This window comes from Ranitomeya imitator, chromosome 2 (genome assembly GCF_032444005.1).
Source record: "Ranitomeya imitator isolate aRanImi1 chromosome 2, aRanImi1.pri, whole genome shotgun sequence".
Lineage (NCBI taxonomy): Eukaryota > Metazoa > Chordata > Amphibia > Anura > Dendrobatidae > Ranitomeya > Ranitomeya imitator.
Window position 1 is genome coordinate 673,055,378 of NC_091283.1, and position 288,358 is coordinate 673,343,735.

General features: G+C 45.2%; 1 protein-coding gene across 2 annotated transcripts; it reads right to left on the minus strand.

Moving 5' to 3' along the window:
- Positions 1–5,171: 5,171 nt before the first annotated feature.
- On the minus strand, positions 5,172–194,298 carry ECHS1 (enoyl-CoA hydratase, short chain 1). 2 transcript variants are annotated; one of them, XM_069753050.1, is made up of 8 exons: positions 194,152–194,298; positions 151,725–151,922; positions 149,699–149,826; positions 121,460–121,559; positions 46,620–46,724; positions 21,110–21,229; positions 5,397–5,464; positions 5,172–5,316 (listed from the first exon to the last, which is right to left on the minus strand). In XM_069753050.1, exons 1-8 carry the CDS (start codon positions 194,234–194,236, stop codon positions 5,251–5,253), a joined length of 870 nt encoding a protein of 289 aa, XP_069609151.1. In that variant the 5' UTR covers positions 194,237–194,298; the 3' UTR covers positions 5,172–5,250. The 2 variants fall into 2 exon arrangements, with proteins under 2 accessions (XP_069609151.1, XP_069609152.1); XM_069753051.1 differs by lacking the exon at positions 46,620–46,724.
- Between the last annotated feature and the right edge of the window lie 94,060 nt (positions 194,299–288,358).

A 288,358-nucleotide genomic window follows, 5' to 3' on the forward strand; every position in this document is an offset into this window, starting at 1 on the left:
CCATGCCTGGCCCATGTGCTTAATCTTGTGTTTCAGCGGTTTCTCAAAACCTACCTGGAGCCACTTGTCAAAGTACGCCACCTGTGTGCCCATTTTAGAAAGTCAGCTACATCTTTGCCACCCTTCCCATGCTTCAGCAGCGCTTGCAACTTCCGGCTCACCGACTGTTGTGTGATGTCCCCATGTGATGTAACTCTACAATGCAGATGTTGGAAAGGATTTGTGCACATAAGAGGGCAGTTGTTGACTATCAGCATCAACAGGGTAGTCGGTATTCAGTTTAGACTCCACACATAAGACCTCAGGAGTGGACATGGATGTCAGACATGTGTACCATCCTACAAAACTTTAAGGACTCCACCAAGATATAATGAGCAGAGATGACGCCATAATTAGCATCACATCCCACTTCTCTGTGTTTTGAAAGGCTCTCTCCTCACAATCAAAAAGGATGCATTGCAGGCGGAGCATGATGAGATGGAGCAAGGAACAATACAGTGTGATTACACACATCCCAGCCTCATCTTATCCCAACGTGGATTGGGTGATAATGAGGAAGAACAGGAGCTAGTTTTATGCGCTGTAGATAGCACTACAAGCATAACGGTCATACCATCTGTTCAGCGTGGATGGCCTGAGGACAGGGAGGAGGAGCACGGTCAGTCGTCCTCTTGGTGAGGACACAGAAGTCTTGCCTGTTAGTCTGGTATGCATGGCTGAGTTTGTGTTACGCTGCCTTTCCCATGACCCTCACGTTCTTAAAATTTGGGGTGACCGTCATTTCTGGTTGGTGACACTTCTAGACCCACGCTACAAGGAGAACTTTCTCTTATTCCTGAGGCAGACAGGTCTACTAAAATGGGGCAGTATCTGAGGGCCCTTGTTGCAGAATTATTAAAAAAATTCCTATCTGAAAATGCAGGCGGCAGAGGTCAAAGTTCATTGGACAACCAAGGAGTACAGGCGAATGAGAACTCCAATCCAGCAGAGGCAAGGGAACACTGGCAAAGTTCTGGGAGAGTTTTCTCAGACCCTCCCATGGCACTGGCCCTGAGGCGAGGGGTACTCTCCCAAGGAGTGCAAAGTTTTGGAAGATGCTGAGGGAGTACCTTCATGTCCTCCATGATTCATCTGTGCCTTTTAATTATTGGATGTCCAAGCTGGACACGTGGCATGAACTGGCTCTCTACGCCTTGGAGGTCCTGGCCTGCCCTGCCGCTAGCGTTTTGTCAGAGATGGTTTTCAGTGCCGCTGGTGGAATTTTAACTGATAAGTGCATCCGCCAGACAACTGAAAATGCTGACAGACTGACTCTTATAAAATGAACAAGGGCTGGACTGGGCCAGACTTCTCTACACCACCGAATGATAGCAGCATAACAAACTGAAATCCAGTCTTTTTTTGGGAGGTATATTCCCATGCACCTCTTCACATCCACACATAGGTATACACTTCCTGATTTTGACTATTAGCTCTTGTCGTCCTCGTCCTCCTCCTACTGAGGTGCACTCAAATTTTTGGCAGCCCTTGCATTCACTGCATAGTCAAAAAGTATAGGAGACCCACTTACTAATAATTGGAAAATTGTTTTATGAGGCCTTCCTCAATGTCTCTTCCAAGGGGTGCATCCAAATTTGGTGCAGCTCAAGCATTCACTGCATAGGCAAACAGTATGGGAGACTCACCCCCTTTTGGGCCTCCACCCGTCAGGACCCTCAGCATGGAGTGGGCTGCTTTCCCACTGAAACTTCCATCCACTGGTATATCTCAACCAGTCCGACCAGTTCATCGGCATTCCGCTGATCACCCTGGGCAACCCAAGTCTGTACGGGCCTTGGCAGGGAGTGCAGAAACTGGTCCATCACTACCCATTCTACCATGTGGGCAGGCGTAGAGGACTTTGGCTGCAGCCACTTCTGGACCAGGTGCAACAGATCAAACATTTGGGAGCGCGGTGGTTTGTCCTGGTGATATGCCCAATGGTGAACCCGTTAGGCCTCGAGTCATTTTTACCTCCAAGCATGCAAGAATCTCCATTTTTAATTTGCCATACTCATTAGCGTCCTGCAAAGCAAAATCATAGGTTTTCTGGTGTTCCCCTATCAAGCATGGTGCCACTTCCTGTGCCCACTGCTCTAGCAGGAGTTTCTCCCTCTTGGTGAACCTTTTAAAAACACTATCAGGTAGATTCTTCAGCCTCAACAATGAAGTTCTCCACTGCACGCTGTTCTGTTTCAACAATGCAATTCTCTGCCGCAGTTTCTTCAGCTTCAACACACCAATTCTCCACAGCCAGTTCTTCAGCCTCAACACTGCAGTTGACTGCAAGTTTTTCAGCTTCAATATTGCAATTCTCCACTGCAGGTTATTCAGCCTCAACACTGCAATTCTTCACCACCGATTCTTCAGCCTCAACACTGCAATTCATACATTGCTTCCAGGTGGCCCTCCTGTATGTCTCTTCAAAGGGTGGTGCTGGGGTGCTTCCAAATTTGGGGCAGGTGCTGCTTTCACTGCATAGGCAAACAGTATTGGAGTACCAACTTCCTAATATTGGGAACATTGCTTTCAGGTGGCCGTCCTGTACGTCTCTTCAAAGGGTTATTGGGGTGCGTCAAATTCTTGGCAGCCCTGCCACTCGCTGCATAGGCAATAAAAGTATAGGAGACCCACTGTTTAATAATGGGAACAACAAAGTATAGCCGGCTGATGGATGAATAGTAAAGGCCGCCTGATGGCCCTATAAAAATAGGCTTTGTGACTTTCAGAGGAAGTTCCTTAACATATTTCCCAGGAAAATCCATTTTGTATGTTTTATTGTGAGTCTGTAAAAGTGTTGTGACTCTGACAATATTGTTCACAGCAGTGACCTGGGAGTCAGAAATGTTTCCAGGGGTCTTCCCTATGATGTTCCCATGTCATTTGAGCACTATTCCCATCAATTCCTGCAATTTATAGTCCCTCTAAAGTCCGCCGGGGGAAGGAACACTGTAAAAATGCTCGAGTTTCCCACAGACTTACATTGGGCTTGTTGCCCGGGTCGAGCACCCAAGCATTGCAATATGCTCGACCCGAGCCCGTCACTCGTAGACAGCTATTAAGTCTCCTCTTAGCCTTCTTTTTTACAAGCTAAATATTCCCAGATCCTTTAACCGTTTCTCGTAGGACATACTTTGCAGTCCACTTACCATCTTGGTAGCTCTTCTCTGAACTTGCTCCAGTTTTTCTAATGTCTTTTTTTAAAATGTGGTGCCCAGAACTGGACGCAGTATTCCAGATGAAGCCTGACCAAAGAGTAGAAGGGGATAATTACTTCACTTGATCTAGACTCAATGCTTGTTAATACATCCTAAACCAGTGTTGGCCTATTTTGCTGCCGCATCACACTGTTGACTCATGTGCAGTCTGTGATCTATTAGCATACCCAAGTTTTTTTTCCACACGTGCTGTTGCTTAGTTCTTTTTCTCATTCTGTAGATGTTATTTTTATCTTTATCTTGCCCAGTAAAGCTCACTGGAAAGTAGTTTCCTGGCTATGTCTTCTTTCCTTTTTTGAAGATAGTGGCATTTGCCCTTCTTTAATCTTCTGGGACTTCTTGTGTTTTCCTGGATTTTCAAAGATTCAGGCTAGTGGTTCTGCAATTTCCTCTGCTAACTCTCAGTACCGTAGGATGTAATTCATCTGGACCAGGGGGTGTAAATTCATTTAAATTAGCTAAGTATTCCCTCACCATCTCTCTGATTATGGATAGTGTGGATTCTTCTATTCCTTTAATGGTACCGTGAAGAACAGTTGATGTTACATTTATTTTCTTCGAGAACACAGATGCAAAATAGGAATTTAAAAATTCGGCCTTTTCAACATCATTTTTGACCATTTCCCCCTTTTCATCCTGAAAAAATTCTATAGCATCTTTGACTTTTCTTTTGTTTTTGGCATACCCCCCAAATCATTTTTACTGCATTTGGAATCCCTTGCAAGCCTTACTTCATTACTGGCTTTAGCTCTTCTAACTATTGCCCAGCATTCCCTGAAAACAGCATTATATTCTTCTTTAGATATGCCCTCCTCTTTCCTTTTATTTTTTCATTTTTATCGAGTGATTAAATTCTGTGTTCATCCACTCTGGTCTCTTTAAAACCTTTTAAATGCTTCCAATTCTTCCTTCTTTTTGGGATTGATACCATTTGTCCGGTGAGAATTTCATTTAGCAAAATCTCACATCCTTCTTGGACATTTCTGTCCTTTAGAACATTCAGCCATTGGGCCTTTCTTATTCTCTTTCTGAGTCCCCTAAAATCTGCCTTTCTGAAGTCTGAGTCCTCACTGGTCTTCCTCCTCTTGTAATCCAAAATTCTAAGACAGCATGATTGCTGCCTCCTAAATTCCCAGCCACCTTTTACTTTTTCAACGATTTCCTCCTTATCTTAAGTCTGTCCAGGTGGCCTATAGTACACACCTACATTAGTTTCCTCTGTTCTTCTCGCCTTGACTTCTTACCCAAACAGTTTCTACAGAGCTACCAGTCTCTGAAGCTTGGATCTCTGTGGAAATATAGGTTTTCCGAACATACAATACCTCCTCCCTTATTTGTAACCCTATTTCTAATAAGTTGTAGCCTTCAAGGTTTGTATTCCAAGCATGGGTATCATTAGATCAAGTTTCAGTGATGTCTATTAGAGATGAGCGAATATTGTTAGCGCCCTCCTTTTTCGGCAAACTATAACGCTTACCGAAGAAGCTGCTGCAGGAACCCGGATTGCTCCCGATAATCAGGTGTCCGGCGCCGCAGCTTTACATGTCAATATAGCTTGCCAAATAAGGAGGGAGCCGACGATATTCACTCATGTCTAATGCCTATGACAACATATCTCACTTCCTGTGTTAGCAGCTCCAATTCTTGTTTGTTTCCCATGATCAGTTCATTTGTTTAGACATTTTGTTTTGTAGTCAGCTTCTCTATTTTCATTCAGTTTGTTTTTATAAAAAGAAAATAAAAAGAAAACCAAATGATCACAGTTGTAGGCATGTTCTTTACATGAACTCATGCAAACCCTAAAAAACAAACAAAAACAGTGAAATTCCAGGTGGTGAGGTAGCAAAACATCTAAAAAGCCAAAGGGAATGATGCACTGGAAGACATTCTCTAGAGAAATTAAGAAATAGCATCACTGATCAACTGAAAAATTTTATTGTTTTGGAATGATTTTAATTTTTAAAACGCATGCAGTTCATCCAATGGTTACTTTTCATTGGTCATTAAATTTAGCCTTCCTCTTCTCTAAGAAAGCAGTCATTCCTTCTTTACGGTCATCCTACAAAATAAAATGACAAGTATTAAATGATGCATTTTCTACACCATTATACAATTGTTACACTTAGTCTTCACACTTACAGTAGCAAATGTTGAGTGGAAAAGTCGCTTTTCAAGTCTGTTACCCTCTGACAAAGGCAATTCAAATGCTGTGGAAAAACAGAGACAATAAGTGTTTATTTTCTTTGATGGCTGCAAAAATGCAATGGTAGATATAAAACACACTCCTGGAATCCACAGTCCTGTATTTGGCAATTCAAATAATTTTAGTCTTGCTATATATACACATACACACATATATACAGTGGGGGAAATAAGTATTTGATCCCTTGGTGATTTTGTAAGTTTGCCCACTGAAAAAGATATGAACAGTCTATAATTTTAAACGTCTGTTAATTTTAACATTCAGAGATAGAATATCAAAAATAAAATCCAGAAAATCACATTATATAAATTATATAAATTTATTTGCATTTTGTAGTGAGAAATACGTATTTGAACCCTCTGGCAAAGAAGACATAATACTTGGTGGCAAAACCCTTGTTGGCAAGCACAACAGTGACACTTTTTTTGTAGTTGATGATGAGGTTTGCGCACATGTCAGGAGGAATTTTGGCTCACTCCTCTGTGCAGATCATCTCTAAACCATTAAGACTTTCACTTGGCAACTCGGAGCTACAACTCCCTCCATAAGTTTTCTGTGGCATTAAGGTCTGGAGACTGGCTAGGCCACTCCATGATCTTAATGTGCTTCTTTTTTAGCCACTCCTTTGTTGCCTTGGCTGTATGTTTTTGGTCATTGTCTTGCTGAAAGACCCAGCCACAGCCCATTTTTAATGTCCTGGCGCAGGGAAGTAGGTGGTCACTCAGAATTTTACGGTACATGGCTCCATCCATTCTGCCATTGATGCGGTGAAGTAGTCCCGTGCACTTAGCAGAGAAACACCCACAAAACAAAACAATGTTTCCACACCTCCACGCTTGACAACGACGACAATGTTTTTTGGGTCACAGTCAGCATTTCTCTTCCTCCAAACACAGCAAGTTGAGTTACTGTCAAAGAGCTCAATTTTTGTCTCATCTCACAACAGCACCTTCTCTCAATCACTTACAGAATAATCCAGGTGTTCATTGGCAAACTTCAGACGGGCCTGCAGGATTTTAAACCTTTATGGCGTAATGTATTACCAATGGTTTTCTTCGTGACTGTGGTCCCAGTTGCTTTGAGATCATTAACAAATCCCCCCCCTCCCCCCCGTGTAGTTTTAGGCTCATGATCAAGGATACCCGAGGTGAGATTTTGCATGGTGTGCCAGATCGATTTCGATTGACAGTCATTTTGTATTTCTTCCATTTTCTTACTATTGCACCAACAGTTGTCTCCTTCTCACCCAGCGTCTTACTTTTGGTTTTGCAGCCCATTCCAGCTTTGTGCAGGTCTATGATCTTGTCCCTGGTAACTATGTACGACAACTGTCTAATGCAGGTAAACAAGTTGATTAAGAGCATCTAACTGGTGTGTAGGAGCCAGAGCTCTTAATGGTTGATAGGAGATCAAATACTTATTCCTCATTGCAAAATGCAAATAAATTTATATAATACTAGCTGAAGAGCCCGGCGTTGCCTGGGCATAGTAAATATCTGTGGTTAGTTATAGCACCTCACTTCTCTTATTTTCCCATCACGCCTCTCATTTTCTCCCTCACATCTCTCATTTTCTCCCTTACATCTCTCATTTTCCCCCTCACTCCTCCCTAACACTTGACATTTCGACCTCACATCTGTCAATTTCACTCCTCTCATTTTGCACTCACTTTTCATTTTCACCTCACACCTCATTTTCCCCTCAGTATATACATATTTGTCATCTCCCTTATATATAGTATACACCTGTATGTCATCTCCTGTATATAGTATATACCTGTATGTCATCTCCCCTGCAAATAGTATACACCTGCTGTATGTGATCTCTTCCTGTATATAGTATATACCTGTATGTCATCTCTTCTGTATATACTATATACCTGTATGTCATCTCCTCCTATATATAGTATATACCTGTATGTCATCTCCTGTATATAGTATATACCTGCTGTATGTCATCTCCTCTATATACCTATGTGTCATCGACCTATGTGTCATCGACCAATCAGAGACACGGGATATCTACGTCCTTTATGACATCATCGTCGCTGTGCTCGTCGCTGATTGGTCGAGGCCTAGCGGCCTCGACCAATCAGAGAGGTGAGATTTCCAGGACAGACAGACAGACAGACAGAAAGACAGACAGACGGAAAAACCCTTAGGCAATTACCGTATATACTCGAGTATAAGCTGAGATGTTCATCCCAAATTTTTGGGCTGAAAGTGCCCCTCTCGGCTTATACTAGAGTCACGGTAGCGGTGGGGTCGGCGGGTGAGGGCGCTGAGGTATACTTACCTAGTCCCAGCGATCCTCGCGCTGTCCCTGCCTTCCTCCCAGTCTTCTGTGCTGCAGCTTCTTCCCCTCTTCAGCGGTCACGTGGGACCGCTCATTACAGAAATGAATAGGCGGCTCCACCTCCCATAGGGGTGGAGCCGCCTATTCATTTCTCTAATCAGCGGTGCTGGTGACCGCTGACAGGAAGAGGCTGCAGCACAGAAGACGGGGAGGAAGGCAGGGACAGCGCGAGGATCGCTGGGACTAGGTGAGTATGTAATATTCACCTGTCCACGTTCCAGCCGCCGCTCCATCTTCCCGGCGTCTGCGCTCTGACTGTTCAGGTCAGAGGGCGCGATGACGCATATAGTGTGCGCGGCGCCCTCTGCCTGATCAGTCAGTGCAGAGAGACGCTGGGAGCTGCAATCAAGAGAGGTGAGTATGTGTTTTGTTTTTTTTTTATTGCAGCAGCAGCGGCCATGGCACAGATTTATGTGCAGCATCTATGGGGCACAATGAACGCTGCAGAGCACTATATGGGGCATCTGTGCAGCATCTATGGGGCACAATGAACGCTGCAGAGCACTATATGGGGCATCTGTGCAGCATCTATGGGGCACAATGAACGCTGCAGAGCACTATATGGGGCATCTGTGCAGCATCTATGGGGCACAATGAACGCTGCAGAGCACTATATGGGGCATCTGTGCAGCATCTATAGGGCAATATGAACGGTGCAGAGCACTATGGGGCATCTGTGCAGCATCTATGGGGCAATATGAACGGTGCAAAGCACTGTATGGGGCACAGATATTGGGCAAAAATGAACGGTGCAGAGCATATATGGGGCACAGATATGGGGCAATATGAACGGTGCAGAGCACTATATGGCACAGCTATGGGGAAATAATGATCTATTTTTATTTTTGAAATTCACCGGTAAATGCTGCATTTCCACCCTAGGCTTATACTCGAGTCAATAAGTTTTCCCAGTTTTTTGTGGCAAAATTAGGGGGGTCGGCTTATACTCGGGTCGGCTTATACTCGAGTATATATGGTATATATATATAGATACCTGTATGTTTGGGGCTGTGTCTCTGCAAAGGGACCAGGATGACTGATCCGTGTACATGAAAGAATGAATGGGGCCATGTATCGTGAGATTTTGAGTGCAAACCTCCTTCCATCAGCAAGGGAATCGAAAACGAAACGTGGATGGGTCTTTCAGCATGATAATGATCCCAAGCGGTGACCAGAAAAACGTCCACACGGAAAATTGCCAATTGCAGCATCAAAGTTTTAGATCTATGCTATTTCAGATGTAAGGTGACGATGTTCACCTTTCACGATATGTGTAAAATGCCCACAAAAAATTGCCCCCAGACATGAATACCCACAGGAAAACAGTAGAGAGTTATAGATGAGATGCTCTGCAGGACAGAGAATAACATAGATTTATAGGTTAAATGCTATGTAGGACAGGGGGATAATATGCAGGTATACGCGAGATGCTCTGCAGGGCAGAAGAATAATATAGAATTACAGGTGAGATGCTCTGCAGAGAATAGTATAGAATTATAGGTTAAATGCTTTGCAAGACGGGGATAGTATGCAGGTATAGGTGAGATGCTCTGCAGGGCAGGAGGATAATATAGAATTATAGGCGAGATGCTCTGCGAGACAAGAATGGTATAGAATTATAGGTGAGATGCTCCGCAGGGCAGGAGAATAATATGCCAGTCAATGCAGTGAAAAAAGAAAAATTTTATCGGGTATTCTAGAATATGCATGTCCCCGTAGTATATGGACAATAATGATTCCAGAATTCGCGGCAGATTGTGCCCGTCGCTGATTGGTCGAGGCAGCCTTTATGAAATCATCGTCGCCATGGCAACCATTATGACATCTACGTCGATACTGTGCCCATCCTGAATCAGAAACGTGGGATTTCTACGTCCTTTATGACATAATCGTCGCTGTGCCCGTTGCTGATTGGTCGAGGCCTGGCGGGATTTCCAGGACAGACAGACGGAAAAACCCTTAGGCAAATATATATATATACTAGCTGAAGAGCCCGGCGTTGCCTGGGCATAATAAATATCTGTGGTTAGTTATAGTACGTCACTTCTCTTATTTTCCCATCACGCCTCTCATTTTCCCAATCACATCTTTAATTTTCCCCCTCACATCTCTCATTTTCTCCCTCACACCTCTCATTTTCTCCCTCACTCCTCTCATTCCCCTCTAACACTTGTCATTTCGACCTCACATCTGTCATTTTCTGATCACTCCACTATTTTCCCTCACTCCTCTCATTTTGCACTCACACCTTTTCATTTTCACCTCACACCTCTCATTTTCACCTCAGTATATACATGTTTGTCATCTCCCTTATATATAGTATACACCTGTATGTCATCTCCTGCATATAGTATATACCTGTATGTCATCTCCCCTGTATATAGTATATACCTGCTGTGTGTCATCTCCCCTGTATATAGTATATACCTGTATGTCATCTCCTCCTATATATAGTATATACCTGTATGTCATCTCCTCCTATATATAGTATATACCTGTATGTCATCTCCTCCTATATATAGTATATACCTGTATGTCATCTCCTCCTATATATAGTATATACCTGTACGTCATCTCCTTCTATATATAGTATATACCTGTATGTCATCTCCTCCTGTATATAGTATGTACCTGTGTGTCATCTCCCCTGTATATAGTATATATCTGTGTGTCATCTCCTCCTGTATATAGTATATACCTGTAGGTAATCTGCTCCTGTATATAGTATATACCTGTGTGTCATCTCCTCCTGTATATAGTATGTACATGTATGTCATCTCCTCCTGCATATAGTATGTACCTGTATGTCATCTCCTCCTCTATATAGTATATACCTGTGTGTCATCTCTCCTGTATATAGTATATATCTGTGTGTCATCTCCCCTGTATATAGTATATACCTGTTTGATCTCCTGTATTAGACCTCGTTAACACGTTATTTGCTCAGTATTTTTAACTCAGTATTTGTAAGATAAATTGGCAGCCTGATAAATCCCCAGCCAACAGGAAGCCCTCCCCTGGCAGTATATATTAGCTCACACATACACATAATAGACAGGTCATGTGACTGACAGCTGCTGTATTTCCTATATGGTACATTTGTTGCTCTTGTAGTTTGTCTGCTTATTAATCAGATTTTTATTTTTGAAGGATAATACCAGACTTGTGTGTGTTTTAGGGCGAGTTTCGTTTGTCAAGTTGTGTGTGTTGAGTTGCGTGTGGCGACATGCATGTAGCGACTTTTGCGAGATGAGTTTTGTGTGGCAACATGCGTGTAGCAACTTTTTCTGTGTCGAGTTGCATGTGACAGGTTAGTGTAGCAAGTTGTGTGCAGCAAGTTTTGCGCATGGCGAGTTTTGCGCGTGGTGAGTTTTATGTCTGGTGTCTTTTGAGTATGTGCAAGTTTTGTGTGAGGCAACTTTTGCATGTGTTGCAAATTTTGTGAATGTGGCAATTTTTCCGCGTGTGCAAGTTTTGCGTGTGGCGAGTTTTCCATGAGGTGAGTTTTTCCACTTGTGGCGAGTTTTGCGTGAGCCTAGTTTATGCATGTGGCGAGTTTTGCGCGTGGCGAGTTTTGAGCGGTGACTTTTGTGTTTTGACTTTTATGTGGCGAGGTAGGTGTATGTGTGGTGAAATGTGTGCTGAGGGTGATATGTGTTCAAGCACGTGGTAGTGTGTGGCGCATTTTGTGTGTGTGTTCATATCCCCATGTGTGGCGAGTCTCTCATGTCGGGGCCCCACCTTAGCAACTGTACGGTAAATACTCTTTGGCGCCATCGCTCTCACTCTTTAAGTCCCCCTTGTTCACATCTGGCAGCTGTCAATTTGCCTCCAACACTTTTCCTTTCACTTTTCCCCATTATGTAGATAGGGGAAAAATAGTTTGGTGAATTGGAAAGCACGGAGTTAAAATTTCACCTCACAACATAGCCTATGACGCTCTCAGAGTCCAGACGTGTGACTGTGCAAAATTTTGTTTCTGTAGCTGCGACGTCTCCAACACTTTTCCTTTCACTTTTTTCCCCATTATGTAGATAGGGGCAAAATTGTTTGGTGAATTGGAAAGCGCGGGGTTAAAATTTCACCGCACAACATAGCCTATGACGCTCTCGGGGTCCAGACGTGTGACTGTGCAAAATTTTGTGGCTGTAGCTGCGACGGTGCAGATGCCAATCCCGGACATACATACACACACACATACACACATTCAGCTTTATATATTAGATATATATACATACACACATACAGTGCCTACAAGTAGTATTCAACCCCCTGCAGATTTAGCAGGTTTAACAAGATGCAAATAAGTTAGAGCCTTCAAACAAGAGCAGGATTTATTAACAGATGCATAAATCTTACAAACCAAAAAGTTTTGTTGCTCAGTTAAATTTTTATAAATTTTAAACATAAAAGTGTGGGTCAATTATTATTCAACCCCTAGGTTTAATATTTTGTGGAATAACCTTTGTTTGCAATTACAGCTAATAATCGTCTTTTATAAGACCTGATCAGGCCGGCACAGGTCTCTGGAGTTATCTTGGCCCACTCCTCCATGCAGATCTTCTCCAAGTTATCTAGGTTCTTTGGGTGTCTCATGTGGACTTTAATCTTGAGCTCCTTCCACAAGTTTTCAATTGGGTTAAGGTCAGGAGACTGACTAGGCCACTGCAACACCTTGATTTTTTGCCTCTTGAACCAGGCCTTGGTTTTCTTGGCTGTGTGCTTTGGGTCGTTGTCTTGTTGGAAGATGAAATGACGACCCACCTTAAGATCCTTGATGGAGGAGCGGAGGTTCTTGGCCAAATCTTCCCATGGATGCGGACCAGATGGCCAGGCCCCTTAGCTGAGAAACAGCCCCACAGCATGATGCTGCCACCACCATGCTTGACTGTAGGGATGGTATTCTTGGGGTCGTATGCAGTGCCATCCAGTCTCCAAACGTCACGTGTGTGGTTGGCACCAAAGATCTCGATCTTGGTCTCATCAGACCAGAGAACCTTGAACCAGTCAGTCTCAGAGTCCTCCAAGTGATCATGAGCAAACTGTAGACGAGCCTTGACATGACGCTTTGAAAATAAAGGTACCTTACGGGCTCGTCTGGAACGGAGACCATTGCGGTGGAGTACGTTACTTATGGTATTGACTGAAACCAATGTCCCCACTGCCATGAGATATTCCCGGAGCTCCTTCCTTGTTGTCCTTGGGTTAGCCTTGACTCTTCGGACAAGCCTGGCCTCGGCACGGGAGGAAACTTTCAAAGGCTGTCCAGGCCGTGGAAGGCTAACAGTAGTTCCATAAGCCTTCCACTTCCGGATGATGCTCCCAACAGTGGAGACAGGTAGGCCCACTCCTTGGAAAGGGTTTTGTACCCCTTGCCAGCCTTGTGACCCTCCACGATCTTGTCTCTGTTGGCCTTGGAATGCTCCTTTGTCTTTCCCATGTTGACCATGTATGAGTGCTGTTCACAAGTTTGGGGAGGGTCTTAAATAGTCAGAAAAGGCTGGAAAAAGAGATAATTAATCCAAACATGTGAAGCTCATTGTTCTTTGTGCCTGAACTACTTCTTAATACTTTAGGGCAGGGGTCCCCAACTCCAGTCCTCAAGGCCCACCAACATGTCATGTTTTCAGGATTTCCTTAGTCTTGCCCAGGTAATAATTGCATCACCTGTGCAATGCAAAGGAAATCCTGAAAATATGACCTGTTGGTGGGCCTTGAGGACTGGAGTTGGGGACCCCTGCTTTAGGGGAACCAAACAGAATTCTGGTGGGTTGAGGGGTTGAATAATAAATGACCCTCTGAAAAGACTTTTCACAATTTTTAAAAAAAATAAAAAAAGAAATAACATTCTTTTTTGCTGCAGTGAATTTCACACTTCCAGGCTGATCTACATTCCAAATGTCACAATGCCAAGTTAATTCCAAATGTGTAAACCTGCTAAATCTGCAGGGGGTTGAATACTACTTGTAGGCACTGTACATATATGTGGTGTGTGTATATATATATATATCTATATATATATATATATATCTATATATATCTATATATATCTATATATATATATATATATATATATATATATATATATATATATATATATATATATATATATATATATATATATATATATATATATCTCTATATATATATATATATATATATATATAATTGCTTAAGGGTTTTTCCATCTGTCTGTCTTTCTGTCTGTCTGTCCTGGAAATCCCGCCTCTCTGATTGGTCGAGGCCGCCAGGCTTCGACCAATCAGCAATGGGCACAGCGACGATGATGTCATAAAGGACGTAGAAATCCGTTTCTGATTCAGCGACGGGCACAGTATCGACGTAGATGTCATAATGGTTGCCATGGCGACGATGATGTCATAAAGGTTGCCTCGACCAATCAGCGACGGGCACAGTCTGCCGCGAATTCTGGAATCATCATTGTCCATATACTACGGGGACATGCATATTCTAGAATACCCGATGCGTTAGAATCGGGACCACAATCTAGTATAAAAGTTGTGCCAGCTTCTAGCTTTCTATGGCGGCTATTGAAGCAAAAGTATGGCAAAAGTAAAAAAAAAGTGGAAAAAAAAAATAAATTTAAGTTTAAGTAAAAATAAGTTTAAATCACTCCCCTTTCGCCCCATTCAAAATAGAATTAAAAAAAAAAAAAATCAAACCTACACATATTTAGTATCGCCGCGTTCAGAATCGCCTGATCAATAAAAGAAAAAAGAAAAAAAGGAGAACCTAGACATGTTTGGTGTCTATGAACTCATGACCAGGAGAATCATAATGGCCGGTTAGTTTTAGCATTTAGTGAACCTAGTAAAAAAGCCAAACAAAAAACAAGTGTGGGATTGCACTTTTTTTGCAATTTCACCGCACTTGGAATTTTTTTCCCGTTTTCTAGTACACGACATGCTAAAACCAATGGTGTAGTTCAAAAGTACAACTCGTTTCGCAAAAATAAGCCCTCACATGGCCATATTGATGGAAAAATAAAAAAGTTATGACTGGGAAGGAGGGGAGCGAAAAACTAACACAGAAAAACTGAATATCCCAAGGTCATGAAGGGGTTAAGGAGGTCTAATAACAATAACTTCAGTTTATTAGACAATCATTGCATACCTGCAAGTTAGCCATTTTACTGCAAATCATCTATTCTCCTTAAGTATGATATGCATCGTGTTGCAGAGACCTGTCGTGTCCCTGCACTTCGATACATGCTGGCGGCACAGTGGCTATGAGCTGACGTTGGAGGTGCAGCCACAGGGAGCGGCACATGACAATGGCACACACTCCAATGTCAGCTGCTTGGGCTGTGTGGTGGCTGCAAAAGACACTGGGTGACATGGGAGCAGAAGTAAAGGGGATTAGAATGTTTCGGTTTTTAATTATGCCTTAGGGGCAGAACAGGGACACATACACTAGGATTGAGGACCATGTAAACCAGGATGGGGACATAGAATCGGGCCACCATCTAGTCCTGGTATATAACGCATCGGGTATTCTAGGATATGTATGTATATAGCAGCCACATACTATATAGCACAGGCCACGTAGTATATAGGAGCCATGTAGTATATAGCATACAAATAGTATGTGGCCTGTGCTATATAGTATGTGGCTGCTAAATACATACATACATATTGTAGAATACCCGATGCGTTGTATATAACGCAGCCCACGCAGTATCTAACAGGCCACGTAGTATACAGCAGCCATGTAGTATATAACACTGCCCACGTAGTATATAGCAGCCATGTAGTATATAGTACTGCCCACGTAGTATATAGCAGCCATGTAGTATATAGTACTGTCCACGTAGTATATAGCAGCCATGTAGTATATAGTACTGCTCACGTAGTATATAGCAGCCATGTAGTATATAGTACTGTCCACGTAGTATATAGCAGCCATGTAGTATATAGTACTGCCCACGTAGTATATAGCAGCCATGTAGTATATAGTACTGTCCATGTAGTATATAGCAGCCATGTAGTATATAGTACTGCCCACGTAGTATATAGCAGCCATGTAGCGTATATAAATTATATATATATATATATATATATATATATATATATATATATATATACACACATACATACAGTGGGGCAAAAAAGTATTTAGTCAGTCAGCAATAGTGCAAGTTCCACCACTTAAAAAGATGAGAGGCGTCTGTAATTTACATCATAGGTAGACCTCAACTATGGGAGACAAACTGAGAAAAAAAAATCCAGAAAATCACATTGTCTGTTTTTTTTAACATTTTATTTGCATATTATGGTGGAAAATAAGTATTTGGTCAGAAACAAACAATCAAGATTTCTGGCTCTCACAGACCTGTAACTTCTTCTTTAAGAGTCTCCTCTTTCCTCCACTCATTACCTGTAGTAATGGCACCTGTTTAAACTTGTTATCAGTATAAAAAGACACCTGTGCACACCCTCAAACAGTCTGACTCCAAACTCCACTATGGTGAAGACCAAAGAGCTGTCAAAGGATACCAGAAACAAAATTGTAGCCCTGCACCAGGCTGGGAAGACTGAATCTGCAATAGCCAACCAGCTTGGAGTGAAGAAATCAACAGTGGGAGCAATAATTAGAAAATGGAAGACATACAAGACCACTGATAATCTCCCTCGATCTGGGGCTCCACGCAAAATCCCACCCCGTGGGGTCAGAATGATCACAAGAACGGTGAGCAAAAATCCCAGAACCACGCGGGGGACCTAGTGAATGAACTGCAGAGAGCTGGGACCAATGTAACAAGGCCTACCATAAGTAACACACTACGCCACCATGGACTCAGATCCTGCAGTGCCAGACGTGCCCCACTGCTTAAGCCAGTACATGTCCGGGCCCGTCTGAAGTTTGCTAGAGAGCATTTGGATGATCCAGAGGAGTTTTGGGAGAATGTCCTATGGTCTGATGAAACCAAACTGGAACTGTTTGGTAGAAACACAACTTGTCGTGTTTGGAGGAAAAAGAATACTGAGTTGCATGCATCAAACACCATACCTACTGTAAAGCATGGTGGTGGAAACATCATGCTTTGGGGCTGTTTCTCTGCAAAGGGGCCAGGACGACTGATCCGGGTACATGAAAGAATGAATGGGGCCATGTATCGTGAGATTTTGAGTGCAAACCTCCTTCCATCAGCAAGGGCATTGAAGATGAAACGTGGCTGGGTCTTTCAACATGACAATGATCGAAAGCACACCGCCAGGGCAACGAAGGAGTGGCTTCGTAACAAGCATTTCAAGGTCCTGGAGTGGCCTAGCCAGTCTCCAGATCTCAACCCTATAGAAAACCTTTGGAGGGAGTTGAAAGTACGTGTTGCCAAGCGAAAAGCCAAAAACATCACTGCTCTAGAGGAGATCTGCATGGAGGAATGGGCCAACATACCAACAACAGTGTGTGGCCACCTTGTGAAGACTTACAGAAAACGTTTGACCTCTGTCATTGCCAACAAAGGCTATATTACAAAGTATTGAGATGAAATTTTGTTTCTGACCAAATACTTATTTTCCACCATAATATGCAAATAAAATGTAAAAAAAAACAGACAATGTGATTTTCTGGATTTTTTTTTCTCAGTTTGTCTCCCATAGTTGAGGTCTACCTATGATGTAAATTACAGACGCCTCTCATCTTTTTAAGTGGTGGAACTTGCGCTATTGCTGACTAAATACTTTTTTGCCCCACTGTATATATATATATATATATATATATATATATATATATATATATATATATATATATATATATATATAATCAGGATGCAGATATATTCACCAGGATGGTGGGCATATATACCAGGATGGGGGACATTGCTACATAATGAAGGGAGAGGGGGGCAATTCATAAGTCTTTCTAGAATTTAGAATGCTACAGGGGCCCATACATCTGACCAACTTGTGTGTGTGGGGACGGCAGGTCCAAATTTCACACTTCTGCAAAAACATATCATACATTCTCAGCAAGAACACAAGGTGGTACAGGTGACAGAATCTCACCTTTCTACGGTGCCTCCTGGGCTTCCACTACCAACTATCTCTGCCAGCAGCACCCTGCTTTGGGTGGGCTCCCACTGAGGTGATAATGTATTAGATGTGACCTGCAGTCCCATGTAACTCCACAGTTAATACAGTGATACTTATGTGAGTACTGATAGCAGTGATGGCTCCTCTGGATCACACTGCTGCTGGTTGTGCATGTACTGCTGTTTTGGGCTGGTGAGAGGAGTAAGGCAGGATCTATTGCTGATAATGACAGACTGCTACAAACCACAGATCATCATTTTTGCAGTTTTGTTTTGCACTAGGTCAACTGTAAATCACAAGTTGATCACATATTATGCGAACATCCTCACCTTGCACCTCAAATATCATAGATCTGAAACTTTGTGATGCTGCAATTGGCAATTTTCCATGTGTTCAATTTTCCTTGTGGGCAATTTTCCTGTGGGCATTTTTCAGGGAACCGGCGGGTGAGGGGGAGCGACAACTGTCACATACTCACCTGCTCCTGGTGCGGTCTCTGCATGTCCCATGGTCTCCAGCAGCTTCTTCCCCTATTCAGCGGTCACGTGGTACCGCTCATTAAAGTAGTGAATATGGACTCCACTCCCATAGGGGTGGAGCCGCATATTCATTACTGTAATGAGGGGTACCAGTGACCGCTGAACAGAGGAAGAAGCTTCCGCGCCCGGAGACGATCTGTCCGGGAGAAGCTGCCAGGGACCGCGCCGGGAGCAGGTGAGTATTTCATATTCACCTTTCCTCGTTCCACCGCCGCCCCGTCTTCAGTGTCCTCTGCAGTGACTGTTCAGGTCACAGGGCGCGATGACGTATTAGTGTGCGTGCCACCCTCTGCCTGAACAGTCACTGCGGAGAGACGGGACAATGAGGAGCAGCGACGAGAGGCGAGTATGTCATTTTTTTTTTTTTAGTGCAGCAGCATTACATGTGGCACATTGTTATATGGAGCATCTTATGGGGCTATAATGAATTGTATGGAGCATTATATGGGGCACATTGTTATATGGAGCATCTTCTGGGGCCATAATGAACTGTATGGAGCATTATATGTGGCACATTTTTATATGGAGCATCTTATGGGGCCATAATCCGCATTTGTGCAGCATTATATGAGCCAAATATCTGTATGGAGCATCTTATGGGGCCATAATTAACATTTGTGCAGCATTATATGGGGCATATTTTAATATGGGGCATATTTTAATATGGAGCATCTTATGGGGCCCATCATGAACTGTATGGAGCTTTATATTGGGCTCCTGATTCAATATTGATATTCAAAAACACTTAACCTACTGATGTCTCAATTAATTTTACTTTTATTGGTATCTATTTTTATTTTTGACATTTACCGCTAGCTGCTGCATTTTCCACCCTAGGCTTATACTCGAGTCAATAAGTGTCATGATCCAGTTCTGAGTTTATGTTCAGCTGTCGTATCTCTGGACTGGCCATTTGGGAGTTAATCCCCTCTGCCTCACTTTGAAGCTGGCTGAGCTATTTAAGTCCGCTGCAGCCTGTGGGCCAGTGTCAGCTATAGTTCATGCTGCACGGTTTGAGCACCTGACCTGGATACCTGTACTAGTGTTCCTTTTGCCTCTGACTGCCTGCACCCGTTTAGGACTTATTCTGACCTCTGGCTTGTACCCTGACTCCGTCTTACGTCTCATGTTTTGGTTACCACGTTCCCGGTAGGCTCTGACTACTTGTTTGCCCCCGACTATTCTCTGCTCGCCCCTTCTGTACCGCGCTGCTATCTCCGTGCATGACCTTGGCTTGTCTGATGTCCCTTTCATTACCTGTGACACCTGTGGTGTTGTTCAGTGTTGCTGCGCTGTGTGTACAACCTCTTTTCCTTAACCAGCACCAGGTGGAGGTTGCTCTATACTGCACTGCAGCAGCACATTACAATAAGTTTTCCCAGCTTTTTGTTGCAAAATTAGGGGTCTCTGCTTATACTGGGGTTGGCTTATATTCGAGTATATACGGTATATATACACACCCACACATTGGCAATATCGGGGGAAATGCAATATCAGGGGGGGGGGGAAGTGTAAAAATAAGTTCAAGTAAATACTGTCCTTTTTGTCTTTAAAGTTTCTGTTAGGGTATGTGCACACATTCAGGAATTTTATCGTTTTTTTCGCGATAAAAACGCATACATATGCATCCTATCATTTAGAATGCATTCCGCAATTTTTGTGCGCATGATGCATTTTTTTTCCGCGAAAAAAATGCATTGTGGTAAAAAAAGCAGCATGTTCATAAACTTTGCGGATTTTTTGCGCTTTTCCCGCTATTTAGTGCATTGGGAAAAAACGTGAAAAAAAAACGCGCAAAAAACGCATAAAAAACGCATGCGGATTTCTGGTACAAATGTCCGTTTTTTTTGTCAGGAAATTTCTGTAAGAAATCCTGAACGTGTGCACATAGCCTTAGTAGTAATGAGACCCGCTAAAGTAATTTTCAATTATGTTCCCCTTTTCATTGTGGTCGTTTTAAATTGTGGATATATAGTTGTGTGTCATTGAATTGAATAAACAAAAACGCAGTTTAAGCTAGCAGTGGCTTTTTCGTTACATATTTTTTAGGGTATGTGCACACGTTGCGGTTTTTACTGCGTTTTTGACGCTGCGGATCTGCAGCAGTTTTCCATGTAGTGTACGTATGGAAAACAAAAAACGCTGTGCACATGCTGCGGAAAAAAACGAGCGGAAACGCTGCAGTTTATTTTCCGCAGCATGTCAATTCTTTGTGCGGAATCCGCAGCGGTTTAACACCTGCTCCATATTAAAAAAAAAAAACACAGGTGTAGAATCCGCACAAAATCCTCAGAAAATCTGCGATAAATCCGCAGGAAAAACGCAGTGTTTTTGCCCTGCGGATTTATCAAAATCAGTGCAGAAAAATCCGCACACCAGTCCGCAAGCGTGTGCACATAGCCTTATTGTCTTCATTTATTTAAAAAAAAAAAAAAAAAGCTTTGGGTGACAGTTTAAAACTATATACTTATTAGTCTCAGTTACAGTAACTGCACTGTAGAGTTAATATGTGCCTGCTAGGTCTGAAGGATATTGGCACTTGGCCTGGGAGACAATGAGCATGTATCATGACTGTTTCAAGAACTTAAACAGTTATCAATTCAGACTTACTAAAGTGATAATTCCAATATTACAGTGTAATAACCATTTTTTCCATATTTATTCCACTTGAGATCAAAACTCCCCTATAAAACTTCTCACCTCCATTAACTGCTTCTTTTGCCATAGATACAACTAGTTTAGAATTGCTGGCTATTTTCTCTCCACAAGTGATGGCTTCATCCACAACCTTGTCCACTGGGTACACCCTGCTGATTAGTCCTGTAAAAAAAAGAACATTATAATCATTTTGTTGGTGCATCAGTATTTATCCCACGTGTCAAACTCTGGCCTGTGAGGAAAGCAGCCCTCCCACCCATGTCCTGCGGCCTGAAGAAGCTGAGTTAGAGTGTGTTTCCACAGTCAGGATTGCTGAGGTCACTGGCAGGTCACCTGCGTATTTGATGCGTTTTTTCATGGGGATTTGTGTGTGTTTTTGTAAGCTAAATAAAGATATACCAATTGTCCAACTTCTTCATTTACATACTCCATTGAAGAATAATGTTTACACACAGAGATAGATAAATGGCAGATAGATGATAGATATCGGATAGATAATAGATCTATCGTATCTATCTATTGTATTTACCATATCTATCTATTATCTATCTATAAATATTTATCTATCGATAGCCAGATAGATATATCGATAGATACGATAGATAATAGATATAGATAGATAATACCAAGCCCAATGTTTAGTAATAAATATAATAAAATGGTACATAAAGAGTTAGGCCAGGTTCACACATGCGAGAAACTCGGACGAGTCTCGTCTCAATACCCAGCACTGCCGACGGCACTCGGGAGCGGAGCGTGCTGTTGCATGTATTTCTGTGCAGCTGCACGCTCTGCTCCTGAGTTCCTCGCATGTGTGATACCGGCCTTAAATAAAGACACACACAAAATCTGCGTTAAGCCGGGGTCACACTTGCAAGAAACTCGCACGAGTCTCGCACCTCAATACCCGACACTGCTGCCGGCATGCGGGATCGGAGTGTGCGGCCGCATGTATTTCAATGTAGCTGAACGCTTTAGTCCCGAGTGCTGGCGGCAGTGACGGGTATTGAGGTGAGAGACTCATGTGAGTTTCTCGCAAGTGTGACCCCGGCCTTAAAAGCAATATGTTTAATTTTAAAAAAAATTGAAAAAAAAAAATGGCGTGGGCTCCTACGCAATTTCCTGCGCCAGAGAGGGAAAGCCAGCGACGGGCACAGATATTTTTAGCCTGGGAAGGGGTTATTACCCATGGATCTTCCCAGGCTATGAATATCAGCCTGCAGCTGTATATTTAGCCTTAACTGGCTATAAAAATTTATAGCCAGAAAGGCTACGCAGACAGCTGCGGGCTGATATTCATAGCCTAGAGAGGGGCCATGGATATTGCCCCCCAGCTACAAATACCAGCCCTCAGCCGCCCCAAAAATGGCGCATCTGTCAGATGCGCCAATTCCGGCACTTAGCCTCTCTCTTCCCACGCCTGAGTAGTGGTGGGATATGGGGTAATAAAGGGTTAATGTCACCTTTGTAAGTTGACATTAAGCCAGCTTAGTAATGGAGAGGCGTCAATAAGATACCTACCATTACTAATCCTATAGATGTTAAAGGGCTAATAAAACACACACGCATGCAGAATAAAGTATTTTAATGAAATAAAACACCACACAGTTTTGACCATATTTTTATCATACGCTCAATCCATGTGATGCCCTCGCCTCCTGGAAAAAAAGAAAAATAATAAACCAACAGTATACTCCCCGAGTCCGACGTAGTCCTAAAGTGTCCCATGACGAGTCCAGCTCTGCTACATCTGGATGCCTGACATCCAGATGTAGCAGAGATTGTAGATGATCGTTGGAGATAACTCTCCAGCAATCACCTACATTCTAGCACTCACGGTCAGCTGACCGTGAGAACCAGCCTAGTGTGACCAGAGATAACCCCCGGTCACTTGCACGGCAGTTCTCGCGGTAAGCTAAGTTATCGCGAGAACTTAGCTTACCGCGAGAAGTGCAGTGAACGCGGACTTCCGGCAGCAGGACAAGTAAGCCGGCATGTGAATTAGTAGACATGCGTAGTAAGCTGTGTTAACGCAGTTACTACGCATGTGACTAATCATTAGATGTAGTTATACCGCATCTAATGATTGTCTATGGTAAATTTACAACACGGCGAAGGAGAGTTGCTGCATTGTTAACAGACATGCTGCGTTCTGAAAAAACACGCCACATGACCGTTTACACAGGTCTGCCGCCTGCGTGTTTTAATGAATAGTGGAGACGGGATTTCATGAAATCCCCTCCACTATGCTGTAACATCTGGACGCTGTGTGTTTGACGCTGCGGCTCTACGCAGCGTCAAACACGCAGCGTTTCCCGACCGTGGAAACACCCTTAGAGACAAGCAAATGCTCTGTGCACAGTGAATGTAATGTTACTTGCCAGTACTTAAAGGGAACCTGTCACCCCCAAAATGGAAGTTGAGCTAAGCCCACCGGCATCAGGGGCTTATCTACAGCATTCTGGAAGCCCCCGATGTAACCTGAAAGATGAGAAAAAGAGGTTAGATTATACTCACCTAGGGGCGGTCCCATCTTCTTACGTGCGCAGGCGCCGGGAAAGGTCAGAGAGGCCCGGCGCCTGTGCACTGCAGTACTTTGCTCTGCCCTCAACAGGGCAGAGAAAGTACGCCTGCACCGGAGCGTGAAGACAAGAAGAGGATGCCATCCTATGAAGATGGGAGGCCCCGGATCGCGACGCCCATCGGACCGGGAACGCCCCTGGGTGAGTATAATCTAACCTCTTTTCTCATCTTTCAGGTTACGTTGGAGGCTTATCCTAAGGATTCCAGAATGCTGTAGATAAGCCCCTGATACCGGTGGGCTTAAGGTACCTTCACACATAACGATTTCGTTAACGATATCGTTGCTTTTTGTGACGTAGCAACGATATCGTTAACGAAATCGTTATGCGTGACAGCGATCAACGATCAGGCCCCTGCTGGGAGATCGTTGGTCGCTGGGAATGATCAGGACCTTTTTTTGGTCGCTGATCACCCGCTGTCATTGCTGGATCGGCGTGTGTGACGCCGATCCAGCAATGTGTTCACTGGTAACCAGTGTAAATATCGGGTTACTAAGCGCAGGGCCGCGCTTAGTAACCCGATGTTTAGCCTGGCTACCATTGTAAAAGTTAAACAAACCAAACAGTACATACTCACATTCCGGTGTCTGTCACGTCCCCAGCGTCAGCTTCCCTGCACTTACTGTCAGCACCGACCGGCCGTAAAGCAGATCACAGCGGTGACGTCACCGCTCTGGTCTGCTTTACGGCTGGCCGGCGCTGACACAGTGTGACAGCTCTCCAGCGACCACACAACGACCTAAACAGCGACGCTGCAGCGATCGGCATCGTTGTCTATATCGCTGCAGCGTCGCTAAATGTGACGGTACCTTTAGCTCAACTTCCATTTTAGAGGTGACAGGTTCCCTTTAATCAGACCACCCACTGCAATGTCCAGTCGTAGAAAAGAAATCCCTGCAGTTGACCAGACAAGAGATGCTTCTGTGTAACAATAGATAATACCTTTCTTCAGTACAAAGTTAATCCCTATGTGACCGCAGCTTGCCTCTGCTGGGAGGAAGGGCGGGAGAATTTTACTGCTCTATTGGGCTGAAGATTACAGCACTGTAGGTTTCATAACATTTTTATTCCATACCACTTGTGTTTTCCTTTGCTATCTAATCAGTTTTTATGAAGAGGTAAGCTATAGGCTGGACCACGGTGAGTCATTGGACGTGGTATATCTCGATTTTTCCAAAGCGTTTGATACAGTGACGCACAAGAGGTTGGTACACAAAATGAGAATGCTTGGTCTGGGGGAAAATGTGTGTAAATGGGTTAGTAACTGGCTTAGTGATAGAAAGCAGAGGGTGGTTATAAATGGTATAGTCTCTAACTGGGTCGCTGTGACCAGTGGGGTACCGCAGGGGTCGGTATTGGGACCTGTTCTCTTCAACATATTCATTAATGATCTGGTAGAAGGTTTACACAGTAAAATATTGATATTTGCAGATGATACAAAACTATGTAAAGCAGTTAATACAAGAGAAGATAGTATTCTGCTACAGATGGATCTGGATAAGTTGGAAACTTGGGCTGAAAGGTGGCAGATGAGGTTTAACAATGATAAATGTAAGGTTATACACATGGGAAGAAGGAATCAATATCACCATTACACACTGAATGGGAAACCACTGGGTAAATCTGACAGGGAGAAGGACTTGGGGATCCTAGTTAATGATAAACTTACCTGGAGCAGCCAGTGCCAGGCAGCAGCTGCCAAGGCAAACAGGATCATGGGGTGCATTAAAAGAGGTCTGGATACACATGATGAGAGCATTATACTGCCTCTGTACAAATCCCTAGTTAGACCACACATGGAGTACTGTGTCCAGTTTTGGGCACCGGTGCTCAGGAAGGATATAATGGAACTAGAGAGAGTACAAAGGAGGGCAACAAAATTCATAAAGGGGATGGGAGAACTACAATACCCAGATAGATTAGCGAAATTAGGATTATTTAGTCTAGAAAAAAGACGACTGAGGGGCGATCTAATAACCATGTATAAGTATATAAGGGGACAATACAAATATCTTGCTGAGGATCTGTTTATACCATGGAAGGTGACGGGCACAAGGGGGCATTCTTTGCGTCTGGAGGAGAGAAGGTTTTTCCACCAACATAGAAGAGGATTCTTTACTGTTAGGGCAGTGAGAATCTGGAATTGCTTGCCTGAGGAGGTGGTGATGGCGAACTCAGTCGAGGGGTTCAAGAGAGGCCTGGATGTCTTCCTGGAGCAGAACAATATTGTATCATACAATTATTAGGTTCTGTAGAAAGACATAGATCTGGGGATTTATTATGATGGAATATAGGCTGAACTGGATGGACAAATGTCTTTTTTCGGCCTTACTAACTATGTTACTATGTTACATTGAGGATTTTCATGTCAGCCTTGTTAAATTGCTAGTGTGCTCAAGTTTTACTTGTTTTCGTCAAGATTCACAATTTGCCATCTTTAAAATGCACCAGAGAGACACCCAGCATCACCCCTGCCTCCACCCTCCCTTCTCCTCTCTCCCATACACATGTTCTGAAGCAAAGCATACTACAGTAGGAATGAGGTCCTGCACAAAGTGCCTGAATCTAGTGCTATCCCCTGTGTGGTCACTCTCCCCTTCAGCAAAAAGTGAGTGTGGAGCTGTGTATCGGAAGGAGTAATGGCATTTCCCTGGTGTCATACCTGGGAGGCACCATTTCAGCCATACTGCAGTGCCACAGTCATCTTGAGAGTTATTAAAGTAGTTGTCCAGTTTAAAAAGACAAGTCTGCACTCACTCCATGCGACTGCAGACTTGTGAATCCTCCCAGAGCACACTAGCTGCTGTGAAGATTCTCCGCTGTCAGCGCCGGGAACAGCGGTACAGTGAATACAAGTATGCGATAACCAAACTCCTGGCCAGAACCCAACTAGACTGTTTCGGCCTAGTGCAATATACAAATATTGAGCATGCCAAAAACAGACTAGTCAGGTTCTGTCCAGGAGTTTACATAATGCATATTTTCAGTCACATGACCTCTGCTCCCAGCGCTGAGACTGCAGAATCCTGACAGTGCTAAGTGCATGTACTGGGAGGATTCACAAATCTGCAGTCACACATAGTTACTGCAGACTTGTCATTTTAGACCAGACAACACCTTAAACCCCTTCACAACATATGAACATATGATGTACTTACATTTGTTGATAAGGAAAAATGTCCTCAATTGTACACACTGTTTTAATAAATGTCAAGGATGGCTTGCGGTTTGTCCAAGTTTTTAATTTTGGCCCTCTGTGTATTTGAGTTTGACATCCCTTATATCGATTAAATTACTGTATAAATTTTATTTTCTCCAACTATAGAACACTGAACAAAGGTTTTTGCCATTTACTTTATTATTGCCATATACTTTTTTATTATTATTATCAGCCTATATTTTCTCCTATTAAACATTTTTTTCCCTTTCGCCACGACAGCACCCCACTGGAGAGAGGGATCCGCCCCGCAGGAACAGGAAACCTACCGAGAAATAAAAGGGGGCGGTCCGCCTCTCCTCCTTAGTTTGTTTCCTGTTCCTGTGGGAACATCCAGGAACGACAGGACTATACGTACCTGGGCTAGCATGCCGCCTGCGCGGTGTCCTTGAGAACGGCAGGGGCTGCAGCTCAGAAGCAGCGTCAGGGGAGTTCCGTTAGACGGCTCCCTCCTCGTCTGGTGGAGCGGGCAGACGGCCAGGTACGGGGAGGGCCGCCCGGCGTCTTCCCCTGCGTGCGGTGCGGCCAGGAGCCGGGTAAGGTGATCTCCATTGCGGTCCGGTGCTAAATCCCGGACCGCGCATGCGCCGACCGCCGTAATATTGGCTACCCCGGAACTGAAGGAGTCACTTCCGGGGCGCCTAGGCCGGATCTGGGGCGGGGGAGCCAGCGACGATCCGCGCATGCGCATTGCGCAGCGGGGAAAAAAAAAAGGCACACTATTTAAAACGCCAAGAAGCAATAATGCAGCGAAGCAGAGATGTCGTCCCCAGGTGCCATGGACCCCACAGCTGGAGATCCAGTGCCCCCCGCCAAAGATCACAAAGGATCCTCGGAGACCGCTCGTAAGAGTGACGGTTCCAGAACAGGATCTCGGCCTTCTGATCCGGTACTATTCGCTTCACTGGGTGAGTGTTAAAACTCTGCCTATTAAGCTGATGTTGTCTCCATATCTCTCTCTCTTTTCTCTCTCTCTCGCTACTTATTACGCCCAGTCTAAATAATGACAAAAGTCCAAGCATAAGGAATGTGCCTTGTGTAGCCAGCCCCTTCCGGACTCATACCCCCAAAAACTGTGCAAGGACTGTTTTAAGGAAACAACTCAGGGAGCGACAGTGTCCGTTACGGACTTACGGGCCATTATTAGGGAGGAGCTAAAAAATATGACCCAGGAAAAACCGCGTAAAGCTAAGTCCAAAACACCAACACTTATGTCAGACTCCGAAAGTGACCAGATGGTACTGTCAGAAGCCTCCCTATCATCATCATCAGAAATCGAGGGTCGTTCATGTTTCCCCTTAGACAGTGTGGACAACTTGGTAAAGTCAATCCGCAATACCATGGGGTGTGAGGAGGTAAAGGGTGCGCAAACCACGCAGGAAATTATGTTTGCGGGTTTGGCAGAAAGAAAGAGGAGATGTTTTCCGGTTATACCAGCGGTGAAAGCATTAATTAAAAGAGAGTGGGAGAAGCAGGATCAAAGAAGCTTTTTGCCCTCCGCGTCTAAACGTAAATATCCGTTTAGTGATGAGGAGCTTCTTACATGGACCAAAGTTCCTAAGGTCGATGCAGCCGTAGCTTCTACCTCCAAGCAATCCACTCTGCCTGTGGAGGATGCAGGACTTCTGGTCGATCCATTGGATCGTAAAGCTGAATCATCCCTTAAACGATCTTGGGAAGCGGCTACAGGAATCTTTAAACCTGCAGTAGCCAGCACCTGCGCTGCCCGGTCAATGATCATTTGGATTGATCAATTGTACCAGCAGATCGAAAATAAAATTTCTAGAGAGAAACTACGAGCGGCCATCCCCATAATACGAGGAGCAGCAGCTTTTATGGTGGACGCATCTGCCGACTCTCTTCGGTTAGCAGCAAGATCTGCAGGCCTTGTGAACAATGCAAGACGCGCACTTTGAATGAAAAGTTGGAAAGGGGACGCGCAGTCTAAATCTAAGATATGCGCAATCCCATGTGAGGGTGAGTACCTCTTTGGTAAAACCTTAGATGAGATACTCAAAAAGGCAAAGGACAGGAAGAAAGCTTTTCCTGATTCCTCTATTCCCTTTTACAGGAGAGCCTTTAAGAGGAGACCGTTTGGTAAAAGGAGGCAAACGGATAGGTCTACAACATGGACTGCTAAAGAGGACAGGCAAAGAGGCACCATGTTTAGAAGACCCAACCCCCCAAAAGACAATAAATTCTGAGGATATACCAGTAGGGGGCAGACTGAAGTTTTTTCGCCACCCAATGGGAAAAAGTAACATCTAGCTCGTGGGTTTTAAACATCATCCGAGATGGAATTAAACTACAATTCTCTCGTGTTCCCCACGAGTCATATATTATAACATCCCTCAGCTCGCCTGCACAACAACAGGCTCTAGAGCTGGAAATTCAAACCCTATTATCAAAGCGGGTTTTAGTCCAAGTCCCCGAGGGACAGGAAGGCAGTCCTCTACTCTCCCTTATTCCTGATTTCTAAACCCGACGGTTCTTTCAGGACCATCATAAACCTTAAAAAACTCAATTCATTTGTTGAAAACCATACATTTAAGATGGAATCCATTAGATCCACTATAAAACTCCTCTTTCCAAACTGTATGATGGGGGGCATTGATTTGAAAGATGCTTATTATCATCTCCCTATCCATGACAGATACCAAAGGTACCTCAGAGTAGCAGTGACAATCAACGGCGAGATTCATCATTTCCAGTATACAGCCATGCCCTTCGGTCTTTCAACAGCACCGAGGATCTTTACCAAGATAATGCTAGAGGTGATGGCCTACCTTTGCCAAAAATAAACCTTAATTGTTCCCTATCTGGATGACTTTGGTCATTGGAAATTCAGTTACTCAATGTGCTGATCGTTTGGCTCATGCAATTTCCTCTCTACAGGATCTAGGCTGGATAATCAATACCAACAAATCCAGACTCACTCCGCAATCCTGTCAGGCGTTCTTGGGGTTCCATCTAGACTCCGTATCTCAAAAGTGTCTCCTGCCTCAGGTAAAAATACTACTGATCAAACACAAAGTCCTAGCAGCAATAAACAATCCACGTATATCCCTAAGACAAGTTATGTCCTTACTAGGATCCCTTATCTCTTGTATACCTGCGGTAAAATGGGCTCAACATCATACCCGTACACTGCAACACCAGATTTTACAAGAAGATAGACGGTCACCTAAATGTAAAAATAACCTTATCTAGGGAAGTTTTAACTTCCTTAACGTGGTGGCTGAATTCAGACCATTTGATGAGTGGTGTTCCATGGATAATAACGCCATCTCATACCATAACCACTGACGCCAGTCCTCATGGATGGGGCGCTCATATGGGGAATGATTTTTGCCAAGGGTTATGGAACATGGAGGAAAGCTGCTACTCCTCTAATGTTAAAGAATTAAATGCAGTAAAATACGCCTTATGCCATTTTCTCCCACAGCTACGAGGGAAAGACGTCAGAATCCTTTCCGATAACACCACCACAGTGACGTATCTAAACAGGCAAGGAGGCACGCGATCAGAGACTCTGATGTCTTCTGCTACAGAAATCCTGAATCTAGCAGAAAGTCACCTAACATCCCTTACTGCACTGCACATAAGAGGGGAAAACAACCAGCAGGCAGACTTCTTAAGTCGACACACCTTGAAACAAGGAGAGTGGTGCCTAAACCAACAGATTTTTCAAGACATAGTATCCCTATGGGGTCGGCCTCAAGTAGATCTCGTCGCCACAAGAAAAAAACAAAAAAGTCCGGAAATTTGCCTCCCTATCTCTAGCGGATCATCCAGACATTCTGGACGCTCTCCAAGCCCCTTGGCAGTTCAGTCTAGCATATGCTTTTCCGCCGATCATACTACTACCCCAAGTCATTCGCAAAATCAGAACCGAAGGAGCGAGGGTGATACTAATAGCTCCATTCTGGCCGAAGAGGCCTTGGTTCTCGTGGCTGCAAACCATGTCGGTCTCAGATCCTTGGGTCCTCCCCTCAACACCCAATCTTCTCTTCCAGGGTCCCTTTTTCCACCCTCAAGTGGACAGTCTACATCTCACGGCCTGGAATTTGAGAGGCAGATGCTAAAATCAAGGGGGTTCTCGGAGGGATTGATAAACACACTCCTCCAGAGTAGAAAACCTTCCACTACAAAAATTTATACAAAAATATGGAAGAGATTCCTACAATTCCATACATCTTCAAACACGTCAGAAATTCCGATACAGTCTATCCTGGAATTTCTTCAAAAAGGGAGAGAACTAGGTTAAACTGCAAACACCTTAAAAGTCCATGTTTCAGCACTAGGAGCTCTCTATGGCCATAACGCGGGGTATAGATGGGTATCCCGATTTATTACAGCCTGCGAACGGATAAATCCAGTTAATATACCTAGAGTTCCTCCCTGGGATCTAAATTTAGTTTTACAAGCCCTAACAGATTCTCCATTCGAACCAATAGATTCAATACCAATCAAAACCCTATCGCTAAAAACGGCCCTCTTGGTAGCACTGACTTCAGCCAGGAGAATCAGTGACATCCAAGCACTCTCTATAGATCCACCTTTCCTGCTAACTTTTCAGGATAAGTTGGTCCTTAAACCAGACCCTTCCTACCTTCAAAAAGTAGCTAAGAGATTCCATAGGTCTCAGGAAATAATCTTGCCCACTTTCTTCAGTAATCCTTCCACTCCTGAAGAACAAAAGTACCACACTCTAGATGTTAAAAGAGTAGTGTTAAAGTACATTGAAAGAACCTGTAGCTGGCAACAGTGTAGGGCTCTGTTTATTTCCTTCCAGGGTCACAAGAAGGGTCATGGAATAACAAAAAGCACGTTATCCCGGTGGATCAGAGAGTCTATCAGACTGGCCTATTCCGCGAGTAAAGAAAACCCTCCGGAAGGCATAACAGCGCACTCTACCAGAGCTATGGCATCCTCCTGGGCAGAAAGGGGAGAGGTCCCAATTGAGACTATATGTAAGGCGGCAACTTGGTCAAATCCCTCTACATTCTATAATCACTATAGGCTTGACCTATCGTCAACTTCTGACCTAGACTTTGGCAGGACTGTCCTCAGCACGGTGGTCCCCCCCAGGTGATGGTCTCTGTAAGATCTCCAGTGGGGTGCTGTCGTGGCGAAAGGGAAAAAGCCGGATTACTCACCGGTAATACTCTTTTAGTGAGTCCACGACAGCACCCTCTTACATCCCTCCCTATATTAATATAGTACTTACTATTGAGTAAAATTCTTTTAATCATACATGAGCAAATAAGTTTGAAAATGAAATAAATTATATTTGCCTAATACTGGCGGTCCTCCGGGTACTCTGAAATCAAAACTGAGGAGGAGAGGCGGACCGCCCCCTTTTATTTCTCGGTAGGTTTCCTGTTCCTGCGGGGCGGATCCCTCTCTCCAGTGGGGTGCTGTCGTGGACTCACTAAAAGAGTATTACCGGTGAGTAATCCGGCTTTTCATCTTTTCAAGTCTGGACAATTGTTTATACAGTGGGTAAAAGAAGTACAACTAATAGAGGTCTGTAATTTTAATTGTAGGTACACTTCAACTGTGAGAGATAGAATCTTAACAAAAAAAATCCATAAAATCACATTGTATGATTTTTAAATAATTAATGTGTATATTATTGCCATGAAATAAGTATTTTACACAATAGAAAAACAGAACTTCATATTTGGTACAGAAACCTGTGCTTGCAATTACAGAGTTCAGACATTTCGTGTAGTTTTTGATCAAGTTTGCACACACTGCAACAGGGAATTTGGCCTACTCCTCTGTACAGATCTTCTCCAGATATTCCAGGTTTTGGGTCTGTCGCTGGGCAACAGAGTTTCATCTCCCGCCTAAGACTTTCTACTGGGTTTAGGTCTGGAGACTAGCCAGGACACTCCAGGACCTTGAAATGCTTCATACAGAGCCACTCCTTAGTTGCCTTTGTTGCCTGGCTGTGTGTTTTGGGCCACTGTATTGCTGGAAGACCCAGCCACGACCCATCTTCAATGCTTTTACTGAGGGAAGGAAGTTGTTGGCCAAAATCTCACGATACATAACCCCATCCATCCTCCCTTCAATACGATGCAGTCCCCTTTGCAGGAAATCACCCTTAAAAGTCTTATGTTTCCCCCACCATGCTTCACAGTTGGGATAGTATTTTTGGAGTTGTACTCCTCTTTTCTCCAAACATGGTGAGTGGAATGGATACCAAAAAGTTTTGGTCTCATCTGACTACATGACCTTCTCCCATGCCTCCTCTGGATCATCCTGATGGTCATTGGCGAACTTCAAACAGGCCTGGACATGTGATGGCGTGCCCTGACGGATTTTAATCCATGACGCCGTAATGTGTTACTAACTGTAATGTTTAAAACTGTGGACCCATCACTCTTGAGGTCACTGACCAGGTCCTCCCATGTAGTTCTAGGCAGATTCCTAACCTTTCTCAGAATCATCCGTACCCAACGAGGAAAGATCCTGAATGGAGCCCTGGACTAAGGAAGATTGACAGTCATCTTGAGTTTCTTCCATTTTCTAATAATTGTGCCCAGGCTCGGACTGGCCCACCGGAGAACCAGAGGATTCTCCGGTGGGCCCAGGCACTGACGCCTGCTGGCATACTGGCCAGCAGCTGCCTAGGGCCCCCACTGCTCCAGGGGCCCCTTGCCTGTGGCTATAGGGCCCCTGAGTCAAGGGAGCCCGCCCTGTGCAAGTAGCAGCAGCTGGAGACAGGATCCTGTCCCCGCTGCTAAAGCCAAATGAGTATTCACGCTTCCCCACGCCCCTAGGGGCGTGGAAGAGGCATGAATACCATTTCTCTTTAATAGCTGGCAGCGGTAGCCGCAGGGTGCAGCTAACACTGCCCGCATGTAAAGCTGCACCACACACACAAAGTACCGCACATCCACACACACAGCACACACACACACGCAGGCACACAGACTCACAGAGCAGCTCACCTCCCGGCGTCCTGCTTCCTCTCTAAGACAGCCCAGCTGGATGATGTCATCATCCAGCGTGCCGCTGTCTCAGTCAGAAAGCTTCCAGGAATCCAGTGAGGAAGAGGCTGCTGGAATGAGCTGCTGGAATGAGCTGCTGCTGTGGGGAGGTGAACTGTGCTGCGTGCCTACCTGCCTGTGTGTGAGTGACAGAGAGTGTGTGTGTGTGTGTGTGTGAATGAGAGTGTGTGTGTGAATGAGAGTGTGTGATGAGCTGCGTGTATGTGGTGAAGGACAATGATATTGGTGGGGGGAGACAATGATGGAGGTGATGGGCAATGATGGTGCTTGGGGGAGACAATGATGGAGGTGATGGGCAATGGTGGGGGGAAGACAATGATGGAGGTGATGGACAATGATGGTGGTGGTGGGGAGGCAATGATGGAGGTGAGGGGAGGCAATTATGGAAGTGATGGGCAATGATGGTGGGGGAGACAATGATGGAGGTGATGGGCAATCATGGTGAGGGAGGGAATGATGGAGGTGATGGTCAATGATGGTGGGGGAGGCAATGATGGTGGTGGGGAGGCAATGATGGAGGTGAGGGGAGGCAATGATGGAAGTGATGGGCAGTGATGGTGGGGGAAACAATGATGGAGGTGATGGGCAATCATGGTGAGGGAGGGAGTGATGGAGGTGATGGACAATGAGGGTGAGGGGAGGCAATGATGGAGGTGATGGGCAATGATGGTGGTGGGAGGCAATGATGGAGGTGATGAAATGGGCAATGGTGGTGGGGGAGGCAATGATGGAGGTGATGGGCAATGATGGTGGTGGGGGAGAGGCAATGATGGAGGTGATGGGCAATGGTGGTGATGGGAGGCAGTGATGGAGGTGATGAAATGGGCAATGATGGTGGTAGGGGGAGGCAATGATGGAGGTGATGGGCAAGGATGGTGGTGGGGGAGGCAATGATGGAGGTAATGAAATGGACAATGATGGTGGGGGAGGAGGCAATGATGCAGGTGGTGGGGGAGAATGATAGGGGTGGTGGCGGAGAAGGCAATGATGGAGGTGGTGATGAGGACAATGATGGGGGTGGAGAGGGGCTGCATTACACTTTATGAGGGGGCTACATTATATTCTGTGGGGGGCTGCATCATACTATGTGAGGGGGCTACAGTATACTCTATGGGGGGCTGCATTATATTCTGTGGTGGGGCTGCATTCTCTCAGTTGACTACATTATATTCCGTGGTGGCTGCATTATACCCTATGAGGGGGCTACAGTATATTCTATGGTGGGGACTGCGTTATACCTGAGGGGGTTGCATTATATTTTGTGGGGTGCTGCATTATATTCTATTAGAGGGGACTGTATTATATTTTATGAGGGGGCTAAATTATATTCTGTTAGGTGGCTACCCCAACCCTTGCTACATAATTAAGACGTGTACTACCTTATATTATACCCTGATATTAGCGCGTTTTACCGCACAATTGGTGGTCTTGTATCTATTTCTATATAGTGTGCCCCAAGAATGATTTTCTCTGGTGGGTCCAAGGTGCTCCAGTCCGACGCTGATTGTGCCAACAGTTGTTGCCTTTTCACCAAGCTGCTTGTCTATTGTCCTGTAGCCCATCCCAGCCTTGTGCAGGGCTACAATTTTGTCCTTGGTGTCCTTAGGCACTTTGGTCTTGGCTATGCTGGAGAGATTGGAGTGTGATTGATTGTGTGGACAGGTGTCTTTTATACAGGTAACGAGTGCACAGTAGGAGGGCTTATTAACCCATTTAACCCCAAGCCTGTTTGCACCTTCATGACCAGGGCAAATTTTACGATTCTGACCAGTGTCACTTTATGAGGTAACAACTCTGGAATGCCTCAACGAATCCCACTGAATCGGTGACTGTTTTTTCATTACATATTGTACTTCACGATAGTGGTAACATATCTTCAATATGACTTGCGTTTGAGAAAAAACTGAAATTTGGCAAAAATTTAGAAATGTTGGCAATTTTCATACTTTGAATTTTTGTGCCCATAAAACAGAGTTGTGCCACACTAAATTGTTAACATCTCCCACATGTCAAGTTTACATCCCCACAATTTTTGAAACTTTTTTGTGGAAGCTATAAGTATTAAAAGTTGACCAGCTTTTAAACAATTTTTTTTCTTTTAGGGACCACATTACATTTGAAGTGAGGGGTCTATATGACAGAAAGTACCCAAAAGTGACACTATTCTAAAAACTTCACCCTTCAAGGGACTCAAAACTTCATTCAAGAATTTGATTAACCCTTTAGGTGCTTCACAGAGTTTTTTGGAATGAGGAAGGAAAAATAATTAACGTTTAATTTGTTTTCATAAAAATGTCACTTTAGACTTTAAATTTCTTTTATTGTCACAGAGGTAACATGAAAAAATGGAACCCAAAATTTGTTGCGCAATTTCTCCTGAGCACAGATACCCATAGGTACAGTGGGGCAAAAAAGTATTTAGTCAGTCAGCAATAGTGCAAGTTCCACCACTTAAAAAGATGAGAGGCGTCTGTAATTTACATCATAGGCAGACCTCAACTATGGGAGACAAACTGAGAAAAAAAAATCCAGAAAATCACATTGTCTGTTTTTTTAACATTTTATTTGCATATTATGGTGGAAAATAAGTATTTGGTCAGAAACAAACAATCAAGATTTCTGGCTCTCACAGACCTGTAACTTCTTCTTTAAGAGTCTCCTCTTTCCTCCACTCATTACCTGTAGTAATGGCACCTGTTTAAACTTGTTATCAGTATAAAAAGATACCTGTGCACACCCTCAAACAGTCTGACTCCAAACTCCACTATGGTGAAGACCAAAGAGCTGTCAAAGGACACCAGAAACAAAATTGTAGCCCTGTACCAGGCTGGGAAGACTGAATCTGCAATAGCCAACCAGCTTGGAGTGAAGAAATCAACAGTGGGAGCAATAATTAGAAAATGGAAGACATACAAGACCACTGATAATCTCCCTCGATCTGGGGCTCCACGCAAAATCCCACCCCGTGGGGTCAGAATGATCACAAGAACGGTGAGCAAAAATCCCAGAACCACGCGGGGGGACCTAGTGAATGAACTGCAGAGAGCTGGGACCAATGTAACAAGGCCTACCATAAGTAACACACTACGCCACCATGGACTCAGATCCTGCAGTGCCAGACGTGTCCCACTGCTTAAGCCAGTACATGTCCGGGCCCGTCTGAAGTTTGCTAGAGAGCATTTGGATGATCCAGAGGAGTTTTGGGAGAATGTCCTATGGTCTGATGACCAAACTGGAACTGTTTGGTAGAAACACAACTTGTCGTGTTTGGAGGAAAAAGAATACTAAGTTGCATCCATCAAACACCATACCTACTGTAAAGCATGGTGGTGGAAACATCATGCTTTGGGGCTGTTTCTCTGCAAAGGGGCCAGGACGACTGATCCGGGTACATGAAAGAATGAATGGGGCCATGTATCGTGAGATTTTGAGTGCAAACCTCCTTCCATCAGCAAGGGCATTGAAGATGAAATGTGGCTGGGTCTTTCAACATGACAATGATCCAAAGCACACCGCTAGGGCAACGAAGGAGAGGCTTCGTAAGAAGCATTTCAAGGTCCTGGAGTGGCCTAGCCAGTCTCCAGATCTCAACCCTATAGAAAACCTTTGGAGGGAGTTGAAAGTCCGTGTTGCCAAGCGAAAAGCCAAAAACATCACTGCTCTAGAGGAGATCTGCATGGAGGAATGGGCCAACATACCAACAACAGTGTGTGGCAACCTTGTGAAGACTTACAGAAAACGTTTGACCTCTGTCATTGCCAACAAAGGATATATTACAAAGTATTGAGATGAAATTTTGTTTCTGACCAAATACTTATTTTCCACCATAATATGCAAATAAAATGTTAAAAAAACAGACAATGTGATTTTCTGGATTTTTTTTTCTCAGTTTGTCTCCCATAGTTGAGATCTACCTATGATGTAAATTACAGACGCCTCTCATCTTTTTAAGTGGTGGAACTTGCACTATTGCTGACTAAATACTTTTTTGCCCCACTGTATATAGGGGAAAACCACTGTTTGAGAACATGGCAGAGCTCGGAAAAGGAGCACCATTTAACTTTTTGAATGCAAAATTTGCAGGATTGGCGGATGCCATGGTGCGTTTGGAGAGCCCCTGATGTGCCTAAACAGTGGAACCCCCAACAAGTGACACCATTTTGGAAAATTAAACCCCTCAGGGCACTTATCTAGATATGTGGTGAGCACCTTGAACCACCAGGTGTTTCACAGAAGTTGAGCTGTGAAAAAAAAAATCATCACATTTTTCCCACAAAAATGTTTTTTAGCCTCAAATTTTGAATTTTCATAAGGGTAATAGGAGAAATTGCATCATACAATTGGTTGTGGAATTTCTCCTTAGTATGCAGATAGCCCATATGTGGGGCAAAACTACTGCTTAGGTGCACAGCAAGGCTCAGAAAGGAAGGAGTGATGTCTGCATACTTTGATGGAATTGTGTGCGGGTGTGATGTCGTATTTGGAGAGCCTGTGGTGTGCCTAAGCCATGGAAAATCCAAAAAAGTTACCCTATTTAGGAAACTAGACCCCTCAAGGGATTTATCTAGACATGTGGTGAGCACATTGAACCCTCAGCTGCTTCACAGAATTTTATGTTGATCTGTGAAAATGAAAAAAAAAAAACAATTACGGTATTTCCCACAAAACTGTTTAGCCGCAAATGTTTTCATTTTCACTAGGATAACAAGAGAAACTAGAACCCAAAATTTGTTGTGCAATTTCTCCTTAGTACGACGATGTCAGAAATGTGGTCCAAAACTGCTTTTGAGGCACAGTGCAAAGCTCGGAAGGGAAGGATAGCCATATTGGAGTTGAGATTTTACTGGAATGGTTTGAGGGTGCCATGCCATATTGGCAGAGAACCTGAAGTCCCAGAACAAAAGAAACCCTTCACATATGACCTAATTTTACAAACTACACTCCCTACAGAATTCATGTAGGGGTGCAGTGATCATATTGACACCACATGTGCTTCACAGACTTTTATACTATTACATAGTAACATAGTAACATAGTTAGTAAGGCCGAAAAAAGACATTTGTCCATCCAGTTCAGCCTATATTCCATCATAATAAATACCCAGATCTACGTCCTACAGAACCTAATAATTGTATGATACAATATTGTTCTGCTCCAGGAAGACATCCAGGCCTCTCTTGAACCCCTCGACTGAGTTCGCCATCACCACCTCCTCAGGCAAGCAATTCCAGATTCTCACTGCCCTAACAGTAAAGAATCCTCTTCTATGTTGGTGGAAAAACCTTCTCTCCTCCAGACGCAAAGAATGCCCCCTTGTGCCCGTCACCTTCCTTGGTATAAACAGATCCTCAGCGAGATATTTGTATTGTCCCCTTATATACTTATACATGGTTATTAGATCGCCCCTCAGTCGTCTTTTTTCTAGACTAAATAATCCTAATTTCGCTAATCTATCTGGGTATTGTAGTTCTCCCATCCCCTTTATTAATTTTGTTGCCCTCCTTTGTACTCTCTCTAGTTCCATTATATCCTTCCTGAGCACCGGTGCCCAAAACTGGACACAGTACTCCATGTGCGGTCTAACTAGGGATTTGTACAGAGGCAGTATAATGCTCTCATCATGTGTATCCAGACCTCTTTTAATGCACCCCATGATCCTGTTTGCCTTGGCAGCTGCTGCCTGGCACTGGCTGCTCCAGGTAAGTTTATCATTAACTAGGATCCCCAAGTCCTTCTCCCTGTCAGATTTACCCAGTGGTTTCCCGTTCAGTGTGTAATGGTGATATTGATTCCCTCTTCCCATGTGTATAACCTTACATTTATCATTGTTAAACCTCATCTGCCACCTTTCAGCCCAAGTTTCCAACTTATCCAGATCCATCTGTAGCAGAATACTATCTTCTCTTGTATTAACTGCTTTACATAGTTTTGTATCATCTGCAAATATCGATATTTTACTGTGTAAACCTTCTACCAGATCATTAATGAATATGTTGAAGAGAACAGGTCCCAATACTGACCCCTGCGGTACCCCACTGGTCACAGCGACCCAGTTAGAGACTATACCATTTATAACCACCCTCTGCTTTCTATCACTAAGCCAGTTACTAACCCATTTACACACATTTTCCCCCAGACCAAGCATTCTCATTTTGTGTACCAACCTCTTGTGCGGCACGGTATCAAACGCTTTGGAAAAATCGAGATATACCACGTCCAATGACTCACCGTGGTCCAGCCTATAGCTTACCTCTTCATAAAAACTGATTAGATTGATTTGACAGGAGCGATTTCTCATAAACCCATGCTGATATGGAGTTAAACAGTTATTCTCATTGAGATAATCCAGAATAACATCCCTCAGAAACCCTTCAAATATTTTACCAACAATAGAGGTTAGACTTACTGGCCTATAATTTCCAGGTTCACTTTTAGAGCCCTTTTTGAATATTGGCACCACATTTGCTATGCGCCAGTCCTGCGGAACAGACCCTGTCGCTATAGAGTCACTAAAAATAAGAAATAATGGTTTATCTATTACATTACTTAGTTCTCTTAGTACTCGTGGGTGTATGCCATCCGGACCCGGAGATTTATCTATTTTAATCTTATTTAGCCGGTTTCGCACCTCTTCTTGGGTTAGATTGGTGACCCTTAATATAGGGTTTTCATTGTTTCTTGGGATTTCACCTAGCATTTCATTTTCCACCGTGAATACCGTGGAGAAGAAGGTGTTTAATATGTTAGCTTTTTCCTCGTCATCTACAACCATTCTTTCCTCACTATTTTTTAAGGGGCCTACATTTTCAGTTTTTATTCTTTTACTATTGATATAGTTGAAGAACAGTTTGGGATTAGTTTTACTCTCCTTAGCAATGTGCTTCTCTGTTTCCTTTTTGGCAGCTTTAATTAGTTTTTTAGATAAAGTATTTTTCTCCCTATAGTTTTTTAGAGCTTCAATGGTGCCATCCTGCTTTAGTAGTGCAAATGCTTTCTTTTTACTGTTAATTGCCTGTCTTACTTCTTTGTTTAGCCACATTGGGTTTTTCCTATTTCTAGTCCTTTTATTCCCACAAGGTATAAACCGCTTACACTGCCTATTTAGGATGTTCTTAAACATTTCCCATTTATTATCTGTATTCTCATTTCTGAGGATATTGTCCCAGTCTACCAGATTAAGGGCATCTCTAAGCTGTTCAAACTTTGCCTTCCTAAAGTTCAATGTTTTTGTGACTCCCTGACAAGTCCCCCTAGTGAAAGACAGGTGAAACTGCACAATATTGTGGTCGCTATTTCCTAAATGCCCAACCACCTGCAGATTTGTTATTCTGTCAGGTCTATTAGATAGTATTAGGTCTAAAAGTGCTGCTCCTCTGGTTGGATTCTGCACCAATTGTGAAAGATAATTTTTCTTGGTTATTAGCAGAAACCTGTTGCCTTTATGGGTTTCACAGGTTTCTGTTTCCCAGTTAATATCCGGGTAGTTAAAGTCCCCCATAACCAGGACCTCATTATGGGTTGCAGCTTCATCTATCTGCTTTAGAAGTAGACTTTCCATGCTTTCTGTTATATTTGGGGGTTTGTAACAGACCCCAATGAGAATTTTGTTACCATTTTTCCCTCCATGAATTTCAACCCATATGGACTCGACATCCTCATTCCCTTCGCTAATATCCTCCCTTAAAGTGGACTTTAGACAAGACTTTACATAGAGACAAACCCCTCCTCCTCTCCGATTTTTACGATCCTTTCTAAACAGACTGTAACCCTGTAAGTTAACTGCCCAGTCATAGCTTTCATCTAACCATGTCTCGGTTATTCCCACTATGTCAAAGTTACCTGTAGATATTTCTGCTTCTAGTTCTTCCATCTTGTATTGTGCAGTAAAGAAAAAATAATTACATTTTTACCACTTAAATATTGTTTTAGCCATAAGTTTTCAGTTTTTCTAAGGTCTAACAGTAAAAAAAAATGGACCTTAGTTCTCATGAGTGTGCAAAAACCCTATATGTAAACGGGAATTACTTTTTAGGAATAGTGAAAAGCTAAGAAGGAAATGAGTGCCATATTCTAGTGTAGATTTTACTGTTCTGGTTTGCGGGTGCCATAACCCACTGGGAGAGCCCCAGATGCCAGAACAGCAAATCGTTCCATAAGTGATCCCATTTTACAAACTATACCTCTCAACGTATTGATCTATGGGTGCAGTGATCATATTGACACCACAGGTGTGTCACAGAATTTTTTACCTTTTTTACCACAAAAAAAAAAATAGTTTTAGCCCCAGATTTTATATTTTCACAAGGAGAAATGGGTAAAAATGGCATCAAAATTTCTGCTAAATGTAGAAATAGTTCATATGTGGCTGTACATTACTGCTAAGCCATACGGATATACTCAGAATTTACACTTTATTTTACATTCATTTACACCCTTTTACCCTTTTTTGAATTTATCTACATGAGTAGATTGCTTTCTATTCAGGTTTTTGGGAGACAAAATGAACAAAAAACAGCAATTCAGAATTTTTTTATTGAAGCCATTCTGCATAATTGATAAGGCAGCTTTATTTTTTGTGACAGTACGATTACAGAGATACAACATTTATATTTTTTTTACATTTTGGAGCTTTTACACAAAAACTTTTATAGAAAAATGAATTATTTATGTATTGCGGTATTCAGAGCTATAACTTTTTAAAATTTTCCACTGATGGAGCTGTATGGCTGCTTGTTTTTTGCGGGACAAGAAGACATTTTCAGAGATATCATTTGTATTTATATTCGTCTTTTTGATTGCATTTTATTTACGTTTTTGGCAATAAAATGAAAGCAATCTTTTCCCCCAGTTTTGTTATTTAATTTTTTTATGGCGTTCACTGAAGGGGTTAAATAATGGGACAGTTTTATGGGGCGGGTCATCACGGAAACGGAGATACTAAACACGTGTACTTTTTATTATTTATTTTTTACAGAAAAATAGAAATTGCGTATGGTCTAAGGGGCATGGTCTGAGCGTCTTGCCGTAGCCGAGTGACCCAGATGTTGTCATGGCAATGATCGGGCGCCAACCGGAGTGCAGAGGGGGCTCCCTATATCTGTACGCCTGCTAAATGCTGCGATTGCAGTATTTAGGGGGGTAAAATGGTGTCGGGTATCAGAATCAGCTGACAGCCAGTGGCGATTGCACACGCATAGCTTCTGAGAGGCCAAAATTACCTGGATGTATTGAGTATGTGTAAGGTCGGAAAGTACCAGCTGACCAAGATGTACTGAGTACATCCAAAGTCGGTAATGGGTTAAAGTTTGGTCTGCTAGTAGACACCCCCTTCTTATATTAACCCTTTTGAACAGCTGACATGTGCCCGCAATAGCAGCAGGTGGAATCGCAATCCACCCATGGCTATTAACTAGTTAAATGCCACTGTCAAACTCTGATAGCGGCATTTAAATCTTGCTTCCGGGCATTGGGCCAAAAATATGCGCACAGGTGACCCCAGTCACGTGATTGGGGTTCATCGGCATGACAACCAGAGGTCTCCATGAGACCTCTATGGTTGTCCATGCTGGATTGCTGTGAGCGCCACCTAGTGGTCGGCACTCGTAGCAACTCAGCAATTCTACTGCATAGAGGCGATCTGACCATCGCCTCTATGTAGCAGAGCCGATCGAGTTGTGCCAGCTTCTAGCCTCCTATGGAGACTATTGAAGCGTGGCAAACGTGAAAAAAAAAATTTGCTTAAAAATATTTTAAAAAAAGACAAAAAAAAAATATATAAAATCACACCCCTTTTGCCCCTTTCAAAATAAAACAATAAAACTAAAGTCAAACATACACCTATTTGGTATCGCAACGTTCAGAATTGCCCGATCTATCAATAAAAAAAGCACCAACCTGATCGCTAAACGGCGTAGTGAGAAAAAAGGCAAAACGTAAAAATTACGTTTTTTTGGTCACCGTGACATTGCATTAAAATGAAATAACGGGCGATCAAAATCGTATCTGCACCAAAATCATATCATAAAAAACGTTAAATAAGCCCTTACCCGACCCGAGATCACAAAAAGTGGAGACGCTATGGGTAACGGAAAATTGCACAATTTTTTTTTTCTTTATAAACAAAGTTTGGAATTTTTTTTCACCACTTAGATAAAAAAGAACCTAGACATGTTTGGTGTCTATGAACTCGTAATGACCTGGAGAATCACAATGGCAGGTCAGATTAGCATTTAGTGAACTTGGTAAAAAAGCCAAACAAAAAACAAGTGTGGGATTGCACTTTTTTTGCAATTTCACCGCAATTGGAATTATTTCCCATTTTATAGTACACTAGATTGTGGCCCGATTCTAACGCATCGGGTATTCTAGAATATGCATGTCCCCGTAGTATATGGACAATGATTCCAGAATTTGCGGCAGACTGTGCCCGTCGCTGATTGGTCGAGGCAACCTTTATGACATCATCGTCGCCATGGCAACCATTATGACATCATCGTCGCTGTGCCCGTTGCTGATTGGTCGAGGCAACCTTTATGAGATCATCATCGCCATGGCAACCATTATGACATCATCGCTGTGCCCGTGAAGCGTGCCTCCCGAAGAAGCAGTGCGAAACGCGCGTCGGGGCAGAGGGACGCCGAGTTGTCTTCACAGGCTGTTAGTAAGGTAATATTCTTGTGCCATATTGCCGAGCACCATGTGTTTATGATATATGTTATCCATTCAGGCAGTGTCAGTGAGCAGGTTAGATGCTTAGGTTCATTCATTTATTGAGAACAGCGGTACTAGTTAGCTTATGCTCACGCAGCTGTGATATCATTTCAATTCTGACTGTTCGGTGCGGCAGAGATATGAGCAGGCTATAGCCACCTTAGTATCACATGTATCAGCCTACATATATTTTTGCAAGATTACTTATGGTATTTATTGTCCCTTGTCAGTGGAATTTGCACTTTGTCTTAACATGCAGTTAATATTATATGTTTTTTAATAGCATTGTGTTTTTTCTAATAAAATATTGGTTTTTTATCAGTACCATAGTGGAGATCATTTATTTGCTGGTCACACTATATGTGTAATAATTATTAGGTTCTGTAGAAGGACGTAGATATGGGGATTTATTATGATGGAATATAGGCTGAACTGGATGGACAAATGTCTTTTTTCGGCCTTACTATGTTACTATGTTACCATGTTAAAATGAATTTTCATCGATACCATTATTGTTTCGATTTGACTTTTTGATCACATTTTATTCTACTTTTTGTTCGGCGGCATGATGAAAAAGCAAAAGACTTTTACTCTCTTTTATTACAGTGTGCACTGAAAGATTTAACTAGTGTGACAGTTTTATAGGTCGGCTCGCTCTGGATACGATATTACCAAACCTGTGTACTTTTTCGTTTTTTCACATAAATATACGTATTTATTGGTTTAATATGTTTTACTTTTTTTCATTTATTTTATTTTACTTTTATAGATGTAAAACATTTTTTTATTTTTACTTTTCTGCTTAGTCCATGTATGGAACTTCAACTTTTATTTCTCTGATCACTGGTCTCATACAATGCAATACATTATTGTATAAATGTATTGCATTGTATAAGACCTGACAGTGTTACACTGTCAGATCGCTTGTTAGACTCAGCTGCTGGCTGAGTCTAACAAGCCACTGCAGCAGGCAGACTCGGAAGACATCACGTGGCCTATGGCTGCTGGGACAACATGGGATCGCACATGATATGATGAGATGTAATCAAAGGGAGGACATAGAGGCGAGTATAGACGCTGCGATCGCGGCATCTAGAAAATAGCAAAGGGTTAACATCATTGGATCCCGATCCAATCAGGTCCAGATGAGGTCACCAGTCAGTGCTACCGTTCTGCACAGGAATCGCAGCACTTGCAGGACCCTCCCTGGGGATCTTGGCAACAGTGAGACAACCAACCGCTCATAAACATCAGCGCCACATGAAGCCCAGCAAGCGGCGAAGTTTATATACAGTGAGCGGTCGCGAAGCGGTTAATACATTTTATTCTATTTTAAAAAGATTTTTCTTTACCTTTGTGTGGTTATTCTACACCCTTTTTCCTGTATATGAGTTTTGGTATCGTAGTGTAAAACAATTACGGTAATTATGGTCCTTGATATTGAGTATTATTCAGTTAATTATCCGCAGAGCACTTTATATAATATTTTGATACTTCTACAAGTTGCTAAATTATGGTCTAGTCAATGAGTAGTTAGCTGTGTCTGTTGTAGTCCCATACACCACCTTGAAGAATGGAAGTGAATGGTTTAAGGGAGAATATATAGCTTCACTTTCTCCATGAAGATGCAGTTTCATTTACACAGCCAAACATAATCAAAAAGCTATTTACTGGTAAATTACCAGTATATCTACAGATAAATAGGGCTTCTCTAGATGACCCCCTCCCCTCTTAAAGAGGATTTCTACTACAATGATATCAATTTCAGCAATTAAATGAACAGGTGCTGATCAGCGGTCACTAAATAGTGTGATAAAACAATGATGTTCCCTCTGTACAGTGCTTACATTTGGCTAATACTGGAGTGCACAACAGATGATCGGCTAGGATTGGGTATTGGACTCCCACGAAACTGATACTGATGACAATTTAATTAATGAAATGAGTAGTTTTGATATGCAAACTTTATGTTCTTTTAGGGGACCTAGGCATATTTTGCAGATAAAATCTAACTGTACCTGCTTCTTTAGCTTCTTGGGCATTGATGCGATCTCCAGTAAGGATCATTTCCATAGCCAAGGATTTTCCAAGAGCTCTTGTAAGCCTTTGGGTACCACCAGCCCCTGGGAAAGACATGTAGGAAAGGAAATAGCATATTTAGACGATAGATAAAGGAATGATTTGCATGTTTGGATAATTTTGTGTTCTCTTTTTTAACCCCTTCCCGACCTGTGACACAGCGTATGCGTCATGAAAGTCGGTGCCAATCCGACCTGTGACGCATATGCTGTGTCACAGAATGATCGCGTCCCTGCAGATCGGGTGAAAGGGTTAACTCCCATTTCACCCGATCTGCAGGGACAGGGGGAGTGGTAGTACAGCTCAGGGGGGGGTGAAAACCCCCTCCCCCCCCCCCCCCCCCGTGGCTACGATCGCTCTGATTGGCAGTTTCACTTTCAACAGCCAATCAGAGCGATTTGTAATATTTCACCTATTAAAACTGGTGAAATATTACAATCCAGCCATGGCCGATGCTGCAATATCATCGGCCATGGCTGGAAACACTGGTCTGCACCCCCCACCGCCACCGATTTCCCCCCCCCCAGTCCTCCGATCAGTCCAGTACACAGCTCCGCTCCCCTCCGTCCTCCTGTCTGCTCCCCCCGTGCTCTTGTCCGCTCACCCCCGTGCTCCAATCCCACCCCCGTGCTCCAACCACCCCCCCTGCACTCCGATCCTCCCCCCAGTGCTCCAATCCGCCCCCCCGTGCTCCGATCCACACCCCCCCGTGCTCAGATCCACCCCCCCCCCCCGTGCTCCGATCCACCCCCCCGTGCTCCCCCCCACCCCATCATACTTACCGAACCTCCCGTGGTCCATCCGTCTTCTTTCCTGGGCGCCGCCATCTTCCAAAATGGTGGGCACATGCGCAGTGCGCCCGCCGAATCTGCCGACCGGCAGATTCGTTTCAAGTGCATTTTGATCACTGTGACCTATCACAGTGATCAAAATAAAAAAAATACTAAATGACCCCCCCCCCCTTCCCCAATTTGTCACCCCCATAGGTAGGGACAATAAAATAAAGAAATTTTTTTTTCTTCCACTAAGGTTGGGGTAAGAACTAGGGTTAGGGTTTCAGTATGTGCACACGTATTCTGGTCCTCTGCGGATTTTTCCGCAGCGGATTTGATAAATCCGCAGTGCTAAACCGCTGCGGATTTATCGCGGATTTTCTGCGCATTTCGCTGCGGTTTTACAACTGCAGTTTACTATTGGAGCAGTTGTAAAACCGCTGCGGAATCCGCAGAAAGAAGTGACATGCTGCGGAATGTAAACCCCTGCGTTTCCGTGCAGTTTTTCCGCAGCATGTGCACATACCTTTATAATTAGGCTATGTGCACACGGTGCGGATTTGGCTGCGGATCCGCAGCGGATTGGCCGCTGCGGATTCGCAGCAGTGTTCCATCAGGTTTACAGTACCAAGTAAACTTATGGAAAACCAAATCCACTGTGCCCATGGTGCGGAAAATACCATGCGGAAACGCTGCGTTGTATTTTCCGCAGCATGTCAATTCTTTGTGCGGATTCCGCAGCGTTTTACACCTGTTCCTCAATAGGGATTAACCTAACGATCCCTGTGTGGCCTATTTATAAAAAAAAAAAACAATCAGGTTCCTCGCATCATGTTCTCATTCACTTTATGCAGTTAATAGCCCTCTGTGTCTGTACTGCTACATACTTAGGCAGTTAACTGGTTCATGCAGCTTTACATGAACACCCGAGCCTTACACTATGGCCGGTCCGAATAACTAAAGCAATTGTTACCATCCACCTCTCGTGTCTCCCTTTTCCTCATAGTTTGTAAGCTTGCGAGCAGGGCCCTCATTCCTCCTGGTATCTGTTTTGAACTGTATTTCTGTTATGCTGTAATGTCTATTGTCTGTACAAGTCCCCTCTATAATTTGTAAAGCGCTGCGGAATATGTTGGCGCTATATAAATAAAAATTATTATTATATTATTATTATTATAATAATAGGAATCCGCAGGTGAAATCCGCACAAAAAACAATGGAAATCCACGGTAAATCCACAGGTAAAACGCAGTGCCTTTTACCTGCAGATTTTTCAAAAATGGTGCTGAAAAATCTCACACGAATCCGCAACGTGGGTACATAGCCTTAGGGTTAGGGTTGGAATTAGGGTTGTGATTAGGGTTATGGCTACAGTTGGGATTAGGGTTAGGGGTGTGTTGGGGTTAGTGTTGGAGGTAGAATTGAGGGGTTTCCACTGTTTAGGCACATCAGGGGTCTCCAAACGCAACATGGCGCCACCATTGATTCCAGCCAATCTTGTATTCAAAAAGTCAAATGGTGCTCCCTCACTTCCGAGCCCCAACGTGCGCTCAAACAGTGGTTTACCCCCACATATGGGGTACCAGCATACTCAGGACAAACTGCACAACAATTATTGGGGTCCAATTTCTCCTGTTACCCTTGTGAAAATAAAAAAATTGCTTGCTAAAACATCATTTTTGAGGAAAGAAAACGTATTTATTATTTTCACGGCTCTGCGTTATAAACTTCTGTGAAGCACTTGGGGGTCCAAAGTGCTCACCACACATCTAGATAAGTTCCTTTCGGGGTCTAGTTTCTAAAATGGGGTCACTTGTGGGGGGTTTCTACTATTTAGCCACATCAGGGTCTCTGCAAACGCAACGTGACGCCCACAGAACATTCCATCAAAGTCTGCATTTCAAAACGTCACTACTTCACTTCCGAGCCCCGGCATGTGCCCAAACAGTGCTTTACCCCCACATATGGGGTATCACCGTACTCAGGAGAAACTGGACAATAACTTTTTGGTTGTTTTTCTCCTGTAATTTCTCCTGTTACCCTTGAGAAAATAAAAAATAGCGGGCTAAAAAATCATTTTTGAGAAAAGAATTTTTTTTTTTTTTTTTTTTCATGGCTCTGCGTTATAAACTTCTGTGAAGCACTTGGGGGTTCAAAGTGCTCACCTCACATCTAGATTAGTTCCTTTGGGGGTCTAGTTTCCAAAATGGGGTCATTTGTGGGGGATCTGCAATGTTTAGGCACACAGGGGCTCTCCAAACGCGACATGGTGTACGCTAATGATTGGAGCTAATTTTCCATTTAAAAAGCCAAATGGCGTGCCTTCCTTTCCGAGCCCTGCCGTGCGCCCAAACAGTGGTTTACCCCCAAATATGGGGTATCAGCGTACTCAGGACAAACTGGACAACAAAATTTGGGGTCCAATTTCTCCTATTACCCTTGGCAAAATAGGAAATTGAAGGCTAAAAAATATTTTTTGATGAAAGAAAAATTATTTTTTATTTTCATGGCTCTAGGTTATAAACTTCTGTGAAGCACCTGGGGGTTTAAAGTGCTCAATATGCATCTAGACAAGTTCCGTGGGGTCTAGTTTCCAAAATGGGGTCATTTGTGGGGGAGCTCCAAAGTTTAGGCACACAGGGGCTCTCCAAACGCGACATGGTGTCCGCTAACAATTGGAGCTAATTTTCCATTCAAAAAGTCAAATGGCGCGCCTTCCCTTCCGAGCCCTGCCGTGTGCCTAAACAGTGGTTTACCCCCACGAGGTATCGGCGTACTCGGGAGAAATTGCCCAACACATTTTAGGATCCATTTTATCCTATTGCCCATGTGAAAATGAAAAAATTGAGGCGAAAAGAAATTTTTTAAGAAAAAAAAAGTACTTTTACATTACTTTTCAATTTGTGAAGCACCTGAGGGTTTAAAGTGCTCACTAGGCATCTAGATAAGTTCATTGGGGGGTCCAGTTTCCAAAATGGGGTCATTTGTGGGGGAGCTCCAATTTTTAGGCACACGGGGGCTCTCCAAACGCAACATGGTGTCCGCTAAAGAGTGGAGCCAATTTTTCATTCAAAAAGTCAAATGGCGCTCCTTCCCTTCCAAGCCCTGCCGTGCGCCCAAACAGTGGTTTACCCCCACATATGAGGTATCAGCGTACTCAGGACAAATTGGACAACAACTTTTGTGGTTCAGTTTCTCCTTTTACCATTGGGAAAATAAAAAAATTGTTGCTAAAAGATAATTTTTGTGACTAAAAAGTTAAATGTTCATTTTTTCCTTCCATGTTGCTTCTGCTGCTGTGAAGCACCTGAAGGGTTAATAAACTTCTTGAATGTGGTTTTGTGCACCTTGAGGGGTGCAGTTTTTAGAATGGTGTCACTTTTGGGTATTTTCAGCCATATAGACCCCTCAAACTGACTTCAAATGTGAAGTGGTCCCTAAAAAAAAATGGTTTTGTAAATTTCGTTGTAAAAATGAGAAATTGCTGGTCAAATTTTAACCCTTAACTTCCTAGCAAAAAAAAAAATGTGTTTCCAAAATTGTGCTGATGTAAAGTAGATATGTGGGTAATGTTATTTATTAACTATATTGTGTTACATAACTCTCTCGTTTAACAGAATAAAAATTCAAAATTTGAAAATTGCAAAGTTTTCGCCAAATTTCCCTTTTTTTTCATAAAAAAAACAAAAATTATCAACCTAATTTTACACTAACATGAAGCCCAATATGTCATGAAAAAACAATCTCAGAACCGCTAGGATCCGTTGAAGCGTTCCTGAGTTACCTCATAAAGAAACACTGGTCAGAATTGCAAAAAACGGCCAGGTCAAAATAGGCTGGGTCATGAAGGGGTTAACCAGTTCAGTACTGGGCCACTCTGCTTACTCTTATTTGCAAGAGTTTATTTTTTTGGTCAATACAGTTAAACCAATACTAAATTTATAAAACTTTTTATACTAACCACTTCACCGCAAAGATTGTTTTCACCTTCCTGACCAGGCCATTTGTTTCAATTCTAACCAGTGTCACTTTATGAGGCCATAACTCTGGAATGCGTCAATGGATCCCACTGACTCAATTGTTTTTTGTGATATATTGTACTTCATGTTAGTGGTAGAAGTTGCCTGATATGACTTACGTTTGTTACTGAAAAAAATTGAAAATTGTAACATTTTCGCCAAGTTTCCAAATTTTTTATTTTTATGCCCTTAAATCAGAGATTCATGTCACAAAATAGTTAATAAATAACATTTCCCACATGTCTACCTTAGATCACCACAATTTTTGAAACAATTTTTTTTTTTGTTTGGAAGTTATAAGGGTTAAAAGATGACCAGCGATTTCTCATTTCAAAATTTACAAGACCATTTTTGTTTTTAGGGACCACATCACATTTGAAATCAGGGGTCTATATGAAAATACTGTGCAAATATTTTAGCATATCTTGATTCTGAGTTATAACTTTTTTATTTTTCTGCTGATAGAGCTGTATGACTGCTTGTTTTTTTGCAGGACAAGATGATGTTTTCAGCATTACAATGTTAATTTATATTCTTTTTCATCGTGTTTTATTCCACTTTTTGCTTGGTGGTATGACAACAAAACTTTGTTTTTTGCTTTTTATTTTCTTATTGTGTTCACTAAAGAGGTTAACTAGTGGGGCAGTTTTATAGGTTGGGTCGCTCCAGACTCGGCGACACCAAATATGAGTACTTTTATAATACGTATTATACATATATATATCGTATATACTCGAGTATAAGCCGACCCGAGTATAAGCCGACCCCCCTAATTTTGCCACAAAAAACTGGGAAAACTTATTGACTCGAGTATAAGCCTAGGGTGGAAATGCAGCAACTACCGGTGAATTTCAAAAATAAAAATAGATCATTATTTCCCCATAGCTGTGCCATATAGTGCTCTACACCATTCATATTTCCCCATAGCTGTGCCCCATATAGTGCTCTGCACCGTTCACTGTGCCCCCTAGCTGTGCCATATACAGTGCTCTGCACCGTTCACTGTGCCCCATAGCTGTGCCATATACGGTGCTCTGCACCGTTCATTGTGCCCCCTAGCTGTGCCATATACGGTGCTCTGCACCGTTCACTGTGCCCCCTAGCTGTGCCTTATACGGTGCTCTGCACCGTTCATTGTGCCCCCTAGCTGTGCCATATACGGTGCTCTGCACCGTTCACTGTGCCTCCTAGCTGTGCCTTATATGGTGCTCTGCACCGTTCATTGTGCCCCCTAGCTGTGCCTTATACGGTGCTCTGCACCGTTCATTGTGCCCCCTAGCTGTGCCTTATACGGTGCTCTGCACCGTTCATTGTGCCCCCTAGCTGTGCCTTATACGGTGCTCTGCACCGTTCATTGTGCCCCCTAGCTGTGCCTTATACGGTGCTCTGCACCGTTCATTGTGCCCCCTAGCTGTGCCTTATACGGTGCTCTGCACCGTTCATTGTGCCCCCTAGCTGTGCCTTATACGGTGCTCTGCACCGTTCACTGTGCCCCATAGATGCTCCACATTAATCTGTGCTGCCGCTGCTACTGCTGCAATAAAAAAAAAAAAACACATACTCACCTCCCTTGATTGCAGCTCCCAGCGTCTCGTTCCGGCGCCTCCATCTTCCCGGCGTCTCTGCTCTGACTGATCAGGCAGAGGGCGCCGCGCACACTATATGCGTCATCGCGCCCTCTGCCTGATCAGTCAGAGAGCGCAGACGCCGGGAAGATGGAGGCGCCGGCCGGGAAGATGGATCGGCGCCCGGCGGCTGGAACGAGGACAGGTGAATATGCTATACTCACCTAGTCCTGGCGATCCTCGCGCTGTCCCCTCCTGTCTTCGGCGCTGCAGCTTCTTTCTCTATCAGCGGTCACCGGCACCGCTGATTAGAGAAATGAATAAGCGGCTCCGCCCCTATGGGAGGTGGAGCCGCTTATTCATTTCTGTAATGAGCGGTCCCACGTGACCGCTGAAGAGAGGAAGAAGCTGCAGCGCCGAAGCCCGTGGGACGGCAGGGACAGCGCGAGGATCGCTGGGACTAAGTAAGTATACCCCAGCGCCCTCAGCCCCTCACCTGCCGACCCCACCGCTACCGTGACTCGAGTATAAGCCGAGGGGGGCACTTTCAGCCCTAAAATTTGGGCTGAAAATCTCGGCTTATACTCGAGTATATACGGTACATATATATTTCCCAATCACATCTTTCATTTTCCCCCTCACATCTCTCATTTTCTCCCTCACACCTCTTATTTTCCCCCTCACTCCTCTCATTCCCCCCTAACACTTGTCATTTCGACCTCACATCTGTCATTTTCCGATCACTCCACTATTTTCCCTCACTCCTCATTTTGCACTCACACCTTTTCATTTTCACCTCACACCTCTCATTTTCACCTCAGTATATACATGTTTGTCATCTCCCTTATATATAGTATACACCTGTATGTCATCTCCTGTATATAGTATATACCTGTATGTCATCTCCCCTCTATATAGTATACACCTGCTGTGTGTCATCTCCCCTGTATGCTTGTGTATATATATATATATATATATATATATATATATATATATATATATATATATATATATATATATATATATATATATATACATACAGTGGGGCAAAAAAGTATTTAGTCAGTCAGCAATAGTGCAAGTTCCACCACTTAAAAAGATGAGAGGCATCTGTAATTTACATCACAGGTAGACCTCAACTATGGGAGACAAACTGAGAAAAAAAATCCAGAAAATCACATTGTCTGTTTTTTTAACATTTTTTTTGCATATTATGGTGGAAAATAAGTATTTGGTCAGAAACAAACAATCAAGATTTCTGGCTCTCACAGACCTGTAACTTCTTCTTTAAGAGTCTCCTCTTTCCTCCACTCATTACCTGTAGTAATGGCACCTGTTTAAACTTGTTATCAGTATAAAAAGACACCTGCTCACACCCTCAAACAGTCTGACTCCAAACTCCACTATGGTGAAGATCAAAGAGCTGTCAAAGGACACCAGAAACAAAATTGTAGCCCTGCACCAGGCTGGGAAGACTGAATCTGCAATAGCCAACCAGCTTGGAGTGAAGAAATCAACAGTGGGTGCAATAATTAGAAAATGGAAGACATACAAGACCACTGATAATCTCCCTCGATCTGGGGCTCCACGCAAAATCCCACCCCGTGGGGTCAGAATGATCACAAGAACGGTGAGCAAAAATCCCAGAACCACGCGGGGGGACCTAGAGAATGAACTGCAGAGAGCTGGGACCAATGTAACAAGGCCTACCATAAGTAACACACTACGCCACCATGGACTCAGATCCTGCAGTGCCAGACGTGTCCCACTGCTTAAGCCAGTACATGTCCGGGCCCGTCTGAAGTTTGCTAGAGAGCATTTGGATGATCCAGAGGAGTTTTGGGAGAATGTCCTATGGTCTGATGAAACCAAACTGGAACGGTTTGGTAGAAACACAACTTGTCGTGTTTGGAGGAAAAAGAATACTGAGTTGCATCCATCAAACACCATACCTACTGTAAAGCATGGTGGTGGAAACATCATGCTTTGGGGCTGTTTCTCTGCAAAGGGGCCAGGACGACTGATCCGGGTACATGAAAGAATGAATGGGGCCATGTATTGTGAGATTTTGAGTGCAAACCTCCTTCCATCAGCAAGGGCATTGAAGATGAAACGTGGCTGGGTCTTTCAACATGACAATGATCCAAAGCACACCGCTAGGGCAACGAAGGAGTGGCTTCGTAAGAAGCATTTCAAGGTCCTGGAGTGGCCTAGCCAGTCTCCAGATCTCAACCCTATAGAAAACCTTTGGAGGGAGTTGAAAGTCCGTGTTGCCAAGCGAAAAGCCAAAAACATCACTGCTCTAGAGGAGATCTGCATGGAGGAATGGGCCAACATACCAACAACAGTTTGTGGCAACCTTGTGAAAACTTACAGAAAACGTTTGACCTCTGTCATTGCCAACAAAGGATATATTACAAAGTATTGAGATGAAATTTTGTTTCTGACCAAATACTTATTTTCCACCATAATAAGCAAATAAAATGTTAAAAAAACAGACAATGTGATTTTCTGGATTTTTTTTTCTCAGTTTGTGTCCCATAGTTGAGGTCTACCTATGATGTAAATTACAGACGCCTCTCATCTTTTTAAGTGGTGGAACTTGCACTATTGCTGACTGACTAAATACTTTTTTGCCCCACTGTATATATATATATATATATTATATATATATCTCTGTATGTCATCTCCTCCTATATATAGTATATACCTGTATGTCATCTCCTCCTGTATATAGTATATACCTGTGTCATCTCCCCTGTATATGGTATATATCTGTAGGTCATCTGCTCTTGTATATAGTATATACCTGTGTGTCATCTCCTCCTGTATATAGTATATACTTGTATGTCACCTCCTCCTGTATAAAGTATGTAGCTGTATGTCATCTCCTTCTCTATATAGTATATACCTGTGTGTTATCTCCCCTGTACATAGTATTTATCTGTAGGTCATCTCCTCCTGTATTAGACCTAGTTCACACGTTATTTGGTCAGTATTTTTACCTCAGTATTTGTAAGCTAAATTGGCAGCCTGATAAATCCCCAGCCAACAGGAAGCCCTCCCCCCTGGCAGAATATATTAGCTCACACATACACATAACAGATCAAGAGTAATTAGCATAATAAGGTAAGTAGGCACTAAAATAGTAAATAATAATTATTAATATAAAAAAATATATATTTTTATATAAAAAGGCATAAAATATACAATGGCACTAATAAAAATGTTAAAATCTACACATATATACATGTATCTCTGTACATATACATGTGTATATATATATATATATATATATATATATATATATATACACTGGTGGTAACTATGAAAAAAATAATTCTTTAAAAAAAGTAGAAAATATCTTTTAAAATATTTTAAAATATTTTTTTAATTAAAAGGGGAATTACCGAAAATACTCGAGTATAAGCCGACCCGAGTATAAGCCGACCCCCCTAATTTTGCCACAAAAAACTGGGAAAACTTATTGACTCGAGTATATGCCTAGGGTGGAAAATGCAGCAGCTACCGGTGAATTTCAAAAATAAAAATAGATGCTCCATACCGTTCATTATGGCCCCATAGCTGTGCCATATAGTGCCCTGCACCGTTCATTATTGCCCCATAGATGTACCATATAGTGCTCTGCGCCGTTCATTATTGCCCCATAGCTGCCATATAGTGCTCTGCGCCGTTCATTATTGCCCCATAGCTGCCATATAGTACTCTGCGCCGTTCATTATTGCCCAATAGCTGCCATATAGTACTCTGCGCCGTTCATTCTTGCCCCATAGATGTACCATAGAAAGCTGTGCCATATAGTGCTCTGCACCGTTCATTATTGCCCCATAGCTGCCATATAGTACTCTGCGCCGTTCATTATTGCCCCATAGCTGTGCCATATAGTACTCTGCGCCGTTCATTATTGCCCCATAGCTGCCATATAGTGCTCTGCGCCGTTCATTATTGCCCCATAGCTGCCATATAGTGCCCTGTACCGTTCATTATTGCCCCATAGCTGTGCCATATAGTGCTCTGCACCGTTCATTATTGCCCCATAGCTGTGCCATAGAAAGCTGTGCCATTGCTGCTGCTGCAATTAAAAAAAAAGCCATTCTCACCTCTCGCTGCCGCAGCTCCTCTGCGTCCAGTCCCGGCGTCTCTCCGCACTGACTGATCAGGCAGAGGGCGCCGCGCACACTATATGCGTCATCGCGCCCTCTGACCTGAACAGTCAGAGCAAGAGGACGCGAAGACAGAGCGGCGCCCAGCGGGTGGAACGCGGACAGGTGAATATAAAATACTTACCTGGTCCCGGCGTCCGGCTCCTTCTCCCGGACAGCTGGTCTTCGGTGCCGCAGCCTCTTTCTCTATCAGCGGTCACCGGCACCGCTGATTAGAGAAATGAATATGCGGCTCCACCCCTATGGGAGGTGGAGCCACATATTCATTTCTCTAATCAGCGGTCCCACGTGACCGCTGACAGGAAGAGCTGCAGCACCGAAGACCGTGTGACGGGCAGGGGGAGCGTTAGGACCGCCAGGACTAGGCAAGTATACCTCAGCGCCCTCTCCCCCTCACCCGCCGACCCTGCCGCCCACCGTGACTCGAGTATAAGCCGAGAGGGGCAGTTTCAGCCCAAAATTTTGGGCTGAAAATCTCGGCTTATACTCGAGTATATACGGTATATTAAAAAGAGGGGAAATAATTGTTTATTATAAAAAGGGAACAAAGCTCAAGTTCTCATTCAGTCCCTTAGGTGACACCGTATCCAAGGTCCACATCCACTTGGTCTCCATTCTGGCAAGTGGTATTCCAATTTCACCACCACGTTCATCCAGAATGATAGTATCAATTCCTATAAATTTTAGACCAGATGGGTCAGAATTGTGATGAATTCTAAAATGTTTCGGAAGTGTTTTAAGTTCCGATACGTCCTCTACATCTTTTGCAGCCTGTATCCCACGCACATGTTCTCTGACCCTCACCTTATGGTCTACAAAAATTCAATTTTCAACAGCAGAAAAAAAAAGTCTCTAGTGGCTTTGCTATTTAGTTTAGTGTAGGACTCGTAAGCGTGGGGACCCTTGGCGTGGGTTACGAGCTTGCGTATTTTGGCCAAAATATCAACCAATACCTCACTATTTTTGTATATTTTTGCACTATTTTTCGGGGTGCAGCCAAGCCCAAACACGTTCGGTCTCGCATGAGGGGTGTTCGCACTGGGATGCATTGAGAGTGTACTGGCCAGCCCGCCTAATCGAAAAGTAGGGGCGTGAACTGTGAACCAGACACTATGCAGTACCATTGTGTGAACAACGCCCTATGTGTGCCTTTATTTTGCAATTGCATACTGGGCAGTCACCCCCTCCAGGAGTGGGTATGTGGAGAGTGGCTGTTGATCTGGTATTTTGCACCTGTGTTGCTAACATCTTGCTTTATGGGCTGGCACCCTGCAGTGCATTTGTTCCAAGGTCTAGGCAGGTAAGTGTTGCTGCTTTTTTTTTTTTCTGCTGTTGAAAATTGAATTTTTGTTGACTTTGAGTCTCTAGTGGCTTTGCTATTTAGTTTGGTATATGTGTTCAAGCACATGGCAGTGTGTGCATGTTTATATCCCCGTGTGTGGTGAGTATCCCATGTCGGGGCCCCACCTTAGCAACTGTACGGTATATACTCTTTGGCGCCATCGCTCTCATTCTTTAAGTCCCCCTTGTTCACATCAGGCAGCTGTCAATTTGCCTCCAACACTTTTCCTTTCACTTTTTCCCCCATTATGTAGATAGGGGAAAAATTGTTTTGTGAATTGGAAAGCGCGGGGTTAAAATTTCACCTCACAACATAGCCTATGACGCTCTCGGGGTCCAGACGTGTGACTGTGCAAAATAGTGTGGCCGTAGCTGCGACGGTGCAGATGCCAATCCCGGACATACACACATTCAGCTTTATATATATATATAAAGCGGCCTCGACCAATCAGAGACGCGGGATTTCCAGGACAGACAGACAGACGGAAAAACACTTAGGCAATTATATATATACTAAATTGTGGCCCGATTCTAACGCATCGGGTATTCTAGAATATGCATGTCCCCGTAGTATATGGACAATGATGATTCCAGAATTCGCGGCAGACTGTGTCCGTCGCTGATTGATCGAGGCAACCTTTATGACATCATCGTCGCCATGGCAACTATTATGACATCATCGTCGCTGTGCCCGTCGCTGATTGGTCGAGGCAACCTTTATGACATCATCATGGCCATGGCAACCATTATGACATCTACGTCGATACTGTGCCCGTCGCTGAATCAGAAACGTGGGATTTCTACGTCCTTTATGACATCATCGTCGCTGTGCCCGTTGCTGATTGGTCGAGGCCTAGCGGCCTCGACCAATCAGAGTCGCGGGATATCTACGTCCTTTATGACATCATCGTCGCTGTGCTCGCCGCTGATTGGTCGAGGCCTGGCGGCCTCGACCAATATAACTGTCTGTGTTTCCTTTAGCTCTTTATTTAAACACTAGATGGTGGCCCGATTCTAACGCATCGGGTATTCTAGAATATGTATAGTAGTATATAACACAGGCGATGTAGTATATAACACAGTTACGTAGTATAGTGCCCAGTGACGTAGTATATTACCCAGCCACATAGTTTCTAGCAGAGACGTAGAATATCGCCCAGCCACGTAGTATATAATTATATAACACAGCTACGTAGTATATAGCACAGAGATGGCGGTATCAAAAAAAGTTCACCTTTATCACTACTAATAATTATTTATATCACAGTAATGATTATTTTGAATAAATGACACTTTCATTATTTATGCACCTTTTATTTATGTCCATGCTATTTATTTATTTGATACATCTATCTTATTTAGAATATATGCCTAGATTACATTGGGCATTATATAGATCACTGTAAACTAATTATTTTTTAATGTCTATTTTATTTATAGTCACTATTAATTTCACATATAATCGTATTTAGGCACAGTTCTTCATTTGGGATATTAGATATAACAGATATGGTCCACATGGAGTCATTTCCCTTTATTATGTTGTGCCGTCCATGTATGAGATGTTCTGTCGGTGTCCGTCGGGCAGTGCGCATGCACGGTAAATCCCAAGTCCCGGCGCACTTAGATGCGCTCTGTTCTGGTTACGCTTGCGGTTCACGCAGCGTTCCAGTGAGCGCAGTCTCAGTAGCGCCTTTTGTCACAGGAATGGGATTGGAACGCTATGCGCCAAGACACCTGACGGACACTTACAACTAATCCGCCCCTTATGACGTACCGCTACTCCATTGGTGATGCCAGATATAAGAGGCTGTCTTCTCTCTCACTGGGTTACGCCCCCGGAAGAAGCTTACGGGCGAAACACGCGTCGGGGCGCACCTGGAGAGTTCGGTGGGCTCTTACCTGTTGGTCTCAGTCTCCCTGGGAATACTTTTGGTATGTAAGCAAGCACCTTATTATATTATGCTGTATTATAGCAAGTGATGTTAGTACAGGACGGTTAGTCTGGAAACATTCTAGATAAATAAGGGTTATTTACGTATCCATGGCTTCCTGGTATCGGTAGATTGATATGTATGGTGGACAGACAGGATTAATTCTAAATAGGTGACTTGTCGCCATTAAGATTACGAATAGTAGATCCACTACATATCGTCATGATATAGGCTGATATAGTGATATATGATTATTGAGAACTATTGATATATAGATATATTGGTCTGAGCTCCACTGATTCTATTCCTTTAGACACTTTTCTGTTGATATATGTCTCATTTGTCTGTGTATATATTTTTATTATATTTTGTGTTAATAAAGTAAACTTTGGTTTTATATATGAATATGGATCTCTTCTTGCGGCAGTTTTTGATATAAGTCCGCTTTTGTTAGGATTATTGTTGGAAGTGCCATAACTAATTTGGTTGGTGGACTATTGAGGTAGTTTATATAGCACAGAGATGTAGTATATTGCACAGCCACGTAGTATATAACACAGCCCATGCAGTATATAACACAGCCCACATAGTATTTAACACAGCCCACGTAGTATATAGCAATGTGGGCACCATATCCCTGTTAAAAAAAAGAATTAAAATAAAAAAATAGTTATATACTCACCTTCCGGCAGCCCCAGGATCCAGCCCAGTTCTTTAGCGATGCTCCTCGTGATGCTCCGTTCCCAGTAATGCCTTGCGGCAATAACACGTGATGATGTAGCAGTCCGCTACGTCATTTCAGGACATTGCTGCAATGCTTTCTTGGGACTGGAGCGTCGCGAGGAGCGGGAAGGCGGCGGAAGGTGAGAATATAATGATTTTTTTTTTTTCTTATTTGTAACATTAGATCTTTTTACTATTGATGCTGCATAGGCAGCATCAATAGTAAAAAGTTGGTCACACAGGGTTAATAGCAGCGTTTAACGGACTGCTAAACCTCTATGGGGGCACTGACTGGAGTGGAGTAGGGAGGGGGCACTGACTGTAGGGAAGAGCGAATTTGCGGCTGGGCTGTGCCCGTCGCTGATTGGTCCCGGCCGCCATCGATCAGCGATGCGGGATTTGTGTGACAGAAACAGACCGAAGTACCCCTTAGACGATTATATAGATAGATGTGTGTATTGTTGAGTGTATTGTTGAGTGAAGTATTAACAGGTGTTACTGTTAAGGTGTTTATTATTAAACTTACATTCAAGGTGACAATATAACAGTCAGAAAAAAAGTACAGGTACATAACATTACAGGTACATTAGACTTATTTACAGCTTAAACCATTTCATGTTGCCATGACATGTTCCAATATCAGAGACAAAGTAGGCAGCAAATTTATCCCTCATTTGGGCAACTTCCACTATAGTCCTCAGAGGGCAAGTATGATAATCCGGCAATGTGGTATTAACAGGTTCATCAAGTTTGAAGTGGGGTTGCTCTTTTGCCAGGATGTAATTATGCAGAACACCACACACTTTCACAACCTCATCAATTGTCTCTATTTTAAGATTGATTGGTGTTCCCAAAATGCGCCATTTAGCTGCCAGCAAACCAAAGGCAAACTCCACAGTTCTTTGTGCCCTTGTCAGTCTGTAGTTGAAAATCCTTTTGGTGTGATTCAAGTCCTGACTTGAGTATGGTTTCATGAGGTTGGCACACATTTGAAACACCTCATCCCCAACAAAAACAAATGGCATTGGCGGTCCTTAAGTGTTCGGAAGAGGTTGTGGCGGTGGAAAATTGAAATTATTAGCATACAAACATTGTCCAGTGTCAGAGTTTTTGAAAGTATGTGAGCCATTTCCCCGTCCAAATGAGCCAATGTCAACGGCGACAAATCTACACTCAGCATCCAGTACCTTAAGGTCACCAACAGACATTCCTCAGCAGGAATTGCTCTAAGTACTTGCGTGTCCTGCCTGGTGATGGATCCTCGCACACGATGCAGCAATTCATCGAAGAGGTGTTCAGACATCCTCATGTATTCAAAAAACTTTTGCGGGTTTTCACGAAACTCTGTGTACAGTGAGTGGTAAGCTCCACGGCTCAAGCTTCAACGATGGGGTGTTGCCAATAGCGACGACGACGTATTCTCCATCTTTCTCTTCTCCTTTCTTCCTCACAAGCCAAAGCAAAAGCGAATTTCAATGATACATCCAGATTCAGATTGAAGCTCTCCACGCTAAGATTCATCTTGTAGCAGGATACAGCATCAAAAGAAGAGGATTTCGTCTGTGCAGAGTCTATATATAGAAATCCCATAAGCCAAGCCCATTAGGAAATACCGTACGCATGCGCATAAACAGCGCAAAAATGCATGCACATGCAGTGTTTATTTGCTGTCATGCGTAAGATCATGCGGATAAAAAAAATGCAGTGTAAACATGCGTTTGCGCATGCTGATGATACGCTGCGCACATAAACACTGTGAACCTAGCCTAACACCGATTACTTTGGATGCACAATAAATGGAACCTTTTTTTTCCACTTTACTCCTTCGTGAGTGTCAAGCTTATTCAACTACATTTACTACTGGCTGAAAACCCTACATGGGCACCACATTGCTTAGAGTGCCATGAATATTACTTTTTTGACAAAAAAAACCCGTGTGCATGAGATTTCTAAACTCTCATAGGTTTTGCTGGTACTGTAAAAAGCAGCTGAAAACTAGCATAAAAATAAGCAGCACAAAAACAAAGCAAAAACGCCCAGTGTGAAGATAACCTACTAGTGTAAAGAGCACCTACTAGCTCCTGGTACCTATTTTTCATGGTACCGAAGCAGAGAAAAGAAATTCCTTCAATACCTTTATCACGACGGTAGTCTAGGGTATTAGCAGTGATATTCCTTGGCTGATGGGAAAACTTAACATTGAGTACAATGTGAAGAGGTGGAGACTCTTCATGGATTCATCCAAAAAAAAAGAAAGCCTGAAAGCTGTGCTACTGCATAATGGTAACAAGTATGCTTCATTGCCTTTAAGGCATTCTATGCACTTGAAGGAAAGCGATGAGAATTTAGACTTTACATTTCTTGAGAATAACCATGAGGCTCAAGGGTGGTCAATACGTGGTGATCTAAAAGTTCTTTCTTTGCTCCAGCAAGGAGGATACACAAACTACCCATGCTGTTTGTGTGAATGGGCAGCCGGGATAGGACTGTAGCAAAAAAAAAAAAAAAAAGTTATGTGGTGCTCTGCTTACATATTTATCTGTATGGCTTATGACAGGTCACCGATCACTCAGTGACCTGACCCTATTTTACATACTCTATGTCTTACTGCTTTAAATTAAAAAAAAAAAATTACATTCATCATGCAGGCGCCAGTGCTGTAGCATGATCAAAATCAGTAATATTCATATATTCATTTTACTTAGTGATAGAATTTTTTTTTTTTTTTTTTAATTCTAAAGAAATTTATTTCTCAAAATGGCACTGGCTGCGCCTCCGCAGTAGCTTAATTTGGAACACAATGAATGCTACTGCGCAGACGCCACCGTCAACTTGCTAGAGGAAAAAGAATTTGGCTCCTCCAAGATGGCGCCGGTGCAGTAGAATCTCGGCACGAATATGGTACATTCGGATTCCTGATCGGTAACACGAGCATTTTCCTTAAAATCGGAAAAAGTCAGTAACAGGAAAAGTGCAGGAAAATAATTGCATTGCCACTAAAGTATTTATTTATTTTTTAAACTGTAAATTTTTATTAAAATTTTGACAAATGAGAGTGAATCAAGACAAACTTTTACAAGAAACAAAAAGAGCCAGATTGACTCTCTGACCAAAATACAACATGGGCAAAAAGCAGATATAATAAATGTAATCTCAAATAGATGAACAAAAAGACAGGACACACACAAGGAAGGGAAGAGAAGGGGAAATGGTGAACTCTGAAAGGAGGGACGACCAAATGTACTAGGAGTTGCCTATTCTGTCCTCTGAGCCCAATAGTAATCCCAGGGAGCCCAAACCGAGTCAAAGCTCTCCACTGTCACATTTAAAATCGCCGTCATATATTCCATCCTACGGATGTTATTAACTCTATAGAGTAAGTGTAGATGGGAAGGTGGGGAAACCTGCCTCCAGTTGAGAGCGATCAGACACTTAGCAGCTGTGAGAATGTGTGGGAGCAGTTTTGATAACTCTTTGCCCATCCCAATAGGGCTAAGATTTAACAGATATATGGTCAGATCCATCCCAATGTTCGCATACAGGACCTTGGAGATCAACAATCTCACTTCCCTCCAGAAACCTTCAATCCCACGACCAAAAAATGTAATATAGGGTACCCACATCAGAGCCACAACTCCAGTATACATGCGGTATTGAGGGATTTAATCTATGAAAGAATTCAGGGGTGTGATACCTGAACATAAGAACCCACTGATTTTCCTTATTGAGGGTGCAAATAGAAGACTTAGCTGCCTTTTCCCAGATAATATGCCAGCTTTGGAGTGAGAGCTCCTTTCCCAGAATAGACTCCCATTTGCACATGTAGAAGTGCTTTATCTGCCAACCCTCCAAGGGAGAACACAGCATTTTATATATTTCCGAAAATAAACCTTTGGTCGACGACTCTCTCCTGCAAATCCTCTCAGTCAGTCGGAAGGGAGACCCTCGAGGAACCGAAAAGAGAAAGGGCAAAGTGTTTAATCTGTAAGTACTGATAAAATTCTGTATTAGAGATAGGGATCTTAGACTTGACGTCATCAAATGTGAGGAGGTCCAGCAGGGTGGACCATTGCGTGTTCCAGGCTACTTGGCACTAAGGGTTGAAATATGAATGAGATCATAGGCAAGTTAGGAGAGGCTAAACCAAACCTCTTCCCACAAGAGAGCCAGCTCTCCCTCGTGAACCCAATAGGGCCCAATAGAGGCTATGGGATCACTACTGGCGTGTTTAACCATAGTAGTGAATTCGGGTGAATAGGCGCCAGCCACAATTTCTCTACCTCTGTCCAACTTATTAGATGCCATAAGCCAGTGTTTCCCAAACTCCAGTCCTCACGGACCCCACGGGTCATGTTTTCAGGATTTCCTTAGTATTGCGCAAGTAGTGGAAGTATCATCAAGGCATCAAGAATTGTCTCACCAGTGCAACACTATGGAAATCCTGAAAACATGACCCGTGGGGTCCATGAGGACTGGCGTTTGGGAAATACTGCCCAAAGCGAAGCCCACGAAGGGACTCTACTCAACTAAGCAGTCCAATAGTATTTAATAATATCAGGGACCGATAGGCCCCCTTGAGATTTAGGAGAGGAGAACACGCTTAGATTCGATGACACTGGTCATTCCAAATGAACTTCATCATAGCTGCTTGGAAAGGCTTAAGCTCACTCATTGGAACCCTGACCCATAAGGTCTCAAAAAAGTAAAGCAGTTTAGGAAGGAGAGACAATTTAAGAGAAGTAATCTGACCAATAAGTGAAAGCGAGAACAGTTTCCACTTGATCATCAACCTCTGTAAATCATTCAGAAGTGGTGGAAAATTGGAGCTGTATAAGTTTTCATAAGACCAAGAAAGACTAACCCCCAGATATTTGATTGTCTGAGTTTTCCATCTGACAAAATCACAGAAAAAAACCCAAGGTGTTTGTTGAATATTAAAAATACCTTTTATTGATTCAATTTAAAATTCTTAACCAGTACACTACTCAAACCATATCAAGAGGTGACCTACCCAAACTTGCTGAGGACTATATCAATTCGAACTTATCACCTATGGACAAGCTAACTAGTCCCATGTTATTCATTTACTCCTGATGAACCTCATATTTTTGTAGAAAGGAAACGCGTTGAGTTTCTGGGGGACGTACTTACTGGCTGTTGAGTTTCTAGTGTGGGTACATTCATTATGTATATGATTAATCACAGGCAACAGGTTATTTCTTTATCTGCGTTTACCAATGACTATCATATGAGCTCCAGGGAAGAGATTAACAACTGAGTAACTTTGCAAGAAACAACTAGGGGGTGTTCTCTCTGATGTGTATGAGCTATGCATGAATGTACACTGGGGGGACCCATATATAGAAAACTCCGGCAATATCTCTAATAATTGGCACTTTGAAGCACTAAGGCACCTTACTCAATTCTGTTGTAACTAAGGGACAGAGTAGGGGACAGCCGTCGAGGAGTGGGGGCGCCACTTGCGCTAAATGTGGGAATAGGGTGCCAACCTCCGCTGATAGGTAGGGTGAAAACAGGGATAGCCTATTATTGGCCCCTTGTTAACAAAAATCAAGACCCCCATCCACATCATTTGGCACACCGTATGCATGAAAGTATTGTTCTATCCCATCCCTTAGGGCCTAATAGGGATAGAAGGGATAGCCGATGGTGAGCGGAGGGCGCCACTTGCGCAGGTAATAGGGTGCCAACCTCCACTGGTAGGTAGGGTGCATACAGTGAAGTACAGGGATAGGCACCGTCCTGGCCTTTTCTATTGTATGATTGTGTATGGTGATGGTTTGATTAGTGCACTGGTTAAGAATTTTAAATTGAATAAATAAATGGTATTTTTAATATTCAACAACACCTTGGTTTTTTTTTCTGTGATTTGGTAAAAAATATATCCCCAAAGATATTCTTTTTTTCTGTGAACAGAGTTTTCCATCTGAATTTAAAATATAATTTTAAATGATCCAGAACATCAGGGGGAATGTTTAGTGGGAGGGCCTCTGTTTTTGAAGTGTTAGCTTATACCCTGAGAATTACCCGTATCTTTTAGTAACATCCATTAAATTGGGTAGCGTAATATGTAAACTGGTTAGGGTTAAAAGGACATCATCTGCAAATAAAGAGATCTTAAACATCTTGTCTTGAACCTCTACCCCTGATATATTTGGATTTAGCGTAATTATTGCCGCCAAAGGCTCTATACACAAAATGTATAATAAAGGCGAAAAAGGACAGCCCTGGCGGGTCCCATTAGATATTTTAAATGGGGGAAAAGTATTAAAGGGGAGCTTAATAGAGGCAGAAGGGGAGCTATACAATACTCTAATAGTTGGCCCGAAAAGCCAAATACCTTCAGCGTCTCAAATAAAAGGACCAATTGAGGCGATCAAACGCTTTTTCCGCATCTCAGTTTAAGGGACTGTACTTTAGTTTTATTAGCAACATTGATTAGGTCTATCGCCCTCCTAGAGTTGTCCCCCCCCCTGCTGGTTAAGCACAAAACCCACCTGGTCTTTATTGATAAGTTGAGGGAGCCAGCTGTTCAACCTATAGACGAATAAATGAGTAAACATTTTAAAATCAGAGTTTAGCAATGCTATTGGGCGATGGTTCGAGCAATCTAAAGGATCCATTTCCGGTTTTGGGACAAGAACCAAATAGGAGTGTGTTAGCGTATCTGGCATGAGGGAGCCCTCAAGAAAAGAGTTAAAGGGTGTGACCATATAGGGAGAGAGCTCCTCCACCAAGGTTTTATGGTACAGATATGTCAACCAGTCTGGGCCCGGAGATTTTCCTATGGGTAGGTTCTTCAGGATGTCCAGTACCTCCTCCTGACATGCACATTGATTGAGAAATGATAGGGCCTCAGTGGGGAGAGATGGAAGATTTAAGTTTGATAACAAATGATGTAATGTATCAATTCTATCAGAATTATTTGTAGGGGAATATCTGGTAAATTATATAATTTATTATAAAAATTATGGAATAATTCCGAGATTACAGTTGGGTTATAATGAATTGTGCCGTCAGCGCCTCTCAGGGCCTGAGGGTGAGTTCAGGGCTCTATCCTTCAGTAACTTGGCCAAAAGTGTATGGGCTTTGATCCCTTTTTCGTAATATTTTTGTTTAGAATACAGTATTAGAAGTTTTTCAATTTTACGCAGAGAGGTCCTTTAATTTGTTTCTAAGCGTCACAACTTTGTTTAAGCTTCTCACTGAAGGAGAGAGAGGACACCATCTTACATTCCTCACTGGATAATTGAGAAGTTAAATGTATCAAATTCAGCTTTAGCATTTCTTTTTAATCTGGAACCCTCCTTGATACAGTAGGCCCCTAATGACAGCCTTATGAGCTTCCCACAGAACCGAAGGGGAAGAAACCGAATCCTCATTCAGATGGAAGAAACCAGTGAGATGGTTCAATAGAGTTTTCCCAATTACCGGATCCTTCATTAAAAACCCTGGGAAATGGTTGAGCGGATCTAAGATCTAGAACCACCGAAGCATGATCCGACCATGTAATATAACCCATCTCAGCCTTCGCCATCATCCTCAGTGTCAGGATATTTGCAAAAAAATAATCAATTCTAGAATGGGTGCGATGAGGGGGAGAGTAAAAGGAAAAGGTCCTGGCTCTAGGATGGTCTATTCTCCACATGTCGAAGAAGGAGTTAGACAATTAATTTTCTAAAGTCTCTCGTTAAATTAATCAGGTTTTGTGGATGGGGGGTTACCACTTGTGGAGAGTGTCAAATTGCTCCGAAAAGGGGATATTATAGTCACCACCCACCAGCAAAGTCACCGGAAGAAGGTTTTGAATCAAGGAAAAAACCCTTTCTAAAAAATTGGATCTGGCCTGAGTTTGGGGCATATAAATTACATAAGATGATAGGCCCACCTCTCAAAGAAGCCTCCAATATGACATATCTACCCTCCGGATCAATGTGAGACCTGTTCACCTGTAGGGACAATCCGCAGAAACCAAAGATAGCCACCACATCTCACTTATTATTCCAGAACGCAGATAAAGACCCAGGGTAGGAGTTCTAGGCGAACCTAAAAGAGCCTGTTTTATCAAACTGTGTCTCCTCAAAGAAGGCAATATCGACTTTCTGGATCTTAACCTCTCTCAGGGCAAGCTTCCTCTTTCTAAGGGAATTAAGGCCCTTAAAGGGAACCTGTCACCCCGAAAATCGCGGAAAATAGCCCTGATGCCGGAGGGCTTACCTCACCAGCAATTTTCGGGGTGCAATTAGGCTGTGTGCACACGTTTAGGATTTTTCAAGTTTTTTTGCTATAAAAAGGCAATAAAACTGCGAAAAAAACGCATACATTAAGCATCCTATTATTAGAATGCAATCCGCAATTTTTGTGCACATGTTGCGTTTTTTTCCACGGCAGAATCGCATTCCGGAAAAAAAACGCAGCATGTTTATTCTTTGTGCGGAACCACGCGGATTCCGCACACATAGGAATACATTGATCCTCTTACTTTCCGCATGTGGCTATGCCCACCATGCGGGAAGTAAGCGGATCATGTCCAGTTGGTACCCAGGGTGTAGGAGAGGAGACTCTCCTCCAAGACCTGAAAACCATATAAATTGTAAAGTTAAAAAAAAATTAAAATAAAAAATCATGATATTCTTACCTTCCGGCATCCCTGGCAGTCTTCCCGCTCCTTGTGATGCTTCCGTTCCCAAAAACGCATTGCGAAAATGACCTGTGATGACCTAGTGGTCTTGCGAGACCGCTACGTCATCTGAGGTCATTGCCACAATGCATTATTGGGATTGGAGCATCGCGAGGAGTGGGAAGACTGCCGGGGATGCCGGAAGGTAAGAATATAATGAATTTTTTTTATTATTATTTTTAACGTTCTATCTTTTTACTATTGATGCTGAATAGGCAGCATCAATAGTAAAAAGTTGGTCATACTTGTCAAATACTATGTTTAACAAGAGTGACCAACCTGTCAATCGGTTTTCCAAGCGATGCTACAGATCGCTTGGAAAACGCTAACATTCTGCAAGCTAACAACGCTTGCAAAACGCTAGTGTTTAGTGGGAATACACATGCCAATTCTGCATGCGATATACCCGCAGCAAGAGTTGCGGAATTGTTGCGGAAATTCTGCAACGTGTGCACTTAGCCTTAGTGATATTATACGCAACATTTGGAATTGCATAGTGTACTCACACGCATATGATCACCAGGAATCAACATCACTCGATATATAGAACCAGACCCTCTCCTCCGGAACATTCTGCAAGTGGAGACCCAGACGTTGAAAACGGGAAATTGGGAAGGGAGGAAACAATAAGTAAAAGGGAAGAGAAGGACTACAAAGAACATACAGAAAAAAACATACAATATTAGTGAATAAAACGCCATATTTCCCAGGAGTACGAAGCCTGGCCCGTGGCTGACCTTGCGGAAAATGTCTAACCCACAAGGTTAAAGAACACAGCAGCCATGGAAAAAAAATTTTCAGGGAGTCGTGGCCCAACAACCATACCTCAAAAGGGAAAAAACAATAAAAGAACGATTCCTTAAAATGGCCAATCAAAGCTTTCCCAGGCACATAATTATATTAATTTGCAGAACACCCTCTTAAACAGGGGGAAAAGAGAAACGACAATTAAACTTTTCCAAGATATTATAGAAATAAGCCTGCACCAGTTTTAACCCCTTTCTGACCTCAGATGGGATAGTACGTCCGAGGTCAGATTCCCTGCTTTGATGCGGGCTCCGGCAGTGAGCCAGCAGCAAAGCCGGGACATGTCAGCTGTTTTGAACAGCTGACATGTGCCTGCAATAGCGACGGGTGGAATCGCGATCCACCCGCCGCTATTAACTAGTTAAATGCAGCTTTCAAACGATGACAGCGGCATTTAACTACCGTTTCCGGCACATGATCGGGGGTCAGCGATGCATCGGCATGACAACTTGAGGTCTCCTTGAGACCTCTATGGTTGTTGATGCTGGCTTGCTGCGAGTGCCACCCTATGGACGGCACTCATGGAAAACCTGGATTTCAGCTACATAGGAGCGATCTGATGTGAGAAAAAAAATTTAAACCACCGAATTACGTTTTTTTGGTCGCCGCGACATTGCATTAAAATGCATTAACAGGCGATCAAAATAACGTATCTGCACCAAAATGGTATTATTAAAAAACGTGGTGGGAAAACAATATAGTGAAGAGCAGTGGTGAAAAAAAAGAACACAAAATGCCCACAGATACAAAAAATGCCTAAAGGTCTTAACAGGCACCCCCAACTATTATAATGATCCAACACACCACATAAATAGCTTATATCATAAACCACTGTACAGTCCACAAGTGACTATGCTCGTCCCCTGTCCATCATGGACAAATATTCATGTCATAGCAAGCCATAGCCCATTCAGGACCCATATACAAAACTGAAATGATATTGAAAAAGATGATGAAGATGACTTAGTGTGTGCTGGTATCGCCCCAACGCGTTTCCCCGTTAGCACGGTTCATCAGGAGGAAATAGTGTGGTCATTGATAATGCCGGATACCATATAGATGAGTAGCATATAAAACCAATGATGTCATTAAAAAGTATAACTCGTCCGGCAAAAAATAAGCCTTCACATGGCCATATTGATGGAAAAATAAAGTTATGGCTCTTGGAAGGAGGGGTGCGAAAAACTAACACAGAAAATCCCAAGGTCATGAAGGGGTTAAAGAAAACTTGAACAGTTTACAATATAAAGTTTGGGGTCTCTAAAAGAAAAGATGCAAAAAGAAGAGAGAAAAGAAAAAATTATGTCCAGAAAATCAGCGGAGGCCCCTAGTTCCCCTCTTCTCTCCTCCTCCGCCCAGATGGTCCTTCTTTCTCTGAGACCAAACCGGAGGTGGAGGTGGGCCCACTGGAATAGAGATGTCCCTCATAAATCTTAGGGACCTGGATATCCAGTTTTTTCTTCGAGCTATTAAGGCAAAGGGGAACCTCAACCTATAGGGAATTTTGAGATCCTTCAATATGGACAGCAAGAGCCGGAGGAGTCTCCTCTTATGAAGTTACTAGCTGAAGAGCCCGGCGTTGCCTGGGCATAGTAAATATCTGTGGTTAGTTATAGCACCTCACTTCTCTTATTTTCCCATCACGCCTCTCATTTTCCCTCACATCTCTCATTTTCTCCCTTACACCTCTCATATTCCCCATCACTCCTCTAATTTCCCCCCTCACACTTGTCATTTCGACCTCACATCTGTCATTTTCCGATCACGCCACTATTTTCCCTCACTCCTTTCATTTTCACCTCACACCTCATTTTCTCCTCAGTATATACATGTTTGTCATCTCCCTTATATATAGCATACACCTGTATGTCATCTCCTGTATATAGTATATACCTGTATGTCATCTCCCCTGTAAATAGTATATACCTGCTGTATGTCATCTCCTCCTGTATATTGTATATACCTATGTGTCATCTCCTCCTGTATATAGTGTATATCTGTATGTCATCTCCTCCTATATATAGTATATACCTGTATGTCATCTCCTGTATATAGTATATACCTGTATGTCATCTCCCCTGTATATAGTATATACCTGTATGTCATCTCCTCCTGTATAGAGTATATACCTGTGTGTCATCTGCTCCTGTATATAGTATATACCTGTGTGTCATCTCCTCCTGTATATAGTATATACCTGTGTGTCATCTGCTCCTGTATATAGTATATACCTGTGTGTCATCTGCTCCTGTATATAGTATATACCGGTGTGTCATCTCCCCTGTATGTCATCTCCCCTGTATATAGTATATATGTGTGTGTCATCTCCCCTGTATATAGTATATACCTGTGTGTCATCTCTCCTGTATATAATATATACATGTGTGTCCTCTCCCCTGTATATAGTATGTACCTGTATGTCATCTCCCCTGTATATAGTATATACCAGTGTGTCACCTCCTCCAGCATATAGTATATACCTGTATGTCATCTCCTCCTGTATAGAGTATATACCTGTGTGTCATCTCCTCCTGTATATAGTATATACCTGTGTCATCTCCCCTGTATATATAGTATATGTGTGTGTCATCTCCTCCTGTATATAGTATATACCTGTGTCATCTCTCCTGTATATAGTATATATCTGTGTGTCATCTCCCCTGTATACAGTATATATCTGTAGGTCATCTCCTCCTGTATTAGACCGCGTTCACACGTTATTTGGTCAGTATTTTTACCTCAGTATTTGTAAGCTAAATTGGCAGCCTGATAAATCCCCAGCCAACAGAGAGCCCTCCCCCCTGGCAGTATATTTTAGCTCACAGATACACAATTGACAGGTCGTCATGTGACGGACAGCTGCCGTATTTCCTATATGGTACATTTGTTGCTCTTGTAGTTTGTCTGCTTATTAAATCAGATTTTTATCTTTGAAGGATAATACCAGACTTGTGTGTTTTAGGGCGAGTTTCATGTGTCAAGTTGTGTGTTGATTTGCATGTGGCGGCAAGTCTTGTGTGAGGCATTTTTTGTATGTGTTGCAACTTTTGTGCATGTGGCAATTTTTCCGCGTGTGCAAGTTTTGCGTGTGGCGAGTTTTCCATGAGGTTAGTTTTGCACGTGTGGAGAGTTTTACGTGAGCCTAGTTTTGCATGTGGCGAGTTTTGAGCGGCGATTTTTGTGTTTCGACTTTTATGTGGCGAGGTTGGTGTGTGTGTGGTGAAATGTGTGCTGAGGGTGGTATGTGTGTTCAAGCACGTGGTAGTGTGTGGCGCATTTTGTGTGTGTGTTCATATCCCCGTGTGTGGTGAGTATCCCATGTCGGGGTCCCACCTTAGCAGCTGTACGGTATATACTCTTTGGCGCCATCGCTCTCATTCTTTAAGTCCCCTTTGTTCACATCTGGCAGCTGTCAATTTGCCTCCAACACTTTTCCTTTCACTTTTTCCCCATTATGTAGATAGGGGCTAAATTGTTTGGTGAATTGCAACGCACGGCGTTAAAATTTCATCTCACAACAAAGCCTATGACGCTCTCGGGGTCCAGACGTGTGACTGTGCAAAATTTTGTGGCTGTAGCTGCGACGGTGCAGATGCCAATCCCGGACATACACACATACACACACACATTCAGCTTTATATATTAGATGCGAGAAAAAGTTGTAGAGCGGTGCCATGGTATATAATCTCCTTCATTGACCTGGCCTTCATCATAGTCCTCTCCTTTATTGCAAAATCACGTAGACAGCAAATGTCTCTTGCAACAGGTGTAGATCCTTTGGGCTGTAAGGCCTGATGTGCACGATCAAACCTAAAGGGTGCAGTGACTGGATCGTCCAAGATGGAGGCAAAGATTTCATGCAGAGTTAAGTTAACATCTTCTGGGCCATCCTTTTCTGGGACTCCTCTCACTCTGATGTTACACCTCCTTCCCCTTGTTATGCAAGTCCTCCAGTTGGGTCTGCATGTCTCTGACCACTTTCTGCTGCGAAGTAAACTGTGTAAATCAGCCACATGGGCTTTAGTTTCATTGTGCTCTCCCTCCAAAGAGTCAATTCTGCCTGCCAAAAGCGTCAGGTCTTGCCCAACCCGCGATTTCTGACCTGCATGCGTCTTTAGGTACCTTCACACATAACGATATCGTTAACGATATCGTTGCTTTTTGTGACGTAGCAACGATATCGTTAAGGAAATCGTTCTGTGTGACAGCAACCAACGATCAGGCCCCTGCTGGGAGATCGTTGGTCGCTGAACAAAGTCCAGAACTTTATTTCGTCGCTGGATCTCCCGTGGACATCGCTGGATCGGCGTGTGTGACACCGATCCAGCGATGTCTTCACTGGTAACCAGGGTAAACATCGGGTTACTAAGCACAGGGCCGCGCTTAGTAACCCGATGTTTACCCTGGTTACCAGCGTAAAAGTTAAAAAAAACAAACACTACATACTTACCTACCGCTGTCTGTCCCCGGCGCTGTGCTCTGCACTCCTCCTGTACTGGCTGTGAGCGTCGGTCAGCCGGAAAGCAGAGCGGTGACGTCACCGCTCTGCTTTCCGGCCGCTGTGCTCACAGCCAGTACAGGAGGAGTGCAGAGAAGCAGAGCGCCGGGGACAGACAGCGGTAGGTAAGTATGTAGTGTTTGTTTTTTTTAACTTTTACGCGGCCCTGCGCTTAGTAACCCGATGTTTACCCTGGTTACCGGCATCGTTGGTCGCTGGAGAGCTGTCTGTGTGACAGCTCTCCAGCGACCAAACAGCGACGCTGCAGCGATCCGGATCGTTGTCGGTATCGCTGCAGCGTCGCTTAATGTGAAGGGGCCTTTAGACCTCTATTATTAATACTTTAAAATCCTCCCCTGAAGGGAAACGAGAGAAAAAATTCCACCACTGTGGGGGGAGATGATCGCCGGGTAGAACACCTTCTTCATCAGAGGACCCCTCTAAATTATCCCTTCCCTCCTCAATGCAGGTGTTATTAGGGGTTAATTCAGGAGGAACACAGAGGGAGAGACCTCTCTGTTCCCTTGTGTGCCAGAGTCCTTCTTAGAAAACACTGAATGGGTTAACTGCAGCATGGGCTCTTGTATTTGAGCCTGATCAGATGAGGGAGAAAGATGCCCCCCTATTGCTTGCTGCCAGGCGCCCAGGGCAGTGGGATGGTGGTCAGGAGGAACCTGGTTCTGTGATAATCCAGCACGTGCCAGCAAAGAGAATGTATTAAAATATAACTTATTTCCTTATAAAATAAAAACTACCTATAAGAGAAAGTGATATAGTGCAAATAAAATCTCAATCATCAACTATTCGTCCCAATGGACCAAAAACATAGGGATACTTCCGTACTCTTCTCCAAGAGTCCATATACACTATTAATTATGACTGATTCCAATTCAGATTAACATTTAAATTGGATACAAATACATATAATCATAAACTGCGATATTATTGCAACAATCCCAGCATCATCCAAGGTGTTCAATCTACAAACAAAAATCACAGTCTGAACGTGGACTTGCTTAGGCTGGTTTCACATTTGTGTTTTTTGGCGCTGCGTTTTAGCGCAAAAAAGTATGCGTTTTTGTTCCTATATTTAACATTAAAAACGCATGCGTTTTTTTTGTATGCGTTTTGCCGCATTTGACGACGCATGCGTCGTTTCTCTGCTTGCGTTTGGTTGCAGAAATGCAACATGTAGTAATTTCTAGAGGCGTTTTTTTGCCGCAAAAAACGTATTGCTGTCTACGTAAACGCATGCGTTTATAGCACATGCGTTTGGATGCATTTTTAAACGCATGTGTTTCCATAGAAAAAAACAAGTCTACACACTGATAAGCCACCCCCCACCATCAAGGTGATAAAGGGATCCAAACCCTAACCCTAACCCTCCACCATCAAAGTGATAAAGGGATCCTAACCCTAACCCTGACCCTAACCCCCCACCATCAAGGTGATAAAGTGATCCTAACCCTAACCCTAGGGATCCTAACCCTAATCCTAACCCTAATCCTAACCCACCACCATCAAGGTGATAAAGGGATCCTAACCCTAACCCTAGCTAATTCTAGTGGGTTTTCTAGTTGATTTTGATGATTGGCAGCTGTCACACACTTCTCATCATGCGTTTCAAAAACGCAAACGCAGGAAAAAACGCATGTCAACGCGTCAAAACGCCGCATTTTTTTTACCGCATACAAAAACGCATGCATCTAAAAAAATGCAGCGTTTGCACGCGTTTACTTCACCACCTGCATTTGCGTTTTTAACGCTGCGTTTTTAAATGCAAATGTGAAACCAGCCTTACTTGGGTGCACATATTAATTCCACACCATTTTGTATAAAGAAAATGGAAGGATCTCACCCAAAAGCAGCGAAGGCACCGACCATCAATCCTTCATTTCCAAACAGTGGGGCTCCATGTAGAGGAGTAGGGTGGTCTTAACCTATAAAGCCCTGTAAAGGCTATTACGGCCCTAACCCTAAAAACTCCCGCCCTGACAAGGACAGTCCACAGCTGACCCTTACAATATTAGCCCTACTCGTCCCTGTGCGTCCGGACGCGTTTCATCAATACTATGAATCCTCAGGGGACCTTCATGCACTACTCGGGTACATTGCTAATTGCAAGAGAAAAGGGTTTTTTTTCATTACTCCCGTCATTTCTATGGTCATGTCACCGCGCCAGGTTAAACTGCCTTCATAAGCTAACTCCTAATTGGTCAGAAAAAAACATTTGAAAGAGTTCTCCAATCGTAATGACTCACCCATTTGCATTCAACCGCTCACCGGGACCTACATAGTGTCTTGCGGCACGTGTATCAAAAATGGCCGCTGAACTTTCGGTTCATAACCCGGAAGCAACCCCTGGAACGCACTATGCGCTCCAAAGGAGAATTGGAACCGCTCACCGAAACATACAAAATATCTTACGGCGATTGTATCCAAAATGGCCACTAAACTTCCGTTTCATCACCCGAAAGCATCTCCTGGAACGCATCATGCTCTCCAGAGGAGAATTGCGTTCCAGCCAGTAAGAGTGACGTATTCCCTCGTCATATTCCTCCGTCTTGATAATAAAGACATTCCGGGAATAATCAAAAAGGGGGAATTTAGTTGTTCCTTCAACTTCAACTTTTCTACATAAACATAGGGCGATATGCAAATAACTAAATTAGCCACTATTCAGATCCATAAAAAAAAAAACTCCAGTTGGTCTCCTAGTTAGTGTAAAGAGTCCTTCACATGCCACTTTTGCGGAAACCACACAAATTCCGATTTGAAACCTGTAAATGTTTATTCTGGATCAAAAAGTGTTTTAAATCAATATTGACCCTATAGTAATGGGTGCTAACTTCCGAATTGGTGCTGTCAGATAATACTGTATTCTAAGATATCGAACTAACAGTCTATTAGCTATATACAACGCTTAACAAAGCAGATGATTAACTTATAGCATGTTAAATGAAGCAACTGTAATTTAGTTGCTCATTAAGCCCTCCTGGAGCCACAGTGTTCAGGTGGAATATCCACCTTGTTTCTTTTTGTAGTATTATTTTGTCCCCATTGCCACCCCTTGCGGATTTGCTACTTTTTCAATATCCATAAACTTAATGGAGTCCTTGTTGCCCCCTTGACAGATATTCACATGTTGAGCAATGGGGGTCTCTCTCTTATGGACAACATCCCCGATATGCTCACCAATCCTACGTTTGAACTCTCTAATGGTTTTACCAACATATTCTTTCCCACACACACACACACGTGGCTCTGTAAATTACCGTATTTTCTGGTGTATAAGACGACTGGGCGTATAAGACGACCCCCAACTTTTCCATATAAAATATGGAATTTGGGATATGCCCGCCGTATAAGACGGGGGTCATCTTATACGCCCAGTCATCTTATACGGCGTGTGGTTTCCAGGGTCTGGAGGAGAGGAGACTCTCCTTCAGGCCTTGGGATCCATATTCATGTAAAAAATAAAGAATAAAAATAAAAAACATTGATATACTCACCCTCGGACGGCCCCTGGTTCACTGCGCTGCTAGCGTCTCCCTCCGTTCCTAAGAATGCAGTGAGTGAAGGACCTTCGATGACGTCACGGTCAGGTGATCAGTCACCTGACCGCTCATGTGACTGCGACGTCATCAAAGGTCCTTCACTCACTGCATTCTTAGGAATGGAGGGAGACGCTAGCAGCGCTGTGAGCCAGGGGCCGTCCGAGGGCGAGTATATTCATGTTTTTTATTTTTATTCTTTATTTTTTACATGAATATTGATCCCAGGGCCTGAAGGAGAGTCTCCTCTCCTCCAGACGCTGGGAATCACACGCCAACATCCAGGATCGCTCCCTGTACACGCCGTACCCGGCGTCTAAGACGACCCCCGACTTTTGGGACAATTTTTAGGGGTCAAAAAGTCGTCTTATACGCCAGAAAATACGGTACACCTTTGCTACTACAATTGATTAATTCTCTGATGATATATTGTTTTCCAGTCACATTACTGGTGAATCCATCTCCTGTATTGATGTGATAACAGGCAACAAAGTGCCCGCATCTAAAGCAACCCTTCGTATCACTGGTTAGCCATGTTCTAACAGTGGGACTCTTAAAATGACTTAACAAATCTGTCTTTCAATGAGCGACCCCTTCTGTAGGTGATCAATGGTCGCTCCATCAACTCTTTTCCAATGTCTGGGTCCATTAGCAAAATGGACCAATGTTTTGTCAAGACTTTATGTACTTCATGTGCTCCATTATCAAATGTAGTGATTAGCCTCATCTGTCCTCCGTTATCTGCTCTTTGAGCCGGCCTCAATAATTCTGACCTATTTCTGTATTTAACCTCCTTGTAGGCCGGTTTAAAGGACATCAGAAGGGTAGCCTCTCTCTAGGAACCTATTACGAAGTTCCTGTGCCTGTATTTCAAAAGATTCTTCTGTAGAGCAGTTTCTGCGAATCCTAAGGTACTGGCTTTTGGTATTCCTCTTTTCAAATGCGTTGGGTGACAGCACTCCCACCTGAGTAGTGAGATTGTTGCGGTAGGTTTTTTTTAATATGTGCACGTAGTTAAGGTACCGTCACACTTAGCGACGCTGCAGCGATACTGACAACAAGGTAGATCGCTTCAGCGTCGCTGTTTGGTCGCTGGAGAGCTGTCACACAGACAGCTCTCCAGCGACCAACGATCCCGAAGTCCCTGGTAACCAGGGTAAACATCGGGTTACTAAGCGCAGGGCCGCGCTTAGTAACCCGATGTTTACCCTGGTTACCAGCGTTAACGTAAAAAAACCAAACACTACATACTTACCTTCCGTGTCTGTCCTCCGGCGCTCTGCTTTCCTCTGCACGGTCAGCGCTGGTCAGCTGGAAAGCAGAGCGGTGACGTCACCGCTGTGCTTTCTGGCTAGCCGGCGCTCACAGCCAGTGCAGAGAAGCACAGCGCCGGGGACAGACACGGAAGGTAAGTATGTAGTGTTTGTTTTTTTTACGTTAACGCTGGTAACCAGGGTAAACATCGGGTTACTAAGCGCGGCCCTGCGCTTAGTAACCCGATGTTTACCCTGGTTACCAGTGAAGACATCGCTGGATCAGCGTCACACACGCCGATTCAACGATGTCTGCAGGGAGTCCAGCGACGAAATAAAGTTCTGGACTTTCTGCAGCGACCAACGATCTCCCAACAGGGGCCTGATCGTTGGTCGCTGTCACACAACGATTTCCTTAACGATATCGTTGCTACGTCACAAAAAGCAACGATATCGTTAACGATATCGTTATGTGTGACGGTACCTTTAGTGTGCCCTCTTCACCCTTTTTGATTAAGATGTCCAGGAATGACAGTGAAGATTAATCCATCACGGATGTAAAGAAGGGACTAAGGTCATTGCTATTGAGGGCATCCACTAATGATGTAAAATTATCCACAGAGTTCCCCCATATCACAAGGGTATCGTCAATACAACGATTTAAAAAATCAATACATCCGATATTTTCCATCTCATTTCCATACACATGAGTCTCCTCCCACCAGCCCAGGAACAAATTTGCATACGTGGGGGCACAAGGGCACCCCATCGCAGTGCCCCTGAGCTGGTGGTATATCTTCTGGTCAAATTGGTTAAACAAAACCGCATTAGTTTTAATACAAACTCATTATGGGTACGATACGGACAACCCCTAGTACTCAGAAAATATTGAATTGCTTCCAGGCCCTTGTCATGAGGTATAGAGCTGTAGAGGGCCTCTACATCTACACTTCCCAGTTGTGCCCCAGGATCCAGTCAGGCCCTCTAATCTACGAAGATGATCAGGCGTATCTTGTACAAAGGATTGAAGAAAAGATACAAAGGGCTTCAATACTGGTTGATTGCGACCATTTGGTTTCGGATGCTAGCAGTCACTCCATTTCATATATATTTAGTCTGGCTGGGATAGGACGCGTGCGGGTTCGCGTGTGCAACAGATTTTAAGTGCAACAGTATCAAGTGCTTGGCAGTTAAACAATGGCAGTTGGACAGGGCAGGAGACAGGTAAGGTGCATAAGTTTTTCAAACAATCATGCTTCTTTATCAGTCATACTACATTATGCATTGATCATAATCTGCTTCTTATTTGTTTTTACTTCTGCTTTCTCACAACTCACCCGCCCTTTAATCCATTCTGGGCACTCTCTCTATATCCACCCCTCCCTTCTCCCCTATCCCATGTATATTTCTGAGGCTTTACTGACATTTCTTACCCACTCCAAACCAGCCACTACCGCCATGCAGCACTCGTTCATACAAATCATCCCACCACCTGCTCTTTCTGTTTTTTCTTCTTCTACTAGTTGCAGGTGACATCTCCCCAAACCCTGGGCCTCCCTCCACCAGCATACATTACTCTCCTTCAGCTACATATAGAAACCCTGCTAATCTTATTAACATTCAGTTCATGCCTTCTCCTGTCGCTTTCCACTGTGCTCTCTGGAATGCACGGTCTGTGTGTAACAAACTAACTTACATTCACGATCTTTTCCTCTCTAGCTCCCTTAACCTTCTGGCTATTACAGAAACCTGGATCTAGCATTCAGACACCACCGTCGCTGCCGCACTCTCGTTTGGTGGGCTGAAATTTTCACATACCACCAGACCTGAGAACAGACAGGGTGGAGGTGTTGGTTTGCTCCTTTCATCACAATGTGCTTTCCAGGTCATCCCCCGGTTCCCTCACTCACATTTCCTTCCTTTGAAGTCCACGCCGACAGACTCTGTAGGCCCTTCTCCTTGCGAGTGGCGGTTGTATATTGCCCTCCAGGCTCCTCCCACCAGTTTCTAGACCACTTTGCCACCTGGCTTACTCACTTTCTATCCTGTGACATCCCCACCCTCATCATGAGAGACTTTAACATCCCCATCAATGATCCCCTCTCCCAATCTGTCTCATCTTCTTTCTCTAACTTCTTCATTCGGCCTCTCAGTTTACTAATTCTCGTACGCATGAGGACGGGAATACTCTGGACTATGTTTTCTCCCGTCCCGGCTCGCTGCACAAACTTTACTAACTCCCCTCTCCGGCTCTCGGACCACAACCTTCTTTCCTTCTCTGTCAAGAATTGTCTCCTCACCCAGGACACCCCCACTTACCACACTTATCGGAATACACGTACCATTGATACCCAGCAGCTTGTGGACAATATCCACACATCTCTGTAGCCCCCATCTCCTCCCTCTCCTGTCCAGACTTAGCATTGTCACACTTCAATAATACACTGAAGAATGCCCTAGATGAAGCTGCACCTTCTACACGCATAAAGACCCGACACAGACAACGGCGGCCCTGGCACACTATGCAAACACGCTTTCTTCAGCGTTGCCCAAGGTGTGCAGAGCGGCAGTGGAGAAAATCTCTCTCAGCAGAAGACTTCATCCACTATAAGTTCATGCTCAAAACCTATAACTCTGCCCTTTATCTGGCCAAACAATCCTACTTCACCACCCTCATGACCTCACTATCCAACAACCCAAAACGGCTTTTTAAAACCTTAAACTCCCTCCTGCAACCTAAATTACAGGCCCCCATCACCAACCTCAGCGGTGAGGATCTAGCCACTTATTTCTTAGATAAAATCAATCACATCCATCAGAATATCTCAGCGCAATCTCCTCAGTGCCTAGATCCCTTTCCCTGCCGCACCTAAAGCTCACTAAACATCTTTGAGCCTGTTTCAGAAGAAGCAGTTTCCAAGCTCCTCGCTTCTGCTCAGCCTACAACCTGCAACAGTGACCCCATTCCTTCACATCTGCTGCAGTCTCTCTCACCAGTGGTCACCACTCACCTGACTAAAATATTTAACCTCTCTCTTCAGGTATCTTTCCTTCCTCATTTAAACATGCCATCATAATCCTTTTAATTAAAAAGCCATCCCTGGACCAGAACTGCACTGCTAACCTTTCCTTCATCTCTAAACTCCTGGAACGCTTGGTCCACTCCCATCTAATCCGCTATCTCTCGGATAACTCTTCTTGACCCCTTACAATCTGGTTTCCGCTCTTTACACTCCACTGAAACTGCCCTCACTAAAGTCTCTAATGATCTAATAACAGCTAAATCCAAAGGTCATTGCTCTACTGATTCTCCTGGATCTCTCTGCCGCATTTGACACTGTGGATCACCAGCTCCTCCTCACTATGCTCCACTCTATAGGCCTCAAGGACACAGCCCTCTCCTGGTTCTCCTCCTACCTCTCTGACCGCTCCTTCACTGTATCTTTTGCCAGCTCCTCTTCCTCTCCTCGTCCCCTATCGGGGTTCCGCAAGGCTCAGTCTTGGCCCCCTCCTCTTCTCTCTTTACACGGCCCCTATTGGACAAACAATCAGCAGATTTGGGTTCCAGTATCATCTCTATGCTGATGACACCAAATTATACACTTCTTTTCCCGACATCACCCCTACCCCAATTCAAAATACCAAGGATTGTCTTGTCTGAGGTCTCTAACATCATGTCCTCCCTCTACCTGAAACTAAATCTCTCCAAAACGGAACTTCTTGTGTTTCTTCCTTCTACTAACCTCACTCTACCAGACATCAAAATTACCCTGGAGGGTTCAACCATAACTCCCAAGAAGCATGCCCGCTGTCATGGGGTCATATTCGACACCAAACTTTCCTTTACTCCTGATATCTGATCACTCACTCGCTCTTGTCACCTGCATCTTAAAAACATCTCCAGAATCCGACCTTTTCTCACCGTTGAAACTGCTAAGACTCTTACTGTCGCTCTTATTCATTCCCATCTGGACTACTGCAACTCTCTTCTGATCGGTCTCCCTCTTACCAAACTTTCTCCTCTCCAATCCATCTTGAATGCTGCAGCCAGAGTCATATTTCTAAGACAAATAGCAGAAAAAATGCGGCAGCACTCACCGAGGGTTGCGTGGTCCGAGTCCTTTATTACAGACACTTACAGTGCAAATAGCATGCTGACGGCACGGGGGAGCAGGAAAGATGAGGAGGTGAGCTCCCCCGTGCCGTCAGCATGCTATTTGCACTGTAAGTGTCTGTAATAAAGGACTCGGACCACGCAACCCTCGGTGAGTGCTGCCGCATTTTTTCTGCTATTTGTCTTGGACTCATTACCTATTTCCATGCGAGCACCGCTGTGTGGGAGGATCAGGTTTCTTCCACTATACCACCACGAGGTTATTGCTACTGGTAGTATAAGCGGCTGTGCAGCTTTTCTTTTTTCTTGGAGTCATATTTCTGTCCAGCCGCTTCACCGATGCCTCCATCTTGTGCCAGTCATTACACTCACTACCCATTCGCTACAGGGTCCAGTATAAACTCATCTCTCTCACCAACAAAGCTCTCCACAGTTCTGCACCGCCTTATATCTCCTCTCTCATCTCTGTATATTGCCCTACACGTGCCCTCCGTTCTACAAATGACCTAAGACTAACATCCCCTGTAATCCGAACCTCACACCTCCGTCTCCAAGACTTTTCTCGTGCTGCGCCAGCTCTCTGGAATGCACTTCCCCAGACGATCAAACTGATACCTAGCCCCGACCTATTCAAGCGCGCTTTGAAAACCCATCTTTTCAAACAAGCCTACCACATCAATATTACTCTGAATCTGCACCCTACTATTCATCTGTCTCCACACCCTCCATACACATGATAACTGCACTTGATACTTGACTATTGCACTTAAACACACGGGCTGATGACCGGATCATGCAGCTTTGAATGAAAATCCCTATTTATTATAATTGGCAGACCTGAAATAATCACTTTTCACCTATTGTGTCCCCCCATTTCCTTGTAGATTGTAAGCTTGCGAGCAGAGGGACCTCACCCCTAATGTCACTGTTTAAATTGTCTTAACTCGTACCGAATTTATTGTTTGTACATGTCCCCGCTTAATTGTAAAGCGCTGCGGAATATGTTGGCGCTATATAAATAAAAATTATTATTATTATTATCACCACAGCTCACGTCAGCATCCGGACATGCCCCCACCGCCACTAATGTATTTAAAAAGTAGGTAGGTAGATAGATAAAATAAAAGCCGGCAATTCCTATACCGCGTACAGTAATATCACAGCGTGACAGGTTAGAATAGATATATCTAGATATATAGATGCCAGTGACACTACAAACATACACACACAAATATTTAAATAAATTGCATACATACAGCTCTGGCAAAAATTAAGAGACCTCTGCAAAATTTTCAGTTTATCTGATTTTACTCTTTATAGATATATTTTTTGAGTAAAATGTAAATTGATATTTTATTCTATAAACTATGGACACGTCTTCGAATTTCCAAGCACAACATTTTGTATTTATTTTCAGAAAATGAGAAATGGTCAAAATAACAAAAAAATGCAGTGCTTGGAGACTTCAAATAATGCTAAGAAAACAAGTTCATAATCACTTGGAAACAACAATACTAATGTTTTAACTCTGAAAGAGTTCAGAAATCAATATTAGTGGAATAATCATGATTTTTAATCACAGCTTTCATGCGTTTTGGCATGCTTTCCACCAGTCTTTCACACTGCTTTTGGGTGACCTTATGCCACTCCTGGTACAAATATTTAAGCAGTTGTTCTTTGTTTGATGGCTTGTGACTATCCATCTTCCTCTTGATTACATTTCAGAGGTTTTCAATGGGGTTCAGGTCTGGAGATTGGGCTGGCCGTGACAGGAATTTGATGTGGTGGTCCTTCATCCACACCTTGATTGACCTAGCTGTGTGGCATGGCGCATTATTGTCCTGCTGGAAAAATCAGTCCTCAAAGTTGGGGAACATTGCCTGAGCAGAAGGAACCAACTGTTTTTCCAGGATAGCCTTGTATGTGGCTTGATTCAAACGTCCTTCACAAAACATTAACCTGCCCAATTCCAGCCTTGCTGAAGCATCCCAAGATCATCACCGATCCTCCACCAAATTTCAGAGTGGGTGCAAGACACTGTGACTTGTACACCTATCCAGGTCTCGGTCTAACCATTAGATGACCAAGTGTTTGGCAAAGCTGAAAATTAGACTCATCAGAGAAGATTACCTTACTCCAGTCCTCTATAGTCCAATCCTTATGGTCTTTGGAAAACTTCAGCTTGGCTCTCCTTTGTTTCTCATTGATGAAAGGCTTTTTTCCTAGCGTTACATGACTAGAGCCCTAAATCTAGGAGCCTGTTACGAACTGTTCTTGCCATGCACTTCACCACAGCAGCCATTTTCCATTCCTTTGGTAGGTCACTTGATGTCATCCTGCAGTTGCTGAGCGACATTCAAATAAGAGGACGTTCATACCGGTCAGTGGAAAGTAGTTTTCACCCTCTGCCGGTCTGTAACTTTGTTGTCCCCAATGTCTGCTACTTGACCTTGTTGTAATGGACTGCAGTCTTAGAAATTTTAAGGATGGAGGTAACATGTCACTCGCTGTATCCCTCTGCTAGTAAAGCCAGAATTGAGGCATTCTTTTCCTCATTCAAGACTTTTCTTTTCAACTCCTTTGGCATGGTTAAAAGTTATTTTTTCATTCCTATTTCTTTTGAGATATTACTAGCACTTGTTTTGCCATCCAGCTTGTCCTATTGCAAGAGGATTGTGAACACCACATCAGAGTTTTTTATATTTTCCTTCCTTAAATAAGATTTGGTTCAGGTGATCACCTAATCAGAAGCACATTAAGAAGAATGAGGTGTACTCTGGTTGGAATTCAACTGACAGTGGAATGGAATGGCTGTCAGACATGTAGAGAAGCTGATTTTTATAAAACTGTGCAGTGGTCACTTAATTTGCCAGAGCTGTAGATAGATAAAAGAAAAGTCAGCAATTCAGCAGCCGCGTAGTGTAAGGCTAGTTTCACACTAGCGTTTTGAGGAGCTGCGGACTTCCTCCGTGAAGCCCCGCCCTCGGCCGAACCTCCGCAGCTTGCTCCGCCTACTTCTGCATGCGGCCTGCGTACCTATCTTTAACATTAGGTACGTAGGTCGTGCCACTGTATGCGGATGCTTCCGCATGCATATTTTTGACGATGCGGAGAAAAAAAATTGCTACAAGCTGCGTTCTATGCTGGTTGCCGCATCGTCAAAACGACGCATGCGGAAGCATCCACATACAGCGGCACGACCTGCGTACCTAATTAAATACATGTACACTAAGCTGCACACATTGTACTAATTATATTTGGCACAGATATCTGTATATCTACCTATTCTATTTGTATTTACTCTACACTGTGTGCAGAATTATTAGTCAAGTTGTATTTTGATCACATTATACTTTTTATACATGTCCTACTCCAAGCTGTTCAGGCTTGAAAGCCAACTATCAATTAAGTAAATCAGGTGATGTGCATCTCTGTAATGAGGAAGGGTGTTGTCTAATGACATCAAAACCCTGTATAATGTGTGCTTAATTATTACGCAACTTCCTTTCCTTTGGCAAAATGGGTCAGAAGAGAGATTTGACGGGCTCTGAAAAGTCCAAAATTGTGAGATGTCTTGCAGAGGGACGCAGCAGTCTTGAAATTGCCAAAGTTTTGAAGCGTGATCACCAAACAATCAAGCGTTTCATGGCAAATAGACAATAGGGTCGCAAGAAGCATGTTAGGCCAAAAAGGTGCAAAATAACTGGCCATGAATTAAGGAACATTAAGCGTGAAGCTGCCAAGATGCCATTTGCCACCAGTTTTGCCATATTTCAGAGCTGCAACGTTACCGTAGTAACAAAAAGCACAAGGTGTGCGATACTCAGGGACATGGCCAAGGTAAGGAAGGCTGAAAAACGACCACCTTTGAACAAGAAACATAAGATAAAATGTCAAGACTGGGCCAAGAAATATCGTAAGACTGACTTTTCAAAGGTTTTATGGACTGATGAAATGAGTGGGATTGAGGATGGAGTGAAGCTCAACTCCCTGACCTACTGCCAGTTTCTGGAAGACAACTTCTTCAAGCAGTGGTACAGGAAGAAGTCGGTATCGTTCAAGAAAAACATGATTTTCATGCAGGACAATGCTCCATCACATGCCTCCAACTACTCCATAGCGTGGCTGGCCAGTAAGTCTCAAAGAAGAAAAAATAATGACATGGCCCCCTTGTTCACCTGATCTGAACCCCATAGAGAACCTGTGGTCCCTCAAAATCTGAGATCTACAGGGAGGGAAAACCGTACACCTCTCGGAACAGTGTCTGGGAGGCTGTGGTGGCTGCTGCGCGCAATGTTGATCCTAAACAGATTAAGCAACTGACATAATCTATGGATGGAAGGCTGTTGAGTGTCATCATAAAGAAAGGTGGCTATATTGGTCACTAATTTTGGGGGGTTTTGTTTTTGCATGTAAGAAATGTTTTTCTAAATTTTGTGCAGTTATAAATGGTTTACCTGTGAAATTAAACAAGTGAGATGGGAATATATTTGGTTTTTATTAAGTTGCCTAATAATTCTGCACGGTAATAGTTACCTGCACAAACAGATATCCTCCTAAGATCCTAAAATAGCCAAATCTAAAAAAAAAAAAACCCCACTCCAACTTCCAAAAATATTAAAGGGAACTTGTCACCCCGAAAATCGCGGGTGAGGTAAGCCCACCGGCATCAGGGGCTTATCTACAGCATTCTGTAATGCTGTAGATAAGCCCCCGATGTTACCTGAAAGAGGAGAAAAAGACGTTATATTATACTCACCCAGGGGCGTTCCCGCTGCTGGTCAGGTCGGATGGGTGTCTCCGGTCTGCTGCGGCGCCTCCCATCTTCATTACAAGATATCCTCTTCTGATCTTCAGCCACGGCTCCGGCGCAGGCGTACTTTGCTCTGCCCTCTTGTGGGTGTGCGCTAGTGATGCGTCCGAAATTGCAGTCTATGGCGGCGTTAACGGACTACGTTACACCGCGTTATGCCGCGGTGTAACGTAGTCTGTTAAACGTACCGCCATAACGCAATATGAACCCAGCCTAAAAAGTTGGGGACACACAGGGTTAATAGCAGCGGTTACGGAGTGCGTTACCCGCAGCATAACGCGGTCCGTTACCGCCGGCATTAACCCTGCGTGACCAGTGACTGGAGGGGAGTATGCGGGCGCCAGGCACTAACTGCGGGGAGTAAGGAGCGGCCGTTTTCTTCCGGACTGTGCCCGTCGCGGATTGGTCGTGGCTGTTTTGCCATGACCAATCAGTGACTTGGATTTCCATGACAGACAGAGGCCGCGACCAGTGAATATCCCTTAGACAGACAATTATATAGTAGATTGATCAACAACTAACATACAACTTGCCTAATAATTCTGCACACAGTATTTAATCCATCTCTCCTATCCTGTCAGCTGCTGCAGTGATTTTACAGTACATGGCAGATAAACTGCCTGCTTTTCTTCTGTATATTTTACATGTGCATATATGTATTCTATTCCAACCTGTCAGTGTGATATTACTGTACGCAGCACATGAATTGCTGGCTTTTCAAAGGACATCAGTGAGTAAAAATCAAATAGAAAATAAATGCTGATGTGAGCTGCCCCATAGATTAACAATGGGCTGAGTGGTATGCAAGGTTTTCTCACAAAGCACTCGCCCGTATTCTACGATAGTGAGATGCTGGCTTTCATCAGCCACACCTGCACTGTAAATAATTATTAAAAAAAAAAACCTGAGTGGGTTTCTCTATTTTTGATAAGTCACAGCAACCCTCAGCTGTCAGCCACATTTTTTAATTATTTAAAAAAAAAAATGATGTTAAAAAAAAAAAAGGCATGAAGTCTCCCCTGTGTGCGACAACCAGCATTGCTAAAGCAGACTTCTTGGTGCTCGTATTCTCAGGATAGTAAGGGGCCATGGATATTGGGTCCACCCAGAACCACTGGTGACTTAACTACTGCGAGTGCAGCATCGGTGACATCATCGAAGTTACCTCCGGTCACTGAGGCTGCGTTTCCAGCAGGGCTGAACTGCCATGACCTCAGCACCATGGGAAAAAGCCAGTCATGAGGTCACCACAGTTCAAGCTCAGTGACTTTGCTGCATATCATGGTGTGAAAATCTCACGGTGATCTGCTGAGCTTGAACTGTGGTGTACTCCGTGACTTTTTCCCATGATGCTGAGGTCACAGCAGTTCAGCCCTGCTGGGAATGCAACGTCAGTGACCAGAGGTAACCTCGATAACCTCACAGCCAGTCACTGACGCTGCCCTCTTAGCAGATCAATCGCCAGTGGTTCTCTGCCTGGATGGTCACATCTTGGCACCGTCCAGGTTGAAAACTATGAGTCCCCCAGACATGGATTACGGCATGGGACAGAACGACCAACAGGTGAGGGATGTGGTTGTTTTTTTATTTTAGTTTTATTACAGGAGAACAAGGGCTTCGATGGAATTAGGCGTTAGGTGAGTATAACTGTGTTTGTTATTTTTTTTATAAAATGGAAAACGGTGTTTAGTCCTATTTCAAATAAAAGACATTATTCTAGCTGTGTCTTTATTTACCATGCCACTATAGGATTAGTTATGGATAAGTCTCTTATAGACGCTTCTCCATTACTAAGCCGTCGGCTTGATATCACAGGACAATACAAAGGTGACATCAATCCCTCAAATATGAAGCCCACTTGCCAACACTACAGGGCAAGTGGGGCTCCTGACTATTAGTAATTATAGCAGCTTTTTTAGCTGCCTTATGATATTTATACTATATGTGCTGGGTTATTAATGTAATAGGCCATATGGATAATGTGCAATAGTTATGAATATACACCATACAATTATATATGATCTCTTGGCCCATATTGCTATGATGAATTTTGTCGTGTCAGTATCCTATTCTTGGCATGTGCTAGTGGGTGTAACCACTTCCCTTTTCCTTGTCATCTATACCTGGTTATTTAATAAAATATAATGTTGACTATTTAAATTATATTGGAAGTTTTTGTTGTGGTTTTTCTTCGTTGCTTAGGGCAAGTGTGAAGAGCCAGGCAAAGCCAAGAATTTAGGCAACCACTAGATGTACCTTTTCTGGGCAGTTGGGGGGGGCAATATCCATGCCCTCTCCCAGTCTGAGAATACCAGCCCCCAGCTGCGAGCTTTAGCAAGGCTGGTTGTCAAAAGTGGGGGAAACTACAAGCAGTTTTTTGGAATTTATTTATTTAAATAATTATTTAAAAAACACGGCGTGGTGACCCCTCTAGTCTTGATAACCAGCCTTGCTGAAGCTGACAGCTGGTTATCAAAAATACAGGCAAACCCACGCAGGTTTTTTTTTTTTTAAATTACCATATTTTTCGGCCTATAACACGCACCTAGGTTTTAGAGGAAGAAATTAGAAAAAAAATGAAGCAAAAAATGTGGTCCCTTATCCTGGTATATATGGTCCCCTCATCCCCATGCTCATACAAAGGGCCTACTCATCCCTACCCTGGTATGCATGGCCCTTTCATGCTCATCCTGGTATATATGGCCACCTCATCCCTATCCTGGTAGGAATGGTCCCCCTCATCCCTACCCTGGTGGGAATGGTCCACCTCATCCCTATCCTAGTATGCATTGCCCCATCCCTATCCTGGTATGCAGGGCCTTCATCTCGTCCTAGTATGCATGGTCCCCATCCTTAGCCTGGTATGCAGGGCCGGCATCTTGTCCTAGTATGCATGGCCCCACTCTATTCTGGTATGATTGGCCCCCACCCCCATCTCGTTATGCATGGCCCCATCAGAAAACATTAAAAAAACAACCACTGCACTTAGCTTGTAAGCAGTGTATGGCAGGGATATCATGCACTGCTCACAAGCAGAGCACAGCTGCAGGAATACTTACTGTTCTGCACGCCAAAACTGTGCACGCAGAGAGCAGTGAGTATTCATTGCTCTTCATTATCGTGCACAGTGTCAGCCGGAGGCTTCCTGCAGCTGCCGTGCGGTCACCTGTGCCGTTACTTAAGAGAAATGAATATTCCCCTCTCTAGGGATGGAGAGGTGAATATTCATTTCTCTTACGTAGTGGCACAGGTGACCGCCCGGCAGCTGCAGGAAGGCTCCGACTGACTGTGTGCGCTACTGAAGAGCAATGAATACTCACTGCTCTGAGTGCTCAGTCCCAGCATGGAGAGCAGTGAGTACTCTGGCAGCTGCCCTTTGGCTTATGAACAATGTGTCTGGTGTCACTGCCATGAGCTGCTTACAAGCATAAAGCAGCTGCTGGCATCGGAACAAGATGCTGCGAGGCAGCACCAGGAAGGTAAGTGCAATGGTTTGTTTTTTTAATGTTTTCTGATGGGGCCATGCATACCAGGATGGGGGTTGGGTCCAATCATAAGGATGGGGCCATGCATACCAGGACCAGGGTTGGCGGACAATCATACCAAGATGCTATTAAAAAGAAATGAATATTCAATGCTATCCACGTCCATGGGCAGTGAATATTCATTTCTCTTTAGCAGCGGGCACAGGAGTTAGCTGCCGGCTCCAGCCTCCTCTGACCCGCTGCTCTGCCATTACCGTTCCCCCACCTACCCACCATATCCAGTATATTCAGTCTATAACACGCAACCACCATTTCTCCTTCGCCTCATTGGGGGACACAGACCGTGGGGTGTATGCTGCTGCCAATAGGAGGCTGACACTAAGTGATACAAAAAAAAGTTAGCTCCTCCCCTGCAGTATACACCCTCCTGCTGGCTCTCAGCTAACCAGTTCTTGCTTAGTGTCTGTAGGAGGCACATGGGTCTGTTTCAGACCCCAACGTTTTTATTTTATTGTTTACTTTTCTGTAAATTTTTATTTTTTAATTAACGGAGTGAAGGGGGCGACGGTTCCTTTCAAGGTTCTGATCTCCCCCGAACCATCAACAGGCGAGCACGGCGAGTATACCTCCCCGTACCCTCTCCTGCGACGTGGGAAGCCATGCCTGAGCTCACTTCAGGGGCGACTGTTCCTTCACGGTCCCGATCTCCCCACACCAGCAGCAGGCGACTACATGGAGTGTCGCCTCCATGTATCCTCTCCTGGAGCCAGGCCTAATGCCGGACAACTGATCCTGTCCACCCGGACTGAACTCCGTGGCTGTACAGAGGCCCCTCTCTATGGCGTCCGAGCAGCCCCCACTGTCCCACCACCAGGGTGGATAAAAATCAATGTTTAAAAAAAAAAAAAAAAAAAAAAAAAAAAAAAAAAAAATCGGATTTTTTTGATTTAAATCGGATTTTTTTTTATTTAAATTGGATTTTTTTGATTTAAATCGGATTTTTTTTTATTTAAATCAGATTTTTTTCAATAAACTGCTTTTTGAGGAAAATATTTTACCATCCAAAGGTTCTTCCATCATGAGATAAAGCTGAGTTGTTTAACTCAGTAGAATAAAGGCTGTATATGTGTAACATTCACAATGCCATGCTCTTCCAGAGGTTTCTGTAGGATTAGTGGGCAGTTTCTCTCCTATATTATCACAGACGCTCGCTTTATTTACGCAGTTCTCAAAACGGAGTTTGACTCCGCAGAGGTCCCAGCCTCTTCTTCACGGCAAAAATGTTACAACATGAACAGAGTTGATAAAAAGACCTTAATCCTATTGTTCTACAAACCTATGAATACAGAATTAACCCCTTCAGTGCCAAGTCCAAGAAGATGACTCATCTTCATCACCGCACTTCTCATGATGTTGCCTCATTCGCGCCACCAGGCCTTGCATCTCTTTGTTGCATCGTTTGCATTTTGCACGCATGCCTGCCTAACCGATAGGCGAAGGAGCTTCATTAAAATATTCGCAAACTGGGTCTCTTTTACGACCTGCTGCCATTATAAGGAAAGAATGTAATAAACCTCAGATCGTACACACAAACAGATCCAGACTTGTCTGTCTGTGGCTATGCTGCAGTATTGTGCTCAAAGTTTCACTTTCATTTTCTTGTCTGCTTGCCCTTCCTCCTCCTCACACTTAGATTCACATTCTTCTTGTGTTGTGCAGATCTATTCCACTCCAAACAATCAGAAACATATTGTCTAACTTCTTGGACTTGGCACTTAAGGGGTTGATTCTGTATTCATAGGTTTGTAGAACAATAGGATTAAGGTCTTTTTCTCAACTCTGTTCATGTTGTAACATTTTTGCCATGAAGAAGAGGCTGGGACCTCTGCGGAGTCAAATTCAGTTAGGTAGAAACTTTGATTTAAATCACTGATTTAAATCAAGCCTTACTGACTAGTGATTTAAATCGTGATTTAACTCAGTTAGATTTAAATCAAATCCACCCTGCCCACCACTGTGAAAGCGGATGGCACAAGGAGGCGGATGGTTCCTCTCCACCTCCCTAACAAACGGATGGATGATTGAGGTTTATCCCTGCACCGTCCACGCTGCTCAGAACAGCGCTGAAACCCACATCCGCGGCGGCTCCATGCCGGGACGCGCACCAATGGTGAGTGGATCCATCTTCAGAGGGATATCCACATGCTGACAGGCAGCCTCAGCCACTTCCCTGTGGCCCACCTCTCGGAGGTAACGCTCTGGATGGCTGCAAAAATTTAGTCCCCGGCTTCGGCCGATTTGTAGGCCGCATCCTGGAAGTCTTGCCTGGAACGATCCACTGGTAACGTCCGCCGGCTACAGAAATTTAGGCCTCGGCTTAGGCCTATTCAACATCGTGTCTGTGGCTCCGCCCCCCAAATTGGCGCTTCTCGCTCTCTGCGAGATTTTATCAACTCTGCAGCTCCCGGTGGCCATCTTGGTCCACCCGGCCAGCTCACACTGGGGTGACAGTATTTTTGCATTAAAGGGGCACATCGACTCTACATCAGTACCCGGGTAAGGAAGTACCTGGTCTTAAAGGCACATGACCAGTATTTCCTGGTCTTAAAAGCACATGACCAGTATTCCCTGGGCTTAAAGGCGCATGACCAGTATTCCCTGGTCTTAAAGGTGCATGACCAGCATTCTCTGGTCTTAAAGGTTGTTAAATATTAATTATTCTTATTCTGTACTGAACACATTGCTTATTGCTGACACTATCAACAGCTATTTCTGTGTATGTAGCTCAGAGTATCACCATATACAGAGAACACGTGATCTGTGTTGGACATATATAAACGTCTCTTAGGAGGGTGTGGGGGCCTTTTGTCACGTGGGACGGTCACCTCCCTTCCTACACTTCATTCTCCATGGACATCCGACAAGGAAGGAACAACAGCTGATAACGGAAGCCATGATGACCTTCAAACTTATCACCACTAGGCAGGACTAAATCCTCCAGTGGGCGCTCGATATCCTCCTGAGATGACATGTTGCGCATAGTGCCATGTGTCATCAGCCTTAAATAATGTAGGTCAACTGAGGATACACGCCCCCACCCCTATTTTTTTTTACCTTCTGAATAACTTTATCAGGCATCGCATCCACCGCTATTGAACGCCATGGCGTCCATACCAGAACGCTCGACCGACCCCGCGCACCCGGAAGTTCAACATCTACATCCGGGACGCAGACCATACTGCGCCTGTGCGCGCGCGCGTCTTTCCTCCACACCGCTATTGAGGAAGAGAGGCGCCTGCCACCGCAGCCTTCCATGCTGCTCCACATGCTGGCCGAGAATCGGACAGAGGGTAAGCCTCACATACAGTGCCACTTACCGGCTATGCCGACGGGGAATCTGTCCTCATGCGGTGGAGCAACAACCTTCTTTCAGCAGGGAGACTGTTGTAAACCAGGCATCATGCTGATGCACTCAGACGAGGGGGGATCCAGCAGGAACATTCCCCCGTCTCTGACACTCGCTCTGGGGCCCCTGTCACTCAGCAGAGACGTAAAGGCTGCGGTCCAGGCGAGCTTTCCTCTTCTTAAAGCTTGCAGAGATTCTCTCTGAGGGTTTCCCACTTAGGAACAGGAAACCAACTGAGGAGCGAGGGGGGGCAGCCCCTTTTATCTCTCTATAGGTTTCCTGTTCCTAGGGGCGGATCTCCTCTCTCTAGTGGGTGCTGTCGTGGCGAATTAGAAAACTCACTTTTTCATTCCTATCATGCCACTTTCCATTAATTCCTGAATATCACTTGAACGGTTAATAAACTACCTGACAGCAGTTTTCATTATGTCGAGGGGTGCAATTTTTAAAATGGTATCAGTTTTGGGGGTATTCCAATATATAGGACCCTCAAAAGTCACTTCACACCTGGATAGGTCCCTAAAAAAATAAACAAAAATAGAAAAATAGCCAGCTCACCCTTGCATTCAATGTTCCATCCACCGGACCCAGCATGGAATGGGTGATATGTATATATTTGTATATATGTATATATTTGTTGCAAAATTCCTTGAAAAAATGAAAAATTACTGCTACATTTTTAAACCTCCTAAAATACTAACAAAATAAAATAACATTTCACAAATGGTACTGATGTAAAGCAGATATGAGGGAAATGTTATTTATTAAAGGGAACCTGTCACCCCGTTTTTTCAGATTGAGATAAAAATACTGTTAAATAGGGCCTGCGCTGTGCGTTACAATAGTGTATGTAGTGTACCCCGATTCCCCACCTATGCTGCGAAATACATTACCAAAGTCGCCGTTTTCGCCTGTCAATCAGGCTGGTCAGGTCGGGTGGGCGTGGTGACATCGCTGTTTCTTCCCCAGCTTTCCGTTGGTGGCGTAGTGGTGTGCGCATGTCCAAGTGCCGAATCCACTGCGCGCAGGTGAAGAAAAAGCGCGCGATCTGCGCTATTACCCTTGTCATCGGTGGGGGCGGCCATCTTCCTGAGGCCGCGCGTGCGCAGATGGAGTGCTCTTCTGCACGGGGCTTCGGGAAAATGGCCGCGTGATGCCGCGCGTGCGCAGATGGAGATCGCGGCGGCCATTTCCATCCCAGTTTGCATCTCGGCTTTGGGAAAATGGCCGCCGCGATCTCTATCTGCGCACGCGCGGCATCCCGCGGCCATTTTCCTGAAGCCCGTGCAGCAGAGCACTCCATCTGCGCACGCGCGGCCTCAGGAAGATGGCCGCCCCCACCGATGACAAGGGTAATAGCGCAGTGTTATGACCTGGTGGTTAGGAGCACCCGGAATGACCTGATAATTAAACCTCATACAGGACGAGCTCTGGGATGTGGGAGCTCTGCTGACCGCAAGCCCTAATCCTATCACACACACTAGAAATAGCCGTCGAGCGCTCCTAACCAGACCTAGGCGCCTCGTCACAGCCTAAGAACTATCTAGCCCTAGAGATAGAAAATAAAGCCTACCTTGCCTCAGAGAAATTCCCCAAAGGCAAAGGAAGCCCCCCACATATATTGACTGTGAGTAAGATGAAAGTCACAAACGCAGAAATGAAACAGGTTACAGCAAAGGGAGGCCAGACTAACTAAATAGACAGAGGATAGGAAAGGTAACTTTGCGATCAGCACAAAAACCTACAAAAGACCACGCAGAGTGTGCAAAAAAGACCTCCGCACCGACTCACGGTGCGGAGGGGCCACTCTGCATCCCAGAGCTTCCAGCTAGCAAGACAAAATCATGAAAACCAGCTGGACAAGAAAACAGAGAACAAAATAAGACTATAAGGAACTTAGCTTCTGCAGGAGAAGGCAGGTCACCAGAGAGATCCAGGAGCGAACTGAACGAATGCAAAAACATTGACAGCTGGCATGGAGTAACGATCTGAGAGGAGTTAAATAGAGCAGCCAACCAAAGGATAAACCACGTCACCTGTGTAAGGAACCTCAGAAGCAGCAGCTTCACTCAAAGCCACCAGAGGGAGCCCATAGACAGAACTCGCCGAAGTACCATTCACGACCACAGGAGGGAGTTCGACAACAGAATTCACAACAGCGCAGATCGCGCGCTTTTTCTTCACCTGCGCGCAGTGGATTCGGCACTTGGACATGCGCACACCACTACGCCACCAACGGAAAGCTGGGGAAGAAACAGCGATGTCACCACGCCCACCCGACCTTACCAGCCTGATTGACAGGCGAAAACAGCGACTTTGGTAATGTATTTCGCAGCATAGGTGGGGAATCAGGGTACACTACATACACTATTGTAACGCACAGCGCAGGCCCTATTTAACAGTATTTTTATCTCAATCTGAAAAAACAGGGTGACAGGTTCCCTTTGATGTTTTTCTGTGGTATGATTATCTGGATAAGGCTGGAGTCACACTGCCATATTTCTTGTGAGAATCGCATTGTAAAACTTGTACTGGTTGTCCTCTCTCCTGACCCGAGCTTGACAGCTGCATAGTAATCCATCATGCTGTCATGTTCGGGTCAGAAGAGGTGCTGACCAGTCAGTGCAGTGCAGTGCCATGCCATTATCACACAAGAAATAAGGCAGTGTGACTCCAGCCTTAAAGGGATAGTCATTCAAAGTTTGAAAATTGCACTTTTTTTTTACATTTTTGTTTGATTTTTTTTTTTTTTATAAATAAACAAAATGTATCAACCTAAATTTACCATTATCATTAATTATAATGTGCAACGAAAAAAAACAATCTCAAAGTTACTGGGATTTGTTTAACCCTTTTCTGACATTAGACGTACTATCCCGTCGAGGTGGGGTGGGCCCCTATGACCACCAACGGGATAGTACGTCATATGCGATCGGCAGCGCTCACGGGGGGAGCGCCGCCGATCGCGGCCGGGTGTCAGCTGCCTATCGCAGCTGACATCCGGCACTATGTGCCAGGAGCGTTAACGGACCGCCCCCGGCAAATTAACCCCCGGCACACTGCGATCAAAGATGATCGCGATGTGCCGGCGGTACAGGGAAGCATCGCGCAGGGAGGGGGCTCCCTGCGGGCTTCCCTGAGCCCCCCGCAGCAACATGATGTGACCGCGTTGCTGCGAGGGTCTTACCTCCCTCCCTGCCTGCTCCAGGCCCGGATCCAAGATGGCCGCGGATCCGGGTCCTGCAGGGAGGGAGGTGGCTTCACAGAGCCTGCTCAGAGCAGGCACTGTGAAGCCTGCAGTGCTCTAAGGCACATCGGTGATCTGACAGAGTGCTGTGCAAACTGTCCTATCATCGATCTGTAATGTCCCCTCCCCCCCCGGGACAAAATAAAAAAGTAAAAAAAAATGTTTCCAAATGTGTAAAAAAAAAAATAAAAAAAATATTATTCCCATAAATACATTTCTTCATCTAAATAAAAAAAAAAAAAAAACAACAAAAGTACACATATTTAGTATCGCCGCGTCCGTAATGACCTGACCTATAAAACTGGCCCACTAGTTAACCCCTTCAGTTAACACCGTAAAAAAAAAAAAACGAGGCAAAACAACGCTTTATTATCATACCGCCGAACAAAAAGTGGAATAACAAGCAATCAAAAAGACAGATATAAATAACCATGGTACCGCTGAAAACGTCGCCATACAGCATCATCAGCAAAAAAATAAAAAAAAGTTATAGTCCTGAGAATAAAGCGATGCCAAAATAATTATTTTTTCTATAAAATAGTTTTCATCGTATAAAAGCACAAAAAATGATATAAATGAGGTATCGCTGTAATCGAACTGACCCGAAGAATAAAACTGCTTTATCAATTTTACCAAACGCGGAACGGTATAAACGCCTCCCCCAAAAGAAATTCATGAATAGCTGGTTTTTGGTCATTCTTCCTCACAAAAATCGGAATAAAAAGCGATCAAAAAATGTCACGTGCCCAAAAAGGTTACCAATAAAAACGTCAACTCGTCCCGCAAGAAACAAGACCTCTCATGACTCTGTGGACCAAAATATGGAAAAATTATAGCTCTCAAAATGTGGTAACGCAAAAAATATTTTTTGCAATAAAAAGCGCCTTTCAGTGTGTGACGGCTGCCAATCATAAAAATCCGCTAAAAAATTCGCTATAAAAGTAAATCAAACCCCCCCTTCATCACCCCCTTAGTTAGGGAAAAATTTTTAAAAAATGTATTTATTTCCATTTTCCCATTAGGGCTAGGGTTAGGGCTAGGGTTGGGGATACAGTTAGGGTTGGGGCTAAAGTTAGGGTTAGGGTTTAGATTACATTTACAGTTGGGAATAGGGTTGGGATTAGGGTTATGTCAGGGTTAGAGGTGTGGTTAGTAGGGTTGAGCGAAACGGGTCGAACATTTTCAAAAGTCGCCGACTTTTGGCGAAGTCGAGTTTCATGAAACCCGATCCGACCCCTGTGCGTTGTCGGCCATGCGTTTCAATGACGCGAAAAGCGCCATTTCTCAGCCAATGAAGGTAAACGCAGAGTGTGGGCAGCGTGATGACATAGGTCCTGGTCCCCACCATCTTAGAGAAGGGCATTGCAGTGATTGGCTTGCTGTCCGCGGCATCACAGGGGCTATAAAGGGGCGTTCCCGCCGACCGCCATCTTACTGCTGCTGATCTGAGCTTAGGGAGAGGTTGCTGCCGCTTCGTCAGAAGCAGGGATAGCGTTAGGCAGGGTCCATTAACCACCAAACCGCTTGTGCTGTAGCGATTTCCACTGCCCAACACCACCATCGGTGTGCAGGGACAGTGGAAGCTACATTTTTTTTTTTCCCCCCCCTCAGCGCTGTAGCTCATTGGGCTGCCCTAGAAGGCTCCCTGATAGCTGCATTGCTGTGTGTACGCCGCTGTGCAAACCAACTGCTTTTTTCAAAGCACAAATCCTCTTGTTCCTTCCTTTCTGCACAGCTATCTTGTTTGTTTGTCCACACTTTTTATTTAATTTGTGCATCAGTCCACTCCTTATTGCTGCCTGCCATACCTGGCTGAGATTACTGCAGAGAGATAGTAATTGAAGGACAGTTCCTTTTTTTGGTGGGAGATTAAGATTGGCATTTCTGCTAGAGTGCCATCCCTGTCTGTGTCATCTCTCACTCTGTGAGCCATAGAAAGCCTATTTATTTTTTTTGCTTGATTTGGCTTCTAAAATCTACCTGAAAAAATAACTACATCAATCAGTGGGAGAAAAATATTGGCCTCAGGGCTTGTGTGCCACTCCTGACTCATGTGTGTGCCATCTCTCACTCAGTGGGCCATAGAGAGCCTATTATTTTTTTTGCTTGATTTGGGTTCTAAATTCTACCTGAAAAAATCAATAAATCAATCAGTGGGAGATTAATATTGGCCTTTCTGCTTGTGTGCCAGTCTTGACTCCTGGGTGTGCCATCTCTCTCTCTCTCCAATTGTGGGCCATAGAAAGCCTATTAATTTTTTTGCTTGATTTGGGTTCCAAAATCTTCCTGAAAAAAATCACTAAATCAATCAGTGGGAGATAAATATTGGCCTCTGGGCTTGTGTGCCACTCCTGACTCATGTGTGCGTCATCTCTCACTCAGTGGGCCCTAGAAAGGCTATTTTTTGTTTTATTTGTTTTCTAAATTCTCCCTGAAAAAATCATTTTTTTTTATTTGGTTTCTAAATTATTCCTGAAAAAATCATTTTGTTTGTATTTTTTTTTTTTCTAAAGTCTCCCTTTTAAAAAAAAAAAAACACAAATCAGTGGGAGATTAATATTTACATTTGCGCTTCAGTGACAGTCCTGCGTGTGTGGCATCTCTCTCATTTGTTGCCAACAACAACAGAGTGTGTAACATTGTGGCTGATTTTCGTTGTGGTCTCACCCACCTGTAAAGGGGTAGCTAAATCATACTGAAGTTATAGCTCACCGTGTAAGTTGTGTGACAGCAACAAATACTGTTAGTTTGTTTACGTTTTTAAAACAATGAGGAAGTCTGGTGGAAGAGGTCGTGGCCGGGGGCGTTCATTGTCAGCTGGTAATGAGGGTAGTGGTAGTGGTGGAGCATCAGGTGGTCGTGGGAAAAAAAATATTGCACCTAAGTCTGGAGCTGTGGAGCCAGGTTCGTCGTCTGGCTACACAAGGCCTCGAACGCTCCCTTTTCTGGGAGTAGGAAAACCGCTTTTAAAGCCGGAGCAGCAAGAGCAAGTTTTGGCTTATCTTGCTGACTCAGCCTCTAGCTCTTTTGCCTCCTCTCGTGAAACTGGTAAAAGTAAAAGCAGCGCGTCGTTAGTGGATGTTCACGGTCAGGGACAAGTCGCTTCCTTGTCCTCTTCAGCAAAAACAACAACAGAGAAGAATGCAGCAGGCGACACAACGGGTTACTCCATGGAGCTCTTTACACATACCGTCCCTGGCTTAGAAAGTGAAGCAGTTAACAGTGCATGCCCATTACAAGTTGAATCTGACATGGAGTGCACTGATGCACAGCCACAGCCAGACTACTATGCTGGTCCTTTGACTCAGACCACAACATTGCCCTCGCAGGGTGCTGATCAAGAATCAGACCCTGATGAGACTATGTTGCCCCATCACGAACGCTATACCACCGACCGACACGGTGACACAGACGAAGTTGCATACGAGCTACAAGAAGAGGTAATAGATGACCCAGTTCTTGACCCCGATTGGCAGCCATTGGGGGAACAGGGTGCAGGCGGCAGCAGTTCTGAAGCGGAGGAGGAGGGGCCGCAGCAGGCATCAACATCGCAACAGGTCCCATCTGCCGGGCCCGTATCTTGCCCAAAACGCGTGGCAAAGTCAAAACCTGTTGGAGGACAGCGTGGCAATCCGGTTAAAGCTCAGTCTGCAATGCCTGAAAAGGTATCCGATGCTAGAAAGAGTGCAGTCTGGCATTTTTTTAAACAACATCCAATTGATCAGCGCAAAGTCATCTGTCAAAAATGTTCAACTAGCTTAAGCAGAGGGCAGAATCTGAAAAGTCTCAATACAAGTTGCATGCATAGACATTTAACCACCATGCATTTGCAAGCTTGGACTAACTACCAAACGTCCCTTAAGGTTGTAGCACCCTCGGCCAATGAAGCTAGTCATCAACGCAACATCCCTTCCGGCAGTGTAGGGCCAACATTTTCTGCACCACCTGCAGTATCTGTGCAGGTTTCTTTGCCAGGCCAAAGCAGTCAGGGTCAGGGAATCACCAGTTTCGTAGTAGGAAACACTGCATCTAGGGCACCGGCGGCAACAATACCATCTCCCACCGTCTCTCAGTCTGCCATGTCCACCGGCACCCCCGCTAGTTCCACGATCTCCAGCTCTCCAGTCCAGCTCACCCTACATGAGACTATGGTTAGAAAAAGGAAGTACTTAGCCTCGCATCCGCGTACACAGGGTTTGAACGCCCACATAGCTAGACTAATCTCGTTAGAGATGATGCCCTACCGGTTAGTTGAAAGCGAAGCTTTCAAAGCCCTGATGGACTACGCTGTACCACGCTACGAGCTACCCAGTCGACACTTTTTCCAGAAAAGCCATCCCAGCCCTCCACCAGCATGTTAAAGAGCGCATCGTCCATGCACTCAGGCAATCTGTGAGCACAAAGGTGCACCTGACAACAGATGCATGGACCAGTAGGCATGGCCAGGGACGTTACGTGTCCATCACGGCACACTGGGTAAATGTGGTGGATGCAGGGTCCACAGGGGACAGCAAGTTTGGGACAGTTCTGCCTAGCCCACGGTCTAGGAAACAGTTGGCTGTAGCCGTTCGCACCCCCTCCTCCTCCTCCTCGTCCTCCTGCAGAAGCGAGACCTCGTCCACAGACCGCAGTCGCACAACCACTCCATTCGAAGCTGCCACTGTTGCACACCAGGTCTCCCATTATGGGGCAGCTACTGGCAAACGTCAGCAGGCTGTATTGGCTATGAAGTGTTTGGGCGACAACAGACACACCGCTGAAGTTCTGTCCGAGTTCTTGCAGAAAGAAACGCAGTCGTGGCTGGGCACTGTAGATCTTGAGGCAGGCAAGGTAGTGAGTGATAACGGAAGGAATTTCATGGCTGCCATCTCCCTTTCCCAACTGAAACACATTTCTTGCCTGGCTCACACCTTAAACCTGGTGGTGCAGTGCTTCCTGAAAAGTTATCCGGGGTTATCCGACCTGCTCCTCAAAGTGCGTGGACTTTGCTCACATATCCGCCGTTCGCCCGTACACTCCAGCCGTATGCAGACCTATCAGCGTTCTTTGAACCTTCCCCAGCATCGCCTAATCATAGACGTTGCAACAAGGTGGAACTCAACACTGCACATGCTTCAGAGACTGTGTGAACAGAGGCGGGCTGTTATGTGAACAGAGGCGGGCTGTTATGTTTTTGTGGGAGGATACACATACACGGGCAGGCAGTAGGATGGCAGACATGGAGTTGTCAGGTGTGCAGTGGTCGAAGATTCAAGACATGTGTCAAGTCCTTCAGTGTTTTGAGGAATGCACACGGCTGGTTAGTGCAGACAACGCCATAATAAGCATGAGCATCCCCCTAATGCGTCTGCTGATGCAAAGTTTGACGCACATAAAGGATCAGGCGTCTGCAGCTGAGGAAGAGGAAAGCCTTGATGACAGTCAGCCATTGTCTGGCCAGGGCAGTGTACAGGACGAGGTAGCGGCCGAAGAGGAGGAGGAGGACGAGGAGGATGATGGGGATGATTATATTTTTAATGAGGAAGCTTTTCCGGGGCCAGTGGAAATTGTTGGCGCGGCAAGGCCGGGTTCTGGTTTTTGGAGGGACACAAGTGACGTGGATTTGCCTGAAACTGCCCCTCAACCAAGCACAACCACAGATTTGAGAACTGGAACTTTGGCCCACATGGCGGATTATGCCTTACGTATCCTCAAAAGGGACACACGCATAACAAAAATGATGAACGATGACTATTACTGGTTGGCCTGCCTCCTTGATCCTCGCTATAAAGGCAAATTGCAAAATATAATGCCACATGAGAACTTGGAACTAATATTAGCAACCAAACAATCAACTCTTGTTGACCGTTTGCTTCTGGCATTCCCTGCACACAGCGCCCGTGAACGTTCTCACACGAGCTGCAGGGGCCAGCAGACCAGAGGTGTTAGAGGGGCAGAAATCAGAAGTGGCGTTGGCCAGAGGGGTTTTCTGACCAGGTTGTGGAGTGATTTTGCTATGACCGCAGACAGGACAGGTACTGCAGCATCAATTCAAAGTGACAGGAGACAACATTTGTCCAGTATGGTTACTAACTATTTTTCATCCCTTATCGACGTTCTCCCTCAACCGTCATTCCCATTTGATTACTGGGCATCCAAATTAGACACCTGGCCAGAATTGGCAGAATATGCATTGCAGGAGCTTGCTTGCCCGGCAGCTAGTGTCCTATCAGAAAGAGTATTCAGTGCTGCAGGTTCAATACTAACAGAAAAAAGGACTCGTCTGGCTACCCAAAATGTAGATGATCTAACCTTCATTAAAATGAACCACAACTGGATTTCGAAATCTTTTGCCCCACCTTGCCCGGCTGACACCTAGCTTTCCTATGTAAAGGTCTTGCCTGTGGACTATTCTGAACGACTTTTCCAATCTCGTAATTTGCAGCACCTGATTGTCCAGCATCCAACATGTTAACACCTCCCTAAATGGCCAAAGTCCCCACACGGGGCCGTGGTATCGCCACTTGGCGCCAGCACCCGTGAGAGTACTGTTTGTCTGAAGAGGTGGGTGTGCCCGCTTTTGGTCGACGGCACTGCCACTAGGTCCCTCATAGTACAATAAAGTGTCTGGCGGTGGTGGTGCGCACCCAACGTCAGACACACCGTTGTAATATGAGGGGCCCTGGGCCTGTACCGCCGGCCACAAGACAGTTTCCCCCCACCCCAGCTCAAACAGTGCTCTACCACTTGCAAAATTTTCTCTCACAGCTCCACCAATGTTTAGTCTATGCGCTGACATCCTTCAATGCCTGGCACTGTCAATACCATTGTATTGACATTTTTGTTATGTTACGCCTTCGAAGCCTGTCTGCGGTCCCTCCTTCCACTAGGCCTCCACTGACCTGTCTACTGCTGTCCGTGTTCCCCTGGAACTCATTGTAAATTGCCTACATCCCAAATTTTGTTATGTTAGGCCTTCGAAGCCTGTCTGCGGCCCGTTCTTTCCACTACTACTACACTGACCAGGCCACTGCTGCCCGTGTTCCCCTGGAACCAATTTTAAATTGCCTACAGCCATCCCAATTTATTATGTTAGGCCTTCGAAGCCTGTCTGCGGTCCCTCCTTCCACTAGGCCACCACTGACCTGTCTACTGCTGCCCGTGTTCCCCTGGAACCAATTGAAATTGCCTACAGCCAGCCCAATTTATTATGTTAGGGCTTCAAAGCATGTCTGCGGTCCCTCCTTCAATAGGCCTCCACTGACCTGTCTACTGCTGCCCGTGTTCCCCTGGAACCAATTGTAAATTGCCTACAGCCAGCCAAATTTATTATGTTAGGGCTTCGAAGCCTGTCTGCGGTCCCTCCTTCCACTAGGCCACCACTGACCTGTCTACAGCTGTCCGTGTTCCCCTGGAACCAATTGTAAATTGCCTACATCCCAATTTTTGTTATGTTAGGCCTTCGAAGCCTGTCTGCGGTCCCTCCTTCCACTAGGCCACCACTGACCTGTCTACTGCTGCCCGTGTTCCCCTGGAACCAATTGTAAATTGCCTACAGCCAGCCCAATTTATTATGTTAGGGCTTCGAAGCCTGTCTGCGGTCCCTCCTTCAATAGGCCTCCACTGACCTGTCTACTGCTGCCCGTGTTCCCCTGGAACCAATTGTAAATTGCCTACAGCCAGTCCAATTTATTATGTTAGGCCTTCGAAGCCTGTCTGCGGTCCCTCCTTCCACTAGGCCTCCACTGACCTGTCTACTGCTGCCCGTGTTCCCCTGGAACCAATTGTAAATTGCCTACAGCCAGTCCAATTTATTATGTTAGGCCTTCGAAGCCTGTCTGCGGTCCCTCCTTCCACTAGGCCTCCACTGACCTGTCTACTGCTGCCCGTGTACCCCTTGAACCAACATCAGAAAATAAAAAAAAAGTATTTTGCTTATAAAAAAGAAAATACTGGAGAGATATCAATTGCAGACATGTTAAAATTAAAAACAAACACATACAACAAAAATCTGGTACAGTACTAAAAATGGCCACCAGCTACAATAACTTTCTCCTGCAAGTAGTTAACTGAAAGTTTTTTTAAATTTAAAACACAGATATGGCATCCACCGAGTGTTGTCCTGTCGCGTCTTCTTTATATTATTGCCAAGAAGATGCAAAACAATGAAAACAATAAAATCATTATTTACCAAAAAAAAAGAGTAAGTCAAAAGCACATTGCAAATAAACATTCATTACAAATAAAGAAGCAGGGCGCGTCTGAGGGTGAGTATATACCTAATAAGAATATAATCACCCTCGGACGCGCAATGCTTCTTTCCGACAGCCTTCATTCTTAAGAATCAGCCCTTCCGTGGTGTAGAGAGAGGGTGTGTTACACTCCAAGGTGTTCCCCAGGTTGCCTTTCCTGAGCTTCGATCTTCATGCTCTCGTTTAGTAGTTGTCGGAAACTACGCTGCATTAGGCCTACACATTGGGTATGGGGTGTAGAGAGAGGGTGTGTTACACTCCAAGGTGTTCCCCAGGTTGCCTTTCCTGAGCTTCGATCTTCATGCTCTCGTTTAGTAGTTGTCGGAAACTGCGCTGCATTAGGCCTACACATTGGGTATGGGGTGTAGAGAGAGGGTGTGTTACACTCCAAGGTGTTCCCCAGGTTGCCTTTCCTGAGCTTCGATCTTCATGCTCTCGTTTAGTAGTTGTCGGAAGCTACGCTGCATTAGGCCTAAATATTGGGTATGGGGTGTAGAGAGAGGGTGTGTTACACTCCAAGGTGTTCTCCAGGTTGCCTTTCCTGAGCTTCGATCTTCCGGCTCTCGTTTAGTAGTTGTTGGAAACTACGCTGCATTAGGCCTACAAATTGGGTATGGGGTTTAGAGAGAGGGTGTGTTACACTCCAAGGTGTTCTCCAGGTTGCCTTTCCTGAGCTTCGATCTTCCGGCTCTCGTTTAGTAGTTGTTGGAAACTACGCTGCATTAGGCCTAGAAATTGGGTATGGGGGAAACATTGGCGCATCTGCGGTCCCTCCTTCCACTAGGCCTCCACTGACCTGTCTACTGCTGTCCGTGTTCCCCTGGAACCAATTGTAAATTGCCAACATCCCAATTTTTGTTATGTTAGGCCTTTGAAGCCTGTCTGCGGCCCATTCTTTCCACTAATACTACACTGACCAGGCCACTGCTGCCCGTGTTCCCCTGGAACCAATTTTTAATTGCCTACAGCCAGCCCAATTTATTATGTTAGGCCTTCGAAGCCCGTCTGCGGTCCCTCCTTCCACTAGGCCTCCACTGACCTGTCTACTGCTGCCCGTGTACCCCTTGAACCAACATAAGAAAATAAAAAAAAAAGGATTTTGCTTATAAAAAAGAAAATACTGGAGAGATATCAATTGCAGACATGTTAAAATTAAAAACAAACACATACAACAAAAATCTGGTACAGTACTAAAAATGGCCACCAGCTACAATAACTTTCTCCTGCAAGTAGTTAACTGAAAGTTTTTTTAAATTGAAAACACAGATATGGCATCCACCGAGTGTTGTCCTGTCGCGTCTTCTTTATATTATTGCCAAGAAGATGCAAAACAATGAAAACAATAAAATCATTATTTACCTAAAAAAAAAGAGTAAGTCAAAAGCACATTGCAAATAAACATTCATTACAAATAAAGAAGCAGGGCGCGTCCGAGGGTGAGTATATACCTAATAAGAATATAATCACCCTCGGACGCGCAATGCTTCTTTCCGACAGCCTTCATTCTTAAGAATCAGCCCTTCCGTGGTGTAGAGAGAGGGTGTGTTACACTCCAAGGTGTTCCCCAGGTTGCCTTTCCTGAGCTTCGATCTTCATGCTCTCGTTTAGTAGTTGTCGGAAACTACGCTGCATTAGGCCTACACATTGGGTATGGGGTGTAGAGAGAGGGTGTGTTACACTCCAAGGTGTTCCCCAGGTTGCCTTTCCTGAGCTTCGATCTTCCGGCTCTCGTTTAGTAGTTGTTGGAAACTACGCTGCATTAGGCCTACACATTGGGTATGGGGTGTAGAGAGAGGGTGTGTTACACTCCAAGGTGTTCCCCAGGTTGCCTTTCCTGAGCTTCGATCTTCCGGCTCTCGTTTAGTAGTTGTAGAAAACTACACTGCATTAGGCCTACAAATTGGGTATGGGGTGTAGAGAGAGGGTGTGTTACACTCCAAGGTGTTCTCCAGGTTGCCTTTCCTGAGCTTCGATCTTCCGGCTCTCGTTTAGTAGTTGTCGGAAACTACGCTGCATTAGGCCTACAAATTGGGTATGGGGTGTAGAGAGAGGGTGTGTTACACTCCAAGGTGTTCCCCAGGTTGCCTTTCCTGAGCTTCGATCTTCCAGCTCTCGTTTAGTAGTTGTCGGAAACTACGCTGCATTAGGCCTACAAATTGGGTATGGGGTGTAGAGAGAGGGTGTGTTACACTCCAAGGTGTTCCCCAGGTTGCCTTTCCTGAGCTTCGATCTTCCGGCTCTCGTTTAGTAGTTGTTGGAAACTACGCTGCATTAGGCCTACACATTGGGTATGGGGTGTAGAGAGAGGGTGTGTTACACTCCAAGGTGTTCCCCAGGTTGCCTTTCCTGAGCTTCGATCTTCCGGCTCTCGTTTAGTAGTTGTAGAAAACTACACTGCATTAGGCCTACAAATTGGGTATGGGGTGTAGAGAGAGGGTGTGTTACACTCCAAGGTGTTCTCCAGGTTGCCTTTCCTGAGCTTCTATCTTCAGGCTCTCGTTAAATTGTGGTTAAATGGAACAACTGCATTTGGCGTACTAGTTGGTTTGGGGCCTACTAACAGTGTCTGCCGCTCCTTGCTGTTCTCCTGGTTTCCTGTCCTGAAATTCCGTTTTCAGGCGCTCGTTAAGTAGTTGTTAATGTTAGACTGCATTTGGCCTACTAGTTGGGTTGGGGCCTACTATCGGTGTCTGCCACTCCTTGCTGTTCTCCACTGAACAAAGCTGTGCCGCCTGTTTACTACGGTTGCCAATTTTGAACTGCATTTCGACTACTTACTGATTTGGGCCTACTCTCTGTGTCAGCCTCTCATTCCAGTTGTCCTCCACTGCAATGCCCCCTGGTTAGTCCTGTGTTACCAATTTTGAACTGCATTTAGCCCACTTTATTCTTTGGGCCTATATCTGTGTTTCCTCCTCATCCTGCCCATTGCCCAGCCAGTGATAGATGAGTCTGCTGGTACATTGACCCATAACGCAAAATTCCCAGTGCACGCTACACAGCAAGATTGTGACCCTGCTGAAAGTCAGGTTCCTCTTCCCACATACCATACCACCTTACACGGGGACAAAGAGGAAGGTGCAGATGAAAGTGCAGGTTCCTTCATCAGGTGGGGGGAGGAATACTAGTTGGCGACGTCACTGGCACAGGGCCTCTCATAGTACGCAAAAGTGTTGCTGCCGGTGGGAGGCGCCCCCGCCGTGCAAACACACCGCTGTACTTTGAGGGGCCCTGTGCCAGTGCCAGTGCCAATGCCAACGAGTGGGCCCCCCCTGCTTGCTCAGGTTCACAGCACTTGCAAAGTTGAAATACTTACCTCTCCCTGCTCCACTGGCATGACGTGGTCCAGATTTCCTGGGCCCACTAATTACTTGAACCAGCCCTACCCACCACAACTTTAGCCAAATGACCCCCAATTTCAAATGCCTTCCAATTATTATAATGTTAATTACGCTTGACAAGCTTCATTAAGAAGAATGGATGGTTTTGACATTAAAATGGGCACTCTAGGTGTTTTCCTGGCCCCCACTCACTGCCGACTATGCTGCCCCATTGACTTGCATTGGGTTTCGTGTTTCGGTCGATCCCGACTTTACGTCATAATCGGCCGATTTCACTCGACCCGACTTTTGAGATAGTCGGGTTTCGCGAAACCCGGCTCGACTCTAAAAAGGTCAAGGTCGCTCAACTCTAGTGGTTAGGGTTACCGTTGGAATTAGGGCTAGGGGTGTGTTTGGATTAGGGTTTCAGTTATAATTGGGGGGTTTCTACTGTTTAGGCACATCAGGGGCTCTCCAAACACGACATGGCGTCCGATCTCAATTCCAGCCAATTCTGCGTTGAAAAAGTAAAACAGTGCTCCTTCCCTTCCGAGCTCTCCCGTGTGCCCAAACAGGGGTTTACCCCAACATACGGGGTATCAGCGTACTCAGGACAAATAGGACAACAACTTTGGGGTCCAATTTCTCCTGTTACCCTTGGGAAAATACAAAACTGGGGACTAAAAAATAATTTGTGTGGGAAAAAAAAAAGATTTTTTATTTTCACGGCTCTGCGTTATAAACTGTAGTGAAACACTTGGGGGTTCAAAGTTCCCACAACACATCTAGATGAGTTCCCTGGGGGGTCTAGTTTCCAATATGGGGTCACTTATGGGGGGTTTCTACTGTTTAGGTACATTAGGGGCTCTGCAAACGCAATGTGACGCCTGCAGACTATTCCATCTAAGTCTGCATTCCAAATGGCACTCCTTCCCTTCTGAGCCCTCCCATGTGCCCAAATGGTGGTTCCCCCCACATATGGGGTATCAGCGTACTCAGGACAAATTTTACAACAACTTTTGGGGTCCAATTCCTCCTCTTACCCTTGGGAAAATACAAAACTTGGGGCTAAAAAATAATTTTTTGGGGAAAGTTTTTTTTTTATTTTCACGGCTCTGCGTTACAAACTGCAGTGAAACAGTTGGGAGTTCAAAGCTCTAACAACACATCTAGATGAGTTCCCTGGGGGGTCTAGTTTCCAAAATGGTGTCACTTGTGGGGGGTTTCTACTGTTTAGGTACATTAGGGGCTCTGCAAATGCAATGTGACACCTGCAGACCATTCCATCTAAGTCTGCATTCCAAATGGAGCTCCTTCCCTTCCGAGCCCTCCCATGCGCCGAAACAGTGGTTCCCCCCCACTTATGGGCTATCAGCGCACTCAGGACAAATTGGACAACAAATTTTGGGGTCCAATTTCTCCTTTTACCCTCGGGAAAATACAAAACTGGGGGCTAAAATATAATTTTTGTGGGAAAAAATGTTTGTTTTATTTTAACGGCTCTGCATTATAAACTTCTGTGAAGCCCTTGGTGGGTCAAAGTGCTCACCACACCTCTAGATAAGTTCCTTAGGGGGTCTACTTTCCAAAATGGTGTCACTTGTGGGGGGTTTCAATGTTTAGGCACATCAGTGGCTCTCCAAACGTAACATGGCGTCCCATCTCAATTCCTGTCAATTTTGCATTGAAAAGTCAAACGGCGCTCCTTCCCTTCCGAGCTCTCCCATGAGACCAAACAGTGGTTTACCCCCACATATGGGGTATCAGCGTACTCAGGACAAATTGTACAACAACGTTTGGGGTCCATTTTCTCCTGTTACCCTTGGTAAAATAAAACAAATTGGAGCTGAAGTAAATTTTTTGTGAAAAAAAGTTAAATGTTCATTTTTATTTAGTGGATGCTTTCCTGAAACGGAAAGTACTTGCAAGCAGCATAATACAAAGAATAGCAGATTTACCCAGAATCCTTTGCAGTAGGCGGAGCTATGCAAATCATCTCATCGTCCCGCTACATTTAGCCCAACTTGGGTCTCTCCCTAAGGTGGCTAGCATATATGTATCATTTTTATTTAAACATTCCAAAAATTCCTGTGAAGCACCAGAAGGGTTAATACACTTTTTGAATATGGTTTTGAGCACCATGAGGGGTGCAGTTTTTAGAATGGTGTCACACTTGGGTATTTTCTATCATATAGACCCCTCAAAATGACTTCAAATGAGATGTGGTCCCTAAAAAAATGGTGTTGTAAAAATGAGAAATTGCTGGTCAACTTTTAACCCTTATAACTCCCTAACAAAAAAAAATTTGTTTCCAAAATTGTGCTGATTTAAAGTAGACATGTGAGAAATGTTACTTACTAAGTATTTTGTGTGACAAATCTCTGTGATTTAATTGCATAAAAATTCAAAGTTGGAAAATTGCAAAATTTTCATAATTTTCGCCAAATTTCCGTTTTTTTCACAAATAAACGCAGGTACTATCAAAGAATTTTTACCACTATCATGAAGTACAATATGTCACGAGAAAACAATGTCAGAATCACTGGGATCCATTGAAGCGTTCCAGAGTTATAACCTCATAAAGGAACAGTGGTCAGAATTGTAAAAATTGGCCCGGTCATTAACGTGCAAACCACCCTCTCAAAGGACAGGTCATCAGAGGAAGACAGATTAAGTCAATAATGCTTATAGAAGGCAGAAGTGGAAGACCATGTAGCTGCCTTATATATCCTGTCGATCCACACTTCCTATGAAGTTGCCATGACCCTGGTGCAATCAGCCTTCAAATTCTCTGGAACTGGTATATTACTAGAGTGGTAGGCCAAGCTAATGGCGTCCCTAATCCATCTAGCTATGGTATCCTTTCTTACTTTGAGACCTTTCCCAACTCCTTTTAATGACACGATTAAGGACTCAATCTTTCTCTGTTTTGACATGGCTAAATATTGTACCAAGACCAGTTTAACATCTAGTGTGTGAAGTCACTGTTCCTCTGCATTTTTAGGTTAAAAAAACAAAAGGAACAATAATTTCATGACTATGAAATTTAGATGCGACTTTAGGACGATATGCTGGGTCTAGTCTCAATATAACTATCTTCTGAGATGTGAAACAGGTGGTTGACTTATAGAGCCTGTAAGTCACCCACCCTGTGGTCTGATGTTAGGGCCACTAATATTACTGTCTTTAGGGTGAATATCTTGACTGGTAATTCATCTAAGGGCTCAAAGGGAGATCTTGTTAATGCCTCCAGTAACCATGTTTAGTCCCCAAAGGGGCTTTTCTGGGGCCGGTATTGGTCTTGATCACATGCTTTAATAAACCTAATTATCCACCTATCTTCCTCTAGGTTATGCAGATACTTGCATCTTAAGGGTGCTAGTGGCCAGGTCCATCTAAATACCATATTGAAGAAACTAATATGGTCTTTATCAGAACTTTTCTACCAAATGATTGTCCCGAACTAGACAAGAATTTTGCCCATGTCCTAAAATATATCCTAGTTGTTACTGGCTTCCTGCTCTGCAGCAGAGTAGAGACTAAGGCCGAGGAGAAGCCCTTTTGGATTAACAGCGACCTCTCAAACTCCAGGCCATCAAATGCAGGCCTGCCCTATGGGGCTAACAAACTGGGCCATGCTTGAGGAGACCGGGATATCTGGAAGAATCCAGCGAACCGACAATGACATCATCCGCATCCACAAAAATCGTTGCCTCTTGGGCTAAAACGAAGCAATTAGAATGAGGTTTGCTCTTTCTTCCCCAGTCTTCCTCAGCACTACCGGAATCAACATTAATGGGGAAAAGGCGTAGGCTAGTTAGAATTCCCAGGGAATGTGTAGTGCATCCACTCTTGGATTTAGTTAGAGAGCAGAAGTTTTTTGTTTTTCTGCTTTGCTCGTTTGCAAACAGGTCTATTTCTGGATGCATCTATCGTTCCATAATTTGTTGGAATATTACTAGATTCAGCTCTCATTCCCCTTGTTTTAGCATATTATGACTGAGGAAGTCTGTTCTATCCTTTTCCTTCCCTCTTAAGTGGAGCACGGTCCGTAGTAACTCAGGTTGTTCTGTAAACCGAAGGATTTCCTCTGTCACCAACATCAGAGGGCGAGATCTTGCACCTCCCTGATGGTTGATGTAAGCAACAGTCGTACGGTTGTCTGACATAACTAAAATATGCTGCCCCTTTAGATGGGCAGCAGCTTCACTATTCCATTCTTTACTGCCAGTAGCCCTTTCATATTCGATAAATAGTTTTTCTCCATTTCCGACCAGGCTCCCTGGACTATGTAATCTCTGAGACGTGCTCCCCATCTTTCAGAGCTTGCAACTAACACAATCACATCACTGATCTGATATCACAATGGAATTCCCTGTGACAGATTCTTCCAGTCCAGCCACTTAGCAATGGGATCGATGGATACTTGGGTTAGTGTAGTCTTCCCTTCTAAATAGCCGTGAGTCTTTTCTCTTATTTTAGGATGTCCTGCTGTAAACATCTGGACCCACTGGATCTCTGGAATACAGGACGTCACTGTCCCTATCAGCGAAATAGCCTTCCTTAGAGTCATAACCGGTCTAGCAACCGCTGCTGATATTAGGGTTATGATCCTGTTATTTTCTTCCGGTAGACAAGAAGTCTGTTTTTCAGAGTCTCAGATAAGCCCAAACAACAACTGAATCCTTAGGGGTTCCAGTTTTGATTTCTACAGATTTAATATCCATCCTAGCTGGATCAGGCTGGCTCTTACTTGAACCAGTTGGTGATTGTAGTCTTCTATTGATCTGCCGATCACTAAAAAATTGTCCAGTTACGGAACTATCAAAATATTTTATTCTTAGAGATGTGCTGTTACTTCTAGAATAATCTTAGTAAATATCCTTGGGGTCATGGATATACCAAAGTGTAGGGCCCTGTACTGAAAGCGTCTGACTTGTTTGTTTATATACAAGACTACTGTCAGGTATAATAATAATAATAATAATCTTTATTTTTATAAAGCGCTAACATATTCCGCAGCGCTTTACAGTTTTGCACACAATATCATCGCTGTCCCCGATGGGGCTCACAATCTAGAATCCCTATCAGTATGTCTTTGGAATGTGGGAGGAAACCGGAGTGCCTGGAGGAAACCCACGCAAACACGGAGAGAACATACAAACTCTTTGCAGATGTTGTCCTGGGTGGGATTAGAACCCAGGACTCCAGCGCTGCAAGGCTGCAGTGCTAACCACTGTGCCACCGTGCTGCCCATAGGTGGTCTCTCACATGGATTGGGATGTGGTAATAAGCGTCTTTTAAGACCAGGACACTCATAACAGCCCAGGAACAGTATTTTTATGGTCGATTTTATGGACTCCATCTTGAAGGGCCTGTAGACCAGAAACTTGTTTAGTCCATTTAGGTTGACTTTAGTTCTGAAGGTACAGTTGGGTTTTCTCACTAGGCATAAGGGAGAATAGAATCCTTTCTCCTGCTGCTGAACCAGCACCTCCACCAGAACCTGTTTCTGTAGTAAGGTTAGTACTTCCACTTTCAGGGCAAATTGTCCCCCAGGAGTTTCGGGAGATGAAATCCTGAAAGTGTGCTGGGAAGTAGACTTCTAGAGTAGAATTCTAGTCTCCGCTCTGACTGTACTATGTTCAGAATCCAGGAAGTGGATGATATCCTCTCCCAGGTGGGCCAGAAGTGTGAAAGCCTTCCTCCTACCAGGGGAACCATCACTTCCTCAGAAGAAAGGCCACTGAACATCAGCTCCTTCCTATCCTTCCACTTCCCCAGTTGACTTAAGGGCTTGTTCCTGTTATATCTTCTCTTATGAAAGGAACTTTTATACTGGGAAATGGACACACTAGGAAATCCTTTCTTCCTATCTGCCACCTTATTCAATATTATATATATTGGGCATCCCCTGGCCAGCTCTTGAGCCACAATGCTCTACAGGCCACATTTGATAAATTTGCTGACCTGGGTACCAACCTGACTGAATCCGCCAACATGTCTGCGAGGAAGGCAGCAGCTCCCTGCATTAGTGGAAGATCTAAAATGATCTTATCCCTAGGGGTGATGTTCCTGATTTGATCCTCAAGCTGTTGTAACCAACCATCATAGATCTGGTCATGCAGGTTGCTGCTATTACTGGCTTTAATGCCCCTGCTGACGATTACCATGCTTGTTTTAAATAAATCTCCACTTTTGTGCCCAGGGGTACCGAAGACTGCCCTTCAACATGTGGTGGTTTTAGTTACAGCAGGATCCTACCTACCCATAAATACAAGCTTTTCTGAGAGTTATCTACACTTACCCAGGAAGACAGACTTCAGCCTAAAGGTACCGTCACACATAACGATATCGTTAACGATATTGTTGCTTTTTGTGACGTAGCAACGATATCGTTAAGGAAATCGCTATGTGTGACAGCGACCAACAATCAGGCCCCTGCTGGGAGATCGTTGGTCGCTGAGGAAAGTCCAGAACTTTATTTCGTCGCTGGATCACCCGCTGACATCGCTGGATCGGCGTGTGTGACACCGATCCAGCGATGTCTTCACTGGTAACCAGGGTAAACATCGGGTTACTAAGCGCAGGGCCGCGCTTAGTAACCCGATGTTTACCCTGGTTACCAGCGTAAACGTTAAAAAAACAAACACTACATACTTACCTTCAGCTGTCTGTCCCCAGCGCTCTGCTTCTCTGCACTCCTCCTGCATCCTGTGTCAGTGCCGGCCAGCCGGAAAGCACAGCGGTGACGTCACCGCTCTGCTTTCCGGCTGACCGGCGCTGACAGTGCAGAGGAAAGCAGAGCGCCGGAGGACAGACAGCTGAAGGTAAGTATGTAGTGTTTGTTTTTTAAACGTTTACGCTGGTAACCATGGTAAACATCGGGTTACTAAGCGCGGCCCTGCGCTTAGTAACCCGATGTTTACCCTGGTTACCGGAGACCTCGGGATAGTTGGTCGCTGGAGAGCTGTCTGTGTGACAGCTCTCCAGCGACCAAACAGCGACGCTGCAGCGATCGACATCATTGTCGGTATCGCTGCAGCGTCGCTGAGTGTGACGGTACCTCAAGAGAAGTATTCACACTAGACACGTAGGGTCCCAGCAGCACGAAACCACCTTGTCATTGGTTGCTGGGCATGCATGAATTGGCCAAATTATGTGCGAAGCATCTGAATTTTATATTATCCAGAGCAGTATTGAAATTCATATTTCATATATTCCATGTTTACATGCTTTAGAACGATAGAGTGCAACTTCTTTTGCATATTGAATATGAAGGTGGCTGCTCTTAGTATACATCTATTCACATTAGCATGGAAGTGCGAGTCAGTCTTTTGATATTTCTCAGTTGTAACAGAAGCGGACATGACTGCGGTTTTTGACCGATCTCAGAGAACGAGCACACTACAACTTTATCAATACACCATACCATCCCTGCCTGCACCCCACTCACGGTTCAGCAGTTTGTCCAGTTCACCGTACTCTGTCCTCTCTCAGCACTGCAGCCAGCCCTCAATCCTGCAGTTGTGGTCATGTAAAAAAGATGGTTTCCGCCTACACATGACAAAGCTAAGAGGTTGAACTCCACCATCTCCAATCTTTTGGCCACGGAAATGATGCCTTTATGCCTGGTAGATATAGACAGTTTCCGAAAGCTAATGGTTGTTGCAGACCCCCAGTACAAGTTGCCCAGTCGCCATAACTTCTCCAAGAAAGCTGTGCCTGCACTACACTAGCATGTCGCAGACAACATCAGGCATTCCTTGACTAAATCTATATCTACCAATGTGCATTTTACCAGACACTTGAATGAGAAAGTAGGGTCAAGGCAGGCATTACATCTAGTTGGCTGGGCACTGGGTGATTCTGGTGACTGAGGAGGCAGGTGGGAAAGGGGCTGCTCAGCAAGACTTGGAATCTCCAATGCTTGCAGGACAAACCTCTGTATTTCACACTTCTTCCACTGCTTCTGCCTCCTTCTCTAGGGTTTCTACTTGCGCCACCAACCTATGCCTTAATGAGAGACACGTTCCAGAGTGAATCTCCATCAAGTCCGGACTGCACAGCCAGGGCTCACTGCAATCAGGCAGTGTTAAAATTTATATGCCTTGGAGATTGCAGTCATACAGCTGAAGAGTTGTGGACAGCTCTTCAGGCCGAGTTTGAGCAATGGCTGTCTCCCATTGATCCAGGGAAGGATGTGTCCGATAACGGTGCAAACCTGGTGGTGGCCCTATGCTGAGACAAGCTCACACATGCTTTGCATGGCTCATGTCCTCAACCTGGTGGTACAACGATTTCTCTGCCACTATCCTGGTCTTAATGAGCTGTTGCCGCAAGCACGGAAGCAGTGTGTTCACTTCCACCATTCGCACCCCTCAGGTCATCGACTTGCATCGATACAGAGGTCTTTGTCCATGCCAGTTAACAGGTTGATATGCAATGTGCTGACACGGTAGAATTATACTCTGCGCATGTTGCAGCAACTGTGGTAGTAGCAACGAGCCCTGATCCAGAATGTCATGTCCAATAGTCTGGGTCAACGCAGTACGGACGTGGTGCATATCACGTTTACAGAGTGGGCACAGATTAAGGACCTCTACACCCTTCTGCATAGTTTTGAAATGGCTAGTAAGATGGTTGGCTCTGATGATGCAGTCATCAGCATCACTATTCCGGTCATCTTTATGCTGGAGAAAACTGAAAAGCCTGCGAGACGAGGTGGTGGTCCCAGAGAAAGGGGAGGAAGCAGAGGAGGATGCGGAAGGGATAAGATTATCTCAAAGTTCCAGACTGTCGTCACCCAGGCAGGTGCCAAGGGAGTGTGAATTACTGCAATCGAGGGGAGCTGCTGATACCAGACAAACTGTTAGTGAAGGTGCAAGAGCTGAGGAACAAACGGAGGAAAAAGAGGTGTTGGTCGAGCAACTGTCTGGAGATGAAGAGGATAATCATAAACTCTCTGTTTGTGGTTAGCGGGAGGGGACAGAGGAAACCAGCATCAGTGTTACCAAGCTACAAACACACCATGCGCTTGAACCTCGTGGAAGAGCCAGACATACGAGTGCCTTCTTGCTGCAACATGATCCCCGAAAAGTTATGATTCAAAATAGTGCTGACTACTGGGTTGCCACTCAGTTAAAGCCACGTTATAAGACCAAATTTTGCCAGATGCTTCCCACCCTGGAGAGGGACCCGCGAATGCTCGAGTATTGAAACACGCTTTTACACAACCTTAAGAGAAGTTTTTCCCCAGACAGTAAAGAGGCACACAGCGTGCATTACAGCTCTAGACTTCCAACCTCTGGCACGTCTATTCATCAACGCCAAAACATTAGCAACAGCAGTAGTGTAAGTGGCAGAAGCCATTTCTGAGAGCACTTTGACACATTCCAAGTCCAAGTCTGACACGTGGTGAACGACTGGAGAGGATGGTGGAGGAGTATCTAGAACTCAATATGAATACCAACAGGGAGGGTTTGGACCCTTTCACATTTTGGTCTGCAAAAATGGATGAGTGGCTGTCCTGAGCTCGCCTCTCATGCATTGGAGGTTGCATCACGCCCGGCAGCCAGTGTTCTCTAAGAGCGCATCTTCAGCGCTGCTGCTGGTGTCCTGACTGAAGCGCAGCCAGCTGTCCCCTGAAAGTGTAGACCATCTAACTTTCATCAAGATGAACAAGTCATGGATCTCCAAGGACTTTTACACCCCAATCGCAGACTGTACAGACTAGGCGATATTGTAGTTTTTAGTGTGCTGCATTGATCTTGCGTAATTGCAGTCTGTGATATCTTTAGTGGGGTTTCCGTGCCTGCTGCTGCTGTAGATGTTAACATTAATTTGTGGAAATGTTAACAGTTCTGGTTGGGTCTCCATCTGCTGGGTTGGCTGTAGTGGAAGAGTTGTCAGTCCCCATTATACTATTTATACACTAGTGAAATTGATGCCACTTTGGTAGTGTCTGCCACTAATTTTTGGAAATGTGTAGACTCTTGGTTGGTCTCCTTCATGTGTGTTGCCTGTAGTAGTAGGCCTCAGAGACCGGCAGGCCTCCACTTCCTTTGAGTCAAATACCAGTGTTACTATCCTTACATTTTCTGACAATTGTAGTCTAAGAAACTAATATTTTTGCCACCTGAGTGTGGCTGAGCATCAAAACAGGTTGAGCTGTTGCATGTGGTATCAGGGCTCCCAGCGAAGCAGACCTACTCCGATCCCTCTTCCACGTCGTCTTAATTTAAAGTTCAATTCAAAGCAGTAAATGCTGGCTCAGACCCCGATACCTCATGCATGGCTGATTGCTGCCATGCCATTCTAAAATTTGTACTGTGGGTGAATTGAGGCCACTTTCCTGGTCTCTGCCTTTAATTTGATGTGTCTTAGCAGCTTTTAGGAAAGTGATGGTGTTGTATATGAGTTTGTTTTTGCATTCCATTGACTCCAATGGCGTTCGGCTATGGTCGGCGAATATTCAACAAATAAAAATCGGCGATCATAATCTTAACCAAACATTGAAATATTCACTCATCTCTAGTGATGAGATGACAGAAGGCCATCCATCTTAACAACTTAGATGCTAAGAATACTACTCATCATGTCATCTTAGGGGATTAAATCTTTTGGAGTCATCTCCGATCACAACTGCACCTGCTGAACACCAGATGTAGAACACAGCTAGCATCCACTAGATTTTTATCAACAGTACCATGCACAAATATTCTTAACATGTTAAGTTAATCATTAACAATGTTAGCACACCACAAGGTTTTTTTGAAACCGCACAATCATGAAAAAATAAATAAATATACCTGGAATGGTTCCAAGCAAGATTTCAGGCTGCCCGAATTGTGCTTTCTCTCCAGCATAGATAATGTCACACATCATAGCAAGCTCACATCCTCCTCCAAGCTATATGAACAAAGAAAAAAAAAACAAATATTCATAATGGGATATACAAATTGGAAAAAAAGTTGACACAAGGGGCCGTTTCTAGGTCTTAAAGAGAACCTTTCATCAGGTCAAAAGTGGCCAGTTTTCTGTTCATATTTTCTCTCAAGATGTCATTTTTATTAATTTCTTCAACCTGTTATACAGCTCAAGAAAATATAGGCCTTTTAATCTAGTGCTAAACTGTGATTAACAAATGGAAAATCAGGGGCTCAAAACAAAACCACGGTCAGGTAGACCAACAAAAATGTTGTAAACAACTGCCAGGAAAATTGTTCGGGATGCATTGAAAAACTCACAAATAACATCAGCTGAAATACAAGACTCTGAAAACTAGCGATGTGGCTGTTTTAAGATGCACAATAAGGAGGCACTTGAAGAAAAATGGGCAGCATGGTCGAGTCGCCAGAAGAAAGCCATTACTGCACAAATACCACAAAGTATCTCACCTACAATACGCAAAACAGCACAGACAATATTTTCCACAGTCAGAACATGAATACGGCTTTTCTCCATTGTGAATTCTTTGATGTTTAATAAGATGTGATTGAACTGTAAAGCATTTCCCACATTCTGCAACAAGGTAATTTGGAGTGATGAAACCAAAATTGAACGTTTTGGTCACAACCATAAACGTTACATTTGTTAGAGAGGTCAACAAGGTCTATGATGAAAGGAACACCATTCCAACTGTAAAGCATGGAGGTGGATCGCTGATATTTTGGAGCTGTGTGAGCTACAAAGGCACAGGAAACTTGGTCAAAGTTGAAAGAAAAGTGAATGCAGCACATTATCAGCAAATACTGGAGGAAAATTTGCACTCATCAGCCCAGAAGCTGTGCATGGGACAGACTTGAAAGTTCCAATATGACAACAATCCAAAACACAAGGCCAAGTCCACCTGTTGTTGGCTACAGCAGAACAAAGTGAAGATTCTGGAGTGGACATCTCAGTCTCCTGACTTCAATATCATTGAGCCACTCTGGGGAGATCTCAAGTATGCAGTTCATGCTAGACAGCCTAGGAATTTACAGGAACTAGGGTCTTTTTGCCAAGAAGAGTGGGCAGCTTTACCATCTGAGAAAATAAAAAACCACATACACAAATACCACAAAACACTTCAAGCTGTCATGGATGTTAGAGAGGGCAAAACACTGTATTAAGAAATGGGGTATGCGAACTTTTGATCAGGGTCATTTGAATGTTTTGGGTTGTCATTATGATTTAAAAAGCGAAAACAGAGTAGTTTGACAATAAATTGCTTCACCCAACCACTAACCATGAGCGGAGAAAAAGTTTTTGATATTCTCTGAAAAAAAGGTGAAGAAAGCAAAAATTAAACTGGGGTATGTAAACTTTTGAGCACAACTGTATATGATTCAGACGGAACACTCGGCGCTATCTGACCTGTGATCTGTAGATGTCAGTCTTTTAAGGCGTGCACAAAAGTGCCGTCGGCCACAGTTTTCCGCACCTCTGAAAAAAAGGTCACTGCTGAACAGAGGCCAAACTGAGTCCAGAGTAACTCTGCTGCCTTAATATAGTGAATGGATCCCTTGAGGATTTCAACTAACTTCCAGCACTCAAAGATTTAAACCCTGATGTGAGTGCTCAGCGTAGAGTGCCAGATAAATGTGATCCAAATGGTTATGTAAAATTTTCCCAGTAAAAGCTTCAACTTAATCCACAAAAAAGCCACTCAGGTCTGTCATCTGTCAATGGAAATATAGGGAGCTTCCACATTACTGGTAGCACAAAGGCTCTGGAAAAGCGAAGTCGCCCCCCAAAAGAAATTCAGCAAATTCTGTGCTCCCAAATCCAACTGCCTCCTACCTTCTGAGCCACAGTGTGCCTAATCCACATTTAGCGTCCACATTTGGCATTTCTGTAGCGATGTCAGCCTGCATAATTTACAGGTGCATGAGCTGGGAACAATGTACAGGCCCTACAGTGTACTGATCACTATAGTAGCAGTTTGCAATTTTTCGTCAGCAATATCCGCTGCTGCTTGTTTCAGGGAAAACTCCGATGAAGTCAAAATTGTCAAGATATCTGTAGATAAACTCCCAAAATGAGGATTCTGCCCTTCTAGCACTTAGGGGCTCTGTATATGGAGACCACAAACTATTCTAGGAAATTATGCGCTCCAGGGTACCTTCTGTATAACAGTACTGCTTAGCCATATGGCGAGATTTGGGAGGGACAGAGTGCTATTTGCCAATAGCACAGCATCCCTCCAGAGTTTCGCTGTATGGCTAAGCAGTACTGTACAGCCACATTTTGGGTATTTCTACAGTAAGCAGAAATTGTGGGACAAATTTTAGTGCCATTTTTACCCATTTCCCCTTGTGAAAATGTAAAATCTTGGACTAAAACTAAATTTTGGTGGTTAAAATATTTTTTTTTCCTCATTGCCCAATGGGATAAAATTCTGTGACTCATCTGGGGTGTCAAAATGATTGCTGCACCAGTAGATGAATTCATTAAGAGGTGTAGTTTGTAAAATGGGGTCTCTCTTATGGTGGTGTTCTGCTGTTTTGGCACTTCTGGTGCTCTGCCAATGTGACATGTCAGGGTATGTGCACAAGTTGCAGATTTGCCTGAGGATTTTTCTACACGGAATCTGCATCTCTTGGCAGAAAACGCAGGTGCGTTTTTGATGCGTTTTTTTGCGCGTTTATGCGTTTTTGTAAGCTAAATAAAGATGTATTATTGAACAAAAAAAAATATTTGCGATGTAATTTCTTGTCCAACCTCCTCTTTTACATTTGTCCAACCCACACTCCATTACACACACAGATAGATAATAGATAGATATAAATATAGATAGAAAATAAATAGATAGAAGGAATGAGATAGATAGAATAGATAGATAAAAGGAATGAGCTAGTGGGTTAAGAGCTGGCTCAGGGATAGGAAACAAAGGGTAGTTATTAATGGAACACACTCGCACTGGGTCGCGGTAAGCAGTGGGGTACCAAAGGGGTCAGTATTGGGCCCTCTTCTGTATGTATAACTATGTGCTTAATTGTAAAACACTGGGCAAAACAGTCAATGAAAAAGACCTGGGTGTATGGGTGGATGACAAACTCACATTCATTTAGTGGCCAGTGGCAGGCAGCTGCTACAAAGGCAAATAAAATAATGAGATGCATTAAAAGAGGCATAGATGCTCATAGGGAGAACATAATTTTACCTCTATACAAGTCACTAGTTCAACCACACTTAGAATACTGTGCACATTTCTGGGCTCCAATGTATAAGACAGACGTAGTTGAACTAGAGCGGGTGCAGAGAAGAGCAACCAAGGTTATTAGAGGACTGGGGGGTCTGCAATACCAAGATAGATTATTACACTTGGGGCTATTTAGTTTGGAAAAACGAAGGCTAAGGGGTGATCTTATTTTAATGTATTAATATATGAGGGGACAGTACAAAGACCTTTCTGATGATCTTTTTAATCATAGACCTGAGACAGGGACAAGGGGGCATCCTCTACGTCTGGAGGGAAGAAGGTTTAAGCATAATAACAGACGCGGATTCTTTACTGTAAAAGCAGTGAGACTATGGAACTCTCTGCCGTGTGATGTTGTAATGAGTGATTACTAAAATTTAAGAGGGGACTGGATGCCTTTCTTGAAAAGTATAATGTTGCAGGAGATTATATATATATATAATATATATATATATTGTAGGGATTTCACTCACTCAGCTGCGACGGCTGACACTTAGGAGACGTGTTCCTTTAAAGTTCACTGGGTTTATTGCTTCATAAACCATGTGGCAAACAACAGAAATCAAATAGCCTTTGGTTCAGGTAAAGAAAAACAAGTGTCCAGTTCATCCGGCTCAGTCCTGAAGCCGTAACACACTCAGGAGGGTTTCACCTCCACACATACCTACCTGTGTTAAGCATTAGGCTTTCTTTTATATGTCTAACCACACCCAGAACCCATCACATGACCAGACATGTGGTTGTGACATCACCACAGGTCCTGAAACACATATAGGTAGCCATGGTTACATCACAGCAACAAGCCATCTATAAGACACACATCTCCCATCGATTAGACATCCTTTAGCCACGCTACATACCTCCCCCCTCTGCCTAAAGCCGTGGGGCTTGGCACTTTCTCCCACTAGACAAGGGATTCTTGACAGGGCATCAGCATTACCGTGCAGCTTTCCGGCCCTATGTTCCACATGGAAACAGAAGTCCTGCAGGGCTAAGAACCAACGGGTGACCCTAGCATTTCTACCCTTCGTTTCCCTCATCCACCTAAGTGGGGCATGGTCGGATATCAGTCTAAATTTACGTCCCAGCAAATAGTACTGTAATGTGTCGACTGCCCATTTTATGGCCAAGCACTCCTTTTCAACGACTGAGTAGTTCTTTTCAGATGAGGACAGCTTCCTACTCAGATAGAGAACAGGATGCTCCTCTCCATGTAGTTCTTGGGAAAGGACTGCTCCCACCCCAACATCTGAGGCATCTGTCTGAAGAATAAACTCTTTCTTGAAGTTTGGGGCCATCAGAACGGGTTGCTTACATAAAGCCTCTTTCATTTCTTGGAAGGCTGAATCTGTTTCTTCGGACCACTTAACCATTACTGATTTTGTCCCTTTTAGCAGGTCAGTCAGAGGCGCCGCCATTGTGGCGAAGTTTGGGATGAACCTCCTGTAATATCCCACGATTCCCAGGAAGGCTTTAACTTGCTTCTTGGAAACTGGTTTTGGCCATGTTTGAATTGCCTCCACTTTACTGATTTGGGGTTTTATTTCTCCATGACCCACTATGTATCCAAGGTACTTAGCTTCTTCTTTACCCAATGCACACTTCTTCGGGTTTATTGTAAATCCGGCCTCTCTTATAGCATCAAACACCGCTTGGACTTTCTCCAGATTACTCTCCCAGTCCGGGCTAAAGATGACGATATCATCTAGGTACGCAGCAGCGTATGCCTTGTGGGGTGCAAGGACTCTATCCATAGCCCTTTGGAAGGTGGCCGGAGCTCCCTGTAGGCCAAATGGCATCCGGACATACTGGAAGCATCCATCTGGTGTAGAAAACGCCGTCTTCTCCTTGGCTTCCTGTGCCATGGGGATCTGCCAATACCCCTTCGTCAAATCCAAGGTGGTTATGTACCTGGCGGGCCCAAGCCTTTCGATGAGCTCATCAACTCGGGGCATGGGATATGCGTCGAACTTGGAGACCTCATTCAACTTCCTATAGTCGTTGCAAAATCTCCACTCCCCATCAGGTTTTGGGACCAGGACAATTGGGCTCGACCAACCGCTCTTGGATTCCTCAATGACTCCAAGCTTCAACATACGCTCCACTTCCTTGGAGACTATTTCTCGACGGGCCTCAGGAATTCTATAGGGCTTCACGTTCACGCGCACATGGGGCTCTGTCAGGACCTCATGCTCTATGACCTTCGTGTACCCAGGCAACTCGGAAAACAGGTCCCTGTTTTTCTGGAGTAACTCCCGGCATTGCTGTTTCTGGGACTCCGATAGCGTCTCCGCTATAGTAACCGCTCCAACCTCATCTTCTGGGTTGCTTAACAACGATGGAGTTACTGTCGGCTCTCTATCTTGCCACGGCTTGATAAGGTTGACATGGTATACTTGGAATGGTTTCCGTCTTCCTGGTTGGTGAATTTTATAGTTTACTTCACCAAGTTTCTCGACAACCTCATATGGCCCTTGCCATTTGGCCAAGAACTTGGTTTCCACTGTCGGAACTCGGTCTCCCGGATTGAATTGCCTCACTCTTGCAGACCGGTTGTAGACCCTGGCCTGAGCTTCTTGTGCTTGGAGAAGGTGTTCTTTCACGATAGGCATCACCTTTGCAATCCTCTGCTGCATCAGGGCCACATGCTCAATGACGCTTCTGTGGGGCGTGACTTCGGCTTCCCAGGTTTCCTTGGCTATATCCAGGAGTCCTCGTGGATGTCGGCCATACAGAAGCTCAAACGGTGAGAAACCTGTGGAGGCCTGTGGAACTTCACGAATGGAAAACATCAAATAGGGTAAGAGACAATCCCAGTCTCTACCGTCTTTCTCTATAGCTTTTCTCAGCATGCTCTTCAGTGTCTTGTTAAATCTCTCAACAAGGCCATCTGACTGGGGATGGTACACCGAGGTCCTCAACTGGGAGATTTTCAGGGCTTTGCATAGTTCCCTCATCACCTTGCTCATGAAAGGTGTCCCCTGGTCAGTCAGGATCTCCTTCGGCAGACCTGTCCGGGAAAAGACATGGACCAACTCGCGAGCTATACTCTTTGAAGAAGAATTTCTCAAGGGAATTGCCTCAGGATAGCGTGTGGCGTAGTCCAGGATGACTAATGTATACTGATGGCCCCGGGCTGATTTAACTAAGGGACCGACCAAGTCCATGGCAATTCTCTCGAATGGCACCTCAATAATGGGCAGTGGCACAAGGGGGTTCCGGAAATGAGGAGTGGGAGCAGTTAGCTGACATGTAGGGCAGGACCTGCAATAGTTCACTATTTCCCGGTGGCACCCAGGCCAATAGAACCTCTGCACAACCCGTTCCTGCGTTTTTTCCACCCCTAGGTGTCCACCCAAGATGTGTGAATGGGCCATGTCCAACACCTTCCGTCTATATGGACCCGGCACTACCAACTCCTCCCTTATTTTCGTGACCCGGTACAACAACTCCCTGCTCATTAGAAAATGGGGAAATCTTGTGTCTGCCCCCGGCTCCTGTACCACCCCGTCAATAACTGTGACATTTTTAAAGGCTTCCCTCAGAGTGGGGTCCCTATGTTGGGCAGTCCCAAAATTTTCACCGGATACCTCTAACTCCAGAATGTCAGATGCAGGGGACACTTCCTCCTCATCTCCAGCCAGGACACAAAAAGGAAATCTGTCTGACTCTGGGTGTGGCACCACCCTTCCCGGGTTCACTGGTTCCCTACTCTTGCTAGGGAGCTCAGAACCTTTCCCCCACAAATCCCAAAACAAACAGAAATCCCGGCCAATAATTATAGGGTGCAACAAGTCCTGAACGACGCCGACTATGTGGGACTCCGTGCCACATGTCGTTTCAATGTTCACACTGGCCACAGGGTAGTCCTTTGCATCACCATGTATGCACCGCACTCCGACCTTCTTTCCCGGGAGCAGGTGGAGAGGAAAAGTGGCCCTCACCAGGGTCACTAGGCTCCCCGAGTCTAACAGTGCCGTTACTGCTTGACCGTTCACCTTCACGGGACATGCTTGAGGTCCCTCGTTGGGCGGAGAGTTCACACTGCAAGCTGGATACGCATAGTATGAACAACGGCGTCCCATGCTGCAGTCCATCTGCTCAGTGGTTTGGGAACAACGGGCAGCTATATGTCCTGGCTTGTGGCACCTCCAACAAATAATATCACCCGTGGGGACCTTGGGCACCACCTCCCCCGCCCTTTGTGACCTTGGACGCACCACCCCTTTTTGGGACTCAGCTGCCTTCTGGGATCCCCAGTACGGCATGGGCTGCCTCCCGAAGGAGCCTTCCAACCCTTGGTACCTCTCAACCAGTCCGATCAGCTCATCGGCATTCTGGGGATCACCCTGGGCAACCCAAGACTGTATAGGCCTCGGGAGGGAATGGACAAACCGATCCATCATCACCCGTTCTACCATCTGTGCAGGCGCAGAGGACTCTGGCTGCAGCCATTTCTGGACCAGGTGCAACAGATCAAACATTTGGGAACGAGGTGGTTTGTCCCGGTGATAGCCCCAGGAGTGAACTCGTTGTGCCCTGACAGTCAGTGTCACCCCCAAACGTGCGAAAATCTCGGCTTTCAATTTGTGATACTCTTTGGCATCCTGCAAGGTCAAATCATAGTACGCCTTCTGGGGTTCTCCTGTCAGGTATGGCGCAAGTACCTCTGCCCACTGCTCTGGCGGAAGTTTTTCCCTCTCAGCGACCCTCTCAAACACTGTCAGGAAGGCCTCAACATCATCCCCGGGAGTCATTTTCTGCAATGCGCGTCTTACCGTTTTCCGGACGTGGGTGTCATCAGCCAAACCTGGGGTTGGGGCGCTCGCCTTGCCCTGGATGGCGGTTGCCAGAAGCTGCATCTGCTGCTGATGCTCCTGCTGGCTCTGCTGCATCTGCTGCCGTTGCTCCTGCTGGCTCTGCTGCATTTGCTGCTGGCTCTGTTGTAACTGCTGCCGTTGCTCCTGCTGGCTTTGTTGCATCTGCTGCCGTTGCTCCTGCTGGCTCTGTTGTATCTGCTGCATCAACAGCCTGTTGGTCTCTTGCTGCCTTTTCTCCTGCTGTGACTGCATCTGGACCAATTGTTTCAGCAGGTCCTCCATTTTCTCCGGCAATGCTTGCTGGCTTGCAACAGCCTTGACCCAGGACATTCAAAATAAACTCACGTCTCCGCTGGGAACGCTGCTCGCACGTCTACCACCAATTGTAGGGATTTCACTCACTCAGCTGCGACGGCTGACACTCAGGAGACGTGTTCCTTTAAAGTTCACTGGGTTTATTGCTTCATAAACCATGTGGCAAACAACAGAAAACAAATAGCCTTTGGTTCAGGTAAAGAAAAACAAGTGTCCAGTTCATCCGGCTCAGTCCTGAAGCCGTAACACACTCAGGAGGGTTTCACCTCCACACATACCTACCTGTGTTAAGCATTAGGCTTTCTTTTATATGTCTAACCACACCCAGAACCCATCACATGACCAGACATGTGGTTGTGACATCACCACAGGTCCTGAAACACATATAGGTAGCCATGGTTACATCACAGCAACAAGCCATCTATAAGACACATATCTCCCATCGATTAGACATCCTTTAGCCACGCTACAATATATATATATACATATATATATATATATACATATATATATATATATATACACACACACATACACACACACACTAGATTCCTTGATAGGGTGTTGATCCAGGGAACTAGTCTGATTGCCGTAGGAATTTTTTCCCCCAATGCGGAGCTTACTCTTTGCCACATGGAGTTTTTTTTACCTTCCTCTAGATCAACATGTTAGTGCATGTTAGGTTAGGCTATGGCTTGAACTAGATGGACTTAAAGTCTTCCTTCAACCTTAATAACTATGTTACTATGTTATTATTGATCGATAGATAGATAGATGTATGACAGACAGATCTATAGATATCTATCGATCTATGTATAGATCTATCTATAGATCTGTCATCTATCTATTCTATCATCTATCTCATTCCTTCTATCTATCCATTATATCTATCTATCTCATTGCTTCTATCGATAGACAGATAGATAGATGGATGGATGGATGGATGGATGGATGGATGGATGAAAGAAATGGGATAGATAGACGGACCGGGATAGATGGAAGGAGAAAAAAAAAAAAAGGAAAAAAAAAAAAACACGCAATTTTCTATGCCAGAGGGGGAAAGCTGGCAGCCGGGGGCCAATATTTGTAGCCTGGGATGAGGGTAATACCCATGGCCCCTTCCCAGGCTATGAATATCAGCCCGCAGCTGTCTGTGTAACCTTTACTGGCTATTAAAATAGGTGAACCCCCCCCCCAAAAAAGGACGTGGGGTCCCCCTATATTTTATAGCCAGAAAGGCTACGCAGACAGCTGCGGGCTGATATTCATAGCCGAGAGAGGAGCCATGAATATTTGCCACCCCTCCGGCTACAAATACCAGCCCCAGCTACCCCAGAAATGGCACCAATTCCGGCACTTAGCCCCTCTCTTCCCACTCCCCTGTAGCGGTGGGATATGGGGTAATAAGGGGTTAATGTCACCTTGCTAATGTAAGGTGACATTAAGCTCGGTTAGTAATGGAGAGGTGTCAATAAAGACACCTATCCATTATTAATCCTATAGTAGTGAAAGAGTTAAAAAAAAAAAAAAAAAAAAACACAGCCAGAAAAAAAGTATTTTAATTTCATCATACTTGCCATACTCAATAATAAACCAACCGTGTGCTCCCTTTCCGCCGTAGTCCAATTAATAACGAGTGTCCCACAACGATCTCCCCTAGAGAAAAGTGACATCAGGTGATGTCACCGCTCCAGTGACACAATAACAGAAGACAATGGCTCCTGCAGTGCATCACTGAAGAGGTTACCTGAGTTCATTGGTTTCACTTTATCGCAAAGCTGCATGGGAATTTTCCCACACAGCAGTGCCACAAGTGACAGTAGGAACTATTACTCACAGAAGCGGAGGGACACAGTGCGGAAGGATACCTTCCGCCATTGTATCCTGGAGAGCGGTCGCATGGCAGCTGATGTGGCAGCTCTCCACGGTAAATCGTCGTGGGACACTCGTATTAATTGGATGTCTGCGGACACAGGGAAGATATTGTTTGTTTGTTTATTATTTTTAAAAAAAATTCTACAGGTGAGCGAGTGCTTCGGGGAACAAGGTGATGGTGAGTATGTACTCAATGTTGTATATACTGTTGCACGTTGTATGCACTGTTGCACGTTCTATGAACTGTTGCACGTTCTATGAACTGTTGTACGTTGTATGTACTGTTGTATGTACGGTTGTATATTCTGTTGTATGTATGGTTATGTTGTACTAGATGGTGGCCCGATTCTAACGCATCGAGTATTCTAGAATATGCATGTCCACGTAGTATATAGCACAGCCATGTAGTATATTGTCCAGCTACGTAGCATTTTGCCCAATTACGTAGTATACTGCCCAGTCACGTAGTATATTGCCCAGCCACGTAGTATATTGCCCAGCCACGTAGTATATTGCCCAGCCACGTAGTATATTGCCCAGCCACGTAGTATATTGCCCAGCTACGTAGTATGTAGTATATTGCCCAGCCATGTATATTGCCCAGCCATGTAGTATATTGCCCAGCCACGTAGTATATTGCCCAGCCACGTAGTATATTTCCCAGCCACGTAGTATATTTCCCAGCCACGTAGTATATTGCCCAGCCACATTGCCCAGTCACGTAGTATATTGCACAGCCCACGTAGTATATTGCCCAGCCCACGTAGTATATAGCAATGTGGGCATCATATCCCTGTTAAAAAAAAAATAATTAAAATAAAAAATAGTTATATACTCACCTTCCGGAGCCCACGGATCCAAGCGAAGCGGTTACCGCCGCTCCGGTCTCAAGAGTGGATTGCGGTCTTGCGAGATGATGGCGTAGCGGTCTCGCGAGACCGCTGCATCATCATCTCATGAGATCGCAGCATGGACCTGTTACCGGAGCGTAGCGAGCGGGAAAGGCCTGTTGTGGATCCGAGGGGCCGACGGACGGTGAGTATATAACGATTTTTTATTTTTATTATTTTTAACATTAGATCTTTTTACTATTGATGCCGCATAGGCAGCATCAATAGTAAAACGTTGGTCACACAGGGTTAATAGCAGCGTTAATCAAGTGCGTTACACCGCGGCATAGCGCGGTCGGTTAACGCTGCCATTAATCCTGTGTGAGCACTGACTGGAGGGGAGTATGGAGGGGGCACTGACTGCGGGGAGCAAGGAGCGGCCATGTTGCCGCCGGACTGTGCCCGTCGCTGATTGGACGTGGGCGTTTTGCCACGACCAATCAGCGACTTGGATTTCCATGACAGATAGAGGCTGCGACCAATGAATATCCGTGACAGACAGAAGGACAGACAAAGCCGGAAGTGACCCTTAGACAATTATATAGTAGATGTATTGTATGTCATATGTTGTATGTACTGTGTCATATGTTGTATATTGTATGTTATATGTACTGTATGTTATATGTTGTATGTTCTGTTGTATGTACTGTGTCACATGTATGTATGTCGTATGTTGTATGTACTGTATGTCATGTCATATGTACTGTTGTATGTACTGTTTGTTGTATGTACTGTATGTCATATGTTCTATAATAATAATCTTTATTTTTATATAGCGCCAACATATTCCGCAGCGTTTTACAGTTTTGCACACATTATCATCGCTTTCCCCGTTGAATGTGTCTTTGGAATGTGGGAGGAAACCGAAGTACCCGGAGGAAACCCACGCAAACATGGAGAGAACATACAAACTCTTTTGCAGATGTTGTCCTTAGTGGGGTTTGAACCCAGGACTCCAGCGCTGCAAGGCTGCTGTGCTATCCACTGCGCCACCGTGCTGCCCATGTACGGTTGTATGTACTGTTGTATGTACTGTGTCATATCTTGTATGTGATGCACCCACAGGGCAGTGAGGTACTCGGTACCGGGTCCGGTCGTAAAGGGGGATGTCACAGTGGCTGCGACCCGGTCCGTGGCCCTGGGCATCAACGTTAAAGGGGTTAATGTTCAAAGTTTGTTGTGACACCACCTGTGGAGTTCGGTCAATAGGGGGACCGACGCTGCATTAAAGGGGTCCCCTGGGGGATGTTGCTGCAGCCCAGATGTTACACTTACCACAGGTGAAGCAGGGTCCCCAGTGGTCCTATGGTTGTATGCTTGTTCCCGTAGTAATCTAACAGAGGGGACAGAGGGACGCCGAGGAATTTTTTTCATGTGGCTGACTGCAAGGTATATTATTAACTTTTTTGCGATCCACTTTATGTATGCCATCTTTCATTAGTATACTGTTTGTTAGATTACTACGGGAACAAGCATTGACTTACCCTTATATTACTATAGAGTAACATCTATATCTTACAAACATGTATGCCTTGAGATAGAAACCACACACTTATTCACTGTGCATTTAGGCTTTTCACAAGTGGTAAATTGCTAAACACACTTGCTATTGGTCAGCCTGGTTTTTGAAAAATCCTATGGCAGTATAGTCCCTTGTTTTTGGATTACGGTATGTACCCTTCTTGTCATGTAGTAATTGGTTGTTTTCTAAGATATTTTTTATCTGAATTACTTCAATAAAATAATGGTTTTTATACAAGTACCATAGTGGAGATCATTCTATTTATTGGTCACGCTGAGTGTGAGATACAATGTACTGTTTGTTGTATGTTGCATGTACTGTCTGTTGCATGTACTATCTGTTGCATGTACTGTCTGTTGCATGTACTGTCTGTTGCATGTACTGTCTGTTGCATGTACTGTCTGTTGCATGTACTGTCTGTTGCATGTACTGTCTGTTGCATGTACTGTCTGTTGTCTGTTGCATGTTCTGTTGTATGTTGCATGTTGTATGTACTGTATGTCATATGTTGTATGTACTGCTGTATGTACTGTTGTATGTTCAGTATGTACTGTATGTTGTTTGTTATATGTTGTGTGTACTGTTTTATGTTGAATGTACTTCTTATTTGTTGTATGTGTTTTTTTTGTTTGTTTTTTTTACATTCAACACATTAGCCGGATGATGGTACTACTACTGTTCTATCATTGGCTAATGTGTCAATCACTGTCACTGTAGCAGGCACAGCCCAATGGGACTTTTAGTCCCATCAGACAATGCCTGCACACACACACACACACAGCGCCGCACAGACCCGCACATACTCCCGGACAGACCCGGCAGACCCCCAACAGCCCTGGACAGACCCCCCGACATCCCCGCCGACCCCACACACACATGTACGCAGACCCCACCCACACACTTCCCTTCTCCTAATCTGCAGCATTTACCCCGCAGCTAAACCGCAGATCTTTTTAAACATCTGCGGTTTTGCTGCGGATGTGCCCGACTCAATGCAAGTCTATGGGTGCAGAAACGCTGCAGATCCGCAAAAGAATTGACAAGCTGCGGAAAAAAGAACGCTGCGTTCCCGCGCGTTTTTTTCCACAGCATGTGCACAGCAGATTTGGTTTTCCATAGGTTAACATGCTACTGTTAAATGATTGAAAATCTGCTGCAGATCCGCGGGAAAATCCGTAATGTGTGCACATGGCCTCGCCCTCAAACCATTCCAGCAAAATGTGAACTGCAATATGGAGCTTCTTCCGTTCTGAGGTTTGCAGTGTGCCTCAAGAGTAGTTTTTGAAGACATATGGGGTATTGGAGTACTCAGGAGAAATTGCTCAAGAAATTTCTCCTATTACCCATGTAAAAATGAAAAATTTGGAATTAAAAACATTTTTTTTTGCTGGGAAAAGGTGATCTCAATGTTATAAACTTCTATGAAGCATCTGGGGTCTCAAGGTGCTCACCACACATCTAGATAAGCCCCTGAAGGGTCTAGTTTCCAAAATGGTGTCAATTCCACTGTTTAGGCACATCAGTGGCTCTCCGAACGAGACATGGCGTCCGATAATTATTCCAACAAATTTTGAATTCAAAAACTCAAATGGCGCTCTATCCCTTACAAGTCCTGTTGTGTGCCCAAAGTTGTTTTTCCCCACTTGTGAAGTATCAGCATGCTCTGGAGAAACTGCACAACAAATTTTGGGGTCCATTTTTTCCTGTTAACCTTGCGGAAAAAAAATTGGGGTTTAAAATAACATTTTTATGACAAAGAAATATTCATTTTTTCCTTCCACATTCCAAAAATGTTTGTGAACCACTTGAAGGGTTAATAAACCTCTTGCATGTGGTTTTGAGCACAAAGAGGGGTGCAGTTTTTAGAATGGTGTCACTTTTCAGTATCTTCTGTCATACACCATGTTCCAAATTATTATGCAAATGACATTTTTCTCGGACTTTCCTAAATGGTCAGTGCAAACGACAGTCAGTCTAATAAAAGTCATCACCCGTTAGAGTATACATTGAATTTTATTGAAGAAACCTCCCAATGATAACAGATAATAAACAAGAAAAGGAGAGCCACTATACTGTATGCACACCACCAGAAGTTATAATAAATCAAACAAGCTTTATTGGTAACATAAAAACAGTTAAAACCATACATGCAAAACTCCCTCCATATACCGTATATACTCGAGTATAAGCCGAGATTTTCAGCCCAAATTTTTGGGCTGAAAGTGCCCCTCTCGGCTTATACTCGAGTCACGGTAGCGGTGGGGTCGGCGGGTGAGGGTGAGAGGGCGCTGAGGTATACTTACCTAGTCCCAGCGATCCTGGCGCTCCCCCTGCCGTCCCACGGTCTTCTGTGCTGCAGCTTCTTCCCCTCTTCAGCGGTCACGTGGGACCGCTCATTAGAGAAATGAATAGGCGGCTCCACCTCCCATAGGGGTGGAGCCGCCTATTCATTTCTCTAATCAGCGGTGCCGGTGACCGCTGACAGGAAGAGCTGCAGCACAGAAGACCGTGTGACAGGCGGGGAGCGCCAGGATCGCTGGGACTAGGTAAGTATGTCATACTTACCTGTCCCCGTTCCAGCCGCCGGGCGCTGCTCCATCTTCCCGGCGTCTATCTCCGCTCTGACTGTGCAGGTCAGAGGGCGCGATGACGCATATAGTGTGTGCGGCGCTCTCTGCCTGATCAGTCAGAGCAGAGAAAGACGCCGGGACCGGACGCCAGAACGAGACGCCGGGAGCTGCAATCAAGAGAGGTGAGTATGGCTTTTTTTTTTTTTATTGCAGCAGCGGCACAGATTTATGTGGAGCATCTATAGGGAAATATGAACGGTGCAGAGCACTGTATGGGGCAGTATGAACGGTGCAGAGCACTATATGGGGCAGTATGAACGGTGCAGAGCACTGTATGGGGCAGTATGAACGGTGCAGAGCCCTGTATGGGGCAGTATGAATGGTGCAGAGCACTATATGGGGCAGTATGAACGGTGCAGAGCACTATATGGGGCAGTATGAACGGTGCAGAGCACTGTATGGGGCAGTATGAACGGTGCAGAGCACTGTATGGAGCAGTATGAACGGTGCAGAGCACTGTATGGGGGCAGTATGAACGGTGCAGAGCACTATATGGGGCAGTATGAACGGTGCAGAGCACTGTATGGGGCAGTATGAACGGTGCAGAGCACTGTATGGGGGAAGTATGAACGGTGCAGAGCACTATATGGGGCAGTATGAACGGTGCAGAGCACTGTATGGGGCAGTATGAACGGTGCAGAGCACTGTATGGGGCAGTATGAGCGGTGCAGAGCACTGTATGGCGCAGTATGAGCGGTGCAGAGCATATAGGGCACAGATATGGGGCAATATGAACGGTGCAGAGCATATAGGGCGCAGATATGGGGCAATATGAACGGTGCAGAGCACTATATGGGGCACAGATATGGGGCAATATGAACGGTGCAGAGCACTATATGGGGCACAGATATGGGGCAATATGAACGGTGCAGAGCACTATATGGCACAGCTATGGGGAAATAATGATCTATTTTTATTTTTGAAATTCACCGGTAAATGCTGCATTTCCACCCTAGGCTTATACTCGAGTCAATATTTTCCCAGTTTTTTGTGGCAAAATTAGGGAGGTCGGCTTATACTCGGGTCGGCTTATACTCGAGTATATACGGTACGTGTGCCCAACACTGCCCAATACACAATATTTCCATATAGTAGTGGAGAACATGCATCAAATATGGCAGATAATCAAATGATCCTGATCAGCAAAAGATATATCTGTCGATAGCAAAACCCTGTCAGGCTGCAGCTTACCCACAGCAAATACGGCCAAATAATTACCCCAAATAGGAAGAAGGAGCACGGCTGTCACCCGTCCTGAGCATAAGAAGGGAACATGCTGCGGCAGCTAGAGGGTGATCCAGACAGAAGGCTCACAGAATATAGAGAAAATATAGCAAGAACTGGGCAGCCAGCAAGTGAAGGGCAACGGAGGGAGAGCCCAAGACAGCTTCGTCAGGGGAATGATAACAGTATAATCTCCAAAATGAGTGAAAACCTAAAAATGCACTGTTCCAAATTATTAGGCACAGTAGAATTTCTAAACATTTGATATGTTTTGAAGAACTGAAAATGCTCATTTGTGGAATTTGCAGCATTGGGAGGTCACATTCACTGAACAATAAAGCTACTTGACTCCAAAACATCCTAGCAGGCCAAGTTACATGTTAACATAGGAATCCTACTTTGATATCACCTTCACAATTCTTACATCCATTGAGCTTGTGAGTTTTTGGAGAGTTTCTGCTTGTATTTCTTTGCATGAAGTCAGCCTTCCAGAGCTGCTGTTTTGATGTGAATGGCCTCCCACCCTCATAGATCTGTCAAATACTCACCTGCTTCTGGCGCGGTCCCCGAATGTGCCACGGTCTTCGGGCACAGCAGCTTCTTCCCCTGTTCAGCGGTCACTGGTACCGCTCATTAAAGTTATGAATATGGACTCCGCTCCCATAGGGGTGGAGCCGCATATTCGTTACTGTAATGAGCGGTTCACGTTGAACCGCTCACTACAGGAAGTAGCTGCCGCTCCCGGAGACGTGGGACATGCAGGGACCGCGCTAGGAGAGGGGGAGTATGTCATATTCACCTCTCCGCGTTCCACCGCCGCCTCATCTTCTGCGTCCTGTGCAGTGACGCTGAGGAGCAGCGGGCAGCGACGAGGTTTTTTTTTTTCTTATTGCAGCAGCAGCATTACATGTGGCACAATGCTATATGGAGCATCTATGGGGCCATAAAGAACTGCATGGAGCATTATATGGGGCCATAACTGCATGGAGCATTATATGGGGCATCTATGGGGCCATAATGAACTGCATGGAGCATTATATGGAGCATCTAGGGAGCCATAACTGCATGGAGCATTATATGGAGCATCTATGGGAACATAACTGCATGGAGCATTATATGGGGCATCAACGGGGCCATAATGAACTGCATATAGCATTATATGGAGCATTACATGGGGCCATAAAGAGCTGCATGGAGCATTATGTGGAGCATCTAGGGGGCCATAAAGAACTGCATGGAGCATTATATGGGGCATCTATGGGGCCATAAAGAACTGCATGGAGCATTATATGGGGCATCTATGGGGCCATAAAGAACTGCATGGAGCATTATATGGGGCATATTTGTATATGGAGCATCTTATGGGGCCATAATGAACTGTATGGAGCATTATATGGGGCCTATTTTGTATGGAGCATCTTATGGGGCCATAATCAACAGTTTGGAGCATTATATGGGGCTCCTGATTCAATATGGATATTCAAAAACACCTACTGATGTCTCAATTAATTTTACTTTTATTGGTATCTATTTTTATTTTTGACATTTACCGGTAGCTGCTGCATTTTCCACCCTAGGCTTATACTCGAGTCAATAAGTTTTCCCAGTTTTTTGTTGCAAAATTAGGGTGGGGGGGGGATGTCGGCTTACGGTACTTTGCAGAGGTCATTTTCACACCTTCAGGAACCTTAAAGGGCCTTACCAGCTGTTTCCCCATGAATCCGACCCAAAACATGACTCCTCCACCTCCTTGCTGACGTCGCAGCCTTATTGGGACATGGTGGCCATCCACCAACCATCCACTACTCAATCCATCTGGACCATCCAGAGTTGCTCGACACTCATCAATAAACAAGACTGTTTGAAAATTAGTCATCATGTATGTCTAGGCCCACTGCAACGGTTTCTGCTTGTGAACACTGTTTATGAGTGACTGAATAGTAGGTTTATGCACCACAGCAAGCCTTTGAAGGATCCTACACCTTGAGGTTTGAGGAACTCCGGAGACACCAGCAGCTTCAAATAACTGCTGCTTTGTAATAGTATATTGGCAGCTGCACGCTTAATCCAATGAATATGTCTGGCAGCAACCTTCCTCATTATGCCTTTATCTGCATGAACTCTGTCTGTGCAGTGTTTCAGGCACAAATCTCTTCACAGTATGATGATTATTTTTAAAGGGGTTGTCCACTACTTTCAATTAACCTCCCAATGTATCCCCCCGGGGCCCCTAAGGAATTTTGTAAATACCTTCTGTTGCCGTTTTAGCCTGTAAGCGGCGCTATGCCGGCGGCTGAGTCCGGGTCACGTGACCCCCAGGCTGCAGCTGCCGCTAACATCCGCCGACATCACGTCAATTTCCAGCCTCCACAGACAGCGGTCACTCATCAAGAGTGAGTGGGCTGTGAGCGGTGCCGAGATCTGCAAGCGCTGCTGTGCTGGGGTCTGTGAGCGGTGCGGTGCTGGGGGGTCGTGTGTGTGTGTGTGTGTGTGTGTGTGTGTGTGTGTAGGCATCGTTTGATGGGACTACAAGTCCCATCCGGCTATGCCTGCTACAGTGACAGTGATTGACACATTAGCCAATGATGGGACATTAGTAGTCCCATCATCCGGCTAATGTGTTGAATGTAAAAAAAAAAAATATATGAACACATACAGTGCATACAACATACAACACATACATATAGACATACAGTACATACAACATAGAGTGCATACTCACCATCACCTTGATCCCCGAAGCCATTGCTCACCTGTAAAAAATGTTAAAATAATAAACAAACAATATACTCCTTGATCCGCAGACATCCTATTAAAATGAGTGTCCCACGACGATCTCCTGTGGAGAGCTGCCACATCATCCTCCCGCACTGTATTCTTCCGCCGCTGTGAGAAATAGTCCATACTCTCACTTGTGGCACTGCTGTGTGGGAAAATTCCCACGCAGCTTTGCCATAAAGCGAGAGCAATGAACTAAGGTAACCTCTTCAGTGATGCACTGCAGTAGCCATTGTATCCTGTCAGTGTGTCACTGGAGGCCCTATAGAGCAGTGACATCACCCGATGTCACTGTTCTAAAGGGGAGATCGTCGTGGGACACTCGTTATTAATTGGACTACGGCGGTAAGAGAGTATACGGTTGGTTTATTATTTTTAATTTTTTGCAGGCGATTGAGTATGGTAAGTATGGTGAAATTAAGAATATTAAAATACTTTTTTATGGTCGTGCATTTTTTTTTTTTTTTACTCTTTCACTACTATAGGATTAATAATGGATAGGTGTCTTTATTGACACCTCACCATTATTAACTGGGCTTAATGTCACCTTAGAATAGCAAGGTGACATTAACACCTTATTACCCCATATCCCACAGCTACAGGGGAGTAGGAAGAAAGGGGCTAAGTGCCAGAATTGGCGCATCTTAGAGATGCGCCATTTCTGGTGCGGCTGCGGGCTGGTATTTGTAGCCAGGGTGGGCCAATGTCCATGGCCCCTCTAGGCTATGAATATCAGCCCGCAGCTGTCTGCGTAGCCATTCTGGCTACAAAATATAGGGGGACCCCACATCATTTTTGGGGGGGTCCCCCAATTTTAATAGCCAGTAAAGGCTATTCAGACAGCTGCGGGCTGATCTTCATAGCCTAGGAGGTGGCCATGGGTATTAGCCCCTTCCCAGGCTACAAATATTAGCCCCCGGCTTACCTCCTCTGGCGCAGAAAATTGCGCGGGAGCCCACACCATTTTTTTTTAACTGAAACATACTGTTCATTAACCCCTTTCTGACAGCTGATGGAAGAGTATGTCAGCTTGCAGTATCCCCTGCTTTGAGGTGGGCTCCGGCAGTGAGCCGCCGTTAATGAAAATACCAGGATTGGGATGAGGGATCCATGCATACCAAGATAGGCATGAGGGGGCCATGCATACCAAGATAGGGATGTGCATCTTATGGTCCAGTGCGTCTTATAGTCCGAAAAATACGGCAACTATCTGATTTCAGGGCATAAAAAAAAAAAAACTTTAAAAATTAATACATTTGTAACATTTTCATCGAATTTCCAATTTCATGTCATGTTTAAACAGTGCCAGAATCACCAGGATCCGTTGAAGTGTTCCAGAGTTATTACCACATAGTTAATTGTAAAATTTGGCCCGGTCATGAAGATGAAAACAAGCTCGGGGGTGAAGGGGTTTATAAATAACATTTAACATGTCTCCTTGAGATCAGCATTATTTTTGAAACAATTACCATATTTTTCGCTTTGTAAGACGCAAAAACGAAAAACGTTGGCAGAGCCTCAAGCAGCGCCGGACACCCACGCAGCACCTCTGGGCACCGGAGACACCCGCAGCAACGGCCATCAACCGCCGGGCACCAAATTTGTTAAAAAAAAAATTTTTTCTTATTTTTCTCCTCAAAGTTTGGGGTGCGTCTTATAATCCGAAAAATACGGTATTTTGCTGGAAGTTAAAAGGGTTAAAAGTTTATCAGCAATTTCTCATTTTTACAACAGAATTTACAAAACAAAATTTTGAAATTTGAAATGACTGAGGTCCCCCTGACTGACGTGCACAAAAATTCCCCAAAGTGACATCATTTTAAAAGCTACACCCCTAAAAGTGCTTCAAACCACATTGAAGAAGTTTGTTGACCCTATAGGGGCTTCACCAGAATTAAAGCAATGTGGAACTAAGAAAAAATTAAAATTTTACTATTTTCCACAAAAATATTGCTTTAGCCAAAAAATGGACCATATAATTTGTTATGCAATATCTACGGAGTACACAGATACCCCATATATGGTGGAACCCTACTGTTTAGGCAAACCGCAGGGCTCAGAAGGGAAGGAGTGCAATCTGGAGCACAATTTTAGCTGGAATAGATTGTGGATGCCATGTCAGATTTAAAGAGCCTCCAACATGTCAAAACAGCAGAAACCCTCACAAGTAACCGCATTTTTTGAAAACTACACCTCTTGAGCAATTGGGTGTAGGGAGCATTTTTAACCCTCAGGCGATTAACAGAATTGTATAACAATGGGATCAGTCAAGGGAAAATTACCAATTTTTCCAATAAAATGTTGCTTTGGCCCCAAGTCTTCAATTTTCAAAAGGATTAACAGGAGAAAATGGACTGTAAATTTGTTACGCAATTTCTCCAGAGTACCAATACCCCCAATAATTGGGTAAAAAAATGCTTTGAGGCATAGTGCAAAGCTCAGAAGAGGAAGAGCCATATTGCAGTTCAAATTTTGCTGGAATGGTTTAAGGGTGTCAGGTCACATTGAAAACCCCCTGAAGTCCCAAAATAGCATAACAACTCCATGCGTGACTTCATTTGACAAAACTACACTTCTAAATGAATTTATCTAGGGTTGCAGCGAGAATATTGACACACAGAATTTTGCATCATTGGACGATGAAGAATAACTTTTTTACCACAAAAATGTTGTTTTAGCTCCAAGTTTTTAATTTTTATAAGGGTAATAGGAGAAATTTCATAAATTATGCAGTCCATTTTTTCCTGAGTGCACCAATACCCTACATACGTATTCTATGCACCACTCAGTGTCCCGTGCAGACATGGTACAGCCCTTCCAATATGTTGAAGAAATTGCACATACTCCAAAAATCCAAGGCACTAGGTCTATTCCTTCCACAAAAAATATTTTTATTGACACCAGTGTACACACAGGAAAAATAGCAATGTTTCGGCCATGTAGGGCCTTTGTAAAGCCAAGAAAAAAAAATGTGTAGATTTATAATGCACCCGGGAATGGGAATGACTTTTCAGGCACATTGGAAATCTCTCATGGGAAGCGCCGCCATATTGTCATGTTGACTTTGATGTTATGGTTTGGGAGTGCATTGACCCACTGAGGTGCCAAAACAGCAAACCAACCCTATAAGTGACCCTGTTTTACAAACTACACTTTTAAATTAATTTAACTCCGGGTGCAGTGATCACATTGACACGACAGGTTTGTCACAGAATTTTGCACCAGTTGGCAGTGAAGAATAAATTTTTACCACAAAAATTTGCTTTAGCAAACTGAAGAGAGGATATACCAGGGTTTGAAATGGAAGACTTTCTAAAAGCCACACTGACTCAAAAGAAAACGATCCCTTATAATAGCTACACTGACATAGCTTTGCTGATATTCTACAGGGCATATAAAACCGCTGAGATACAATCAAAAATGTCTCCTGGGACTACCTATTCATGCTCCAAATGTGGTTCAGCTAATACGGATATACTCCATAACTTGAGGGGATGCATGCATATGCAGAAATTATGGAAAAGCATTCATTCACATATCCAAAATACAGATTGCATTACTTTTCCATTAACACCACAGTGGGTGCTTTTCAACATCCTGGCAGATAGTCATCAAAATATATCAAGGGCCTCACCTACGATGAAGAGTATCCTTCATCATTGGTTAAACCCAGTGCCACCACCAACACTTATTCAATCCAAAATGATGTTTTTGTTTAAAATGGATTGGCTGGACACACTGACAAACAAAGAAAAAATGACCGGGAAATTCTTTGAAAGACCTAATATTAACCAACAGGCCAGACCGCATAGCAAATATAAGGGTTGGGGGTCACTTGGGAAATAGCGATCACAAAATAATAAGTTTTCATGTATCCTTTAAAAAGATGTGTAGTAGAGGGGTTACAAGGACACTAAACTTCAGGAGGGCAAATTTCCAACGGATGAGAGAGGATCTTGGTGCAATTAACTGGGACGATATCCTGAGACACAAAAATACACAAAGAAAATGGGAGACATTTATTAGCATCCTGGATAGGACCTGTGCACAGTATATACCGTATGGGAATAAACATACTAGAAATAGGAGGAAACCAATATGGCTAAATAGAGCTGTAAGGGGCGCAATAAGTGACAAAAAGAAAGCATTTAGAGAATTAAAGGAAGTAGGTAGTGAGGAGGCATTAAATAAATACAAAAAATTAAATAAATTCTGTAAAAAGCAAATCAAGGCAGCAAAGATTGAGACAGAGACTCATTGCCAGAGAGAGTAAAAATAATCCTAAAATATTCTTTAACTACATAAATAGTAAGAAACTAAAAAATGATAGTGTTGGCCCCCATAAAAATAGTCTGGGCGAGATGGTGGATGAGGATGAGGAAAAAGCCAATATGCTAAATGACTTTTTTTCATCAGTATGTACACAAGAAAACCCCATGGCAGACAAAATGTCTAGTGATAAAAATTCCCAATTAAATGTCACCTGCTTAACCCAGCAGGAAGTGCGGCGGCGTCTAAAAATCACTAAAATTGACAAATCTCCGGGCCTGGATGGGATACACCCTCAAGTACTGCAGGAATTAAGTACAGTCATTGATAGACCATTATTTTTAATCTTTAAAGACTCCATAATAACAGGGTCTGTGCCACAGGACTGGCGTATAGCAAATGTGGTGCCAATATTCAAAAAGGGGACAAAAACTGAACTCGGAAATTATAGGCCAGTAAGCTTAACCTCTACTGTGGGTAAAATCCAGGAGGGCATTCTAAGGGACGCTATACTGGAGTATCTGAAGAGGAATAACCTCATGACCCAGTATCAGCACGGGTTTACTAGGGACCGTTCATGTCAGACTAATTTGATCAGTTTCTATGAAGAGGTAAGTTCCGGATTGGACCAAGGGAACCCAGTGGATGTAGTGTATATGGACTTTTCAAAAGCTTTTGATACGGTGCCAGAAAAAAGGTTGATACATAAAATGAGAATAATGGGGATAGGGGAAAATATGTGCAAGTGGGTTGAGAGCTGGCTCAGGGATAGGAAACAAAGGGTGGTTATTAATGGAGCACACTCGGACTGGGTAGCGGTTAGCAGTGGGGTACCACAGGGGTCAGTATTGGGCCCTCTTCTTTTTAACATTTATTAATGACCTTGTAGGGGGCATTCAGAGTAGAATTTCAATATTTGCAGATGACACTAAACTCTGCAGGCTATAAAGGCACAGATGATTGGCCTCGGGGAGACCAAAACATCCAACACTGCGGAGACACCATCACGTGTTTCTCAACGCAGTGATTCCAGAACACTGCCCCCATCCCTTATGGGAAATATGCAGATGCATGTAAAGAAGCTGCGGAGACACCATCACGTGTTTCTCGACGCAAGCAGTGAATAGCTAGGCCTTTCCCCGGGAAGGAACAACCACGGGAAGGGCAGCATCCTATGAAGGAAAGCCACCTATGCCAAGCATGGTATCCATCCACAGACAGTGATGAGGGGCAAAAACCCCGAAACAGGTGTGGAGTAGGAATCTGGCTATTAGGAGCAGTGCCTAGTAAAAAGGCTATAAAGGCACAGATGATTGGCCTCAGGGAGACCAAAACATCCAACACTGCGGAGACACCATCACGTGTTTCTCAACGCAGTGATTCCAGAACACTGCCCCCATCCCATGCATCTGCATATTTCCCATAAGGGATGGGGGCAGTGGTCTGGAATCACTGCGTTGAGAAACACGTGATGGTGTCTCCGCAGTGTTGGATGTTTTGGTCTCCCCGAGGCCAATCATCTGTGCCTTTATTGCCTTTTTACTAGGCACTGCTCCTAATAGCCAGATTCTTACTCCACACTGATGAGGGGCAAAAACCCCGAAACAGCTGTCTGTGGATGGATATCATGCTTGGCATAGGTGGCTTTCCTTCATAGGATGCTGCCCTTCCCGTGGTTGTTCCTTCCCGGGGAAAGGCCTGGCTATTCACTGCTTGCGTCGAGAAACACGTGATGGTGTCTCCGCAGCTTCTTTACATGCATCTGCATATTTCCCATAAGGGATGGGGGCAGTGTTCTGGAATCACTGCGTTGAGAAACACGTGATGGTGTCTCCGCAGTGTTGGATGTTTTGGTCTCCCCGAGGCCAATCATCTGTGCCTTTATAGCCTTTTTACTAGGCACTGCTCCTAATAGCCAGATTCCTACTCCACACCTGTTTCGGGGTTTTTGCCCCTCATCACTGTCTGTGGATGGATACCATGCTTGGCATAGGTGGCTTTCCTTCATAGGATGCTGCCCTTCCCGTGGTTGTTCCTTCCCGGGGAAAGGCCTGGCTATTCACTGCTTGCGTCGAGAAACACGTGATGGTGTCTCCGCAGCTTCTTTACATGCACTAAACTCTGCAGGGTCATCAATACAGAGGAGGACAATTTTATATTACAGGATGATTTATGTAAACTAGAAGCTTGGGCTGATGAATGGCAAATGAGCTTTAATGGGGATAAATGTAAGGTCATGCACTTGGGTAGAAGTAATAAGATGTATAATTATGTGCTTAATTCTAAAACTCTGGGCAAAACCGTCAATGAAAAAGACCTGGGTGTATGGGTGGATGACAAACTCATATTCAGTGGCCAGTGTTAGGCAGCTGCTACAAAGGCAAATAAAATAATGGGATGCATTAAAAGAGGCATAGATGCTCATGAGGAGAATATAATTTTACCTCTATACAAGTCACTAGTTCGACCACACTTAGAATACTGTGTACAGTTCTGGTCTCCGGTGTATAAGAAAGACATAGCTGAACTAGAGCGGGTGCAGAGAAGAGCGACCAAGGTTATTAGAGGACTGGGGGGTCTGCAATACCAAGATAGGTTATTACACTTGGGGCGATTTAGTTTGGAAAAACGAAGACTAAGGGGTGATCTTATTTTAATGTATAAATGTATGAGGGGACAGTACAAAGACCTTTCTGATGATCTTTTTAATCATAGACCTGAAACAGGGACAAGGGGGCATCCTCTGCGTTTCGAGGAAAAAAGGTTTAAGCATAATAACAGAGGCGGATTCTTTACTGTAAGAGCAGTGAGACTATGGAACTCTCTGCCGTATGATGTTGTAATGAGTTATTCATTACTTAAATTTAAGAGGGGACTGGATACCTTTCTGGAAAAGCATAATGTTACAGGGTATATACACTAGATTCCTTGATAGGGCGTTGATCCAGGGAACTAGTCTGATTGCCGTATGTGGAGTCGGGAAGGAATTTTTTTCCCCAATGTGGAGCTTACTCTTTGCCACATGGGTTTTTTTTGCCTTCCTCTGGATCAACATGTTAGGGCATGTTAGGTTAGGCTATGGGTTGAACTAGATGGACTTATAGTCTTCCTTCAACCTTAATAACTATGTAACTATGAAAGATGGGCGTCATTCATTCCCACGTTACCAGACAACACTAAAGATAGATTGAGGAAACAATTCGAACACACCTCATGGTACTTGCTTGAGACACTTCATAATCAGGTTCCAATACCATAGTCATTGACTTTATTATGTGAGAGTTCAGTTAGCACATAGTGGGGATGAGAGGGAGTGGTTGTTTTCTCCTGTTTTTTCTTTTTGGTCAAGTGTCAAATTTATGGTATTTGTTGGATATCATTGCCTGTATGTACTACTATGCATTTAATAAACAGAGTTTTAAAAAAATTAAAAACAAAGGAATTTTTGAGGAGTAACAGTATATGTAGCTATTTTAAATGTTTTTCCCCCATATTTAATTTAACAACTTATCCTTTGGATAAGTCATCAATATCAAACATCAATACTCTGAGGCTGTGTGCACACGTTCCGGATTTTTCGCATTTTTTCGCTATAAAATCACGATAAAACCGCAAAACAAACACTCACATTAAGCATCCTATTAATAGAATGCAATCCGCATTTTGTATGCACATGCTGCGTTTTTTTCCTGAGCGGAAACGCATTCCGGAAAAAAATGCAGCATGTTCATTAATTTGCAGAATCGCGGGATTCCGCACACATAGGAATGCATTGATCCGCTTAGTTCCCGCATGTGGCTATGCTCACCATGCGGGAAGTAAGCGGATCATGTGCAGATGGTACCCAGGGTGGAGGAGACGAGACTCTCCTCCACGGACTGGGCACCATATTAAAAAAAAAGAATTAAAATAAAAAATGATATACTCAGCTTCTGATGGCCCTCCGTGGCCTCCCGCCTCTTAGCGGTGCACGAGGTGCCTTCCGTACCCAGGGATGCTGTGTGTGAAGGACCTGCGATGACGTCGCGGTCGCGTGCACCGCTGAGGAGATCGGGGGTCGTCGGAAGGTGAGAATAAACATTTTTTGTATTATTTTTAACATTAGATCTTTTTACTATTTGATGCTGCATAGGCAGCATCAATAGTAAAAAGTTGGTCACATTTGTCAAACACTATGTTTGACAAGTGTGACCAACCTGTCAATCACCTTTCCAAGAAATGCTACAGATCGCTTGGAAAACGCTAGCATTCTGCAAGCTAATTGCGCTTGTAAAACGCTAGTGTTTAGTGGGAATACACATGCCAATTTCACATGCGATATACCTGCAGCAGGAGTTGCGAATTGCCACGGAAATTTACGCTGCAATTCTGCAACGTGTGCATTTAGCCTAAATCTGGAAAACCCCTTTACTTCTTAATCAAGAATTTATTTTATTGTACTGGTCCATAAAATATATTTTATCATCACATTTGTGATTGGTTATTGGATTTTCTTTAGAACAGAGATCAGCTATGAGAAAATACCCATATGCGGTGACTTACTGCATAGCCATTAACAGCTGCAACAACTGGCTTCTTCATTGAAGAGAGACGGTTCCAAGGAGACAGGAAGTTCCCCCTATAGCACTCCTGAAAAGTACGATTTTGCATTTCTTTGATATCAGCACCAGCTGCCAGGAAAATGAAAATATTCAATTGTTTATTTATCAAATTATTAACATTCTGCTGGAATTCATATGGACACACTTCCAGCAGCAAAGTACCCAAGTCGTACTACAAGCTGCAAAATATTTTAGTGTTAAAGAAGCACTCCCATCAAAATTTGTATTTTATTAATATATTCCAACTACAGATGGGCGGACCCCCTAGATATTTGGGTCCGACAGGTTCGGCCGAACAGTTAAAAAAAAAAAGTTTGGGTTTGGGTTCCAGGACAGTAGCCAGACCCGAACATGGACCCCATTCACTTTAACGGGGGGCCCAAACATTAAGTGTTTGCCATGCTGTCATGTGCATGACAGCGCTGCAAACACTGCTTCTGATTGGCAGTAAAATCATTATGCTTGTCAGACAGCTGCGGTTCTCACGCTGTCAAATGACAGCATGAGCCCGCAGCTGTGATTGGAGGCATAACGTTTACATCTGGTTACTGGCATCGGCTGATAGGCTGATGGGAGCAGTAGTCCTATGTGTAAGAACAGAAAGTCAAATTTTCCCTGCATAAGTTGGGTCAAGAGTTGAAGAGGGAAATAATAGGGGAAAAAGTGACTTCTTGTTTCTACTTCGAGCAGACAGAAGCGAATTAGCTAGGTAGAAGGGCAAACGGAGCAATTTTAAGTACACAGAGGTATATAATATGATGACAAATACGGTACATTATGAGAAGAAAAAAAAAAAAACTTTGAAGGGAGTGCTTCTATAAGGCTCCCCCACAACCATTAGACTAACATGCGCCGAAACCACTGATGTCAATGGGATCAACCGACAGTGTGTATTGGGGCCCCAAAAAGCAGATTGTTGAAGTAATTAAGGATCAGGCACATCCACTTTCGGACTTCAGATCCTTTTGATCCCTGAGATAGGTTGCCACCAGAGATGTCTAGTAGCAGCTCTCACATAGAACTCAGCAGTGCTCAGGAGAACCAGTGTTCCTGTGTATTGAGGAGATGGCCGAGATAGCTGCTGGCTGAACCATTGTTAGTCTGACACTAATTGAAGTGCATGCAGGAGGGGGAATGATTTTCAGGCTATGTGCACACGTTGTGGTTTTTACCGCGGAACTGCGGCGATTTTGATGCAGTTTCCATTGCGTTTACAGTAAACATGTAAATCAATGGGAAACCGCAAACCGCTGTGCACATGCTGCGGGAAAAACCGTGCAGAAACGCAGCGGTTTACAACCCGCAGCATGTCACTTCTTTGTGCAGAATCGCAGCGATTCTGCACACATAGAAATGCATTGATCCGCTTACTTCCCGCATGGGGCTGTGCCCACCATGCGGGAAGAAAGCGGATAATGTGCATGTGGTACCCGGGGTGGAGGAGAGGAGACTCTCCTCCAGGCCCCGGGAACCATATTTGTGGTTAAAAAAAAAAGAATTAAAATAAAAAATAATGATATACTCTCCTCTCAGTGCTGCACGCGGCCGTCCGGTCTCAGGTTGCTATGCGAGCAGGGCCTGCGGTCACGTCGCGGTCACATGACCGTGACGTCACGAAGGTCCTTCTCGCACAGCATCTTTGGAACCGGACAGCCGCCTGCAGCACCGAGGAGATCGGGACGTCAGAGGGTGAGTATAACCATTTTTTTTTATTTTTAACATTACTATTGATGCTGCATATTGCTGCATATGCAGCATCAATAGTAGGAGAAAATCCCGCAGCGGAAACCGCAGGACAAAACGTGATAAATCTGCAGGGATAACCGCAGCGGTTTTGTCCTGCAGATTTATCAAATAACGCTGCAGGAGAACCCGCAGAGACCCGACCCTACGTGTGAACATGGCCTCAAAGCTGGGCAACAAATATTTACGGTAAATTTGTAGAATTTCAAACAGGCAAAACTAACCTGCAAATGCCTTCTCACTCCCTGTGATAACAATTGCCCCAATCTGTGGATCCTCTTCAAAAGAGTCAAGAGCTAGGTTGATCTCAGCCATTAGCTCATCACTCAATGCGTTCAGTGTTTTGGGCCGGTTCAGTTGTATAAATCCGACATTTTGGTTCTGCCCTCTACGTTCTACCAGAATGTACTGATACAGTGGCCCTGAAAGAAAAGAAAATACATCGCAATGAAACCATAGCAAGAAATTTAATTTGTCCTGATATTAGTGCATGTTTGGCCACATCTTGCTGCTAGAGGATCAAAGTGATTTACCGTATATACTCGAGTATAAGCCGACCCGAGTATAAGCCGACCCCCCTAATTTTGCCACAAAAAACTGGGAAAACTTATTGACTCGAGTATAAGCCTAGGGTGGAAATGCAGTGTTTATACTGGCCCCATAGATGCCCCAATACAGTGCTCTGCAGTGTTTATACTGGCCCCATAGATGCCCCAATACAGTGCTCTGCAGTGTTTATACTGGCCCCATAGATGCCCCAATACAGTGCTCTGCAGTGTTTATACTGGCCCCATAGATGCCCCAATACAGTGCTCTGCAGTGTTTATAGTGGCCCCATAGATGCCCCAATACAGTGCTCTGCACTGTTTATATTGGCCCCATAGATGCCCCAATACAGTGCTCTGCAGTGTTTATACTGGCCCCATAGATGCCCCAATACAGTGCTCTGCAGTGTTTATATTGGCCCCATAGATGCCCCAATACAGTGCTCTGCAGTGTTCATAGTGACCCCATAGATGCCCCAATACAGTGCTCTGCAGTGTTCATAGTGGCCCCATAGATGCCCCAATACAGTGCTCTGCAGTGTTCATAGTGGCCCCATAGATGCCCCACATTAATCTGTGCAATGGCCGCTGCTGCTGCAATAGAAAAAAAAAAAAGCCATACTAACCTCGCTACTTGCAGCTCCCAGCGTCTGGTCCCGGCGTCTGTCTGCACTGACTGATCAGGCAGAGGGCGCCGCGCACACTAGTGCGTCATCGCGCCCTCTGACCTGAACAGTCAGAGCGCAGATAGACGCCGGGAAGATGGATCGGCGGCTGGAACGAGGACAGGTGAATATAACATACTCACCTAGTCCTGGCGATCCTCGCGCTGTCCCCTCCTGTCTTCCGCGCTGCAGCTTCTTTCTCTGTCAGCGGTCACCGGCACCGCTGACAGAGAAATGAATACGCGGCTCCGCCCCTATGGGAGGTGGAGCCGCTTATTCATATCTCTAATGAGCGGTCCCACGTGACCGCTGAAGAGAGGAAGAAGCTGCAGCGCCGAAGCCCGTGGGACGGCAGGGACAGCGCGAGGATCGCTGGGACTAGGTAAGTATACCCCAGCGCCCTCAGCCCCTCACCCGCCGACCCTGCCACTACCGTGACTCGAGTATAAGCCGAGGGGGGCACTTTCAGCCCTAAAATTTGGGCTGAAAATCTCGGCTTATACTCGAGTATATACGGTAAGTGAAATGAAAAGCAATAACGTGTGTATATTATATATAAATTTACACGCTACTGTGTGTCAATATACGGTAAGTTTGGGCACCACTAGTCAAAACTATAGTTATTGTGAACAGTTAAGCAAGGTGAAGATGAAATGATCTCTAAAAGGCCTAAAGTTCAAAAATTTCACATTTTCTTTGTATTTTAGGCAAATAAAAAATACAGTATATACTCGAGTATAAGCCGAGAATTTTTTTAGGCTGAAATTGCCCCTCTCGGCTTATATTGGAGTCATACCCAGGGGTCTGCTCCTGGTGCGGTGTCCCTGGTTCCCCGGCAGCTTCTTCCTGTAGTGAGCGGTCACATGGTACTGCTCATTACGGTAATGAATATGTAAACCACTTCACTCCTATAGGAGTGGAGCCACATTCATTACTATAATGAGCGGTACCATGTGACCGTTCACTACAGGAAGAAGCTGCCGACGCCAGGGAACAGACGGGACTGCGCCAAGAGCAGGTGAGTATGACGGGGAGGCAGTGCACGATATTCACCTGCTCCCTGTTCCACCGTCAGCGCCGCTGCGTCTTCCCCATCCTCTGCACTGACGATCAGGTCAGAGGATGCGATGACGCGATTAGTGCGTGCCGCCCTCTACCTGAACGTCAGTGCGGAAGACACAGCGGCCGTCGGCGCTGGCACAAGGAGCAGGTGAATATAGCAAGTGCCGGGGGCCTGAGAGGTGAGTATGTCATTTTTTTTTATTCGCAGCAACAGCATATGGGGCAAATATTTGTATGGAGCATCTTATGTGGCCATGTGCAGCATTATATGGGGCAAATATCTGTATGGGGCCATGTGCAGCATTATATGGGGCAAATATCTGTATGGGGCCATGTGCAGCATTATATGGGGCAAATATCTCTATGGAGCATCTTATGGGGCCATAATCCACATTTGTGGAGCATTATACGGGGCAAATGTGTCTATGGAGCATCTTATGGGGCCATAATCAGCATTTGTGCAGCATTGTATGGGGCAAATGTCTGTATGGAGCATCTTATGGGGTAATAACATTTGTGCAGCATTATATGGGGCATATTTTAATATGGAGCATCTTATGGAATCCATCATAAACTGTTTGGAGCATTATATGGGGCTCCTGATTCAATATGGATATTCAAAAACACTTAACCTACTGATGTCTCAATTAACCCCTTCATGACCCAGCCTATTTTGACCTTAATGACCTGGCCATTTTTTGCAATTCCAACCAGTGTCCCTTTATGAGGTAATAACTCAAGAACACTTCAACGGTAAATTTAGGCCGATAATTTTTGCGATTATTTGTGAACAAAAACAGAAATTTGGAGAAAATTTTGCAATTTTCAAATTTTGAATTTTTATTCTGTTAAACCAGAGAGTTATGTGACACAAAATAGTTAATAAATAACATTTTCCACATGTCTACTTTACATCAGCATAATCTTGGAAACAAATTTTTTTTTTGCTAGGAAGTTATAAGGGTTAAAATTTGACCAGCGATTTCTAATTTTTACACCAAATTTTGCAAAACCATTTTTTTTTAGGGACCATCTCACATTTGAAGTCAGTTTGAGGGGTCTATATGGCTGAAAATACCCAAAAGTGACACCATTCTAAAAACTGCACACCTCAAGGTGCTCAAAACCACATTCAAGAAGTTTATTAACCCTTTAGGTGTTTCACAGCAGCAGAAGCAACATCGAAGGAAAAAATGAACATTTAACTTTTTAGTCACAAAAATGATCTTTTAGCAACAATTTTTTTATTTTCCCAAGGGTAAAAGGAGAAACTTGACCCCGAAAGTTGTTGTACAATTTGTCCTGAGTACGCCGATACTCCATATGTGGGGGGAACCACTGTTTGGGCGCACGACAGGGCTCGGAAGGGAAGGAACGCCATTTGACTTTTTGAATTAAAAATTGGCTCCAATATTTAGCGGACACCATGTTGCGTTTGGAGGGCCCCTGTGTGCCTAAACATTTGAACTCCCCCACAAGTGACCCCATTTTGGAAACTAGACCCCCCAAGGAACTTATCTAGATGCATTGTGAACACTTTCAACCCCCAGGTGCTTCACAAATTGATCCGTAAAAATGAAAAAGTACTTTTTTTTCACAAAAAAATTATTTTAGCCTCAATTTTTTAGTTTTCACATGGGTAACAGGATAAAATGGATCTTAAAATGTGTTGGGCGATTTCTCCTGAGTACACAGATACTCACATTTGGGGGTAAACCACTGTTTGGGCACACAGCAAGGCTCGGAAGGGAAAGAGCGCCATTTGACTTTTTCAATGAAAAATTAGCTCTAATTGTTAGCGGTCACCAGGTCGCGTTTGGAGAGCCCCTGTGTGGCTAAACATTTGAACTCACCCACAAGTGACACCATTTTGGAAACTAGACCCCCCCCCCCCAGGAACTCACCTAGATGTGTGATGAGCACTTTGAACCCCCAAGTGCTTCACAGAAGTTTATAACACAGAGCCATGAAAATGAAAAATGATTTTTCCCCCCCCCACAAAAATAATTTTTTAGCACCCATTTTTTAATGTTTCCAAGGGTAACAGGAGAAATTAGACCCCCAAAATTGTTGTACAATTTTTCCTGAGTACACCAATACCCCATATGTTTTGGTAAACCACTGTTTGGGCGCACGTCGGGGCTTAGAAGGAAGGAAGCACCATTTGACTTTTTGAATGCAAGATTGGCTGGAATCAATGGTGGCGCCATGTCGTGATTGGAGACCCCTGATGTGCCTAAACAGAGGAAACCCCTCAATTCTAACCCCAACACACCCCTAACCCTAATCATAACCGTAATCACAACCCTAACCCCAACACACAACCAACCCTAATCCCAACCCTAACCACAAGCCTAACCCTGACCTCAACACACCCCTAACCTTAACCCTAATTCCAACCCTAACCCTAATTCCAACCCTAACTCTAGTTCCAGCCCTAACCCTAAGTGCCCACGATGCGGATTCGTGTGCCGATTTTTCCACACCGTTTTTGAAAAATCCACAGGCAAAAACACACTGCGTTTTACTTGCGGATTTACCACGGATTTCCAGTGTTTTTTGTGTGGATTTCACCTGCGGATTCCTATTGAGGAACAGGTGTAAAATGCTGCGGATTCCACACAAAGAATTGACAGGCTGCGGAAAATACAATGCAGCGTTACCGCACGGTATTTTCCGCACCATGGGCACAGCGGATTTGGCTTTCCATAGGTTGAAGCTACTTTCACACTAGCGTTGTTCGTCGGACGTCAAAAAGCGTCTTTTTGTGAAAAAAACGCATCCTGCAAAATCTCCCGCAGGATGCGTTTTTTCCCATAGACTTGTATTGGCGACGGATTGTCACGCATTGTGTACGTCGTGCGACGGATGCGTCGGAATTTGGCGACCCATCATCTGGAAAAAAAACGTTAATTGTAACGTTTTTTGTCTGTGTCTGGAAAACGTGTCGCGACGCATCCTGCGGCATGCGTCGTTGGCTAGAATGAAAGCCTATGGGCGCAGGATCCGTCGTGACACGTCGTATGACGGAATGCAGCGCTGCAATATGTTTTTCTACACTGAGCATGCTCAGAAACAGGATTTTGTAGCCAATTGGCCAGACACCCCCAAATCTATATAAAGCTGGCCTGGGCCTTCAAGCTCAAATGTGCCAGCAAGACTCCTGCCAGCCTGAACACAGCATCCAGCCTGAAAACAGCCAGCATCGAGTCTGAGGCCTGCCAGCAAAACCTGTATCCAGCAACCAGCTAGAGGCCTGCCAGCCAGTGTGAGTACTGCCATTTTTGTGAGCGTCTATGTGCATGTCTGTGTGTGTGTGTGTGTGTGTGCCATGTGTCTGTATAACGTACTGATTACAGCCAGAGCTAAACCTGAAGACAGCCAGCGTCCTGCCAGAATCCAGCTCCAGCCTGCCACTGTCCAGCCAGCATCCAGAGGCCTGCTATAAAACCTATGCAGCCAGAAGCCAGCGTCAAGCTACAGCCTTCCAGCCAGTGTGCATACTACCATTGTTGCGTGCATCTGTGTGTGCGTGTGTGTTTGTGTCTGCCTGTGTGCTTTTGTGTATGTGCATCTGTGTGTGTTGGTGTGCGCCTGTGTGCTTTCGTGTGTGTGTGTGTGTGCCTGTTTGCTTTGGTGTGTGCATGCGTTGTGCATGCGTTTGTGTGTGCGTGTGCCATGTGTCTGTATAACGTACTGAATACAGCCAGAGCTAAACCTGAAGACAGCCAGAGGCCTGCCATCGTCCTGAACCAGCCAGCGTCCTGGCAGAGTCCAGCTCCAGCCTGAGGCCTGCCACTGTCCAGCCAGTATCCAGAGGCCTGCTATAAAACCTATGCAGCCAGAGGCCTGACTGTGGTGCCCGAAGCCAGCATCAAGCTACAGTCTTCCAGCCAGTGTGCGTACTACCATTTTTGTGTGCGTCTGTGTGCATGTCTGTGTGTGCGTGCGTGTTTGTGTCTGCCTGTGTGCTTTTGTGCATATGCATCTGTGTGTTTGCATACGGCTGTGTGCTTTTGTGTCTGTGCGTTATGCCTGCGCCTGTGTGCTTTTGTGCGTGCGTGTGTCTGGATGATTGCGGGTGCATGCGTCTGTGCAACTGGGTGAGTGCACGTGCATTTTTTTTTTAATGTGATGTATTTAATAAGTATTGTGGTCTGTACAGCATGTGGTTTCAGTGTGTGAGCGTGTGTGTGGTTTTTTTCTTTCAATTTTTTTTTGTTTTTGTTTTAATGTTGAAACTATGTCCAGTTGATGTACCTGTATTTAAAATAAAGAGCATTGTAGCTCCTAATTGTGATGGTAAAAAAAAAAAAAAGGAAATTAAAAAATAATTAATAAAATGTTTTATAAAAATGTCCATAGTATCATTTCACAAAGGTAAATTTAAAACTGGTGTATGTACACAAATGGCCACACATGCAATACGGAGTTGGTTGAGGGTTTATTTTTTAATATAAAAGGTTATAGCCAAATTTTAAGGGTGTATATTTTTTTTACGTTATTTTTAGTGATCTCTTCAAATCACATAGGTGTTCAATTCATTTACAACTGGTGTGAAGGAAGCGGCAATACACAGACGCGAAACGCGCGTTGGGGGTCAGGAACCAGGATCCAGACAGGGTACTCTGACACACATGGGTAATTAGTTTTCTCACCTTCTTATTTTATTTTCACATGTTTTGGTCTGCATACTCATGGTGTATGGCAATGTTACCAGCATAATTAATGCAAGTACGTGGTTACACTATGTGTTCTATGAGCCATGCATCAGACCTAGCATTCATGTGCAGACAATGTGTACTTTATATTAACACTTGATTCACCTGTGTCCTGTTCGGTTTTCCTGGATCATTGGTTGCATCCAAGGATTAAGTCACAGCGTAACTTTCTATGTACTGTTATTTACTATACAAATTTATGTATGTTTTAAAGTGTATATCAAGGATATGAATTTTCTATAAATAAATAATTTTTTTGTTACTTTTTGGCCAATTTTTGACTCATGATCCTCCGGTATATACCGTATGTTCTTTTGGGCCATAATGGAGCTATCAAAATAGTCGGGGTCCTTTCTATCCGTATTTTCCGTGGAACCTTTGCAAGAATTGTGATTGGTGGAAAGGCGTAGGCTAGATGAAAACGCCAATCTTGGACTAAGGCATCTATTCCTCTGGGATTGCCTCTTGGGTTCAAGGAGAAGAAGGTTTCGACCTTTGCATTCTGGTGAGAGGCAAAGAGGTCGACGTCTGGGAGACCGCACTTGCATACTAGAATGTTGAATGTTTGATAATCCAGGCTCCATTCACCAGGATGAATGTCCTGGCAACTCAGGTAATCTGCCTGAATATTTGCAGTACCTTTCAGGTGAATTGCTGTCAGGGACAGTAAAGGTACCTTCACACTAAACTACGCTGCAGCGATCCAGATCGCTGCAGCGTCGCTGTTTGGTCACTGGAGAGCCGTCACACAGACAACTCTCCAGCGACCAACGATGCCGGTAACCAGGGTAAACATCGGGTTACTAAGCGCAGGGCCGCGCTTAGTAACCCAATGTTTACCCTGGTTACCGTGCTAAAAGTAAAAAAAACAAACACTTCATACTTATCTTCAGCTGTCTGTCCCCGGCGCTGTGCTTCTCTGTACTGGCTGTGAGCACAGCGGTCGGAAAGCAGAGCGGTGACGTCACCGCTCTGCTTTCCGGCCGCTGTGCTCACAGTGAGTACAGAGAAGCACAGCGCCGAGGGACAGACAGCGGAAGGTAAGTATGAAGTGTTTGTTTTTTTTACTTTTAGGATGGTAACCAGGGTAAACATCGGGTTACTAAGCGCGGCCCTGCGCTTAGTAACCCGATGTTTACCCTGGTTACCAGCGAAGACATCGCTGAATCGGCGTCACACACGCCGATTCAGCGATGTCAGCGGGAGAGCCAGCGACCAAATAAAGTTCTGGCCTTCTAGCCCCGACCAACGACATCACAACAGGATCCTGATCGCTGCTGCGTGTCACACTGAACGATATCGCTAGCCAGGACGCTGCAACGTCACGGATCGCTAGCGATATCGTTTAGTGTGAAGGTACCTTAAGTGTTTTTCGGCCCAACAAAAAATTCGAGTGGAGATTTTCTTTAACCCCTTTACCCCCAAGGGTGGTTTGCACGTTATGGACCGGGCCAATTTTTACAATTCTGACGACTGTCCCTTTATGAGGTTATAACTCTGGAACGCTTCAACGGATCCTGGTGATTCTGACACTGTTTTCTCGTGACATATTGTACTTCATGATAGTGGTAAAATTTCTTTGATATTACCTGCGTTTATTTGTGAAAAAAACGGAAATTTGGCGAAAATTTTGAAAATTTCGCAATTTTCCAACTTTGAATTTTTATGCAATTAAATCACAGAGATATGTCACACAAAATACTTAATAAGTAACATTTCCCACATGTCTACTTTACATCAGCACAATTTTGGAACCAAAATTTTTTTTTGTTAGGGAGTTATAAGGGTTAAAAGTTGACCAGCAATTTCTCATTTTTACAACACCATTTTATTTTAGGGACCACATCTCATTTGAAGTCATTTTGAGGGGTCTATATGATAGAAAATACCCAAGTGTGACACCATTCTAAAAACTGCACCCCTCAAGGTTCTCAAAACCACATTCAAGAAGTTTATTAACCCTTCAGGTGCTTCACAGGAATTTTTGGAATGTTTAAATAAAAATTAACATTTAACTTTTTTTCACAAAAAATTTACTTCAGCTCCAATTTGTTTTATTTTACCAAGGGTTACAGGAGAAAATGGACCCAAAACGTTGTTGTACAATTTGTCCTGAGTACGCTGATACCCCATATGTGGGGGTTAACCACAGTTTGGGCGCATGGCAGAGCTCGGAAGGGAAGGAGCGCCATTTGACTTTTCAATGCAAAATTGACTGGAATTGAGATGGGACGCCATGTTGCGTTTGGAGAGCCACTGATGTGGCTAAACATTGAAACCCCCCACAAGTGACACCATTTTGGAAAGTAGACCCCCTAAGGAACTTATCTAGAGGTGTGGTGAGCACTTTGACCCACCAAGTGGTTCACAGAAGTTTATAATGCAGAACCGTAAAAATAAAATATCTTTTTTTTTTTCACAAAAATTATCTTTTCGCCCCCAATTTTTTATTTTCCCAATGGTAAGAGAAGAAATTGGACCACAAAAGTTGTGGCACAATTTGTCCTGAGTACTCTGATACCCCATATGTGGGGGTAAACCATTGTTTGGGCGCATGGGAGAGCTCGGAAGGGAAGGAGCGCCGTTTGACCTTTCAATGCAAAATTGACAGGAATTGAGATGGGACGCCATGTTGCGTTTGGAGAGCCACTGATGTGGCTAAACATTGAAACCCCCCACAAGTGACACCATTTTGAAAAGTAGACCCCCTAAGGAACTTATCTAGATGTGTGGTGAGCACTTTGACCCAATAAGAGCTTCACAGAAGTTTATAATGCAGAGCCGTAAAAATAAAACAAAAATTTTTTCCCACAAAAATAATTTTTTAGCCCCCAGTTTTGTATTTTCTCGAGGGTAAAAGGAGAAATTGGACCCCAAAAGTTGTTGTCCAATTTGTCCTGAGTGCGTTGATACCCCATATGTGGGGGGGAACCAGCGTTTGGCCGCATGGGAGGGCTCGGAAGGGAAGGAGCGCCATTTGGAATGCAGACTTAGATGGAATGGTCTGCAGGCGTCACATTGCGTTTGCAGAGCCCCTAATATACCTAAACAGTAGAAACCCCCACAAGTGACCCCATATTGGAAACTAGACCCCCCCACGAACTTATCTAGATGTGTTGTGAGAACTTTGAGCCCCCAAGTGTTTCACTATAGTTTATAACGCAGAGCCGTGAAAATAAAAAATCTCTTTTTTTCCCCACAAAAATTATTTTTTAGCCCCCAGTTTTGTATTTTCCCAAGGGTAACGGGAGAAATTGGACCCCAAAAGTTGTTGTCCAATTTGTCCTGAGTACGCTGATACCCCATATGTTGGGGTAAACTCCTGTTTGGGCACACGGGAGAGCTCGGAAGGGAAGGAGCACTGTTTTACTTTTTCAATGCAGAATTGGATGGAATTGAGATCGGTCGCCATGTCGCGTTTGGAGAGCCCCTGATGTGCCTAAACAGTGGAAACCCCCGAATTATAACTGAAACCCTAATCCAAACACACCCCTAACCCTAATCCCAACGGTAACCCTAACCACACCTCTAACCCAGACACACCCCTAATCCTAATCCCAATCGAAAATGTAATCCAAACCCTAACCCGAACTTTAGCCCCAACCCTAACTATAGCCTTAACCCTAACCCTAGCCCTAACCCTAGCCCTAACCCTAGCCCTAACCCTAGTCCCAACCCTAGCCCTAACCCTAGCCCTAACCCTAGCCCTAACCCTAGCCCTAACCCTAACCCTAGCCCTAACCCTAGCCCTAACCCTAGCCCTAACCCTAGCCCTAACCCTAATGGGAAAATGGAAATACATACATTTTTTTCATTTACTTTTATAGCGGGTTTTTTAGCGGATTTTTATGATTGGCAGCCGTCACACACTGAAAGACGCTTTTTATTGCAAAAAATATTTTTTGCGTTACCACATTTTGAGAGCTATAATTTTTCCATATTTGAGTCCACAGAGTCATGTGAGGTCTTGTTTTTTGCGGGACGAGTTGACGTTTTTATTGTTAACATTTTCGGGCACGTGACATTTTTTGATTGCTTTTTATTCCGATTTTTGTGAGGCAGAATGACCAAAAACCAGCTATTCATGAATTTCTTTTTTGGGGGAGGCGTTTATACCGTTCCGCGTTTGGTAAAATTGATAAAGCAGTTTTATTCTTCGGTTCAGTACGATTACAGCGACACCTCATTTATATCATTTTTTTTTATGTTTTGGCGCTTTTATACGATAAAAACTATTTCATAGAAAAAAATAATTATTTTTGCATCGCTATATTCTGAGGACTATAACTTTTATTTTTTTGCTGATGTTGCTGTATGGCGGCTCATTTTTTGCGGGACAAGATGACGCTTTCAGCGGTATCATGGTTATTTATATCCGTCTTTTTGATCGCGTGTTATTCCACTTTTTGTTTGGCGGTATGATAATAAAGCGTTGTTTTTTGCCTCGTTTTTTTTTTCTTACGGTTTTTACTGAAGGGGTTAACTAGTGGGCCAGTTTTATAGGTCGGGTCGTTACGGACGCGGCGATACTAAATATGTGTACTTTTATTGTTTTTTTTTTTTTTATTTAGATAAAGAAATGTATTTATGGGAATAATATATATATATATATATTTTTCATTATTTAGGATTTTTTTTTTACACACTTGGAAATTTTTTTTTTAACTTTTTTACTTTGTCCCAGGAGGGGACAATACAGATCGGTGATCTGCCAGTTTGCACAGCACTCTGACAGATCACCGATCTGTCTGAGAGCAGTGCAGAGTTACCAAGCTCTGACACCCGGCCGCGATCTGCGGCGCTCCCCCCGTGAGCGCGGCCGATCGCCTATGACGTACTATTCCGTCCTTGGGAAGTAAAGCCCACCCCACATGGACGGAATAGTACGTCTAATGGCAGAAAGGGGTTAAGCTGAGGAATTTTGTACTTCCCTCGTGCTTGATGTGAGCCACCGTGGTCATGTTGTCTGAATATATCTGAACATGTTGTCCAGAAATCTGACGACTTGCTGCTAACAGGGCCTCTTCCACAGCTTTGAGCTCTCTGAAATTTGGGGATTTCTCGCTGATCAACTGGTTCCAAAGACCTTGATAAGGAACATGGTTTATTATGGCTCCCCAGCCCCTCTTGTTGGCATCTGACTTGATCGTGGTTAGTGGGAACTGAATCCAACTCACACCCTTCAGGAGGTTTCTGAAATTCATCCACCATGTTAAGGATGCTTTCACTTGCCCCGGTGTGTGGATCCTTTTGGATAGAGTGCCAGGATGACCATCCCAATTGTCTAGAATGTGGGTTTGAAGGATTCTTGAGTGAGATTGAGCCCAAGCCACCGACTGTATGCAGGCTGTCATGGAGCCCAAGAGTGACATTCCCTCTCGAAGAGTAGGAGATCTCATTTCCTTGAATTTTCTGATCTTTGCTACTAATGGTAGTCTGATCGTCTGGAAGAAAGGACATTTCTTCAGAATCACTCCCAGAAATATCCTGGTTTTTGAGGGTTGAAGCTGGGATTTTTTTATATTTGGAATCCAACCCAGAGACCTCAATAACTCTTAAGTGGTTGGCACATGGGATATCAGGGTTATCTCGGTGGGAGCTACTATCAGGAGGTCGTCCAGATAGGGCACTATACAGACACCTTGTTTCCAGATAAATGACACCACCTCTGCCATTATCTTGGAGAACACTCTTTGGTGCGGAAGAAATGCCGAAGGGAAGGACTCCAAACTGATAGTGCTCCACTTGACGACTCCCCTGTATCGCAAACCTGAGATATTTTCTGTTTCTCGGGTGAATAGGAATGTGAAAATATGCATCCTTTAGGTTGATGGTTGCCATAAAGGAGTGATGCCCTATCAGAGGAATGGCAGATTTTACAGACTCCATCTTGAACTTGCGATGTTTCACATGTTGATTGAGACCCATCTAGTTTATAATTATATGGACGTCCCCTGATTGTTTGGGTACCAGGAATAATGTCCTAGCCCCCATTCCAATTGTGGAACTGGGGAGAGCACGTTTGATTTCATAAGATCTCTGAGACCTAATGGACCTAATGTCAACAAATTGTGATCTTTTGATGTTGGAAGGGTAGTAATTTTTAGACCCTGAGGGGGGGGGGGGGGGGGGGGAGGAAATTAACTCTATCAATAGGCCCTCCTTGATAACATTGAGAACCCAGTGGGAACTTGTGATGTTTTCCCACTGACCCACATATTTTGAGAGTCTTCCCCCCCCACCGGGTCGGAGTCATTGTTTGTCCTGTTGGGATTGCTGCTGCTGCTGTTGTGGGACAAAAATATTTTTCCCTCTACCTTTTGCGTAGCTCCATCTGCCGGTTTTGCCTTTACCTCTCGCTTGAGAGGGCTGAGACTGTGGGGGCACGAAAAAAACGTTTTGTAGGTGGTTTTTGCTCCGGGAGTGCCCTTTTGTTGTCAGTAGCTTTGTCAAGAATGTCATCTAAGGCCAGACCGAACACATATTCTCCCTTAAAGGGTATGGCACACAATTTGATATCACCACACCATAATCCATATTGCGGATTACTGCAATTTTTTTCAAACTGAGTGTTTTTGGTTTTACTATTCTCTTTTGTGTCTTCAGGTTTCTTGGTGGTGTGTGAACATGTTCCTACAGACTTGTTCACTGTGCAAGTAGCCCATGTGTTTCTGTTTCCATAATTGTTCTCTTGTGTCTACAAGACTGGGGAGTTATCCACCACCACTCCTCTTGGGTTATCTGCACAAAAGCTGTTCTACTCTGTATGCACACATGGATTTTTCCTCTCTGAACCCTGTTCACACAGGTTATATACAGATGATCAGGTTTTTAAATACATCAGATAGGGATTGCATACATTAGTTAGGACTGCTCTGATATGGGTATACCGTGAAGTTTGGTAGAGCAGCTTAGGCTACTTTCACACTAGCGTTTTTTTTAAATCCGTCACAATGTGTCGTTTTGCAGAAAAAACGCATCCTGCAAAAGTGCTTGCAGGATGCGTTTTTTCCCATAAACTTCTATTGACGACGCATTTGCGAGTGATTGGCACACTTCGCATCCGTCGCAAGACGGATGCGTCGTGCTTTGGCGGACCGTCGGGAGAAAAAAACCCTACATGTAACGTTTTTTTCTCCCGACGGACCGCTCCCACCTCCGCCGCACCTTACAATGGGGCAGCGGATGCGCCGGAAAAATGCATCCGCTACACCCATTGTGCAATGCAGCAAAGGCTAGCGTCGGAATCTCTCCCCGACGCATTGCGACGGGGAGATTGCGACGCTAGTGTGAAAGAAGCCTTAGTATACATTTTTTTGCAAAAAACGTATCAACCAAATACCCTGTTTTTTACATCTTTTACTAGCACTTGCGGATTACTGCAATTTTTTTCAAACTGAGTGTTTTTGGTTTTACTATCCTCTTTTGTGTCTTCCATATTTTAAGCCAGAGGGCTCTTCTGGCAGAGTTGGAAAGCACAAAGGATCTGGCGGCATTGCTAAGGCCGGCGTCACACACAGCGTAAAACAATACGGTCCGTATATTACGGCCGTAATACGCTGAAAAATCCCGAAAATAGTGGTCCGTAGCTCCTCCGTAGGCAGGGTGTGTCAGCGTTTTTTGCGCATGGCATCCTCCGTATGTAATCCGTATGGCATCCGTACTGCGTGGTTTTCTCGCAGGCTTGCAAAACCAACATACCGCTATAGAAGTGATCCATGTGTCCCAAAAAAAAAATATAATTATATATATATATATATATATATATATATATATATATATATATATATATATATATATATATATATATATATATATATATATACACACACACACATACACTAGATGGCAGCCCGATTCTACAGAATCGGGAGTCTAGAATCCATATATACTTTATTTATTCAAATGTAAAAATAATACAATTAATAAATAATAGTAAGAAAGAACAAAAAATGGCTGCACTCACCAGCTCTTGACAATTCTTGTTATTTAAGGTACAGTTACACAGGATCCATGAACATGCTTATGAGGGGAGGGATGAAAGACATCTGACGACAACTTTGCGTGTTGTGGCAAATGCCACAACAACGGTTCTTTGCTTAAGAACAATGTCAGGTAGTAGGAAAATACCCAGTTAATAATAGGCAATAGTTCTTTGCAGGAATGCAGATATTAATAAATAGGCAGTTTATATTGCAGAGAAATTGCTGGGCATTAATGGACAATGTCCTTATGTGGCAAATAATAGAGCAATATACCCAATGTGGCAAAGAAGAGGTTAATAAACGGCAGTCTCTCAGTATAACAGTCAGTGAATAATAGGCAGTATATGGAGAAAACACCAAACAAAAGTTCAAAATTGGTGTGAAAATGTCACTGAACCACTTCACAACTATATATAGTTTTGGTAAATGGTATTATCATTTTTTTGACGAAATTCGGCAGGAGCTTGAAGAGCAACGTCACTGGGCCCGCCTCCACGCAGTAGAAACTTGCTGTGAGGTAAAAATTCAAAAATCACACCAAAATGGCGGGCGGAGTGTGTCACAGTACGGCACGTTTCTGATTGGTTGCCGCCTGCTGCGAGCGACCAATCAGACACTGGACACTGTTGACGTCACTTATCTCCGGACATTATCTCCGGACATTAGCTCCGGACAGGAAGTTGGCACAAATTGCAGGAAGTAGTATTCTAGGCAATTATATATTAGAGATATATATATATATATATATATATATAGAAAAAAGGGAACAGCACAATATTAACTTATCTTCAGGTGCAGGGCCCCAGGATGACAGTCCATATATCCAGATAATCCATAAATGTCAAAAAATGAGGCAGCACTCCATAGGATCAGTATTCAACTTTGCAGGATTTAATCAACCCACTGTGCAGGGCGACGTTTCGGCTCAGACTGAGTCTTTCTCAGTGTCTATATATTAATATTTATTCCAGCGCTATACAGCTTGAAAGCCGGTAATTCAATTACCGGCTTTTTCTTTCTCCTTCCTAAACCCGACATGATTTGAGACATGGTTTACATACAGTAAACCATGTCTTCTCTCCATTTTTTTGCAGATTCCACACTACTAATGTTAGTAGTGTGTATCTGCAAAATTTGGCCGTTCTATCTACTAAATTAAAGGGTTAAATGGCGGAAAAAATTGGCGTGGGCTCCCGCGCAATTTTCTCCGCCAGAGTAGTAAAGCCAGTGACTGAGGGCAGATATTAATAGCCTGGAGAGGGTCCATGGTTATTGCCCCCCCCCCCCCCCCCCCGGCTAAAAACATCTGCCCCCAGCCACCCCAGAAAAGGCACATCCGGAAGATGCGCATATTCTGGCACTTGGCCATTCTCTTCCCATTCCCGTGTAGCGGTGGGATATGGGGTAATGAAGGGTTAATGCCACCTTGCTATTGTAAGGTGACATTAAGCCAAATTAATAATGGAGAGGCGTCAATTATGACACCTATCCATTATTAATCCAATTGTAGTAAAGGGTTAAATAAAACACAAACACATTATTTAAAATTATTTTAATGAAATAAAAACAATGGTTGTTGGAGTATTTTATTCTACGCCCAATCCAGTCACTGAAGACCCTCGATCTGTAACAAAAAATAACATAATAAACCAACAATATCCTTACCCTCCGCAGATCTGTAACGTCCAACGATGTAAATCCATCTGAAGGGGTTAAAATAATTTGCATCCACGAGCTTTGCTAATGCAATGATGCTCATGGCTGCAAACACCCCGGAAAATGAAGGTAAAGTAGGTCAATGACCTATATTTACCTTCATTTGCGGTGAGGCGCCCTCTGCTGGATGTTTCTAGACCCTTCATTACCCCATATCCCACCGCTACACGGGAATGGGAAGAGAGTGGCCAAGTGCCAGAATAGGCACATCTTCCAGATGTGCCTTTTCTGGGGTGGCTGGGGCAGGTGTTTTTAGCCAGGGGGGGGGGGGCCAATAACCGTGGACCCTCTCCAGGCTATTAATATCTGCCCTCAGTCACTGGCTTTACTACTCTGGCGGAGAAAATTGCGCGGGAGCCCACGCCAATTTTTTCAGCAATTTAACCCTTTAATTTAGTAGATAGAACGGCCAAATTTTGCATAGACACACTACTGACATTAGTAGTGTGGAATCTGCAAACAAAAAATGGAGAGAAGACATGGTTTACTGTATGTAAACCATGTCTCAAATCATGTCGGGTTTAGGAAGGAGAAAGAAAAAGCCGGTAATTGAATTACCGGCTTTCAAGCTGTATAGCGCTGGAATAAATATTAATATATATATACATATATGTGTCTCAATGACATTATATATATATATATATATATATATATATATATATATATATATATATATATATATATATATATATATATATATATATATATATATATATATATATATATATATATACAGTGGGGCAAAAAAGTATTTAGTCAGTCAGCAATAGTACAAGTTCCACCACTTAAAAAGATGAGAGGCGTCTGTAATTTACATCATAGGTAGACTTCATCTATGGGAGACAAACTGAGAAAAAAAATCCAGAAAATCACATTGTCTCTTTTTTTTAACATTTTATTTGCATATTATGGTGGAAAATAAGTATTTGGTCAGAAACAAAATTTCATCTCAATACTTTGTAATATATCCTTTGTTGGCAATGACAGAGGTCAAACGTTTTCTGTAAGTCTTCACAAGGTTGCCACACACTGTTGTTGGTATGTTGGCCCATTCCTCCATGCAGATCTCCTCTAGAGCAGTGATGTTTTTGGCTTTTCGCTTGGCAACACGGACTTTCAACTCCCTCCAAAGGTTTTCTGTAGGATTGAGATCTGGAGACTGGCTAGGCCACTCCAGGACCTTGAAATGCTTCTTACGAAGCCACTCCTTCATTGCCCTGGCGGTGTGCTTTGGATCATTGTCATGTTGAAAGACCCAGCCACATTTCATCTTCAATGCCCTTGCTGATGGAAGGAGGTTTGCACTCAAAATCTCATGATACATGGCCCCATTCATTCTTTCATGTACCCGGATCAGTCGTCCTGGCCCCTTTGCAGAGAAACAGCCCCAAAGCATGATGTTTCCACCACCATGCTTTACAGTAGGTATGGTGTTTGATGGATGCAACTCAGTATTCTTTTTCCTCCAAACACGACAAGTTGTGTTTCTACCAAACAGTTCCAGTTTGGTTTCATCAGACCATAGGACATTCTCCCAAAACTCCTCTGGATCATCCAAATGCTCTCTAGCAAACTTCAGACGGGCCCGGACATGTACTGGCTTAAGCAGTGGGACACGTCTGGCACTGCAGGATCTGAGTCCATGGTGGCATAGTGTGTTGCTTATGGTAGGCCTTGTTACATTGGTCCCAGCTCTCTGCAGTTCATTCACTAGGTCCCCCCGCGTGGTTCTGGGATTTTTGCTCACCGTTCTTGTGATCATTCTGACCCCACGGGGTGGGATTTTGCGTGGAGCCCCAGATCGAGGGAGATTATCAGTGGTCTTGTATGTCTTCCATTTTCTAATTATTGCTCCCACTTTTGATTTCTTCACTCCAAGCTGGTTGGCTATTGCAGATTCAGTCTTCCCAGCCTCGTGCAGGGCTACAATTTTGTTTCTGGTGTCATTTGACAGCTCTTTGGACTTCACCATGGTGGAGTTTTGAGTCAGACTGTTTGAGGGTGTGCACAGGTGTCTTTTTATACTGATAACAAGTTTAAACAGGTGCCATTACTACAGGTAATGAGTGGAGGAAAGAGGAGACTCTTAAAGAAGAAGTTACAGGTCTGTGAGAGCCAGAAATCTTGATTGTTTGTTTCTGACCAAATACTTATTTTCCACCATAATATGTAAATAAAAATGTTAAAAAACAGACAATGTGATTTTCTGGATTTTTTTTTTTCCTCAGTTTGTCTCCCATAGTTGAGGTCTACCTATGATGTAAATTACAGACGCCTCTCATCTTTTTAAGTGGTGGAACTTGCACTATTGCTGACTGACTAAATACTTTTTTGCCCCACTGTATATATATATATATTATATATATATATATATATATATATATATATATATATATATATATATATATATATATATATATATATATATATATATATATATATATATATATATATACCTATTCTATGTGTAGACATTAATTCTACTGTAAGCTGTCAGTGTGATTTTACTGTACACCGCACTGAATTACCGGCTTTTCTCTCTAACACCGCTGCGTATTTCTCGCAAGTCACACTGCTTGTCCGTGTGTAATCCGTATTTTTCACGCTTCCATCATTGGCGTATTTCTTGCGCAGTACGGTGACAAACGCAGCATGCTGCGATTTTGTACGGCCGTAGAAAGCCGTATAATACTGATCAGTAAAATACGGCAGATAGGAGCAGGGGCATAGAGAATAATTGTGCCGTATGTTTTGCGAGTTTTACGGACATAGTTTCTGCGCTCTTACGTCCGTAAAACTCGTAAGTGTGACGCCGGCCTAACAGATTCCAGAGAAGCGTCTGCCAGAAACCCAGTAGCCCTATGTACAATAGGGAGTGAATCTAATATCTCGCCTCTTGAGGTACCTTGAGATATGTGAGTTGCCAATTTTTCTAGCCAGCAGGAGAGGGCCCTAGCTACACAAGTAGAGGCGATGTTAGCCTTAAGGACAGATGTAGAAGTTTCCCATGACTTCAGGAGACTTTCAATCTTCCTATCCATAGGATCCTTCAATTGTGAAGAATCCTCAAAAGGGAGCGCCGTTCTCTTGGCAACTCTAGCCACCTGCACATTAACCTTTGGAATGTCCAGTTTAACGAATTCACCCTCTAGAGGAAATCTAGGTTTCATTTCTGAAGGGGTACTAAGGCGTTTCTCAGGCAGTTCCCATTCCTGATCAATCATACTAACAATGTTAGCATGTACTGGGAACCCCACCCTCTTCTCCGATCTGAGCCCACCAAACATTTGATCCTGTATGGCCTGTGGTTCAGGTTCCTCTTCTAGTCCCATAGTGTTACGAACAGCAGACACTAGATCCTCAATATAATCTGAGGAAAAGAGGTATTTTCTGACCTCAGCCTTAGGCGATACTGGATCTTCCCAGCCGACGGATGAGGTATGAGAGAGGTCCGAATCAGTATCAGATTCAACAACCTGAATCTTCCTCTTTTTAGCTGGGGAATGCAGTGGCGGAGGTGGAGGTGTAAAAGCTGCCAAGGAAGATTGTACCTCCTGTTTAACAAGAGAGTGTATTTCATCTAGCAGAGATGGTTGCTCGGCTTTTATTATCCTGTCAGTGCATGGCTGGTAGAGTTTTTTATCCCAGTTAGGAGGGAATTTAACAGTACAGACTTGGCACTTCTTTTTATAGGCAGCTTTAGGGGCAGACTTTTCTCCCTGAAACTGAAAGGGAGAGAGGAGTGATGACAACTAAATCCCCTAAAGGTACTACCTCCCGGATCCCATCCCTGCAAACACTCACTTTAGCAGGGGTAGCGCTGGGCTCTGCAGACGCAAAGCATGAAGAACCATCCATACTGAGGAATTAGCCTTACCTCAGTGGTGATTCAGCAGGATTTTATGGACTCCGTCCCAGTACCTGCCTGCAGCGATCGTACACTCCCCCTCCCCCTCCAGGATCCATGTGAGGGACGCCATGAGGGCCGACACGCCAGCCGGCGAAACCCGGAAGTACTGGCTTCAGGGAGATACAAAAAACCGGAAGTGACGCGCGCGCGACCGCTGACGTCATTTCCGGAACGCCGAGCCAAGCAGAATGGAGGAGGAGAAGCCGGGAAGCTCCGAGAAGAACCCAACTGGGGATCCCAGGCCTGCTTTGCCCTTGGGGGCGTGGGAAGTCCGGGAAGGGGTCCGGAGGTACCTGCATGCAGGACGACGGGAGCAGCACAGGAGGAGGCAAGAAGCGACCGCCAGCTGCCCGGCTTAACAGGCAAAGCCAGTAGGAGGTACTGCAGTCGCCGGCCACTACAGCACATGGAACACCTCTCCCTGTCCCATGGGGAACAGGAAAGACACTGGCAAGTTGGGGGTGGGAGGTCCTTTTAACCTCTCTGTATTTCCTGTTCCCCATTAGGGCAAAGAGACAACCTCCATATGCCGTCGTGGAAGGGGACTAGAGAAATTAAAAATGTCTTCTTCTGGGAGCCCTCCTCCACAGCGTCAGCATATTGAGGTACATTTAACTTTTGGGGGGTTTTGGTGTTCTAGTTTAAATTTCTGTAAACCACTATATGCATTATGTTTTCACAGGAAGCTGAAGCAGCCGAGGGCCTCTCAGAAGAAGACGAGAGGGGTGGAGAAATACAAGGAGCGGGCGCACAGAGTGTAAGTTGTGCCAAAACAGTCGCTTCACACATAACAGTGCACCCAACACATACAAAACAGTTCATCATACATCACAGTACACATACAACATATGCCTACATAAAAAATTATTCTTTTTAATTTTCTTTTATTCTACTGCACATGAAGTTCCTCCCAGCAGCTCACAGAGTCGGCGTCGTTATCGCCGCCGCAGTCAGCCAGCAGTGAGTTTTGTTTTTTGTTTTTTTTGGGGCTTGGTACTTTTAGTTTCAGTGTACTTTTTTTTTTTTTTTCTCTTTTCACAGGTTTCACAGCGTGCTCCCGACTCAGATGACGAACAAGGACTCGATGTGGACCTTCTCATCGAGGAGGTCTGTGAGCGGAAGCCGCTCTGGAATATGACTGACCGCAGGCATGCAGACAAGTTTATCACACATCGGCTCTGATTGGAAGTCTGTCATAATGTCATCAGCAACTGGGAGGACCTAGATTCAAGGCAGCAGACTCTAGAACGTAAGTAGTCAAATTTCAGTAATTTCGGGAGCAGGTCGGAATGTGTTGTACTTATCCCATGTTTTTTTTTTTTATTCTTGTATTTACAGGTGAAAGGGTTTGCAATCGGTGGCAGTCACTCAGGGATCGCTTCAGGAGGGAGTTTAACCAGGAGATGCAGGCCCCGAGTGGCTCAGCAGGAAGGAGAAGGACCCGTTACAAATATGGCCCTGCCCTGTCCTTCCTCAGGGATACCATGCCGAGAAGAACGTAAATATTCAACATCCGATTGAATAAATAACCATGTTTACCTGTCTAACTTTTTTGGTTTCAGTCAGGGCTTTTTCAGATCATTGTTTTTTTCCTATTTCACAGCACTGTCTGCAGCCATCGGGTGCCTGCATCGACCTTGGATCCCTCTGGAGCGATCTCTCAGGAGTCCGCCACTGAGGGCCACGTCGGTAGACCCCACCCCTCATCTGACCCTTCCGGTACCTCTGCCCCATCCACTTCCGCCGCTGCCAGCACTGGAGCATCATTGCAGCCTTCGTTACTTGAAGCTGCTGGTGACGCGTTAGCGTTCCTATTAGGGCTAGGAAGTGGACCCTCTGGGTCACGACTTCAGAGCCCCCGAGGGAGAGTGAACCAGATGGCACCACCCCCTGTACAGGGAGTGTTAGGGACAGGCCCAAGAAGGGTGAAGCCGCGACAGCGGGAGCCAAAGGGACGACTGAGATTAGCGCAGAGGGAGAACAGAAGAAGCTAGAATGGAGGAGGTACTGTGGACAGATGGAGAAAGCAAGGAGTGGGCACTAACCGGTAGGATGCTAGTACTTGACAGAAGGAGACAACGGAGACTCTAAACTGGCAGGATACGGCAGGACCAAAGGAGCGGCTAGGTATGACAAGAACGCAGAGCCGACTGGATTCGGCAGGAACGATGAATGCAGGAACACAAGACTGGCAGGACACGGCAGGAACACAGGACACGGAAGGAACACAGGACTGGCAGGACACGGCAGGAACGCAGGACTGGCAGGATCACAGGACTGGCAGGACACGGCAGGATCACAGGACTGGCAGGACACGGCAGGACCACAGGACTGGCAGGACACGGCAGGATCACAGGACTGGCAGGACACGGCAGGATCACAGGACTTTCCGGGTCTCCCCCCAGGACATCGCAACAAGGCGCGGGATGAGCCGCTAATCCTCCCAGGGACCCTTTTCAGACCCACTAGGTGTCTAACGGCCCTCACCACCCAGATTCTGTGCTCCCGGGACACTTCTGCCCGGACTGGCTTTATTATAAGGTTGTGCCTCAACAAGGGATCGGTCGTACACCCCCTACCACTGCCACTATTATGCATCTATGTCAAAGGACTTGAGTAACCCCATGAGTAAGACCCGGGAGGGTCGAAACGTCGTGTTTTTTGTCTATTTCAAATTAATATGAATGTGGCAACCACTTCTTTTTTGTTTTGTTTTCTTCAATAAAATTGGCATACACCTTTTGCATCTTACCAGTCTTGAGTGTGCGGTAATCTTTTTTGAATGATTGACTTGACCTCACGGTCAGTTTACCAGCACCTCCTTGTCCCTGACCTGAGTGCACACCATTTTCCTTGTCTACCCCCTAGGATCACAGGACTGGCAGGACACGGCAGGATCACAGGACTGGCAGGACACGGCAAACAGAGAAGAAAAGAGACTCAGCGAAGATAGCAGGGATCAGAGCAAGGGAACCTAAAGGAATGCTGGCAGCAGACCAGCAAACGCAATAGACGCAAAGGCGTCTTACCTGGTGCGATGCAGGGGAGAAATACCCGATGGGCGCCGCCATATTGGGGGCGGAGCCAGCGGGTCACAACCTTCCAGAAGTCCCGGCGGTGAGAGGAGCGCGTCTGCGCATGCGCGGGCCGCCGAAGGGACGAACGCCAGGGAATCCAGAGAGAGAGGAGGAGCATCGGGAGCGCGCTGGCCGGACAGGTAAATATAGCGTGGTGTAACAGTTCCCTTTACCCCACCCCTCTGATCCTGCCACCTCTACACCACCATTAGGTTCGTGGCGACAGGGGGTCAGGAAAGGAGCTATGCTCCTGAATTCTTGCATCTGAATGCATCCTTCCAAAGCTCTTTCAAAATTTTGGGAGAGCAAGTGGCTGATGGGTTCAACATGGTGCAAACACGCATCAGTGAACACAGCAGTCGCTTGGATAGGCTGCATGCAGATGCAAGTCATGCACCACCAAACCTTTTTTTTTTTTTTTTTTTTTTTTCAATCCATGCTCAGGAGCATGGAAAAGCTGACTCTTGACCAGCAGATGCCGGTAATGCACAGCTGCCATGGTGCTCTAGTGCAGGTAATGTCCGAAACCCAAGATCCCACTACTCCCCACACAGCCACTACAACTTTCCCACCCCATTCCCAATTCCCAACCCAGTCCCAATTCCAACCCCAGCCCCAAATCACAATGTATTCCCCAATGTTTTCTTCCTTGTCAAGCTTTCCTTCCCCGTTTAGTATTCCACCTACCCCAACACCACCCTCCCCGGCTCAGCCTCCTTTTTTTTCACCCCCTTCAACTACACCCCAACCACCTATCGACGTGGTCCAACCTTCCAGCCCCTCCGCTAGTATCTCCACCCCACACTTTACCGACCTGAGATTTATTTTTTTTTTTTTTGTATGTTAAAATAAAATTTGTTTTAATATGTATTTAATCATTTTCCAAAAAATTAGAAAAAAAAAAAAAAAAAGTTTAACACAAAGTTTTATGCAAAAAAAAGGATTAATGTTTTGAGAAAAAAAAAATCACAACAAATTTTAAAATAAAATTAATTTTGGTATAAAGTCAAGTATTTGTTTCAGTGCATTCAATTAGGTATAAGCTGGTATGGTAACAAACAAAAGGTAAAAAAAAAAATTACACAACACACGTTGAAAGGTATAATATATTTGGTTTATTACCAAGAATACAACACACTTTTGGAAAGAAATTAATAAAACTTGGTGTCAAATCCACTTTGTACAGAAACAGAAATCACCGAGACAAGAAATAAACATCTCACACTATGTTGTCGTGCCATGGCACTCTGCCTACAGGTGACACAAAATACTCTGCAAAGTGGTCCCTCATTCTGTTAACAGAACCTGTGGAGCGAACAGAGCTGCTGCGGTAATCCCACAAGGTGGTCTCAGAGTCCTCATCATCGATGGAAACAGGCTCCTTGGAAAGTACATAGTTATGTAGCACCACACTGGCCTTAACAACCTCATCCACTGTTTGTGTGTGCAATCTTATGGCCGTTAGCAGCACGCGCCACTTTGCAGTTAGAATGCCAAATGCACACTCCACCACTCGTCTGGCTTGAGTTAAGCAGTAATTGAATACTCTATGTTCTGGTCAAGTCTCTGCTTGCATAAGGTTTTAGTAGGTGTGGCGATAACTGGAAAGCCTCATCACCAACACATACATATGGCATAAGTGGTCCAGTTGTTCCCAGGAGTGGTCTTGGAGGTGGAAAATCATAGCTGTCTCCATACAAACAACGGCCCATCGGAGACGTTTTGAATACTTGCGAGTCGTTGGACCGGCCATAGGCTCCAATGTCCACAGCCAGGAATTTGCAGTTGGCATCTGCTATGGCCATGAGTACTATTGAAAAGTACTTCGCGTAATTGAAGTACTCTGAGCCAGATCCTGCCGGTTTTGCAATACGGATGTGTTTCCCCATCTACGGCACCCAAGCAATTTGGGAAATGGCAGTTTCTCAAAAAGCTCTGCACTTGTCAGCCAGATGTCCTTTGTTGGTTGGGGAATGTACTCCTGGTGCAAGGTATCCCAGATAGCCAGGCAGGTCTCTTTCACAATTCCGGAAATTGTAGAAATTCCAAGGCGGAACTGGTAATGGAGTGAAGTTAGGGATTCACCCGTAGCAAGGAAGCTGTGAAAAACAAAGAAAAATGTTAGTAAAAATTGCAAAGACCAACATAACATTTTTAAGCAATTTCCACAAATATTACTTTTTTTTTTTTTTTTTAAACATTCAAAAAATGGTACAGAGGACATTTTAGTTCTGTTGTGATGCACATTAAAACCAGCATTTTAACATCTGTGCATTCCTATTATGCACTATTAACACTGGAATGGCCACAAACAATAAAAAAATTAACATGCTGCAGAAAATGCAACGCAATGTTTCAGCGCAGTATTTTCTGCAGCATGTTTACTGCTGATGTGGTTTTCTATAGGTTGAAATATGTTTACATGGCATTAAATATGAATAATGATTTAAAAAAAAAAAAATAAGGCTTACCGCAGTGTCACCATCAGCCGCTCCGCCGGTGCGATGGAAAACCTCATGCGCGAGTCCTGCCTTTGGATGACATCCCCAACTTGTTCCAGCAACAAATCAAAATGCTCCTGCCTCATCCGGACATAATTAAAAAATGTGTCTGGGTTCTGCCGCAACTCCATGTAGAGAGTAGAATAGACGCCCCGGGTCATCCGCAGTTCATTTATGGGATGAATCCATAGTCTGCGAGGTCGCTGCAGAAGAATCCTCTGTCTTGCTGCTGCAGCCTCCTTTTCCCGAACTATAATATCCAGCCGATTGGTCTCAAAAATCACATCAGTTACCACGTTCGCAATCCTCACAAGCACTCCTTCCATCTCTGCCACTTTCTCTAAACCATTTCAAAGATGGGCTGTAAAAACAGTCAGTATATAGTTTTCCCTATTTTCCAGTGGCCAATCACATTTTGGGAGACTCCCATTTTTAGGCTTGGAAAACGGATCTGTCGTATAAACGGATGGTAAAAACGGACACAACGGATGCAGTGTTTCGACGGAACCGTCTGGCGGATTTGCGACGGATCCGACGAAATACTGTATGCGTTGCATCCGTTTTTCACTATTTTTGACGCATCCGTCGATACGTCACGCCGACGCATTTTGACGGCTGCCAGACGACGCTAGTGTGAAAGTAGCCTTACATGGTACTGTAAACGTGATGGAAAACGGCCACGAATCCGCAGCCAAATCCGCACATAGCCTAATTCTAACCCTAATTGCAACCCTAACCCTAATTCTAACCCTAATTGCAACCCTAATTCTAACCCTAACCCTAATTGCAACCCTAACCCTAGCCCAAACCCTAACCCTAGCCCTAACCCTAGTTCTAACCCTAGCCTTAGTGGAAAAATAAAAATAAATATATCTTATTTCATTATTTTCCCTACCTATGGGGGTGATAAGGAGGGGGCTTAATTTACTTTTTTATTATTATTATTTTGATCACTGTGATATAACTTTTGTAAAGTTTAAATATATGTTTAAGAGTAGGAGTTCTTGGAAAGCATAAGTTACTCAAAAAAAACAACATTTTATTAAATATATAGTTTAAAAGGCCACCAACCTGTGGCTATACCAAACACCAAAAAAAACACTGTGGAAAAACTAGTGTGGAGAGCTAGGAATACCCTACGAACTGTCTACGTTATGGTCTGCCTATCAGCGGGGTTGGCGCCCTATGGGATAACGTTACCGTGCCCCCGCTCCACGACGGCTCGCCCTAGGGTCCCTAAACGGCCCTAGCCAAACTATGGGCCCTCTACCCACACAATCGTGTACTAAAGGACCCCTACGGACTATACATAGACCAAACCTGCGTCTAGGGAATCCTATACCCCACACCGAGATTTAAAAACAAAATAGAGCACATGTAAACAAAGGCATATGGCAGAGAATATCCAATAGTCAAGCCTGCTTATTGATGCTTATATTAGTTGGCGTGGCTTTCGATACACCGTACGTTCTGAAGGTGCTGCTTGTTTTTATGAGATAGTGGCCACTCCCATCAATGTCACCAGATACCACGCTTAGATGTTTAACAATTCAAAAGATAGCGTACAAGGACCCAGCATATGGAGTTAGTTTATAGCCCATAAATCTCTAATTTATCCCCTCTGGGATGCCTGTCATCAAAACACCACCGGTTTATACCACATCATGTTTGAGTACAGTCCATCTCATGACCTTATGATCACAGAAGCGTAACAATCAGATTCCATCAGGAATATAAACCATTTATATGACGCCCAATAAGGTACTCATCGTGGGGTTCAGATGCCATCTGCCTTGTTACTGTGTAGCCTCAACGCGTTTCGCCCCTCTGGCTCATCAGGAGGCTCGATCTAGTGCCATGTGTCTCGATGGTTGATAATCCTTAGAAGTACTGATGCCATTACCTCATTTTAAACCGGACCGCGAGAGCGTCCTGCGCGTGTACTTCCTGTTTCACGGCCGGATGTTGCATACCGCATACTATCTCCCATACGGCCATAGGAAACGCCCAGTGCGCTTGCTCAGGATGGAACGCTAGATGGATCTCTGCGTTCCACTTTGGGCATACTGCACCTGCCCATCAATTCTCAGGAGGCGTTACATAGACACCCCCTGCTCACGTACTTCCTTTTTTCCGGTCAGGTGCCAGAGTATGCAGAATACCCCCCTCTCTGGACAATGCGCCTGCCCAGGGTGGAACGCTATATTCCTTTCTGCGTTCCACCCAGTGTTAATTGCGCATGCTCGTCCCGTCCAGCGGGATTGGTTGGAATAACGTTACTATGGTAACGCCGCCTGTGCGTTACCTGCATTTAATCCTCCAGGAAAAGAAGCTGGGAATCTGCTTATAGTCCCTATTACTGACTTCCATGCTTTATTATCAGGGATGCGCTCGATCGAGAACGTGCTCGTATTCTAATGACGCCCAGTTCAAAAAGTGCTTACAATGCACGTCGTCGCAGATACCCAAAAGCCATCCTGTCCACTGATCAGTCATCTTATTATGGTCCATAGGACATATTGACACAGATATGTGTATGAACCCGGCTGTCTTTATGTACTTTTTTCCCCCATTCGGGGGTTGTACATTATATATCGCACATTAGTAACATAGTAACATAGTTAGTAAGGCCGAAAAAAGACATTTGTCCATCCAGTTCAGCCTATATTCCATCATAATAAATCCCCAGATCTACGTCCTTCTACAGAACCTAATTGTATGATACAATATTGTTCTGCTCCAGGAAGACATCCAGGCCTCTCTTGAACCCCTCGACTGAGTTCGCCATCACCACCTCCTCAGGCAAGCAATTCCAGATTCTCACTGCCCTAACAGTAAAGAATCCTCTTCTATGTTGGTGGAAAAACCTTCTCTCCTCCAGACGCAAAGAATGCCCCCTTGTGCCCGTCACCTTCCTTGGTATAAACAGATCCTCAGCGAGATATTTGTATTGTCCCCTTATATACTTATACATGGTTATTAGATCGCCCCTCAGTCGTCTTTTTTCTAGACTAAATAATCCTAATTTCGCTAATCTATCTGGGTATTGTAGTTCTCCCATCCCCTTTATTAATTTTGTTGCCCTCCTTTGTACTCTCTCTAGTTCCATTATATCCTTCCTGAGCACCGGTGCCCAAAACTGGACACAGTACTCCATGTGCGGTCTAACTAGGGATTTGTACAGAGGCAGTATAATGCTCTCATCATGTGTATCCAGACCTCTTTTAATGCACCCCATGATCCTGTTTGCCTTGGCAGCTGCTGCCTGGCACTGGCTGCTCCAGGTAAGTTTATCATTAACTAGGATCCCCAAGTCCTTCTCCCTGTCAGATTTACCCAGTGGTTTCCCATTCAGTGTGTAATGGTGACATTGATTCCTTCTTCCCATGTGTATAACCTTACATTTATCATTGTTAAACCTCATCTGCCACCTTTCAGCCCAAGTTTCCAACTTATCCAGATCCATCTGTAGCAGAATACTATCTTCTCTTGTATTAACTGCTTTACATAGTTTTGTATCATCTGCAAATATCGATATTTTACTGTGTAAACCTTCTACCAGATAATTAATGAATATGTTGAAGAGAACAGGTCCCAATACTGACCCCTGCGGTACCCCACTGGTCACAGCGACCCAGTTAGAGACTATACCATTTATAACCACCCTCTGCTTTCTATCACTTAGCCAGTTACTAACCCATTTACACACATTTTCCCCCAGACCAAGCATTCTCATTTTGTGTACCAACCTCTTGTGCGGCATGGTATCAAACGCTTTGGAAAAATCGAGATATACCACGTTCAATGACTCACCGTGGTCCAGCCTATAGCTTACCTCTTCATAAAAACTGATTAGATTGGTTTGACAGGAGCGATTTCTCATAAACCCATGCTGATATGGAGTTAAACAGTTATTCTCATTGAGATAATCCAGAATAACATCCCTCAGAAACCCTTCAAATATTTTACCAACAATAGAGGTTAGACTTACTGGCCTATAATTTCCAGGTTCACTTTTAAAGCCCTTTTTGAATATTGGCACCACATTTGCTATGCGCCAATCCTGCGGAACAGACCCTGTCGCTATAGAGTCCCTAAAAATAAGAAATAATGGTTTATCTATTACATTACTTAGTTCTCTTAGTACTCGTGGGTGTATGCCATCCGGACCCGGAGATTTATCTATTTTAATCTTATTTAGCCGGTTTCGCACCTCTTCTTGGGTTAGATTGGTGACCCTTAATATAGGGTTTTCATTGTTTCTTGGGATTTCACCTAGCATTTCATTTTCCACCGTGAATACCGTGGAGAAGAAGGTGTTTAATATGTTAGCTTTTTCCTCGTCATCTACAGCTTTTTCCTCGTCATCTACAACCATTCTTTCCTCACTATTTTTTAAGGGGCCTACATTTTCAGTTTTTATTCTTTTACTATTGATATAGTTGAAGAACAGTTTGGGATTAGTTTTACTCTCCTTAGCAATGTGCTTCTCTGTTTCCTTTTTGGCAGCTTTAATTAGTTTTTTAGATAAAGTATTTTTCTCCCTATAGTTTTTTAGAGCTTCAATGGTGCCATCCTGCTTTAGTAGTGCAAATGCTTTCTTTTTACTGTTAATTGCCTGTCTTACTTCTTTGTTTAGCCACATTGGGTTTTTCCTATTTCTAGTCCTTTTATTCCCACAAGGTATAAACCGCTTACACTGCCTATTTAGGATGTTCTTAAACATTTTCCATTTATTATCTGTATTCTTATTTCTGAGGATATTGTCCCAGTCTACCAGATTAAGGGCATCTCTAAGCTGGTCAAACTTTGCCTTCCTAAAGTTCAGTGTTTTTGTGACTCCCTGACAAGTCCCCCTAGTGAAAGACAGGTGAAACTGTACAATATTGTGGTCGCTATTTCCTAGATGCCCGACCACCTGCAGATTTGTTATTCTGTCAGGTCTATTAGATAGTATTAGGTCTAAAAGTGCTGCTCCTCTGGTTGGATTCTGCACCAATTGTGAAAGATAATTTTTCTTGGTTATTAGCAGAAACCTGTTGCCTTTATGGGTTTCACAGGTTTCTGTTTCCCAGTTAACATCCGGGTAGTTAAAGTCCCCCATAACCAGGACCTCATTATGGGTTGCAGCTTCATCTATCTGCTTTAGAAGTAGACTTTCCATGGTTTCTGTTATATTTGGGGGTTTGTAACAGACCCCAATGAGAATTTTGTTACCATTTTTCCCCTCCATGAATTTCGACCCATATGGACTCGACATCCTCATTTCCTTCGCTAATATCCTCCCTTAAAGTGGACTTTAGACAAGACTTTACATAGAGACAAACCCCTCCTCCTCTCCGATTTTTACGATCCTTTCTAAACAGACTGTAACCCTGTAAGTTAACTGCCCAGTCATAGCTTTCATCTAACCATGTCTCGGTTATTCCCACTATGTCAAAGTTACCTGTAGATATTTCTGCTTCTAGTTCTTCCATCTTGTTTGTCAGGCTTCTGGCGTTTGCGAGCATGCAGTTTAGAGGATTTTGTTTTGTTCCAATCTCGTCGCTGTGGATTGTTTTAGAAATGTTCTTACCTCCCTTCTGAGTATGTTTTCCTGGATCTTCTTTGTTCAAGTCTAATGTTTTTCTTCCCGTCCCCTCTTCTTCTAGTTTAACGCCCTCCTGATGAGTGTAGCGAGTCTTCTGGCGAATGTGTGTTTCCCAGGTTTGTTGAGGTGTAGTCCGTCTCTGGCGAGGAGTCCATCGTACAAGTAATTCACACCGTGGTCCAGGAATCCGAATCCTTGTTGTCTGCACCATCGTCTTAGCCAGTTGTTTGCATCAATGATCCTGTTCCATCTCCTGGTGCCATGCCCGTCTACTGGAAGGATAGAAGAAAAAACTACCTGTGCATCCAGTTCCTTTACTTTCTTCCCCAACTCTTCAAAGTCTTTGCAGATTGTCGGTAGGTCCTTCCTTGCCGTGTCATTGGTGCCAACATGTATCAGAAGAAATGGGTGGACGTCCTTGGAGTTGAAGAGCTTTGGTATCCTATCGGTCACATCCTTGATCATCGCACCTGGAAGGCAGCATACTTCTCTTGCAGTTATGTCCGGTCTGCAGATGGCTGCTTCTGTGCCTCTCAGTAGTGAGTCTCCCACCACCACCACTCTTCGTTGCTTCTTGGCTGTACTTTTTGCTGTCACTTGTTGCTGTGTGCCCTTTTCTTTTTTGCTTGCTGGTATTGCTTCATCCTTAGGTGTGCCATCTTCATCCTCTACAAAGATTTGATATCGGTTCTTCAGTTGTGTGGTTGGTGATTTCTCCATGGTCTTCTTGCTTCTTTTGGTCACATACTTCCACTCATCTGCTTTTGGAGGTTCTCTGACACTTTTTTCACCTTCTGTGACCAGTAGAGATGCTTCTGTTCTGTCCAGAAAGTCTTCATTCTCTTTGATGAGTTTTCAAAGTTGCTATTCTTTCTTCCAGACCCCGCACCTTTTCTTCTAAAAGGGCCACTAGTCTACACTTCTGACAGGTGAAATTTAATTCTTCTTCTGGTCGATCTGTGAACATGTAGCACATGCTGCAGCTCACCATGTAGGTTGTCACATCTGCCATGTTGCTCCTAGATCCTGCTGACTTGCTGTGTGTTTTCCTTCTTGTGTAATCTACTCAGCCAAGCTCTCTTGCAATAATGTCCTACAGGCAAAAATTTGGTGATTCTTTCCAAGCAGCTGGTCCCGGCTGTACCCAACGATCTTCTAGCTTAGGGAGACTCTTCGCTTTTCCCAGAAGGCACCTGGAATATGCAAATTAGCATCCTCAAGCTTGAATCCCTGGTTTGGTGATTCTTTCCAAGCAGCTGGTCCCGGCTGTACCCAACGATCTTCTAGCTTAGGGAGACTCTTCGCTTTTCCCAGAAGGCACCTGGAATATGCAAATTAGCCTCCTCAAGCTTGAATCCCTGGTTGAAATTACGGTCACAGGTAGATGAGGATTTCTATCATAAGAAATTGTACATACTAATCTATGCATCCCCCTGTATAGCGGGGGCCAATATCAGTTAAGAGCAGGTCCAGGTCCCTATATTTTCTTTTAGGTCCCTCTCCCTAGATATATTCAGTGTTAATGAGCACGTTTAAAGAGCCAGGGCGCTACAGAAAGCAAGTGAATGACTGTTGTTCATTTAGCCCCTTTGGGGACATGGTATCCATTCTAAACGTCCATTCACATTCCCTCTGTAGAATCACCCTCTCCCAATCTCCCCCTCTGGGGTTAGGTTTAACTACTTCAATGATGGCAAAATTAATGTTCAACGGATCATTAGTGTGTTGTAGTCTCATGTGTCATGCCAGGGTAGTGTCTCTCCCGTTTCTGATGTCTCCCAGGTGTTCCCCTACCCTCCTGCGAAATTCCCTTTTGGTCTTTCCGATGTAATCTTTGGGGCAGGGGCATGTGGCCATGTAGACTACACCTGCAGATTTACAATTCGAAAAATCCCGTTGATAAAAGACCTTTAGTGTTGAAGAACTCTTAAACGATTTATTCGGTTTCATCCACCTGCACATCTGACATCCACATCGATAGAAGCCACATGGTTTTCTCCCCAGCCAAGAACCCTCGGGCCGCGCTTAGTAACCCGATGTTTACCCTGGTTACCATTGTAAAAGTAAAAAAACAAACACTACATACTTACCTTCCGGTGTCTGTCCCCGGAGCTGTGCTTCCCTGCACTGGCTGTGAGCACCAGCCGGCCGGAAAGCACAGCGGTGACGTCACCGCTCTGCTTTCCGGCCGCTGTGCTTACACAGTGCAGAGGAAAGCAGAGCACCGGAGGACAGACAGCTGAAGGTAAGTATGTAGTGTTTGTTATTTTTTACGTTTACGCTGGTAACCAGGGTAAACATCGGGTTACTGCGCTTAGTAACCCGATGTTTACCCTGGATACCAGGGGACTTCGGGATCGTTGGTCGCTGGAGAGCTGTCTGTGTGACAGCTCTCCAGCGACCAAACAGCGACGCTGCAGCAATCGACATCGTTGTCGGTATCGCTGCAGCGCTGCTTAGTGTGACGGCACCCTAACTCCATATGCTGGGTCCTTGTACGCTATCTTTTGAATTGTTAAACATCTAAGCGTGGTATCTGGTGACATTGATGGGAGTGGCCACTATCTCATAAAAACAAGCAGCACCTTCAGGACGTACGGTGTATCGAAAGCCACGCCAACTAATATAAGCATCAATAAGCAGGCTTGACTATTGGATATTCTCTGCCATATGCCTTTGTCTACATGTGCTCCATTTTGTTTTTAAATCACGGTGTGGGGTATAGGATTCCCTAGACGCAGGTTTGGTCTATGTATAGTCCATAGGGGTCCTCTAGTACACGATTGTGTGGGTAGAGGGTCCCATAGTTTGGCTAGGGCCGTTTAGGGACCCTAGGGCAAGCCGTCGTGGAGCGGGGGCGCCGCAACGTTATCCCATAGGGCGCCAACCCCCGCTGATAGGCAGACCATAACGTAGACAGTTCGTAGGGTATTCCTAGCTCTCCACACTAGTTTTTCCACAGTGTTTTTTTTGGTGTTTGGTATAGCCACAGGTTGGTGGCCTTTTAAACTATATATTTAATAAAATTTTGTTTTTTTTTGAGTAACTTACACTGTGATATAACCTATCACAGTGATCAAAATGTACCTGGAATGAATCTGCCGGCTGGCAGATTCGGCAGGCACACTACGCATGCGCCCGCCATTTTAGAAGATGGCGGCGCCCATCGCTGAAGACAGACAGACACTGGGAGGGACACTGGGACCTGTTAAGTATGGGGGGTGGGATCAGAAAAGGGGGAGGGAGTGGGGGGGGGGAGGCCGGGGGGAGAGGAGGGCAGCGGAGCACAGAACGGAGGGGAGGAAAGACTGACAGCGGCGGCAGATCGGGGTCTCCAGCCATGGCCGATGATATTACAAAATCGGCCATGGCTGGATTGTAATATTTCACCAAGTTTCATAGGTGAAATATTACAAATTGCTCTGATTGGCCATTTCACTTTCAACAGCCAATCAGAGTAATCGTAGCCACGTGGGGCAAAGCAACCCCCCCCCCCCCCCCCCGGGCTGAAGTACCACTCCCCCTGTCCCTGCAGGTGGGGTGAAATTGGAGTTAAGCCTTTCACCCGATCTGCAGGGACGCGATCCCTCCATGACACCACATTGGCGTCACAGGTCAGATTGGCACCGACTTTCATGACGCCTACGTGGCGTCACAGGTCGGGAAGGGGTTAATTTTACTTTTATTGGTATCTATTTTTAGGGATTTGGATGTTTCACCCCCAGCAGTTCGCCCCTGGGTACATTTCGCCCCCGAACATTTCGTCCCCAGCATTTGGCCCCCAGGATGTTTTGCCTCCGCACATTTCACCCCCGCATATTTCGCCCCCAGCAGTTCGCCCCTGGGTACATTTCACCCCCAGCAGTTCGTCCCCGGATGTTTGTACCCTTGTGATTCATGAATTCCTGTCCAACATCAATTGTTTGGCCCCGGCAGTTTGCCCCCGGATGTTTGTACCCTTGTGATTCATGAATTCCTGTCTGTCATGAATGTTTTGCCCCCAGCAGTTCGCCCCCAGATGTTTGTACCCTTGTGGTTCATGAATTCCTGTCCATCATCAATTGTTTGGCCCCGGCAGTTTGCCCCCGGATGTTTGTACCTGTCACGGATCGCACCATGACTGTCACCAATATGTCACGATCGGGGTGACCTTTGGCCAGCCCACGGCTATGACACGGGCAGGGGGCTTATCTTAGTCATCCCTCCACTGCTCAAATGTGATGAAAACACACACAAGACTTTTGACCTCTTAGTTTACCGCAGGGGCTTATTTTAGTTATCCCACTGCTCCTACAATATAACACGAACTGCAGGGATTTATGTATATCCCGCTTTACAGTTCCATGTGAGAATTTGCAGCTCTCTGGCGCCCCCTTGCCCTCAGGTCAGATTAGGTACTGCACCTTGGGTAATTAGTCGCCAGAAAGCCTGCCTGCTAGGTACTGGCTATTGGGCACGCTGCAGTGAAGCGATATAACTACTTCCACTCAGGCAGGAACAATAACTATCAACGCCGCCGTCGCTACAACGATTCCCAAAAGCACAGACACGGTATGCCGCCACCAGCTACGATTAACGGGTCTGAAGCTAACACAAAACAGTAGGGTAATTCCCTTCCAGAGACTGAGGGTACATTTTAGAGCAGGAGAACGAAACTAGTAATTTAAATATTTTACTCCGAAAGATTAGTGTTTATAAAAAGATTACAAGGATGTTACAATAAGAGACAACTGAAAGTATGTACAAAGCAATTAAAAAAAATAACATGGATTAAAGAAGAAAGATAAAACTCACATGTTCTCAGATCATTTCAGGCAAAACCATGCTGGTAGGCGGAGCCCCAAATGTCCCAGTGTATCAGGAGGTCTGGATAGGAACAGCTCCTCAGGCATAACTGAAGGCTGGGTTAAGTGGAGTCCCTTATACCTGCAGCCTGGTGACATCACTAAAGGGGCTGGTTTCCCGTGACCTGGTGGTTAGGAGCACCCGGAATGACCTGATAGTTAAAACTCACACAGGACAAGCTCTGGGATGTGGGAGCTCTGCTGACCGCAATCCCTAATCCTATCACACACACACTAGAAATAGCCGTGGAGCGCTCCTGACACTCCCTAGGCGCCTCGTCACAACCTAAGAGCTAGCTAGCCCTAGAGATAGAAAATAAAGCCTACCTTGCCTCAGAGAAATTCCCCAAAGGAAAAGGCAGCCCCCCACATATATTGACTGTGCGCAAGATGAAAGTCACAAACGCAGAAATGAAACAGGTTTCAGCAAAGGGAGGCCAGACTTACTAAATAGACAGAGGATAGGAAAGCTAGCTTTGCGATCAGCACAAAAAACTACAAAAGACCACGCAGAGTGTGCAAAAAGACCTCCGCACCGACTAACGGTGCGGAGATGCCACTCTGCATCCCAGAGCTTCCAGCTAGCAAGACAAAATCATGATATCCAGCTGGACAAGAATACAATGAACGAATTAGATACTATCAGGAACTTAGCTTCTGCTGGAGTAGACAGGTCACCAGAAAGATCCAAGAGCGAACTGAACCAATGCAGAAACATTGACAGCTGGCATGGAGTAACGATCTAAGTGGAGTTAAATAGAGCAGCCAACCAAAGGATAAACCACGTCACCTGTGTAAGGAACCTCAGAAGCAGCAGCTCCACTCACAGCCACCAGAGGGAGCCCACGGACAGAACTCACCGAAGTACCATTCACGACCACAGGAGGGAGCTCGACAACAGAATTCACAACACCTCCCCTCTCCTCAGACATACAGATTTCAACAGCAATTATTATAATTGTCATATCTTTGCTGGAGAATCTGGCAGAGTCATAACACACCTCATCCATCTTGTATTAAAATTGGTTTTCTATTGTTACCAAATTCGGGCTAATTGGGACACACGGTTCCGGATAAATCCGTACTTTGTACCTGTTGGGATTAGAGGCTTGTGCTTACAGTGTTTGGCAGATCTACCGATGGACGCTAGCAATATGTACTTATTATTTTTATAATCCTGAACGTGGACACATACCCTGACCGTCTCATGCACGGCTGTACACAAGTACTTTAGTGTATGTCCCACAGTGAAAAAAAAAATTATATATATCTAATACATTTCTATTTATGTTGTGGAGAATAGCGTTGTCCGCAAGTGAAATTTACATGCTGAGGTCTTGAAAGACGCACGCTTTTCCACGGGTGAGCCGCAAGCCGTCTGTCATGGGATTTCTAGAAATCCCATCAAATTATGTGTTACTAGATGGTGGCCCGATTCTAACGCATCGGGTATTCTAGAATATGCATGTCCACGTAGTATATTGCACAGCCCACGTAGCATATTGCCCAACCACGTAGCATATTGCCCAGCCACGTAGCATATTGCCCAGCCACGTAGCATATTGCCCAGTGACTTAGTATACAGCACAGAGCCACATACTATATTGCACAGCGACGTAGTATACAGCACAGAGCCATGACCGTGACGTCATGGCAGGTCCTTCTCCCATACCATCTTTGCCACCGGAACCTGCAACGTAAGATGGCGGCCGGCGCGAGCGGCTCAGCGGACTACAGAGGGTGAGTAAAGCAGGTTTTTTTTTATTATTATTTTTAACATTACATTTTTTACTATTGATGCCGCATAGGCGTCAATAGTAAAAAGTTGGGGACACACAGGGTTAATAGCGGCGGTAACGGAGTGAGTTACCCACGGCATAACGCGGTCCGTTACCGCCGGCATTAACCCTGTGTTAGCGGTGACCGGAGGGGAGTAAGCGGGCGACAGGCACTGACTGCGGGAAGTAAGGAGCGGCCATTTTCTTCCGGACTGTGCCCATCGCTGATTGGTTGCGGCAGCCATGACAGGCAGCTGGCGAGACCAATCAGTGAATGAATAACCGTGACAGAAAGACAAACAGACGGAAGTGACCCTTAGACAATTATATAGTAGATATGTATGATCTGGCAGGTAAATAAGCTGCGTCACACCCCCAGCAGTTCCTGATCACATACCCTGAGGGTATGTGCACACGTAGAAAGCTCCTCTGCGGATTTTTCCGCAGCAGATTTAATAAATCCGCAGTGCAAAACCGCTGCGGTTTTTCCTGCGGATTTATCGCGGTTTCTATTGCGGATTCCGCTGCGGTTTTACATCTGCAGTTTTCTATTGGAGCAGGTGTAAAAATGCTGCGGATTCCGCACAAAGAATTGACATGCTGTGGAAAATAAAATTCTACGTTTCCGCGCGTTTTTTTCCGCAGCATGTGCACTGCGGATTTCGTTTCCCATAGGTTTACATTGTACTGTAAACTCATGGGAAACTGCTGCGGATCCGCAGCAAAATCCGCAACGTATGCACATACCCTAAATAGTCTGCTGATAAATTAACTGGCAAGTGTATATGCACACAATCTTATGGCAGTGTCGGCTGTTGCTTTCGCCATACGGTTATCGATCTGTAATGATTTGCCATCAAGAGGTTCAATGGATTGTACACAATGCACAGTACATTAACCCCTTAGCGACCGCCGATACGCCTTTTAACGGCGGCTGCTAAGGGTACTTAAACCACAGCGCCGTTAATTAACGGCGCTGTGGAAAAAGTAAATAGCGCCCCCCCAGAGTCGGATTTTCTCCGGGGTCGGAGGACAGAGAAGGGGTCCCAGGTAGCCCCCCCAATACTCACCTATCTCCCCCAGTGCTCCTCGTGGCTCCCGGTGGGCGCCGCCATCTTCAAAATGGCGGGCGCATGCGCAGTGCGCCCGCCGGCCGGCCCGCGAGAGTCTTTGGGGTCTCGGCTGCCGGGGGTAGCCGAGACCCCAAAGAGCATGATCAGGGTCGGTTTTACTGACCCCGGTAATTAACTGTTTACCGGCGACCGCAAAAAAAAAAAAAAAAAAAGTAAAGTGTAATTCTCTGTCCTCTGATGTGATCGCACATGAGAGGACAGAGAAATAGGGGGATTCGGGGACCCTATCATACTCACCTGTGTCCCTGGATCCTCTTGCTGCTCCTCCTGGCCGCCGGCAAAAGAAAATGGCGGGCGCATGCGCAGTGCGCCTGCCATCTGTCTCCATCTGCTGGCCGGCAGGAGAACAGCAGTTGGGGCTAAAATTAGGGTTACGGGTTAGGACTAGGGTTAGGGTTAGGGCTAGGCCTAGGGTTAGGGCTAGGGTTGGGGCTAAATTTAGGGTTAGGGTTGGGGCTAAATTTAGGGTTAGGCTTCTTTCACACTTACGTCGGTACGGGGCCGTCGCAATGCGTCGGCCCGACATACTGACGCACGTTGTGAAAATTGTGCACAACGTGAGCAGCGGCTGTAGTTTTTCAACGCATCCGCTGCCCAATCTATGTCCTGGGGAGGAGGGGGCGGAGTTACGGCCACCCATGCGCAGTCAGAAATGGCGGATGCGACGTACAAAAAAAGTTTCATTGAACGTTTTTTGTGCCGACGCTCCGCCAAAACACAACTGATCCAGTGCACGACGGACGCGACGTGTGGCCATCCGTCACGATCCGTCGGCAATACAAGTCTATGGGCAAAAAACGCATCCTGCGGACACATTTGCAGCATCCGTTTCTTGTCCAAAACGACGGATTGCAACGGATGCCAAACGACGCAAGTGTGAAAGTAGCCTTAGGGCTAGGGTTAGGGCTAAAGTTAGGGCTAGGGTTGGGGCTAAAGTTAGGGTTAGAGTTGGGATTAGGGTTAGGGTTTGGATTAGGGTTGGTATTAGGGTTAGGGTTGGCATTAGGGTTACGCTTGGGATTAGGGTTAGGTTTGGGATTAGGGGTGTATTGGGATTAGGGTTAGGTTTGAGGTTAGGGTTGAGATTAGGATTAGGGGTGTGTTGGATTTAGGGTTTTGATTAGGGTTGAAATTAGGGTTGTTTTGGGGTAAGGGTTGCGATTATGGTTAGGGTTAGTGATTAGGATTATGGATCAGGTTGGGATTAGGGTTAGGGGTGTGTTGAGGTTAGGGTTGGAGCTAGAATTGGGGGGTTTCCACTGTTTAGGTACATCAGGGGGTCTCCAAACACGACAGCCAATTTTGCGCTCAAAAAGTCAAATGGTGCTCCCTCCCTTCTGAGCTCTGCCGTGCGCCCAAACAGTGGGTTACCCCCACATATGGGGCATCAGCGTACTCGGGATATATTGGACAACAACTTCTGGGGTCCAATTTCTCTTGTTACCCTTGTGAAAATAAAAACTTGGGGGCTACAATATCTTTTTTGTGGAAAAAAAAAATATTTTTTATTTTCACGACTCTGCATTCTAAACTTCTGTGAAGCACTTGGGCATTCAAAGTTCTCACCACACATCTAGATAAGTTCCATGGGGGGTCTAGTTTCCAAAATGGGGTCACTTGTGGGGGATTTCTACTGTTTAGGCACATCAGGGGCTCTCCAAACGCGACATGGCGTCCGATCTCAATTCCAGCCAATTCTACATTGAAAAAGTAAAACGGCACTCCTTCTCTTCCAAGCTCTGCGGTGCGCCCAAACAGTGGTTCGACGTACTCAGGAGAAATTGCACAACAACTTTTGTGGTCTAATTTCTCCTGTGAAAATAAGAATTTGTGGGCGAAAAGATAATTTTTGTGTAAAGAAAAGTGATTTTTTATTTTCACGGCTCTGCATTCTAAACTTCTGTGAAGCACTTGGGGGTTCAAAGTGCTCACCACACATCTAGATAAGTTCCTTAAGGGGTCTAGTTTCCAAAATGGTGTCACTTGTGGGGAGTTTCCACTGTTTAGGCACATCAGGGGCTCTCTAAACGTGATGTGGCGTCCGATCTCAATTCCAGCCAATTCTGCATTGAAAAAGTCAAACGGCGCTCCTTCACTTCTAAGTTCTGCGGTGCGCCCAAAAAGTGGTTTACCCCCACATATGGGGTATCTGCGTATTCAGGAGAAATTGCATAACAAAATTTATGGTTACATTTCTGTTTTTACACTTGTGAAAATAAAAAAAATGGTTCTGAATTAAGATGTTTGCAAAAAAAAGTTAAATGTTCATTTTTTCCTTCCACATTGTTTCAGTTCCTGTGAAGCACGTAAAGGGTTAATAAACTTCTTGAATGTGGTTTTGAGAACCTTGAAGGGTGTAGTTTTTAGAATGGTGTCACACTTGGTTATTTTCTATCATATAGACCCCTCAAAATGACTTCAAATGTGATGTGGTCCCTAAAAAAAAAAATGGTGTTGTAAAAATGAGAAATTGCTGGTCAACTTTTAACCCTTATAACTCCCTAACAAAAAAAAATTTTGTTTCCAAAATTGTGCTGATGTAAAGTAGACATGTGGGAAATGTTATTTATTAACTATTTTTCGTGACATATCTCTCTGATTTAAGAGCATAAAAATACAAAGTTTGAAAATTGCAAAATTTTAAAAATTTTCGCCATATTTCCGTTTTTTTCATAAATAATCGCAAGTAATATCGAAGAAATGTTACCACTAACATGAAGTACAATATGTCACGAAAAAACAGTCTCAGAATCAGCGGGATCCGTTGAAGCGTTCCAGAGTTATAACCTCATAAAATGACAGTGGTCAGAATTGTAAAAATTGGCCTGGTCATTAAGTACCAAATTGGCTCTGTCACTAAGGGGTAAACAATCTATTACTAGCTCCTCACTAAAGTGCGTCCCTCCAACTGGTGAGGAACTACAACTGCCAGCGTGCCGAGGGCCGGCTGTTAAACATAATATGCACAACATTTTCTCTATTTCACACACACCAAAAGATTGTGCAACAGTTCAGTCCAACCTGTCACACTGCTAATCAGGCGTTTGACCACTAATCGCCTTTCTATTGGTCTCTGAGCGCCTTTTCATCAATAACACAGTATATTACGTCCCACTCCACATACCACTACAAGACGTTCTGAAAAGTCCGGGACGACAGTGCAATCTGGGCACCGCCAAACGTAATATTCCACCACAGAGCGCCGCCATCTTCAGCTTCAGCACGCATGCAACTCAGATAACTGGGCAGGCAGGGTAGAGGCTAAATCCAATCGGCTAAAGGACCTCTGCTGACGTCATGCCCATGTGACCGAAAGGGGTGGCGCCTCTTCATAGAGCAGCAGACACGAGGAAGCTGTGGATGTCATGGCGGGATTTCGTGCAGCATTTGGAGTGTTTTGTGCAGAATTTGCCTCTTCCTCCATAGAGCAGACAGGAGGAGGAAGCTATGGATGTTATGGCGGGATTTTGAGGATTTTGTGCAAGATTTGGGGGTCATTCTCCAAAGTCACAGATCAGGTAAGTGGGAGTCTGCCTGGGGAGAAAGGGGTGATGTTGCTTGCATGGGTCTGCCTGGAGAGAATGGGGTGATGTTGCTTGCATGGGGCTGCATGCTGGAGGGGGGTCTGCCTGGTGAGAATTGGGTGATGGGGCTGCATGCTGGAGAGGGGGTGCCTGGGGAGAATTGGGTGATGTTGCTTGCATGGGGCTGCATGCTGGAAGGGGGTGTACCTGGAGAGAAGGGGGTGGTGATGCTTGCATGGGGCTGCATGCTGGAAGGGGGTGTGCCTGGAGAGAAGGGGGTGGTGATGCTTGCATGGAGCTGGAGGGGGGTCTGCCTGGGGAGAAGGGGGTGGTGATGCTTGCATGGGGCTGCATGCTGGAGGGGGGGGGGTCTGTCTGGGGAGAAGGGGGTGGTGATGCTTGCATGGAGCTGCATGCTGGAGGGGGGTCTGTCTGGGGAGAAGGGGGTGGTGATGCTTGCATGGGGCTGCATGCTGGAGGGGGGGTGCCTGGATAGAAGGGAGTGGTGATGCTTGCATGGAGCTGGAGGGGGGTCTGTCTGGGGAGAAGGGGGTGGTGATGCTTGCATGGGGCTGCATGCTGGAGGGGGGGTCTGTCTGGGGAGAAGGGGGTGGTGATGCTTGCATGGAGCTGCATGCTGGAGGGGGGTCTGTCTGGGGAGAAGGGGGTGGTGATGCTTGCATGGGGCTGCATGCTGGAGGGGGGGGTGCCTGGAGAGAAGGGGGTGGTGATGCTTGCATGGAGCTGGAGGGGGGTCTGTCTGTGGAGAAGGGGGTGGTGATGCTTGCATGGGGCTGCATGCTGGAGGGGGGGGTGCCTGGAGAGAAGGGGGTGGTGATGCTTGCATGGGGCTGCATGCTGGAGGGGGGGGTGCCTGGGGAGAAGGGGGTGGTGATGCTTACATGGAGCTGCATGCTGGAGGGGGTTGTGCCTGGGGAGAAGGGGGTGGTGATGCTTACATGGAGCTGCATGCTGGAGGGGGGTGTGCCTGGGGAGAAGGGGGTGGTGATGCTTACATGGAGCTGCATGCTGGAGGGGGGTGTGCCTGGGGAGAAGGGGGTGGTGATGCTTGCATGGGGCTGCATGCTGGAGGGGGGTGTGCCTGGGGAGAAGGGGGTGGTGATGCTTGCATGGGGCTGCATGCTGGAGGGGGGTGTGCCTGGGGAGAAGGGGGTGGTGATGCTCGCATGGGGCTGCATTCTGGAGGGGGGTGTGCCTGGGGAGAAGGGGGTGGTGATGCTTGCATGGGGCTGCATGTGCATGCTGGAGGGGGGGTGTGCCTGGGGAGAACGGGGAGATGTTGCTTGCATGGGACTGTGTGCTGGAGGGGCATGCCTGGGGAAGGGTGACTGCATGCTGGGGGTCTCTGTGGGAAGGGGGTCATGTTCCTTGCTAGCGGGGCTGGGTGTCGGGAAGGGGGGCTGCGGGTCTCTGGGGAAGAGAGAGGCTGTGTGCTGGAGTCTCTGTTGGGAAGGGGGTCATGTTGCATGCGTGGGGGATCTGCGTGCAGGGGGGTCTACCTGCAGAATGGGGCTGATGTTATTCGCATGGGTCTGTGTGGTGTGGGGTGCTGATATCACGTGCTGTCCAGGTCAGTGTGATGTCACTTGCGGCGGGGGGTGCAGGGAAGTATAGTACTACGTGTGGTGGCGAACAGGGGAGGGGATGAATGATGATGGAGATCTGAGGGATTGATATTACTTAGCATGTGAATCTCTGCCTGATGGTGAGGAGTCGGTCCTGTTGTTTTTTTTTTGTTTTTACATAAAACGTTTTCTCCTTAATATTATTGGGGACACATGCTGTCAGGTTGATGACTGACCTATGACATCTGGGAGCTAAACTGCATTACAATAATGTCTCCAGATCCCGGGCTTTATTCTCTTTGCACGCTGTGCTGGTCAGTATTAGCCCGGTGGCCACTGGTGTAAGCCACTACTTGTATCCAGTTTTCTGCATGATTTTTTTCTGTTTTATTCTAGGTATTGTGGCTTTTCCCCATCCTGTGCCCCCCCAGAGCAGTGACCTCCCTGCAGATGTCATTTCATTACTGGACTTCTTCACCAAGTGGAAGCATGGTGCCCCCACAATCCATGTGAGGACTCAAAGGGATGACACTGTGGGCGTCTGATAATGTCAGATAGATGAGTATAATTACTTACAAAAACCAAAACCTCCCTTTTTCTCGATTTTATATTGTCTCCCCGCTCCTCTTGAGGAATTTTGTGTTAAAGGGAACCTGTCACCCCCAAAATTGATGGTGAGCTAAGCCCACCAGCATCAGGGGCTTCTTATCTACAGCATTCTGTAATGCTGTAGATAAACCCCTGATGTATCCTAAAAGATGAGAAAAAGAGGTTATATTAGACTCACGCGGGCGGTCCGATCCGCGTCGCGGTCCGGTCCTGGGCCTCCCATCTTGATAGGATGACGTCCTCTTCTTGTCTTCAGGCTGCTGGGCGCAGGGAAAGGTCAGAAGGGCCTGCGCACTGCAGTACTTTGCGCTGGAGCCGCAGCGTGAAGACAAGAAGAGGACGTCATCTGATGAAGATAGGAGGCACCAGACCGGATCACGATGCCCATCGGACAGGACCGGGTCTGTCTCTGGGTGAGTATAATCTAACCTCTTTTTCCAGGTCGTCCCTCATGACAGCACCACAGGAGGTTGCTCTTCATATCCTTGATAGGGACAGGAACACAGAAGAGGTTAAATAGCCCCTCCCCACCTCCACCTCTCAGTGTTTTTCCTGTCCCTATCAGGGACAGAAGCAGGAGAGAGATCTCCAGAAGATGAGATTTTTTTCTTTTTACCTGATCCGTCAGGTCTCGGTGGAGCAGGAGCTCCTGAGAGCGGTTCCATCCTCCTGGAGGAGGCTCTGGCCGCGAGAGTCTGGCGACTCCTGAAGTCGCACGATACCGCTGGAGGTCCCTCTGCGACTAGGTCGAGCTGTCTGCTCCCATGCGCTGCCTCATCCGCTCACCAAAGGGGGCACTGAGGCAGCAGCTGCGGTGTCCGGTGCTCCCTCAGGCTCCACGTGCGGCCGGTGCTGGCGTCGCTCCCCTAACTTCCGGTCCGGCGCTCCAGCCGGAGGTGACGACTTTCCGGGGGGCGTGGCCGGATTCTGGGGGTCGGCGGCGCCGATTGTTTCCGGGGCGCCTGGGAGCTGCAGGGGGAGATCAGAGCGCAATGGCTGAAGATTATGCGCTGGTATCCAGGTCCCAGGCTGGTCTGCGTGCGTTCCAGATGACGCATGCGCAGTACAGCTGGGAACCTGAAATCACCGTGGAGGCCAGCAGCTGAGCTCGGAAGGAGGACGAATCAGATGTCTTGAAGCTGGGTAAGATTGCTACTTAATGACCGACATCTGACAGCACACTTGACCCAGTAACATGGAAGGTGCTACTCGCCCAGACGTCCAATCCTTAGAGCTGCACACGGACCATGTGAGTAGTACGTGGTACGGGATGCATTACAAAACGTTAGTTCTGTACCTACAGGGATCTCATTTACATTTCAGGATAAGGACATTCCCGAGAGGTCAACTACTAAAAAAAGGACTATTAGATGCCCATTGTGCACCACCAAACTCCCAGAGGGCTATAAGAAGAAATTATGCGAAAAATGCATCGCTAAACTTCTTAAAGACGAACTGGCTTCGCTGTTAGATAATATTAAATCTATGATTAGAGACGAAGTCCAAGCTACAGTGTCTACTATGGTGCCACCCCAATCTCCGCGGCCTAAAAGGCCTAGATGGGATATGGATGTGAGTTCCGAGGAAGGAGAGGTCTCAGGTTATTCCGATCCGGGCTCGGACGAAGAGGACAATACATTAACTGTGCTTCCGGAAGAAATACTTGTTCTCATCTGAAAATACGGATATACTGCTAAAAGCAGTAAGAAACACTATGAAAATAGAAGACTCGTCTGAGCCTTTATCAGTTCAAGACGAGATGTTTGGGGGCCTGAGAACTCGCAGGAATAGAGTTTTTCCGGTCAACAATCACATAACTGCAATGATAATGGAAGAGTGGGAAGATGTGGGAAAATTAGTAGTCCCGAGAGACTTCAAATACCGTCTTCCCTTTGACCCAGAAGAAACTAAAGTCTGGGAGTCGGTTCCAAAGATCGACATTCCCGTGGCCAAAGTCACAAGGAAAACGGCTATTCCCTTTGAGGACTCGTCAGGGTTAAAAGACCCAATGGATAAGAGGTCAGAAGATCTTCTTAAGAAAGCCTGGGAATCGTCAGCCGCCATTATGAAGATGAATATAGCGGCTACCTCTGTAGCAAGGTCCATGAGTCTTTGGGTGGACGAGCTGGAGAGTCATATTAAAAACAGAACTCCAAGGGAAGAAATCCTTAAATCCTTTTCAGTTTTAAAGATGGCGACTGATTTCATGGCAGATGCTTCAGCGGAATCCGTACGCTTTGCTGCCCGGAATAATGCGCTGTCAAACGCAGCAAGAAGGGCCTTATGGCTGAGATCGTGGACGGGAGATACCCAATCCAAGAACAAGCTGTGTTCGATTCCATTCTCAGGTTCTCACGTCTTTGGTCCAGTCCTTGACGAGCTACTTGAAAAAGCGTCTGATAAGAAAAAAGGCTTCCCTGAGGAGAAGCCAAAGAAACCGCAATTCTTCCGAAAAACTCGCTCCCACCCAAGACAGGACTACAGAGGCAAAGGGAAATCCGGTAGGTGGAGCTACCCTAAAGGAGGCAGAGGAAGAGGTTCCTTTCGAGACCAATCAACAGGACCCAGCAAACAATGACGCCAACAATATAAGAGGGAGACTACAATACTTCCAAGAAGGATGGCAGAACATAACTCAGAATCAATGGATTCTACAGACAGTGGCACAGGGTTACAAGATAGAGTTTACTCATCTACCCCCCAAGAGATTCTGCTTAACACAGAGTCATCAGCAGTACATCAAAGGTTGATAACAGACATACAGGAACTCTTAGAATTAAACATCATAATACCGGTACCCCATCATCAACATTTTCAGGGGCATTACTCCAGTCTGTTCTCCATAAGAAAACCAAACGGAGATTACCGGACAATAATAAACTTAAAACCATTAAACAAATGGGTGGCGTACAAACGCTTCAAGATGGAATCTCTCAAATCAATTACACCGCTAATAAAAAAGAACTCTGTAATGTGCACGCTAGATCTCAAACATGCTTACTATCATGTTCCCATCCATCCCTCAGATCAAAAATTCCTCAGGTTCGCAATAGGAAACCACAAGAAAATACTTCATTTCCAGTTTCAGTGCCTACCATTTGGTCTCTCCTCTGCCCCAAGGATATTTACGAAGCTCATGACGGAGGTCATGGCCTACTTAAGAGAAAAGGAAGTTCTCATCGCACCATATCTAGACGATCTGTTGCTGATCGCAGATTCATCCCAACAGATGGAAGAATCCTTAGAAATTACCACGCCACTCCTGAAACGTCTGGGGTGGGTAATAAATGCAAAAAAATCGAGTCTCGAACCAGAGACGCAGAAGATATTTCTAGGGGTACTACTAAATTCCGAACTAGAATACTCCTTCCTACCAGACCAAAAACAACGGTCAATAAAAAAAGAACTTCAATCAATAAAAAAACGGAAATACATCTCCATCAGGAAAGCAATGAGGATTCTAGGTCTGATGACCTCATGCATTCCCAGTGTACAGTGGAGCCAGTTTAACTCCAGAACGCTTCAAAGGGAAGTTCTTTCGGTATGGAACGGAAGAAAAGATTCACTAGACAACAGGATGTGGTTACCCAGCAAGGTAAAGCAGTCCCTCTCATGGTGGATCAACATAAAAAACCTCAAAAGAGGAAAACCATGGAAAATATCTCAATGCATAAATATAACCACCGATGCAAGCTCAAGGGGCTGGGGAGCCCACATAGAAGGTCGATGACTTCAGGGGACATGGCCACCTTCGATACGCGACAGTTCCTCCAACTACAGGGAACTCAGAGCGGTCTGGGAAGCACTAAAAAGGCGCCAACACGAGATTCAGGGACACCACATCCGAGTCTTCTCAGACAACTCGACCACGGTAGCTTTTCTCCTACATCAAGGAGGACCAAGGCACCGTCCACTTCAGGCACTAGCAGAAGAAATATTCTCCTGGGCGGAAGATACCGTAAAGTCCATCACAGCAGTACACCTAAAAGGTTCACAGAACCAAATAGCGGACTTTCTCAGCAGAGAAAAGGTACAGCCGTCAGAATGGTCTCTAAACGAAGAAATCTTTACTCAGTTAATCCAACAGTGGGGCACCCCACAAATAGATTTATTCGCCTCAAGGAGCAATACAAAAACGAAAGAATTATTTTCGCTAAATCCAAGAGACAATCCAACTGGCATAGATGCATTGGCTCAACATTGGGACATGGAACTTGCATACGCGTTCCCTCCACTAGCCCTAATTCCCAGAGTTTTGAGGAAAATTCAGGAAAGTTTAGCCGTAGTAATCCTAATAGTGCCATATTGGCCCAAGAGGAGCTGGTTTCCTCTGCTGAAGTGGATGGCGGTGGAAGACCCAGTGTTACTACCACTAAGACGGGATCTTCTAATACAGGGACCATTGGTCCATCAAAATCTAAAGATGCTACAACTCTCAGCGTGGATCTTGAAAGGGAGATCTTGAGATCAAAGGGACTGTCTGAATCAGTTATCTCGACCATGAAAAAAAGTAGAAAGCCGGTGACCTCGGCTATATACCAGAAAATTTGGAAGAAGTTTTGTGCACAGACCAATACTCCAATATCCGTTCTCCAACAACCAGATATTCCTCAAATACTAAATTTTCTCCAAACAGGTTTTGATATGGGCTTAAGACCTAGTACTCTAAAGGTACAAATCTCAGCTTTAACTGCCTTTTATGACTATCCAATAGCGAATCATCCCTGGATAATGAGATACATTAAAGCTACACAACGTATCAGACCAACAATACGAAGCTCAGTACCCTCATGGAACCTCACTTTGGTGCTAAATGAGCTACGGAAAGCTCCATACGAGCCACTTGATCAGGCAGACCTAAAATCTGTGACATTCAAGACTGTTTTCCTCGTAGCAATAACGACAGCAAGGCGAATAGGTGAAATTCAAGCCCTGTCCATAACAGATCCATACTTAAAGATACAAGAAGATTGCATCGTTTTAAAGTTGGATCCCTCATTTCTTCCAAAAGTTGTGACGGACTTTCACAGAAACCAGGAAATAGTTTTACCTACGTTCTGCCAGAACTACAATAACGAAAAAGAACGTTCTCTTCATTCTCTGGATGTTAAGAGAACAGTGTTGCAGTATCTAAAACTTACAGACAGCTGGAGAATTGACTCTAATCTCTTTATCCAGATGTCCGGGAAAAATAGAGGCAAAAAAGCCTCAAAAGCGACTCTGGCCAGATGGATCAAATCTACCATTTGTGCTGCGTATATTTCAGCTGGTGAATCTCCTCCAGATCACCTAAAAGCCCACTCTCTGAGAGCAGTATCTGCTTCATGGGCAGAGATTGCGGGTGTATCCATGGACCAAATTTGCCGGGCGGCAACTTGGTCTAGCTCAAATCTTTTGCAAGCACTACAAGCTGGACGTTCTTTCAAAGCAACAGACTAGCTTTGGGAGAAGAGTCCTCCAAGCTGTAAACCCGCCCTAATAGGAGTTATTTGGTATTTCTCCTGTGGTGCTGTCATGAGGGACGACCTGGAAACTAGGAGTTAGTCATACCGGTAACGGTATTTCCAGGAGTCCATCATGACAGCACCCATTATTTGCCCCCCCTTGAACTACTGTCTAATGTGTGATATGAACATGTATAGAGAGGAAGTTCAATAAAATTGTGTTGTATCCATCCTGATGTGGTACTTTGTAAAATCACTGAGAGGTGGGGAGGGGCTATTTAACCTCTTCTGTGTTCCTGTCCCTATCAAGGATATGAAGAGCAACCTCCTGTGGTGCTGTCATGATGGACTCTTGGAAATACAGTTACCGGTATGACTAACTCCTAGTTTCTAATTTTTTTTAGGATACATCGGGGGCTCATCTACAGCATTACAGAATGCTGTAGATAAGCCCCTGATGCTGGTGGGCTTAGCTCGCCCTCGATTTTGGGGATGACAGGTTCCCTTTAAGCACCACAATACAATTTTTGCAGCTAAAGCACAGGGGACTTTAATGACAAAAAAGAAAAATACATTTTGTACCAATCTGTCTTTAATGTTTAATTCATTGTTTTGATTTCTAAAACTTTTTAGTATTCATTTGTATGTATGCATATATTTATATATTTATATTCCTCTTATTTCTAACTATTTGACTTGTAATAAACTTGTTTGACAGCTATGAGTTGAATCTTCATTTCTAAAATTTTTAAGCGCGGGATGACATTAGTGGAGAGTAACGCAGTTGGATCTGTATCAGGCTGAGTTTACACATTGCTGGTTATTGGGGAAACTATCTGTAGGGACGTCCTCACCAGTAGACTGGACCCGCACTTCCATGTAGCCTATACAGCCGGAGTAGCTGTATGTTTTTATTTTTTCTTTAAAAATGCATAAGCTGCTTTCTGCGGAGGGTCTGACTGCAGCTGCCACCACTGATGGTACAGGCTATGACATATTTTCCAGAGGAAAAAATGTATCTCTGTAATGGTAGGCAATATTCACATTTTTTTTTTTTTTTTGTATGAATGGTATACAAAATTCTGACAACCTGTGACAGAGCTGGAATGAATATCTCGCATGTATTTGTCTTGCTCCATCAATTATGAAATGTTCCCCTCAGACTTCCTGGATTCAGACCTAAATCTCAGGACAATAAAGGCTCACCCTCCTTATCTATGAGCTGCCCCAATATTTATGGCCACAACTGTTTCCCCCTCCCATATTGATAGTCCTGCGCAGGGTGGATTTGATTTAAATCTAACTGATTTAAATCACTAGTCAGTAAGGCTTGATTTAAATCAAAGTTTCTACCTAAACTAGTTCTTGCTACTTTAACATGCAAGTAGATGAAGATTTTTAGAATCACTTTTTATATCACTTTTTTCTCCCCAGTTTAATGGGTTAATCATTCATATTTGGACACCACTGTTCTTTTGTACTTAGGAAGGAGAAAAATAATCCTGACCTTAATAACAATTTAAATAGATTTATTCAACTGAAACAATAACAACATTACAGCATAAGTTATTTGCTTAAACAAACATCCATGTTTGTTAACTAATTTGGCTAAACAAAATATATATATATATATTATAAGAAACTTAGACTGTCAGCCCAGCCGACACATGAAAAACTTAAATACTACTGTCCCTGCTGTCCTCTGTAGCTCACTTGTCGTCATCTTCATCATCATCTTCTTCTTTGTTCCTATTCATAATCTGGAAAAGAAAAACAAGCTTTCCTGCTTTATTGGGTCCCAACCGATTTCTCAATTTAGAATGAATGAGTCCAAAGGAAGAGAATATTCTTTCAACGCCTGCAGAAGAAGCTACTGCTGTTAAAAGTGAAATCATTACTTGAACAGTCTCTGAATCCAAGCGCTTAAGTGACTTCCACCAGTTTACTGGTGTGACCTTCCTTAAAATATCTTCAGCAAACATATATTTCTTGAATGGTTCCCCCTTAGTTCTGAAATTTATTATAGTTGGCATTAACCCCTTACCGACATCGGACGTACTATACCGTCCGATGTCGGCTCCCCTGCTTTGATGCAGGGCTCCGCGGTGAGCCCGCAACAAAGCCGGGACATGTCAGCTGTTTTGAACAGCTGACATGTGCCCATAATAGGCGCGGGCAGAATCGCGATCTGCCCGCACCTATTAACTAGTTAAATGCCGCTGTGAAACGCAGACAGCGGCATTTAAATACCGCTTCCGGCCGGCCGGAAATGACGTCATCGCCGACCTCCGTCACATGATCTGGGGTCGGCTATGCGTCTCCATTGTAACCATAGAGGTCCTAGAGACCTCTGTGGTTACTGATCGCCGGTGGCTGTGAGCGCCACCCTGTGGTCGGCGCTCACAGCACCCCTCCATTTCTGCTACATAACAGCGATCAGCAGATCGCTGCTGTGTAGCTGTAGCAGAGGCGATCGAGTTGTGCATGCTTCTAGCCTCCCATGGAGGCTATTGAAGCATGGCAAAAGTTTAAAAAATAAAAGTTTAAAAAAAGTGAAAAAAAAAAAAAAAATAAAATAAAAGTTTAAATCACCCCCCTTTCGCCCCAATCAAAATAAATCAATAAAAAAAAATCAAATCTACGCATATTTGGTATCGCCGTGCTCAGAATCGCCCGATCTATCAATTAAAAAAGTGTTATCCTGATCGCTAAACAGCGTAGCGGGAAAAAAATTTGAAACGCCAGAATTACGTTTTTTTGGTCGCCGCGACATTGCATTAAAATGCAATAACGGGCGATCAAAAGAACGTATATGCACCAAAATGCTATAATTAAAAACGTCATCTCGGCACGCAAAAAATAAGCCCTCAACCGACCCCAGATCATGAAAAATGGAGACGCTACGAGTATCGGAAAATGGCGCAATTTTTTTTTTTTTTTTTTTAAGCAAAGTTTGGAATTTTTTTTCACCACTTAGATAAAAAATAACCTAGTCATTTTAGGTGTCTATGAACTCGTACTGACCTGGAGAATCATAATGTCAGGTCATTTTTAGCATTTAGTGAACCTAGCAAAAAAGCCAAACCAAAAACCAGTGTGGGATTGCACTTTTTTTGCAATTTCACCGCACTTGGAATTTTTTTCCCGTTTTCTAGTACACGACATGCTAAAAGCAATGATGTCGTTCAAAAGTACAACTCGTCCCGCAAAAAATAAGCCCTCACATGGCCAAATTGACGGAAAAATAAAAAAGTTATGGCTCTGGGAAGGAGGGGAGCGAAAAACGAACGTGGAAAAATGAAAAATCCCACGGTCATGAAGGGGTTAAAGATGGATGATTGCTGGATACCATGTCATAGCTAACTCCTCTTCCTCAGCACTTAGGTTTTGACCCTGATATTGGATATTGACAATATTTGCAAAAAAAAAGAGCTGGAGTCAGTGCTTGTCCCATTCGTTTGTTTACTGCTTGTAATTTAATTCTGTCCATGTGTAGTTCTGTTTTTAAAGAAATACATTACCAAAGTCGCCGTTTTCGCCTGTCAGGCTGGTCAGGTCAGGTGGGCGTGGTGACATCGCTCTTTTCTTCCCCAGCTTTCCGTTGGTGGCGTAGTGGTGTGCGCATGTCCAAGTTCCGAATTCCCTGCGCGCACGTGAAGAAACAGCGCGCGATCTGCGCTGTTATCCCTTTCATCGGTGGGGGCGGCCATCTTCCTGGGGCCACGCGTGCGCAGATGGAGTGCTCTGCTGCACGGGGCTTCAGGAAAATGGCCGCAGGATGCCACGCGTGCGCAGAAGAGATCGCGCCGCGATCTCTTCTGCGCACGCGCGGCATCCCGCGGCCATTTGACAGGCGAAAACGGCGACTTTGGTAATGTATTTCTCAGCATAGGTGGGGAATCGGGGTACACTACATACACTATAGTAACGCACAGCGCAGGCCCTATTTAACAGTATTTATATCTCAATCTGAAAAAACGGGGTGACAGGTTCCCTTTAAGTATTCACTCAGTTCCTTCCAAATTTCAACAGCATCCGCAATAAAACAGCTATTTTTCTGTATTTTGTTTAAAGCTTGAGAGATGGGTTTCAGGAAGCTCAGCATATGTTCAACATTTCTCTTAAGCCCAATGTTGAGGATTTTGGCCGTGACAGTGCCATCTATTTTATCTCGATTTTCTTCACAAAGTCATCAGAATAGGCCAGTTTTTGATATACTGCTCAAAACAGTCCACCACAGAGTTCCATCTAACATCTTGTGGGAGCGTTAGCTTGGTTCCACCCATCCTTTTCAGAGCTGCTGCAGCAAAATGATTATTACGGAAGTATTTAGCAATTTCAACAACATTAGCCTTTATTTCTGGAACACTTAAGTCTTTGGCTAAGAGGTGCAGCAAATGAGCACTGCAACCATATGTTATTAGCAGCTTTGTATTCCCTCCCTGCTCTTCTAAATCTCTTCTCATCTTGGATACGTTTGCAGCATTGTCAGTGACCAAACTGCGTACTAGACATTTGAATTTTTGTTCACATGTCGTTATAGCTTTTACTGCCACTTCCAGTATTCTGCTGTGTGTGCATTTCCTGACGTATCAGTTGTTTGTGCAAGGAAGATTTTACCTTCTTCTGTTGTTATACAAGCACATACAATAGGATCATTGTGGACATTACTCCACCCATCAATACTTAGGTTAACAATTTTACCCTCCAGAGCTGTTGCACATTGCTCCATTTCTCTGTCATACACTTGATCCAGCAGTTTCCCTGCAACATCAGCTCTGCTGGGTGGACTGTATCCTGGTCTCAGTGACTGAACCATATTAATGAAATGTGGGTTCTCAGTCAGACGGAAAGAAGAGTTCGTTGCATACATAAACTGGGAAAATTTTTCATCAATCAACTCTTTTTCTAATCTGCTAGTTCTTATCGCAAACCTATCTATGGTGGTTCCAGGAGGTAAAGGTTTTTTCTTCCTTTTGGGTGATGGTGATATGTGGCTGTGGGTGTCTGATGTTGCTGCTAATGAAGCACTATCCTGGATGGATAACTCTGAAACTGTAGAACAGGATGATGGTGATCTTGGAGGTGGATAGTTTCCAGAATCCATGAATTCCCCTAAACAAAAAAAGTCAATGCTGTTATTTTATTGTTTATACAATTTCTGCTTATTGTACACAACACATCACTGCCCCTGCCCCAAAAGGAATATTTGTTTTTCTTCATAACTGTACCAAATGACAGTAACATGCAGTAATAATAAGAAATATAATTTTTCTCACACATGACAGTTCAGTCTTTAGAAATAGGATTCAATAAAAATGTTTACCAACCTGAAGATCCTGCCTGTTCAGAAGTGTTTCTTTGGTCATCTTCATCACCGCACTTCTCATGATGTTGCCTCATTCGCGCCACCAGGCCTTGCATCTCTTTGTTGCATCGTTTGCATTTTGCACGCATGCCTGCCTTACCGATAGGCGAAGGAGCTTCATGAAAATATTCCCAAACTGGGTCTCTTTTACGGCCTGCTGTCATTATAAGGAAAGAATGTAATAAACCTCAGATCGTACACACAAACAGATCCAGACTTGTCTGTCTGTGGCTATGCTGCAGTATTGTGCTCAGTTTCACTTTCATTTTCTTGTCTGCTTGCCCTTCCTCCTCCTCACACTTAGGCCGGCTTCACATTCAGCATATGAAAATACGGTCCGTATATTACGGCCGTAATACGCTGAAAAGTCCCGAAAATAGTGGACCGTAGCTCCTCCGTAGGCAGGGTGTTTCAGCGTTTTTTGCGCATGGCATCCTCCGTATGTCATCCGTACTGCGTCTTTTTATCGCAGGCTTGCAAAACCGACATACGGCTATACAAGGGATCCATGTGTAAAAAAAACATATACTGATATATATATACAGTGGGGCAAAAAAGTATTTAGTCAGTCAGCAATAGTGCAAGTTCCACCACTTAAAAAGATGAGAGGTGTCTGTAATTTACATCATAGGTAGACCTCAACTATGGGAGACAAACTGAGAAAAAAAAATCCAGAAAATCACATTGTCTGTTTTTTTAACAATTTATTTGCATATTATGGTGGAAAATAAGTATTTGGTCAGAAACAAACAATCAAGATTTCTGGCTCTCACAGACCTGAAAACTTCTTCTTTAAGAGTCTCCCCTTTCCTCCACTCATTACCTGTAGTAATGGCACCTGTTTAAACTTGTTATCAGTATAAAAAGACACCTGTGCACACCCTCAAACAGTCTGACTCCAAACTCTACTATGGTGAAGACCAAAGAGCTGTCAAAGGACACCAGAAACAAAATTGTAGCCATGCACCAGGCTGGGAAGACTGAATCTGCAATAGCCAACCAGCTTGGAGTGAAGAAATCAACAGTGGGAGCAATAATTAGAAAATGGAAGACATACAAGACCACTGATAATCTCCCTCGATCTGGGGCTCCACGCAAAATCCCACCCCGTGGGGTCAGAATGATCACAAGAACGGTGAGCAAAAATCCCAGAACCACGCGGGGGGACCTAGTGAATGAACTGCAGAGAGCTGGGACCAATGTAACAAGGCCTACCATAAGTAACACACTACGCCACCATGGACTCAGATCCTGCAGTGCCAGACGTGTCCCACTGCTTAAGCCAGTACATGTCCGGGCCCGTCTGAAGTTTGCTAGAGAGCATTTGGATGATCCAGAGGAGTTTTGGGAGAATGTCCTATGGTCTGATGAAACCAAACTGGAACTGTTTGGTAGAAACACAACTTGTCGTGTTTGGAGGAAAAAGAATACTGAGTTGCATCCATCAAACACCATACCTACTGTAAAGCATGGTGGTGGAAACATCATGCTTTGGGGCTGTTTCTCTGCAAAGGGGCCAGGACGACTGATCCGGGTACATGAAAGAATGAATGGGGCCATGTATCGTGAGATTTTGAGTGCAAACCTCCTTCCATCAGCAAGGGCATTGAAGATGAAACGTGGCTGGTTCTTTCATCATGACAATGATCCAAAGCACACCACCAGGGCAACGATTGAGTGGCTTTGTAAGAAGCATTTCAAGGTCCTGGAGTGGCCTAGCCAGTCTCCAGATCTCAACCCTATAGAAAACCTTTGGAGGGAGTTGAAAGTCCGTGTTGCCAAGCAAAAAGCCAAAAACATCACTGCTCTAGAGGAGATCTGCATGGAGGAATGGGCCAACATACCAACAACAGTGTGTGGCAACCTTGTGAAGACTTACAGAAAACGTTTGACCTCTGTCATTGCCAACAAAGGATATATTACAAAGTATTGAGATGAAATTTTGTTTCTGACCAAATACTTATTGTCAATTATGACACCTATCCATTATTAATGCAATACTAGTAAAGGGTTAAAAAATACACAAACACATTATTAAAAATTATTTTAATGAAATAAAAACAAAGGTTGTTGTAATATTTTATTGAACGCCCAATCCAATGACTGAAGACCCTCGTTCTGTAAAAAAAAAAACATAATAAACCAACAATATCCTTACCATCCGCAGATCTGTAATGTCCAACGATGTAAATCCATCTGAAGGGGTTAAAATATTTTGCAGACACGAGCTTTGCTAATGCAGCAGCTCATGTCTGCAAAACCCCGGAGAATGTATGTAAAGTAGGTCATTGACCTATATTTACCTGCATTTGCGGTGAGGCGCCCTCTGCTGGTTGTCCCTAGATCGTGGGAACTTTCCTAGAAAGCTCCCTGGCTCGAGATCATAAGAGGCGCCCTCTGCTGGTTGTCCTCATATGTGGATGTTTTTTTTTAACCTGTGACATACGTGGATGTGCTATATACTACGTGGCACTGTGCTGTATACTACGTGGACATGCATATTCTAGAATACCCGATGCATTAGAATCGGGCCACCATCTAGTGTTAGCATAACAATCAGCAATGTTCTTCTATCAGGCCGGGCAGATCTGTATTCAGCTGCAATGTGACTGAGATCAGATGAGTGTGAGCAGAAAACATTGGATGCCATATGACCCATCAGTGCGACATTTATAAAGAATTCTGTAATATAGAAAACTGGAAATGGTCCTGTAAGATTAATAAACCTAGGCTAGCACAGCAATGAGAAGTGAGAACAAATCATCCGTTCTGGATGAGCGTGGGAGCACTTTCTGTAACCACTGCTGTAAGCGTCCTATACTGAGCCTGATAGAGACCGGAGGAGATGCCAGCTACAATCATTGCTACACTTCTCCTTTAAAAGGGTATCACAAAAAAAAAAAAACAGCGCGATTTCCCTTTTAATTTCTCTGTCCTCCGATGTGATCGCACATCAGAGGACAGAGAAATGGGGTCCCCAATAGCCCCCGATACTCACCTGTCTCCCCCTGGTGCTCCTCGTGGCTCCCGATGGGCGCTGCCATCTTTCGGCAAAAAAATGGGCGCATGCGCAGTGCGCCGGCCGGCACCGGGAGGATCTTTGGGGTCTCGGCTGCCGGGGGTAGCCGAGACCCCAAAGAACATGATCGGGGTCGGTTTCACCGACCCCTGTTTTGCGATCGTCAGTAATTAACTGTTTACCGGCGACCGCAAAAAAAAAAAAAGCAAAGTGTAATTCTCTGTCCTTTGATGTGATCGCACATCAGAGGACAGAGAAATATGGGGATTCGGGGACCCTATCATACAGACCGGTGTCCCTGGGTCCTCCTGCTGCTCCTCCTGGCCACCGGGGAAAGAAAATGGCGGGCGCATGCGCAGTGCGCCCGCCATCTGCCGGCCGGCAGGAGAAGAGCAGTTGGGGCTAAAATTAGGGTTAGGGTTGGGGCTAAATTTAGAGTTAGGGTTCTTTCACACTTACGTCAGTGCGGGGCAGTCGCAATGCATCGGCCCGACATACCGAAGCACGTTGTGAAAATTGTGCACAACGTGAGCAGCGGATGTAGTTTTTCAACGCATCCACTGCCCAATCTATGTCCTGGGGAGGAGGGGGCTGAGTTACGGCCACGCATGCGCGGTCAGAAATGGCGGACGCGACGTACAAAAAAACGTTACATTTAATTTTTTTTTTTGTGCCGACGGTCCACCAAAACACAACTGATCCAGTGCACGACGGACGCGACGTGTGGCCATCCGTCGGCAATACAAGTCTATGGGCAAAAAACGCATTCTGCGGGCACATTTGCAGGATCCGTTTTTTGTCCAAAACAACGAATAGCGACAGATGCCAAACGCAAGTGTGAAACTAGCCTTAGGGTTGGGGCTAAAGTTAGGGTTGGGGCTAAAGTTAGGGTTAGAGTTGGGATTAGGGTTAGGGTTTGGATTAGGGTTGGTATTAGGGTTAGGGTTGGCATTCGGGTTATGCTTGGGATTAGGGTTAAGGTTAGGGTTGTGATTAGGGGTGGATCGAGTTGGAATTAGGGTTAGGGGTGTGTTGGTGTTAGGGTTGGAGCTAGAATTGGGGGGGTTTCCACTGTTAGGTACATCAGGGGCTCTGCAAACGCAACATAATGCCAGCAGACCATTCTATCAAAGTCTGCATTCCAAAACGGCGCTCCTTCCTTCCGAGCGCTGCCGTGCGCCCAAACAGTGGTTTACCCCCACATATGGGGTACCAGCATACTCAGGACAAATTGGACAACAACTTTTGGGGTCCGATTTATCTTGTTATCCTTGTGAAAATAAAAACTTGGGGGCTAAAAAATCTTTTGTGGAAAAAAAATATTTTTTATTTTCACGACTCTGCATTATAAACTTCTGTGAAGCACTTGGGCATTCAACGTTCTCACCACACATCTAAATAAGTTCCTTAAGGGGTCTAGTTTCCAAAATGGGGTCACTTGTGGGGGGTTTCCACTGTTTAGGCACATCAGGGGCTCTCCAAACGCGACATGGCGTCCGATCTCAATTCCAGACAATTCTACATTGAAAAAGTAAAACGGCACTCCTTCTCTTCCAAGCTCTGCTGTGCGCCCAAACGGTGGTTTACCCCCGCATATAGGGTATTGGCGTATTCAGGAGAAATTGCATAACAAAATTTATGGTTACATTTCTGTTTTTACACATGTGAAAATAAAAAAAAAATGGTTCTGAATTAAAATGTTTGCAAAAAAAAGTTAAATGTTCATTTTTTCCTTCCACATTGTTTCAGTTCCTGTGAAGCACGTAAAGAGTTAATAAACTTCTTGAATGTGGTTTTGAGAACCTTGAGGGGTGTAGTTTTTAGAATGGTGTCACACTTCATTATTTTCTATCATATAAACCCCTCAAAATGCCTTCAAATGTGATGTGGTCCCTAAAAAAAAAAATGGTGTTGTAAAAATGAGAAATTTCTGGTCAACTTTTAACCCTTATAACTCCCTAACAAAAAAAATTATGTTTACAAAATTGTGCTGATGTAAAGTAGACATGTGGGAAATGTTATTTATTAACTATTTTTCGTGACATATCTCTCTGATTTAAGGGCATAAAAATACAAAGTTTGAAAATTGCAAAATTTAAAAAAATTTCGCCATATTTCCGTTTTTTTCATAAATAATCGCAAGTAATATCGAAGAAATGTTACCACTATCATGAAGTACAATATGTCACGAAAAAACAGTCTCAGAATCAGCGGGATCCGTTGAAGCGTTCCAGAGTTATAACCTCATAAAGTGACAGTGGTCAGAATTGTAAAAATTGGCTCGGTCATTAAGTACCAAATTGGCTCTGTCACTAAGGGGTTAAAGAAAAATGTAGACAATTACCGTATACTGTTCTGTTTATTTACCACCCTTGTGCAGCATGCCGCAACAACCCGATACCAAAAAAAGCGAACAAGCAGCCATATAGTCCCATAAAAAATCCAAATTTTATTAAATAACAATAAAATCTATATGAGCAGGTGCAAAAGATACAAAACAGCGGAATACATGTGCTACAATGGCCCATAAAGAGGACCGGACCGCCCAAACAAACCTGCCATAACAATAAATCAGGCCACATGTATAATCATTCCAATATACAAGGTATTGGGCAAGTGCCACAGCCATGATAGCAAGAATAATGTACAGCATACAACGTTAGTGCATACCTAATAGGCGCAGGACCTGGGCCTGATCACCCATTCTTCCTGCGCCTATTAAGTATGCACTAACGTTGTATGCTGTACATTATTCTTTCTATCATGGCTGTGGCACTTGCCCAATACATTGTATATTGGAATGATTATACATTACATGTGGCCTGATTTATTGCTATGGCAGGTTTGTTTGGGCTGTCTGGTCCTCTTTATGGGCCATTGTAGCACATGTATTCCACTGTTTTGTATCTTTTGCACCTGCTCATATAGGTTTTATTGTTATTTAATAAAATTTGGATTTTTTTATGGGACTATATGGCTGCTTGTTCGCTTTTTTTGGGGGTATCTATATTGTTAGCAGTTTGTCTCGTCATTAGTCCGCCATGCATGTTTGCTATTTTACATTAATATTGCGACAAAATCTCAATTATCTGAACATGCTTGCCTCAATATTACTTTGCCGTAACAACCTGATGCACGCTGCCGGTAATGAATGGTTCAGTGTGCCCTAATTCAGCTTCTTTACTGGGAATTATTGTTGGGGGGTGACAAGAGGAGAGCATCAAATGAAGGTTGTAAGCAAGCAAGAAGTATGCGGCAGCACTCACCAATCTTCAGAACTGGGTCCTTTATTGAAACATTATCTTCACGGCACGGGGGAGTATAAACAAGGAATGGGCAGCTGAACGACGGCCGTTTCGTGCCCACCTGGCGCTTCAACGGGTTCTAAGAGTGGGCGGACATGACGCCTGAAGTAGTGAGTGCACCATGCGCCCTCCCCACTACAGACCTCACTCCGCCCACCCACGGTACAAGACTAATTAAAAACAAATAAAATAGAATTAAAAACTAGTGAGTACAAAAACACAACACTGATCTATCCAAAACAATGCGTTCTAATACAATATGATGCTATATGAGTTCAATACTATATGCAGACCTAATACATGTTCACAATACTGACACTATTCCCTATTTAAGTGATGGAGACAAAGTGGACACTGGGTATTACTACCATATACCTAGGCTCACAATATCTGCGTGCACATATACTATTTGTATTGCCGCTAGCGTGTATAGTGTAAGTAATGGACACCACTACGCAAGGACTACACCTATTCTGCTCCCAAAAATATAGACATGTCAATCCTGTCATTAAGTCCCGCAGGGCCCATGGCTCCCGTCCTCATGATCCACCTAGCTTCTCGTCTTAGCAATGCGGTATGATGATTGCCCCCTCTTCTTGGCATCTTCACCTGTTCTATGCCAGCGAACGTCAAAGTCCCTACGTTACCACCGTGTACCTCACGTACATGGGAAATAAGTCTAGGTACACCCTTGCCTGTTGCCACAGATCTGCAGTGTTCTCTAAAACGTACATATAGACTTCTTATGGTCTTACCTATGTAGTAGCGGCCACATGGGCACCATATCACATATACCACATGCTTAGTTTGGCACGTAATGAGCTGCATTACTTTATGCTCTATTGGTCCAATCTGTAAAACTCTGTCTATAGTATGGTGCTTGCAATAGTTACACTGTCCGCACCGATAGTTCCCCTTTGGGGTATAGTGTTCTAACCAATTTTTAGATTTCTGATCTGTGAAAACGTAATTACGATTCCGATCAAAAAAGTCTCTATAAAAGGAAAATCGGGAGAAGGAGTACCTTCCAAAGGAAAGACTATGTGACCACCAAGTCCGATTCCAGCCAAAGCGAGGGAGCCACTGCTTCAAATGAAGGACTCACTGTAATGGGAGCCTCTGAGATGGATGTCCCTTTAGGAGGAGAAGAACGCGCCGAGGAGGCAAGAGGAGGCAGGTCCACGCAAGAACGCAAGAGGAAATTTGTGTCGTGGAGACAGAGGCGATGAAGGAACTCCATGGGCAGCATGTAGTTAATTTGACTAACCATACATTAAATGCCGCACACCTTTCGCTGCTTGCGAAGGGTTTGAATTACTGCATCCCAAATGACATTGATTTAACACAGTTTAAAATTGACTTATTTAAATCCGTCCGTAAGATTCATCTACACAAACACTTCCTCAATAGACCATCAGCTCAGAACATCACAGAGGAAGAACGGCCCGTCGACATAGGTCCTTTGGGGTTTATGGCGGGAGCAGGGTTAAATACACTAGCAGATACATATAGTGAGGCAGAGTTATTGCTGAGTATTACGGAGGAGACACATTCTGCCCCAGTACACCATGCAGCGTCCATAACATCCTTTGTAGGGGGGACAACATCTAAGTATATGCCCCCAGTGTCTCCTGGGAACGTCATAGACCTATTTGCCACACAGGTCATTCGAGATGTAGAAGCTCTGGTTTATCCTAAAGCACCCCCTAATCTTACTGCAGAAGAAAACAGGGCCCTACATGAGATAGCAGGATGGCAAGATACTGTAGTTCGTCCTGCAGATAAGGGGGGAAAAACAGTTTTGATCCCCAGGGATTCTTACATCAAGGAGGCATATAGACAGTTGGCGGACGACAAAACCTATATGAGGTTACCGGGAGATCCCACTAATAAATATAAAAGCGAATTGAGGACACTATTGAGAACGGCGGTTGAGACTAAAGTCCTTTCCCTGCACGGTGGCTCAGTGGATAGCACTGCAGCCTTGCAGCGCTGGAGTCCTGGGTTCAAACCCCACCAAGGACAACATCTGCAAAGAGTTTGTATGTTCTCTCCGTGTTTGCGTGGGTTTCCTCCGGGCACTCCGGTTTCCTCCCACATTCCAAAGACATACTGATAGGGAATTTAGATTGTGAGCCCTATCGGGGACAGTGATGATAATGTGTGCAAAATGTAAAGCGCTGCGGAATATGTTAGCGCTATATAAAAATAAAGATTATTATTTAATAAAGATTATTATTTCCCTGCATAAAGCGGAGAAGCTGCTGCCGGAGTTCCCCATTAAGCCACATTGGTACCACGTCCCTAAAATTCATAAGGCCATCACGGACCCACCAGGCCGACCAATTGTGTCAGGGGTGGGTTCGCTCACTGAACCACTCTCTAAATATATCGACTGTCTGTTACGTCCACTACTGACACATATTCCGTCGTACACTAAAGACACTAGTGCGTTTTTGAACCATATCCACCAATTCATATGGCAACCTGGCATTAATCTAGCATCAGTAGACGTCACTAACCTTTACACACGGATCCCACAAGGATTAGGAGTAGAATCCATACGCCAGATTCTAGAAATCACTACTAGAGAGAGTAATACTATAGATTTTATATGTGATGGCCTTAATTTCATTCTAACACACAACGCTTTTATGTTTATGGACCTGTGGTACCTACAGATAGTTGGCACCGCTATGGGGACTCCGGCAGCTTGCACATTCGCCAATTTATATCTAGGCCTCTTTGAGGAAACATATGTGTATTCCAGTAATAACGTCTACCTCAAACATATCAAGATGTACCTACGGTACGTCGACGATATGTTTTTTGTATGGGACGGGCCAGAAGATAGCTTTAGACACTTTGTCACCTACTTAAATGACAATGCCATGGGCATGTCATTTACGTCAACTTTTGGGGGATCTCATTTGGATTTCTTGGACGTGTCCGTCAGCATAGTAGATGGAGAATTACGTACTTCATTGTTCCGGAAACCGGTATCCACTAATGCACTCGTGCATTATAACAGCTACCACCTTAGCCATACTAAGCGGTCGTTACCTTATGGCCAGCTGGTTAGAACCAGAAGGGCTAATAACACACTGGAAGGGTTCCATGCTCAAGCACAGGAGTTAGAACACAGGCTAAAATACAGAGGTTATCCCAACCACGTAGTGCAGGAAGCCCGTAAAAAAATGAATAGTAGAGTCAGTAGAGCCAATAGGGAACTTTCCCATGTAGGCAAAAGATTCACATTCTGTTTTCAGTACGGCCCCATGGACCAACAGATTAGGTCGGCTATTAGGAATAACTGGCATCTTTTGAATGAAGATAGCGAACTAACTGAAGTGGTGAATAATGGCCCCTTGATTTCTAATAGAAGGAGCACTAGGATCAGGGACATATTAGTACAAAATTGTATCACAGATCAGAAATCTAAAAATTGGTTAGAACACTATACCCCAAAGGGGAACTATCGGTGCGGACACTGTAACTATTGCAAGCACCATACTATAGACAGAGTTTTACAGATTGGACCAATAGAGCATAAAGTAATGCAGCTCATTACGTGCCAAACTAAGCATGTGGTATATGTGATATGGTGCCCATGTGGCCGCTACTACATAGGTAAGACCATAAGAAGTCTATATGTACGTTTTAGAGAACACTGCAGATCTGTGGCAACAGGCAAGGGTGTACCTAGACTTATTTCCCATGTACATGAGGTACACGGTGGTAACGTAGGGACTTTGACGTTCGCTGGCATAGAACAGGTGAAGATGCCAAGAAGAGGGGGCGATCATCATACCGCATTGCTAAGACGAGAAGCTAGGTGGATCATGAGGATGGGAGCCATGGGCCCTGCGGGACTTAATGACAGGATTGACATGTCTATATTTTTGGGAGCAGAATAGGTGTAGTCCTTGCGTAGTGGTGACCATTACTTACACTATACACGCTAGCGGCAATACAAATAGTATATGTGCACGCAGATATTGTGAGCCTAGGTATATGGTAGTAATACCCAGTGTCCACTTTGTCTCCATCACCTAAATAGGGAATAGTGTCAGTATTGTGAACATGTATTAGTATTAGGTCTGCATATAGTATTGAACTCATATAGCATCATATTGTATTAGAACGCATTGTTTTGGATAGATCAGCGTTGTGTTTTTGTACTCACTAGTTTTTAATTCTATTTTATTTGTTTTTAATTAGTCTTGTACCGTGGGTGGGCGGAGTGAGGTCTGTAGTGGGGAGGGCGCATGGTGCGCTCACTACTTCAGGCGTCATGTCCGCCCACTCTTAGAACCCGTTGAAGCGCCAGGTGAGCGCGAAACGGCCGTCGTTCAGCTGCCCATTCCTTGTTTATACTCCCCCGTGCCGTGAAGATAATGTTTCAATAAAGGACCCAGTTCTGAAGATTGGTGAGCGCTGCCGCATACTTCTTGCTTGCTTATCTACGATTGTGTTTTTTCTCGGCTCAAGCACCCGACATCAGCGGACCAGCTGGGTGGTATCAGCTTACAGCAGTCACAGGTCAGGAGGCTCAGCGGTGCGGTCAGCTGTTTCTTTTGTGCCTTGCCAAATGAAGGTTGGCGAGATCTAGTACAGCTCCAATCATATAGAGTTAAGCTGGTTTCACACTTGCATATTTTGCATTGTGTGTGAAAATGGCTGCACACGGATCTGTTTTCGTTGCCATTGACTTTCAGTGATGACAGACGGGACTTGCGAGTGCATCCAGTTGTCACCGTTTTCCCTTGCATCCGTGTGTCTGCATATTTTACCAGACGCACAAAAGCGCAACTTGTTGCAGTTTTGTGTCGTCTGAAAAACACGCAGGCACAGGGACACGCACGGATCCGTGGCTACACATGTACATGTATTTGGAGCATATATATAACATGAGGGCATAACATGAGGGCACCTGGTTAGGGGCTGCACGAGTGGGGCTGCTTTCACACTAGCACTTTGGTACGGTGCGTTGTGATGGGTACTAATCCTGATGCATCCAGATTGCATCCCTACATTTAACATAGGGATGTGTACCTGCTTCAAGGAGATGACATGGTTGATCTGTGCTCGTTACGTGTGTACATGAAACACGTTCCTCTGGTGCATGCAGTCCACGGGATGTTGTGCACCATATGCTAGGCATGAGCACCGCTGGATGGATAGTGAGGCAAGAACATGTGCAGACGGTGTTAGATTGGATGGCTGAGAGCGCTTCCAGTTCCGTCCACTGCCGATAGTGCAGAGTTTTCACCTGAGAACCATGGGCATCTTTCTACCCCCTTGCAAATAGGCCAAGCAGTATCAACCCAAAGTCATGAAGCAGTCTCTTCTGATTTTTTTTAAATATTTTCTTAACCTGAGCACCACCTGCATCTGAGTTCTAAGTTCGAGCTGCAGTAGAGTAGACACCTTAAAAAACATGACAGATGTGAGCTTTCCTCCTGCTCCCTCTTCTGCTGCTGTCTTGACCTCTTCATCCAGCTCACGAACAACAGCCTACCCGCAAAGACAGGATGTGACGGCACCACCAGCAGTGTCACCAAGCATCTCCACTTTGTCCCATGGAAGTGTTCATCTCTCCACAAAAACCCCATAGAGAAAGCGGAAATACCCCACTACCCACCCACAGTCTCTGGTCCTGAATAACAGCATTTACCAATTCCTGCCATTCCAGCTGATGGAGAAAAAACATTTTAAAAAAACTCATGGTGGTGGCTGTTGCGAAGTATGTGGTTCCCATCCACCACTAATGTTTCAAGTTGGCTATCCCTGCCCAGCACACACATGTTGCAACCAAAATCAGGTCTGCACTGTGCAACACCATCAGTGGCAAGGTCCGATGTCACTATTCTAGAGGGGAGATCATCATGGGACACTCGTCATTAATTGGACTACGGCGGACAGGTAGTATACGGTTTATTTTAAGTTTTTTGCAAGCGCTGAAGTATGGTAAGTATGGTTAAATGAAGAATATTAAAATACTTTTTTCCTAATGTGTGTGTGTGTGTGTGTTTTATTAACCATTTCCTAGTATTGGATTAATAATGGATAGGCGTCTTATTGACGCCTCTCCATTATTAACCCGGCTTAATGTCACCTTACAATAGTAAGGTGACAGTAACCCCTTATTACCCCATATCCCACCGCTACACGGGAGTGGGAAGAGAGGGGCTAAGTGCTGGAATTGGTGCATCTTCCAGATGCGCCATTTCTGGGGCGGCTGCGGACTGGTATTTGTAGCCGTGGGGGACCAATATCCATGGCCCCTCTCTGGGCTATGAATATCAGCCAGCAGCTGTCTGCGTAGCCTTTCTGGCTATAAAATATAGGGGGACCCCACGTCATTTTTTGGGGGGTCCCCCTATTTTAATAGCTAGTAAAGACTACGCAGACAGCTGCGGGCTGGTATTCATAGCAGGCTACAAATATTGGCCCCCGGCCGTCGGCGTTTCCCCTCTGGCGCAGAAAATTGCGCGGGAGCCCACACCATTTTTTTCCTTTTTTTAATTAAACGCTCATTAACCCCTTTACCCCCGAGGGTGGTTTGCACGTTATGGACTGGGCCAATTTTTACAATTCTGACCACTGTCCCTTTATGAGGTTATAACTCTGGAACGCTTCAACGGATCCCGTTGTTTCTGACATTGTTTTCTCGTGACATATTGTACTTCATGATAGTGGTAAAATTTCTTTGATATTACCTGCGTTTACTTGTGAAAAAAACGGAAATTTGGCGAAAATTTTGAAAATTTCGCAATTTTCCAACTTTGAATTTTTATGCAATTAAATCACAGAGATATGTCACACAAAATACTTAATAAGTAACATTTCCCACATGTCTACTTTACATCAGCACAATTTTGGAACCAAAATTTTTTTTTGTTAGGGAGTTATAAGGGTTAAAAGTTGACCAGCAATTTCTCATTTTTACAAAACCATTTTATTTTAGGGACCACATCTCATTTGAAGTCATTTTGAGGCGTCTATATGATAGAAAATACCCAAGTGTGACACCATTCTAAAAACTGCACCCCTCAAGGTTCTCAAAACCACATTCAAGAAGTTTATTAACCCTTCAGGTGCTTCACAGGAATTTTTGGAATGTTTAAATAAAAATTAACATTTAACTTTTTTTCACAAAAAATTTACTTCAGCTCCAATTTGTTTTATTTTACCAAGGGTTACAGGAGAAAATGGACCCCAAACGTTGTTGTACAATTTGTCCTGAGTACGCTGATACCCCATATGTGGGGGTTAACCACAGTTTGGGCGCATGGCAGAGCTCGGAAGGGAAGGAGCGCCATTTGACTTTTCAGTGCAAAATTGACTGGAATTGAGATGGGACGCCATGTTGCGTTTGGAGAGCCACTGATGTGCCTAAACATTGAAACCCCCCACAAGTGACACCATTTTGGAAAGTAGACCCCCTAAGGAACTTATCTAGAGGTGTGGTGAGCACTTTGACCCACCAAGTGCTTCACAGAAGTTTATAATGCAGAACCGTAAAAATAAAAAATCATTTTTTTTCACAAAAATTATATTTTCGCCCCCAATTTTTTATTTTTCCAATAGTAAGAGAAGAAATTGGACCACAAAAGTTGTGGCACAATTTGTCCTGAGTACTCTGATACCCCATATGTGGGGGTAAACCATTGTTTGGGCGCATGGGAGAGCTCGGAAGGGAAGGAGCGCCGTTTGACCTTTCAATGCAAAATTGACAGGAATTGAGATGGGACGCCATGTTGCGTTTGGAGAGCCACTGATGTGCCTAAACATTGAAACCCCCCACAAGTGACACCATTTTGGAAAGTAGACCCCCTAAGGAACTTATCTAGAGGTGTGGTGAGCACTTTGACCCACCAAGTGCTTCACAGAAGTTTATAATGCAGAACCGTAAAAATATAAAATCATTTTTTTTTCACAAAAATTATCTTTTCGCCCCCAATTTTTTATTTTCCCAATGGTAAGAGAAGAAATTGGACCACAAAAGTTGTGGCACAATTTGTCCTGAGTACTCTGATACCCCATATGTGGGGGTAAACCATTGTTTGGGCGCATGGGAGAGCTCGGAAGGGAAGGAGCGCCGTTTGACCTTTCAATGCAAAATTGACAGGAATTGAGATGGGACGCCATGTTGCGTTTGGAGAGCCACTGATGTACCTAAACATTGAAACCCCCCACAAGTGACACCATTTTGAAAAGTAGACCCCCTAAGGAACTTATCTAGATGTGTGGTGAGCACTTTGACCCAATAAGAGCTTCACAGAAGTTTATAATGCAGACCGTAAAAATAAAACAAAAATTTTTTCCCACAAAAATAATTTTTTAGCCCCCAGTTTTGTATTTTCCTGAGGGTAACAGGAGAAATTGGACCCCAAAAGTTGTTGTGCAATTTGTACTGAGTGCGCTGATACCCTATATGTGGGGGAGAACCAGCGTTTGGGCGCATGGGAGGGCTCGGAAGGGAAGGAGCACCATTTGGAATACAGACTTAGATGAAATGGTCTGCAGGCGTCACATTGTGTTTGCAGAGCCCCTGATGTACCTAAACAGTAGAAACCCCCCACAAGTGACCCCATATTGGAAACTAGACCCCCCAAGGAACTTATCTAGATGTGTTGTGAGAACTTTGAGCCCCCAAGTATTTCACTACAGTTTATAACGCAGAGCCGTGAAAATAAAAAAAAAAATTTCCCCTCAAAATTATTTTTTAGCCCCCAGTTTTGTATTTTCTCGAGGGTAAAAGGAGAAATTGGACCCCAAAAGTTGTTGTCCAATTTGTCCTGAGTGCGTTGATACCCCATATGTGGGGGGGAACCAGCGTTTGGGCGCATGGGAGGGCTCGGAAGGGAAGGAGCGCCATTTGGAATGCAGACTTAGATGGAATGGTCTGCAGGCGTCACATTGCGTTTGCAGAGCTCCTAACATACCTAAACAGTAGAAACCCCCACAGGTGACCCCATATTGGAAACTAGACCCCCCCACGAACTTATCTAGATGTGTTGTGAGAACTTTGAGCCCCCAAGTGTTTCACTACAGTTTATAACGCAGAGCCGTGAAAATAAAAAATCTCTTTTTTTCCCACAGAAATTATTTTTTAGCCCCCAGTTTTGTATTTTCCCAAGGGTAACAGGAGAAATTGGACCCCAAAAGTTGTTGCCCAATTTGTCCTGAGTACGCTGATACCCCATATGTTGGGGTAAACTCCTGTTTGGGCACACGGGAGAGCTCGGAAGGGAAGGAGCACTGTTTTACTTTTTCAATGCAGAATTGGATGGAATTGAGATCGGTCGCCATGTCGCGTTTGGAGAGCCCCTGATGTGCCTAAACAGTGGAAACCCCCAATTATAACTGAAACCCTAATCCAAACACACCCCTAACCCTAATCCCAACGGTAACCCTAACTACACCTCTAACCCTGACACACCCCTAACCCTAATCCCAACCCTATTCCCAACCGTAAATGTAATCCAAACCCTAACCCTAACTTTAGCCCCAACCCTAACTGTAGCCTTAACCCTAACCCTAACCCTAGCCCCAACCCTAGCCCTAACCCTAGTCCCAACCCTAGCCCTAACCCTAGCCCTAACCCTAGCCCTAACCCTAGCCCTAACCCTAATGGGAAAATGGAAATAAATACATTTTTTTCATTTACTTTTATAGCGGGTTTTTTAGCGGATTTTTATGATTGACAGCCGTCACACACTGAAAGACGCTTTTTATTGCAAAAAATATTTTTTGCGTTACCACATTTTGAGAGCTATAATTTTTCCATATTTGAGTCCACAGAGTCATGTGAGGTCTTGTTTTTTGCGGGACGAGTTGACGTTTTTATTCGTAACATTTTCGGGCACGTGACATTTTTTGATCGCTTTTTATTCCGATTTTTGTGAGGCAGAATAGCCAAAAGCCAGCTATTCATGAATTTCTTTTGGGGGAGGCGTTTATACCGTTCCGCGTTTGGTAAAATTGATAAAGCAGTTTTATTCTTCGGTTCAGTACGATTACAGCGACACCTCATTTATATCATTTTTTTTATGTTTTGGCGCTTTTATACGATAAAAACTATTTTATAGAAAAAAATTATTATTTTTGCATCGCTTTATTCTGAGGACTATAACTTTTTTATTTTTTTGCTGATGTTGCTGTATGGCGGCTCATTTTTTGCGGGACAAGATGACGCTTTCAGCGGTACCATGGTTATTTATATCCGTCTTTTTGATCGCGTGTTATTCCACTTTTTGTTTGGCGGTATGATAATAAAGCGTTGTTTTTTGCCTCGTTTTTTTTTTTTTTTTTTCCTTACGGTGTTTACTGAAGGGGTTAACTAGTGGGCCAGTTTTATAGGTCGGGTCGTTACGGACGCGGCGATACTAAATATGTGTACTTTTATTGTTTTTTTTTTTATTTAGATAAAGAAATGTATTTATGGGAATAATATATATATATTTTTTTTCATTATTTAGGTTTTTTTTTTTTTTTTTTTTTACACACTTGGAAATTTTTTTTTTTACTTTTTTACTTTGTCCCAGGGGGGGACAATACAGATCGGTGATCTGCCAGTTTGCACAGCACTCTGACAGATCACCGATCTGTCTGAGAGCAGTGCAGCGTTACCAAGTGCCTGCTCTGAGCAGGCACTTGGTAAGCCACCTCCCTCCGTGCAGGACCCGGATCCGCGGCCATCTTGGATCCGGGACTTACTGCAGGGAGGGAGGTAGGAGACCCCCGGAGCAACGCGATCACATCGCGTTGCTGCGGGGGTCTCAGTGAAGCCCGCAGGGAGCCCCCTCCCTGCGCGATGCTTCCCTGCACCGCCGGCACATCGCGATCATCTTTGATCGCGGTGTGCCGGGGGTTAATGTGCCGGGGGCGGTCCGTGACCGCTCCTGGCACATAGTGCCGGATGTCAGCTGCGATAAGCAGCTGACACCCGGCCGCGATCGGCGGCGCTTCCCCCGTGAGCGCGGCCGATCACGCTGGACGTAATATTCCGTCCTTGGGAATTAAGGCCCACCCCACATGGACGGAATATTACGTCCAATGGCAGAAAGGGGTTAAGGCCTCTTTGACACTTGCGTCGGTACGGGTCCGTCGCTATGCGTCGGGCCGACGTACCGACGCACGTTGTGAAATTTGCACAACGTGGGCAGCGGATGCAGTTTTTCAACGCATCCGCTGCCCATTCTGAAGTCCAGGGAGGAGAGGGCGGAGTTTCGGCTGCGCATGAGAGGTAGAAAATGGTGGACGCGACGGACAAAAATGTTCGCACAGACCCCTGAGAGGCCCGCACAGACCCCCGGCAGGCCCGCAAAGACCCCCGGCAGGCCCGCACAGACCCCCGGCAGGCCCACACAGACCCCCGGCAGCCCGCACAGACCCCAGAGAGGCCCATACAGACTCCAGGCAGGCCGCTCAGACCCCCCACGGTCACTCACAGACCCTGCCCGCACACACAGACACGCAGTCTACGCCCACACACCGCCCACACTCCATTATAGTGCATCATTGCACTATAGGAACTTCCGATTCCCATATCCTTGAGGGCAATTTAAATCTCCCTTTTTTGGGGGGGGAGAATGTAGCAAAAACAGGCCCAGTGTATTACACTACACAATGTCAGTGTCAGAACGTGGCTGGCAGTTATACGACTAACAGAACTAACGTATAGAAACTTGTTGGCAATTTAAATCTCCCTTTTTTGGGGGGGAGAATGCAGCAAAAAACAGGCCCAGTGTATTACACTACACAATGTCAGTGGCAGAACGTGGCTGCCAGATATACGACAAACAACTGACGTATATATACTTGTGGGCAATTTAAATCTCCCTTTTTTGGGGGGGAGAATGCAGCAAAAACATGCCCAGTGTATTACACTACACAATGTAAGTGGCAGAACGTGGCTGCCAGATATACGACAAACAGAACTGACGTATAGAAACTTGTGGGCAATTTAAATCTCCCTTTTTTTTTGGGGGGGGGAGAATGTAGCAAAAAACAGGCCCAGTGTATTACACTACACAATGTAAGTGGCAGAACGTGGCTGCCAGATATACGACCAACAGAACTGACGTATAGAAACTTTTTGGCAATTTAAAACTCCCTTTTTTGAGGGGGGAGAATGCAGCAAAAAAACAGGCCCTGTGTATTACACTACACAATGTAAGTGTCAGAACGTGGCTGGCAGATATACGACAAATAGAACTGACGTATAGAAACTTTTTGGCAATTTAAAACTCCCTTTTTTGGGGTGGAGAATGCAGCAAAAAAACAGGCCCTGTGTATTACACTACACAATGTCAGTGGCAGAACGTGGCTGGCAGATATATAAAAAATACAAGGGCTGTAGTACAATTTCAATCTCCCTACAATGATCAAAGGACAAGTATGGCAGCAATAAAAAGGACTGCTGCACACAAAAGAGTGTGGACAAAGAAACAAGAGAACTGTGCAGGAAAGGAGCTTTTAAATAAGTAGTTGGTTTGCACAGCGGCGTACAAACAGCAATGCAGCTATCAGGGAGCCTTAGAATGCAGCCTAATAAGCTACAGAGCTGATGCACCAAAAAAAACTCCACTGTCCCTGCAAAGAAAAGGTGGTGTTGGACAGTGGAAATCGCTACAGCACACAAGCAGTTTCGGGGTTAATCTTCCCTCCCTAACTATATCCCTTCTTCTGATGAAGCTGCAGCAACCTCTCCCTATGCTATGATCGGCAGAAGTAAGATGGCGGTCGGCGTGCACGCCCCTTTATAGCTCCTGTGACGCCGCAGAAAGCAAGCCAATCACTGCCATGCCCTTCTCTAACATGGTTGGGACTGAGACCTATGTCATCATGCTGTCCACACTCTGCGTGCTCCTTCATTGGCTGAGAAATGTTGCTTAACCCCTTAGCGACTACCGATACGCCTTTTAATGACGGCCGCTAAGGGTACTTAAACCACAGCGCCGTTAATTAACGGCGCTGTGGAAAAAGTAAATAGCGCCCCCCAGAGTCGGATTTTCTCCGGGGTCTCGGCTGCCGGGGGTAGCCGAGACCCCAGAGAACATGATTCGGGGGGGTTTTAACCCACCCCGCATTTGCGATCGCCGGTAATTAACCGTTTACCGGCGATCGCAAAAAAAAAAAAAAAAACGCGATCTCTTTTTAATTTCTCTGTCCTCCGATGTGATCGCACATCGGAGGACAGAGAAAAGGGGTCCCAGGTAGCCCCCCAATACTCACCTATCTCCCCCGATGCTCCTCGTGGCTCCCGGTGGGCGCCGCCATCTTCAAAATGGCGGGCGCATGCACAGTGCGCCCGCCGGCCGGCCCCGCGAGTATCTTTGGGGTCTCGGCTGCCGGGGGTAGCCGAGACCCCAAAGAGCATGATCGGGGTCGGTTTTACCGACCCCTGTTTTGCGATCACCAGTAATTAACTGTTTACCGGCGACCGCAAAAAAAAAAAAGTCAAAGTGTAATTCTCTGTCCTCTGATGTGATCGCACATCAGAGGACAGAGAAATAGGGGGATTCGGGGACCCTGCCATACTCACCTGTGTCCCTGGGTCCTCCTGCTGCTCCTCCTGGCCGCCGGCAAAAGAAAATGGCGGGCGCATGCGCAGTGCGCCCGCCATCTGTCTCCATCTGCCGGCCAGCAGGAGAAGAGCAGTTGGGGCTAAAATTAGGGTTAGGGGTAGGGCTAGGGTTAGGGGTAGGGTTATGGGTAGGGGTAGGGTTAGGGCTAGGAGTAGCGTTAGGGGTAGGGTTAGGGCTCGGGTTAGGGATAGGGTTAGGGCTAGGATTAGGGTTAGGGGTAGGGCTAAATTTAGGGTTAGGGTTGGGGCTAAATTTAGGGTTAGGGTTGGGGCTAAATTTAGAGTTAGGGTTGGCGCTAAATTTAGGGTTAGGCTTCTTTCACACTTACGTCGGTACGGGGCCGTCGCAATGCATCGGCCCGACATACCGACGCACGTTGTGAAAATTGTGCACAACGTGGGCAGCGGATGTAGTTTTTCAACGCATCCGCTGCCCAATCTATGTCCTGGGGAGGAGGGGGCGGAGTTACGGCCACTCATGCGCGGTAAGAAATGGCGGATGCGACGTACAAAAAAACGTTACATTGAACTTTTTTTGTGCTGACGGTCCGCCAAAACACTGATCCAGTGCACGACGGACGCGACGTGTGGCCATCCGTCACGATCTGTCGGCAATACAAGTCTATGGGCAAAAAACGCATCCTGCGGACACATTTGCAGGATCCGTTTCTTGTCCAAAACGACGGATTGCGACGGATGCCAAACAACGCAAGTGTGAAAGTAGCCTTAGGGCTAGGGTTAGGGTTGGGGCTAAAGTTAGGGCTAGGGTTGGGGCTAAAGTTAGGGTTAGAGTTGGGATTAGGGTTAGGGTTTGGATTAGGGTTGGTATTAGGGTTAGGGTTGGCATTAGGGTTACGCTTGGGATTAGGGTTAGGTTTGGGATTAGGGTTATGGTTGTGATTAGGGGTGTATTGGGATTAGGGTTAGGTTTGAGGTTAGGGTTGAGATTAGGATTAGGGGTGTGTTGGATTTAGGGTTTTGATTAGGGTTATGGTTAGGGTTGACATTAGGGTTGTTTTGGGGTAAGGGTTGTGATTATGGTTAGGGTTAGTGATTAGGATTATGGATCAGGTTGGGATTAGGGTTAAGGGTGTGTTGGGGTTAGGGTTGGAGCTAGAATTGGGGGGTTTCCACTGTTTAGGTACATCAGGGGGTCTCCAAACACGATAGCCAAGTTTGCGCTCAAAAAGTCAAATGGTACTCCCTCCCTTCTGAGCTCTGCCGTGCGCCCAAACAGTGGGTTACCCCCACATATGGGGGATCAGCATACTCGGGATAAATTGGACAACAACTTCTGGGGTCCAATTTCTCTTGTTACCCTTGTGAAAATAAAAACTTGGGGGCTACAAAATCCTTTTTGTGGAAAAATATATATATATTTTTTATGACTCTGCATTACAAACTTATGTGAAGCACTTGGGCATTCAAAGTTCTCACCACACATCTAGATAAGTTCCTTGGGGGGTCTAGTTTCCAAAATGGGGTCACTTGTGGAGGGTTTCTACTGGTTAGGTACATCAGGGGCTCTGCAAACGCAACATAATGCCCGTAGACCATTCTATCAAAGTCTGCATTCCAAAACGGCACTCCTTCCTTCCGAGCTCTGCCGTGCGCCCAAACAGTGGTTTACCCCCACATATGGGGTACCAGCATACTCAGGACAAATTGGAAAACAACTTTTGGGGTCCAATTTCTCTTGTTACCCTTGTGAAAATAAAAACTTGGGGGCTAAAAAATCTTTTTTGTGGAAAAAAAATATATTTTTTATTTTCACGACTCTGCATTATAAACTTCTGTGAAGCACTTGGGCATTCAAAGTTCTCACCACACATCTAGATAAGTTCCATGGGGGGTCTAGTTTCCAAAATGGGGTCACTTGTGGGGGATTTCTACTGTTTAGGCACATCAGGGGCTCTCCAAACGCGACATGGCGTCCGATCTCAATTCCAGCCAATTCTACATTGAAAAAGTAAAACGGCACTCTTTCTCTTCCAAGCTCTGCGGTGCGCCCAAACAGTGGTTTACCCCCACATATTGGGTATCGACGTACTCAGGAGAAATTACTCAACAACTTTATTGGTCTAATTTCTCCTGTTACCCTTGTGAAAATAAAAATTTGTGGGCAAAAAGATCATTTTTGTAGAAAAAATGCGATTTTTTTTTTCATGGCTCTACATTATAAACTTCTGTGAAGCACATGGGGGTTCAAAGTGCTCACCACACATCTAGATAAGTTCCTTAAGGGGTCTAGTTTCCAAAATGGGGTCGCTTGTGGGGGGTTTCTACTGTTTACGCACATCAGGGGCTCTCCAAACGCGACATGGCATCCAATCTCAATTCCAGCCAATTCTGCATTGAAAAAGTACAACGGCGCTCCTTCACTTCCAAGCTCTGCGGTGTGCCCAAACAGTGGTTTACCCTCACATATGGGGTATCGATGTATTCAGGAGAAATCGCACAACAACTTTTGTGGTCTAATTTCTCCTGTTACCCTTGTGAAAATAAGAATTTGTGGGCGAAAAGATAATTTTTGTGTGAACAAAAGCGATTTTTTTATTTTCATGTCTCTACGTTATAAAGTTCTGTGAAGCACTTGGGGGTTCAAAGTGCTCACCACACATCTAGATAAGTTCCTTAAGGGGTCTAGTTTCCAAAATGGTGTCACCTGTGGGGAGTTTCCACTGTTTAGCCACATCAGGGGCTCTCTAAACGTGACATGGCGTCCGATCTCAATTCCAGCCAATTCTGCATTGAAAAAGTCAAACGGCGCTCCTTCACTTCTAAGTTCTGCGGTGCGCCCAAAAAGTGGTTTACCCCCACATATGGGGTATTGGCGTATTCAGGAGAAATTGCATAACAAAATTTATGGTTACATTTCTGTTTTTACACTTGTGAAAATAAAAAAAATGGTTCTGAATTAAGATGTTTGCAAAAAAAAGTTAAATGTTCATTTTTTCCTTCCACATTGTTTCAGTTCCTGTGAAGCACGTAAAGGGTTAATAAACTTCTTGAATGTGGTTTTGAGAACCTTGAGGGGTGTAGTTTTTAGAAAGGTGTCACACTTCGTTATTTTCTATCATATAGACCCCTCAAAATGACTTCAAATGTGATGTGGTCCCTAAAAAAAAATGGTGTTGTAAAAATGAGAAATTGCTGGTCAACTTTTAACTCTTATAACTCCCTAACAAAAAAAATTTTGTTTCCAAAATTGTGCTGATGTAAAGTAGACATGTGGGAAATATTTTTTATTAACTATTTTTTGTGACATATCTCTCTGATTTAAGGGCATAAAAATACAAAGTTTGAAAATTGCAAAATTTTAAAAATTTTCGCCATATTTCTGTTTTTTTCATAAATAATCGCAAGTAATATCGAAGAAATGTTACCACTAACATGAAGTACAATATGTCACGAAAAAACAATCTCAGAATCAGCGGGATCCGTTGAAGCGTTCCAGAGTTATAACCTCATAAAGTGACAGTGGTCAGAATTGCAAAAATTGGCTCGGTCATTAAGTACCAAATTGGCTCTGTCACTAAGGGGTTAAAGCGTCATACGAAACACGACTTTGGCGTGCAGATCGCCGACCTCATGGCCATTCCCACAGTCCAATCTGTTTCGCTCAACCCTAGTGGGAGACTTTATCCTACTAGACCTAGAATTTCCCCTTCTGAACTCTATAGATCTTCGTTTTCTTCCATTTCTGGGTGCTTCTTGAACTAGGTTTGGGGTCACTGTCCTGCTGGAAGACCCATGACCTAGGATGCAAACCCAACTTTCTGACCTTGGCTACTACATTGTGACCCAAAATCCTTTGCAAATCTTCACATTTCATGATGCGGTGCACACAGTCAAGGCATCGTGAGCCAGAGCCAGCAAAACAACCCAAAAATATCTTTGAACCTCCACCATATTTGAATGTAACTACTGTGTTCTATTATTTGGAGGCCTTATTCCATTTATAGTAAACAGTAGAATTATGTGCTTTACCAAAAAGCTCTATCTTGGTCTCATCTGTCCACAAGATGCCTACCGGTCCTCTAACAATAGTAAGGGCAGCCTGATGGCCCTCTACAAACAGTGAGGGCTACCTGACGGCTGTGAAAAGAATGTGTGACTTTCAGAGTCCCTTCTTCAAAAATTAAACAGGATGTGTCTGATTATGCCAGATAAGGCTAGGTTCACATTTGCGGTTGAGTCCGCAGCATCTCGTCCGCAACCGCAAGCACATTGCAAAACGTATGCAAACGCATGATAACGCTACATTTTTTATCCGCATCAACTTACGCATGATGGATAAAAACATGCAACATTTGCACGCGTTTGTATGCGTTTTTGCTTTCGCTTTTTTAAGCGCATGTGTATGATAGGAAAAATTGTTTCAAGAAGAATTTCCTTGAATTATTGTTCTGATTAATTTTTTTCTTTCTCTTTTTGGCAGATTCCTGGCCTATCATAGCTCCATTTCCAGTTCCGAATAGGAATTTCTACACTCTCTGGGATTATCACAGACACCTGCCGGGCTTTGTGGGACGTTCTCTATGTGGAATTTATCCCCCTACCCACCACGGAAATCTGGCAGCAAACTGCAAGCCAATTTTTGGAAGTTTGTGATTTCCCCAACTGTTTGGGAGCAGTGGACGGAAAACGTATCAGGATTACCAAACCGGCTGGAACTGGATCCGAGTACTTTAATTTTCCATAGTGCTCATGACGATTGCAGCTGCGGACTGTAGATTTGTGGCTCTGGACATTGGATCTTTTGGTCGTGGTAATGACTGTAAGACATTTAAAAACTTGGACATGGGCCAACGGTTGTAAGGGAATCATTTTAATTTCCCTGTACTACAACCTCTTCCCAACACTGAAGGCCCGCCAATGCCATTTGTTGTGGTTGGGGATGAGGCCTTTCAGATGTGTGGAAACCTCCTGAAACCATTCTCCAGATGGGACTTGAACCACACAAAAAGGATTTTTAATTATAGACTGACCAAGGCAAGAAAAACTATTGAGTGTGCCTTTGGTATCCTTGTCTCAAAATGGCGCCTTTTTGGGGACAGCCGTTAATCTAAAAATTCAGACAGTTGATGAGGTGGTCAAGGCGTGTGTGGTTCTGCACAACTACATAATGGCTAAAGAGCGACCCAACATTGAACTTGATGAATCTGTTTCTAACCCATTGCCAGATTACTATTACGTTTTCCGAGGCAAGAACGAGAGTAGACCCTCTGGACCGTGGTAGACCTACCCCTGGGCGAGTAGACCTAAAGTTAACCAACCCCTATACAGGGGCTGTCAGGAGCAGGCCCAGAGGTCTCCTATCCACGGTAGCAGATACCAAGAGGGACGGCTCAGAAGGAGGGTAAACAAAAGAAGAGAACTAAACAGAAAACCAGGAACGAGGACGATGGAACCAAAAGCAGAGGACACGGGAATGGACGTCAAGCTTGAACAGAAGGATACCAGAGACGGAGACGGAACTGTAGGGAGAGAGGGAGAGAGGATGAGCGAAGGAAATGGATACACATAAAGCGCGAGCCAGGGAGAAGAGCGCAGAGCCTGCACGGAGGTACTTGTTGTGAATTCTGTGGCAGAGCTCCCTCCTGTGGTCACAAGTGGTACTTCGGCTGATTCTGTCTATGAGCTTCCGTTGGTGGAGGTGAGTGGTACTGCGGCTTCTGAGTTTCCTTCCTCAGGTGATGTGGTGAAGTCGTTAGGTGCTGCTCTATTTAACTCCACCTAGTGCTTTGCTCCTGGCCTCCAGTCAATGTTCTAGTATTGGTCTTGCTTCCTCCTGGATCGTTCCTGTGGCCTGTCTGCTCTGCATAAGCTAAGTTTTGCTTGTGTTATTTTTTGTTTGCTATTTTTTCTGTCCAGCTTGCTTAATTGGTTTTTCTGGCTTGCTGGAAGCTCTGGGACGCAGAGGGAGCACCTCCGTACCGTTAGTCGGTGCAGAGGGTCTTTTTGCCCCTCTGTGTGGTTGTTTGTAGGGTTTTGTGTTGACCGCAAAGTTATCTTTCCTATCTTCGGTCTGTTCAGTAAGTTGGGCCTCACTTTGCTAAATCTATTTCATCTCTGCGTTTGTATTTTCATCTCTACTCACAGTCATTATATGTGGGGGGCTGCCTTTTCCTTTGGGGTATTTCTCTGAGGCAAGGTAGGCTTATTTTTCTATCTTAGGCCTAGCTAGCTTCTCAGGCTGTGCCGAGTTGCATAGGGAGCGTTAGGCGCAATCCACGGCTGCCTCTAGTGTGGTTGGATAGGATTAGGGATTGCGGTCAGCAGAGTTCCCACGTCTCAGAGCTCGTCCTATGTCTTTTGGTTATTGTCAGGTCACTTTGTGTGCTCTGAACTTCAAGGTCCATTGTGGTTCTGAATTACCTAATCATAACAGTACTGGAGGCCTAAAGTACTAATGCTTCTCGATAGAGGGAAAAAAGAAGTTCTGAGACCATTTTTTTTTCTTTGCACTGTGTTTTGCCTTTTTTTTCCCCTAGACATTTGGGTGGTTCAGGACACAGGTGTAGTGATGGACATTAAAGGTCTGTCTTCATGTGTGGATCATCTCACTGCAAGAGTACAAAATATTCAAGACTTTGTGGTTCAGAATTCTATGTTAGAACCAAGAATTCCTATTCCTGATTTGTTTTCTGGAGATAGAGCTAAATTTCTGAGTTTCAAAAATAATTGTAAACTGTTTCTGGCTTTGAAACCTCGCTCCTCTGGTGACCCAGTTCAACAAGTTAGGATCATTATTTCTTTATTACGTGGCGACGCTCAAGACTGGGCATTTTCCCTTGCGCCAGGAGATCCTGCATTATGTAATATTGATGCGTTTTTCCTGGCGCTCGGATTGCTGTACGATGAACCTAATTCGGTGGATCAGGCAGAGAAAAATTTGCTGGCTCTGTGTCAGGGTCAGGATGAGATAGAGATTTATTGTCAGAAGTTTAGAAAGTGGTCCGTGCTCACTCAATGGAATGAAGGTGCGCTGGCAGCTATTTTCAGAAAGGGTCTCTCTGAAGCCCTTAAGGATGTCATGGTGGGATTTCCCATGCCTGCTGGTCTGAATGAGTCTATGTCTTTGGCCATTCAGATCGGTCGACGCTTGCGTGAGCGTAAATCTGTGCACCATTTGGCGGTATTATCCGAGCATAAATCTGAGCCTATGCAGTGCGATAGGACTTTGACCAGAGTTGAACGGCAAGAGCACAGACGTCAGAATGGGCTGTGTTTCTACTGTGGTGATTCCACTCATGCTATCTCCGATTGTCCTAAGCGCACTAAGCGGTTCGCTAGGTCTGCCACCATTGGTACGGTACAGTCAAAATTTCTTTTGTCCGTTACTTTGATCTGTTCTTTGTCATCTTATTCTGTCATGGCATTTGTGGATTCAGGCGCTGCCCTGAATTTGATGGATTTGGAGTATGCTAGGCGTTGTGGGTTTTTCTTGGAGCCCTTGCAGTGTCCTATTCCATTGAGAGGAATTGATGCCACGCCTTTGGCCAAGAATAAGCCTCAGTACTGGACCCAGCTGACCATGTGCATGGCTCCTGCACATCAGGAGGATATTCGCTTTCTGGTGTTGCATAATCTGCATGATGTGGTCGTGTTGGGGTTGCCATGGCTACAAGTCCATAACCCAGTATTAGATTGGAAATCAATGTCTGTGTCCAGCTGGAGTTGTCAGGGGGTACATGGTGATGTTCCATTTCTGTCTATTTCGTCATCCACCCCTTCTGAGGTCCCAGAGTTCTTGTCTGATTACCGGGATGTATTTGATGAGCCCAAGTCCAATGCCCTACCTCCGCATAGGGATTGTGATTGTGCTATCGATTTGATTCCTGGTAGTAAGTTTCCTAAAGGTCGACTGTTTAATTTATTTGTACCTGAGCACGCCGCTATGCGGAGTTACGTGAAGGAGTCCTTGGAGAAAGGTCATATTCGCCCGTCATCGTCGCCATTGGGAGTGGGGTTCTTTTTTGTGGCCAAGAAGGATGGTTCGCTGAGACCTTGTATAGATTACCGCCTTCTAAATAAAATCACGGTCAAATTTCAGTACCCCTTGGCGCTGCTATCTGATTTGTTTGCTCGGATCAAGGGGGCTAGTTGGTTCACCAAGATAGATCTTCGTGGTGCGTATAATCTTGTGCGTATTAAGTGGGGCGATGAATGGAAAACTGCATTTAATACGCCCGAGGGCCATTTTGAGTACCTAGTTATGCCTTTCGGACTTGCCAATGCTCCATCGGTGTTTCAGTCCTTTATGCATGACATCTTCCGAGAGTACCTGGATAAATTCCTGATTGTATACTTGGATGATATTTTGGTCTTCTCGGATGATTGGGAGTCTCATGTGAAGCAGGTCAGAATGGTGTTCCAGGTCCTGCGTGCTAATTCTTTGTTTGTGAAGGGATCAAAGTGTCTCTTTGGTGTTCAGAAGGTTTCATTTTTGGGGTTCATTTTTTCCCCTTCTACTATCGAGATGGACCCTGTTAAGGTCCAGGGCATCTATGATTGGACTCAGCCGACATCTCTGAAGAGTCTGCAAAAGTTCCTGGGCTTTGCTAATTTTTATCGTCGCTTCATCTTTAATTTTTCTAGTATTGCTAAACCATTGACCGATTTGACCAAGAAGGGTGCTGATGTGGTCAATTGGTCTTCTGCTGCTGTGGAAGCTTTTCAAGAGTTAAAGCGTCGTTTTTCTTCTGCCCCTGTGTTGTGTCAACCAGATGTTTCGCTTCCGTTCCAGGTCGAGGTTGATGCTTCTGAAATTGGAGCGGGGGCTGTTTTGTCGCAGAGAAGTTCTGATTGCTCGGTGATGAAACCATGCGCCTTCTTTTCCAGGAAGTTTTCGCCTGCTGAGCGAAATTATGATGTTGGCAATCGAGAGTTGCTGGCCATGAAGTGGGCATTCGAGGAGTGGCGTCACTGGCTTGAAGGAGCTAAGCATCACGTGGTGGTCTTGACTGATCACAAGAACTTGACTTATCTCGAGTCTGCCAAACGGTTGAATCCTAGACAGGCTCGTTGGTCGCTGTTTTTCTCCCGTTTTGACTTTGTGGTTTCGTACCTTCCGGGCTCTAAAAATGTGAAGGCGGATGCCCTGTCTAGGAGTTTTGTGCCCGACTCTCCAGGTTTGTCTGAGCCGGCGGGTATTCTCAAAGAGGGAGTAATTTTGTCTGCCATCTCCCCTGATTTGCGGCGGGTGCTGCAAAAATTTCAGGCTAATAAACCTGATCGTTGCCCAGCGGAGAAACTGTTTGTCCCTGATAGGTGGACGAATAAAGTTATCTCTGAGGTTCATTGTTCGGTGTTGGCTGGTCATCCTGGAATCTTTGGTACCAGAGATTTAGTGGCTAGATCCTTTTGGTGGCCGTCTCTGTCGCGGGATGTGCGTTCTTTTGTGCAGTCCTGTGGGATTTGTGCTCGGGCTAAGCCCTGCTGTTCTCGTGCCAGTGGGTTGCTTTTGCCCTTGCCGGTCCCGAAGAGGCCTTGGACACATATCTCTATGGATTTTATTTCGGATCTCCCCGTCTCTCAAAAAATGTCGGTCATTTGGGTGGTTTGTGATCGCTTCTCTAAGATGATCCATTTGGTACCCTTGTCTAAATTACCTTCCTCCTCTGATTTGGTGCCATTGTTCTTCCAGCATGTGGTTCGTTTACATGGCATTCCAGAGAACATCGTTTCTGACAGAGGTTCCCAGTTTGTTTCGAGGTTTTGGCGAGCTTTTTGTGCTAGGATGGGCATTGATTTGTCTTTTTCCTCGGCTTTCCATCCTCAGACTAATGGCCAGACTGAACGAACCAATCAGACCTTGGAAACATATCTGAGATGCTTTGTTTCTGCTGATCAGGATGATTGGGTGTCCTTCTTGCCTTTGGCTGAGTTCGCCCTTAATAATCGGGCCAGCTCGGCTACCTTGGTTTCGCCGCTTTTCTGCAACTCTGGGTTCCATCCTCGTTTCTCTTCAGGGCAGGTTGAGTCTTTGGACTGTCCTGGTGTGGATACGGTGGTGGACAGGTTACAGCAGATTTGGACTCATGTAGTGGACAATTTGACCTTGTCCCAGGAGAAGGCTCAACGTTTCGCTAATCGCAGACGCTGTGTGGGTCCTCGACTTCGTGTTGGGGATTTGGTTTGGTTGTTATCTCGTCATATTCCTATGAAGGTTTCCTCTCCTAAGTTTAAGCCTCGTTTCATTGGTCCGTATAGGATTTCTGAGGTTCTTAATCCTGTGTCTTTTCATTTCACCCTTCCAGATTCTTTTTCCATCCATAACGTATTCCATAGGTCATTGTTGCGGAGATACGTGGCACCTATGGTTCCATCTGTTGATCCTCCTGCCCCGGTTTTGGTGGAGGGGGAGTTGGAGTATATTGTGGAGAAGATTTTGGATTCTCGTGTTTCGAGACGGAAACTCCAGTATCAGGTTAAGTGGAAGGGTTATGGTCAGGAAGATAATTCCTGGGTCTTTGCCTCTGATGTCCATGCTGCCGATCTTGTTCGTGCCTTTCATATGGCTCATTCTGGTCGGCCTGGGGGCTCTGGTGAGGGTTTGGTGACCCCTCCTCAAGGGGGGGTACTGTTGTGAATTCTGTGGCAGAGCTCCCTCCTGTGGTCACAAGTGGTACTTCTTTTTTTTTCAGTAAATATATTTATTGAAATTGTAAACAGGAAAAACAATAAAACGAATCATTACAATGTCCAGAACTATACATTACGCCTCTGAGAACACAGCACAAGTCCCTTGAAGGATTGCCAGAGGAACCAGGTGCGTCCCTTGACATATGCACCATCACCATCATCCGCCACCAGCGACTCTAGATGATGTAATCTATCCATTTCAGCTATCCATTCCTCTGTGGAGGGGACCTCAGTGGACCTCAGTGGACCTCCAATGTCGGGGAATAACTGCCCTAGCAGCTATGAGGCAAAATCTCAGGATCCCCTTTTTAACGGAAGCTATTGAACTGGGTATCAGGGACAGTAGGGCCATTTGGGGGGAGGGCTCGTGGCGGACCCCAGTCATCAAATGAAAGGCATCGAAGACTGAGTTCCAGAAGTGTTGCAGGGGACCACAGGACCACCAAACATGAAGCATAGAGCCCGTGGCGGAGCCACATCTCCAGCAGGCGTCCGAGATCTCCGTGTTAATCCTGTGGAGAAGGACGGGATACCTATACCAGCGTGTCAGTAATTTATAATTCCTCTCCTGCGCCTGACTGGACATCGTCATCTTATGTGCAAGAGTGAAGATTTTTAGACTATCCGCCTCAGAAAAGGTGATCCCCAGGTCCCTCTCCCAAGCCTCCATAAATCCAAGCGTAGTAGGGGGAAGTGAATTCAAGACCAGGCCATAGAGCACCGAAACCACGTGTGAGGGACCCTCGGTAGGGAGCATCAGGGACTCAAATGGTGTCAGCGCCCCCATCGGCACACTGGAAAGAAAGCTCCGCAATTGCAGAAACTCCAGCCAGGACAGCGGTGACATAAGATCAGAACCTCGTAACCCCCGCATGCCGGAGAGCCCCGCAAGCTTATCCTTCACCTGACCCAGTCCCACCCCGTCAAGTCGTGACCAACACAGATACGTAGATCTATTCATTGCTGGGGGAAAGGCCGGATTGTCAAAAAGGGGACTCAGTCTGCTCAATCGGGAGGTCAGGCATAATTTCACATAGGATCTATCCCAGAACCTCAAAACAATCTGTGTGAGTGGAGCAAAACTCGACACAGGTGGGCGTCCGGTCCCCCCCAGCCAAGGCAGCCAGTACAAAGAAGAGGGCGATAAAAGTTTCTCCAGGAGCAACCACTGTTTATGAGCATCACCGAACCTCCAGTCGACAATCCTAGAGAGCCAGACTGCCTGATAATAACGTTTAAAATCAGGAAGGCCTACCCCCTCTTTAGTCTTGGGTCTCACTAACACTGAGAATCGAGTCCGCGGCTTCTTAGTTCCCCAAATAAAGCTATTGATAGCTGACTGCAGGCGCCTGAAAAAGCAATCCGGAACCTGCACTGGAGCAGTCTGAAAAAGATAGAGGAATCGGGGTAAAATATCCATTTTGACCACTCCCACCCGTCCGAACCAAGATAGCTGAGGTCTGCCATACCGTTTAAGGTCCGAGATAGTTTTCTGCAGGAGCGGGACGTAGTTCAGAGCATATGTTGCGCTAATGTCAGCAGGTATTAAGACTCCTAAATATTTTAAGGCATCGGTCTTCAACTTAAAAGAGAAGGACGCCTGAAGCTGAGAGACTAGATCATCAGGCAGGGAGATATTGAGCGCCTCCGTCTTGGAGTAGTTGACTTTAAAGTTTGAAACCTCCCCGAACCTACGGAACTCTCGGAGGAGTACAGGAAAAGCCACGGTCGGGTTGGTAATGTACAGCAATAAATCATCCGCATACAGGGATATCTTAAACTCATGTTGGCCAATCCGCAGACCCTCAATATCAGGAGTCTTCCGTAACGCCACTGCCAGATGCTCCATCGCAAGGATATAAAGTAAGGGGGAAAGGGGGCAACCCTGACGGGTCCCGTTTCTTATGTCAATATGAGGGGAAAGGGTACCGTTCACTCTAAGACGGGCCGTAGGCCTATGATACAGAGCAAAAATCCTCTCCAACATGCTAGGTCCCACTCCCAGTTGCTTCAGGGAGGCACGTAGAAAGGTCCAGCCTAGGCGATCAAACGCCTTCTCAGCGTCAATAGATAATAAACATGCTGGTACCTTTCCTGTGCACGTGTATGAGGTCAGAAGCAACGTCTTCACCGTGTTATCCTTGGCCTCCCTGTGCGGCACAAAGCCCACCTGATCACTATGGATGGACCCAGGGAGAATAGGGTTCAGTCTACCAGCTAACACTTTCGCGAACACCTTCACATCCACATTAATGAGGGATATGGGCCTATAGCTTGCACACAATAGGGGATCTTTTCCCGGTTTAGGAATCACGGTGATTGTGGCCATCAGCGTTTGGGGGGCAAAGGGGCAGCTGGCCGAGATGGAGTTAAACAGTTTGGTCATGAAGGGGACCAGGGAATTCGCATATAACTTATAGAAGGCGGCGGAGAATCCGTCAGGACCAGGGCTTTTACCATTAGCCAAAGATTTTATCGTGTCTAAAACCTCCTGTTCCGAGAGAGGACACTCCAGGGCCTCAGACTCCTCCACCGACATAGGCGGGAGCTCAGTGTCCCGGATGTAGTCGTCCACCCGTGCTTGAAACTCAGAAGGGGACATATCAGACAGCGGGCCACTTAAATTGTAGAGAGAGTCGTAATATGCTCTGAATGAGTCCACAATCTCCTCAGGAAAATGGACCAGTTCACCCGTAGCAGACCTCATGGTAGGGATATAAGTGGTGGGGGCACGGGGGTGCAAAAACCTCGCTAGAGCTCTCCCGGTTTTATCAGAGTACTTATACAGAAATTTATGAAAGCGGTCCCTCTGTCGTGCTAACGCTGTGTCCAACAAGGCACTCAACTCACAGCGTGCCCGGAGATCAGCCAGCACCCCAGCATCTCTAGTCCGTTTATGATCCAACTCCAGAGTTTGGATACGAGTCAACAAACCCACAATGTTAGTCTCCCTCTCTCTCTTCAGTCAGGCCCCCTGTTGTATAAATACTCCCCGTATTACTCCCTTCAAAGCCTCCCATTGGTATGGGATGGCCGTGGGGTCATGCTTGTGAAAATCTAGAAAGTCTGAGATTGCTGTTCGCACGGCCGCCTGACATGTTAGATCTCCAAGGAGACCAGGGTTTAAGGACCAGGTCCATTCTCTCGGAGAAAGGCTCGGCAGCCGAAGGGAGAGCAAAACTGGGGCATGGTCTGACCACAACATCGTGTCAATGTCAGACATTGGGTCAAGAGACAGTAGCCCGTGGCTGATCAAAAAATAATCCAATCTACTATAGGAATTATGTACTGTGGAGAAGTAGGTATAATCTCGGGTAGTGGGGTGTAGTAACCTCCAAACATCCACCAACCTTGAGTCTGTCAGGGCCCGCCGCAGTCTCTCCAGCTGTGAGAGGGACACCGCTGACCTGCCCGAAGAGGAATCCACAGCGCGGTCGAACACCATATTGAAGTCCCCTCCCATAATCACATAGCCTTCCGCAAAGGCCGAGAGGTCCCGTAGGTACTTTCTGCACGCTCGGACCTGGTCTTGATTGGGGAGATAAATGTTAGCTATGGTGAACAGATCATGGGCAATTTTGAGCTTTAAAAACACATATCGACCATTAGAATCCGCTTTAGAGGCAACTACCTGAGCCTTTAAAGACTTGTGCAATGCAATGCTGACACCTTTAGACTTGGAGTCAGAGTTACTGCCATGGAACCACTGTGTGTAGTATTTATGGTTAAGCTTAGGGATTCTGTCTGCTCGGAAATGTGTCTCCTGCAGCAGAAGTATGTCAACCCATTTCTTATGCATACCGTATAAAACCTTTGAGCGCTTTTCAGGGACATTAAACCCCCTGACATTAAGCGAGCAGAGTTGTAGAGACGCCATAGGAACTATCGGGCCTGCGGGTGGTACAATTGGGTCGGAAAGGAGTAGGAGGGGTGGAAAGTGGGGAAAAATAGAAACAGAGAAAGTAAAGCACCAAGGAAAGAGAGTAGTTCAGCCGGAAGACAGGGTTCCGACCAGAAAAAAAGAGAAAAACCAAGAAGCCACTAGGCCTCAAGGGTACAGGACAATATCAGAGAAAACTCTGAGAAGTAGTGTCAGAGACACACCCTAGTGGGGAGGTGATTGAGCAGAGAGCAACCAGCCGAGCCCCTGCAGCAAAAAAGAAAATAAAAAAAAATCCAACTCTACCCAGTAGGCCCATGACCTTGGTAACATAAACATTGTTAATGAACATAACAGCGGATCATGGGCCAAGTACATTTGTCGAAATGAGCAGAGTCATAACAAGCCCCCGAAGGGGTATCATCAAAAGTCACATTTCAGGAGAAAGAGCAGCGTTAGCCAACATAAAATAACATTAACACATTAATGCGGTAGTGCAACAGTTGAGCACAGTACATGAGGAGTCAATTGACGTAGGTGGACATTCATAAATAGTGCAAAATGAACCATGTTAGGAACCCCGCTCAGGAGTCCCAGGTAGAATCAAATAGGAATGTCACCGCTACAAAACATGTGGCTCCAATCCATCCACAATTAACAGGCTAAAGCAAAGTCACAACCAAGCCCCCCGTGGGAGCCTGGCAACATGGAGGGACAATGTAGGCGGCAAGAAAGCAAAAAGAGAAAAGGGGCAATAGTGATCATAAGGTCTGAATTAGGTGATCAAGTGTCATCAGCATGAGTAACGTAGGCAGGTCTACGGCGGGAGCCCCGTTTCCTCTTTCCCAGCGACCCGGTGGGGGGCCTCCAGCACGGCGTGGGCCCCATAGGTCAGACGCAGTAAGGCGAGGCCAGTCTCCCAGTGTGACAATGGGTAAGCCCAGTGCAGCGGTGAAGTTCTGCAGATCTGACGGGGATCTCAAAATTATCAATTCTTTATCACTGCGTACTTGTAATTGAAATGAGTAACCCCAACTGTAGGGGATCTTATTTTCCCGCAGCACCTCCAGGAGGGGGCGCAGTGCCCTCCGTTTAGCCAGGGTGAAGCGTGAGAGGTCAGACAAGAGAAGGACATCAGACCCATTAAAGTCAATAGCATCGTGGTCTCTCGCCTTACGCATGATGTCATCCTTAGTTTGGAAGTAGTGAATCCTGCAGATAACGTCCCTCGGCTTAGATGTAACGGGGTTCTTTGGGCCTAGCGAGCGGTGGGCTCTGTCAATTTCAATGTGTTCAGTGGGTGACCTCCCTAAAGGTACCTTCACACATAACGATATTGTTAACGATATCGTTGCTTTTTGTGACGTAGCAACGATATCGTTAAGGATATCGTTATGTGTGACAGCGACCAACGATCAGGCCCCTGCTGGGAGATCGTTGGTCGCTGAATAAAGTCCAGAACTTTATTTCGTCGCTGGACTCCTGCTGACATCGCTGGATCGGCGTGTGTGACACCGATCCAGCGATGTCTTCACTGGTAACCCGGGTAAACATCGGGTAACTAAGCGCAGGGCCGCACTTAGTAACCCGATGTTTACCCTGGTTACCATCCTAAAAGTAAAAAACAAACAAACACTACATACTTACCTACAGCCGTCTGTCCTCCAGCGCTGTGCTCTGCACTCCTCCTGTACTGGCTGTGAGCGTCGGTCAGCCGGAAAGCAGAGCGGTGACGTCACCGCTCTGCTTTCCAGCCGCTGTGCTCACACAGACAGTACAGGAGGAGAGCAGAGCACAGCGCTGGAGTACAGACGGCTGTAGGTAAGTATGTAGTGTTTGTTTTTTTTTTACTTTTAGGATGGTAACCAGGGTAAACATCGGGTTACTAAGCGCGGCCCTGCGCTTAGTTACCCGATGTTTACCCTGGTTACCGGCATCGTTGGTCGCTGGAGAGTGGTCTGTGTGACAGCTCTCCAGCGACCAAACAGCGACGCTGCAGCGATCCGGATCGTTGTCGGTATCGCTGCAGCATCGCTTAATGTGAAGGTACCTTAAGAGAGAATTGAAAATGCCATGGAGGGCCGAGGAGAGGTCACGTGGGGCTACGGACTCAGGGATCCCACGGAGCCTGATATTATTCCTCCGGTTCCTGTTCTCAGAGTCCTCCAGCATATCTAGGACCACATTGAAAGTCTCTGAGTGTAGGTCAAGAAGCTGCTGCTGACTCTGCAATTGTGAGGAAAGCGACTCCACTTTAGCTTCTAATGCAGAGACAGTGGTGGTAAGGTGGGACACGTCTTCCTTAACCCCTCTGTGACCTTAGACGTACTATCCCGTCGAGGTGCCCTGGGCTTATCTGACCCTGGACGGGATAGTACGTCATAGCCGATCGGCCGCGCTCACGGGGGGAGCGCGGCCGATCGCGGCCGGGTGTCAGCTGCTTATCACAGCTGACATCCGGCACTATGTGCCAGGAGCGGTCACGGACCGCCCCCGGCACATTAACCCCTGGCACACCGCGATCAAAGATGATCGCAATGTGCCGGCGGTGCAGGGAAGCACCGCGCAGGGAGGGGGCTCCCTGCGGGCTTCCCTGAGCCCCCCGCAGCAACGCGATGTGATCGCGTTGCTGCGAGGGTCTCCTCACCTCCCTCCCTGCTCGAGCCCCGGATCCAAGATGGCCGCGGATCCGGGTCCTGCAGGGAGGGAGGTGGCTTCACAGAGCCTGCTTAGAGCAGGCACTGTGAAGGCTGCAGCGCTGCATGTCAGATCAGTGATCTGACAGAGTGCTGTGCAAACTGTCAGATCACTGATCTGTGATGTCCCCCCCTGGGACAAAGTAAAAAAGTAAAAAAAAATTTTTCCAAATGTGTAAAAAAAATTAAAAAAAAATTCCAAAATAATGAAAAAAAAAAAAAAATATTATTCCCATAAATACATTTCTTCATCTAAATAAAAAAAAAAAACCAATAAAAGTACACATATTTAGTATCGCCGCGTCCGTAACGACCCGACCTATAAAACTGTCCCACTAGTTAACCCCTTCAGTAAACACCGTAAGAAAAAAAAAAAAAAAACGAGGCAAAAAACAACGCTTTATTATCATACCGCCGAACAAAAAGTGGAATAACACGCGATCAAAAGGACAGATATAAATAACCATGGTACCGCTGAAAGCGTCATATTGTCCCGCAAAAAAAGAGCCGCCATACAGCATCATCAGCAAAAAAATAAAAAAGTTATAGTCCTGAGAATAAAGCGATGCAAAAATAATTATTTTTTCTGTAAAATAGTTTTTATCGTATAAAAGCACCAAACCATAAAAAAATGATATAAATGAGGTATCGCTGTAATCGTACTGACCCGAAGAATAAAACTGATTTATCAATTTTACCAAACGCGGAACGGTATAAACGCCTCCCCCAATAGAAATTCATGAATAGCTGGCTTTTGGTCATTCTTCCTCACAAAAATCGGAATAAAAAGCGATAAAAAAATGTCACGTGCCCAAAAATGTTTTCAATAAAAACGTCAACTCGTCCCGCAAAAAACAAGACCTCACATGACTCTGTGGACCAAAATATGGAAAAATTATAGCTCTCAAAATGTGGTATTGCAAAAAATATTTTTTGCAATAAAAAGGGTCTTTCAGTGTGTGACGGCTGCCAATCATAAAAATCCGCTAAAAAACTCGCTATAAAAGTAAATCAAACCCCCCTTCATCACCCCCTTAGTTAGGGAAAAATAAAAAAAAATGTATTTATTTCCATTTTCCCGTTAGGGCTAGGGTTAGGGCTAGGGCTAGGGTTAGGGCTAGGGTTAGGGCTAGGGCTAGGGCTAGGGTTAGGGCTAGGGTTAGGGCTAGGGCTAGGGTTAGGGTTAGGGCTAGGGTTAGGGCTAGGGTTAGGGCTAGGGTTAGGGTTAGGGTTAGGGCTAGGGCTAGGGTTAGGGTTAGGGCTAGGGCTAGGGTTAGGGCTAGGGTTAGGGTTAGGGTTGGGGCTACAGTTAGGGTTGGGGCTAAAGTTAGGGTTAGGGTTTAGATTACATTTACAGTTGGGAATAGGGTTGGGATTAGGGTTAGGGGTGTGTCAGGGTTAGAGGTGTGGTTAGGGTTACCGTTGGAATTAGGGTTAGGGGTGTGTTTAGATTAGGGTTTCAGTTATAATTGGGGGGTTTCCACTGTTTCGGCACATCAGGGGCTCTCCAAACACGACATGGCGTCCGATCTCAATTCCAGCCAATTCTGCGTTGAAAAAGTAAAACAGTGCTCCTTCCCTTCCAAGCTCTCCTGTGTGCCCAAACAGGGGTTTACCCCAACATATGGGGTATCAGCGTACTCAGGACAAATTGGACAACAACTTTTGTGGACCAATTTCTCCTGTTACCCTTGGGAAAATACAAAACTGGGGGCTAAAAAATAATTTTTGTGGGAAAACAAAAAGATTTTTTATTTTCACGGCTCTGCGTTATAAACTGTAGTGAAACACTTGGGGGTTCAAAGTTCTCACAACACATCTAGATAAGTTCATTGAGGGGTCTAGTTTCCAATATGGGGTCACTTGTGGGGGGTTTCTACTGTTTAGGTACATTAGGGGCTCTGCAAACGCAATGTGACGCCTGCAGACCAATCCATCTAAGTCTGCATTCCAAATGATGCTCCTTCCCTTCCGAGCCCTCCCATGCGCCCAAACGGTGGTTCCCCCCCACATATCGGGTATCAGCGTACTCAGGACAAATTGGACAACAACATTTAGGGTCCAATTTCTCCTGCTAACCTTGGAAAAATACAAAACTGGGGGCTAAAATATAATTTTTGTGGAAAAAAAAATATTTTTTATTTGCATGGCTCTGCGTTATAAACTGTAGTGAAATACTTGGGGGTTCAAAGCTCTCACAACACATCAAGATGAGTTCCTTAGGGGGTCTACTTTCCAAAATGGTGTCACTTGTGGGGGGTTTCTACTGTTTAGGTACATTAGGGGCTCTGCAAACGCAATGTGACGCCTGCAGACCATTCCATCTAAGTCTGCATTCCAAATGGCGCTCCTTCCCTTCCGAACCCTCCCATGCGCCCAAACGGTGGTTCCCCCCCACATATGGGGTATCAGCGTACTCAGGACAAATTGGACAACAACTTTTGGGGTCCAATTTCTCCTGTTACCCTAGGGAAAATACAAAACTGGGGGCTAAAAATAATTTTTGTGGGAAAAAAATTTTGTTTTATTTTTATGGCTCTGCATTATAAACTTCTGTGAAGCCCTTGGTGGGTCAAAGTGCTCACCACACATCCAGATAAGTTCCTTAGGGGGTCTACTTTCCAAAATGGTGTCACTTGTGGGGGGTTTCAATGTTTAGGCACATCAGTGGCTCTCCAAACGCAACATGGCGTCCCATCTCAATTCCTGTCAATTTTGCATTGAAAAGTCAAACGGCGCTCCTTCCCTTCCGAGCTCTCCCATGCGCCCAAACAGTGGTTTACTGCCACATATGGGGTATCAGCGTACTCGGGACAAATTGGACAACAACTTTTGAGGTCCAATTTCTTCTCTTAGCCTTGGAAAAATAAAAAATTGGGGGCAAAAATATAATTTTTGTGAAAAAATATGATTTTTTATTTTTACGGTTCTGCATTATAAACTTCTGTGAAGCACTTGGTGGGTCAAAGTGCTCACCACACCTCTAGATAAGTTCCTTAGGGGGTCTACTTTCCAAAATGGTGTCACTTGTGGGGGGTTTCAATGTTTAGGCACATCAGTGGCTCTCCAAACGCAACATGGCGTCCCATCTCAATTTCTGTCAATTTTGCATTGAAAAGTCAAACTGCGCTCCTTCCCTTCCGAGCTCTCCCATGCGCCCAAACAGTGGTTTACTGCCACATATGGGGTATCAGCGTACTCAGGACAAATTGGACAACAACTTTTGAGGTCCAATTTCTTCTCTTACCCTTGGAAAAATAAAAAATTGGGGGCAAAAATATAATTTTTGTGAAAAAATATGATTTTTTATTTTTACGGTTCTGCATTATAAACTTCTGTGAAGCACTTGGTGGGTCAAAGTGCTCACCACACATCCAGATAAGTTCCTTAGGGGGTCTACTTTCCAAAATGGTGTCACTTGTGGGGGGTTTCAATGTTTAGGCACATCAGTGGCTCTCCAAACGCAACATGGCGTCCCATCTCAATTCCTGTCAATTTTGCATTGAAAAGTCAAATAGCGCTCCTTCCCTTCCGAGCTCTCCCATGCGCCCAAACAGTGGTTTACTGCCACATATGGGGTATCAGCGTACTCAGGACAAATTGGACAACAACTTTTTGGGTCCAATTTCTCCTGTTACCCTTGGTAAAATAAAACAAATTGGAGCTGAAGTAAATTTTTTGTGTAAAAAAGTTAAATGTTCATTTTTATTTAAACATTCCAAAAATTCCTATTAAACACCTGAAGGGTTAATAAACTTCTTGAATGTGGTTTTGAGCACCTTGAGGGGTGCAGTTTTTAGAATGGTGTCACACTTGGGCATTTTCTATCATATAGACCCCTCAAAATGACTTCAAATGAGACGTGGTCCCTAAAAAAAAATGGTGTTGTAAAAATGAGAAATTGCTGGTCAACTTTTAACCCTTATAACTCCCTAGCAAAAAAAAAAATTGGTTCCAAAATTATGCTGATGTAAAGGAGACATGTGGGAAATGTTACTTATTAAGTATTTTGTGTGACATATCTCTGTGATTTAATTGCATAAAAATTCAAAGTTTGAAAATTGCGAAATTTTCAAAATTTTCGCCAAATTTCCGTTTTTTTCACAAATAAACGCAGGTACTATCAAAGAAATTTTACCACTATCATGAAGTACAATATGTCACGAGAAAACAGTGTCAGAATCACCAGGATCCGTTGAAGCGTTTCGGAGTTATAACCTCATAAAGGGACAGTGGTCAGAATTATAAAAATTGGCCTGGTCATTAACGTGCAAACCACCCTTGGGGGTAAAGGGGTTAAGGGACCCCACTTCACTCCTGCACACTGCCTCCAGATGCTGTATATAGCCCTCCATGTCAGCCTTTGTAGGGAAGGCACTCAGCTGCGCTCTCAGCTCAGAGGCAGTTATATAGTCATCAGAGGCCAGGGACCTAACAGGAGCCTGTGTGTGGAGGCCATGAGATGCAGTGATGGTGGGCACAATGTCCTTTGGCACTAGGCTGGGAGAGGCCCCTCTCTCATGTCTCCCTGGTGGTAGTAGTGGGGGGCCCATTTCAGTTTCCTGAGCCTGATAAGGGTGCAGTATAGGGGGAGACAGGTCCTCAGCCTGTGACACAGTCTGTCCAGGGTTGGAGGGGCAGGTCACAGCTCTCACCTCTCCCTTGCTCTGTGCTGGGCTCCCTCCTGTCAGCTTCTGTGGTGAGCGGCTGGTCCCTGGTGCAGCAATCACTCGTCCTCTCTCCCGTGCCTTCTCTGCTGTGGCCCCATTCTTCTGAGTGCCTGCATTTCCAGGTGGAGAGCTCCTGTGTGGGTGATGCTGCAAGGAGGAGGAAGCACCTCCCCCTCCACCATGGCTGAAGGAGCTGCTCTCTTTCCCGCCCTCCCAGACACCGACATGTACCTGGTGATACTGGAGCCCGCAGGACCTGCTGTGAGCTCCCTGGGTGCCTGGGAGCGGAGCCCGACCTTGCTCTTCAACATGGGTGGGTGAGTGGAGCTGATGGTGGCTATATAATTGCTGCAGAGGTCTCAGGCACGCTGGAGCTCAGGAGAGATGTGTGCTCACAGCTCCATGCCCAAAACACAAGTGGTACTTCGGCTGATTCTGTCTATGAGCTTCCGTTGGTGGAGGTGAGTGGTACTGCGGCTTCTGAGTTTCCTTCCTCAGGTGATGTGGTGAAGTCGTTAGGTGCTGCTCTATTTAACTCCACCTAGTGCTTTGCTCCTGGCCTCTAGTCAATGTTCTAGTATTGGTCTTGCTTCCTCCTGGATCGTTCCTGTGGCCTGTCTGCTCTGCATAAGCTAAGTTTTGCTTGTGTTATTTTTTGTTTGCTATTTTTTCTGTCCAGCTTGCTTAATTGGTTTTTCTGGCTTGCTGGAAGCTCTGGGACGCAGAGGGAGCACCTCCGTACCGTTAGTCGGTGCGGAGGGTCTTTTTGCCCCCTCTGTGTGGTTGTTTGTAGGGTTTTGTGTTGACCGCAAAGTTATCTTTCCTATCTTCGGTCTGTTCAGTAAGTTGGGCCTCACTTTGCTAAATCTATTTCATCTCTGCGTTTGTATTTTCATCTCTACTCACAGTCATTATATGTGGGGGGCTGCCTTTTCCTTTGGGGTATTTCTCTGAGGCAAGGTAGGCTTATTTTTCTATCTTAGGCCTAGCTAGTTTCTCAGGCTGTACCGAGTTGCATAGGGAGCGTTAGGCGCAATCCACGGATGCCTCTAGTGTGGTTGGATAGGATTAGGGATTGCGGTCAGCAGAGTTCCCACGTCTCAGAGCTCGTCCTATGTCTTTTGGTTATTGTCAGGTCACTTTGTGTGCTCTGAACTTCAAGGTCCATTGTGGTTCTGAATTACCTAATCATAACAGGTACTAGACTCAGAAAGGAAGGTGGCTGGAGGCAGAAGCAAAAGCTAAAGACACTCAGGCACCTCCTAGCAGGGGAGGTGGCCTGAAATAGCGTGCACTCTACCTGGATTGGCCGCAGAAGCACACCGGACAAACACATCTGGTACCAGAGGACCCCGGACTGGTAGGTGCATCTATCGCAAGATCCTGCGTGCCTGCGCAGGAGCAGAACCCCTAGGATGTGGAGGAGGGGCCCGCCGAGGACGAGCGTACTGCCCACCGGAAGCAGGACAGCAGGAACGAGCAGCGATGGAGGAAGTCAGCGTCGCCAAGGAGGAAGATGGAACAGCGCGCCGGGACCCGGAGGACGAGCAGCCGAGGCGAACAAGAGCAGCAGCCACAGCTGGAGAAGCAGGGACAGCACGCCGAGAGCCAGGAATGGAGCGGTGAGTAGCGGCCGTAACAGTACCCCCCTCCTTAAAATCCCCTCTCCCAGAACTGGAGAGGAATTTGTTAAGAAGTCGAGGAGCATTGATATTCTCCCTAGGCTCCCACGATCTCTCCTCAGGACCAAAACCCTTCCAATCCACCAGGAAAAAATCGCTCCCACGAACCCTCTTCATGGCTAAAATATCCCTCACCTCAAAAATGTTATCGGCACAGACAGACTGAGGACAGGTACAGGAAGAAGGATGGAAGCGATTAAGAGTAACAGGTTTGAGCAGGGACACATGGAAAGTATTGGGAATACGGAGCAAGGCAGGCAACTTCAGCTTGTAGGCGACATCGTTGACTTGACTCAGAATCTCAAAAGGACCGATGTAGCGAGGACCAAGTTTATAGGATGGAATTTTGAGCCTAATGTAACGCGAGGAAAGCCAAACCTTATCGCCAGGTAAAAATGGAGAAGAATCTAAACGCCTCTTGTCAGCATGTTTCTTCATCTTAGCAGATGCCAAATCGAGTGCCTCCTTAACTTCACCCCAAATTGCAGAAAAATTTAAAGATAAAGAATCTGCTGCTGGAACTTCAGACTTGGAGGAAATCGGGAGGGGCATATTCGGATGCTGTCCGAACATGACGAAAAAAGGAGATTTAGCAGAGGACTCATTAGAGTGATTATTATAGGCAAACTCGGCCCAAGGCAGAAGGCTGACCCAATCATCTTGGTGGGCATTAATGAAGTGACGAAGATAGGAAGCCACAATCTGATTCGTTCGCTCAGCTTGACCATTAGTCTGAGGGTGATAGACAGACGAAAAATCCAGAGACACCTTCAAGAGTTTGCATAACGCCCTCCAAAAATGTGATGTAAATTGAACTCCTCGGTCAGACACGATGTTTTGAGGAAAACCATGAAGTTTGAAGATATTCGAAATAAAGATCCTCGCCAATTCTGGAGCCGAGGGTAGTCCAGGCAGGGGAACAAAATGAGCCATCTTGGAAAACCGATCTACTACCGTAAGGATGACCGTACAACCAGAGGAATTTGGTAAATCGGTAATGAAGTCCATGGCGATATGTTGCCACGGACTAGAAGGTACTGGAAGAGGAAGCAGGCCCCCACGAGGTAACTGTCTTTGCACTTTGTACTTAGCACAAGAAGGACAAGAGGCGACAAAGTCTTCGATATCTAGACATAACGAAGGCCACCAATAGTAGTGGGAGATGAGAAGGAAGGTCTTCTTTATCCCGGCATGGCCTGCCAATTTAGAGGAATGTCCCCAACGAAGCACCCTCTCTCTGTCATCTTCCGTCACTAGGGTCTTACCCGGAGGAGGACAGATCATCCTTAAAGGAGCCACCGTGACGACTTTCCAGGGATCCAAGATATGTGCAGGTTCTTCGTCGATGTCCTCTGGCTGCGAAAGCCTGGATAGTGCATCTGCCTTGACATTTCTGTCACCAGGCCGAAAACGAAGCTCGAAGTCGAAGCGGGCAAAAAACAGGGACCATCGAGCCTGCCGTGGATTAAGTCTGTGCGCGGTTTGAAGGTAAGCCAAATTCTTGTGGTCAGAGAAAATCACGAAAGGATGAACAGCTCCTTCAAGAAGATGCCTCCATTCCTCTAGAGCAAGCTTTATGGTCAAGAGTTCTCGGTCCCCAATGGTATAATTATGTTCAGATGCAGAGAACGTTTTAGAAAAGAAGCCGCACGGAACTAATCGACCCATATGAGACCTTTGGGAGAGCACAGCTCCGGCACCCGTGGAGGAGGCATCCACCTCGAGAACGAATGGCTTATTAACCTCTGAATGGTGTAGTACTGGAGCGGAGGAAAAGGACTGCTTCAGGAGCACAAAGGCATTTTTTTGGCCTCCATGGTCCAAGTTTTCGGGTTGAAACCTTTGCGGGTGAGAGCTGTAAGAGGCCGAATTACAGAGGTGAAATGGGATATGAATTGTCTGTAGTAGTTAGCGAATCCTAGAAACCGCTGGATGGCTTTTATTCCGTAGGGACGCGGCCAATTGAGAATGGTATTCACCTTCTCTGGATCCATCTTAAGACCAGCATCCGAAATGATGTATCCAAGATAGGGCAAGGACGTTTGTTCGAAGAGACACTTCTCATACTTGGCATAAAGACGATTCTCTCTCAAATGTTGCAAAACCAAACAGATACTTCTTCTGTGGGACGGTAAGTCTACCGAAAAGACTAGGATGTCGTCTAAATACACCACAACACAGGAGTAAAGAAGGTCTCGGAAAATGTCATTAACAAATTCTTGGAAGACTGCGGGAGCATTGCAGAGACCGAACGGCATGACTAAGTATTCATAATGACTGTCTCGAGTGTTAAAAGCGGTCTTCCATTCATCACTGGCACAGATCCGGACAAGGTTGTAAGCACCCCGAAGATCTAGTTTAGTGAAAATTCGCGCCCCTCTTAGTCGATCAAAGAGCTCAGGAATGAGAGGCAGAGGGTACTTGTTCTTGACCGTAATGTTGTTCAAACCTCTGTAGTCGATGCAAGGTCGAAGTGATCCGTCCTTCTTCTTGACGAAGAAGAATCCCGCGCCTGCGGGGGAAGAAGACTTTCGGATGAATCCCCTGGACAAATTTTCTTGGATGTATTCGGACATGGCTTTGATTTCAGCAGGAGAAAGTGGGTAAATTCTCCCTCTATGTGGGGTGGAACCGGGAAGAAGCTCGATCGGGCAGTCATAGGCACGATGCCGAGGAAGACTCTCAGCTTCTTTCTTATCAAAAACGTCAATGAAGGACCAGTATGGAGAAGGTAGACCAGAAGGAACGGAAACTGCCGGAGGCGAGGCTACAGGACAAACGGACAGTAGATACTGTTTTTGACACGTGGATCCCCAACGGAGTACGTCACCCGAACGCCAGTCAAGAGTAGGTTCATGCGTTCGGAGCCAAGGCAACCCTAGAAGCAAAGCATGAGCGAGGTTAGGCAGAACATAGAAAGTGATCTTCTCACGATGTAGAGCCCCGATCCGCAATTCAATCTCTTCCGTAACCAAGGTAATGGCATCTTGCAAGGGTCTTCCATCCACTGAGGCAATCAGACGAGGAGAGTCAAATGACAGAACTGGTACGCGAAGCCTCCGAACCGCTTCAAGACTGATAAAATTGCCTGCCGCGCCCGAATCCACATACGCGAGCTCAGAAAAATGCTTCAGATTAAGAACAAGCAAGACAGACAGAGACAAGGGTTGAGAGGAATCAGAAACACCTAGGGAGGCCTCTCTTACCTGTCCTAGGCGGAGGAGTTTTCCGGTCTCTCAGGGCATGCCCGCAGTAAATGTGAAGCGCTACCACAGTAAAAGCAGAGTCCTTGGGAACGTCTCTCCCGACGACGTTGCTCAGCCATCTTGACACAATCTACTTGCATAGGCTCAGTTATTCAGGTATGGATGCCGTAGGAGACAACAAAGGACCCGGACTCCCAGACTTGTGGACAGATGGTAAAGGGCGAACAGTCCTCCTCTCTTTAGCGGACTCACGCGTCCGCTCTTGAAAGCGTAGGTCAATGCGCGTAGACAGGGATATAAGGTCCTCTAAAGAGGTTGGGGTATCTCGTCCAGCCAACTCATCCTTTATCCGACTGGACAGACCTCGCCAGAAGGCACCAACCAAGGCCTCATTGTTCCACCCTAGCTCAGAGGCTAGGGTACGAAAGCAGATGGCATATTGGGCAACAGATAGAGAGCCTTGTTGGAGGTTAAAAAGTGATTCAGTTGAAGAAGCTAAGCGCACGGCCTCGTCAAAAACCCTGCGAAAAGTCTTTAGGAAGGAAGCTAATTGGGAGACTACGGGATCATCCCGCTCCCACAGGGGATTGACCCAAGCCAAAGCCTCCCCGTCTAAATGAGACACCATAAAAGCCACCTTGGCCCGGTCGGTAGGGTATTGTTGGGGAAGGAGTTCAAAGTGGAGACGGCATTGGTTTAGAAATCCCCTACAGAGTTTGGGGTCACCACTCACCGCTAAACCTAGGAGGTTTGCCAAGGCGAGGTGGCGGATGGGGAGAAGGAGCAGAATTAGAGTCTTGCGAGACCTGAGCGGAAGTCGCGGACTGTGACTGCAAGTTAAATAAGCGGTCGTCTATGGAAGCCATATAAGACAGCATTCGTGCCTGCGTATCGCGCTGTTGGGAGAGCTCTTGCTGCAGACCTGCAATTTGAGTAGCATTAACTGGGTCGGCGGTTTGTAAAGAGGTCAGGCGGGACTCCATGTTTTTCATGAAGGGCATGATGCGCTGTTGATTGTCGCGCAAGTGTGCCAGTTCTTTCTGAGCAGAGAATGCGTCACCTGCGGGGTCCATGGCCTGAGTGCACTATTACGTTTTCTGAGGCAAGAACGAGAGTGGACCCTCTGGACCGTGGTAGACCTACCCCTGGGCGAGTAGACATAAAGTTAACCAACCCCTATACAGGGGTGATCTTTGAATGGGATGCGCCAAGGATTCAACCAGACGGGTCCAGACAGGAGGGCTCTTACATAGTTGGTCTCACCTGGGAGCAGTATCGACGAAGCTTAATTTCACAGTGGAAAGACCGAGAATGAACAGAACAGAATGCCCGATCAGAGGTAGAAACGCCCCTCTGCCACTGCTGCCCTGAGAGTGCAGTGAAACGGGATAGTATTAGCCTTTCATCTGAGAAGGGGTTGCGGCTTTATACTGGAGTCAGAGCTGCCGACTGAAGTCTTTGTGACTAGCTGTAATGTGGAACCCCAGTCCCACAGCGTACCTCCTACCCGAAACTTGTACAGGGGGGACCATGTGACCTACACCCGCCACTGGAGTGAGCGGGGATGGTATGCCAAGAGGGTCAGACGATGTGAGCCTGTGGTAGCACTACTTGCGGCGGCATCTAAAGAAAGGACACGAAGCAAAGGACAGTGTGGACAGTGAGAAACGAGATCAAGCACAAAGGAGAGCCAGTAGGAGTCATGCCCCGAGAATGGCAACATCCTACTGAAGCGCGTAGTCGGTGACCAGAACACCGAGGAAGTAACTGACTCTATGCCTTACTTCAAATACCGCAGGACAGTTAATTATAGGTTGGCTGTCTACTTACATCACCTAAGCAGACATAGGGGGCAACCGTGGAGAGGGGCGTCTCTAGGGTCCCTGAAAAGCTCCGAGCCTTTCTGTCAAACGGGTGCGTCCTAGCCATAACAAACTTGGGGGACAGAGAATAGAAAGAACTAGAAAGAACGAGAACAGAAGTTGTGAGGACTATCCCGAATGCTCAGCAGTGAAGAACTGCAACACACAGGCGCTAGTGGTAGGCAACAATTTCCACCTGCAAAGGGAACTCTGGATGTGCCTTCATACCGGCCGGTCTCAGACAGCCCTGTTAACTGTGCTCTGGATTGAGGACCCTGAAGCCACCAGTAAAGAGGTAAAGAGACTGCAACCCTGTTTTCTCGTTATTGTCTGCACCTCACACCATCACCATCTACACTGCTGGGAAGCCCTGGAGACATACTTCACCTGTGGGAAGGTATACCATCTATCTGCCATCACATCACCCCAGTGGACCCCAAGCTTCAACCAGACGGGTCCAGACAGGAGGGCTCTTACATAGTTGGGCTCACCTGGGAGCAGTATCGACGAAGCTTAATTTCACAGTGGAAAGACCGAGAACGAACAGAACAGACTGCCCTACCAGAGGTACAAACGCCCCTCTGCCACTGCTGCCCTGAGAGTGCAGTGAAACGGGATAGTATTAGCCTTTCATCTGAGAAGGGGTTGCGGCTTTATACTGGAGTCAGGGCTGCCGACTGAAGTCTTTGTGACTAGCTGTAAAGTGGAACCCCAGTCCCACAGTGTACCTCCTACCCGAAACTTGTACAGGGGGGACCATGTGACCTACACCCGCCACTGGAGTGAGCGGGGATGGTATGCCAAGAGGGTCAGACGATGTGAGCCTGTGGTAGCGCCATGTACTGTCATGACTAGTGACGGTGTCTCGCCGATCCCCGAACCTGCAGGACTCAGTACTACCACCCCTGCGTATAGCGTCCTGCTTGTGGAGTCTGCCACTGGCACTGCCGTCCGTACCCAGACCACTACTGACTTGATGATGCATGAGAGACAATCCAAAGACGTTAAGGCAGTGCTGGATGATGGCACAGGGCCAGACCTTCCCCGGTCGGGAAGTGGACATTACCGGCTGATGTCTTGCGATCTACTATAGTAATAAGCCTCGGAAACCTGAAACTGTACATAGTTAATTGTTTGTCTTCCTGCTCTTTTGCTACTTGAACCCGTCTAGGGTTAATCCTTATAGGGGTCCCTTTGTTTACCCAGGATCCCTATTGTTTTATTTTGCACAAGGTCATCACTGTTTAACAGACTGCCGAATCATGGACGGTGAATGGTTCACAAACTGCTTTGTAAATAGTTCGCACCTTCTTAAAGGTGCCCTCTACTGGTTTTACAAAGAAAGAAAGCTTTGTGAAGAGACTGTTTTTGAATACAGCGCAGAAGTTCTTGCTTTCCAACGGACTTGCAGACAGAGAGAATCTGCACTACCTCAAAGAGACTTGGTTCCCTCTTAAATGGAATGTTCACATGTTGCACTTAAGTGTAATGTTGCCTTAAGAAAGTTAAATTGTAATAATGTTGAGACTTAGGAAATGTTGATAAAGTTACTAGAGATTGAGGACAGGAAAAGTTGGAAGCCGAATTTCAACATAGTGAACCCGTAGGGGTTAGAGAGTCCTCCTGAGAACCATAGAAAGATGGTTGATTGCGACAATGGCAGTAGGCCCAGACAAGGAGCTAGGCGGTCCTGCATTTGTGAAGTTAGAAGAATAAAGAAAAAGTTGAGTTTGCATTATAGTACTTTATAGTAAGCCTTTAGTGGGTTCAGCCTATATGCCCTTAAAGGAGAAGTTAAATTATTGTTCAGAATTTGCACTTAGTAGAATACCCGGCAGGGTACCAGAAGTTATTTATAGTCAGAGTGTTATTTAAAATATTTAACCTTGTTTCTGTTTGTAACGTTCAAGTGTCCTCACCTCCCATAAAGGGAAGCATTGTTATATACAGTATATTTGTTCCTTGCATTTAAAAATTTGCATGTCTTTTGCTAACATGTATTGTTGTTCTTCTTCCCTGTCCAGGAGTACTGGATTTAACCGGGGGGAGTGCAGCGCCCCAGAGACCTGGTCATTGCAGTAGTGTCGCTCTGCCACTAAGGGGAGTGATGGTACGTCTGATGGCATTAAAGGAGTTCACCTGACCAGGTATCACAAGCACACATTACACTTCACACTCCGGCCACTAGGGGGAGCAAAAGGTTTTATTTATTAGGCCACTCCTCACACTGGTAAAACTAGGGGTTGGATAGGAAGTTAGTCAGAAGCTGACTGGGTTTTGCCCAGGCAACATCCCGTGGCAGGGGGTGTTGCGGGGGAGACTTCACGGGAGTCCCTGTCAGGTGTGGGAACCTGGCAGAGACTTAGTGACAAGGACAGATCGTTACAGAGCCGCGCCTGCACTACCTTGCGGCGGCATCTAAAGAAAGGACACGAAGCGAAGGATAGTGTGGACAGTGAGAAACGAGATCAAGCACAAAGGAGAGCCAAGTAGATTACCGAAAAAGAATATCTTCACATACGGCCAAATAAAAGTAACAAAACTTTATTAAATATTTATTAAAAACACATATAGCGGTACAAAAAGTACATAACCACAGGCACAGGTAACAGAAGGTGGGAACCCCTAGAAATGACTCCAAAAATGTATGTATAATAGCTCACAACGATACTACATAGTAGTTGACAAAGGTACCATGTCTAACCACTGTGTGACCATGCACAATCAGGCACAAGACAAAAACAATGTACAATACAAGTGTATGTAAGAATCAATATAACGGTATATTTACCAAGGAGCACTCCTGGGTCCCCAGGAGTGCTCCTTGGTAAATATACCGTTATATTGAAATGTGCAAGGGAAAGGATTTTTACCTTGTTCCTCTGACAGGGAACACCCACTTGACGTCACTATAGAAACAAGGAACCACCCAACAGTGAAAAACAATAAGTGACAAATAAAATTAATTAAAACCCAGAACAAATATGTCTAATCTATGACAAAAAAACAATGGGTAAATATATGCTGGCATAGCAATATAAACATCACAAAAATTTTTTTTATATTAACGTCAAATTTTGGTGGTGATATGTTGGAATTTCTCGACGTGAGGTTAATGATACGGAATGGCAAAATCCATACGGAAGTTTATCGGAAACCGACAGCATCTAATGCATTATTGCACTTTGATAGTTCTCACCCTCAATACATAAAACAGTCTTTACCTTTCAGCCAATTCCTTCGAGTTAGAAGAACGAATAGCAGCTTTGGGGGCTTTGTAAAACAATCACAGGATTTGTATAAACGTTTTGAAGCGAGACGGCTATCCTCGCTCTATTCTAAACACAGCCCTGGAAAAAGCGGCGAGTAGTGATGATACAATCTCCAGTGATAAAATTAAGAGATTTGTTTTTTCTTTTAAATTTAGCCCGATGGACCATACAATTAGATCCATCATTAGCAAAAACTGGCATATTTTGAGTAAAGATGCGGATCTTACTGAGATGACCTCAAATGGCCCTCTATTTGCATGTCGGCGCAGCAAAAATATTAAAGATTTACTGGTACACAATTGTTTCGTAAATGATGGCAGAAATTGGCTGGAAATGGGAGCCCCTAAGGGGAATTATAAATGTGGCCACTGTAATTTTTGTGCTTTCCATACTACTGGAAATAGACTACAAGTGGGAACAGTGTCCCATTGTGTGTGACAATTTATCTCTTGCAGATCTAGCAATATAGTTTACGTAATTACTTGCCCTTGCGGTTATTTTTATATTGGTAAAACCATCCGTCCACTCTTCATTAGAATAAGAGAACATTTTAATTCCATCCGGACAGGAAAAGGAGTCCCGAGACTCATTAATCACGTAAGGTCAGTCCATGCAGGAAATACTAACATACTCCGCTTTGCTGGCATAGAACAGGTTACACTACCGCAACGAGGGGAAAACCTCCATAGGTCACTTCTGAGAAGAGAAGGTAAATGGATCCTACGCACTAATGCTATGGGTCCATTAGGTTTAAATGAAAAAATTGATATGGCAGTATTTTTATAAAAAGTTTTTTTATGTAAAAAAATGTTTTGTAATGTTTATATTGCTATGCCAGCATATTTTCCCATTGTTTTTTTTGTCATAGATTAGACATATTTGTTTTGGGTTTTAATTAATTTTATTTGTCACTTATTGTTTTTCACTGTTGGGTGGTTCCTTGTTTCTATAGTGACGTCAAGTGGGTGTTCCCTGTCAGAGGAACAAGGTAAAAATCCTTTCCCTTGCACATTTAGTATTAGGACCCGTTGAAGCGCAGTAGCGTGAAACGGCCGTCGTCCTTCTGTTCCACGTTCTCCCAGTGTACCTGCACATGTTTTGATTAAAGGACTGTTTGCATTTTGGACCGGTGAGTGCACTCCATTTTTTTCTTCGTTTTGGGTTGCCTGTGGTTCGCCGTGGAGTGGGGGCATGTTTCTACTGTGGGCAGACTGGTCATTTTATCAATGTCTGCCCAGCGTGTGCCAAAGTACCTGCACCATCTAAAGAGCCGCATCCCCCTGGTCGTGTGGAGGGAGGCGACCTCCATTTCCTCCATTTTTTCATCTCAGTGTACCTTACCTGCTGAGGTGGTTATTGGTGGGGTAACTGAGAATATTCCGGTGCTTGTGGACAGTGGAGCAGGAGTCAATTTGGTGGATGCTCATTTTGTCCAGACCCATGGGCTGATGAGTAGGACGCTAGCGAAACCCTTAAGCGTCCAGGCCATTGACTCTGCTCCGCTCAGCCAGGGGAGCATTACACAAGTCATAGACTTGTCAGATATTGATGTTTCACTATTCCACGCCCTTCCCCTTTATTTTTTTTTTACTTTTCCCACACTTTCATCTTCATCATCATCAGCATATTTGACATCAACTTCTTTTTCACCTTATTCATCTTCTTCTTCATCTTCTACATATTTTTTTTTATGACATTCTTCATATTCATTTTCTTCAACTATTATTATTCTTCCTATTCTACTTCTTCATCATATTCTCATTTGTGACAGGCATTCCCGTAGTTGTTATCTATAAAAGTTTGAAGATTACACCTTCCGTTCTGCCTGTCACAAAAGTTACATTTGTCCGCGTTCAGTTTGGCCTGCAGCATCAGGCTTTATCCAGGGGCACCACGAGGAGGAACGGACTCAACCCCATACACTGCTTAGTCTTCTTCTGCATATCATTTAGATAATATCTTTTGCTCTGATATTAAGTGTTATGTTTAATGTTCTTCTGCTCTTTGTTCTGCAGCCTCTTGTTCTTCTGCTTCTCAGTCTTCCATGTCGTCGTCTCCAGGGTCGTCGTCTCCAGGGTCGTCGTCTCCGCCGTCTTCGTCTCCGCCATCGTCGTCTCCGCCGTCGTCGTCATCGGGGTGGTCTTCAGGATCGTCATCTCCAGGGTCGTCGTCATCTCAGTGGTTGTCGTCTCTGGAGTCGTCGTCATCTTAGGGGTGGTCTTCCGGGTCGTCGTCTTTGGGGTCTTGAACTTGGAAATGTAGCAGAAGGTACAAGAAGGCTGAGAAAATGCCGAGAACCAGCTGATGGAACTGGAACTCGGATGGCTACCCAAAGGTCAAAGAGCCAATGGAACTACCGAGGACCAGCTGACGTTACTGGAACCCGGTTACTAAGCAGGAGGTACCCGTGCTAAAAAGCACTACCAAGGACCGCCTGACGTTGGCGGAACTCGGATACCCAGAAGGAGGCACCTAAGCCAAAGGCTCTGCCCGGAACCAGCTGACGTTACTGGAACCAGGATGGGGAGCAGAAGGTACAAGAGCAAAAGACACTGCCGAGAACCAGCTGACGGTACTGGAACCCGGATGGGTAGCCGAAGGTCAAAGAGCCAATGGAACTACCGAGGACCAGCTGACGTTACAGGAACCCGGTTACTAAGCAGGAGGTACCCGTGCTAAAAAGCACTACCAAGGACCACCTGACGTTGGTGGAACTCGGATACCCAGAAGGAGGCACCTAAGCCAAAGGCTCTGCCCGGAACCAGCTGACGGTACTGGAACCAGGATGGGGAGCAGAAGGTACAAGAGCAAAAGACACTGCCGAGAACCAGCTGACGGTACTGGAACCCGGATGCGTTGGCCAACTGTGCAAGAGCCAATGGCACGACTGAGGACCAGCTGACGGTGCTGGAACCCGGTTACAAAGCTGTAGGTACCCACGCTTAAAAGCACTACCAAGGACCGCCTGGCGTTGGCGGAACTCAGATACCCAGAAGGAGGCACCTAAGCCAAAGGCTCTGCCCAGAACCAGCTGACGGTGCTGGAACCAGGATGTGGACCAGAAGGCCCACAGGAGAGGAGAGAACAGCTAGGCCGCGAGGCTGCCGCAGTTACCGAACACCAACAGTCCTACAGGGGGAGCTTGGCCTACTGGCACTACAGAACCAGCCTTGATTGCCAATTCACGCAGCCCACATAGGAAGCTCCTAAACTGGAGGCACCATGGAGTTGGCTAACCCGACCGCAACACGACGGGACAACGTATAGGCGTGTAAGTGACCTTGACACTACCCGGAACCAGCTGACGGTGCTGGAACCAGGCTGGGCACGAGGGAGTACCCGTGACAAAGACACTGCCGAGAACCAGCTGATGGTGCTGGAACCCGGATGCGTTGCCCCAGTGTGCAAGAGCCAATGGCACCGAGGACCAGCTGACGGTGCTGGAACCCGGTTACTAAGCTGTAGGTACCCGCGCTAAAAAGCACTACCAAGGACCGCCTGGCGTTGGCGGAACTCGGATACCCAGGAGGAGGCACCTAAGCCAAAAGCTCTGCCCGGAACCAGCTGACGGTGCTGGAACCAGGATGTGGACCAGAAGGCCCACAGGAGAGGAGAGAACAGCTAGGCCGCGAGGCAGCCGCAGTTACCGAACACCAACAGTCCTACAGGGGGAGCTTGGCCTACTGGCACTACAGAACCAGCCTTGACTGCCAATTCACGCAGCCCACATAGGAAGCTCCTAAACTGGAGGCACCATGGAGTTGGCTAACCCGACCGCAACACGACGGGACAACGTATAGGCGTGTAAGTGACCTTGACACTACCCGGAACCAGCTGACGGTGCTGGAACCAGGCTGGGCACGAGGGAGTACCCGTGACAAAGACACTGACGAGAACCAGCTAGCGGTGCTGAACCCCACTTACACATTGGCTGGTGTTTTTCTCTGTGCAGCTAGCACTTCCGGGCAAAAACTGGCGGTGTTAGAGCCCAGGGGCAGCAGGAGGAGGAGAGGAGCAGAGTGTAGGCCGAAGCCTAGTAGAACCAATTTCAAAGGTAACCTTTAACCCCCCTTCAGGTGTTACAAAGTACAAGAGCCACACCTTGTGCAGCATTAATGCTGCACAAGTCAAAGGTTGCTCTATTAATTTTTCAACTTGCACACGCTGAATGAAACACGTACACAATTTAGCCCATTCTACAGTCAAACTGTAGTGGAGGCGTGACTTGTCTTTTTAAGGAGACGCAGCACAGGTGTCAAAATTTACACCTAGGTGCTGGGCGCATCCTCCTGAGCGTTGATATTTGCTGTACAGGAGTCTGCGCTCTTGTGTTATCCCTTGGCAATGCCCTGTGAGCGCTGCCCGTCTTCTGATCTCATTTCATGTAGGCCGGTGCGGTTAGCGATGGCCATAAATTCGAGACCCACAGTGTGTTTTCAAAAATTCACACTGCGGGGCTGGGATTCATGGCCTTGTGCAGTAAATATGCTCGCCGCTCACACATGTCCTTACACCTGCTTCAGACTGGGCGGCCTCAGCTGATCCCTTATAGCCTACCACGGCCATGAGGCCGCACAGTCTGAAGAAGGCGGAAGGAGATGAGTGAAGACAGGCGAACATATGCACTGCACATGCCCATCAATCACACCCTCGCTGTCAAAATAAATAAGACACCGAGGGGCGTTGTGTCGAGCAGGGCGGACGCACAGGCACAGCTAGCCAACCAATGATGCCAGAAGATGGGCAGCGCTACCAAGGGGGGTGCTGCGGATCATTAAAAAGGAAAGTCACACCTCAGGGACAGTGTAATGGTCTCTAATGAGACACATTTTGTACGTGTTGAGTTCCACGTGGGCAAGGAGAAAAAGGCAGGCACCTTGTACAAATGCAGCATTACTGCTGTACAAGGTGGCTGCTATACATAGAAACACCTGGGGGTGGGGGGCAGGGTCCCTTTAATTTCAGTTCATGTGCCTGCGTGGCGTTTGCAGGTCACGTTGCCGGCTACACAGCAGGGGAACAGCTGGCGGTGCTGAACCCCACTAACACATTGGCTGGTGTTTTTCTCTGTGCAGCTAGCACGTCCGGGCACCAACTGGCAGTGTTAGAGCCCAGGGTTAGCAGGAGGAGGAGAGGAGCAGAGTGTAGGCCGAAGCCTGCACTGGTGGCAGCTTTTGTTCTGTTGTGCCAGCGTGGCTTGTGCTGGACACGTTGCCGACTACACAGCAGGGGAACAGCTAGCGGTGCTGAACCCCACTAACACATTGGCGGGTGTTTTTCTCTGTGCAGCTAGCACTTCCGGGCAAAAACTGGCGATGTTGGAGCCCAGGGGCAGCAGGAGGAGGAGAGGAGCAGAGTGTAGGCCAAAGCCTGCACTGGTGGCAGCTTTAAGTCTTTTGTGCCAGCGTGGCTTGTGCTGGACACGTTGCCGACTACACAGCAGGGGAACAGCTAGCGGTGCTGAACCCCACTGACACATTGGCTGGTGTTTTTCACTGTGCAGCTAGCACTTCCGGGCTACAACTGGCGGTGTTATAGCCCAGGGGCAGCAGGAGGAGGAGAGGAGCAGAGTGTAGGCCGAAGCCTAGTTGAACCAATTTCAAAGGTAACCTTTAACCCCCCTCAGGTGTTACAAAGTACAAGAGCCACACCTTGTGCAGCATTAATGCTGCACAAGTCAAAGGTTGCTCTATGAATTTTTCAACTTGCACACGCAGAATGAAACACGTACACAATTTAGCCCATTCTACAGTCAAACTGTAGTGGAGGCGTGACTTGTCTTTTTAAGGAGACGCAGCACAGGTGTCAAAACTTACACCTAGGTGCTGGGCGCATCCTCCTGAGCGTTGATATTTGCTGTACAGGAGTCTGCGCTCTTGTGTTATCCCTTGGCAATGCCCTGCGAGCGCTGCCCGTCTTCTGATCTCATTTCATGTAGGCTGGTGTGGTTAGCGATGGCCTTGAATCCCAGACCCACAGAGTGCTTTCACAAATTCACACTGCGGGGATGGGATTCGTGGCCTTGTGCAGTAAATATGTTCGTGGCTCACACATGTCCTTACACCTGTTTCAGACTGGGCGGCCTCAGCTGATCCCTTATCGCATGCCATGCCATGAGGCCGCACAGTCTGAAGAAGGCGGAAGGAGATGAGTGAAGTCAGGCGAACATATGCACTGCTCATGCCCATCAATCACACCCTCGCTGTCAAAATAAATAAGACACCGAGGGGCGTTGTGTCGAGCAGGGCAGACGCACAGGCGCAGCCAGCCAACCAATGATGTTAGAAGACGAGCAGCGCTACCAAGGGGGGTGTTGCGTATCATTAGAAAGGAAAGTCACACCTCAGGGACAGTGTAATGGTCTCTAATGAGACACATTTTGTACGTGTTGAGTTCCACGTGGGCAAGGAGAAAAAGGCAGCCACCTTGTACAAATGCAGCATTACTGCTGTACAAGGTGGCTGTAATACATAGAAACACCTGGGGGTGGGGGGCAGGGTCTGTCATGTTATGTACTTTTGCCCTGTCCTGTATTTGAATAATATGCCATTTGATGTACAGTATGTAACTGTTCTCTGGTTTCTATTAGCTGTAATTTATGTATTTTCTTGTGCTGGGAGTTCACCTGTAACAATATGTCTCCTTCCCTCAATACTTGCAGCCCTAAGCTCTAATGTAATTAAGCTTTGTCAACATCACTAGTGGAGGAATAGCCATTCTTCCTCACAGCAGGTGGCTAGTCAAATGTACATACTACATAGATTAAGCGGAGCCCACCAGTCTAGAATCTTCTGGTGGACCCAACCATTGAATAGAAGGTGTGACCCCTACCCCCCTTCATGGGCGGATCCCAGGAGCTCAGACAATCCATTCTTATTTTGAGATGAGATGTGAGTTGATCCTTGAAGGAGAAGGAGTGGGGATTCTTAGCTGAGGCAAGACCCCATGTCCATCTGTGACTGCGGAAGCGAATGGGGCGAGACTTGAGCTGAGGACATATCTCGTCGCTCGTGGGATTGTTTTGGGATCCCTTGGACTCGTGTGGACTATTGCTTTGTTAGCTGGCACAAGGATTATCAGGAGGTGCCCCCGAACCTGTTCTGTTGGACTAATTGTGGACTCTGTAGATCTACCTGCATGTGTTGTTCCAGCATTCTTGATAATAAATCTGTTGAATCATCCCTCGGCCTGTTGTCCCTTCTTGCTCTGCCGTACACCCCGTCACAGGGTCCCTTTAATTTCAGTTCATGTGCCTGCGTGGCGTTTGCAGGTCACGTTGCCGGCTACACAGCAGGGGATCAGCTGGCGGTGCTGAACCCCACTAACACATTGGCGGGTGTTTTTCTCTGTGCAGCTAGCACTTCCGGGCAAAAACTGGCGGTGTTAGAGCCCAGGGTCAGCAGGAGGAGGAGAGGAGCAGAGTGTAGGCCGGAGCATACACTGGTGGCAGCTTTAAGTCTTTTGTGCCAGCGTTGTTTGGGCTGGACACATTGCCGGCTACACAGCAGGGGAACAGCTGGCGTTGCTGAACCCCACTGACACATTGGCGGGTGTTTTTCTCTGTGCAGCTAGCAGTTCCGGGCTAAAACTGGCGGTGTTAGAGCCCAGTGTCTGCAATAGGAGCAGAGTGTAGGCCGAAGCCTGCACTGGAGCAAGTTGAAAGGGAAACTTTAACCCCCCCCCCCCCCCAGGCATTTGTTGCTGAAAGAGCCATCTTGTACAGCAGTAATACTGCAAAAGGAAAAAGGTGGCTCTTTAAATTATGCTCCTTGCAAACGCTGAACTGCACACTCAAATAATCTGTCCCCTCACACCGTTAAACCATCCCGGAGGTGGGACTTTCCTTTGTAATGTGACACAGCACAGCCGTCATTACAACCCCCTTGGTGCCGTGCGCCGCCTCCTCAGCGTTGTTTGATTCTGTCACGGAGCCTGCGCTGTAATGCTATCCCTTGGCCATGCGCTGTTAGCGCTGCCCGTCTTCTGACATCATTTAGGTGTCAGGCTGGCAGTGCCTGTGCGTCCAAGCTGCCCAAGATCCAACCTCGCAGTGTCATCTAATGTAATCCCACTGCGGGCCTGGGATCCATGGGCATGCGCAGTGCATATCATCGCCTCTCACTCCCCTCCTTCCTGCTTCTTCAGACTGTGCGGCGTCACGGCCGTGGCATGCTATTAGGGATCAGCTGACGCCGCCTAGTCTGAAGAAGCGGGAAGAAGGCGAGTGAGAGGCGATTAAATGCACTGCGCATGGCCATTAATCCCAAGCCCACTGTGGGATCACATTAGACGACACTGCGAGGTGGGATTTCGGGCAGCGTGGACGCACAGGCGCAGCCAGGCCGACAACAAATGATGTCAGAGGACGGGCAGCGCAAACTGTGCATGGCCAAGGGAGAACATAACAGCGCAGGGTCCGTGACAGAATCAAACAACTCTAAGGATGCGGTGCACGGAGCCAAGGGGGTAGGAAAGACGGCTGTGCTGCGTCACATTACAAAGGAAAGTCCCACCTCCGGGACGGTTTGACGGTGTGAGGGGACACATTACACGAGTGTGTAGTTCAGCGTTTCGAAGGAGCATAATTTAAAGAGCCACCTTTTCCTTGTGCAGTATTAGTGCTGCACAAGGTGGCTCTTTCAGTACCAAACGCCTAGGGGGGGGACAGGTTCCCTTACATTTTAATTGTGCCAGCGTGGCGGTCGCATGACACGTTGCCGGATACACAGCAGGTGAGCAGCAGGCATGACTGAACCCCACTAACACATTGGCGAGGTGTTTGGCTCTGTGCAAACAGCACTTCCGGGCATCAACCAGCAGTGTTGGATCCCAGGGACAGCAGGAGAAGCAGAGTGTAGGCCGAAGCCTGCACTGTAGGCATGTAAATGTCTGTTAGTGTGCCAGCGTGGCGGTCGCATGACACGTTGCCGGATACACAGCTGGGGATCAGCTGACGTTACTGAACCCCAATCACAGAGGAGCGACTGTTGACTGTGCAGACAGCACTTCCAGGCACCAACTGGCGGTGTTAGAGCCCAGGGACAGCAGGAGGAGCAGATTGGAGGTATTGCTGCACACACAGCTGGGGATCAGCTGACGTTACTGAACCCCAATAACAGAGGAGCGACTGTTGACTGTGCGGACAGCACTTCCAGGCACCAACTGGTGGTGTTGGAGCCCAGGGACAGCACAAGTAGCAGAGGAACAGAGTGTAGGCCGAAGCCTGATTGTAGCAAGTTGAAAGGGAACCTTTAACCCCCCCCCAAGGCGTTTGTAGCTGGAAGAGCCATCTTGTGCAGCACTAAGGATGCAAAAGGAAAAGGTGGCTCTTTTAATTATGCTCCTTGCAAACACAGAAGTAAACACTTAAAATGTGTCCCCTGATACCGTAAAACCGTCCCGGAGGTTGGAATTTCCTTCGTAATGGGACACAGCACAGCTGTCATTCATATCCCCTTGGTGCCGTGCGCCGCCTCATCAGCGTTGTTTTAAGCTGTCACGGAGCCTGCGCTGTTCTGTTATCCCTTGGCCATGCACACTTAGCGGTGCCCGTCTTCTAACATCATTTAGGTCTCAGGCTGGCAGTGCCTGTGCGTCCATGCTGCCCAAGATCCCACCTTGCAGTGTCGTCTAATGTAATCCCACTGCGGGCCTGGGATCCATGGGCATGCGCAGTGCATATCCTCGCCTCTCACTCCCCTCCTTCCCTCTTCTCCAGACTGTGTGGCGTCATGGGCCGTGGCATGCTATTAGGGATCAGCTGACGGCGCACAGTCCGAAGAAGGCGGAGGGAGATGAGCGAGAGCCTGAGGGGAAGATATGCACTGCGCATGCCCATGGATCCCAGGCCCGCAGTGTGATTAAATCAGAAGACACTGCGAGGCGGGATTTCGAGCAGCGCGGCCGCACAGGCGCAGGCAGCCTGACACCAAATTATGTCAGAAGACAGGCAGCGCAAATTGGGCATAGCCAAGGGATAACAGAACAGCACAGACTCCGTGACAGCTTAAAACAACGCTGAGGAGGCAGCACACGGCACCAAGGGGGTAGGAATGACGGCTGTGCTGCGTCACATTACGAAGGAAATGCATGTAAAGAAGCTGCAGAGACACCATCACGTGTTTCTCGACGCAAGCAGTGAATAGCCAGGCCTTTCCCTGGGAAGGAACAACCACGGGAAGGGCAGCATCCTATGAAGGAAAGCCACCTATGCCAAGCATGGTATCCATCCACAGACAGCTGTTTCGGGGTTTTTGCCCCTCATCAGTGTGGAGTAGGAATCTGGCTATTAGGAGCAGTGCCTAGTAAAAAGGCTATAAAGGCACAGATGATTGGCCTCGGGGAGACCAAAACATCCAACACCGCGGAGACACCATCACGTGTTTCTCAATGCAGTGATTCCAGATCACTGCCCCCATCCCTTATGGGAAATATGCAGATGCATGTAAAGAAGCTGCGGAGACACCATCACGTGTTTCTCGACGCAAGCAGTGAATAGCCAGGCCTTTCCCCGGGAAGGAACAACCACGGGAAGGGCAGCATCCTATGAAGGAAAGCCACCTATGCCAAGCATGGTATCCATCCACAGACAGCTGTTTCGGGGTTTTTGCCCCTCATCAGTGTGGAGTAGGAATCTGGCTATTAGGAGCAGTGCCTAGTAAAAAGGCTATAAAGGCACAGATGATTGGCCTCGGGGAGACCAAAACATCCAACACCGCGGAGACACCATCAAGTGTTTCTCAACGCAGTGATTCCAGAACACTGCCCCCATCCCTTATGGGAAACATGCAGATGCATGTAAAGAAGCTGCGGAGACACCATCACGTGTGTTATGACCTGGTGGTCAGGACAATAATGGACCTGGTGGTTAAGAGCACACGGAATGACCAGATAGTTACTGATAATATAGGACGAGCTCTGGGACGTGGGAACTCTGCTGACCGCAATCCCTAATCCTATCAACCACACTAGAAATAGCCGTGGATTGCGCCTAACGCTCCCTATGCAACTCGGCACAGCCTAAGGAACTAGCTAGCCCTGAAGATAGAAAAATAAAGCCTACCTTGCCTCAGAGAAATTCCCCAAAGGAAAAGGCAGCCCCCCACATATAATGACTGTGAGTAAAGATGAAAATACAAACACAGAGATTAAATAGATTTAGCAAAGTGAGGCCCGACTTACTGAACAGACTGAGGATAGGAAAGGTAGCTTTGCGGTCAGCACAAAAACCTACAAAAGGCCACGCAGAGGGCGCAAAAAGACCCTCTGCACCGACTCACGGTGCGGAGGTGCTCCCTCTGTGTCCCAGAGCTTCCAGCAAGCAAGACAACAATCAGAATAGCAAGCTGGACAGAAAAATAGCAAACCAGAGAAAAACAAGCAGTCACTTAGCTTCTCCTGGGAAGACAGGTAACAAGAACGATCCAGGAGTGAACTAGACCAATACTGGAACATTGACAGGTGGCATGGAGCAAAGATCAAGTGGAGTTAAATAGAGCAGCAGCAAAACGAATTAACCTCGTCACCTGTGGAAGGAAACTCAGAAATACCCACAGCCACCAGAGAAAGTCCATGGACAGAACCAGCCGAAGTACCATTCATGACCACAGGAGGGAGCCCGACAACAGAATTCACAACACACGTGTTTCTCGACGCAAGCAGTGAATAGCCAGGCCTTTCCCCGGGAAGGAACAACCACGGGAAGGGCAGCATCCTATGAAGGAAAGTCACCTATGCCAAGCATGGTATCCATCCACAGACAGCTGTTTCTTTTTTTTTTTTTCCCTCAGATGGGAAAATCCACGGTCCAGAAATCCAAGACCAAAGAAAAATCCCAAACAGCTGCGTCAAATCCAAAACACAAAAGCTGTTCCCATCATCATCGGAAAATTTCAGTTTACTACAACATCAGAAAAAACAAGTCAAGACATATTTACAAGGTATCTCCACTTCTTCACCTTCCAAATCCCTTCGGCATCCACCTCCCCCCTTCTTCTTTTATCCCATAGAAAACACACATACATCTTCCCAAAATCACTTTTAGACTATTCTTTACTACAATTTCCTTTCTCTTTAAAACATACACATTCCTCACATCCCATAATACTTCCTTTATACATGCAACTATTAACCACAACACTCTCTCCTTCACTCCATCACACATTCCCAAGCCAAACATGAACAACTCGAATGATAACAAGCTCACACCACACAATTCTTTACACAACGGTCCCATTCTTCCAATCACCTCCCTAGCATAATGTCAATTCCAAAACACATGTATTACACTTTCCCTTCCACCACACCCACCTCTCGGACACATATCACTTCTCCCCAACCCACGATTCTTCTGAAATTCTCTAACTGGTAATACTCCATGCAAAGACTGCCACACAATCTCACTCTGCCTATTCGTCATACCGTCCAACCGCACTTTCTTCCATACATTTTCTATATCATTCCCTCTAACCATGTTTATTCCACACTCTGTCTCTCTACATTCAATCATCCTATACACAGCCTTCTTATTACCCAACAACCTAACATCCACATCACACAACTCATACTTCACCAAAAATTTATAAACCCACACATACCATCTAGGCACGTCAAAAGCAACCGGATACCTCAGATCCCTCTCTCGCCACCTCAAACGAAATAAATACGCCCCAAACAAAAACCTACACAGACAAGAAAACTTCCCATCCATCCTAATCACCCTCAACACAAAAATCACAATATTTACACCAAAAAACACCTCAAGGTTTGGAAAACCCCCTCCTAGCCCTCTCCATTCTAGAATTCCACAAAAACACAAACAGAATCCTATTTAACCCTCTCATACACATATACCCCGGCGGAAAGACCACTGCAATATATAAAAAAATAGGCAAAATCACACTTTTAATAACTAAGATTTTTCCAAAGAACGAAAGACTTCTCATCTTCCAAAAACATAACTTCCGCTCAACCTTTCCTTTCGCATCATCCCAACTTTCTTTCCCATCCAAACTCTCTGAAAATTTCACACCCAAAACCTTAATAGACCCATTCACCTCATTCACTCCTACATCCTTGCTTAAAACCCCTCCCCCAAAAACCTTACACTCACTCTTCTCCCAATTCACCTTAAATGCTGACGCACCACAAAAATATAGACGCTAATAACTTCACCCGCCTCACAGAATACTCTGAATCACACAACACACACACGTCATCCATATAAGCACTAACCTTCCATTCCCTCCCTCCACCTCCTGGCACTTGTACACCTCTAATCACTTTATCTTTCCTCAACATACAAAGCAACGGTTCAATCGCACAAATAAAAACCACAGGAGACAAAGGACAACCTTGTCGCACACCTGAAAAAACATTCACTCTTCTACCCACAGAACCATTCATCAAAACACAACTATAAATGTCTTTATATAAGCTCCTGACCCTCCGAACAAAATCAGGCGGAAACCCCATTCTCAATAATACCCGGAACAAAAAACTATGTGCTAACCGATCATACGCCTTTTCAAAGTCCAAACTCAAAACAAATACACTCTTCTTCTGACTCATACAGTCCCACAAACAATCTCTCAACATACACACACACTCATGTATACGTCTCCCAGGCACTGCACAACACTGTTCATCCCCAATCACACTCTCTATCACATCACGCATCCTATTCGCCATTACTTTCGCATAGATCTTATAATCGCAATTCAACAACGTTATCGGTCTCCAATTTTTTAAACTCTTCAAATCTCCTTTTTTAGGTATTAACACAACCATCTCTGCACGCATACTCTCAGCCACCTCCATACTAGACCACATATACTTACACACATCCACAAAATCTTTACCAATCACATGCCACATCACCCTATAAAACTCTATAGGAAGACCATCCTCTCCTGGAGTCTTATTTAACCCCTTCATGACCCAGCCTATTTTGACCTTAAAGACCTTGCAGTTTTTTGCAATTCTGACCAGTGTCCCTTTATGAGGCAATAACTCAGGAACGCTTCAACGGATCCTAGCGGTTCTGAGACTGTTTTTTCGTGACATATTGGGCTTCATGTTAGTGGTAAATTTAGGTCAATAAATTATGTGTTTATTTGTGATAAAAACGGAAATTTGGCGAAAATTTTGAAAATTTTACAATTTTCACATTTTGAATTTTTATTCTGTTAAACCAGAGAGTTATGTGACACAAAATAGTTAATAAATAACATTTCCCACATGTTTACTTTACATCAGCACAATTTTGGAAACTAAAAAATTAAAATTAAAATTTAAAATTTAAAATTTTGGTTAAAATTTGACCAGCGATTTCTCATTTTTACAACGAAATTTACAAAACCATTTTTTTTAGGGACCACCTCACATTTGAAGTCAGTTTGAGGGGTCTATATGGCTGAAAATACCCAAAAGTGACACCATTCTAAAAACTGCACCCCTCAAGGTACTCAAAACCACATTCAAGAAGTTTATTAACCCTTCAGGTGCTTCACAGCAGCAGAAGCAACATGGAAGGAAAAAATGAACATTTAACTTTTTAGTCACAAAAATTATATTTTAGCAACAATTTTTTTATTTTCCCAACGGTAAAAGGAGAAACTGAACCACGAAAGTTGTTGTCCAATTTGTCCTGAGTACGCTGATACCTCATATGTGGGGGTAAACCACTGTTTGGGCGCACGGCAGGGCTTGGAAGGGAAGGAGCGCCATTTGACTTTTTGAATCAAAAATTGGCTCCACTCTTTAGCGGACACCATGTCACATTTGGAGAGCCCCCTTGTGCCTAAAAATTGGAGCTCCCCCACAAGTGACCCCATTTTGGAAACTAGACGCCCCAAGGAACTTATCTAGATGCATAGTGAGCACTTTGAACCCCCAGGTGCTTCACAAATTGATCCTTAAAATTAAAAAGTACTTTTTTTTCACAAAAAAATTCTTTTAGCCTCAATTTTTTCATTTTCACATGGGCAACAGGATAAAATGGATCCTAAAATTTGTTGGGCAATTTCTCCTGAGTACACTGATACCTCATATGTGGGGGTAAACCACTGTTTGGGCACATGGTAAGGCTCGGAAGGGAAGGAGCGCCATTTGACTTTTTGAATGAAAAATTATCTCCATCGTTAGCGGACACCATGTCGCGTTTGGAAAGCTCCTGTGTGCCTAAACATTGGCGCTCCCCCACAAGTGACCCCATTTTGGAAACTAGACCCCCCAAGGAACTTATTTAGATGCCTAGTGAGCACTTTAAAACCTCAGGTGCTTCACAAATTGATCTGTAAATATGAAAAAGTACTTTTTTTTCACAAAAAAATTATTTTCGTCTCAATTTTTTCATTTTCACATGGGCAATAGGATAAAATGGATCATAAAATTTGTTGGGCAATTTCTCCCGAGTACGCCGATACCTCATATGTGGGGGTAAACCACTGTTTGGGCACTCGGCAGGGCTCGGAAGGGAAGGCGCGCCATTTGACTTTTTGAATGGAAAATTAGCTCCAATTGTTAGCGGACACCATGTCGCGTTTGGAGAGCCCCTGTGTGCCTAAACTTTGGAGCTCCCCCACAAATGACCCCATTTTGGAAACTAGACCCCCCAAGGAACTTATCTAGATGCATATTGAGCACTTTAAACCCCCAGGTGCTTCACAGAAGTTTATAACACAGAGCCATGAAAATAAAAAATAATTTTTCTTTCCTCAATAATGATTTTTAGCCTGGAATTTCCTATTTTGCCAAGGGTAATAGGAGAAATTGGACCCCAAATGTTGTTGTCCAGTTTGTCCTGAGTACGCTGATACCCCATATGTGGGGGTAAACCACTGTTTGGGCGCACGGCAGGGCTCGGAAGGGAAGGCACGCCATTTGGCTTTTTAAATGGAAAATTAGCTCCAATCATTAGCGGACACCATGTCACGTTTGGAGAGCCCCTGTGTGCCTAAACATTGGAGATCCCCCAGAAATGACCCCATTTTGGAAACTAGTCTACCAAAGGAACTAATCTAGATGTGTGGTGAGGACTTTGAACCCCCAAGTGCTTCACAGAAGTTTATAACGCAGAGCCATGAAAAAAAAAAAAATATTTTCTCAAAAATGATCTTTTAGCCTGCAATTTTTTATTTTCCCAAGGGTATCAGGAGAAATTTGACCCCAAAAGTTGTTGTCCAGTTTCTCCTGAGTACGCTGATACCCCATATGTGGGGCTAAACCACTGTTTGGGAACATGCCGGGGCTCGGAAGTGAAGTAGTGACGTTTTGAAATGCAGACTTTGATGGAATGCTCTGTGGGCGTCACGTTGCGTTTGCAGAGCCCCTGATGTGGCTTAACAGTAGAAACCCCCCACAAGTGACCCCATTTTGGAAACTAGACCCCAAAAGGAACTTATCTAGATGTGTGGTGAGCACTTTGAACCCCCAAGTGCTTCACAGAAGTTTATAATGCAGAGCCGTGAAAATAATAAATACGTTTTCTTTCCTCAAAAATTATTATTTAGCCCAGAATTTTTTAATTTTCCCAAGGGTAACAGGAGAAATTTGACCCCAATATTTGTTGTCCAGTTTCTCCTGAGTACGGTGATACCCCATATGTGGGGGTAAACCACTGTTTGGCAACACGTTGGGGCTCGGAAGTGAAGTAGTGACGTTTTGAAATGCAGACTTTGATGGAATGCTCTGCGGGCATCACGTTGCGTTTGCAGAGCCCCTGATGTGGCTAAACAGTAGAAACCCCCCACAAGTGACCCCATTTTGGAAACTAGACCCCGAAAGGAACTTATCTAGATGTGTGGTGAGCACTTTGAACCCCCAAGTGCTTCACAGAAGTTTATAATGCAGAGCCGTGAAAATAATAAATACGTTTTCTTTCCTCAAAAATTATTATTTAGCCCAGAATTTTTTAATTTTCCCAAGGGTAACAGGAGAAATTTGACCCCAATATTTGTTGTCCAGTTTCTCCTGAGTACGTTGATACCCCATATGTGGGGGTAAACCACTGTTTGGGCACACGTTGGGGCTCGGAAGTGAAGTAGTGACTTTTTGAAATGCAGACTTTGATGGAATGCTCTGCGGGCGTCACGTTGCGTTTGCAGAGCCCCTGGTGTGCCTAAACAGTAGAAACCCCCCACAAGTGACCCCATTTTAGAAACTAGACCCCCCAAGGAACTTATCTAGATATGTGGTGAGCACTTTGAACCCCCAAGTGCTTCACAGACGTTTACAACGCAGAGCCGTGAAAATAAAAAATCATTTTTCTTTCCTCAAAAATGATGTTTTAGCAAGCATTTTTTTATTTTCACAAGGGTAACAGGAGAAATTGGACCCCAGTAATTGTTGCGCAGTTTATCCTGAGTATGCTGGTACCCCATACGTGGGTGTAAACCACTGTTTGGGCACACGTCAGGGCTCGGAATTGAGGGAGCACCATTTGACTTTTTGAATACGAGATTGGCTGGAATCAATGGTGGCGCCATGTTGCGTTTGGAGACCCCTGATGTGCCTAAACAGTGGTAACCCCTCAATTCTACCTCCAACACACCCCTAACCCTAATTCCAACTGTAGACATAACCCTAATCACAACCCTAACCCCAACACACCCCTAACCCTAACCACAACCCTAATTCCAACCCTAACCCTAAGGCTATGTGCCCACGTTGCGGATTCGTGTGAGATTTTTCAGCATCATTTTTGAAAAATCCGCGGGTAAAAGGCACTGCGTTTTACCTGCAGATTTTCCGCGGATTTCCAGTGTTTTTTGTGCGGATTTCACCTGCGGATTCCTATTGAGGAACAGGTGTAAAACGCTGCTGAATCCGCACAAAGAATTCACATGCTGCGGAAAATACAACGCAGCGTTTCCGCGCGGTATTTTCCGCACCATGGGCACAGCGGATTTGGTTTCCATATGTTTACATGGTACTGTAAACCTGATGGAACTCTGTTGCGGATCCGCAGCCGCCAATCCGCACCGTGTGCACATAGCCTAATTCTAAAGGTATGTGCACACGCTGCGGATCCGCAGCAGTTTCCCATGAGTTTACAGTTCAATGTAAACCTATGGGAAACAAAAATCGCTGTACACATGCTGCGTAAAAACTGCACGGAAACGCAGCGGTTTACATTCCGCAGCATGTCACTTCTTTGTGCGGATTCCGCAGCGGTTTTACAACTGCTCAAATAGAAAATCGCAGTTGTAAAACCGCAGTGAAATGCGCAGAAAAAAAGCGGTAAATCCGCCATAAATCCGCAGCGGTTTAGCACTGCGGATTTATCAAATCCGCAGCGGAAAAATCCGCAGAGGACCAGAATACGTGTGCACATACCGAAACCCTAACCCTAACCCTAGCCCTACCCCTACCCCTAACCCTACCCCTAGCCCTAACCCTACCCCTAACCCTAGCCCTAACCCTAACCCTACCCCTAGCCCTAACCCTACCCCTAACCCTAACCCTATTCTAACATTAGTGGAAAAAAAAATTCTTTATTTTTTTATTGTCCCTACCTATGGGGGTGACAAAGGGGGGGGGTCATTTATTATTTTTTTTATTTTGATCACTGAGATATAATCTATCTCAGTGATCAAAATGCACTTTGGAACGAATCTGCCGGCCGGCAGATTCGGCGGGCGCACTGCGCATGTGCCTGCCATTTTGGAAGACGGCGGCGCCCGGGGAGAAGACGGACGGACCCCGGCAGGATCGGTAAGTATGATGGGGTGGGGGGGAGCACGGGGGGGGGGGGGATCGGAGCATGGGGGGGTGTATCGGAACGCGGGAGGGGTGGAACGAAGCACGGGGGGGGTGGAACGGAGCACGGGGGGGTGGAACGGAGCACGGGGGGGTGGTGGAACGGAGCACAGGGGGGTGGAACGGAGCACGGGGGGGTGGATCGGAGTGGAGGGGGGGTGATTGGAGCACGGGGGTGAGCGGACAAGAGCACGGGGGGGAGCGGAGCACAGGACGGAGGGGAGCGGGGCAGTGTACCGGACAGATCGGGGGGCTGGGGGGGCGATCGGTGGGGTGGGGGCACATTAGTATTTCCAGCCATGGCCGATGATATTGCAGCATCGGCCATGGCTGGATTGTAATATTTCACCAGTTATAATAGGTGAAATATTACAAATCGCTCTGATTGGCAGTTTCACTTTCAACAGCCAATCAGAGCGATCGTAGCCACGGGGGGGTGAAGCCACCCCCCCTGGGCTAAACTACCACTCCCCTTGTCCCTGCAGATCGGGTGAAATCGGAGTTAACCCTTTCACCCGCTCTGCAGGGATGCGATCTTTCCATGATGCCACATAGGCGTCAAAGGTCGGGAAGGGGTTAACGCCATGCTATTCATTACCTTCCATACCTCATCACCTGTCACCTCACCCATCACTCTCTCTCTCTCCATCTCACTCAATTTATTTTCTAATACACTTAGTACATCCTCCTCCAAAGCCTCATCCCTCCACTTCACTGCATACAGCTCCTCATAAAACTTAGCCACATGTTCACACATATCCTCCCCACTTACCTCTCTTCCATCCACTGCATTCAAAACACCCATACTCTGCTTTTTTCCCAAAAACCTTTTTAAAGAAAAACCTCTAACACCTTTCATCTTGCTCCATTCTATCAATTTTTGCCCTAAAAATAATACTCTTCCCTTTCTCTTCCAAAAACTCTTTAATTTCTTTTTTAACCTTTTTTATCCCCTCCTCCACCTCCATTCCTCCTTCCCTCAATTTATACAATAAACATAAACGGGCATTCAACTTAACAAACTTTCCCCTCTTAATTGCCGCAAATTCATACCCCACACTTTTAAAAAACTTTTTTGTCTGCCTCTTAACCCAATCCCACCACTCACAAACATTCCCAAAACTTTCCTTACTTTTACACCACTGTTCATACTTTCTCACATACTCCTTCCTCACAGCTTCATTTTCCAACAATTTCACATTTAATTTCCACAAACCCTTTCCAAACACACCACTAACATTAATATCTAACTCGCACAACACACAAACATGGTCCGAAAAAACGACCCTATCCTGCTTATATCCAACAGGAATAATATTTTTAGAAATAAAACAATACTCCAACCTGGACTGTGCTCTTCCACTATCAGAAAAAAAGGTATCTAACAAAGGGTTAACCTTACACACAGCTGCATATCACTCAAATCAAAGTCAGTAACTAAAGGCCCCTTCACATTTAGCGACGCTGCAGCGATACCGACAACGATCCGGATCGCTGCAGCGTCGCTGTTTGGTCGCTGGAGAGCTGTCACACAGACCGCTCTCCAGCGACCAACGATGCCGGTAACCAGGGTAAACATCGGGTAACTAAGCGCAGGGCCGCGCTTAGTAACCCGATGTTTACCCTGGTTACCATGCTAAAAGTAAAAAAAAACAAACACTACATACTTACCTACCGCTGTCTGTCCTCCAGCGCTGCGCTCTGCTTCTCTGCTCTCCTCCTGTACTGTCTGGGAGCCGGAAAGCAGAGCGGTGACGTCACCGCTCTGCTTTCCGGCTCACAGACAGTACAGGAGGAGAGCAGAGCACAGCGCTGGAGGACAGACAGCTGTAGGTAAGTATGTAGTGTTTGTTTTTTTTTACTTTTAGCATGGTAACCAGGGTAAACATCGGGTTACTAAGCGCGGCCCTGCGCTTAGTTACCCGATGTTTACCCTGGTTACCAGTGAAGACATCGCTGGATCGGTGTCACACACGCCGATCCAGCGATGTCTCCAGGGAGTCCAGCGACGAAATAAAGTTCTGGACTTTATTCAGCGACCAACGATCTCCCAGCAGGGGCCTGATCGTTGGTCGCTGTCACACAGAACGATTTCATTAACGATATCGTTGCTACGTCACAAATAGCAACGATATCGTTAACAATATCGTTATGTGTGAAGGTACCTTAACTCCAGCAAAACTTTTCCAGACACATCCACATTCACTCCCCCCACATCACAATTCATATCACCCACAATCACCACAGGCACTCTTCCTGGAACAAAAAGCTTCACTTTTTCAAATAATAACTTACGCTCATTTTTTTCTACTGGCGCATAAATATTAATAACACAAAACTTAACATTTTTATATTCAAAATTTGCTAAGATACACCTCCCCACCTCCACCACCAAATAATTATTCAAAACAACCTCCTGCCCCTTAACTAAAATACCCACACCATCATTTCTATTATTTGCACTACCAGACCATACAGACGCACCATAAGACCACTCATCCCCTTTCACACCATCCACAATCCCACATTCTTGCAAACAAAAAATAGATGCACTCTGCATAGCTAAAAAATCCAAAATTGCTGCTCTCCTCCTCGCTTTCTTAAAAACTCTCACATTTTGAGAAACTATAGAAAAACCCATACTGCAAAAACAAAAAACACAATGCAAAAATTACCACAAAATTACACACATTACACAAAAAGCCCTTGACAAAGGTCAAGACTCACAGAAAGGAGAGAAAAAAAAAACAACAGATCCACTGAGCTTTCATTTTACCCAGTATCACCATTGTCCTCCTCTGCCATTCGGACTGAACAGCAAGTCTCTGAACCACTAACCCCTTCGTGCTCACTCCATTTTTTTTTAGCTGGCCCAATTTTCCTCTTAGGCATACTACTGCATGCCTCATCACTTTTCCCATCCTCCTCCCTCTGACACTTATTCCCACCCCTGTCCTCATCTGAAAAAAGCCCTCCAATAATCTGAGGATCTGAGGGGTGCACAGGGCTCTCAGCTTCAGAAATGCGCACGTTTTCCTCCGTTGCATCCATTGCTTCCTCAAGAGAAAACATTTCAGGCACAGTGGAGTCATCATCTTCTTCCTCATCTTCTTCCTGATCTTCTTCCTTATTAAACCCCTTCTCTACTTTTTTTGCCTCCAACCAAAACTCCTTATCTTCCTTCTGTGCATCACTCATAGCACCACGGGGTGCTAGCACAATGTCATCTGGAGTCACAGAGCGTCTTTCCCTCTCCCTCTCCCTCCTTTCCTCTATCTCCATTCTTTCAGATTCCTTTCTGATAATCGCCAACCTCCTCCTTCTCTCCTCCTCCTCTCTCCATTCACTCTCTGAGCGTCTAGGCGCCCTCCGCGGACAATCCTTATACATGTGGTCACTACTACCACACACGTCACAGGTCTTAGCCATCGGGCAATCATCAGCCATATGCCCCTCCTTCTTGCAGTTTCGGCAACACTGCCCCTTCTGTCAGTCTGCCTGGACATGTCCAAAAGAGAAACATCTCCTGCAAAACAGAGGCTGCCCAGGGTACGTGAGGAAACCCCTATGCCCTGCCACAGAGAAGTTTGCCGGAGGGTGTCTGAACCCACCCACTGCCAGGATCTCTTCTGAACCTTACACGATACTTGTATCGACAATTGAAGATTCCTAAGCAGTTCACTTGCTTCTCTCCCTTTGAAACAAAGTCACAGTACTGTGAGAGAAAGCTCTCCAACAATGCAGGTTCAGTAAAGGGGTTATAGACAGTGATAGTCACCTGCCTTTCCTGAAGACCAAACAGTGGTTCACATTTGACTCCCTTCAAACAGGGATCTCCGGCATGATTCCGAAACCACTCATAGACATTCAGGCAATAATGCTCAGACATAAAAGTAACATCGTAGTTACCTTGATTAGGGAACTCATTGATACTATAGATATTCTCCCGTTTTCCTCCAGCCTTTTCCTCAATAAGGTCACGAACGATAAAGACCACGCTGTTCCTTGCCCGGATAGATGGCTCCAACGTCACTCGGATGGTGTTCTTCACATAACTAATCTTCAAAGCTGTCGGTATAAACTACCACAGAAAAAAAACAGAATTCTCTGCAAAAGAGTCTGGATTCCTCCAGAAAACCTCACTCCTGACAGCTGTTTTGGGGTTTTTGCCCCTCATCAGTGTGGAGTAGGAATCTGGCTTTTAGGAGCAGTGCCTAGTAAAAAGGCTATAAAGGCACAGATGATTGGCCTCGGGGAGACCAAAACATCAAACACCGCGGAGACACCATCACGTGTTTCTCAACGCAGTGATTCCAGAACACTGCCCCCATCCCTTATTGGAAATATGCAGATGCATGTAAAGAAGCTGCGGAGACACCATCACGTGTTTCTCGACGCAAGCAGTGAATAGCCAGGCCTTTCCCCGGGAAGGAACAACCACGGGAAGGGCAGCATAGCCTGGCTATTCACTGCTTGCGTCGAGAAACACGTGATGGTGTCTCCGCAGCTTCTTTCCATGCATCTGCATATTTCCCATAAGGGATGGGGGCAGTGTTCTGGAATCACTGCGTTGAGAAACACGTGATGGTGTCTCCGCGGTGTTGGATGTTTTGGTCTCCCCGAGGCCAATCATCTGTGCCTTTATAGCCTTTTTACTAGGCACTGCTCCTAATAGCCAGATTCCTACTCCACACTGATGAGGGGCAAAAACCCCGAAACAGCTGTCTGTGGATGGATACCATGCTTGCCATAGGTGGCTTTCCTTCATAGGATGCTGCCCTTCCCGTGGTTGTTCCTTTCTGGGGAAAGGCCTGGCTATTCACTGCTTGCGTCGAGAAACACGTGATGGTGTCTCCGCAGCTTCTTTACATGCATCTGCATATTTCCCATAAGGGATGGGGGCAGTGTTCTGGAATCACTGCGTTGAGAAACACGTGATGGTGTCTCCGCGGTGTTGGATGTTTTGGTCTCCCCGAGGCCAATCATCTGTGCCTTTATAACATTACGAAGGAAAGTCCCACCTCTGGGACGGTATAACGGTATCAGTGAACAACACATTTTATAAGTGTTAAGTTCTGCGTGTGCAAGGAGCACAACTAAAAGAGCTACCTTTTCCTTGTGCAGCATTACTGCACAAGGAAAACGCCGTTCAGGTTCCCTAACATTTAGGTTGTTGTGCCAGCGTGGCGGTCGCAGGACACATTGCCGGCTACACAGCTGGGGATCAGCTGACGTTACTGAAACCCAATAACACTGGGTCGTATGCTTTGACTGTGCAGCCTGCACTTCTGAGCCGCAACTGGCGGTGTTGGAGCCCAGGAATTACAGTTCAGGTGGTAGAAAGATGAACACATCAGGAGACCTGGATGACACCCAATTACTTAATCAGGCAGAGGAGTGGCAAATTCCTGCGAGATCCAGGCCTGGTTCATTTTCAGAAAAGTAAGCCGGTCAACATTATCGGAGGTTAGTCGCATGCGACGGTCTGTTAGTACACCACCTGCGGCACTAAAGACACGTTCCGATAAGACACTAGCCGCAGGGCAAGCCAGCACCTCCAATGCATACTGGCTTAGCTCTGGCCAGGTATCCAGCTTAGAAACCCAAAACTTGAAAAGGGAAGAGCCGTCTGGGAGTACAGTAAGAGGGCAAGACATGTAGTCTGTCACCATCTGACGGAACCGTTGCCTCCTGCTGACTGGAGCCGCCGGTGATGGTGTAGACATTTGGGGCGGGCACACAAAAGTTTGCCACAGTTGTGCCATACTGGTCTTGCCTTGGGCAGAGGCACTGCTTCTGCTCCCTCTTTGTGCAGAGCCTCCTCCACTGCCTAGACGCACTGAGCTGCTTTGTAAAGCACTAGCAGCACTCCTCTCAGTTGGACTGGAGAAGATGATGGAATTCACCAGTGTGTCGTGGTACTCCCGCATTTTACGCTCCCGGGTCAACGCCGGGATGAGGTTTTGGACGTTGTCCCGGTAGCGAGGATCGAGGAGGGTGTACACCCAATAATCAGGCATGTTGAGAATGTGGTCGATGCGGCGGTCGTCTCTCAGGCACTGCAACATGAAATCAACCATGTGCTGCAGACTGCCAACTGGCCCAGAAACGCTGTCCCCTGCTTGAGACATGATCTCTGCCCGCTCTTCATCACCCCACCCTCGCTGTACACACTGACCACTGGACAATGGTGTAACTCCCTCCTCTGGACGGAGCTCTTCCTCCTCCATTGACTCCTCTTCATCCTCCTCACAAAGTGTCCCCTGCCGACCCCTTTGGGAGGAACCACGTGGCGCTGACTGTCCAGAAGCTGATGGAAAAGGTGACTCCTCATCCTCCACCTCTTCCACAACATCATCCCTTATCCCTTGCAGGGTTTGTTGAAGCAGGTAGATAAGGGGGACAGTCATGCTGACTAGTGCATCATCTGCACTTGCCATCCGCGTGGAATAATCGAAAGGACGCAAAACCTGGCAGACGTCCTTCATAGTGGCCCACTCTGTGGTTGTGAAGTCTGATCGGTGCTGACTGCGACTTCTTTGCACCTGATGCAGCTGGTACTCCATTACTGCTTGCTGCTGCTCACACAACCGCTGCAACATATGTAACGTGGAATTCCACCTGGTAGGTAGGTCACATATGATGCGATGTTCCGGAAGGCGAAATCGGTGCTGCAGAGCAGCAATGCGGGATCTTGCCAAGCTGGAACGACGCAAGTGAGCACACTCTAGGCGGGCCTTGTGCAGAAGTGCATCAAGATCCGGATAGTCCCTCAGAAAACTCTGCACAACCAAATTGAGCACATGTGCCCAACATGGGATGTGAGTGAGGTTGCCAAGGGCCAAAGCTGCCACCAGATTTCGGCCATTGTCACACACTACCATGCCTGGCTGGAGATTCGCTGGCACAAAACACATCGCTCTCCTGCTTGATGGCATTCCAAAGCTCCTGCGCTGTGTGGCTTCGATTCCCCAAAGAAATTAATTTCAAGACGGCCTGTTGACGTTTGGCCACGGCTGTGCTCATGTCAGTCGTAACAGGTAAACGTTCACGGGTCCATGTGGAGGTGGACTGTGACGGCTCCTGCAGCGATGATTCTGAGGAACTTGTGTATGAGGAGGAGTCAATGCGTACAGACTGGATTTCTGCAATCCTTGGAGTGGGCAGGACACGTCCTGCGCCACTCGCACGGTCTGTACCCGGCTCAACAACATTAACCCAAAGGGCAGTGACGGAAAGGTATCGCCCCTGTCCATGTTGACTGGTCCACGCATCGGTGGACCTTGCTACTGACGGCGTTCAGTAGCGCGTGTTTTATGTGTCCCTCCACATGCTTGTGCAGGGCAGGGACGGCTTGCCTGCTGAAGCAAAAGCGGCTGGGCACCTTGTACTGTGGGACTGCCAATGCCATCAAGTCACGGAAGCTGTCAGTCTCCACCAGCCTGAATGAGAGCATTTCCAGCGACACAAGTTTGGCAATGCCTGCATTCAGAGCCTGTGCTCGGGGGTGGTTTGCCGAGAATGCCCGCCTTTTCTCCCATGCCTGTACTACCGATGGCTGTAGACTAGGCTGGGAGTGTGAGGATGACTGGGAATGTGGTGCTGTGGGTGGAATTACACTAGGTCTCTGGACAACAGTGCCAGAGGTTCTTCCATGGCGATCCTGGGAGGAAGCCGAACCAGCTGTGAGTGAGCTGGAGGAAGAGGCAACACGAGCTGAAGAGGTGGTAGCTGCCGCTGTTGGTTGGCCTAGGTCTTCAGTGTGTTTTTGTAACTCCACCGCGTGCCTGGTCCGCACATGTTTCCACATATTTGTGGTATTGAGGTTGCTGACACTTTTCCCTCTTTTGACTTTCTGATGACACAACTTGCATTTGACAAAACAAATGTCATCTGCAACTGTGTCAAAAAAGGACCAGGCACTGCAAGTCTTGGGAGCGCCCTTTTTGGCTTTTGGAAGAGAAAGGCTCCTAACGGGTACCAAAGTGGAGGCTACAGGCTCCGCAGTCTTCCCCCTCCCTCTCCCTCTTTGGCCCGTTTGGGGAATCTCTTCCTCAGAGCTGCTCCCACCACCTTCCTGTTCCTCACGCCACGATGGGTCAAGGACCTCATCATCTCCACTACCCTCTGCCACCAACTGCTCCTCCTGGGTAGTCTCGGCAGCTCAGTACGCACCAGAAAGCGGCACCTGAGTTTCATCATCAGATGCGTACTGTGCTGTGGTCACCGGAGGCACTGGCCCAACCGCCTCTTCAGAGTCAGAGAGACAAAGCTGTTGGGCATCACTGCACACTGCCTCTTCTTCCATTTCTCCAATGCTGCTTGGCCTGTTTCCAAGCTAAGAGACTCAGAGAACAGAAGTAGAGACGGCTCCTGTCCTGGGCTCTCTGACTGCCTGGCCAATTTGGCAGGTGGTGAAGAGACAGATGGCTGCTCTCCAGTGGTCTGTGCCTGAGAGGATGTGGCACTAATTGAAGTCGATGCCGATGCGTTAGCTGCCATCCATCCGACAACGGCTTCAATTTGATCTTCACGCAGCAGCGGTGCACGGCGCTCTCCGACAAAGCTGCGCATGAAGGACTGTTCCCTGCTGAAACTGGGTGATGATGAGTCACCGGTGCCCGCAGCAGGCACAGAATCACCACGTCCTCTCCCTGCTCCTCTCCCTGCTCCGCGCCCACGCGCCTTACTCCCTGCCCTCTTCATCTTGGTTGACAGATAAAGATAAGCAGAAAAGTACTAAGGCCTTAGTGTGCTTATTCCTGAAATGCTCCTCCTAACAGGTGTAAGAAACACTAATGTTGTAAAGTGTGGACTAGACTTTATTATTGATAAAATGTGGCCTACACAAGTGTTAAGTGGTGTTTGGTGAACTTTACTTTTTTTTTTTGTGAAGATCGGGCTACAGAGCGAGTTTAACTCACACGGGGACCGTGCAGACAGCCGTAAACGGCGCTGCAAGGCCCAAAAACACTCCTCTGGGTTATCCTATGTAGTGTTTTTCCACTATTTAGCTGGAGACGGGTGGAAAGACACTAATAGGAAATTTTTAAAAAATTTTTCAACAGGCTGCACTAGTTGAAAAAAAGTACAAGTTATTTAACGGTATGAGGCAGTGACAAACCCTGAGCTGAATACAACCGGCTGTGGCTGCACACAGACTACACGGCGAGCTGCGCTCACACGGAGACCGTGCAGACAGCCGTAAACGGTGCTGCAAGGCCCAAAAACCCTCCTCTAGGGTATCCTATGTAGTGTTTTTCCACTATTTAGCTGGAGACAGGTGGAAAGACACTAATAGGAAATTTTTAAAAAAATGTTCAACAGGCTGCACTATTTGAAAAAGGGACAAGTTATTTAACGGTATGAGGCAGTGACGCACCCTGAGCTGAATCCAACCGGCTGTGGCTGCACACAGACTACAAGGCGAGCTGCGCTCACACGGAGACCGTGCAGACAGCCGTAAACGGCGCTGCAATGCGCAAAAACCCCCTCTAGGTTATCCTATGTAGTGTTTTTCCACTACTTAGCTGGAGATGGGTGGAAAGACACTAATAGGAAATTTTAGAAAAAATGTGCTGCAGGCTGCACTATGAGCAAAAAAGGACAATGGATAGGACTGTATGAGGCAGTGTGAACCCCCCCTGAGCTGAATACAACCGGGTATATGGCTGCACACAGACTACAGAGTGAGCTGCACACACACACACACACACAGAGACCTTGCAGAACGCTGTTAAAACAGCGCTGCAAGGCAAGAGCAAGGTGAACACACAGCGTTTGCTAAATTAGCCTTGGAAAAGCAAAATGAAGCAATTAGCTATCTCAACTGGCCCTCAGTTAGAACACAGCGTCCTGTCCCTAACTGAAATCACAGCAGAGTGAGCGCAAAATGGCGGCAGCGTTTTTTATAGTGCATGGTGACATCATTTCAGCAGCCAATCACAGCCTTGCCAGTAGTTACATGCCCACCATGCTAAACAGGATGTGCCCACACTTCCATTCATTCCTCATTGGCTGCTGCGTGCAGTTTGAATTCTGGGAACTTCCGATTCCGGTATCCGATACGCGGTGAGTCGATACTTGCGGTATTGGAATGCTCAACACTACCGGCGACCGCAAAAAAAAAAAAAAAGTAATGTGTAATTCTCTGTCCTCTGATGTGATCGCACATCAGGGTACAGAGAAATAGGGGGATTCGG

Bases quoted from the DNA above. Each gene is read 5' to 3' on its own strand.
- ECHS1 (XM_069753050.1), bottom strand. From the start codon at position 194,236: ATGGCGGCGCTCTGTGGTGGAATATTACGTTTGGCGGTGCCCAGATTG. The intron at 121,560-149,698 runs GTAAGTCACCGC...TTGTTCATATAG, and splicing joins CAGCTGTTAATGGCTATGCA to CTTGGAGGAGGATGTGAGCT. The intron at 5,465-21,109 runs GTGAGAAGTTTT...GTTTTTCCACAG, and splicing joins AAAAGAAGCAGTTAATGGAG to CATTTGAATTGCCTTTGTCA.